General features: G+C 43.4%; 2 protein-coding genes and 1 pseudogene across 2 annotated transcripts in view; all 3 read right to left on the reverse strand.

Annotated features, from left to right (window-relative positions):
- Positions 1-55,339, reverse strand: part of LOC141105374 (membrane-spanning 4-domains subfamily A member 4A-like) — a 110,351-nt gene extending 55,012 nt beyond the window's left edge. Inside the window, exons 1-2 of the mRNA XM_073595243.1 lie at positions 55,073-55,339; positions 10,544-10,857 (exon numbers count right to left, since the gene is read on the reverse strand). Coding sequence (XP_073451344.1) covers positions 10,544-10,852 — 309 coding nt within the window. The 5' untranslated portion in view covers positions 10,853-10,857; positions 55,073-55,339. The remainder of the gene's footprint in view (positions 1-10,543; positions 10,858-55,072) is intronic.
- A 10,048-nt stretch (positions 55,340-65,387) lies between these two features.
- LOC141106734 (posterior protein-like) lies at positions 65,388-79,845 on the reverse strand (annotated as a pseudogene).
- A 39,559-nt stretch (positions 79,846-119,404) lies between these two features.
- On the reverse strand, positions 119,405-236,142 carry LOC141106395 (membrane-spanning 4-domains subfamily A member 8-like). Its single transcript, XM_073597149.1, has 7 exons — positions 236,052-236,142; positions 231,607-231,902; positions 223,438-223,548; positions 200,293-200,349; positions 197,314-197,481; positions 132,869-132,997; positions 119,405-120,026 (listed from the first exon to the last, which is right to left on the reverse strand). The coding sequence occupies exons 2-7, from the start codon at positions 231,895-231,897 to the stop codon at positions 119,889-119,891; spliced, it is 894 nt and encodes a 297-aa protein (XP_073453250.1). The 5' UTR covers positions 231,898-231,902; positions 236,052-236,142; the 3' UTR covers positions 119,405-119,888.
- Between the last annotated feature and the right edge of the window lie 27,413 nt (positions 236,143-263,555).

Consider the following 263,555-nt stretch of genomic DNA (forward strand, 5'->3'; position numbering starts at 1 on the left):
GCTAATGCAAAGCTTGATGTTTGGGCTGAAACTCCATCTGCTCACGGTGGTGAGGGTGGGGTACTGCAACATGGTGTGGTTAAAAATGTGTTGCCAAGGCAAGGCAGGTTAAAACAAAGTGATGTGCAGGGGCGTTGCTGGGTGGCAAAAAAAACAGGGGCCTCAGCCCTAAATCCGAGCCCAGCATGGGGGGGGGGGGTGTTATCTACCTGATAACCTGCAGTACCTGACATACGCTGACCTACCTGATATACACTGAACCACACTGACCTACCTGACATACACTGACCTACCTGACACACACTGACTTACCTAACATACACTGACGTACCTGACATACACTGACCTACACTTACCTACCTGACACACACTGACTTACCTAAAATACACTGACGTACCTGACATACACTGACCTACCTGACATACACTGACCTACCTGACATACACTGACTTAGCTAACATACACTGACCTACCTGACATACACTGACCTACCTGACATACACTGACCTACCTGACCCACACTGACCTACCTGACCCACACTGACCTACCTGACCCACACCGACCTACCTGACCCACACCGACCTACCTGACCCACACCGACCTACCTGACCCACACCGACCTACCTGACACACACTGACCCACACTGACCTACAGTAGTACCTGACATACACTGACGTACCTGACATATACTGGCCCACACTGACCTACCTGAGATACACTGACCTACCTGACACCTAACGTACACTGACCAACACTGACCTACCTGACACACACTGACCTACCTGACATACACTGACCTACCTGACCCACACTGACCTACCTGACCCACACTGACCTACCTGACACACACTGACCTACCTGACACGCACTGACCTAGCTGACATGCACTAACCTACTTGACCAGACTTCAGGTGACGTGACCTCCTCCTGCAGCTCAGCCGTAGTGTGCGGTGTGCCCATCACACACAGCAGGCACTCCAGGCAGCCATAGCCATGATGACAGGAAAGAAGAGCCACCCGCCTGAGCGCCAAGTGGGGATCTTCTGGCAGTGGCGCGGTGGCTGCATTGTAATTCCCACCTTCTGTAGCCTGTAGTGCCTATGATGGACATCACACGTCCTGCGGTCCCCGCATTGGACCAGTGGGACGTCCATCATAGGCGCTGCAGGCTTCAGAAGGCGGGACCTGCTATGTCACTTGGCCACGCTTGGGGTCAGATCGATCCCCGCTTGGCGGCGGTGCTCGGGGTTTATAATAGAACCGTGCATGCCCGAGACCCGGGGCTTTTTGGGTACCCACTTGGGGCTCCAGCCACTGTCAGCCCCCCCCCCCCCCCCCCGCCGACGCCACTGGTGATGTGTTTAAAGTTGAGAAGTGTAAAACTGACAAGAGCAGTGTTTCAGATGCTGGTGAGCCTCTTTGTCTGTCTAGGTCTCATTGGGCGGATCTAGCACAACAGAGCAAAACCTACTGTGATGATTGGGCCAATAGACTAATAGCCATGCTGGAAGAAGCTTTTATGGCTAAAGGGGTAGTGGACGCAATGACTGCTGTGCCAGGAGAGGTGTCTGCAGAACAGCCTAAAGGCCAAGGTGCATGGGCTGTTGCAGAGACTAATCCTCTCATGACTGAAGGTCCAAGCGAGTGTAAAAACACAGCAGACATTTTGTCCACAATGTATAAAGGGAAAAATTTGTATTTTCTGACAGTCATGCTTAAGGAGATGTTAAAATCATGGAGTGTACAGCCAGTGAATATCCTGCCGTCCTCTCCTGCATTTGGAGAACTTGTACCATGGGGTACAGCTGATTGGAGCTGGATATTGCAGGCTGTACTGTGTAGAAACCACAAATGGTGGAATCGTTTGATGCAACCTTTTGTATTAATGTGGAAAGTTGTCTCTCAGTGTGCTGAATTGCTCCATACCGAGGTTGTGTATGAGAGGCACTCTGGAGTGCTGTTTGACAGGTCACATGTATTGAGAAAATGTGTTGAAAAAAAAAAGTGTTGTGCAAGAACAGTCGCTGATGGAGTGTTGGACAAGGGGGGGGGAGGGGGCGATGTGAAACTGTGCGAAGGTCCCATAGGAAGTAACTGCTGGCCTGTGTGGGGTCCCTCCTCAGACACTGTCCTAGCAGGTGATGGGACAAAAGTTCCTGGTGATTTTGAATTGGGTAATTTTGAGAAGTTGGTTGCCAAGTGTAACCACACAGGTATTAAATGCTGGTTGAAGTTGAGCCAGGTACTCAGAAAAGTCAGTTCCTGACAGTAGATGTAGAAGTATCCCCCTGTTTCGCACCGGAGGGAGAAATAAAATACCCTTCCTCCTAAAGGGGCACTCCATTAACCTCTTTTTTCGGGTTTGCCTCCACATGCAATTCTTCCTGACCTTTGGGGGTCCTCCCTTTTTCACCTCCTCCAGACCTACTCTCCCAGGACTGTAGGAGAGGTGGAAAAGGGAGGACCCCCAAAGGTCGGGAAGAAGTGGTTGTGGAAGCCCATCTAGATAAAGAGGTGGGTGGAGTGCCCCTTTAGGAAGAAGGGTATTATATTTCTCCCTCCGTTGCGAAAAAGAGGGTGGGTTATGTGGATTGGCGACCCGATGTAACGGTGTATATTAGCAAGATACGCCTGATTTTGGCAGGCATGCTGATTGCACACATGTGGGCTGGGTTCATATACCCCTCAGGAAGAGAGCTCAGGGCTCAGACTTGGAGACAGCTCCACCCTACAGGCAGGAGGCATACGTGGCCCGCGACTGGGCAGCACCAAGCTGACCAAATAAGCTCCAGGAGCGAGTTTGATTAAGCAAGAATGAGTAAGCCAGGAGGCTGAAATTTGTGTTATACAGTGATGGTGGAACCTCCTGTGTGGGAAGATTGCTGTTATTTTCTTTGAACTTTGTTTCCTTTAAATAAAATTGGGCTGCCACGCCCTTAAAAATACAGTCTGGACTGACCGGTGTTCCTGAAATCGCATAAACCACTTGAGCATAATCACCCCAGATCTTTACACTATGTTCATCAACAGATGGTGCTGCCTGTTGAAAATGTTGGACAGAAGAATGAGGCAGCTCCAAAATTTAGAATTGTGCCTTGTGCTGTCTCCAAGTTATATGGCCAGTGTAACTGCATCTATGTATATGCTAGGTGGCAAAAAGACCAGTGGCTTCAGCCCGAAGTCCAAGGCCGGCACGGGGGGGCGATAGTGGCGTGGGTTTTTTGGCTGGGCGGTGAGGTTGTGTGGCAGGGGGTAAGCTCATTTGCTGCTTGCTGCCTTGCTTACCAGTGCCCATTAATGCTGACCACTAAACTCACCTACCTGACACACTGACCATTACACTCACCTACCTACCTGACATACATACACTGACCTACCTACCTGACATACACTGATGGTAGTGACATACATACAGTGACCTACCTGACATACACTGACCTACCTGACATACATACACTGACCTAAATTGTACACACGCTGCGCTTATCAAAATAAAAAATAAGAAATTACTATACTATACGTTAATGTGCAATAAATTTCAATGAATGAATAAATAGGTAAAAGTGCTCCAATAAGCCTGTGTATTGTAAATATTCCACAAAGCTTGTGCAATTTTCAAACATTAATAGATAATTCAACACAAACATCCATGTGATTTAGTGTTGCATCCAAGCATATCAGTACTGCATCTATGCAATATGGTGTTAGTGCAATGTTCGAACAATAAAAAGTTAAAAAATACAAAAAAAACGCATCCATGCGATTTGGTGCTACATCCATGTGATTCTATTTAACTCAGTGCTGTGTTGCTGTGCAATGATTAAATTAACAGTCCGATTTAGTGTTGCATCCATGCATTTCAGTGCTGCATCTATGCAATATGGTATTAGTGCAATGTTCAAACAATAAAAAGTAAAAAAAATACAAAATAAACGCATCCATGCGATTTGGTGTTGCATCCATGTGATTCTATGCAATTCAGTGCTGTGTTGCTGTGCAATCATCAAATTAACAGTCCACAGATCTTCCACAATCCATTCATGTGTGGCGCCACCCCGTACCGGCCGCTGTTGCCCGTTCGTCGCTGCTGTTTTAGTGTGGCGCCCTTAAGCGCCTTGTTACTGTGAGTACCCATTGCGGGATTTGTTTATGATTGTAATAAATTTAGCACTTTTTTAACTTTTTATTGTTTGAACATTGCACTAACACCACATTGCATAGATGCAGCACTGAAATGCATGGATGCAACACTAAATCGGACTGTTAATTTAATCATTGCACAGCAACACAGCACTGAGTTGAATAGAATCACATGGATGTAGCACCAAATCGCATGGATGCGTTTTTTTGTATTTTTTAACTTTTTATTGTTCGAACATTGCACTAACACCATATTGCATAGATGCAGTACTGATATGCTTGGATGCAACACTAAATCACATGGATGTTTGTGTTGAATTATCTATTAATGTTTGAAAATTGCACAAGCTTTGTGGAATATTTACAATACACAGGCTTATTGGAGCACTTTTACCTATTTATTCATTCGTTGAAATTTATTGCACATTAACGTATAGTATAGTATTAATAGTTATTAATAGATTTTGTATATGTTAAGCACAGTATCACTTTATTAATATTTTAGTGGAAATTTCTTATTTTTTATTTTGACAAGCGCAGCGTGTGTACAATTTGGTTTAACTATTTTGCATGGTTATGAGACATGCGTAACGTTAGCAGCTGATCATTTGCAAAGATATACTATTTTGGAGACCAGATTTGGTCGATTACCTAGAGGCTCACAGGACTACAAATTAGCATACACACACTGACCTACCTGACATACATACAATGACCTAACTACCTGACATACACTGACCTACCTGACATACATACACCGACCTACCTGACCAGGAGACAGACTTCATGTGTCCTGCAGCAGTTCACCTCAGCCATAGTGTGCGGTGCGCCCATCATCATCACAGCAGGCAGCCAGAGGAGGAGTTTCCCGCAATTCCCGCCTTCTGAAGCCTGCAGCGCCTATGATGGAAGTCACACATCTCGCGGTCCTGGCATTGGACCAGTGGGACGTTCAACATAGGCGCTGCAGGCTCCAGAAGGCGGGACCTGCTATGTCATACAGCGGCGCTCGGGATCAGATCGGTCGCCGCTTAGCAGCAGCGCTCGGGACTAATAATAGAATGGTGCATGCCTGAGTCTCGGGGCTTTTCGGAACCCATTGGGTGCTCCAGCCCCCCCCCCACTGGTTGTCTCCCTAGTTAAAGGGTACCTCCACTTTTGTTGAGGAAAAAAACATTCCCCTCTGTGTGATCTTTGTACGTTGCAGGGATTTTAACAAACTTTGTTGCAGATTCCTACCTTTTGCTATTCTAAGACCCCATTCACACAGGGGCAACACGACTTGCAGGTCGCTTCAGCGAGGCGACCTGCAAACGACTGCCCGGGCGACTTGCAAAACGACTTCTGTATAGAAGTCTATGCAAGTTGCCCCAAGTCGCCCCCGAAGTCGTACAGGAACCTTTTTCTAAGCTGTTTGTCTATGTCCATGTGGCGATGTATATGCTATATTATGTATATGCTATATTATTTTTTTTCTAAGCTGTTTGTCTATGTCCATGTGGCGATGTATATGCTATATTATTTTTTTTTCTATTTGCTATCTTTCCCCACAAAATTGGAGTTACCCTTTAAAGCTGAGCTCCAAAAAAGCTACGCTTGTCTTCCTCCGCTGCCACATTTGGCACCTTCCGGGGGGGGGGCTTTCATGTCCGGCTGAGTTCACCATACTAACACTACTACTCTGAGGGGGTGATCAGGGATTTTTTCTCTTGTTTGCTGTTGCAATGATCTTCATTCATTAATCTTCAACAGCAAAGTTTTCAACTGTCATGAATGGGTTACATTCATGACAGCTGTGATCACTAGTGATCTGTGATTGGCTGCAGCTAATCACATGGTAATCACATGGTACAGGGTGCTGTGATTGGCCCAGGTACCATGTGATAGCTAAAATACTATAAAAAAAAACTCCTGCGCTACTACAGAGAATAAAGCAAACTAATAAAATGCAATAATGTGTGTGTCTGTTGTGGTAGCTGCGTAACACAAATAGTGTACCCACATAAACTATGAAGGAAAATAATAATCAAACAGTGAAGCGCCACCTAAATAAACAAAATAATCGTAACTCTAAAAAACTATACATAAAATTAAAAAGTTGTGGAACAGTGCCCCCCTTTGGCTAGAGTGATGATGGTCCTTGCATCCACTGCAATAATGTGAAAAACACCCTAATATAACAGAAATTCCACTATAGTACAAAGCACACAAATTGATTATTTTAACACAGTGCACATATATAAGAAAGAGTGGCAATGAAGTTTGAATGAGTCCTTATAATTGTGAATAATTAAAGTTCAACTGTGAAAATATTGGAATCCTTCTGTAGAAAAACTCTTCAAGGTGATAAGGACCCTCCACCATTCAACTTATGAGCTCACCTCCCCTTAAGACCCCTAATTGGGTCTATTCGCGCCTTCCCCTCAGGGGTATAATCCTTATGGATGGCAGCTGTTGAGGTGCTCCTTGGTCTCTCGTATATCTCCGACCAAGTTGGCACCTGGTATTCAGCTTTTACTTGGACCTCATCGGGGTTTGGTCACAATGGTTTCCTGAGAAATGGAGAAGCTGAGTGTGTCCTTGCTGAGAAGAATGAGGAAGGGGCTTTATCACGCTTTATTGACACTCTTTGCCAAGATATATATAAAGCCTCTTCCTCATTCTTCTCAGCCAGGACACACTCAGCTTCTCCATTTCTCAGGAAACCATTGAGACCAAACCCCTATGAGGTCTGCTGTGTCCAGTGCGCTCCACGCCCCTAACCCAGAGCAGGCTGGATGACATACATGTATGTCATCCGGCCTGCCTGTGTCGTCTGCCTGCAGTAAAAGTACTGTGGGCAGTCGGCAAGGGGTTAAACCTTCTATGCCCTTCCAATACATTTGCTTTCTTCGTGGAATGTTCACCATAAAACTTTTGTAAGCTAAAGTTTCACTCGCACTTTTGCCAATTTTCACGCAAAATTTGATGTTAATCCCCTGCTCCAGGTTTCTGTCGCTTTTTTTCAGCACACATTTTATTTTTTCTTTTACTCCATAAATCTGAGTCAACTGGTCTGCAACCAAAGCGAGTGCAAGTTAGAAGATGTCAGAAGTCGAGTGAGAATGGCTGTGTGACCACCATAGTGCTACGCCGCGAGCATTCCGAGAATTTAATTGTCACACCTCCTATATTTCTGTGTGCTAACAGTGCTGAATTATGGATTACATGGAAAATACAAGGACAACAAGTAGGTAAAACACTTTGCGTTCAGTTTGCCCCACTTCTGAGTGTTAACAGCTCCAGCCAATGACAAACTTCTAAGTAAATCTTAAACTGGTTCTAAAGGCAGAAGGTTCTTTTCTCTTAATGCATTCTATGCTTTAACCACTTGCCGACCGGCTCATGCCAATATACAGTGGCAAAGTGGTTCGTTCCCAACCGTCGCAGTAAGGGTACGTCTGTACCTCTAAGGGCGACAGCAGGCACGCGCGCCCGATGCGCGTGGCCAGTGGGTGCGATCGCTGCCGGCCACATGTGATCGTGTGCAGGAAAGCAGGAACAGGGATTTGTGTTCCTGTGTTCTGTCAGGAGAGAAGAGACATATTGTTTGTTTCTACTAAGTGGGAACAACAATATGTCTCCTCCCCCAGTCAGTCCTATACCCTCACAGTTAGAACACACCTAGGGAACACACATTTAACCCCTTGATCGCCCCCTAGTGTCAACCCCTTCCCTGCCAGTGACATTTACACAGTAATCAGTGCATTTTTATAGCACTGATCGCTGTATAAATGTCAATGGTCCCAAAAATGTGTCACGTGTCCAATGTGTCTGCCGCAATGTTGCAGTACCGCTAAAAATCGCAGATCACAGCCATTACTAGTAAAAAAATAATAATAATAAAAATCCCATAAATCTTTCCCATAGTTTGTAGACTCTATAACTTTTGCACAAACCAATCAATACACGCTTATTGCGATTTTTTTTTTTTCAAAAAATATGTAGAAGAATATATATTGGCCTAAACTGTGGAAGAAATTTGTTTGTTAAAAACATTTTTGGGGTTATTTATTATAGCATAAAGTAAAAAAATATAGGTTTTATTTTTCAAAATTGTCGCTTTTTTTGTTTATAGCACAAAAAAAAACCACAGAGGCGATCAAATACCACCAAAAGAAAGCTCTATTTGTGGGGAAAAAATTTTGTTTGGATACAGCGTTGCACGACCGTGCAATTGTCAGTTAAAGCGACACAGCGCCAAATCGGAAACAAAGGTCTGGCCATTGAGCAGCCAAATCTCCAGTCTGTAAGTGGTTAAGATAAAAAAAACTTCTTTGTGCAGCAGCCCCCCTAATACTTACTTGAGCCCCTTGATCTAGCATGTGCACGAGACCCTTGGCTGCCCGGGACTCTCCCTCTTGATTGAATGAGACACAGCAGCAGTGCCATTGGCTCCCGCTGCTGTTAATCAAACTCAGTTAGCCAATGAGGAGAGAGGGCTCGGGTACCCTCATAGCAAGCTGCTTGCTGCGGGGGCACTCAACAGGAGGGAGGAGCCAGGAGTGCCAACCAGAGACCTAAGAAGTGGAGGATGGAGGCTGCTCTGTGCAAATCCAACTACACAGAGGAGGTAAGTATAACCTGTGTTTTTTTTTTTGTTTTTTTTAAAGAAAAAAGAAAACAAGACTTTATCACTTTAACCACTTCAGCCCGGGAAGGTTTACCCCTTTTCCTGACCAGGCCATTTTATGCTATACGGCACTGCGTTGCTTTAACTGACAATTGCACGATTGTGCGACGCTGTACCTAAATAAAATAGAGCTTTCTTTTGGTCACCTCTGCGGATATTATTTTTTGCGCTATAAACAAAGAACGACCATCAATTTTTTAAAAAACTATATTTTTTACTTTCTGCTCTAAAACACATAAAAAAAGTAAAAAATCTAATTTCTTCATTGATTTAGCCCAGTATGTATTCTGCTACATATTTTTGGTAAAAAAAATCTCAATAAGCGTAAATATTGATTGTAGACACTATAATTTTTGCACAAACCAAACTATTAGATATTTTTTTTTTCTACTAGTTATGGCAGTGATCAGTGACTTATAATAGAACTGCGATATTGTGGTCAAATCGAACACCTAACTGACACTTTTGACACTTTTTTGGGGACCAGTGACACTAATACAGTGATCAGTGCTAAAAATATGCCTAGGGAGTGCTTTCTAACTGTGAGGGAGGTGCTTTTACTACTTGAAGACATGCTTCACAGGTATGGTTGCCACCTCATCCCTTTAAACCCAAACACATATTAATTACACAGGTTCTGTGGCTGATTAAGGTGGTAATTAAACTCAGTTGGTGTCTTATCTGCATTTAATTAGCCTCAGAACCTGTGTAATTCAAAGGTGTTCGGGTTTAAAGGGATGAGGTGGAAACTCTATTCACAGGAACACAGAATCCATGTCTTCTGTACTCACGCAATAACAGTCTGCCTTGTTTACATAGCTAGACTGTGATTCTGTCAGAGTTCCAGAACGATTGATCGAGTTCCGGCACACATCGTGTCTGCGGGACCCACTGATCGGCTCCCACTTTGTAAATTCACAGCGCTCGCGAGTCGGCGGCAGTGCACGCTCGCGGCCAAAACCCAGAAGTGCAGAATCACGTGTATTTATTTGATCCTGCACAGAGCGGAAAACCTGTAGCAGTAAATCTGCTATGGGGCGGTCGGGAAGAGGTTAAGTATTTGTGAACACGGTGGGGTTGATTTACTAAGACTGGAGAGTGCAAAAACTGGGGCAGCTGTGCATGGTAGCCAATCAGATTCTAACTTCAGCTTGTTCAGTTAAGCTTTGATGGAAAAAAAAAAGCCTTGAAGCTGATTGGTTTCTCAGATGTTGCACTCTCCAGTTTTAGTAAATCAACCCCATTGCTACACAAGACAATACAATTTAAAGAAATAGGATTTTAAGCCACTATTATTATTATTTTACATTTTTTTTTACACATTTTTTATTTACTTTTTATTTTTATTTGTTTTTTCCATGGTCATGTGACTGCGCAGCCACTCCCTCTCCTACTTCCTCATAGTAAGTGGGCTGACTTCACATACAGATGGGAAGTACTTGTCCCTATCTGTGTATTGGCAGCTGACAGCGAGGCGCTGTCGGTCAACTCAGGAGAACTGGGCAGGTGGCATGGTTATTAAATTTATTATTAAGATACAGGTATACTTGTGTGTTAAGACAGGGTCCTGTATCTATTAAGATCTACCTGTATCTCCATTTCTACTCTCCCCTATACATCACATTGTCTAATACAAAAGGACAGGTACACTTTTAGATGTGGTTCTCATAATGTCTTGACTACTTGTATAACTAAACTGTCCACAGCACGGTCACCTTTAATACTTACTCCCAGAGCCTTTGGTTCACCCTTCAGAAATGTTTGGAAAAATGGTAAAGATGGGTCCTTATTTTGGGGTATGATGGCGGACAGCTGCCATTGTGGTGCCCCAGTGGGGACACTCCAGGTCTGGGTTGGAGGAGGGCCGTGGTTGGTGGGGGGTTGAGGACGGATGTTCTGATAATAAGATGCTACAGGCACATTTGATGCTGGGACTGCAGATCGAGCCCTGCTCATTAGAGTCTCATAAGATGGAGCGCTGGTCATTAGAGTCTCATAGATATGAGGATTGCCTTCACTCGCAGGAACTGACATCATGAAATCTAAAATAGAAGAAAGAGGTTTAGAAAAACAGGGTTTTGCATGCCTTCCCAAATAAATCAACACAACAGTGCTACAATATTTTGCTGAACCACTGTATGAGGAGAAGGATCCCAATATAAAAATATGTTTTTGTTGGATCTAGAGTTGCCACCTCATCGCTTTAAACCCAAACACCTTTGAATTACACAAGTTCTGAGACTAATTTAGCACAGTTAAGGCACCAAGTGAGTTTAATTACCACCTTAATCAGCCACAGAACCTGTGTAATCAATATCAATGAGGTGGCAACTCTAGTTGGATCCCCTGTAAGTCAAATCATTATTTGAATGGCATAACTTAAGCCAGCCATTGACTGAGCGGTTGCAGGAAAATCTCTAGATTCCCCCATCAACACGGACTGTGTTTGTGAATCCTTCCCATGGAGCCATTGTGTTCTCCCGGTGGGGGAAGCTGCTAGCAATAATCAAATGTAAAATCAAACAGGCTGGATGTACCCAAGTTGATCAATCGATCAACTTGGGTACATTCAGCCTGCCCATACATGGTTGGAGTCTTGGCCGGTCCCTGCTGAACTGGCCGATATATATATAAACGGTCTATGTCCGGCTTTGTATGGAGGGTCTTCAAAAAGTTTCCTCACTTTTATATATATAATAGGGTTAAAAAAGTGTGGAAACTTTATAAGGAACCCTCGTTTAATGAGATGAGGAGGGGGACAGGTGTTTGTAGTCCAAATCCAGACCATAGTCTTGGGTCACCTTATTGCTTTTCCATAGACACAGTACAGTTAGTGAGAATTTTCATCCTAGGACAAGAAATGTTAAATGTAAAAAAAAAAAAAAAAAAATTTAAAAAGGAAACTGATGCATCCACCACATCTAAGCACCTGTAAATTGCAATATTACATTTTTATTTTTGAGGTTAGAGACAAATATATTCTATATTGTCAAAAGTATTGTGACATCTGCCTTTAGAGCACTTTCACACTGGAGCGGGAGGGCGTCGGCGCTAACGACTGGAAAAGGGTTAAAAGTGCGGGCAAAGAGCCGATTCAGCGGCACTGCCCATTGATTTTAATGGGCAGGGGTGCTGTAAGAGAGGTGTATACACCTCTCCTACAGCGCCTCAAAGATGCTGCTTGCAGGACTTTTTTAAGGCGTCCTGCCAGCGCATCGCTCCAGTGTGAAAGCACTTGGGCTTTCACACTGGAGTGAGAGGAGAGGTACTTTACAGGCCCTATTTATAGCGCCTGTAAAGTGCCTCACTGTGAAAGCAGCCTTACACAAACATACACTTTAATGGCATCCCAGCCTTAGTCTATAGCAGGCATATGCAATTAGCGGACCTCCAGCTGTTGCAAAACTACAAGTCCCATCATGCCTCTGCCTCTGGGTGTCATGCTTGTGGCTGTCAGAATCTTGCAATGCCTCATGGGACTTGTAGTTCTGCAACAGCTGGAGGTCCGCTAATTGCATATCCCTGCTATAGACTAAGGCTGGGATGCCACAAAAAATTATTTATTCATGTCCACTGAACAATTTATCGGTCATTATATGATGGCACTATCGTTTGCGGTCACGGTCGAACGTTCGTTTTTCGAAAATGGGTTCGGCCGATTTTCTGTATAGTGTATGGCCAGCATTAGTTCGTAGGGTTCAATATTGAGTTGGCCCAACCTTTGCAGCTATAACAACTTCAACTCTTCTGGAAAGGCTGTCCACAAGGTTTAGGAGTGTGTCTATGGGAATGTTTGACCATTCTTCCAGAAGTGCATTTGTGAGGTCAGGCATTGATGTGGATGAGAAGGTCTGACTTGCAGTCTTGTACTGGTCCAAAACATTTGGTGGAGGGGGATTATAATGTGGGGTTGTTTTTCAGGGGTTGGACTTGGCTCCCTAGTTCTAGTGAAAGGGACTCTTAAGGCGTCATCATACCAAGGCATTTTGGACAATTTCATGCTCCCAACTTTGTGAGAACAGTTTGGTGATGGCCCCTTCCTGTTCCAACATGACTGCACCAGTGCACAAAGCAAGGGCAAGAAAGACAAGAATGAGCGAATTTGGGGTGGAGGAACTTGACTGGCCTGCAGAGTCCTGACCTCAACACGATAGAACACCTTTGGGATGAATTAGAGCGGACACTACGAGCCAGGCCTTCTCGTCCAACATCAGTGCCTGACCTCACAAAAGTACTTCTAGAAGAATGGTCAAACATTCCCATAGACACACTCATAAACCTTGAGGACGGCCTTCCTAGAAGAGGTGAAGCTGCTATAGCTGCAAAGGGTGGGCCAACTCAATATTGAACCCTACGAACTAATGCTGGCCATACACTATACAGAAAATCGGCCGAACCCATTTTCGAAAAAACAAACGTTCGGCCGTGACCGCAAACGATCGTGCCATCATATAATGACCGATAAATTGTTCAGTGGACATGAATAAATAATTTTTTGTTTGTTTTTTTACATATACCTAGTGCAGACAGTTCGGATGGGAAACACATTAACCTTGCAATTTATCGTACGTTCGGTAGAAATTTTCCAAACTTCCCGTTCGTTTTTTTCCCACAAAAACGTCACAAACGATTATCGATTTGAGCCCATTAACTTGCCGAAAAACGAACGAAGTGTCTATACGAACGATTTTTCGGCCGATTTTTCGTATAGTGTATGGCCAGCATAAGACTGGGATGCCATTAATAAAATTCATGTGCGTGTAAAGGCAGGTGTCCCAATACGTTTGGTAATATAGTGTATATCTTTATTGTTTTCAATACACATACCAGTATAAAAGATAAAGCCACTGCAAAATGTGGAAACATCTCAAATGTATTATACAGCCACAATGAGCAAATACAACGCAAACCAATAAATAAATACCGTAAGTAGAGACTATAACGCTGCGGTCATAGTTTAAAGAAATAGACCAATAATTATGATGGCAAGAATAATATAAAGGTATATGGGGAAGGGAAAGGAGGAGAAAGAGAGAAAAAACAACCCTAGATGGTCAAAATGGAAAAGAGGAAAAAAGTTGGAGGGGAGAAGGACAGAACTGTGAGCGAAATATCAGGACCGAAAAAATAATTAAAAAAAAAAAAAAAAAAAAAAACAATAATAGTAATGGGACAATAGAGAGACACGCTGCCAAATGAGAACACTGGTGACTGCAACCAGGAATGTCTCAAGAGGAGCCATAGGGATGTCTTCACTAACCTATTAGAGGACTAAGATGGTGCTGATACTGAACTACTGTTGGGCAACGGCATCTCCTTATCTCCTTTATTAAAGATTCATACTTACCTAGGTGGGTGGAGCATCAGACCTATGCAGCGACTATCCCCCGCTGTCTCTGCACTGAGAGCGGAGCCACCGAACATCGCCGATGGCTCGTGTAGCCAGGGTTGGCTATTATACTTATAATATAGAGACAAATTCTGTGTGATTAATGTGGGATTGGCTCCCTCTAGTGTTTGCTGGACTCTGAGTTAATTTCCTTTTACTGTGTGAGGATTCAGAGCAAAGCACCATGGGATGTGTAGTTCAGAATGCTGAAGTGACTATGCCAGCATGACTGACTACAAAGAAAAGAGTGCTGAGTGGACAGAACAGACTGCTGGGAAAGGATATAAAAGAGGCGGGCACGGTCTATATCAGCCTCTTTGGACGCCATTTTGACTCTGCCAGCAGGAGGTCTGTGTGACAGGGAGTTCCTAATGATTTGTGGCCTAGACAGCGGGGAGCCGGACCGCTACACCCAGAGGGATCTCTGCGGACAGCATCGCTTCTTCAGTGCAGCGGACTGGAGGGTGTTCCAGGTTATCCAGAGACGCCTGCAATTCAGATTCCAGTGGGCTGCAGCGTGGCGCAGCAGACGCCATTACACAGAGTCAAGATACAGAGAGAGTTCAGGCTGGGGTCTTCTCATCATCTGCATCGCTGCCAACTTCATCTGCTTTTAGACATCATTCACACAGTCACACAGTTCAGCTGGTGGTACTTGTAGTCCCACAGAAGTTAAATCCTAGGTTATACTGAACACTGAATGCAGATGCCTATGCCCAGTTCACATTACAGATTCCAGTACTAATATTGGAAAACACCTTTAGGATTATAAAAGAAGGAAGTTATAATACAAGGATATTTGATTGAAAATCGTATCACCACAGAGTGGTACTGTGGATATGGGATTTAAGTATATAATGCCACGTCCCGATAAATTGGATTTTAACCACTTAAGCACCGGACCATTTGGCTACCCAAAGACCAGAGCACTTTTTGCGATTCGGCACTGCGTCGCTTTAACTAACAATTGCGCAGTCATGCGATGTGTCTCCCAAACAAAATTGATGTCCTTTTTTCCCCCAAAATAGAGCTTTCTTTTGATGGTATTTGATCACCTCTGTGGTTTTTGTTTTTTGCGCTATAAACAAAAAAATAGCGACAATTTTGAAAAAAAAAGCACATTATTTTTTACTTTTTGCTATAATAAATATCCCCCAAAAAATATATAAAAAATGTTTTTTTCCTCAGTTTAGGCCCATACGTATTCTTCTACATATTTTTGGTAAAAAAAATCGCAATAAGCGTTTATTGATTGGTTTGCGCAAAAGTTATAGCGTCTAGAAAATAGGGGATAGTTTTATGGTATTTTTATTAATAATTTTTTTTTTTTTACTAGTAATGGCGACGATCAGCGATTTTTATCGTGACTGCAACATTATGGCGGACAGATCAGACACTTTTGGTGAGATTTTGGGACCATTCACATTTATACAGCGATTAGTGCAATTAAAAATGCATTCATTACTGTGTAAATGTGACTGGCAGTGAACGGGTTAACCACTAAGGGGCAGTGAAGGAGTTAAGTGTGTCCTAGGGAGTGTTTCTAACTGGGGGGGGCGTGGCTATGTGTGACATGACACTGATCACAGCTCCCGATTACAGGGAGCGTGATCAGTGTCCTGTCACTAGGCAGAATGGGGAAATGCTTGTTTACATCAGCATTTTTCCATTTTTCCTCTCCGAGACGATCGCGGGTATCCCCAAGGACATCGAGTCCGCGGGACCTGCGATCACACTAACGGAGGTCGCGGCGGGCGGGCATGCACCCGCAAACCGCTTCTCAAAGGGCAATGTACAGGTACGTTAATCTGCCTGTACGTGCCCTTCTGCCAACGTATATTGGCGTGAGCCGGTTGGCAAGCAGTTAAAGAGTAGGTTTGTAGATGATGGACTTTATAGGCATAACACAGATATAAATTAAAAATATTTTTTTTTTTACAAAAACATATAAGACAATTGCATTAAAATTAATTGACTATTCAAAAAATTGCCTTGAAGCACGAACAACACATCACCTATATACATATACAGTAAATTACGAGAGATGGGGGACCAAACAGGTCATTCTCCAATACTTGATAAAGAAAATGAGAATGCAGGTTTATCATATAAGGCAGTGAGAGGAGATGGGTCTGAAGACAAAAGAGCATGAAGACCTTTCCTATACCATGTGTGAAGTACAGCGAGCATCTTATTTTTGAGTTTAGATATCTTTTAAAGTTCACCTCCAAGCTGATATAAAATACATAAATGAATGCAGTTCTGTAAATGTTATTTAGGGATCTGCTGCCCCTTACTGTTTATAGGTGGCCCTGCTGCTTATTGTTCACAGAGATTACTTATTTACAACACTTCATGTCAATGGAGGCTGGCTTTAGAAGCCCCAGAAGGAGGAAGTGGAGAGAGAGACAGAGAACCAAATTACATGGGGCTGCTACTGCTGCTGTATTTTTACCCAGACCAGATGCAGAGACTATTAAGCAAGTATTCTTATGTTCTTATAGTAAAGCCCATTCATGGGGATGTAAACCCCATTCATGATATCTGACCTGGACACATCTATCTGTAGTGTTTACTTATCTCTTTCCAAAGCCCTTTCTGGTGCCCAGTTCTTCTGATAAGCTCTCTGACATGGGGGATAAAATCAGCTGGAAATTTGTGTAGGGGAGGGAGCTTAGGAGATAGATCAGCAGAGAGCTGGTCTATTCACAGCACAGCTCTGCACGTTTATACGTTCATTTGCCTATGTGGAGTAGGGGTGTATGCCTTTCCTCCAATCAGCTCTCACACAGTGTAAGCCCAGACTCCCCACCCACTGCTGAAATGGGAAGAAAAATTTCTAACACAATGTGCACTTTCTAAAGAATGCAGAAAGGGTAAGACAGCAGATATACAAGTAAAAATTATGTAGGGAGATTTGTTTGATCTCTGTGTATCATCTGGGGCTGTTCACTTCATTGGGTATAGGAGAGGGTTTACAACCACTTTAACTGCAGCTGTCCATAGCTCTTTTTCGGTATATATCTACTGTATATCCTTATGGCAGATTTATCTCTGTGCCATTGTTATTAGTAGGGTAATAGGCTGAATCTGAGTTCCAGTGCCACAGTTCCCGCCAGTGAGAAGCTCCATTCCATGCTAGTTGAACAACAGCTGGAGGATCTCCCCATGGTTGCAGATCCTGTCTTCAGGTCTCCACCAAGATGAATGCTACATCTTGATCATCCTCAGGAGCCCCTGCAACTGATCTTTGCTGCAACATTCACCTAGAGGTATCTTTATTAAAGGGATGGTAAACCCTTGTGGTTTTTCACCTCAATGCATTTCATGCATTGAGGTGAAAAAGCTCTTGCAGTGCAGCAGCCCCCCAGTGCCCCCGTTTTACTTACCTGAACCCTCTCTTTCTCGCGTTGGGAATGAGCAAATCAGCTCTAGCCGGTGTCTCGTGTCCTTATGGGCTAGATTGACAGCAGCGGGAGCCAATGGCTGCGCTGCTATAAATCAAATCCAATGATTTGCCAGGGGCGGGGCCGAGTTCTGCTGTCTGTGTCAATAGACGCAGCAGCAGGACTCGGGAGCGCACCCACACAGGTGTCACAAGGGAGAGCACTTCTCTGACGGAGCATTTGAGGAGGAGCCAGGAGCGCCGCTGAGGGATCCCAGAAGAGGAGGATCGGGCCCTTCTGTGCAAAACCAACTGCACATAGGAGGTAAGTATGCCATGTTTGTTTTTTTTTGTTTTTTTAAATACGAACCTTTACAACCCCTTTAATAACTTCTGTATATATATCCGGGTGTTTGTGCACAAATCCACCAGAACTCTTGTTGGACCCTTTGCTGATAACACCTGTTAGTACATACATCCAATGTACAATTATTAATCTTTTCTTATGAAAGCTTGTATTATTTTCATACTGGAGTGCATAAATATACTTCTGTTACTTACTGCATGTTATATGCTGGTTGCAGTGGTTTCTCTGCTTCCAATTGCTTGATTAGATTACTGGTTAATTTCCCAGGAAGAGAATCACCTCTGCTCACAGAGGGCTCTGTCCTGGTCGGAGGCACTGTCAACTTATTATCAATCCCACCCTTCCCCTTAGCAAAGGTTCTGGTTCACATATTTAACTGCATGTATAGCACAATATCCTGTTTGGGGAGGGCCATTTCGCATAACCCCTAAATTTTATACATCATTTGATGTATTTTTTAATGCACTATTGTAAGTACCTGCATTTAAACTTGTATCAGCCTTTTGCAAGGGGACAATCAGTTCATGTGCTGATAAGAAGCATGCAGATAGGATAATGAGAGCAGAGGCAGCACAACAGTGAGCTCATCTCTCTGTCAGTTTATTTTCTCCTATCAAATGCCGTGTACACACGACCGGACTTTTCGACCGAACTGGTCTGCCGGAACGAATCCATCAGACAATCCGACCATGTGTGGGCTTCATCGGACCTTCAGCTGACCTTTTTGGTCGAAAATCAGACAGACTTTAGATTTAAAACATGTTTCAAATCTTTCTGACGGATTCGAGTCCGGTCGAAAAATCAGTTCGTCTGTATGCTAGTCTGATGGACTAAAATCGATGCTAGGGCAGCTATTGGCTACTGGCTATGAACTTCCTTATTTAAGTCCGGTTGTACGTCATCACATTTGAATCCGTCGGACTTTAGTGTGATCGTGTGTAGACAAGTCGATTCGACGGAAGTTCGTCGAAAGTCCAGTCGTGTGTACACGGCAAAAGGCTGGGGCAAATTCCAGGAGGACCTAAGACGGATCCATGAAATACCCTTTACTCCCTAACGTCTTGAAAATCTAAAGTCCCATGTGTGCTAAAGAAGACATTATATTTGTTTTTAACTTGGAAAAATGGCATCAACCCGCTTTTCAAGGCAAGGTATGACTGTCTGTGGAAATCCTGAGTGACATATGAGGAGGTACAGCAAGCTTCTGTTATGAATGTGGAGTGGGGATGTTCCTGTGAGCTGTACCATCCATGGAAAGGAATGAGTAGAGAAGAGCACTACCCAGTAGAGGAGGTAGAACGATGGAACTGCACTTTCATAAAGTATTTTGGCACTATTTATTTGATGCTCTCACCATCTTCTTCTTGGGCAGAACAGGTTGTATTACACCAAAGACAGCAATATCTGCAGCAGGCTTGCTTCATCCCACTGTTGCTCCACCATTGGAATATAGGCCTCAAATTGATTATTGCTATCTAATTCCAATTTAAAGCCTAATTCCATCTATCCATTCACTTTTAATAGTTTGTTTGGGCCATCATAGCCCAAATCAACTATTTGGAGTGAAAGGGAAGATGGGGTTAGGCTTCAAGGGAAATAGTAAAGAAGTTCATTTAAAGGAGATCTATGGTCACAGCATACATGTATACCTTTTAACATCAACATTGTAAGGCAATACAAACAATAGTTACAGTGCCTTGAAATTTCCACATTTTGTCATGTTAAAACCAAAAACGTAAATGGATTTTATGTGATAGACCAGCACAAAGTGGCACATAATTGTCAAGTGGAAGGAAAATGATTTTCTAATTTTTTTTACAAATAAATACCTGAAACGTGTGGTGTGCATTTGTATTCAGCCACCCTGAGCCACCCTATATTTAGCGGCGCTTTACCGTAGTTTTAGGGGCGCTATTCGGCTGCTAGCGGGGGTTAAAAAAGGGTTAAAACCTTTTTTTTTCAATGGGAAGGGGCGCTTTAGGAGCGGTAAATACACCGCTCCTACAGCGCTCCAAAGATGTGGCTTGCAGGACTTTTTAGACTGCCCTGCAAGCGCACCGATCCAGTGTGAAAGCCCTCGGGGCTTTCACATTGGAGTGCATTGAGCGGCTCTTTCAGGGCGCTTTGCAGGAGCTATTTTTAGCACTTAGGCCCATTTCACACTGAGGTGCTTTGCAGGCGCTAAACACATGAATATGCTTTGACCTAACCATTCCATTGTAGCTCTGGCTGTATGTTTAGGGTCGTTGTCCTGCTGGAAGGTGAACCTCCACCCCAATCTCAAGTCTTTTGCAGACTCTAGACAGGTTTTCTTCTAAGATTGCCCTGTATTTGGCTGTATTTGCATAGTAGGAACACAAGATCTCTGTCTTCTCCTATTAGAGACTGGCAATCTGCCTTGTTTACCACTGTTCTGTCTGCCTCGGGAATGATCAGCGGGTTCCGACGGACATCGGGTCCGCTGGACCCGCTCATTAGCTCCAGCTGTGTCCAATCACAATGGGAGAGGATCTCCGGTGCCACAGACCCAGGAAAAGAAATCATGTACAGGTACGTGATTTCACTCTTAAGGTCCGTCCTGCTGCAGTAAATGTACATGGGTCGGTCCTTAAGCGGTTAGTTAGGCAAATTAGGCGGTAGCCTAAAACCTCTAATTTGCCTAAGGCTAGGTTCACATATGTCCGGTGCAAATTTCCCATCAGTTTTCACTGCGAATTTCCATAGCAGCTGTTCAGGGGTTCAAGTGAGATTTGCAGATATGGTTCAGATGCAAATTTTTGGAGCCAGCGGCCACTGGCTTCTTTAATAATAGCTGGCTGTTAAGGAGCAGGCTGCAGTAGCAGCCATCAACCTGTGGGAGTTTTATACAGCCAGGTTTCAAAGTGAAAGTGATGTGGCAGCTCTACAGCTGCCAGCCACGCGGTCCCAACACCACCCCCCCCCCCCGCCGGGCTGTCTCGTGCTTACCGACTCCTGAGAACACAACCGCCGGCAGGGGGTAGAGAGACTGCAGTGGGACCAAGGCAAATCCACACCTCGGAAGAGTGTTATTGCGTCTGCACATGTCACCCCATTCACCACACGAGGTTCTCAAGCTGGGAAGGCCTGCTGTGTAGCTGACGGATGGATGGATGGACAGGAAAATGATAAGTAAAAGATTTGTGTTGTTTATTTTTTTTTTTTCATGTTAATTTATATATGTAACAAGGTCCCAAGCCTCCTATGATCAAATGAGAACCTCCAGGGATAGCTGACATCCTTCTGCATGTAGTGGGTTGTGAGGCATGGTGGGTGCAGGGTAGTTAGTTATTGGGCGCCAGAGACTTCTTGAATGCAAAAGAAACTTTATTTCTCTTAACAAACCTTTTGGGGGAGAGAGGGTTATGGCCAGGATACCCTTAGGTAGTTGCAAGTTCAACTGGCAGACTCCGGGACTTCAATAGGAGGACAGCCATGCAGGGAAAGGCATTCAGCAAGATGCCACATCTGCATGTGCAGGAATACTGTCTCCTATGACAACAGTCTTTAACAGTTCCTAACACAAAGCATAACAGTCCTTTCACCTTCACTACAACTCTCCTTGTAGTTCTTCAGCATACTGAGCTCCCGGTCTCTCACTAGACCCACTGATTCACTGTCACTGAATCCCTTGAGCTCCTCCAATCTTCACGGTGGTATCTTCCTCAAGTGTCACCCCCGCTTCTCTGCTGGGTCCCTAACTTGGCTCTCAAGATATCTCTCAGGCTCCATTCCACTGGCCTGCTCGGTCCCTAACTTGACAAGGCTGCTCTGCAAGCGTCCCCTCCGCTGGCTGGGTCCCTGGCTTACCCACTGGCATACCCACTGAAGTTTCCCGATTCTTCACCGTCCCCGGTTGGTGAGAATGTTGCTCCGGTACTTGCTTCAGTTACTCACTGTGGTCCCTGGTAATTAGGCGCATAGTCACTTACTGCCGACAGCTTCCCCTCTACCTCTGACCATGACAGGTTCTCAGGCCAACAGAACCGTCACTTTTGTTTGGACTGCCAGCCGCAGTTCCAACCCTGCGCTGCTCTCTTGCTTCTGGATAGGCCCTCAGACAGCCTAGCAGCCAGCTATGCCCTGGATAGGCCTCAATCTCCGGCCAAGAAGCCCGGGCAATACAACACATGTCCATCCAGACAGCCATCCAGGTGGCACAGAACATAGATCACCTGACTCCACCCGAATATATAGGCTCTCCCAGCAGGCCAAGAGATTCAAGAAAACCCCTGCCCATTGCTGATATATATATATACCCATAACCTGACCTTGCGTTGCCCTTCTCATAACTAGTACCACCAAGTACCCAGCCACCTAGTGGCAGAAGAGAAAAGTGCAATGAGGCTAAACTTAGGGAGAAATCAATAGATCTCTAACAATCAACCAGGATAATTATTCCTTGCAAGTAAATTTGTGAGGCGCAACACTGCCTAAACTCCAGGGTCCTACATCTATCTATATTTAAATATATATATATATATATATATATATATATATATATATATATATATATACACACACACACATATTTCAACCACTTCCCATCTAGCCTATAGACAAACGACGGCTGGGTGGTGGCTTTCCCATCCTGACAGAACATCATATGACTTCCTGTCAGAATGCACCGATCGCTGGGCCTCGCATCAGTGAGAACTGTCACTGGACGTGTCCATGGGACACAGCTGTTAACTGATCAGAGTATCGGTTCCCTGCTGGTATCATGTGACCACCGTGATGAATTACAGCAGGTCACATGACAGTTGTACACAATGGATGGCTTCCTTTTTAATATATTTATAAATTATATAAGGTCTGGGAATAAAAATACAGTTTCAGTCTTTGCAGATGACACCAAGCTATGCAGTGGAATAACGCCCTTTCAGGATGTCTCCAACTTACAAGCCAACCTCAGTGCACTGTTTAATTGGGCAACTGTGTGGCAAATGAGGTTTAATGTTGATAAATGTAAAGTTATTCACTTGGTAACTAAGAATATGTATGCATCATACATACGGGGGGGGGGGGGGGGGGAGTCAGTGGTGGAGAAGGATCTGGGTGTTCTGCTGGATCATAAGCTTAATAATAGAATTTAATGCCAAGCACAACCACCAAGCTATAGAGAGATACAGAAGCTGCTTATAACATGATATCTGAGTAGATAGATTGCCCAGAAAGCCAATCAAGGCCGTGCCTCAGTAAACAAGATAAATTATAAAGTCTAAGTTTGGGCAAATTAGCCCCCCACTCTTCGGAGATATAGCTTTTTAGGAGCTATGCAGGGTTTTTTTGCCCCTGCATAGAAATTTAGTAAGAGCTTTATTCAAGAGGTTAATAGCCATGGGTGTCCGCAGCAGGGGGCAAGGGGGGTCAAGTGCCCTCCCCTGGAATCAGCAAGGTGTCCGCACAAGACAAGTGGGTGTCCGTGAGCTGAGCGGTCCGCTGCAGACTTTTTTCGGAGTCTGCTGACTGCTACTGCTCTCTGACATGATCTGACAGACTCACTCGCTCGGCCGCTCGGCTCTGCCTCCAGTCCCTATCCCACTGTGTAGAGAGAGTCGAGAAGATGTAGATCCGGGCGGCGCCGCCCACAAGTGGAGTGGTGATGCTCAGGTTATCTCTTGCCCCACCGTATGTCCCCCTCAAAATTAGGCTGCTTGACCGGGCAGGATCATTGTCTGTAAAAACATCAATCATGTGGGCACAGCACAGATCCCTCCATCCACCCCGCAGCTTAACCATTGGACACTCTCTGCTATGTAATGTTGCCTTCTGTGAGGAGAAAGGCAGTGATTGGGCAGGAATAAGGGAAGGGGGTGTGGCCAGCCTTCAAAGATCAGCAGCGGCCACGCCTCCTGCCTCTGGATGATGGAAACGCGGTCTTTTTGAAACTGGGTGGCATCAGGAGAGTAAGTGAAGGTGTACGGGAGAAGCAGAATGTAAACATGTAGAGGAAATGGGAAGTGGCCATGGACCGGCAATAGAAGAAGAACAAGAAGCGGGTCTGGTGAGCTGGAGATGACTTCTTAGGCACATCTAGTGTTTACACAGATTCTAAATGGAGTGACTGTGTATGCATTTCCAGACTCTGCAACTCTTATCTATCCACTTGTTATCTCAGCTCACTTAAGCTTTGCATAAGGTCAGCCACTGTTTGCTCCAGGACACAGGGATTCCCTTAAACCTTCACCAACCAGGTTTCTAGGTTATGAGCTTGATTCAATATGGATTTATACAGTACACTGGCTCCAATACTCATACAGTATAGATGTTTTCATCAAGACCAAGTATGGGCACCCACAACATTATATATATATATATATATATATATATATATATATATATATATATATATATATATATATATATATATATATATATATAAAAAGATCTACATTCTCTAGGCTATTTATATGGGCATGGTATGCCTGAGTAACTTCCAATACAAAGTAAAGATGAATTATCTCTTATATAACACATATAACACATATATCTTTCCAGTGCAAATTAGAAATACTTAATCAGACAATGGCAGCTTGATCCTTCTTTTGCATCAGGTTTCTCAAACCTTTGCATGTCTGCGCTTTTTGTGATAATGACTAAGCCCCTCCCATTCATTACATTGTTGAAAAGGGGCGGAGCATTAATGACCTTAACCGGTTTCCGACCGGCTCCTGTACTTATACGACGGCAGAATGGCACGGCTGCACAAAGTAGCCTGCCGCGATCTCCATGAGTCGGGTCGTGGGTCCCGTGGACTCGATCGCCGCAGGCATTCCTGCGATCGCCTCACGGAGAGGATGAACGGGGAGATGCTGTTGTAAACAGCATCTCCCCGTTCTGCCTAGTGACAAGTGTCACTCGATCTCTGCTCCCTGTCATCGGAGCAGAGATCAGTGACGTCACACACCAGCCCCTCCCCCTGACAGAAATCACTCCCCTAGGACATACTTAACCCCTCCCCGCCCCCTAGTGGTTAACCCCTTCACTGCCAGTGTCATTTATACAGGAATTAATGCATTTTTATAGCACTGATTGCTGTATAAATGACAATGCTCCCAAAAATGTGTAAAAAATGTCCGCCATAACGTCGCAGTCACAATAAAAATCGCTAATCGCCGCCATTACTAGTGAAAAAAAAATTATTGATAAAAATGCCATAAAACTATCCCCTATTTTGTAAACGCTATAACTTTTGCGCAAACAAATCAATAAATGCTTATTGCAATTTTATTTTACCAAAAATATGTAGAAGAATATGTATCGGCCTAAACTGAGGAAAAAAAATGTTTTTTTATATATTTTTTGGGAATAATTATTATAGCAAAATGTAAAAAATAATGCTTTTTTTTCAAAATTGTCGCTCTTATTTTGTTTATGGCGCAAAAAATAAAAATCGCAGAGATGATCAAATACCACCAAAAGAAAGCTCTATTTGTGGGAAAAAAAGGATGTCAATTTTGTTTCGAAGCCACGTCGCACGACCGCGCAATTGTCAATTAAACCGTCGCAGTGCCGAATCGCAAAAAACGCTCTGGTCAGGAAGGGGGTAAATCCTTCCGGGGCTGAAGTGGTTAAAATGATGCCCCCCCACCTAAAAAAAAGTTCTGCGGACGCCCATGTTAATAGCAGTGTACTTTAACAGCAAAGGGATTGTTTGCAGCGTGTACAGGAGTCTAGTGAACAACACCATTATAATAAGAGGCATCTCCTCCGTAAATAAGGGTGCGTAGTTTAAAGTGGAGTTCCACCCACTTTTACAACTCTTCAGCATCCCTCACTAAACTGTGCACTGTAAATGAATTGGATATTTTTTTATTTTTTTTCTCAGCACCTACTGTATATCTGCTGTATTCATTTTTCACTTCCTCCTCCCTGGCCGCGGCCCATCGCATAATTTCCTGTTTGCAGTGCCTTCTGGGAAGGGGCGGCAACTTCCTCTGACACTGCTGTTGCTATGGAAACCTGACCTGAAACCTATTACACTGCTTGTGCTGCACTGAGCATGTGCGAGATCTGCAAGGATGAGATCCAGGAAGAAATACAGTCTGGCTTCAGATGCCCACACTTAAGATGGTCACGGCCTGCTGTAAGTTTATAAAATGACAAACTACTGCTATAAACTAACAAAACAGACCTTAGTTTACAGACTAACTTTACTAGAATACATTAAGCTTGTGTAGTATAGGGGTATTTTTATTTAAAAAGTATCATTTCGGCCGGACCACCACTTTAAGTTGTACAATGAGGATGGCTCTCTCCCAATCTTAATACCTAAGTAAGTAATATGATGGGATACTACTGTGAATGGGGAGGTAGCAATCCACCCTCCTAAGAGGATGTAAAGACAAGATTTCACTCTTGGCAAAATCTATTTGTAGGCCCGAGCACAAATGGTATTCTGAAAATATATCAATTGGGATGTCCATGACAACAGCTGAGGAGAATACAAGGACATCATCTGCAAATGTGAATAGCTTTGACCAATCACAGCTAATCACAACAAAACAGATGGAATGATTCACTTTCATTCAGTAAAATGTTTTCTTATAGCAATGTAATACACTGCTATAAGCAATTATAATATATAAAAAAAAAATTTAAAAATCCTGATCACTTCCCCAGAGCAGTTAAATGTTACTATGGTAACATTATATTGTTCTGGTTAGTGTGGTAAAAAAAAAATCATAAAAAAAAAGTAAGAAAAATAAAAAATGTTGTAAATTGTTTTTTTTTTGTGTTTTTTTACATGTTACCAGTCAGCGTCACTGATCACTGCCGCACCAGTTATATGATGAAGCTGTACTGCACAGGTGAAAGGATGTAAAAAAAACACCATTGTGAACATTTTTTTTTTTTTTTTAATCTCTTCATTTTCCAAAAAAATCACAACTTTAAAAAACCGCCATGCCTCTTACTAAATACCCTGGACTGTCTAATTTCCAAAAAGGAGTCATTTGGGGAGTATTTGTACTGTACTGGCATTTTTGGGCCCAGCAGCACACCATTTCTCCTTCATTTGTTTACATCGAAGTGTGAGTTTTTTCCCCCATAACTTTCTCTCCCTCTCCTCAAACAATCCTTGATGCAAACTGGAACATTCCCCCCTTTAATATCTACCCAAGCATCCCCTCATTCCCACTCACTGTATACTGGTTGGAGCCCCTGGAGACTTTTCCATGGACCAACAACGGCCCCATGGCCTATGTTTACAACTCCAGGTGGGCCATGTTCCATGGCATGCCCGCACTCAACAGCTGGGCCCCCGGCGCCATGGCAGGCTTTTCAGCGATTGTTCGCCCCCTTTAGCACTGGAGCAGTGCTGGAATTTTGTTTATTTTCTTATGTTTGGATCATATCCACTGTTCAAGCTGAGTTTCCCTGGCCAGCACACACTTCCCTGCTGCACAGCAACCGCTATGCTCTGTGGTTACAATATGTAGTTCTGCTTTTGTAACCTGCCGTTTAGTTGACGCCTTGGTTCAATGTTATGACACTATGTGGTCTCTCTTATACCATATTTCCTGCTCTGGGCTTCCGTCTGCACGTGTCTAATCTACATCTCCCATCATGGCACCTATTGAATTAGTGACATGGAATGTCAGAGGAATGTGTGCCAGACCCAAATACACTGCTGTCCTCTCTCATATTAAAGCCATGTAGGCTGATGTGTATATTCTGTATATTCTATTGGAAACGCACCTTACAGGCCACCTTCAACTTACACTCAAAAAACTCTGGATAGGCTGGGTGTACCAAGCCCCCCACACTCCCCACTCCCGCAGTGTGGCAATTCTTATTACCAAACACACCCAATTCCAACTTCTGATGTTGCGGACAAATCCTCAGGGCAGGTACATATTCCTGCATGCTATGTTTGGTGGGTTTAAGGTGTAGAGCCTCCTACACGCGATCAGTTTTTTTGGACAACTGAGCGTCAGACTTTTGTCCGAAGGGCGTGTGCCAGGAACTTGTCTTGCATACAAACAGTACAAAATTGTCGACCAACAAACACGAACATAGTGACGTACTACAAGCAATTTCAGCTCTTGAGCGCTACCCTTTGGGCACCTTCTGCTAATGTCGTGTTTGGTGAGCATTTATTCTAAGCATGCGTGTTTGTACTTTCAACTTTTGTGTGAAGGACTTGTGTACAGACGATAGGAAAATCTGACAACAGACCATTGTCCGCCGGTTTGGATTTTAGGCCAACTGTCTGTCATCACACAATTCCCTGCCAAAAATCCGATCGTGTGTACGAGGCTTTACTGCTTGCATATTATGTCCCCCCCCATTCCTTCATGCCCAAAAAAATATGGCTTTTAACTTAAGACGTCTGTATTTGAATCTACAGGCTACCCATGATTCGGTAGGCTCCGTATTGTGGGTTACTTGGATGCTGCTAAAGTGTTGGATTCAGTCGAATGGGAATATCTGTGGGAGTGTCTTGGCAGATATGGATTTGGCCCCAACTTAATTGCATGGATCAAATTGCTGTACCAATCCCCAGTAGCCAAAATTCAGGTCAGTGGCAGGATCTCGGATCCCTTCCCATTGAGTAGAAGCATGCATCAGGGATTTCCACTGTCCCCGCTGTTATATACCCTGGTGGTGGAGCCACTGGCAATAGCCATCAGAGAACACCCAGACATAAGAGGCCTTAGGTTGGGATCCCTGGTAGAAACCATTAGCCTCTATGCTGGTGATATGTTGTTGTATCTGGAAGATGCAGGTCCCTCTCTGTCAACAGCTATGAATCTTATTGAATGCTTTGGGGTGTTCTCCAGCCTCCAAATTAACTGGTATAAGTCCCAGATACTCCCCCTAGACCAGAGTCTCCCAGACTTTGATCAAGCCCACCTCCCTTTGATACGAGCAAGCCAAATTAAATATCTGGGAATCCAAGTCACTCGTTCCCCAGAAGAATTTACTAGGTGGAATGTAGAACCCCTATACATGCTAATTAAATCCAAAACCCAGACCTGGGCGTGTCTTCCCCTTGGGGTCATGGGCCGCATCAACTTGATAAAGATGATCCTGTTGCCCAAGCTCCTATATATTTTCTGGCACTCCCCAACTTATCTGCCATTTCGGGTATTTAAAACTATGGACTCCATTCTTAATTCATTTGTTTGGGGTAACTCCCGCCAAAAGCTATCTTGGCGAGCCCTGAAAAACACCACGGAAATTTGGTGGAACTGCCCTACACAATCTCAATGCCCATTACCTGGCTGCTCAATTGTCCCATTTTTCTACTTCAACAAGGAAGACAAACTCGGGTACCTCACTTTAGCATGCTCCACAGCTCCTACCCAAGTTGCGCACCCCTTTCAGATCCTGCTTAGTGACACACGTAATTTAACCAGAATGGGGGGACACAGGGGATTGGTCTATCACCACTGCAAGATTTGGGCGCTGGCAATGTGTCGGCTGAAGGCCTCTCTCATTCACACCCACTCACCACTATGGGATAATTCCAATCTCTCAGAGCTACTCACCCTGTCGAATGTTGACATCTGGATTAACCGAGGGGTTATATATCTTTATTAGGTAATGAACAGTGCTAGAATGAAATCGTATCGGATCTTAAATTAACCTTTGACCTACCCAAATCCATGTTCTTTAGCTTTCTCCAGCTCCGCCACGCACTGCAGTCCCAATTTGGAAGCTCTACCCCCGATCTCACTACTTTATACTTAGTGGACGTTCTCCTGGAAGTAGACTCAAGAAAATTTACCTCTATTTGTAACTCCAGCCTTATACTACCTGCAACATCAGACTTGGCTTGAGGGTTGAAAAACAGTAGGGTGGCAGATGTGTGGGAACTGGAGGAGGACGAGTGGATGGATGCCCTAGCAACCAGTTGGTTTCTCCAAAGCTATCCGACAAGATTACACACTTATATATACTCCACAGATCTTACTTGACTCCAGCCTGCCTAGCGAGATACAAAGCTCAATGGGTTCCATCCTGCCCTAATTGTAGCGACCGTAACAGCTCCTTCTACCATCTAATCTGGTCTTGCCCGGCCATCCAAAGTTACTGGGAACAACTGATTTCCTAAATTCCTATATGACGAAATGGGCTGTCCACTAAAATTCTGCCCCAAGCAATGCCTACTGGGGATACTCCCCCAGCAAGAACAGGATAAACACCATCATATCATAATGCAGGAAACACTATATGCAGCCAGGCTTCTGATGGCCAGAAAATGGCTTCGGGCTGATGTACCAACACTCCAAAAATGGAGTGTTACTGTCAATCAATCTCTACCATATAAAAAAATTATCTACAAGCACAGGAACTGCCCAGCGAAATATCATAAAATTTGGGACCGCTGGCTAAAACTGGCATCCACATTCATAGAGCAGCTGACTGAATATTGTTAAAATATTATTCAAATGGTGGGGTGTGGCCAGGAGATGAAAGAGGAGTGAGGACTTGTGCTATAAGAGATCCTGATATCCTCCAGCAAACTAGCCAGTAAAATAACTGCCCTTTCGGTATGAGTACCACAAGAAGGGGGAAGGAAAAAGAGAAGCGTACAGCAGCAGCAGCCACACTTCAACCAGAGATACAGAGCTACTTTCCAGGGACAAGATCCGCCAGCCTACGGAACCGTAAGACAGGGGCTCAGTCTGCCTCCTATTCGGAAGCTGTAATGGCTGCTTTACCAGCGTCAACTCCCGTAGTGACTACAGAAACTATCTGTGCTTCTATCATATAGCAGACTACAGAGGAACAGAGACAACAAGTTGGTGCACTGATACCTACCATGGAGGGAGAAATCAAGGCCCTTAAAGCTCTCCTCCAGGCATTACCTACCCGTGCTGATATGGAGACACTGATCCTTCGCGTGGAGGAGACGCATCGTAAAAACTTTCAAACTATCCAGGTAGAGGTACAATCATTGGCGGAAAGGGTCTCTACTGGAGAAACAGCATCAGCCCTGGAGCAGACAGAGGATCAGCGAGCTGTACAGGCTCTTGCACTACAGCTGCACCTGGAACAGCTTGAGGACCGGAGCCGTTGTAACAATCTACGGCTGAGAGGGGTCCCAGAAGATACAGGTGAGGAGACTTTACAATCCATAATATTGAAAATATGCCAACAATTGGCGCTCCCGGTGGCCCCCCAGGACCTCAAGTTTGAGAGGGTTCAAAGAGCGCTGGGTCCCCGCTCCACAGATTGTCTCTAGGTCTTTTTAACTGTATGCTGTATGCTTCACTATATACACAGAGAGATCATTCTATGCAAGGCGTGGGAGCTGAGAGAGATTATTTTCAATGGATCCCCTATAAAAATATTAGCAGATATATTGAGGAATACTTTGCAAAGGAGAGCGCTGCTATGTCCAGTACTAGATAAGATTAGGCAACTAGGGGGTACATATCGGTGGGGGTACCCCATCTCGTTAACCGTAAGGAAAGGCCACTCATTTTTTTTCTTGTCTAGCCCAGCAGACTTACCTGGGCTGTTTTTCTTTCTGGAGACAGAGGCAATTCCCATTCCCAATTGGCTAAAAGCAATCCCGGGACAAATACAACAAAGGCCTGCTGAACTAAGGAGGCTAGACCCAGAATCTCAAGGATTAAGAGAGCAAAGAAATCAACAAGAGACTCTGTTGGAAAGCTAAAAATGGAAGAGAAATATGGAAGGACTGTGAAGAAACCATAGAATTGGAGGGAGGGAGAGGGAGAGGAAGGGAAGGGAAAGGGAATTTTTTTTTTGACCAAAAGTTTACCCCCCCTCCCTTTTTTTTTTTTTTTTTTTTTTTTGCGTGGAGTAGATTATTAGGAAATATAGATCCATATGGATAAAAGGGGCTCCTATTTTTTTTTTTTTTCTTTCTTTTCTTCTTTTTTTTTTTCTCTCTCTCTTTTGTCCCCCCCCCCCCCCCCTCTTTTTTTTTTTTTTTTTTTTTAATCTATGGGGGAACAAGATACCAGATCTGGTTAGGATTGGTTTCACTATAAAATACCTTGGCGCCATCAAATATCATTGATAGATCCTACGGGACGATATATTTATATAAAGGGCCTCCTGGGGAACAAGCAGATGACAATGGCAACAATCTACACTCCCAATGAAAATCAAGCCTCTTTTTTAGATGAGGCATTAGAGAAGCTTCTAGATTTTGCAGAGGGGCAGTTGATACTAGGAGGAGATTTTAATATACCTTTGATACCATTGACAGATACCTTCACGGGGATATCATCCATTCCTCCTAGCCAACTGAAACGTACTGCAAAATTATTTCATAAAGCTCAATTGATTGATGTATGGAGATTGCAACATTATGGGGAACGAGATTACTCGTTTTATTCACCCCCACATAAAATCTATACCAGTATAGATTATTTTTTGATTCCCCATACCTGTTTACATGCAGTCCGGGCTACATCCAAGGGAAATATTACATGGTCAGACCATGCCCCTGTATTCCTGACTTATGATCTGACAGGAGCTCAGACATCTAGACATCGCTACTGGCGACTTAACAAAAGTCTTTTACAGATACCAGAAGTCTTAGAGGATGTGACTAAAGAGTTGACATGGTACTTTCAGATGAATGACCTACCAAATTGTGACCCAGGAATTTTATGGGAAGCACATAAGTCAGTTCTTAGAGGTGTTTTTATTAAGCATGGGGCTTGTGTTAAACGAGAATGAACAAAACAGCTTACTGAATTACTTTGTAAATTAGCGATTGTGGAATCTAGTCATAAACATGCTCCTAATAAGACTCTAGAAACAGACTTGGCGGTACTGAGGAAGCAAATTACCGACTTGCTTTAATACAAGACGAAAGCAGCGTTACAGTTTTGCCATAAGGTGAACTACGAATCGGGTGATAAATGTGGGAAAGTATTGGCAAGAAAAGTGAGAGAACATAAACTGTCAACATATATTCCCCAAGTTGTCAATGGGAACGGCCAAAAAGTAAATTTACCAACGCATATCTCCCAGGAATTTAAAGAATTTTATTCACACCTATATGATCTAGCATTACCTATACCGCCTCGATCTGCTATAGATGAATATATTCAGTCATCTCAAATGCCGTCCTTAGCCCATGAGATATGTATGGAACTAGATGCCCCAATAACATTGTTGGAACTTCAACAAGCATTAGGGTCCATGAAATCAGGGAAGGCCCCGGGTCCGGATGGGTTTACTGTACAATACTATAAAAGACTATTTGAAATATTAGGCCCAAGCTTGATTAATCTATTTAGTTTGATCGACTCTGGATCTTCATTCGCTAGGGATACTCTAGGAGCCCACATCGCTGTGATATATAAAGAAGGCAAGGACCCTACCTTGTGCGGTAGCTATAGGCCTATCTCACTTCTGAATGTAGACCTTAAGCTCTATACTAAAATCTTGGCTACCTGACTGTCAAACCATTTACAAAAATTAATCCACTTAGATCAGGTTGGATTTATCCCGACATGTGAAGCGAGGGACAGCACTTCTAAAGTGCTGAACCTACTTCACGTGACCAAGTCCACGAAAACTCCATGTGTCTTTTTAAATACAGATGTTGAGAAAGCATTTGACCGAGTAAGTTGGCCATTTATGTTCTACGTACTCAGACATATTGGACTTGGGGAGGTGATGATGAACCGGATAGCCAAGATATATTTAAATTTGACTGCACAGGTTAAGGTGAATGGGGTGCTCTCAGAGTCTTTTATAATTAGGAATGGTACCAGGCAGGGATGCCCACTGTCCCCTCTTTTATATGCCCTTACCTTGGAGCCTTTTCTTTCTACGATCAGGCTAAATCAGGATATACAAGGAGTGACAGTGGGTAATACACAACATAAGGTCTCGGCTTATGCCGATGACCTATTATTTTCTTTAACGAATCCAGCAGTATCCTTACCAAATCTCCTTAAACAATTTGATTTATATGGTGCCTTATCAAACTTGAAAATCAATTTTTCTAAATCAGAGGCGATGGGGGTTGCACTGCCAGCACGAACTTTTATACAAGTCCGAGGAGGCTTCCACTTTAAGTGGACTACACTTGCCCTGAATTATTTAGGCACAAAAATGCCAACAGATTTAATCCGTACTTATGAGCTTAATTTTCCACCGTTACTTACAGAGTCCAGACTGCTATTAGATAAGTGGCGCTCTAATTTACATTCTTGGATCAGTAGGTGTAATTTAATAAAGATGTGCATTCTGCCAAAATTTTTATACTTATTTCAGGCCCTACCGATTCAGATACCGCTTTCTTATTTTAAGCAGGTGCAGGCATTGTTTACAAGGTTTGTCTGGGCGCATAAGAAACCACGTCTTTCACGCACCTTATTAACCTTACCAAAACAATATGGTGGCTTGGCATTGCCAGATGTCAGGAGATATTATCAAGCAGTTCAACTTGGTAGAGTAATTGATTGGCAACCTGAAGTTGTGGGTGCAAGTAGAACAGTGCCAATCCCAATACCTTTGAGGAGGGCGCTGTGGTGCTGGGATTTTGTGCTGCCAGATCTAAAATCTTATCCCTTGATAGGGAATACTTTGTTCTGCGTATGTAATAGCGTGTAGACATTGTTTCAAATGACAACGACATCTCCATTGACCCCGATAATTGGGAACCCCAAATTTATACCAGGCCTTTCAACCACGCAATTTTTGACTCTAAGGGAGACTGAGTGAACTATTGCATTACAGTTTGTGACGGGAAATAGATGGCCTAATATGGAGGAGCTGACTGACCCCGGGGGCCCCTACCAACTTGCGTTCTGGAATGCAGCTCAATTATATTATTTTCTTCAGACTATACCAGACCCGCAAGCATATACTAGACAACTGACTAAATTTGAGGAGAATTGCTTGGGAACAGAACCATTGTCTCACGTCCTCTCGGAGATGTATAAGTTACTTAACTCCCCTAGGGAGCAACCAAAACTGGCCTGTGTGTTAAAATGGAGTACAGATTTGCATCACACATTTACTGTTTTACAAATTCAAAATATGATTGAGCTTTCCTATAAATCTTCAATCTGTACCAAAATACAGGAAACCAATTATAAGATATTTACAAGATGGTATATGACACCAAGTCGACTTCATGTCATCTTTCCAGATGCGTCAGAGCATTGCTGGCGATATGGTACAGATAAAGGGACGATTCTGCATATATTTTGGACGTGCCCTAATGCCTCATTTCCATTGAGTGGATCGGTTCGGGTCGGTACAGTTTGAATGGCCTAGAATGGTCCAGTCTATTCTGGTGAGCGTTTCCACTGCAAGTGGGACCACAAGGGGCCATACAGGGTTTAGAAAAAATGCCTCAGCATAGCACAGCAGAGGGTTTTCTGTCAGCCAATCAGTGGAATGTATCGTAGCTCCGCCCTAACCGAACCGTTTCTATGGCCCCACATCTGAAGCAGGACCCTGAATGGAGCGGTACGGTTTGGTTGTATGGGCTGCTTTCATAATGGAAACACCCAAAATAGCGTACCGTACCGAACCGATCCGCTCAGTGGAAACGAGGCATAAGTTGACTTCTTACTGGGCAATGGTTCAAACGATTGCCCAGAAATGTACTAATTTTCAAATCCCGAATGACCTGGCATTTTTTTTATTACATATTACCACTATACCAACGAAAACATATAAAAAATCTGTCCTATGTCATTTACTAAATGCAGCTAAATCCTGTATACCTTTGATGTGGAAACAGCAGAATCCACCGACCATAGCATTATGTCTGAGGAAGGCGGAAGACATTAGAAAGATGGAGGACCTGATATTGACAGCAACTGATAGACAGGAGATATATAAAAAGACATGGACCTCTTGGAATTTGTTTATTAATTCAGAAGAGGGTAGCACTCTCTTAGGGCTGTGAAACGCGGATATGAGTCTGAGTTAAGAGATATGATGGATGTGCGATCAAAGAGACATCAGATGCAATACTAAGCGCCATTTTCAGAATCCTTTCACTATTTATTTATTATTTCCCCTGCCCTCCTCTCTAAAACTTCCCTTCCCTCTTCCGCCCCCCCCCCCCCTTTTTTTTTTTTTTAAATGTTATATCTCCTCTTATCCTCTATTTAGATTTGTTTTTTAAGTTAAAGTATAGGGAATGAAGCAGAGGTGCTTTGTCACATAAGGTGATAAGAAGCAGGAACTTAGATCACTGTAGCAGTGAGATAAGGGGATACTTAAATTTATACATACAAAAACTCAAAAATCTAATATATGTTAAGTTTCTTTTGTAATAAATGGTTATTATTTTAGACTGTGATCTCCCATTCTATAAACACTGTAATTGACGTTTGCATAGAACTTCTCTACTTTTGACCTAGGTATAGCAATGTGCTGTGTGTGATCACTTACGAACCACTGAGGTACACTGTAATCTGTATATCATAAATGATTATTTCTTTTGTAAGGCTATGTTGTGCTCCAAAGCTGTCTGTACGCATCACTTTTCTCAGCAATTAAAGTTTTTGGAGGAAAAAAAAAAAATTTTTCCCGGTATTGAAGTGGTTAAAAAGAAAAAGGGGAGGAGGGTTCAAGCATAATGCATTATTAGGCCTGTGGGGGATTGCGGGGTACTGTATATCTGTATATAGATGTAGCACCATGGAGTTTAAGCAGGGTTGCTCCTAAATTTACCTGCCAGGAGTAACTACCTTGGCTAATTGTTAGGGAGCAATCTATTGATCCCTAAGTCTGGCATTGCTGCCCATTTCTCTTCTGCCGCTAGGTGGCCAGGTACCTGGTGGCATTAGATACGAGAAGGGCAATGCAAGGTCAGATTAGGGTATATGGGGCATCTCAGCCAATGGGCAGGGGTTTTCTTGAAAACCTTGGCCTGCTGGGAGAACCTATATATTTGGTTGAAGTCAGGTGATCGGTGTTCTCTGACACCTGGACGGCAGTCTGGGTAGACATGTGTTGTATTGCCTGGGCTGTTAGGCCAGAGTTTGAGCCTATCCTGGGCACATCTGGCTGCTAGGCTGTCTGAGGGCCTATCCAGAAGCAAGAGAGCAAGCGCAGGGTTGGGTCTGCGGCTTGCAGTCCAACCAGAAGTGACGGTTCTGCTGGTCGGAGAACCTGTCGTGGTCGGAGGTAGAGACAAAGCTGTCACCACTAAGGGCCCAACCACCCTATTACCAGGGACCACAGTGAGTAGCTGAAGCAAGTACCAGAGCAGTATTCTCACCAACCAGGGATGGTGAAGAATCGGGAGACTTCAGCGGGTATCAAGCCAGGGACCCAGCCAACGGAGGTGACAGTATACTGAAGCAGGTTGGCTCGGCATTACAAATTGCCGTACCAGTGTGGTGGTCCCTTTAATGTCTCCAGCAGGCGGCGCCAGAGCTGATGCTTGTGGCTGCGATGTCCGCCGGCCACCCGTGATCGCTCCTCAGAGAGCCAGAACGGGGATCTGTCAATGTAAACAAACAGATCTCCGTACCGACAGGGGAGTACAGTGTGATCGTCTGTTCCTAGTGATCAGGAACAGAGATCTCAACTCCCAGTCACTCCACTCCCCTCACAGTTAGAAACACCTCCCTATGACACATTTAACCCCTTGATCGCCCCCTAATGTTAACCTCTTCCCTGCCAGTGTCATTTATTACAGTGATCAGAGCTAAAAATAGCCACTGATTACTGTATAATGTCACTGGTCCCAAAAAGTGTCAAAAGGGTCCGATCTGTCCGCCGCAATGTCACAGTACCGCTAAAAATTGCTGATCACCGCCATAACTAGTTTAAAAAAATATATAATACAAATGCCATAAATACATCCTCTACTTTGTAGACGCTATAACTTTTGCGCAAAATAAACCAATCAATATATGCTTATTGTGATTTTTTTTTTTTTACCAAAAATATGTAGAAGAATACATATTATGTTTGATTATAAAGCAAAAAATAAAAACTGCAGAGGTGATCAAATACCACCAAAAGAAATCTATATTTGTGGGAAAAAAGAACCTCGATTTTGTTTGGGTACAGTGTCGCATGACCACACAATTTTCAGTTAAATCGATGCAGTGCCGTATCGCAAAAAATGGTCTGGTCATTAAGGGGGTAAATCCTTCCAGTGCTGAAGTGGTTAATATGTGCAATTTATACAATTCATTTTTATCTCTTGAATTATTTTTCTCATTTAGGGACGTGAGTGGGACCTCATGTCTAAGTTTTGCCCAAGGCCTCACAAAGCCTAGAGCCGCCTCTGATCCCATGGTACCTTGCTGCCTGCAAATCCAGGATTCCTGTGCTGACTTCTCCTCCTGAAACTTCTCCTCTCAGCACCTCTGTAATTCATGAGGCACACATAATCAATATGTGTCATAGAGTTCATGGTAGTAAAAATGGGGAGCTTCACAAAGTTAAAGTGTTCATATTTCATGTCTGGAAGTTTACAACCAAAGCATATCCTTCTTTAGTGTGTACTTGTCTTAATTAAGAGCACTAAGTGTCATTTCTGTCTGCTGCTTCGTTCCTCTGCTATCAGCATGAATCACTTCTAACAAGTTTTCTTGACACCAAGAGAAAAATGGAGACGGGGAGTGACCTCCAGCTAATTGACAGCCTCAGCTCAGTTGCGTGCTGTGTGAAGGGGTGTGTCCCTTTCCTCCAATCAGCTCTCAAAGCTCCCCTCGTTGTGCTCTGCAGAGTGTAAGGTGGAGAACAGACAGCTTCAACAAGTTCCCAAACAATGCCATGCAATAGACTCTAAAAAGACAGTGCACATTTTGAATGGTTCTTAAGCCCCATACACGCATCAGATTTTCTGCTGAGTTTTTCCTTCAGATTTACCAAAACCACGTAGTGCAAGGGCCCACCTGATTGCATACACATTGAAACTCCTAAGGTTTGACCTCATATTATATGGTTTTGGTAAGGAAAAACTCAGCAGAAAATCTGATAGTGTGTATGGGGCTTTAAGAGATGTAAAGGAGGACATTCATACACACAATAAAGGATTTTAAAGGAAGGGACTTTTGATATCGGGCCCTCCAACGAGATTCACTGGTACCATATCCCTTTAAATGCAATTTTGAGAAAAAGAAAACCATAACAAGAGAAAACTGATTGGGTTTTTTTTCTAGGTACCACACCCAATTTTTAAAAAAGTAGTTAACTCTAAAAATAGTCATACAAACATTAAATGCCCTACATACATTGCATATACTGTAGAGGTACATCTATACATAATGCAAATATTACATGGTGCATTACATGGTGCAGCCATCAAGGAGAAATATAATCCAGGGTGTAATCTCCAATTATGATATGTACAAGGAGTGTTAATTGCCAAAAACTTCTTCAACGTTTTTCATGAGACAAACACCGGCTTTTTAAGGAAGAAATCAATAAATACACCTCTGTTACAGATGCTGACCAATGTACTTAAAAACATAAAGAAATGGCTTGCACAAGGTGACACCAGTGAAAGGAACGGATACCAATATCTCAAGAAATTCCCCACAGCGCAAGTTGTCTTTCAAATGTCCAGCTGTGAGAACTATTGTCGTTTGAAGGGTTAGATGTCATGTGCAAAAAACTCATGGATCCTCAATAGTGGGTAGACATTTTTGCTGATAAAGGGGATAGTCAAAGTCCCATCCATCAAATTTAGTAGCAGCCTAGCCATTCTCTTAACATTGGAGTAGGGCTTCAGACCCAGGTCTGGTCAATGAAACATCTTAAAGACATCATATGAGGTGCTAGAGTGGTGTGAACGTAGGTTAACATTTTAAATTCTCAACCACCCATATTTGCATTGCATGTCACGGATCAGAGGGTCCATAAGGTATCGCTGCCCATTAATCATGTTTGGAAGTCAACCAGCATGGACAATTATCACAAGGAGCTCAAGCTTCCCCAATGCGAACAATGGAAGTAGCTATAAACACCAACAAGCACCAGCTAATATTTAATCTGCCACCATGTAGAAATTACAGGCTTGTGGGAAGTAGACTGGTACACAGGATTTGAAGATCACATACACTGCTCTCACTATCAGAAACAAGTTAGCTAAACAAGGCAATATTCCTTCTATAGTTAGTACAAACACCCACTCATGATATCTTACCACCAGCCACCAAAAGACACACGCAGGCAAATGTAAATGTTGCATCCAGTCTGATGTACTCTGACTGCTCTGTGGTAGCCAGGGTAATTTCCTCATTCCTCTGATGGTTGTTTGGTAACTTAAATGATTTCCCCATTCCTCTGAGATGTCCCAAGCTATTCTGTGAGCTATATTCATACATCCTCTGTCTGACAATGAGATCTGTCAATGCCTACGATAACTTCCATACACTGGTACTAATCTGCGTGCAATCAGATTGGCCATCTTGTTCTGTGTCAGCCAACTGCTGCAATACAGAGAACGTGAGAGCGCATCCACATAATGCAGTCTGATCATAGTTGTGTGCAGCCTATTGGATTAGGGAGTGCACCCCAAAGCTCAAACACACATGAGCGCCACCTGCTGTCACAGGGAAGAAGCTGTGGTGGTGGGGGGAGACAGCTGATTGGGAGCATATTACGTTACACCCTAAATACCGGTGTAAATGTGTTCCTAAAGTTGAACCTAGCCTTTAATATAATGGGGGCATTTACACTGGCACCCCCGACTACTAACCTGGTGCTGCCCCTGGATAATGCAAATGCACATGGGGCGATTCAGGTGTGCCCAGGCACATCAGGCATGCGCACAGGGTGTGCCAATGAGTCTGATACAAATTAACCACTTGCCAACCGCCCTATACCGATAGCAGTTTTACTGGCAACAGGGCGGTCGTGCTGCGTACGATCACATATGTATATATGTGATCCTGCACTTCTGGGTTATCGGGTGCAAGTGCTCAAGCCAATCAATATACGCTTATGGGATTTTTTTTACCAAAAATATGTAGCAGAATACATATTGGCTTAAATTGATGAAGAAATTAGATGTTTTACATTTTTTTTTATTGAATGTGTTTTATAGCAGAAAATAAAACATATTGTTTTTTTTTTCAAAACTTTAATTTTTTGTGCTATAAACAAAAAAAGACTGAAACACGCAGAGGTGATCAAATACCACCAAAAGAAACCTTTATTTGTGGATAAAAAAGTCTAACATTTTTATTTGGGTACAGTGTCGCACGGCCACGCAATTGTCAGTTAAAGTAACGCAGTGCCATATGTCAAAAAATGGCCTGGTCAGGAAGCGCGGGGGGGGAGGGTAAATCTTCTGGAGCTGAAGTGGTTAACAACAATTCACAACTGAGCTGATGGTACAGCACAAAAATCACACAACAGTCCTTTTTAACATGGAGGAACCCTTAAAATAACTTTCTAGCCTCAAGAAACCCCTGCTAATAATTATCATATGTACAGCTCACATTAATAGGATGATAACTGGGAAGTGATCAATAGGCTTGCTATTGAGGTCACTCCACAGTGGGGATAACCGATGGGGTTATATATATCTTCATCAGGTAATGAACAGTGCTGGAGTTAAATCGTATCAGGATCTTAAATTAACCGTTGACCTTCCCAACCCCATGTCCTTTCACTTTCTCCAGCTCTGCCACGCACTGCAGTCCCAATTTGGAAACTCTACCCCTGATCTCACTTCTTTATACTTAGTGGACGTTCTCCTGGGAGTAGACTGGAAAAAATTGACCTCCTATTTGTTACTCCAACCTTATACTACCTGCAGCTTCAGACTTGGCTTGCGGGTTGAAAAACAGTTGGGTGGCGGATGAGGGGGAGCTGGAAGGGGATGAGTGGATGGATGCCCTAGCAACCAGTAAGTTGTTTTCTCCAAAGCTATCCGACAGGATTACACACTTATGTTGTATACTCCACAGGTCTTGACTCACTCCCGCTACAAAGCTCAATGGATTCCCTCCTATCCTAAATATAGTGACCAAAACAGCTCCTACCATTTAATCTGGTCTTGCCCGGCCATCCAGAGTTACTGGGAACAACCAATCAAATTCCTACATGACAAAATGGGCTCTCCGCTAACCCTCTGCCCCAAGCAATGCCTACTGAGGATACTCCCCGAGCAAGAACAGGATAAACACCATCATATCTTAATGCAGAAAACACTATATGCAGCCAGGCTTCTGATAGCCAGAAAATGGCTTTGGGCTGATGTACCAACACTCTAGGAATAGATGGTTACTGTCAATCAATCTCTACCGTATAAAAAAATTATCTATAAGCACAGGAACTGCCCAGCGAAATATCATAAAATTTGGGACCGCTGGCTAGAACTGGCATCCACATCCATAGAGCAGGATATAGCAGCTGACTGAATATTGTGAAAATATTATTAAAATATGTAGGGTTCTTGTGGCTGTATACACGTGTTCCTTTTAAATAATTAGCATCCGAGCGCATGTGTGTCACAAAGCTGGACGGACGTTAGGAGTCAGTGAAAGTCTCTCGAAGCTCCAACCCCCGAAGCTCCAACTCCCCGGGGCCATTTAGCATGAGATTCTCTCCCTGATCGCCCAAGCACCCCTGCGGGACCTGCGGTGCATGACGACGGCTAAAAAAAAAAACAAAAAAAAAAAGCCGCTCAGTGGTTCCTAACGAACTACCTACTCCGTGTACGGGAACACACTGCAATGTCACAAGATGGCGCCCAGCCACCACGAGCTCCTTCAGGCATCCCTGATCCAGCAGCCTCTCCTTCAGCCTCATCAGAACTATGTGTGTATTCCAGGTCAACCTTAGTAAGATGAGGGGAATACAGTTTGTCCTCTATGTATGACAAACTGGCCCATAAATTCCAAGCAGAATTACATAAATCTACTAACACCCTGACTTGCGACACTAGGGGGGCGGATGGACATGTTATAAACTCAACATGACAAACTACATCTTGCCTATGTAGATCTTCGCAAAGATCATGAGGTTTTATCAGACACAGTTCTTCAACTACAAACCCACCTTGAAGATTTAGACAACCGTAACAGAATAAATAACATCAGGGTGCGTGGAGTGCCTGAAACAGTAACTGATTTATCAGCGGCCATTAAGAAGCTGTTCCATGCTCCCAGACCAGCCTGAGGTCTAATTCATATGTGACAGGATCCATAGAGCTTTAAGACCAAAACCGCCGCCTGAAAAACCCCCTAGAGATACCGTGATGTGCCTGAAAGACTTTCTCGTGAAGGAGGAAGTCCTGCGAGCATCCTGGTCACGATTCAAATATCCAGAGTCGCAAGTGAGATGTCTGGGTATAAGAGGAGGCAGATGGAGAAAGTCACTACAGTCCTGCAATTGGCTAGGATTCGCTACAGATGGGGGTTCCCGTTCAAGCTTTCGATCCCCCATAATGGCACCACCTATACAGCCACCACGTTTACTTAAGGCAAGGAGATCCTAGTGAAATTGGGCATCTTGGAGCCTCAGAATGTGCCAAGGCTACCTTCTGCTCCTCGTCCAACCCCAATGTGGGCTACTCCATCACCTCAACGTGAACGGCGGAACCGTCAAAGCTCGAGAGATCAGGTTGTCTGATTCTGGATGGCCAGAAGGAATCAACGCCCGCTTCACACACGGATGATGGTTGGAAATCTAGTTTTTTTTTCTTATGCCGCGTACACACGGTCGGACTTGCCAACGGGCTAACCTCCATAAGCATTTCCGACTAAAGATTTAAAACATCTAAGTCCGAAAGTCAGAAACGCAGACAGAAAAAGTCTGATGGGGCATACACACCCACATGACAGCTACGCCAGACTAGACTACATCTTTAGCTCCCCAATTCTACTCGCTAATTTGTCCTCAGCCACTATTCATATCTGCCCTTGGTCAGACCACCATGTAGTGTCTTTTCATACATCTCATATAGGACTCAACCCCATGACAGCCTCCTGGAGATTGAATGATTCCCTGCTTGCAGGCCCAGAGATAACCTCGCAAGTAGCAGATCAGCTAGAAGAGTACTTCAGGCTAAATGATGTGGATGAAATCTCACCTTCCATACTATGGGCTGCCCATAAGACAGTCCTCCAAAGCCGTCTAAAAGAATTAGCCACTATCAGGAAACGTCAAAAGGCAACCAAATTGACACCCTTACCCAGGATCTAAAAAAAATTATATCATGTTCATACCCAGTCTTACTTGCCAGAAATACTGAGGCAAATTAATCTAAAAATAGTGGAATTGGATGCGATCCTGTCACAACACACAGAGAAATTCCTACGCTGGTCTAATGCACGGTTCCTTCTACATAGTAACACCGCCCTCATCCATGTTCACACACAAACTCCATCAATCCCTCCAGCCGACACATGTATATAAGCTGAGGAACAGATCCGGCCAAGTGGTATCACACCCTAAGGAGGTCCTCCAAATATTTACTTCCTTCTACCAATCCCTACTGTCACCCCCTGAATCGCCCCCCCAAATAGCTTGGATTCATGGTTGAGTTCCCTGTCCCTCCCATCTTTATCGGAGGAGCAGTTATGCAGCTTAAATGCCCCTTGCACAGAATAAGAGATTACCTCAACCATTAAATCCTTAAAGACCTCTAAGGCCCCAGGCCCAGATGGATACACCTCATTGTACTATAAAAAGTTTGCTGACACGCTTTCCCCTAAACTAACCAAATTTTTTAATCATATTCTGCAAGGTAACAAGCTCCCAGACGACATGCTCCATGCAAATATGACATTTATCCCCAAACCAAATAAGGACCAACGAGCCATTACTAGATTTATATGGAAGAACAAGACACCCAGGTATGGTAAACTGCTAACCCACAGGCCCTTGGCACAGGGAGGCTTGGGATTACCTAACATATGGCTTTATTATTTAGCAGCTAGATTGGCTCTAACAGCCCAATGGCACCCCGCCCCCCCCCCCCCCTTTCATAGATTCCCTGGCTTAACTTCAAAGGTAACTCAGTTCGCCCATTATACATAGCTGGCCTACTTTGGCTCACTATACTGTTTAAAGAGCTAACCTCTCTAGATCGTATCTTAGTATTCCAAACTATTCATTTATGGGCCCTGTACCACCAGAAATTTAATCTGAGATCTTGCAAACTCCCCTATCTTCATTTATGGGAGATATGCGATTCCCCCCAGCCTATGAATCCCCCAACAAATTTCTCTGGTGGGAAAGAAATGCTCTAACTACCCTTAACACCCATAAGGCACAATTTTGCTCCTTTTCTCACCTCCAGGACTATTATATCGAGATTCAAATTTTACAAATATCTTCAAATAAGACACTTTTATGAATCATTAAATTCCTTCAATGCCAGACCTAGATTTTCTCAATTTGAATCAGTTTGCTGCAGTTTGTCTAGAGAGAGAGGGACTATATCAATGATCTATAGGTACCTTAATGAGTTGCTCTTGCCAGAGAAATCGGCTGCTATGACCTGTTGGGAATCAGACATAGGTCAAGAATTTTCTCCTGAGGAATGGTCAGACACAGGGCTTTTTTTCAGCAGGAACTAGGGGGAACTCAGTTCCACCACCTCTGGCTCAGGTCTTCTGCTCCCTGCTCACCACTATCACTTGGTAACACTGAAGTCCAGCTTCTGCATTTACAAGTGATAGCTTATCACCCAGTAGCACCCACAGGTCAGATCTCCTGTGCAGATCCCACTGAGTGCCAGACAGGCACAAGGGAGATACAGAACAGGTGCCCAGGGTTCAGTGCAGTCATGGGCAGGAGAGGGTGCATGGTAAGCTGCAACCTCTGTGGTCTCCATTTTTTCCCTGGTGACCAGTTGTTGATGCTCCTACTGCATGATCTCCCTTGCAAGTGACTGTTGTATAGTATAGTATGCTGGGAGGTACTACAGCCGGATAGGTGCTTCAGCTTAATATTGCAACAAAGGTAAGAAATATGACAGATGATGGAGCTTTTGAGGGGGGGAAGATGAGGGCAGTGGAGGGAGGGGTTGTATGCACTATTTGATGCCATTTGGCAGGTATGTGTGTGTGACGGGCATGGTTGAGTTCCTGCACCTATTCTCTGAGAAAAAAAGCCCTGGTCCGACATGATATCAAACATGCATAAATGCACTCGCTCTATGTCTCTAAAGGAAACCGTGGTGAAACTCTACACGAGGTGGTACCTCACTCCCGACAAGGTACATAGATTTTACCCAGAGGTCCTGGATACATGATTTAGGGGCTGCCAAACCACAGGTATGTTGCTCCATACGTTTTGGAGCTGTCCTCAACTCAAACACATCTGGAGTCAGGCAGCCTCGAAGGTAGCACAGATAACTGGGTCACTGGTCACTTTAACAGCACCAATGTGTCTACTCTTCGCTCTCAATCCTGATATTCCTGCCCCAAATCAAAAATTAGCACATACGCTTTTCTGTGCTATCTTATGTGCCATTGCCCTGAACTGGCGTTCACCCACGGTACCTTGGGCTCAGGTGCTCCAAAGCATGGAAACCATTAAACTGATGGAACGTATATACGCCATACCATTTTGATACTCTACACGTTTTCAATAACAAATGGTCCTGTTGGTCTGCTTACGGTAGTTCACTGTGAGACAGGGGTCTTTTATATGCCTTTTTTCCCTGGTGACATAAGGTATCTCTCAATACATTTAATACTAGCCATAGGTTTGGTTTTGGTTATTTTTATATGGTTATGATACATATAAATCCTTCTAGTTTTGCTTCTTACTTTAGCACAACTCTATTGCCTTCTTTATTTTTTTCTCTTTTTATTTTTATATTTTTTTCTCTCTCTCTTTTTTTTTTTCTCTCGCAATAAATAGGATGCACCACAGTGTGATACTAAAGCTCCATTACTATGCTATGGTACATGATTTGAATTGAGTACCGTTGTGAATATGACATCTCCAAGATACGCCCCTTCCTAACCAATGACACCACAAAGCTTCTAATCCACTCCTTGGTCATCTCCCGCCTTGACTACTGCAACTCCCTCCTCATTGGTTTACCTCTAAATAGGCTATCCCCACTTCAGTCCATCATGAACGCTGCGGCCAGGCTCATCCACCACACAAACCACTCAGCGTCTGCTACACCCCTCTGCCAATCCCTCCATTGGCTGCCACTCAGTCACTGAATTAAATTCAAGATACTAACTATAACCTACAAAGCCATCCACAACCTGGCCCCTAGCTACATCTCTAACCTAGTCACAAAATACCAACCTAATCGTTCTCTTCGCTCCTCCCAAGACCTCCTGCTCTCAAACTCCCTTGTCACCTCATCCCATGCTCGCCTTCAGGACTTCTCCAGAGCCTCCCCCATCCTCTGGAATGCTCTACCCCAATCCGTCCGATTTTCTCCTACTTTATCCACTTTCAGACGATCCCTGAAAACTCATCTCTTCAGAGAAGCCTATCTGGCCCCCACCTAACAACTGTACATTTATCTTCTCAATCAGCACATCACCCACAGTTATTACCTCTTGTATCTCTTGACCTTTCCTCTTAGATTGTAAGCTCTAAGGAGCAGGGCCCTCTGATTCCTACTGTATCAAATTGTATTGTATTTGTACTGTCTACCCTCAAGTTGTAAAGCGCTACGTAAACTGTTGGCGCTATATAAATACTGTATAATAATAATAATAATAATATTATGAATGATTATTTCTTTTGTAAGGCTGTGCTTTGTCTAACATGGAGCCTATGTTGTGCTCCAAAGCTGTCTGTATGCATCACTTTTCTCAGCAATAAAAGTTTTTGGATTAAAAAAAAAAAAAAAAAAAAAAAAAAAGCGCCCTGTATTGAAGTGGTTAAAAAGTAAAAGGGGAGGATGGTTGAAGCAGACACGTTTCGGCTGAAAAGCGTAGGTCACTGCAGTGACCAAGGCTTTTCAGCCGAAACGCATCTGCTTTTTTTGTTTTCCTACACGTACCAATATATTTTTCCTATGGATTGGAGTTGCTGGCTATTTTTCTATTTTGTCTACCTATTTGGGTGTTGTCTGGAGGACACCGCAGCCTGAGCACTCCGCCCTGCCTGTTGGTATTCCCCTGTTTAGAGCGCTGCACCTTTCTGTTTGTATAATGCATTATTAGGCCTGTGGGGGATTGGGGGGGGGTACTGTATATCTGTATATATTTATTTCAGGTACTTATATAGCGCTGTCAATTTATGCAGCGCTTCACATATACATTTGCATCAGTCCCTACCCTCAAGGAGCTTACACTCCTTAAGTTAAGCTTAAGGTCCCTAACTCACATTCATACATACTAGGGACAATTTAGACAGGATCCAATTAACCTACCAGCATGTCTTTTCGAGTGTAGGAGGAAACCGGAGTACCCGGAGGAAACCCAGCAGGCACAGGCAGAACATGCAAACTCCAGGCAGGTAGTGTCGTGGTTGGGATTTGAACCAGCAACCCTTCTTACTGCTAGGCGAAAGTGCTACCCACTACACCACTATGCTGCCCAACTATGAATTCACAATTTCTATAATTTCCTATAACCAATTATTTTTTAATTAAATATCATTAAAGCAGGGGTCCACCTATCTATCGTTTTTTTTTTTTTTTTGAGTTAATTCACAAACTTTTCTTCTCAGCATTACATACTCACATATGGTGTGTAATATGTCCGCCTGTGTCAGATTTCGTCGGAAAGAATAACTTATATTATTCACTGCAGGCGGTTTCCATCTTCATTGTGGGCATTTGAAGCCCACAAGCATTTATTTCCTGGATGTGGTGAATGCTGTGCTCCCAGCATTCACTGCTCGTTCCCGCACATGCTCATTGGCATCCTGGGAAGCCTGAGACTAGCTCCCAGGAGTCTGGGAGAGGCTAGAAACACGCCTACTCCCACGGGAGGAGAACCAGGAAGTGCAAAGAAGAATAGAAAAATAAAAGGTAATTACGGCGATTTAATTTTTTTTAAATGGCATGTCAGCATCTAGGCAAGGAAGAGAATACATACAGATATTGTTCAAAATTTGGATGGAACCCCGCTTTAAACATAGGATATCTATCTATCTTTCTATCTATCTATCTGTCATTAAACATAGATATATCTATTTAATTAAAGAATAATTGGTTAGAGGAAATTCTAGAAATTGTGAATTCATAGTTCATAGGATTTAGGACTCTTAAAGTGGATGTAAGCACTCACATATACCCAGTGAAGTGTATAGCCTCAGATGATACACAGTGATGAAACAAATCTCCCTACATAAGTTTTACATGTATATCTGCTGTCTTCACATTTATATACTGTTTAGAAAGTGCACATTCTGTTAGATTTTTCACTTCCTCATTCCCTTGTAGGAGGGGATTGTTGAAGGAAACTGTGAGACAGCTGATTGGAGAAAAGGCACACACCCCCTCCCCACACATACAGAGGTTGCCTGTGAATTGGCAGCAGTTTGCTAATTTATTTATAGCAACCTCCTCCAAGAAGCACTTCTATCTCCGGGCCTCGGAGAGCTTGTCAAAAGTTGATGGCTGATAACAGAAGATCGGAGCAGAACAGAGCTACGAGACACAATGCTTTATGTATGAAAACACTGCAGATATATGTGCCCAGCTCAAACTTCATGAATCAGGTTTACATCCACTTTAACCGCTTGCCGACCAGCCGCCGCATTTATACTGCAGCAGGTTACTTGTAGAACTACAACTCCCAGGACCAGCTAGCACTGATGGTTTGATCCAACACAATCTCCGTTAGATCCTTGTAAATGCCCTTTACATGCAGGGACTGCGGGTCCCTTTAGTAGTGCAGCAAACATAGAGGTCTTTGGTGCTAGCTGTCCTATTCCTGTGGCTACTTCTCCCAGTACCACCTTTTCCGGCACTGCCAGCCTGCATAGCTGCAGTTGCCCCTTTCCCTTGCCCCCCTGGCTGCTTCTCCACAGTCCTCCCAGACTTGACTCTGCTTCCACCCCCAACTGCTTGCACCCAGTTACTTCAGGCATGCCTCTCAGTCATTTCACTGCAACACTTACCAGCCCTCTTGGCTGTCTTCCTCCCTGGAGATTTATCTGGCAGTGTTCTCCTGCTGTCCTTGCTCCCATGCCTCCTGGTCAGGATCCCTCCATGTCATGAGAAGGGGTCCCTGTCGCACCCGAGCCCAGGCCTGAGTTCAACTGCACCCCCAGACTGGGGAGCTACTCTCAAAGACCCCGACAGCCTAATGCCCTGTACACATGATAGGATTTTCCAACAACAAAATTGTGGATTTTTTTCCGAAGGATGTTGGCTCAAATATGTCTTGCATACACACGGTCACACAAATGTTGTTGGAAATTCCGAACGTCAAGAACGCGGTGACGCACAACACGTACGACGAGCCGAGAAAAATGAAGTTCAATAGCCAGTGCAGCTCTTCTGCTTGATTCCGAGCATGTGTGGATTTTTGTGCTTATGACTTATGTACACAAGCTCGGAATTTCCGACAACAAGGTTTGTTGTTGGAAAATTTCAGAACCTGCTGTCAAACATTTGTTGTCGGAATTTCCGACAAAAAATGTTCTATGGAGCATACACACGGTTGGACTTTCCGACAACAAGCTCACATCCAACATTTGTTGTCGGAAAATCCTATTGTGTGTACAGGGCATTACACTCCAGCTTCATCTTCCACCCAAGCTTCACACTGCCCCAGCTGGGCTGACCCTAAGTGTAGCACCCTGGTGTTTAGGCAGGGTTGCTTCTAAATTTACCTGCCAGGTATAGCTACCTTGGCTAATTGTTGACGATCAGTTGATTTCACCCCAAGTCTGTAATTGCTGCACTTCTCTCTTTTGACGCTAGGGGGCCGGGCACTTGGTGGCATTAGATAAGACAAGGGCACTGCAAGGTCAGATTATGGGTATATGGGGTTTTCTTAAATCCCTTGGCCTGCTGGGAGAACCTATATATTTGAGTGGGGTCAGGTGATCAGGGTTCTGTGTCATCTGGACAGCTGGGTGGACATGTGTTGTATTGCCAGGGCTGCTAGGCTGGAGTTTGGGCCTATCCTGGGCCCATCTGGCTGCTAGGTTGTCTGAGGGCCTATCCAGAAGCAAGAGTTGGGATTGCAGCTTGCAGTCCAACCAGAAGTGATGGTTCTGCCAGCCGGAGAACCTGTCGTGGTCGAAGGTAGAGGGGAAAGCTGTCGCCACTAAGGGACCATCCACCTTTTTTTACCAGGGACCACAGTGAGTGAGTACTGGAGCAGAATTCTCACCAACCGGGGACGGTGAAGAATCGGGAAACTTCAGTGGGTATCAAGCCAGGGACCCAGGCAGCGGAGGGGACGCTTCCAGAGCAGCCTTGTTTGTCAAGCCATGAACTGAGCAGGCCAGTGGGGTGAAGCTTGATAAGTATTTGGAGTGCCAAGCTAGGGACCCAGCACAAAAGCGGGGGTGACGCTTGAGGAAGATACTACAGTGAAGATTGGAAGAGCTCAAGGGATTCAGTGACAGTGAAACATCTAGTCTAGTGAGAGAGAGACTAGGATGAAGAACTACAAGAAGTGATTGTAGTGGAAGTGAAGGAACTGTTACACCTTGTGTTAGAAACTGTTATAGACTGTGCCACAGGAGACAGCATTCCTACAAATGCAGATGTGGCGTCTTGCTGGATGCCTTTCCCTGCATGGCTGTCTTCCTGTAGAAGTCTCAGAGTCTGCTAATTGATTTTGCAACTACCTAAGGGTGTCCTGGCCCTAACCCTCTCTCCCAAAGTTCTGTTAAGAGAAATAAAATCTCTTTGCATTCAAGAAGTGTCTGGCGCCCATGAATCTACCTTGCATTACACCCACTATGCCTTGCTACATAAGTATTTTGAGGGGGGCTGCCCCTACCAACCCCTTCTGTTGGGGATTGGTCAGGGCCCTCAGAACACTCCAGCTAGCTCCTCCTAGACCCCTCCCAACTGCTTCTGGAATCTTCTCCAAGTTTACATCTAGCAGGGAGAGTCACCACAGAAGCTGCTGATGAGTCATCCAGCCTACTTGAGTCAATCAAACCCTGACCCAGAAAAGCACTGCCACTTGGCTGCCAGCCAAGCCTGACAATTTACCTAACCTAACAAAAATACTATCACTTAGCACTCTAACCACGCTAGGGGGTGCTATAATAAAGGACTACAGTTCCATACCAGGTTCTACCCTAATAAAGAAATACAATGCTTTCTAATTAGAGCACTGACATTAGTCTTACCCCAGAATTGCCTGTGCTGATATAACTGGGATCTCTATGGGATCCTCCTCATACTGGTGATCAAAGTTAAGGAGCAGGTAACCTGCAGTCAATAAAATACAGTCTATGTTGGGGACATACCAAGCACTCATTCAAAAGGAAGAGTTTCATGGGTTTGTGGAACTAGTCCTGGCAAACTGCAGGTTGCCCAGTTCACCCAAATCTATTTTCTCTATGAAAAGTCCCAGTTTATGTTCAGTTCTGATTACCAGGTAGGTACTGGTGTGTGGTATAAAGACAACTGCTTTCTAAACAGTTCACAGAAGGGACCTGACAGCATACAGAAGGTGGAGAACAGACAGCTTCAACAAGTTCCCAAATAATGCCATGCTATAGACTCTAAAAGACAGAAAGGGCACATTTTGGATGGTTCTTAGGAGGTGTAATTTGGATTTGGAAGGAAGGGACTTTGTATATCGGGCCCTCCAGTGAGGCCCCTCACTGGTATCATATCCCTTTAAATGCAATGTTGAAAAACAGAAAACCCTAACAAGAGAAAACTAATTGGGATTTTTTCACGGTACCACACCCAATTTTTTAAAAAGTAGTTAACTCTAAAAATAGTCATACAAACATTAAAATGCCCTGCATACAGGGCATATACTGTAGAGGTACATCTATACATAATGCACATATTACATGGTGCAGCCATCAAGGAGAAATATAATCTCGGGCAGTGATGGCGAACCTTGGCACCTCAGATGTTTTGGAACTACATTTCCCATGATGCTCCACTACACTGCAGAGTGCATGAGCATCATGGGAAATGTAGTTCCAAAACATCTGGGGTGCCAAGGTTCGCCATCACTGATCTAGGGTGTAATCTCCAATTATGATATGTACAAGGAGTGTTAATTGTCTATAACTTCAACATGTTTCTCGAGACAAGAACCCACTTCTTAGGCTCGGTTCACACTGGGACGACTTGGGATCCGACTTGTAAGCCCTCAAGTCGCCCCAAGTCGCCCCAGAAAGAGATTCACATTACAGTGCATGGGAGCGTCTTAACAGACACTACTGAAGTCGCTCCGACTTCAGAGCGTACTCCCTGTACTACTTGGATCTGACTTGGTAGGCGACCTGTACCATAGAAATCAATGGAAGTCGCCTCCAAGTCGGATCTCTCTCTACAGTCAAGCGACATTGCAGGGAAAAAAATTTAGTTTGCCCAGGCAAACCCCTCCCTCCCAGAGAGCTGATTATCCTGTGATTGGCCACAGCCAAAGTCGCCTTTCCTGGAGGCGACTTGAAGTCGCGTTGTAATTTGCTTAAAGTCGCGCTGAAGTCGCGTTGAAGCCGCGTTGAAGTCGCCGTAAAAAGTCGCGCTGAAATCGTGTTGCCCCTGTGTGAACCGAGCCTCAAGGAAGAAACATAAAAACATAAAGAAACAGTGGCGCTTCTTTATCTGGTGTCACCTCGTGCAAGCTAAGTGTAGTATTAGGTACAATTTATTATAGCCCCCATCAGGTTACTTACAAGAGGTAGGAAACCATTTCCCCACAGCATTAGACATCCAGTCTACCAAGCGCACGAGGAGCACACGGACAGACCCCCCCAGCCATTGCCTTAACGAAGAGTCTGTATTATACCTACTTCTTGTGAGTAACCCAATATGGGGGCTATAATAAATTGTACCTAATACTACACTTAGCGGCACTTCTTTCTCTACTTTTTATCTGTTTACTACAGAGTGGGCTGTACTCTGGATCAGTAGCTAAAAAAAAAATCCCTCATCATTGCCTCTCATTAGTGTCCACCTGTGTCATAGGTGGAGTCCTTTAGTTCTCCCATATAGAGGAGTGTATGTCTCCCATGGTTCAAAGAAGCAGGATCTCCCATTCTATGGATAGCATAGGACCCACTAACTATGCGGTACTTTGTCGCAGGAGGGGGCTTAAGCACCATATAGCAATATTATGGTGTGACCAAATACCCATATTTTTTTGAAAATGTTCAGGTGCTTTAAATAGCCTTGCAGACGATAAATGTCTTTTTTGCATGTGTGCGCTGTAATATTTTGTTCTGGATCAGTAGCTGACACAAGTATATGGACTTCCTCCATGAGACTTTCTCAAAAGCTTTTGAACAAAACTTTTTTTTTTTATCTACATTTGTGTGTTTGCCGTTGCGCCTACTACCCAGTTTAATTGTTACGAGGTGACACCAGTGAAAGGAACGGATAGTATCTCAAGAAATTACCCACAGCGCCAGTTGTCTTTCAAATGTCCAGCTATGAGAACTATTGTCGTTTGAAGGGTTAGATGTTATGTGCAAAAAACTCATGGATCCTCAATAGTGGGTAGACAATTTGCTGATAAAGGGGATAGTCAAAGTCCCATCCATCAAATTTAGTAGCAGCCTAGCCATTCTTTTAACATTGGAGTAGAGCTTCAGACCCAGGTCTGATCACTGAAATATCTTACACAGACATCATATGAGGTGCTAGAATGGTGTAAACGTAGGTTAACATTTTAAATTCTCAACCACCCATTTTGGTATTGCATGTCACTGATCAGAGGGTCACTAGGGGAATACATGAACGAGGGAGCCGCATGGTCCATAAGGTATCGCTGCCTGTTAATTGTGTTTGTAAGTCAACCAGCATGGACAATTATCACAAGGACCCCAAGCTTCCCCAATGCGGGGACAATGGTAGTAGCAATAAACACAACAACAAGCACCAGCTAATATTTAATCTGCCACCATCCAGAAATTACAGGCTTGTGGGAAACCTTATGCCTGACACCTCTGATCAGTGCACACGGCTCTCAAGTAGACTGGTACACAGGATTTGCAGACCACACACACTGCTCTCACTATCAGTTACAGGTTAGCTAAAACAAGGCAATATTCCTTCTATAGTCAGTACAACACCCACTCGTGATATCTTACCACCAGCCACCAAAAGAGGAGACTCACCCAAAATCTAGCTGGCTGGACACACGCAGGCAAATGTAAATGTTGCATCCAGTCTGATGTACTCTGACTGCTGTGTGATAGCCGGAGTAATTTCCTCATTCCTCTGATGGTTGTTTAGGTAGCCTAAATGATTTCCCCATTCCTCTGAGATGTTCCAAGTTATTGTGTGAGCCATATTCATACACCCTCTGTCTGACAATGAGATCTGCCAATGCCTACGATAACTTCCACACACTGGTATTAATCTGCATGCAAACAGATTGGACATTGTATTGCAGGAGTTGGCTGACACAGAACACAGAGAACGTGAGAGCACATCCACATAATGCAGTCTGATACAAATTAACCACTTGCCAACCGCCCTATAGCAGTTTTACTGGCAACAAGGCGACTGCGCTGCGCATCATCACCTATGTATATACGGACTACTGGCAAGGGAGCCAAAAATAAGAGGATCGGGTCTGCTCTATGCAAAACCATTGTACAGAGCAGGTAAGTATAACATATTTATTATTTTAAAAAAGATACAACCTTTAGAATCACTTTAAGCTGATAACCCCCTTTGATATACAGTATCCCAAAAAAGTGAGTACATCCCTGACATTTGTGTAAATATTTTATTATCTTTTCATGTGACAACACTGAAGAAATGACACTTTGCTATAATGTAAAGTAGTGAGTGTACAGCTTGTATAACAGTGTATATTTGCTGTCCCCTCAAAATAACTCAACACACAGCCATTATTGTCTAAACCGCTGGCAAGAAAAATGAGTACACCCCTAAGTGAAAAATGTCCAAATTGGGTCTAATTAGCCATTTTCCCTCCTCGCTGTCATGTGACTTGTTAGTGTTACAAGGTCTCAGGTGTGAATGGAGAGCAGGTGTGTTAAATTTGGTGTTATCGCTCTCACTCTCTCATACTAGTCACTTGAAGTTCAACATGGCAAATAACTCTCTGAGGATCTGAAAAATTAATTGTTGCTCTACATAAAGATGGCCTAGGCTATAAGAAGATTGCCAAGACCCTGAAACTGAGTTGCAGCATGGTGACCAAGACCATTCAGAGGTTTAACAGGACAGGTTCCACTCAGAACAGGCCTTGCCATGGTCGACCAAAGAAGTTGAGTGCATGTGCTCAGCGTCATATCCAGAGATTGTCTTTGGGAAATAGACGTATGAGTGCTGCCAGCATTGCTGCAGAGGTTAAAGGGGTGAGGGGTCAGCCGGTCAGTGCTCAGACCATATGCTGCACTCTGAAACAAATTGGTCTGCATGGCTGTCATCCCAGAAGGAAGCCTCTTCTAAAGATGATGCACAAGAAAGCAAACAGTTTGCTGAAGACAAGCAGACTAAGGACATGGATTACTGGAACCATGTCCTGTGGTCTGATGAGACCAAGATAAACTTATTTGGTTCAGATGGTGTCAAGCGTGTGTTGCTGTAACCAGGTGAGGAGTACAAAGATAAGTGTGTCTTGCCTACAGTCAAGCATGGTGGTGTCATAGTCACCTTAACTCCTCCCTGGCCATGCCCCCATCAGGGCTCTCTTTCCCGAGGGGTTCAAGAGGCCTTCATGACTGCTGAGGTGCAATAAGCCCAGGTCCCATACCATAACTTACCATAGAAACTTATAACGTCTTACCCCTTCTTTCCATCCAATAAAGACCACTTACAACCATTAATGTTGGAAAGGGCAAGGCCACAGCTTTTATTAACTCAAAACATAACATTAACAATTTAACTGTGCCAGTCACAGTTGCACTGTGAGCACACAATTCCAAATGTAAAAGGGAGATGAAGGAGGGGCCTGTCCTTACCATAAGTGCCGGACCGGCCGTCTATCTCCCAATTACCATCAAGGGCATAACTAATCATCCATGTTTGCTGGCAAGGTCACCAAAACTGCCACCTGCCAGTCAGTAAGCTACTGACAGGCGCCCCACCGCAGTCAGCGCTTGTTCCACACCCCTCTGAATGCCCAGATTAAAGATGTCCAAACCAATCTCATTGAGATGGACGCCATCCCTCCTCAGCAAGTCAGTGTTGTCCCCTTCTAGATCTCTGTGACGGACCACAACCCCCCTGATCCGACGGACGAACTTGGACACTTGAGCATTAACTTTCCGGCGAAAATTTTCCAAGCAGGGGCCAGGGACGTCTCGCGCCCATATTGAGCGAGGAACAATTTCAGACCAGACGAATGTCATACTGGTGAATAATGCGAAACACTGAGCAATATCGCATTTAATTGCAGAAATGAGATCCACAGACCGCCTGTAGCCAACATCGTTCCCACCAGCATGAACAACCAGGATAATGTGACCTGACACATGGGCTCGGAGCTGCCAACATTCCGTCAAGACCTGATACCAATGCAACCCGCGCAGCCCAAGCCAGGGAACTCTTGCCACGTTGGATGAGAAGCCCAGGTTTCTACCGTAGTTACGGATCTCCGCACGGCGAGCGGCCCAGAAGACGAATGAATCACCCAGTATCCATATTTGAGCCGGGGGGGACCTGAAAATTAACACAAAAGATGTGGGCGGACATACAGTGAAAAACGAGATGACTCCCATCTCCCCAGTCGCTGAAGTTCCGTATCGGAAAACCCCAAACCAGAAGCGGCGGTTGCAGCGCCTATACGAAACGAATGGGTCAAGAAGTCACCCGCAGGTAGGCCTAAGGCCTCGAGGCAAAGGCGAAAAACCCTTAAAAAGTGAAACCGACTCAGCGAGGAGGAGTCAGCGTGTACGAAAAACGTGGGGGACAGGGGGCGTGCGGAAACAAATGGGAAAGCCAGTGACACCGGGCAAAATGGGCCGCCGCAGTGGTGCATCACTACTCGGCGGCCCCTACCGAAGCTGTCGGTCTTGGATGTGCGCAACAAAACCGTGACGCTAGGCTCCGCCAAAGAAACGTCGTCCGACTGAATACCCCCCGGAGACGACCTGGATTTAGCAACTAATTCACCGATGCCAAAAGCCCCAAAAAACGCCCACGAAAAAGCCACCCGGAAAAGAAGGGTCTCAAACTCAGATGAGCATACCTCAGCTGCACCCCCACAGCTGGAGCACTCGTGCCTGAAGCGACAGGCGGAGTACCATTTACAGTGGCTTTCATTGAAAAGCCAGCAGATACCCTTTTTTGAAGTGGCCAACGCTCCGGATTGAGGAGCGCCGACAGCGGACTGAAAGGACGATGGCCTGTGGGGGCACATAAGCAACAACCACAGGCTACCATCCTGGCAGTCGAAGCGAAACTCTTTCCGTGCCGCCATTTTTTGGCGAAACTGGGTGTCGTACTGGAACCAACACTGACCCCCATAAACTTTGTACGCCCCCAAATGAGATCTAAATAACAGAACAACGAAGTCGCCAACTCCAGGAAACGCTCGCAGAGCACTCCCGCGTAGGCGCAGAACCCCTGCAGCCAGTTCCCAAAAGTCCTAGGAAGCTGTTTAGGTTTTTCGCCCTGCGCCGATACATCAACCCGACGAGATTTATCGATCGTCTCCCTATCCGGCGGCACGAGGGCGAGGAAATCTATGAATTCGCGTCGCCAAATCTTTTCCTTCGTCTCCTTCGGTAGGTGGGTACCAGTGGGCGCGACCGCTCACAAGGAACCACCGGGAGGGGGGGTGGGATTGGGCGACAAGCCCGAAACACCCATACTGGAAAGAACCGATTTGACGACCGACGCTATGCGGTCTTCAGGGCCTGATACGGAATCATCAGCTGACCTACCCCAAATCAGTTCACAGTCATACTCACTGATCCGCGGAGGCATCATCGATGATGGGCGACCAACCGGGGAATCGGTTTCCGAAACGACTCTGGAAGGCTGTAGACTGAGGCGGCCAGCACCGTGAAGACCAACGGGGCCGTGTTCCACAGGACCGTCCCGACCTACAGAGAGATCCAGGGGCGGGGGTCCCACCACCGACCCGGAAGAGTCCCCCTGGCCGAGGGCAGTGGCTGAGCAAGTACATGAACATCTAATGGTTCTGGCTGGCTGACCCGGGGCGGGAGCTGCCGCCAGCCCGGGTCTGGAGCCAGATTCTCCCGCCCTGCCGGGCGCGGGGAGACGGGAACGGGTAACTGCAGCAGACATCTGACCAGGTCCTCCGGCTCCAGCCCGGCCTCTTGCTAAACTCTGGGCTGGGGGGGAAGGAGAGGGGGGCCACCGAACGAGGGCTATGCGAGCGCGGGCACCGGGGGGAAGGCCGCGAAGCAGCCCTGTAGCTAGGAGGGCGACCGCTGGGGGGGCACGCCGGGAGCGGGCGGCCGAACCCCGCTTACCCGCCGGGGAAGCCCTGGAAACCACCTGTGCAGGGAAGGCAGGGGGGGAGGGGGACAGTAAGAGGCCGAGGAGGGACTGGGGCTGAGACGGGAAGGTGGGCAGGCACATCTGCGGGCCGGCACATCTGCGGGCCCTGTGCCTAACAATCTCCGGAGGGGGATCAGGGGAAGAGGCAGGGGAAGGCGCCCCAGGGGACAGGAGGGCAAAGAGCCAGTCAGCCTGACCCCGGAGAGCCAGCTCACGGACCTTAGCCAGGAGGCGATCCATGTCCATGGTTGGAGCCGCAGGGTCAGGTCCGAGCTCCTCCATGCTTCCATCCGAAAAGGCCCAGAATCCCCTGGGGTGCCAAATCCTTGAGCTCAGGCCCAACCCCTGTTCCGTCCTGCACCAATCCCAAGTGACCCCAATAGTCACCTTAACTCCTCCCTGGCCATGCCCCCATCAGTCAGGGCTCTCTTTCCCGAGGGGTTCAAGAGGCCTTCATGTGAGACTTTTACACAGCTTGTCCACATACAGAGGCCCAATATGCAGGGCGCACCGTCAGGCGTTCTTGGAGCATAAATTATACATATCATTTCTTGACTACCTCTTACAATTTTGAGGGCCCTGGAGCACCAGAACAATGGAAACGCCCCAAAAATGACCCAATTTCGAAAAGAAAACAACCCAATGTATAATCTATGAGGCATAATGAGTATTTTGAACATGTCATTTTTTTTCTACAAGTTTTTGGAAAAAAAAAAATGCGTTTTCATTTTCTTTACACAAAGTTATCAATTTATACAATATTTCTAACACATAGCATGTACATATCAAGAATTACACCCAAAATAGATTCTCCCACCCCTCCTGAGTACGGCGATACCACATGTGGGAGACTTTTCCACAGCCTGGCCACATACAGAGGGCCAACATGCAGGGAGCACCGTCGGGTGTTCTAGGGGAATTCATTTCAAATCTAATTTGACTAACTATTACACTTTTTTGAGGCACTCTAGTGGCATGGATGAGCATGGATGGGATGACTGAGCATTAATGAGTACGGCTGAGTACAGCTGAGTATCGATGAGATGGCTGGGTACGGCTGAGTATTAATGGTACGGCTGGGTATGGCTGAGTATGGCTGGGTATTGCTGAGTATGGATGGGATGGCTGAGCATGGATGGATGACTATTGCTCAGTATGGATGGATGAGTATTGCTGAGTATGGCTGAGCATGGAAGAGTATTTCTGATTAGGGATGGATGGCTGAGCATGGATGAGTATTGCTGATTAGGGATGGATGGCTGAGCATGGATGGATGGATGAGGCTGCAATGGGCACAGATCAGTGCTGTGGGCACTACAGATCCAGCCCACAGCGCTTCTGCACCCGATCTCTCCCTTCTCCGCTCACACTGTACCGATCGTTACAGAGAGGGGAGAGAGGAACCGGATATGATGCCAGTTTGTTTACAAGTGATCGCTCCGTCATTTGATAGAGCGATCATGTGGTAAACGGCCGCTGTCAGAGGAGGTCACTGATATTTCCAGGTGCGCGCGATTCTGGAAGGACATCAATGTACACCCTTCCAGAGTTATTGAGCCATGCTGTAGCCGTCATTCAGCTATGGCGCGGTCGTTATTTTTTTTTTTTTTTTTTTTTTTTTTATCCACTTCAGCGAAAAGTTTTTTGAGAGATATTATATCAACTTTATGTGTCAAATTTGTATCTCTTATTTTTCACATCATTGTGGATTGTTTTCGTTTTATCTTTATTTATTTTCCCTTTGAGGGTCTTATTCAATAACATTAAAAAGCGGACCGAGCCCCTCATATAAAAAAAAAAAGAAAAACATTTTCTCTCTCAATCCCTCCTATCCCCTCCCCCCCCCCCCCCCTCCCCTGTGTTTGGTTCACTCTTTTATTGTATTTATCGTCTTGGCGTTACTTCTATTATTTCTCTCATCTTGTCTAGGTATATGTCCGAGGATTTGTATTTTTTCCAGCTTTCCCATCTACTATTCTCCTTTTTCTCCCCTCCCTCTCCACTCCTCCGCTGGTCCATTTTATAGTAGTGATCTATTTCCTCTAACCATTTTCTAATCTCTGCTTTTCCACTTTTTAGCCAGTTTTTAGGTATCATGGCCTTGGCCGCGTTCAGGAGATTAGGGACTATTGAATTCATATATTGTTTCTTGGGTTTGTTGTGAACATGAAAAAGACAAGTCCATATATTTTGTTCTATTTCTTCTTTAGTTATTTCCTTTATATTGTTTAATACTTCCTTCCAGTACTCCGTTATTATTGGACATTCCCACCATAGGTGTGTGATCGTTGCTTTTTGGCCACATTTTCTCCAGCACAGAGGTGTTTTTTCTTCTTGGAATTTGTGTAATCTTACAGGGGTCATATACCATCTTGTTACTAGTTTGTAATTAATTTCAATAGTCTTCGTATCCCAGGCATTATTATATCCCATTTCTATTATTTTTTCCACTTTTTGGTTGTCTATTTTTAAATTCATTTCTTCTTCCCATTGTTTTATGTATTCTGGTCTTTCTTGTGCATCCAAATCTGTCAAAATACCGTATATTTTTGATGTTCCATTTTTCAGCGGTGTTTTATTGCTACATAGTTTTTCCAATGTGGTTAATTTTGTTTCGTTTCTGAGTGGATGTGGTATTGTGCTTACTAAGTGCCTTAATTGACGATAATTCCATTCATTCATCTTCCATCCATTACTTTCCTCCAAATCTAATTGTGTTCTTATCTTACCATTACTGGTGATATCTTTCAATTGTGGGTTCCTTATTCCTTGGGCTTCAAAAATTTCCTTCCCAGGGATAAAAAAATTTGATCCTGTGAGTGCTATTAACGGTGAATTAAATTTCCATTCATTCTTTAAGTGTATAGTGTCCCAAATTTTGAATAAGTTTTTTGTTATTTCATTTGTATCTGTGTCCAGTGTTCTATATTTTTGTGGGATCCAAATATTCTTGTATAGTGTAGCTCCGCTTATTATGTTTTCCATTTCGACCCATTTTTTCTAATTTTTCTCATTCGTCCACTCTAGCATTCGTGTTAAAACAATGGCTTTGTAGTACCTACTTATATCCGGGGTGGCCAAACCTCCTTGTTCCTTTTTTCTTGTAATCAGCGTATATTTGATTCTTGTTTTTTTATTAAGCCATATGTATTTTAACAGAATTGTTTTAATCATTTTAAAAAAACTCTGAGGAATCTTTACTGGTAACATCTGGATTTTGTAGATTATTTTTGGGAGTGTCATCATCTTCCACATATTTATTCTTCCGATCCATGAAAGTGATTGTATTCTTAATTTTTTCATTTCTTCTTTGATCTCATTAATCAGTGGGATAAAATTTGCCTGATAGATCTTTTCGACTCTGGGGGTTATTTTAATTCCAAGATAGTTTAGTTCTTTTACCCAGGTAAATGGGAATTCTTTTTGTAAAAACTGGACTTCCTTTTTCTCTAATCCTATGTTTAATATTTCCGTTTTTATTGGATTGATTTTGAAATTTGACAATTCTCCGTATTTTTTTATTTCTTTCAGTATATTTGGGAGTGAAACTCTTGGGTTGGATACATACAACAGGATGTCATCCGCGTATGCTGCGATCTTATGTTCTTTTCTTCCTAATCTCGCACCTTCCACCTCTTGGTTGTTGCGGAGCGTTGCTAATAGTGGTTCCAGCGCTAGTACATATAGTAATGGAGATAGTGGGCAGCCTTGCCGTGTTCCATTCTGCATCTTTATTCGTGCGGAGAGTCTGCCGTTTACTTTTACAACTGCCGTCGGATCGTTATATAAGTTTGTTATCCACTTCATCATTTTTATCCCGAGTCCCAGGTGCCGCAACGTATCCATCATGAAACCCCAGTCTACCCTGTCAAATGCTTTTTCTGCATCCAATGACAGGAATAGAACTGGGGTCTCCTTCTGCACCTTCTTATGTAGCAACAATATTGATTTAAGACTGTTGTCCCGCCCCTCTCTTTCCGGGATAAAACCAGTCTGGTCCGGATTTATCCAAAGTGGGATTAACTTTTTTATTCTAGTGGCCAAGATTTTGGAATAAAGCTTTGTATCTACATTCAATAATGCTATTGGCCTGTAGCTTGAACAGTTAGTTTTATCTTTCCCTTCTTTTGGTAGTATTGTGATGTGGGCTAGTAACGATTCACTTCTTATTTCTTCTTCTTCCCCTATAGCATTCATATAATCTAGTAGTTTTGGGATCAGCTGTTCTTGAAATATTTTATAATATTTAACCGTGAACCCGTCCGGTCCTGGGCTTTTCCCTACAGGGGTTTCCTTTAATGCCAGTGTTATCTCTTCTTGCGTTATATTCTTTTTCCAATTCTTCTAGTTGTTCTGTTTTTATTTTCGGTAATTTTGCACTTTTTAGATATTCTTGTATCTTCTTTGTTCTTATATTTGCTTCTTTCCGACTTTCCTGGCCTTTTATTGCATATAGGGAACTAAAATATTTTTGGAATGTTGTTGCAATATCTGTTGTTTTATTTACCACTTCTCCTTTTTCATTTTTAATCTTCTCAATATAATTTAAAGACTTCTTTTTTTTTACCAGCTTCGCAAGGTATTTTCCTGGTTTATTTCCCCATTTGAATTTTTCTTGTACCACTCTGTTATATTCCTTCCTTTCTTCTTGTTCCATCCAATCTTTTAATTGTTCTCTCTTTTGAGATAGTAACCGGAAAGTTTCTGTGCTTGTTTGATTTTTGTGTTTTTGCTCCAGCTCATATATTTCCTCTATTGTTTGCTGTATGTTTTTTTTCTTTCTTGTTTTTTTCTTGCACCTATAACTATTAATTTGCCCCTAATGACCGATTTATGAACCTCCCATATTGTTGCTTTCGATACTTCTGGTGTATCATTTTCCTTAAAATATCTTTCAATTTCTTCTGTTATACTTTTTTCGATCTCACAGTCTTCTAGCAAGTTTTCGTTGATTCTCCATGGGCCCCTTTCAAAGGCTTCTCCCTGTGTTTTCATTCTCAACATTACTGGGCTATGATCTGAGGCAGTTATTATACCTATTTTTGTTTCTTCTATGTCCTCCAGGTTCCTATGTTCGACCATGATATAGTCCAGTCTGGAGTAGCTGTTATGTACTGCTGAGTAATATGTGTAGTCCTTTGTGCTGGGGTGCTGGATTCTCCAGGGGTCAATTAGTTGTTGTTCATATAGTATTCTTTTTAGTTTCTTTTGTTGTTTTATTTCTCTGTCCCTTACTATGGAGGTGCTGTCCATTTCATTATCCATGCTGAAGTTAAAATCTCCTGCCAATATTAATTTGCCTTGTTTAAATTCCATTAGTATTTTTATTATTTCTATCAAGTATTTTTTAGGGTTTTTGTTAGGACAATATACATTGGCAAATGTGTATTTTATCCCCTGTATGGAGCCTACAATGAAAAGATAACGACCCTCCGGATCCGTTTTTCTTTGGTCTATTAAAAAATTTACATTTTTCCCTATACCGATGACCTCTCCCCCCGGTCCGATTAAAGGACCTATGGGAGAGGCCCCCAGCCGACACGTGGGGTTTCCCCTTCCCTCTCTCAAGATAGTTACGCCTATACGACCATTTATGTGAACCAAACCTCCCCCCCTCCCCCCCACCCCCCCACCCCTCTTTTCTGATATGGGTTTTTTTTTTCCATCCCATATTCTCTAGAGCTGAGAGCGTTTTATTTGTTTTATGGGGCACACTCTGCCCCCTCTGCTCTACTAAATCCGAGGCGGAACTCTGTTGGGCGCCCTAATCCCCTTTCTCCTATGCTCTGATAGGGCGACCCCCTGTCCACTTCATGAGTCCCTGACTCCCTCTCCCTGCCATCCTCTCTTTATTGTGTTTTTCTAAACCTTTCACTTTCCCCTATTCCCCCATCCACCCCCCCAATCCCCCCCCCCTTCCACTCAGAAGCCCCTCATACCGTTGTGTGCTATTTTCTCTGCTATTTTACTATTTATTTCCTCTAAATTTTACTCCTGTTGTCTGTTCCTTTGATTTAATTGCCATTGCTGATCAGCTCGTACTGTTGTTAACTCTTGTCTATTTGCAGTTTTCTCCTTTTCTGGGAATGGAAGTGGGATTTCTAGATTAATGCAGAATTCCGGTATTTCCTCAACAAATCTTAGCTTCGCACTTCCGTTTTTCTTCGCTATTAGGCATGCTGGAAATCCCCAATTATATTTAATTTCTTGTTCACGCAGAATTCCTAATAGAGGTTTTAGTGTCCATCGTCTTTTCAGCGTTTCCTGGGACACATCTTGAAATATTTGTAATTTAGTTTCCGCATACTCAATTTGTGTTTTCTTCTTTAAGTTTATCCAGATCTGTTTCTTTTCTTCCCATCTTTCAAAGCGTACTATTATGTCTCTGGGTGTTTCTGTTGAGCGCCTTTGGGATCTTTTTACTCGGTATACGCTTTCTATTCCTATTATGTTGGTCACATCTTTTCCTAAGATTGATTGAAGAAGTTGTTCATTTTTTCTATTAGATTTTCTGTTTGTTCTATTTCCGGTAAACCACGTATTCTCAGATTCTTCCTTTTATCTCTATTTTCTTGATCTTCAATTTTATAAGATTGTTCCTGTTGTTTCCTTTTTAATTTCTTTATTTCCCCTTCCAGTTCTTCTATCATTTTTTGGTGCAGATCTACTTTGGTCTCTACTTCTTCCACTCTATTTAGCATATGTCCCATGTCTTTATGTATTGTTGACATCTCTGCTTTTAGGGTTTTGTCTAGGGCTGCAAACATTTTTTCCATGTCCTGTTTTGTTGGCAGCTGTGGCCCTTGTTGTTCTTCCTCCTTTCCTCTATCTTCTTCCTCCATTTCTGGCTCCGTTCTAGATTCTGAAAGGTGGCTGGTTTCTGGTGATACTTTATTTTGGCTTCTTTTATCTTTATTGTCCTTCTCTTTTGTATCTGCTTGTCTGCCCTTTGACCCCACTTGCCTCTCTCCTTCTCCAGTTCCTTGCTGTATATACTTATTCATAGGGCCAGGGCTTGGGCCTAGGCTGGTCCTGGGTGATTTAGGCGTTACTCCCGCACTTCTTGTTATTTTCCCCTTCATATCAGTAATTAGGTTTGTATATTCTTCAAGGTCACTTTCCAGTAAACCTTTTTAAATGTAATCTCTTAATGGTGGCCGGATCTCCCAGCCTTCTTAATTAACCTTTATTTTGTGCTCCAATCTCACCCTCTCCGTTCACCAACTAGAGTCACTCAATTACAAAAAAGAAGGCTACAAGCCCCAGCGCCAACCAGACAAAAAAAAAAAAAAAAAAAGAAATACGTGTATATTCAGAGGTCTCCTCTTTTGCCACTACCTGGAGAGTTTGAACCACTTTACTCTTCACCTCCTTTTTCCTTCCCTCCCCCCCAGAATCTCAATTTATAACTAAGTGTAAAGATAAGAGTAAACCCGGCTTTCACAGGTGTGTCTCCACCCTGCATACCTATTCCAGCCCTCCACGGTATAATTCAAGTGTTCAGTAATAAACTTCAGATATTTGACGGTGTTGTCAGAAGTTTTAACAGTGTAATTCAGATGTTCCACAGAACAACTCAGGTGTTCATCAGACTGGTACAAGTGTTCAGCAGTGTTCAGCAGATTATTTCAGGTGTCTGACAATATAATTCAGCTATTCAACAGTACCATTTAGATGTTCAGCAATATCATTCAGGTATTTCTACATTAAGATTCAATAGTACAATTTAGGTATTTCAGCAGTATGACTCAAATATTTCAGCGGTACCGTCAGATATTCAGCAACCTAATTTAAAAGCTCCGCAGTGTATTTCATAAGTATTTTCATAAGCGCTCAGTAGCGTATCTCCTCTCTCCCCTTATATCTTATGTACCTGTACTGGTGGACAGCAAGCAAGGAGGGGAGAGAAAAGGGGCGAAAGAGAAAAGATAACAAAAAAAAAAAATGCATATGAAAGTAATTGGAAACCAAGCCGCCTGTTTTCCACTGATTCCAATCTCTTCCCCCTCTCTCCGTGTAGTATGTACTCTAAGTCTTTCTCTCTTATTTCTCTTATCTCTCCTCCTCTTTGCTTTATTCTATTGATATTCTCATTTGCCTATTCATAGCAAACATATAGCGGAGAGATCACAAACAAAAATCTACTTATCTTCCTTGTGTGTCCACTGAGATTTTCTCCAGGCTGGCGCTTACTGGTGTTTACAGACGCTGGCACTGCTGCTTCTATTATCTCTGGTATGTCCCCGAGATTCCGCTCTCCTGTCTTGATCTTTTTCTGCCATGAGTGAGTGCTTGTGTGCCTTCCAAAGCCTGCCTCTCGCTCTCCTCACCTCTCCGGCTCTCTCCTCCGGCCGCTCCCGGTGTACTTCGGACGACTCTTCCGCTTCCCCGCTGCTGCCCAGTCCCCTCTGTTCCTGAGCCAGCGGAGGGGGGTGTTTAAAGAACCACCAAGGTCGAGCCTCCTACCTCAGCACAACTGCCGCCGTTGCGCTCCCGTCTTTCCAATAGACCGTCCAATCCGTCTGGTCGGGAGACAGCAGGGGGGGGGAGACGTACATGCAGTCACAGAACCAAGCGCAAACCTCCAGCACTACTCAGATCAACGAGTGGTGAGTGGGGGCGGGGTGGGGAGGCTATCTACCTCCTCTCATCAGGTTCTTACCCATCTCAGCTGCAGGGAGAGGGTTCTCAGGATCCTCACGCTGAGCACAGGGCCATTACCAGGCTCCTCCCTCGGCGCGGTCGTTAAGTGGTTAATAAAGGAATTGTCAAAAACTGTCATTTGTGGTTTTTACTTTTTGACACTTTTTTTGGTAAATGGGTAGGGGTACAATGTACCCCATACCCATTCACATGGGGGGGCGGGATCTGGGGGCCCCCTTGTTAAAGAGGGCTTGCAGGTTCGGATAAGCCCCCTGCCCGCAGACCCCCACAACCAATGGCCAGGGTTGTGGGGACGAGGCCCTTGTCCCCATGAACATGGGGACAAGGTGCTTTGGAGGGGACCCACGGAAGTCAACAATGGACTGTACTTCATACTCCTCATGGTTTTCAACCTGTACAGGGTGAGGACGAGGCACCGAGGTGGTAAAGCGGTTGCAGAACATAGGTTTTAATAAGGAGACATGAAATATATTTGAGATACGCATACTAGAAGGAAGGTCTAATGCGTAAACCACTGGGTTAATCCTGTGAAGAATGCGGAAAGGCCCAATAAACCGAGGTGAGAACTTCAGAGAGGGAACATCGGGAAGTCGGAGGTTGCGAGATGACAGCCAGACCCTGTCCCCAGACCCTGGTAGGAAGGCGCAGGCAGGCGTCTGCGGTCAGCATGGAGTCTGTACCTATCATTAGCATGTTGCAAAGCCTCCTGGACTTATGCCCAAGTGGAACGAAGATCACAGAGATGCTCCTCTAACGCAGGAATACTATGCGGAACAAATGAGTCAGGCAACATGGGAGCTTTGAAACCATAGTTCACCATAAATGGGGACAATCGGGAAGCAGAGTTCAAGGCACTATTTAGAGCAAACTCCACCCACGGTAAGAGGTCTGACCAGTTCGTATGATGGTCAGAAATATAGCAACTTAGGAATTGCTCCAAGGACTGATTGGCTCGTTCTGTGGCCCCATTAGACTGCGGGTGAAGGAGGAGAAAGCAAGCTGAATTCCCAACTGTGCACAAAAGGCTCACCAGAACCAGGACAATAACTGACTACCCTGTCCGAGACAATCACTTTGGGTAGCCCATGTAAGCGAAAGATCTGAGCAAAAATGGAAGCCACAATGAAATCCATAGACAAGTGGGTCCAAGGCCTCTCTCCATTGGGTATGGGTTGTAGGAGGCCCACTGGAAGGTGTCGCGGAGTCTTACTCTGAGCACTCACAGAACAGGCAGCTAAGAAGGCAGTTAAATTAGCACATAGACTAGGCCACCAGAATTGTTGGGAAATGGCCCAAAAGAGTTGATTCTTCCCAGTGTGGCCAGCAGCCTTGGGAGAATGGTAAGTCTGGAGCACGGCAGTACGGAGACTCTCTGGGACAAAACAGCGGTCACAAGGTTTCTCAGGAGGAGCATGAACCTGAGCAGCAAGAATTTTGTCACCTAAAGGAGAAGTGAGACTGGTGCGAACCATAGCCAGAATACGATCAGGAGGAATCACAGGATCCGGAAACAACTCCATCTTGGAAGTGGAGGAAAATTGTTGTGACAAAGCGTCAGCCCTTACATTCTTAGTACTGGGTAAGAATGAGACAATGCAATTGAAACAAGACAAGAAAAGAGCCCATCGCGCCCTTCTGGAAGAGAGGCGTTTAGCCTCAGACAAGAATATGAGATTCTTATAGTCAGTAAGAATGAGAACCGGCACAGTGGTACCTTTGAGGAGATGTCTCCATTTTTTCAGGGCTAAAATGATCACGAACAGCTCTCTGTCACCAATCTCGTAATTGCACTCCGCAAGTGGCAATTTCTTGGAAAAGTAGCCACAAGGATGCATAGGTAGGATGTTGAGACAGAAGGGCGCCAACGCCAGTCTCAGAAGCATCAAACTTAAGGATAAAAGGTAACGTAGGATCGGGATGTGCCAACACAGGAGCAGAAACAAAGGCAGCCTTGAGACTCTCAAAGGCCTTAATGGACTCTGGAGACCAACACTGTGGGTTACCGTTCTTTCTGGTCATATCAGTTAGGGGCTTGACCAGAGACGAGAAGTTACAAATAAACTTCCAATAATAATTGGCAAAGCCAAGAAAATGCTGCAGAGGACGTAAACCCGTGGGTCAGGGCCACTGTAGGACTGCTGAAAGTTTCTCTGGGTCCATCAAAAAACCAGCAATGGAAATGACATAACCCAGGAATTTAACCTGTTCACGATGGAATTCGCACTTCTCCAATTTACAATAGAGATTGTTCTCTCTTAGTTTCTGAAGCACACAACAGGCATCTGTGTGGTGGCTCTCCAGGGACTTGGAAAATAAATAAATTCCTGGAAAACTGCCGGGGCATTACAAAAGGCCAAAAGGCATTACGAGGTACTCATAATGGCCTGTTCTGGTATTAAACGCAATTTTCCACTTGTCGCCCTCCTTAATCCTCATGAGATTGTATGCCCCTCTCAAATCAAGCTTCATAAAAACCGTTGCTCCCTTGAGGTGGTCAAATAACTCCATAATCAACAGAATCAGGCATTCGTAATTGTGAAACGATTGAGACCCCTATAATCAATACAAGGTCTCAGTTCACCACTCTTCTTCTTCACAAAGAAGAAACCAGCACCAGCAGGAGACGAGGATTTGCGGATGAAACCTCGAGAAAGTGCGTCTGCAACATACTCCTCCATGGCCCTATCCTCCAAGACCAACAAAGGGTAAACCCGGCCACAAGGGGGTATGGAACCAGGTAGAAGGTCAATTGTGCAATCATACGACCGGTGGGGAGGCAAACTACCAACTTGACCTTTGTCAAAGATATTGCTAAAATAGCGGTACTCCTCCAGCAGGGAGGAGAGTGAAGAGGTGCACAGGACCTTGGCTACCTTCTGGTGGCATCACTTACTGCATTGTGGTGACCAGGAGAGAACCTCAGCGTGGAGCCATTCAAAAGAGCAAGGATAACCAATAACCAGCGGAAACTTAGGTGAGAAAATAACGTGGAATTGGATTATCTGATAGTGAAGAGCCCCTACGGCCATGGTCAATGGAACAGTCTAACAGTCTCATGAGTCACATGGGCAGGCTGTAGAGGTCTCCCATCAACAGCCTCAATAGCAAGTGGAGTGTCATGCAGCTGCAGCGGAATCGAGTGCTTCGATACAAAGGCAGCATCAATGAACAGGCCTGCAGCCCTAGAGTCGATTAGAGCCTGTATCTCGACGGACGACTCAGCCCAAGAAAGGGTAACTGAGAAACAGGGGATTATCCTTCTGGATAACAGGGGACGAAACAACGCCACTTAAGGTCTGTCTGTGACAGGAACTCAAGGTTTGGGCGTTCCCTGGACGGGTAGGACAAGACTTCAAAAAGTGACCTGCCTGGCCACAATAAAGGCACAATCTCACCCTCTTCCTAAGGGTTCTCTCATCCGCAGGGAGACGCATGAAGCCTGAGTACATGGGCTCAAATACCATTTTAAAAGAAGCCGCAAACTCTGGGTGACTCAGGACAACAGCTTTTTGCGTCTCCCATAGTGGGTTAGCCCAGGCCAAGGCTCTCTCAGAAAGCAAAGATATCACAAAACCTACATTGCTTCTTTCTGTGGGAAACGCCTGGGGCAGCATCTCAAAGTATATCTCAACCTGGTTGGGAAACCCTCTGCATTGGACTGGATTGCCCCCAAATCGCTGGGGAAGCGGAACCGAACCAGACATACCTCTTTTATAGAGGTAATACTCGAGGCGGGTGCCTGCACAGAGACTGGAGCAGCATCAGCGATGGCCTGCAACACAGGTTGTACCAGCGCAGCCACAGCGGGGGAAATTCCAGGTGAGCCGTGCGACTCAGGAGTGTTTGTATCACCATGGCAAACTGATCCTGCTCATCCAATCTGGAAAAAATATTACCAACAAGTGGATTGACTGCATCTCCTGAATTCATGGCCTTCGCCTACTGTCAGAAACCATGAATCAGACTGAGACAGAAGTACAGTTAAATTACACTTATTATTATTATTATTATTAATAAACAAGAAGAAGGTAAACAGAGTAAACGTAGTCAAAACATAGCCAGAGTTCAGCAACCGTAACGGATAGTCAGACAAACCAAAATGTCAGGTAGCCAGAGATGAGCGTAGTAGAACAGCAAGCAGGATCTGGAGCCAGAAGGAATGTCAGCCAAGCAAGTCTTTAACAGGAACACATGAGAGCGTCTCTAGAGATGTGACCAAGGCGAAGGCAGAGATCATCTGGGCTGGACGGCTTAAGTAGGCAGGACTAACGAGCAGGATATCATCAACAGGTAAGTCACTGTGGAGAGAAAGGAGCTAGCAATTAGACGACAGCTGAGCGGCCAGCTTTGAGAAGGAAGTGTTGAGCCAAGCCCTGACAGGTTGGGTAAGGAGATGTGTGGTTGGGTGAGGAAAAATAGTAGGTCGTCAACGTATGCCGCAGTTTTACATTCTCTTTTGTTTACACGAAAGCTGTGTATTGTGGTCTCTAGGTTTAAAGTTCCGATGCGGGGTTCGAGGGTTAGTATAAAAAGGAGAGAGGAAAGGGGGCATCCCTGTCTGGTCCCATTGCGTATATTAATCAGGGCAAAGAAAATGTTGTTTGTTTTAATTTTAGCTTGGTGGTTTTGGTAAAAAGCTTGTATCCAACTTAGCATGTTATTTCCCAGGCCAATAAATGAGCAAGTTGAGAACATGTATTCCTATTAAAAATGTGGTCGAAGGCCTTTTTGGCATCTGTGGACAGTAGGAGGCCTTTGATTTTTAATTTTTTTGCATAGTGAATTACATTTAGTGTTTTGGTTATGTTATCCCTGGCTTATCTGCCTGGCATGAAGCCTACTTGTTCTGGTCCTATAATTTGAGAGAGCAGAGGTCTAGTATTTTTGCTAGTAATTTCAGGTCCACATTAAGTAGGGATATGGGTCTAAAATACAAGCATTCTGTATGGTCTTTGTCAGGTTTGTATAAGCAAAGTACTAATTGCATTCGTATTTCCTACGCGTTACGGAGTAAGATAAAAAAGCATCCAATTACTGCTCACAAGTAGACATGTGAGTATGTGAGCGGTAATTGAATGCTTTTTTATCTTTCATCAACTTTTTTTTTTCAGTATCTAATGGACGTATAATGCATATGCTTATATCTTTAATGATGGGAATAGTACCACTGGATTGGCGTAGGGCCAATGTGGTGCCTATATTTAAAAAGGAAACAAAGTCTTTACCAAGTACCTATAGACCTGTTAGTTTAACTTCTATAGTCGGGAAGATACTGGAGAGTTTAATGAAAGACCACATAGACAAGTTCTTGCTGGGGAAAAAAATATTTTTTTAGCAACAGACAGCATGGATTCATGAAAGACAAAAGTTGTCAAACAAACCTGATTTCTTTTTATGAGGAGGTAAGTAAAACCTTGGACAGAGGGGTGGCGGTGGACGTGGTATACTTGGATTTTGCAAAAGTGTAGAAATCGATATAATTATTAATATTATATCTGCGTATTAATTTGTCTAGTCCCTATCATTAGTTGGTCCATTAAACTCTGAGCACATGCTATTGTTAATATCACAATAATACCAGGTTAGCTATGAAACCAAACACACGGTGTGGATAGTAAAACAATATCTTATTTTTATTTCCCAACGAGTTAGGAAACTATCATAAAAGTACTAAAAGGGTATTACAATGTTACATAGCTTACAATCAGAACACACTATACTAACAGCACATCTCTACAACATATAACAACAATGAAATATCAAAGATACTTATCACACATGATTTCCTCTGCAGGTTCTGGATGATAAAGGGGTCTGGGCCTCATGGAATATAGGCCCAAGCCCTCGGTCAGAGCAAGGTCCCAAGATAGCAAAAGGGATGACCTTACAGCAGGCTTCCCAGCAGCCAAGAGAGAAAGATCAAAAGCCTGTATGTCCCTTACATTCAAACATAAACGCCCACTCGTAGCCACCCCCATTTGCCTTTTATAGAGGTATCATTTCAAATGTCTGCCCATTCTCCAGGAGGCATGCTTTATTGTCCCCCAGGGCCAGCGTCTCTATCAGCCCTGTGTCAAATCTCAATAGACATCTTTGCAGCAGTGGTCTCTTTGAAGCCTGTACTGTACTCGCACATGTCACAGCAGGTGGGCTTGAGCCAAGGCATTGTTCTTCTGATCACAAAGCTTTGATGTGTTTCATTCCTACCTGGCTGTGTCAAACAGGAAGTGAAATACCAGAAGTAAGATATTAAACCATGTTGCTTATCCAACATATTCCGCTTTGCGCCTAAAGGGCGCATATCACCCTTCTTCAGACACGGCTCCTATTGAACAGTCCATAACTGTTTCCTCCCCAACATGTGTTTCCAAGCCAGTACCTATAGAACAGTCTTTAACTGTCTTGTGTTTTCAACATGTGCAGAAACAGTCCCTATGGAACAGTCCATAAATGTCTTAACGCATGTTGCGCCTCTCAACATAGGCCTCAGAACCAGCTCCTGTGGAACAGTCCATAACGGTCCTAACGTACTGTGTTTTCCAACACGTGCCGCTTTGCTACTGGGTGACACACCAACATCATTCTTCCGTGACAGCTCCCATGTCACCATTCTGTATCTTCTTCTTTCTAACATCTTCATGAAGGGGTATAAAACAGGCAAGGGGTGTCCATACACTCATCATTCACCAGCACACATCCAGAGCAGCATCTTAACCAGCTTTCAGATATAGAGTCTCGAGGAGGGCCTGTTGCCCATATTACTAGCTTAAAATATACCTTTATCACACTATACCATGACATAAATCAACCCATTACCATAATATATACATATATACCTATGACCCATCAGATTTCGGGCATGTCAGCGGTATTGCAGGGCTCTGACTTGGCAGCAAAGTCTCTATCTTGTACACAGAGACCCTACCGTCACTTCGTTCCCCAGCTTGCATAGATAACTTTGTGACCCTTCTATATAAATATCAAGTTTAACAACACATATAAATCTGTAACAATGACAAAACCCACACAATTCCATCTCTGTGCCTGGGTTTCAAAGACCATGCCCAGGGTATACCATGCACCTCTACCTATGGTTAGGTTCAAAGAACCATCTAGTTCCATGACTAACGTTACATCGGCATTCTTTAGGACAAGGAAACAAACTCGTCTATGTCCCAAATAATACCCAGGTGCTTCCTTCCCAGCAATGATCCTTCCATCCCGAATACAGAATGAAATATCTTCCCAACATTTTTTTTGTTCACCACCATGTATTGACCTGGCATACAAAGGACATCATGGTCATGCTTCTGACCAAGGGAAGTATCAACCTGCCTCCATCTTCCAGCTTCTTTGGTCATATGTGGGAAATTAGCCTCAAACGCAAGAAGATAGAATCCCCAGTCAGTAAGCCCATTAATGCCACCAAATATACAGACTGAGTCTGCACTTCTGTACTTGAGATCATACAGCATAACACCTTTCACAATCCAAACTGGTATGGCCCATCCAGGCATTCGACCACCACTTTGGATCAGTGTAAGCGACGTGTTTGGCAAAGTCTTACTGAGCGGTGATGCTAACTCATAAGGCCTCTGTCCCTCATATGGAGACTGTACAATCAGCTCAATGCTGGTTGACACTTCCACCTGCCACTTCGTGCACGCAAGAGCCAATGACAGATTCCCGTCCTATACCATCACATTCTCTACCAACCTCTCAACATGGTTGACAAAATCTTGAGCCACTTTAACCTGGGTATATATGTGTGACTTTGTTGAATGTTATTAAGGATGCCACCAATCTCTGAGTAACAAAGCCCCGCTTATTCTCTGAAGCTATGGCTGCGAGTTTGTTCCTCAGGAGGCCGATGATCACCCCATTAACAACACCCATCCCAGCTCCTATTCCCCCAATATAGTGCTGAATACATCCCTCCTCTTTCGGGTTACTCCTCAGAAACACGCGCCCTGCATGAACCTCATTCCGTGTCCGCACATCTCTGGGAGCAAGTCACTGGTACAATGATTGCACTTGATTCAGTGTATACTCAGCACATATAGGGTAATAGGTTTTTATCAACCACTGTGAAATGTTGCAGCTCCATGTGGTGAAGGCATGTACCCTGGTAGCCAGTGTTTGTTCCCTTTATCTAACGGAGCGTGCTCCTTTGTGTATTCACTGGCCTTCCCTGTGCCGGGTTTCAACCTCTCAGGTGAGACATCAGCCAGGTGTATCTCCCCATACAAGGAAATTTTCACCCCATTGATGTGTCACCTGGCCAACCTCTAGTCTGGCCAATCGACACCTTATTATGTATAAGCGCCAGTCACCTGAGCACCTGCACCATATTACTTCCGTTATGTCAATACATGTCATACATTAAAAACCTTTTCTTCTTTCAATTCCTTCCTTCAACAAAAAAAACATATTTTACATTTCAGGTTCTGACAGATTGGATGTGTATATTCCTTCCCCAACCTCCAACCCATCGTACATGTATTAATAGCACGTTTGTATTTATCAGGAGTGAATCCGGCAAAAATGTCTCACAAGTGTCGTTGATAGGCACAGTCCTTCAGATTCAGGATTAGGATTAAATTGTCCATAAGCAAAAACAAGTATTAAACTGAATCTTTTTGTTTGTCCCTTCTCTCCTGATGTTTATCAGAACAAATTTGCAGTGTGATGCGGCACAGTCAAACTGCCAACCAGATGAACATCTGTCATCCCTGTTCCAGAGACCTCTCCAATCACGCTTCACCAGGACTCTGGAAGTGAAAAAAACAAGAGCAGAATCAAATTCTTATCCATAATATCTGCTCGCTTACTACGTTTACTTATAGTTCCTTCCTTGGAACCAGGAACTTAGTATTCCTGGTTTCTGCAACCCTGACCAACCTATCAAAACAACCATGACCTCTTTAGGCTGAACCCACTCTAAAATGGATCCCCCTGATATGATCAAAAAATTTTAAAACCCATGAACTTGAACGTTGCTTCCCAAAATTCAAAATTTTAAGCATTAAAAAGACAATGCATTATCTGTACTTTCAGACCTATGCACTAACCCCCCTTTCAGGTGGACAAAGCGTACACCTTGTAACTTTTTCCACCTGAATGAACATTAAACAAAGAGAGAAAAAAGAAGGAACTCTAGAAGCTAGAATGGCCTCCTACCCACAACTCTTGTCTTAAATCAACAAAATGTATTCAGCTGCAGGACATATCCCATGACCATCTATTCAGCTGCTAATTGACGGAATGGCCAATTGCCCCCCTTTCAGGTGGACTAAACAATAATTTCTCCACCTGAACAAACAAAAATAAAATGGATGACTAAACAAATACCAAAAATATTAAAAAATTAAAAAACTTAACAAAAAAATTAAAATTCTGGCCATTATTACACAAAAACAACATGACAAGACAACCACCATAAGACAATGACAAACACTCAACTTTTAACTAAAGACATCCATGGATTTTCCTCCTGAGAAGAGTAAGTGCTCATTTCCATCTGAAAGACAATTAGTTAATGGGAAAAACAAAAAAACAAAACATCTGTCCCAAGCCTTTTCCCATTAATTGTAATGTAGGGGAACATTTGCTATGTATAAGGTTTAGATGTGAGGGTCGTATATAAATAAAATACAGCAAGGAGCATCCATGCAGCTCACTAAGTGCTGCTAACATTGTTTTCCCCAGTGCTACATTTGAATAACCATGCAGCTACCTCCATTTTGACTCTACGTAACTGTTCCCCATATTGGCAATCTTCAGTCTGTAGTCTCCGCATTTGGGTCTTTAAAGGGAAATGGGTTTGATTACTATGGCCTCCATGCTTTGGGTTGCTACCCCATCGGGCAGAATACACTTCATAATGCCTTGGGGTCGTTTTGGGGTACTGCGATCTTCTTTTGATACCATTATTCGCCGCCCAACAATACGTAGTGATGTGACCCCCCCCCTTTTACACAAAAAACATTTGAGGGCTGGTCTCTCTGTATAGGCCCTTCCTTGAGCATACGACCGTGGAAACTCACATTGCTGGAAATTCTTACTATGCTTGGAATAAGCAGACTTTACACTTTCATCGTTTGAGAAGTCATCAGAAGTTTCAACTCCTGAATCACTTTCAAGCACAGTTATCGCACTTTTATTTACATCTCCACCATTGATTTCTGTCATAACAACATCACTTGCAGCAATAAGAGCATCTGTTTTTTCTGCATGCTCCACTTCTATTTTTGCTGAGCACTGCGCATGTGTGGGGGGTACCTCCACCATTGCACATTCATCTTTTGCATGTTTGGAGGACAACTCCGTTACGGCTGCCTGTGCACCCTGTAATTCTGGGGTTTCCTGCTCCATGCTAGCAATGTTATGGGCTTTACAAAATCTATGTCCATGCCTATTCCATTTAGAACATCTGAACTCTCTCTGCCTTCCTGTACCTCTGCTTATTATGGATACACCTGCCTTTGACCCATATTCCCTACCACTGGACTCTTGACAGAAGTCTCGCAGGATATTGACAAAATTTTGGTAGGATCTAGCATTCCTCAGAGCCATTCTAATGGCATAGCTTACATAACATTTATTGGCCATTGAGTATATGAAACTTGTATCATCCTCCAATAAGTCAGGACAGTTGAACACTTTCGTATACAATGTAAGATACTCACTGCAGAACAAAATTGGGTCATCTCCTCTCCTAAATCTCATTCGTTGTAAATCACTCATACCTTTATCACGACTGTCCACAATACGCTGCAACTCTTTCCTCCGCACCTCTGCATCTGCTAAGCTATCATTAACCTGTGCAAATAACTGGCCTGCCAAAGGTCCTGGTAGCCATGCTCTCAGAAGAGAACATGCATCCTCATTAGTCAAATGAAATCTAAGGACTAGAGCCTCAAATTTATTGGACAGACTCACTGGTGATTCCAGGGCATTAAATTCACCCAGAATCTGGCACAAAGTAAGTCTCTCTTGGATTGTAATCAAACTGTTATCCTGCTTCGAAGCTATGGGTGCAATAGCAGAATGTGTTTCATCACAGCCCTTCTCCTCATTGACTGTGCAGATATTGGCCAATTGGCACATTCCTTTCTTCTCATTGAGCGATACTGTACATTGCTCTTTAGTAAGAAGCTGGGAGTGTGCATTTGCTAACTTTCTTTCTAAAGACATAACCAACTCTTCCATCTCTGACAACTTTACTCACAATGACTCTAAAAGTTTGCTCTTCATATCACAGTCCATGCTGCACCTCTGCAGCTGTTTTTGTAGCTCACTGTTTCTTTCTGACAAATTGCCTGCTGTAGTCCGCAATTGATCCATCTCACTACTGGAGTCTGTTGCGATCTTTATAAGGTTTTCACTGATTTTCTCTATTTCCTCCCCGAGACGTCTCCTCTCTGCTTCCCACTTCCCCTCCATTTGCTCAGATATAAATTTAATTCTGAGCAACACTGCAATTTCATTTGCCAACCTTTCTTTTTTAACTTTCTTTTTTAGCTGTTTACCCAATCTGCTATTATGTTGTTGACATTGTGACAATAGAACGTTACACTGGCTTTTAAGAGGTTCATCTGCACATGAATGATAATTGGCAGCGTACTTTTTAACATATGTATACACCAGTTCCATTTCACAACCATACAATGCACACAATACACAATTCTATTTGTACTAATGTTCCAACAGTGCACTGAGTAACACACCAAACTTAATTATCGTTATCTCTTACAACTCACGAAAAAAAAAACTGAATCGCTCTTCTAGCATTCAATATTCTTCATTCATTACCACTTTTACCTGATATCATTCAAAATCATTAAACTTTTGCATATCCATAGAAAAGACCCACCACACTTACTGTGGCATTATCGGCTGCCTTGTATATGAGCACTCCTGTCCTGTAGGTTCTATGTGGCTTTTAGGATTACCACATGCTTACTGGGGAATATCCATTGATATGCTAATTAGCCTACCCCCCACTAAAGCTGGTCTAACCTGCTTTTACCAGAGTTGCTTACCATGCAAAGATAAACAAACAAAAAAAAAAACTGCTACAAAGCCATTTAAACCTAACAGTGACTTGTAGTTCTACAGCCTACCAGACGCAAGGCACATTCTAAGACACAAGGCAGATTCTCAATCAATGCCTTCCTTAGGTTGCAGGCCACATTCATCTCCTTTTGGAACAAAGCTATTTCACTCTCACATGGGTAAAAAAAAAAAAAAAAAAATGTATTTCTCCCACTTTTTCCTCAAAGATGTATGGTAATTCCTGTCAATCTCTAACCAAGGGTGATCAGCCCTTTTACTCGCCAGCACCTTTGGCTGGTTACAGGCCTAAAGCATATTAATAATACAAACGTTTAACATATATACATATATCATCCGAAGATCTCACCAGGTTCTACGCTTCCCTGATTAAATATTTCACAGAATCTTCATGACCATCCAAGCGTGGTTTCAGAATTCGCAAGCCAGCGCCAATCTTGTCCACACTAGAGATGATTTTGAGTTCTGGGTGTAGTTTAGGATTTATCCTTACAGGGAGTCAAGACAAAAATACATTAGGTTTTTGTGGATTCTGTGTAAAAATAAAATTCCACAGTCTGGGGTGCCAAATGTAGAAATCGATATAATTATTAATATTATATCTGCGTATTAATTTGTCTAGTCCCTATCATTAGTTGGTCCATTAAACTCTGAGCACATGCTATTGTTAATATCACAATAATACCAGGTTAGCTATGAAACCAAACACACGGTGTGGCTAGTAGGGATGAGCTTCGTGTTCGAGTCGAACCCATGTTCGACTCGAACATCGGCTGTTCGATCGTTCGCCGAATTGCGAACGTTATGGGCCGTTCGCGCTAAATTCGTGTGGCGCGTCACGGCCCATAATTCACTGCGGCATCGCAGTGCATTGCTGGCTGATGATTGGCCAAGCATGCACTATGACCCGCATGCTTGGCCAATCACAGCGCCGTCAGTAGAGAGAGCTGTAATTGGCCAAAGCCAGGGTGGCTTTGGCCAATTATGGCTCAGGGGATTTAGTACACACCCCACACTATATAAGGCCGCCTGCACGGCGGCCCTGTGTAGTGTGTGTTCCGGTGTGCTGAGAGATAGAGAGAGAGAGAGACAGTGTCATTTGATTTGAGTTAGATAGATTAGGCAGAACAGTCAGTCAGTTAGCTGCACTTACAGTGTATTGTGTATATATATGCATCCCAGGTGTTGCATATATATATATACACTGTATTCAGTTTAGCTAGATCCGTTCCTGTTATCTTCTATCTAGACTATTTACATTTAATGCAGTGCGTCCTGCTCACAGTGTTCAGCTAGATCCGTTCCTGCTATTTACATTTAGTGCAGTGCGTCCTGCTCACAATGTTCAGCTAGATCCGTTCCTGTTATCTTCTAGACTATTTTTATTTAGTGCAGTGCGTCCTGCTCACAGTGTTCAGCTAGATCCGTTCCTGCAATTTACATTTAGTGCAGTGCGTCCTGCTCACAGTGTTCAGCTAGATCCGTTCCTGCTATTTACATTTAGTGCAGTGCGTCCTTCTCACAGTGTTCAGCTAGATCCGTTCCTGCTATTTACATTTAGTGCAGTGCGTCCTGCTCACAGTGTTCAGCTAGATCCGTTCCTGCTATTTACATTTAGTGCAGTGCGTCCTGCTCACAGTGTTCAGCTAGATCCGTTCCTGTTATCTTCTAGACTATTTACATTTAGTGCAGTGCGTCCTGCTCACAGTGTTCAGCTAGATCCGTTCCTGCAATTTACATTTAGTGCAGTGCGTCCTGCTCACAGTGTTCAGCTAGATCCGTTCCTGCTATTTACATTTAGTGCAGTGCGTCCTGCTCACAGTGTTCAGCTAGATCCGTTCCTGCTATTTACATTTAGTGCAGTGCGTCCTGCTCACAGTGTTCAGCTAGATCCGTTCCTGCTATTTACATTTAGTGCAGTGCGTCCTGCGCACAGTGTTCAGCTAGAGCCGTTCCTGCTATTTACATTTAGTGCAGTGCGTCCTGCTCACAGTGTTCAGCTAGATCCGTTCCTGTTATCTTCTAGACTATTTACATTTAGTGCAGTGCGTCCTGCTCACAGTGTTCAGCTAGATCCGTTCCTGCTATTTACATTTAGTGCAGTGCGTCCTGCTCACAGTGTTCAGCTAGATCCGTTCCTGTTATCTTCTAGACTATTTACATTTAGTGCAGTGCGTCCTGCTCACAGTGTTCAGCTAGATCCGTTCCTGTTATCTTCTAGACTATTTACATTTAGTGCAGTGCGTCCTGCTCACAGTGTTCAGCTAGATCTGTTCCTGCTATTTACATTTAGTGCAGTGCGTCCTGCTCACAGTGTTCAGCTAGATCCGTTCCTGTTAAATTCCTACTGACCGGCAGGCTTGTCTGGTTACAGTATATAAAGCTACCTGAAGAAAATTACAGGTGTTCTATTTGATCCTATTAGTACCACGGTCAGGCAGCTAGACTATTTACATTTAGTACAGTGCGTCCTGCTCACAGTGTTCAGCTAGATCCGTTCCTGTTATCTTCCTACTGACAGGCAGGCTTGTCTGGTTACAGTATATAAAGCTACTTGAAGAAAATTACAGGTGTTCTATCCCAGCTTAGTGCAGCTACAGGCCATTAGTATGTCTGGAAGGCCAAGAAGGAGAGGCAGACAGTCACAAGCCAATAAGAGAGGGCAAGCAGGCTCTGTGTCTAGTGCTGGTCGTGGAGACGGTGCATCCTCATCAGCACGTGGCCATGGGACACGCTTGGCCTTTTTTTCGGCAGCTGGCCATGTTGAGCCGCAACATGCGGAAGACTTGGTCGAGTGGATGACCAAGCCGTCCTCATCCTCCTCATCCTCTCTCACCCATGCCCAGGGTGCTTTGTCTGGCAAAGCAGCGGCCTCTTCCCTCAGCTCAATGTCATCAGTGACTCCTTCCCTAGCTCCACCATGTCCTCATGAGGATTCCCTCGAACTGTTTGACCACAGTGTTGGGTACATGCTCCAGGAGGATGCCCAGCGTTTGGAAGGCTCTGATGACGATACTGAGCTCGATGAAGGCAGTAACATGAGCGCGGACAGAGGGGGTGCCCAAGAAGGACAGCAATCTGGCAGTCATGCTCCCCCTGCTGCAGCATACTGCCAGGTTTGCTCCAGTGATGAGGAGGGAGGGGATGATGAGGTCACTGACTCAACGTGGGTGCCTGATAGGAGAGAGGAGGAGGAGGAGGAGGAGGAGGAGGAGGCGGCAGCACATCACCAACGAGGCAGGATGCCCTCCAGGGGCCAGCCTAAGGGCAGCACATTGACTGCATCACACCCCAAAGCTCCACATGTGCAGGGCGCTGCAGTCTCTGCGCGTTATTCAAAAAGTTCTTTGGTGTGGGCCTTTTTTGAGACGAGTGCATCAGATCGCACCGCTGCTATTTGCAACATATGTCTCAAGCGTATCTCGCGTGGCCAAAATATCTCCCGCTTGGGTACCACATGCTTGACCAGACATATGTTGACCTGCCATGCAGTTCGTTGGCAAGCGTATCTAAAAGACCCACACCAAAGAACAAAGAGGATCTCTCCTTGCTCCTCATCAGCTGAGATTTCCAACCCCACTAGACCTTCAGTCCTCTCTGAGACCTGCAGTGAGAGGAATGAAGGTGTAGAATTAGGTGTGTCACAGCCAAGTACTTGTGGGCAATCTGCTTTTGGTACACCGACGTCAGATTGTACCAGGCAAATTTCCCTGCCCCAGCTGCTGCACCGCCGAAAGAAGTTTGCTCCCAGCCATCCACATGCCCAGCGGTTGAATGCTAGCTTGGCAAAATTGCTAGCACTTCAACTGCTGCCTTTTCAGTTGGTAGACTCTGCCCCCTTCCGTGAGTTTGTGGAATGTGCGGTTCCTCAGTGGCAGGTACCCAAACGCCACTTTTTCTCACGGAAGGCGATTCCGGCTCTCTACCGGCATGTGGAAGGCAATGTCCATGCCTCGCTGGACAGGGCGGTCAGCGGTAAGGTGCATATTACCGCTGACTCATGGTCCAGCAGGCATGGACAGGGACGTTACCTAAGTTTCACGGCGCATTGGGTGACTCTGCTGGCAGCTGGGAAGGATGCAGGACAAGGTGCAGTAGTGTTGGAGGTTGTTCCGCCACCACGCCTCCAAAATGCTGATTGTGACACACCTCTCTCCTCCACCCCCTCCTCTTCTTCTTCCTCCATGGCCTCTTCCTCGGAACCAGCGGTGCTCCGTAGGCGTTCAAGGGGCTACGCAAGTACGCAGGCCAAAAGATGCCATGCGGTGCTTGAGCTGGTGTGCTTGGGGGACAGGAGCCACACTGGGGCAGAGGTTCTGTCAGCTCTGCAGGGGCAGGTTCAGAGGTGGTTGACGCCACGCCAACTTAAGGCAGGAATGGTGGTTTGCGACAATGGCACCAACCTCCTCTCTGCCCTCCGACAGGGACAAATGACCCATGTGCCCTGTTTGGCTCACGTCCTTAACTTGGTGGTGCAGCGGTTCTTGGGCAGGTACCCGGGCTTACAGGATGTCCTGAGGCAGGCCAGGAAAGTCTGTGTGCATTTCCGCCGGTCATATAATGCCAGTGCTCGGCTGACGGACCTCCAAAAGGAGTTTAACCTGCCCAAGAACCGCCTAATCTGTGACATGCCCACCAGGTGGAACTCAACGTTGGCCATGCTGCAGCGGCTGCACACGCAGCAGAGGGCCATCAATGAGTACCTGTGCGACTATGGCACCAGGACAGGGTCAGGGGAGCTTGGTTTTTTTTCCCCACGCCAGTGGGCCATGATCAGGGATGCATGCACTGTCCTGTCACCATTCGAGGAGGCCACGAGGATGGTGAGCAGTGACAGTGCATGCATCAGTGACACTGTCCCCCTTGTCCACCTGTTGGAGCACACGCTGCGTGGAATAATGGACAGGGCACTTGAGGCAGAACAGAGGCAGGAAGAGGAGGACTTCCTTAGCTCTCAAGGCCCCCTTTATCCAGACAGTGTTCCTGCGTGCCCGCCGATCACACAGGAAGAGGACGAGGAGGAAGAGGAGGAGGAGGAAGATTGTGTCAGTATGGAGGTGGAGCCTGGCACTCAGCATCAGCAGCAGTCTTTAAGGGATCAGTCCCAAGAAACACATGGACTTGTACGTGGCTGGGAGGAGGTGGCTGCGGACCATGTCGTTCTTAGTGACCCAGAGGACTCCGGACCGAATGCCTCAGCAAACCTACGCTGCATGGCCTCCCTGATCCTGCAAAGCCTGCGTAAGGATCCTCGTATTCGTGGTATCAAGGAGAAGGACCAATACTGGCTGGCAACCCTCCTTGATCCACGTTACAAGGGTAAGGTTGCGGACCTTATCTTGCCATCGCAGAGGGAGCAGAGGATGAAACATCTTCGGGAGGCCTTGCAGAAAGGTCTGTGCAACGCGTTCCCAGAGACTGGGAGGTTACAAACTCCTGTTTCTGGACAACGTGTTGCTGAGGCTTCGGTCAGTCAAAGAAGGAGCGGTGGAGAAGGTGGCCGTCTGACCGATGCGTTCAGACAATTTTTTGGTCCGCAGCCCCAAGGTATGATCGGTTCCAGCAACCATCGCCAGCGTCTGTTTTACATGGTGCAGGAATACCTAGGGGCAAGATCAGACTTGGACACCTTTCCCACCGAAAATCCTCTGGGTTACTGGGTCTTGAGGATGGATCACTGGCCAGAGCTTGCACAGTATGCAATTGAGCTACTGGCCTGTCCTGCATCCAGCGTTCTTTCGGAACGCACATTCAGTGCTGCTGGAGGCGTGGTAACCGATCACAGGGTGCGTCTGTCCACCGACTCGGTCGATCGGCTGACCTTCATAAAAATGAATGAGTCTTGGATCACCACCAGCTACCAAGCACCTGATGCTGATGTAACTGAATAATTTTTTTTGAAATCTCAGATCCCTTCAAAGACTGCCTATGCTGATGCTGAGTGACTATCCCTGAGTAATTATCCTCTTCCTCCTCAATCATCACGCTGATAGCTTGTAAGAACATTTTTGGTTCTGGGCGCCACCACCAGTGCCTAAGGCACAATTTTTCAGCCCCTGTTTAACAGGGGCGTGTAATTACAATTTTTGATGTAATACTTTGCAGCAGGGCTCGTTCCTGCATTCCAACTAGAGTGTCTGTGAGGGGTTGCAGTGTTGTGGCACCAGCACCAGTGCCTAGGGCCCAATTTTTCTGCCCCTGTCTAACAGGGGCGTGTAATTACAATTTTTGATGCAATACTTTGCAGCAGGGCTCGTTCCTGCGTTCCAACTAGAGTGTCTGTGAGGGGTTGCAGTGTTGTGGCACCAGCACCAGTGCCTAAGGCCCAATTTTTCTGCCCCTGTCTAACAGGGGCGTGTAATTACAATTTTTGATGCAATACTTTGCAGCAGGGCTCGTTCCTGCGTTCCAACTAGAGTGTCTGTGAGGGGTTGCAGTGTTGTGGCACCAGCACCAGTGCCTAAGGCCCAATTTTTCTGCCCCTGTCTAACAGGGGCGTGTAATTACAATTTTTGAAGCAATAATTTGCAGCAGGGCTCGTTCCTGCGTTCCAACTAGAGTGTCTGTGAGGGGTTGCAGTGTTGTGGCACCAGCACCAGTGCCTAAGGCCTAATTTTTCAGCTCCTGTTCAACAGGGGCATGTAATTACAATTCTTGATCTAATATTTCACAGCAGGGCCCTGTGAGGGCTTACAGTGTTGTGGCCACAGCAACACCTAAGGCCCAAATTTCTGCTGAGTATATAGGGCAGGACCCTACTTTCAAACATCTAACTTACAAACGACTCCTACTTGCAAACGGAAGGAGACAACAGGAAGTGAGATGAAATCTACCCCTAGGAAGGGAAATTCTCTCCTGTAAGAGTTAATATGGGAAAACAATTTCTCCTTTCCACTGATGCTTTCCAATCCTTGTTCCACAAAAAAACCCAAATTTTCAAAAAACATTTTTCATTGGGACAAAAAAGTGAGGTGAAATCTTCTGAAGAGGAGGAAAGACAGCAAAACAAATGTCACAGGGGTGATAACCCTTCCCTATGTTTTCCAAAAAGCTTAGAAAAGATTTTTTGGCTGGAGCTAAACACGTTAAAAATGTTCAAAATTACAAACAGATTCTACTTAACAACAAACCTACAGTCCCTGTCTTGTTTGCACCGCCTGTATACTGCTGTTCAGAGTATATAGGGCCTGGTGGCCCCACACCTTTCCTTATTTTAATTTGGGTGCGGGGTTCCCCTTAATATCCATACAAGACCCAAAGGGCCTGGTAATGGACTGGGGGGTACCCATGCCGTTTGTCTCACTGATTTTCATCCATATTGCCATGACCCGACATGACATTAAACCCGCAAGCAGTTTTAAATGAGATTTTTTCCTTTAAAAATGACATTTGGTGCAGGGACTGTTCTAAACATGGGAAACACGCGTCACTTTACAGGCATACTATAGACACCCCCCAGGTACGATATTTAAAGGAATATTTCACTTTTTTTTTTTACTTTAAGCATCATTAAAATCACTGCTCCTGAAAAAACGGCCGTTTTTAAAAGTTTTTTTTGCATTGATACATGTCCCCTGGGGTAGGACCCGGGTCCCCAAACCCTTTTTAGGACAATACCATGCAAATTAGCCTTTAAAATGAGCACTTTTGATTTCGAACGTTCGAGTCCCATAGACGTCAATGGGGTTCTAACGTTCGTGCGAACTTTCGGTCCGTTCGCAGGTTCTGGTGCGAACCGAACCGGGGGGTGTTCGGCTCATCCCTAGTGGCTAGTAAAACAATATCTTATTTTTATTTCCCAACGAGTTAGGAAACTATCATAAAAGTACTAAAAGGGTATTACAATGTTACATAGCTTACAATCAGAACACACTATACTAACAGCACATCTCTACAACATATAACAACAATGAAATATCAAAGATACTTATCACACATGATTTCCTCTGCAGGTTCTGGATGATAAAGGGGTCTGGGCCTCATGGAATATAGGCCCAAGCCCTCGGTCAGAGCAAGGTCCCAAGATAGCAAAAGGGATGACCTTACAGCAGGCTTCCCAGCAGCCAAGAGAGAAAGATCAAAAGCCTGTATGTCCCTTACATTCAAACATACACGCCCACTCGTAGCCACCCCCATTTGCCTTTTATAGAGGTATCATTTCAAATGTCTGCCCATTCTCCAGGAGGCATGCTTTATTGTCCCCCAGGGCCAGCGTCTCTATCAGCCCTGTGTCAAATCTCAATAGACATCTTTGCAGCAGTGGTCTCTTTGAAGCCTGTACTGTACTCGCACATGTCACAGCAGGTGGGCTTGAGCCAAGGCATTGTTCTTCTGATCACAAAGCTTTGATGTGTTTCATTCCTACCTGGCTGTGTCAAACAGGAAGTGAAATACCAGAAGTAAGATATTAAACCATGTTGCTTATCCAACAAAAAGCGTTTGACACAGTTCCCCACACACGGCTCATGTGTAAGGTAAAGTCTACAGGCTTGGAAATATCAGTTTGTAAATGGATAGAAAACTGGCTAAAAGACTGAATTCAGAGAGTAGTGGTTAATGATTCTTAAATGGTCTAAGGTTATCAGTGGTGTTCCCCAAGGTTAAATGCTGGGACATCTTACTTTTTAATAACTTTATAAATGATATAGGGTCTGGGATTAAAAGTAACATTTCTGGCTTTGCAGATGACACTTAGCTATGCAGAGGAATAACAAGCCAACCTCAATGCACAGTCTAATTGGACGACTATGTGGCAGAAGAGGTTTAATGTTGATAAATGTAAAGTTATGCAATTGGGGGCTAAGAATATGCATGTATCATACATACTAGGGAGAGTACAACTTGGGGGATCAATGGTGGAAAAGGATCTGGGGGTTTTGGTAGATCATAAGCTCAATAGCGTGCAATGCCAAGCTGCAGTTTCCAAAGCGAGTAAAGTCCTTTCTTGTATTAAGAGAGGTATGGACTCCAGATAGAGAGATATCATTTTGCCCCCTGTACAAATCATTAGTAAGACCTCATCTGGAATATGCAGTTTTGGGCACCAGTTCTCAAAAAGGATATCGGGGAACTGGAGAAAGTGCAGAGAAGGGCAACTAAACTGATAAGAGTCATGGAGGAGCTCAGCTATGAGGAAAGATTGGAGGAACTGAATTTATTAACTCTGGAGAAGAGGAGATAAGGGGGGATATGATCACCATGTATAAATATATAAGGGGTCCATATAGTGAACTTGGTGTTGAGTTATTCACTTTACGGTCAACACTGAGGACAAGGGGGCACTCTTTACATCTAGAGGAAAAGAGATTTCATCTCCAAATACAGAAAGGTTTCTTCACAGTAAGAGCTGTGAAAATGTGGAAGAGACTCCCTCCAGAGGTGGTTCTGGCCAGTTCAGTAGATTGCTTTAAGAAAGGCTGGGATTCTTTCCTAAATGTACATTACCTATAAATATTAGTAGCCAATTATGTTAAGTTCATCCAGGGAAAATCCGATTGCCTCTCTGGAATCAGGAAAGAATTTCTTTCCCTGCTGTAGCAAATTGGATCATGCTTTTCTGGGGGTTTTTTCGCCTTCCTCTGGATCAACTGTGGGTATATGGGATTGTATGATTATTTATTTATTTTTTTTTTTCTTTATGGTTGAACTAGATGGACTTGTGTCTTTTTTCAACCTGACTAACTATGTAACTATCTTCTAGATTACTATTATCACTGTAACTGCATATCAGACTATCCCTGAAGAAGGAGTCTAATGTACTCTGTGTAGGAAATACGAATGCAATTAGTACTTTGTGTTTATATTATGGATGTTCACATTATGGAGTCTTTTTCACTCATTATGTGCATCTGATGGTATATGTATGATGGTATAATATTCCATGTTTTTATAGTACAATTCTATGTACATGACTGTTACTCTTCTTAATACTTTTTTGATACTATAAATAAATTAGAATTTTTTTATTATTATCGTCTCACAATCTATTCCTAAAAAGTCCCATTCCTAAGGGGAAACTTATGTTTACCAGTTGAAAACTTTGGATTCAGGTGTTTGTGGTTTCAGGCTTAAGGAGATGCATGGTCCAAAAATGAGATTATGCCTATTTTAGCTTTGGCGATGTTAGTGAGGTCTCTTTGAGTTGTAAATATTAAATCTAGTCTGGAGTATCTCCTGTGGGGTGAGGAGTAGAAAGTGTAGTCTTTTTCTGATGGGTGTGTGGTTCTCCAAATGTCTACTAGAGTTAGGAACTGTAAAAGTTTTTTTTATACGTTTTAGTATTTTGTATGTTACATGTGTTTGTCCTGTGGAGGTATGTTGAAATCTCTGCCGAGTAGGATGCAGCCAGAGGCAAACCATTTTAGCTCATCAATTATTTTTTGAGATAACGTTATGTGGGCCTTGTTTCGGAAATAGACATTCGCTAAGGTTATTGGGTTACCCTCCCAAGTGCCAAATAAAAATATATAATGGCCCTCTGGGTCTGTTATTTGTTGCTTGAGAACAAAAGGGGAATTTTTGCTCAGTAGGATTGTAAACCCTTTGGTTTTTGCCGTGGCGTTGGTGGCATGGAAGGCACTTGTGAAGTAATTATTTGTGAGGCGTGGGACGTTTTGGGATTTGAAATGTGTTTCCTTGAGGAAAACTATTTGTGGGTTAGCCTTTTTTAGTTTCTTTAGGATTTTGGTTCTTTTTTCTGAAATATTAGGACCATTCACATTATGTGATATGAGACTCTGTGATTTTCCTAGTGAAGAGTAGGCCATTATAACATAAACACAAGAGAAAAAAAGGGGGGGGGGGAGAGTTGTGATGGGAAGAGGGGAAAAGAGTTTGGTCCTGAGGGGACTGAGCCTGTGTATCTACTAAGTAGTTCACAGGAAAAACCTCTGAGGTTTTATTTAGTAGTTATCCAACTACTGCTGTTTTTGACAATATTAGCTATTGTTCTTGGGGGTAGGTGGGTTTATTCTTTTTGGAATAAAAGTTTTTTTTATCTTGTAAGCTCTTCATTCCGAGTTTACCTGGGATATGTTGTGGATTACAGGTCATTGGGATAAGTGTGACCCAGTCATTAATTTGTCTGAGAATCTTTATAACCTAACTTTTCTACAAATAAGCTTAAGTAACTAAGTAAGTATAAAACAATTTGCTAACAAATATCAACTTCATTTACATGGTATAAGGAGTCTTGATCTATAGGAAGGTCATCACTCATTGTCCGCCTAGATTTAGGGGGACTCTTAGGCACTTTTGTATGTGAGTGTGGACTTCCCTTGGACATATGTATGTATCTATTGTGGAGTATCTACTTAAACTTTAACATCTCTATTCCTATAACATATGCTATGATTTGGTATTTTTCGTGTTTTTGGAATTAAATTCAGCTATGCCCAGTCTCTGATTTATCAACCAGTGTTCTTTGCGATTAAACACTGAATGCTGTAGATCTTGTCTCAGTTCTTGTGTTGATGAAATCATACTGCTCTCCTCTTCTTTTGCTCTCATTTGGGAAAGTTCTTATGGTGTTATAGGTATTACCTTTGTGTAGCTGAAGAATTATTTGTTTGTCTGTCAAGTATGATGATTATCCAAAGGTAGTAGGTTGAATTTTAGTAAATCATGAGTAGGGATGAGCTTTGTATTCGAATTGAACGCATGTTCGACTCGAACATTGTGTGTTCGGTCGTTCGCCGAATTACGAACGTTATGGGCCGTTCGCGCCAAATTCGAGTGGCTTGTCACGGCCCATAATTCACTGCGGCATCGCAGTGCATTGCTGGCTGATGATTAGCCAAGCATGCAATATGACCCGCATGCTTGGCCAATCACAGCGCCGTGTGTACAGAGAGCCGTAATTGGCCAAAGCCAGGGAGGCTTTGGCCAATTATGGCTCAGGGGGTTTAGTACTGTGTGGCAGCCTTGTGTAGTGTGTTGCGACGGAGAGAGATAGATAGACAGAGAGACAGTGTAATTTGATTTAAGTTAGAGTCACTCTCTGAGGAGCGGATGTGGGTCATCGTGGTCTTCACAGCCGTTCGCCACGCGCATCAGCTCCAGGGCTGCCTCGCGGGCGCGCCCCCTATATCTCTTAAAGCGTCCGCTGTACAGCTACGGCCATTCGCCCAGCAGTGCCGGCTGATTGGCAAGCAGTTAAAAACACCTGTAAATGAAATGCAGCTAAACGCACGTTACCGCGTTTACAAGCTGTTACAGGCATTTGACGTTTCAACTGCCTCTGAACATCTGTCGTGTTTTGTTTTTTGCTTTCCAAAAAATGATTCTAACCTCAACTGCCTGGATAAGACTATAAATGACCCTGTGTACATGTGCTGTTAAGATAACATAGAGGAGAGTTCAGGGGCAGCTGAAAAATGGCACTGATGAGCACTTTACTGGTATTGATGAGCACTCACTGATGGCACTGTAGGGCACTGATGAGCACTTACTGATGGCACTGACATAACTGTAGTTGCACTGTAGTGGAACTGATGTGCACTGTGATGGCACTGGTGAGCACTCCAAATCCACTCATGCTGCTACCCTGATAAGCACTTACTGATGGGCACTGATGAGCACTGTAGTGACACCGTAAGGCACTGATGTGGCACTAATGAGCACTGTGGGCACTCCAAATCCAACCCACTCACACTGCTGTACCGATGGCACTGATATGCACTCACTGGGCACTGTAGTGACACTGATGAGCACTGTAGTTACACTATAGGGCAATGGTTCTCATCTTCAGTCCTCAGGTACCCCCAATGGGTCATGTTTTGGGAGTTTCCCTTAGATAAAATACCTCTTATCAAAACCATATCATTGATATTGATTTAATGCAGCTGTGCAAAGTAAAGGAAAACCTGGACCGTTGGGGGTACTTGAGGACTGAGGTTGAGAACCACTGCTGTAGGGCACTGATCACACTGTAGTGGCACTGATTAGCATAGAGATGGCACTAATGAGCACTCCAAATCCAGCCCACACTTGCTGCTGCACTGATAAGCACACACTGATGAGCACTGTGGGCACTCCAAATCCAGCCCACTCACATTGCTGTACTGATGGCAATGATAAGCACTGATGAGAGAGGTAGGTTGATGCTTAAATCTGCTAAACGTATCTTAGGGATCTGTCTGAAACATATAACAGATGTCCCCCTTCACTTATTCCCCAATACTCCATTGTGGTTCAACCCGTGTTGAAAAAAAAAAAAAAAATTTCCATCTCGAGGATGGCTATAAATGGTCTAAATTTGGACTCATGTACCTTCACCAATTATATAATGCCTGTGAGATCAAAACGTTTGCAATTGAGAGTTTCTGACTCCTGGGCATTCCAATATACCAGACTCGAACTGAGTTTGTGCCACATATTTTAGACTGAATAAATATCCTTAGAAAATACGAACCTGGAAAAACTCCTTGGCACCCCTGACCACAATAAATTAATATCTAGCTATAGTCTATTGATAGGCAAAGAAAACCCAAAAGAGAAGAAAATTAGGGAAGGATGGACCACTATTATACCTAAGCTAATGGAGGAACAGTGGGAGACAGTGTTGGCCTCATATACACCCACAGTTATCTCGGCCAGGGACAAAATGATACAACTCAGGTACTTGCACCAATTGTACTACACACCCCTTAGACTGTATAAAATGGGCAGAAGAGACTCTCCCACATGTCATAAATGTTTGGCAGCAGAGGGGTCATTTCTCCATATGGTGTGGGACTGTAACAGGATACACCCTCTCTGGTCACAGGTGACCCAATTTATTGCTGATACATTTGACCTCCCAAATATTTGTAGCCCATTATTGGGACGTCTAGGCATTTTTCAGGATGAAGTTATGAGTAACAACATGAGGACATGCTGCGATTACTATTCTATGTCCGTAAGCTGATCATCAATTGAATTAAGAGAGACCATCTTACATTATCCTCCTGGAAGGGCCTGATTAATGCCAGTGTAACGTTATATAAAATTAATGTATTTATTGGCATATAACACAGACTTCTTCACCCTGAAAATCGGGTGCAAATATTGTGTGCGTGTTATACGCCAATTTGGGCTGCCTAGGAGGGAACCGGGACGATCGCCATCAGATTACATACAGCGAGAATCTCCTGTTTACCCAGCGGCCTCTGTAATAGGAAGTCCCGTCTCCTGGGCTGGCATTGGACCAGTGTTCTGTCTATCATAGAAGCCAGTCCAGGAGGCGGGACTTTGTATTAAAGAGGCTGCCGATTAAACAGGAGATTCTCGCTGTATGTAATCTGACCGCACTCATCCCACCCCCCTCCATGTTCCCTCCGAGGCAGCAGTAATCTGAGTTGAGGCTGCAGATGGGAATTGATCAGGCTGCATTCATGGCAATGGTGAGGCTGCAGATTGGCATTGATCAAGTTGCATTGATGGGCAATTGTGAGGCTGTAGATGGGCATTGATCAGGCTACACTGATGGACAATTGTGAGGCTGCAGATGGGCAATGGTGATGCTGCATTGATTTTGATTCAAAGTTCTTTATTTAAAATTTTAGTTAAAATACATTTTTTTAAAGTTTTTTTCCCAGAAACTTCCCTCCTAAAATGAAGGTGCGTGTTATATGCCGATAAATACGGTACTTATGAAGCCAGAGGAGGCTTAAAAAAATTCAATAGAGTTTGGGGTAAATGGCCTAATTCTGGACATACTGTACAAACTGACACTTAAGATGCATTGTAATATGAGAATATGATTTATAGATAATAGATGAATAACAGCACACATCACGAGAGTTTACTGAGGAATTTACCTCTGGATTCATTTTATTTCTTCTTTACATGACTATGTTATACGTTATACATAGGATGGTAACAAAAACAAAACAGAAAAAGTGCTATTTGTACTATTGGCTATATTGAGTTTAGAAATATGGATGTCTAGGACTTCATAAAGAAAAGGATGTGATATTATGTACACTTACGATTGTAACCTGCTTTCATTTTTTCCTACTATGTATGTACACTTGGCAAATAAAGACATTAAAAAAAAATTTGGAGAAAAATGGTACTGGTGGAAGTGAAAAAGACAATTCCCTTTCTCAAGGTGGGTCCCAGTCCAACCTTTTTTTGGCAATAGTAATCACTTTTAGAAAAACAACCTAAGAATTTACTAATATTACTAAGTTACTAATTTGTAATAATTAGGAAACAATCTAATAGAAAGCTGATCCATCCCATTAAAATAGGCAAGTGACAGGTGTTCTTTATTAATGGATTTGTCAAGCTTTAAATACATTGAATGGATATGTTGGTGGTGGCACAGGTGGTGGTTGAGCATAGGTGTTAGTTACAGGAACGGGAAAGGCACCAGGATTCACAGCACGGCCGGTATCATTCTGTATCACAAACACCTTCAGAAGTGAAAAGAACAAGAAAATAAAGGATATTATTTTTGGGGAGAAAGCCAAAATATTATGACCAAGGTTTAGTACTAGAGAGTATGAAGACAAATTTCTGATAAATGTGAATCATAGAAGGAAAGCTCTTAGACATGAACATAATCCACAATAAAGAATAACAAACAAGATGAAGCTTCTATTTGTTTTATTCCCAGGTTTTTAAAACAATCCTAAGGTAAAAAAAAAGATCTCAGTGGTTCCAGGAAGGTCTGGTTATATCTAAACGTGTTTGAGGTAGTGGAATATTTGGTGCTGGAACATTAGGTGGATGTTACTTGGTACATTTGATTGGTTTTATCAAAACTATACTGATACTGTCTTAATGGACCATCTCAGAGATATGTGGGCGGATTTTGTACATCGAAGACCTCCCTGGAAACCTTGGGATGTAAATGTAGTAGTTGGATCATGGGCTGCAACAGGTATCAGCTCCTTAAGAGCACAGAGATTCTTTAATATACAATTTTCCAGATTTTATCCATAACCTAAGTCCTTAACAGCCTCTCTTTTAGGCCCTGATGAAGGGAGCAGTGTGGCCCCCAAAATGTGTTGGCTATTAAGTTTACTACATGCTTGGAATAAAATCTTTTTTAGAATTCAACATATTGTTGTGGCGCTCCAATCTTCTGATCCAGTTATTACATATCTAAGCTTGTGACACCTTTCCCTTACCATCTATTATATATATACATCTACGCTCGACAGGGGATCATAAGTCTGGAGTCACTTTTGTATAAATGACTAATTATGCTAAAATAAGGGCACCTATAAACGTGGGGCCTGTTCAACTTACACATTTGTATACACTGCCATATTGATTGATTTATTGAATTGAAAAACTTTGACTTCTAGACATTTTGCTATCTGCAACACAGAGTTATTTGTCTCCTCCTTCCTGGTTACTGTGGCTTTTTTTGGTAGTAAGACAAAATGTCCATTTACAGTGCAAATTTAATCAATTACTCCGAAGATTCTATCTTGGGGTAGGGAATGAGGTATATTCATGTAAATAAAATGGAAAATTGTATACTCACCTTTCTGTAATTTTCCTTTCCTGTTGCATCTTCATGGCAGCATACACATGGGTTGTGACTCCGCCCCCACAACCTGATAGGACTGGTTAACTATAAATCAAAGACAGAGCACAGCATTCTCTGTAACTCTCACCATTTGGGTGGGCATCTGTATGCTGCCATGAAGATGCACCAGGAAAGGAAAATTACAGAAAGGTGTGTATACAATTTTCCGTTTTCCTGGTGCATCATGGCAGCATACACATGGGGACTAACTCGCCTACGGGAGGGTGTAAGAAAAATTTTGTAATCATCAGTAGCGGAAGTATGCACCATGAATTTTCCAAATTTTGCTGTCACGAGCCGGGTTTACCTATTAAAGTGTAATGAAGGTGTCCTGGGAGGACCATATTGCTGACTTGCAAATAACCTCAGGAGACACTCAGCACTGAGCTGTCCACAGAGCTGGCACTGCTCTAGTTAAATGTGCTCTTAAGACCTCCAAAACAGGAAGACCTTGAAGAGTAGGTGTCAGAGGAATAATCCTTCCAGTCCCACCAGCCGTGTCCCTGCGCGCATGCACGGCGGAACAGCGCTCCGGCCTGGCGCTACGGAGCATGCACATGTGCACTAGCACACGCCCAACGTGACCCTTGGGGCTGGCCTATAAAAGTTGCTCTTGTGCTCAGACAAATTGCTGGTTCGTCTTCAGCTTCCTGTTAAAACTTGATCCTGTTTCCTGTGCCTGATTACCTGTTGTGACCCGGAATGCTACTGACTCCTCTGCTCTTCTCCTGGACCTGACCCTTGGCTTGTTTAACGGATCTCCGCCTATGTCCTGTGTTTGACCCTCTGCCTGTGACCCGGATTTGCCTCCTGTCTCCTTGCCTTGACCCCCTGCTTGTGACCTGGACTTGCCTGGTGTCTTCCAGACACCATCCCTCAGCCTGCGGTTGGATTTACTGATCTTTGTGTTTGACCTTCAGCCTGGTTCTGGACTTTCTGTTCTCTTCCAGCAAGTTATCCTGTTTGCCAGTCTCTGCACAGCGGCTCATCCCTACAAGGACCACCACGCAAGTCTACTCCTGTCCACTGGGTAGCCTGTGCCTCTTTGTGCCATTCACTCCCTGTACCACCTCCAGGGGGTGGACTGCGCTTAGTCTCAAGGGTGAACTGCTCTCGGCATCTCGGCCTTGGTAAGTACTTTCTTGACAGTACGAACCAGCCATGTCAGAGGCCGACAGAGCGCGTTCCCCGCTTGAGATTCTGTGTCAGCAAGCTTCGGCACTCACCGATGCAGTTCAGAAGTTGCAAGAGGGCTACACCCAAATAGACAGTCGCCTCCAGCAACTCTCCGGGGCACCCACATCAGCAGCCGCAGCCCCTGCACCTCCCAGCGGGGCCTCCTCCTCTCAGATTTCATCCAACCCTACAGTGATTATGGCTTCCCCTGAACCCAGGGTCCCCACGCCGGAGCGATTCTCTGGCGACCGCAAAAAATTCAGAGCCTTCAAAAATGCCTGCTCTTTGTACTTAGCTCTGCAACCCAGGACTTTTTCCTCCGAAGTAGTAAAGGTTGGCTTTATCATCTCTCTCCTAAGCGATGAACCACAAGCTTGGGCCCACAGCCTGATGGAACAGAGGAGCCCTGTGCTGAATTCAGTGGATACCTTTTTCGAAAGTATGGCACAACTGTACGATGACCCCCAACGCATGGCCATGGCTGAGGCAACTTTACCCAACTTATCTCAAGGGCGAAGGGCGGTAGAGGACTATACTATTGAGTTCCGGAAATGGTCGGCTGATATCGGCTGGAATGAACCTGCCCTCAAGTACCAGTTCCGTCAGGGCTGTCCGAAGCTCTTAAAGATGAGCTGGCCAGGATAGAGACCCTTGCTACTCTGGAGGACTTGATCCAAGCAGCTACCAAATTGGACATGCATATGCAGGAGCGACGCTCAGAGCGCTTCCAGGTTTTTCGTCCCAGCTGGATGCTCCCCAAGCCGACTCCCATCCATCCATCCTACTCGGCTCCCCCAGTCTCCACCACTCCTGAGGTCGAGCCTATGCAGTTAGGACTGGTCCGTGCTCCTCTTACCCCGGAGGAAAGATTACATAGGCGTCAGGCCAACCTGTGCCTTTATTGTGGGGGTTCAGGACATTTTCTTCGTACCTGCCCTGTGAGACCTAGTAAGTCCTACCCTTAATCCGCCATGAACTATCAAGTCTCTGCTATTTCACAGACTTATGTTACCCTCTTTGTCTCCTTACAGTTAATGGAAAAGGAAACTCGCCTGCCAGCCATAGTTGATTCCGGAGCGTGCAGCTGCTTCCTGGATGCTTCACTAGCTGCAAAACTACACATCCCTCTGTTGACTAAAAACCAAAGCCTCCAGGTACACCTGGCTGATGGGTCTCTTCCCCGCTCTGGACTGATCACTCAAGAAACCAGACCCATCCTTACCACCACGGACTCCAGTCATCAGGAGTTTCTACGCTTCAACATTATCCCTTCTCCTATGTTTCCCATCATCTTGGGGCTCCCCTGGCTACAGGCTCATGAACCTTAAATCCATTGGAATAAGAAAGAAGTCTCCTTCTCTTCCCAACACTGCCTCCTTCCAGCTCCAGCCTCTTGCTCAACCATAGTACCAGTACCTGACAGTCTCCAACATGTACCTCCAGTCTACCTGGAGTTTAAAGATGTTTTTGACAAACAACAGGCCGACCGCCTACCACCTCATTGGTCTTCTGACTGCCCTATAGACCTTTTGCCCGGCTCTGAAATTCCTTTTGGCCGCATCTTCCCCTTGTCAGAGACTGAATAAAAAACCCTCAAGTCTTACATTGACGAAAATCTTGAAAAAGGATTTATCCGTCCCTCCTCATCACCGGCTGGAGCCGGTATCTTCTTCGTAGAGAAAAAATACGGCTCTCTCAGACCCTGCATTGATTACAAGGAGCTAAACAAAATCACCACTAAAAATCGGTACCCACTTCCTCTCATTCCTGAGTTATTCCAACGTTTCCGATCCGCCCAAATCTTCTCCAAGTTAGACCTTCGTGGTGCCTACAACCTTATTCGAATTCGAGCTGGCGATGAATGGAAAACCGCCTTCAGGTCCAGGTTTGGGCACTACAAATACCTGGTGATGCCGTTTGGGCTCTGCAACGCCCCGGCCACCTTCCAACACCTGGTAAACGACATTTTACGTGAATACTTTGATAACTTTCTAGTCGTTTACCTGGACGACATCCTCATTTTTTTCTGCCACCATTGAACTACACCAGGCACATGTCAAACAGGTCCTTGCAATCCTCAGGAGACACAAATTATATCTCAAAGCAGAAAAATGTGAATTTTAAAAGACAATGGTGCAGTTCTTGGGATTCATCATCTCCACCAACGGGGTCACAATGGACCCTCAGAAGGTCAAGGCAATCCAGGAGTGGCCGGCTCCTGTGGATAAAAAAGGGGTACAACGATTTATAGGATTCTCAAATTTCTACCGGAGATTTATCGCTGGCTTCTCAGCTATTGCAGCTCCCATCACCCAACTCTCACGCCAACATAATCGATTTCAGTGGTCCTCAGAAGGCCAGTAAGCTTATATTAAACTAAAAGCCCTATTTTCATCCGCAACGATCTTACAACATCCAGATCCAGCCCTGCCATTTTTACTGGAAGTAGATGCTTTGGAAACTGGGGCCATCCTCTCTCAAAGACAGGGCCCCAAGGCCCTCCTTCACCCCGTAGCCTTCGCATCCCGGAAATTAAGTTCACCTGAGAAGAATTATGACATAGGCGATAGGGAGTTGTTGGCCATCAAGTTTGCTCTGGAAGAGTGGAGATACCTACTAGAGGGGACATCTCACCCTGTCATGATCTTCACCGACCATAAAAATCTGGAGTATCTCAGGACAGCAAAACGTTTAAAACCCGGACAGGCCCAGTGGGCCCACTTCTTTTCCAGATTTAATTTACATATTTCATACAGACCCGGTTCAAAAAATAGAAAAGCAGACGCACTCTCCCGGATGTTGCACGAAACTTCTCAGGTAGTTGAACCCAGTACCATTTTGTCTCCACAAAATTTTTTCTGGTCACCCAAGCTGACCTAATGACTGCCATTAAATCAGCATCCAGTCATTGTTCTGATCCTGACATGTCCTCTTTGGAGAAACATGATGACTTACTCTGGTTCCACGGAAAAACTTTTGTCCCGCTGGAGGTAAGACCTCTAACTTTAAGGACCTTCCACGACCGCAAACTGGCAGGCCACTTCGAGACACAAAAGACTACTGAATTTATTTCCCATTCCTTTTGGTGGCCAGGCTGGAGACAGGACTGTAAGGATTATGTTTCCTCCTGCATCCCATGCCAACGCAGTAAGGGGCCAAACACTAAATCTTTGGGTCTACTAAAACACTTGTCCATCTCTGAATGGCCATGGGCAGAAATTTCCATGGATTTTATTGTGGACCTACCTCCCTCAGGGGGGTTCACCACCATCCTTGTTATCATTGATCGGCTTTCAAAGATGGCACATTTCCTGCCCATGGTGGGTACTCCCTCTGCTTCTGCTACAGCCAACATTTTCTTCAAAGAAATTATTAGACTTAATGGTGTACCTGAGAGCATCACCTCCGATAGAGGTGTCCAATTCACTTCTATGTTTTGGAGAGAGCTTTGTAGGTCCCTGGAAGTAAAGATCTGTCTCTCCTCTGCATATCATCCCCAGAGCAACGGCCAGACGGAGAGAACGAATCAAACTCTGGAGCAGTATATCCGCTGTTTTTGTTCTGATTCCCAAGATGAATGGTCCACTCTCCTGCTATATGCTGAATTTGATTGGTGGCAGTATGGATGGAGTTGTTATATGCAAACAACTTTTTGGTCTAACTTCGGTTTTCATCCCTCTTTTCTTCCAAATTCTATTCCTGAGTTGTCTGTCCCTGCTGTACAAGACCGGGTAATTTCCATTCAGCTGAACTTCCGGAGAATTCAGGAAGCTATGCAAAAAGCCCAGGAGGACTACCAAAAGCAGTATAACAAGGGAAGGAAGGAGAACCCAGCCTTTAAGGTAGGCGAAGAAGTATGGTTATCAGCCATCAACCTCAGATTGCCAATCCCCTCACAGAAATTAGGGCCAAAGTTCATAGGTCTCTTCAAAATCAAGAGGCTGATCAATCCTGTGGCCTTTGAACTGGCCTTACCTAACTCTTATAAAATACATCCAGTATTTCATGCATCTCTCCTAAAGCCTGTTGTTCCCAGCCCTTTTTCTGGCAGGGAAGAACCACCTCCTCCACCAGTCATGATAGACGGGGAAAGTGAATTTGAAGTGGAGAATATACTGAGTTGCAGAAAAAGGGGTAGACAGCTCCAGTACTTAATTAAGTGGAAAGGGTATCCCTCTGAAGACAACTCCTGGGAACCCTCTGGAAATTTACATGCCCCACATTTGATCCAGGCCTTTCACCAGGAATATCCAGAATTGATGTCCAGTTTGGGTGTCCAGAGGCCACCCCTCTGGGGGAGCACTGTCAGAGGAATAATCCTTCCAGTCACACCAGCCTTGTCCCTGCGCGCATGCACGGTGGAACAGCGTTCCGGTGCATGCGCATCTGCGGCACTACGGCGCATGCACATGCGCACTGGCACATGCCCAACGTGACCCTTGGGGCTGGCCTATAAAAGTTGCTCTTGTGCTCATACAAATTGCTGGTTCATCTTCAGCTTCCTGTTAAAACTTGATCCTGTTTCTTGTGCCTGATTACCTGTTGTGACCCGGATTGCTACTGACTCCTCTGCTCTTCTCCTGGACCTGACCCTTGGCTTGTTTAACGGATCTCCGCCTATCTCCTGTGTTTGACCCTCTGCCTGTGACCCGTATTTGCCTCCTGTCTCCTTGCCTTGACCCCCTGCTTGTGACCAGGACTTGCCTGGTGTCTTCCAGACACCATCCCTCAGGACTTGCCTGGTGTCTTCCAGACACCATCCCCCAGCCTGCGGTTGGATTTACTGATCTTTGTGTTTGACCCTCAGCCTGGTTCTGGACTTTCTGTTTGTTCTCTTCCAGCAAGTTATCCTGTTTGCCAGTCTCTGCACAGCGGCTCATCCCTACAAGGACCACCAGGCAAGTCTACACCTGTCCACTGGGTAGCCTGTGCCTCTTTGTGCCAATCACTCCCTGTACCACCTCCAGGGGGCGGACTGCTCTTAGTCGCAAGGGTGAACTGTTCTCGGCATCTCGGCCTCAGTAAGTAATTTCCTGAAAGTAGGCTCTTTTAATTGTCTTAATAATCTAGGAGGTGACTGAATGTGTTGATGCTGACTAACCCTGCCTTAAGCCACGCTGGAACCAAGAACATTTTTCAGCTTTTCTGAATGAAAAAGGTAGCTGCCAAGCAGGTCACCAGTGTTAGCTCAACATCCAGGGGGATGTGGTTCTCTCACTTAACCAAGGAAGACGGCAAATTGACTTCCTGGTTAAATTGGAAGGAGAAAGACACCCCATGGATAAAAGCAGTCTGGAGTTTTAGGACTATCATGTCCGGGTAGAACGTTAAGTGAGGCTCCTTGTGTACAAAGCCTGCAGTTCTGACATCCTTTTTCACAGAGGTTGTAGCAACCAGAAATACGGTCTTTAGGGTTAGCAGTGTGTAGTCAATTCTGTAGGATAGAAATGAGGCCTTGATAGAAATGAGAACCATAAGCAAGTTCCCCATAGGGAACAATGGTTTCTTGGGAGGTCTATAACTTCATGCAAGCCTTTTAAGAATTGCATCACTAAAGGGTTAAGGACTCCTTAAACCCTTGCAAGTGCAGACAAGGCTGAACTTCGAGCTTTAAACATATTTTAAATTCAATCATTTTTATTTGTATTCATACAAAATACATCTCAGTGCACAATATCCTTACAGTGATATATTTCAATTCAATCCTCCACTTTGAATGTACATAAGAATCCCATATCAAACAAGTGCTTTAATTATTTTATATACCTTACCCCCTTCCCTTGCTCCCTCCCCGCAACTCCCCCCCCCCCTCTCCCCAACTCACCCTCCCCCCCTCGTATCATTACCACATGTATTAACATTCCTATTTCGTGAGGGCGTTATCTCTTTATTCTGCTATAGCAAGTATCCCATTTCCTCCAGCCAGGGTCTCCAAAGTTTTTTAAATGCTTTTAGGTTCCTCCTTTTTATATATACTGCCTTTTCCTTCCACATTGTTTCAGTCACTGTTTTACACCAATCATCTTTCTGTGGGGGGGTTCTTGCCTGCCATCTTTGAGCTATTAGCTTTCTTGCCTGGAAGAGACACCTCTGAACTATTGCAATTTTGCTGGTTCCAATGGCCGTATCCTCCCCTATCCCCAAGATACATAGTTTCGGGTCCATTTTCAGTTCTAGGGAAAAAACTTTATTAAGAGTTTCTACGATCTCTGACCAATACCGGAATAATTTCGGGCATTTCCATAGCATATGCAACAAATCCCCTTTGTGCTGACATCTAGGGCAATTGGCGTCCGTTCCCCTCCCAAACTCAAATAGCCTTTTAGGGGTGTAATATGCCCTATGGAGTACCATTAGATGTGAGATCCTTTGGGCAGGGGAGATCGACACCCGATGCCCTCCCACTAGTATCTCCCTCCACTGTCCATCTGAGATTGCGCCCAACTCCCTCTCCCATTTACCTCTACTTTTAAGTTTTTCCGGGGCCTCTATACTATTTTTACAGATGTGTGGATATATTTCAGCTATAGTCCCCCCGTGGCTCTCCTGGTCACCCAGTTTCTGAAGCACGGCAGACTCATTCCAGGAGGGACCGCGGTCCCCAAACTGCGACTTAAGGGCATGTTTAACTTGTATATAGTTATATAGTGAACTATCTGGTATACCAAATTCTTCTTTTAATGTAGCGAAGGGTTTTAGTAGGGACTGGTTATATAGCTGACCTAGTTTCTCTATTCCTCTCTTTTCCCATATTTTAATAGTTCCTATTTCTTGCAGTTCTTGTAGATTCTTATTGTTCCATAGGGGGGTATGTTTAATCCAATCATTTATTCCCAACAGGGTTTTGACGGTTCTCCAAACTTTTTTTATTAATTCTCTATCACGGTCTTATGGGGGGCTCCCGTAATCATCAAGTTCTCCTTACTGTTTCCCCCCATATACTGCATCTGGGCTGCCAAGAAATAGCTACGTGGGTGCGGAACTGCCATCCCCCTTCCCGCGTGGGTAATTGTAAAGTCTGCAATCTTATCCTAGGGGATCCCCCTTTCCATATAAGGGCTCTAAATATTGTTTCTATTTTATCAAACCATTTCCTGCTTATCCATATTGGGGAGTTCTGCATTATGTACAGCAACTGGGGGAGCCATAGCATTTTAATTAAATTGCACCTCCCCGCTACTGATAACGGGAGGTCCTTCCATATTTCGATCTTATCTTTGAATTTCTTTAACAGCGGGGCTAGGTTATTATCTAAGTAGCTCTCTGGGTCCTTGGTTATCTTAATACCTAGATATTTTGTTAGCGTTGTTTTTTCTAACCTGTTATTGTTTGAAGGGGTGTCTGTACTATCTAAGTCTAGTGGTAATAAAACTGATTTTTCCCAATTTATGGATAGTCCCGAGACTTTCCCAAATCTTGAGAATATGTCCATTACTTGATTCAGGGATTCCTCAGTGTCTAGTGTGTCTAGCATATAAAGTAATTCGGTTTCAAGAATCTCATTTAGGAGAGGTTTTTAGTATTCTGGCATCCTAGGAGGAAAACGCAAGGAGGAACTAGTGTAACTTGGTTAAGTGTTTTATATTGTACACTAAGTGTCCCAAAACGCTACCTAGGCTGGACTGTCAGAATGGGCCAGAGGAACACAAAACCCCATCAGGGAATTGTGGCACATTACACGGTGCCACAGATAATTAAAAACATCTATGGGGAAGATGAAGCACGGGACTTAAAGGATGTCCTTCGTAAATTTAAGGTGAAAGGAGCAGCGGGTTTAGACCCGGATGTATGGAGTGAAATAGTGAGAAAAATAGTGAAAAAAAGTGAAATAAAAAGGGACAGACAAGGAGAGGTGTTAGAGAAGCAATGGATGAGTCAGGTTCAATGCTTAATTAAGGTTTCAAATAGAGCGAAAGAAGAGGGGTGGAAATATAATCCAGACTGTGATGGTTGGGATATGAAAGATAGAAGAACAAAAAATGTTGAAATTTTAAATAATCTTAGCTCAGCCATCCCACCCCCATATACTGACATAGAACGTAAACCACACAAGATATATCCTGTACTTAAGGGTAGAGAATGGGTTTTTCAGGTTTGTGGAGTACAAGAATTTCATTCAGAAACTGTAGCCCCCGTACGCACTGATACATGCATTTTAGTAAAGCCAGCTGTTTTCTGTAGATTTGTGACACAGTTAATGAATACACATGAAGCAACCTGGCAGGATGAGGAGGATTTATGCAGACATAAAATGACTCTGACCCTGTTTAACCAGTTTATGACCGACCTGCAGACTGAGCTGAGGGGGATGGCAATTTAGAGACAGGACACGTCAGACACATAGACTCAAGGGCCCCTTTTATTGCTAGATTAGAAGCTTTCTGTCAGGCAAAACAACAAGAGGGGGGGTCAATATCACCCATGAAACAAATGCCAGGACAGACTGTATCAGACTTTTACTTATCTATAGAAAGTATGATGGCAGATGAGGGAATGGACTTGGCCCTGCCAGTCACGATCTGAGCCTCCAATAGACAGTTTATGGAAGGATTAATTCCACAGATAAGTGAAAGACTGAAAGCCTGCACACCACCCTTATATTGTTGCGATTTTTGGCAGAAAAAGGTTGCAAGGTTAATAAGAAAAAGTTACAAGTGTGTCAGGAAAAAGTTATCTTTTTGGGACATTGTATATCACAGGGTACGAGACATCTCACTGAGGAGAGGGTTCAAGTGATAAAGGGAATGTTACCCCCACGGAATTTCAAACAATTGCGTATGTTTTTAGGTATCGTGTCATATTGTAGACAGTGGATACCATATGCTAGCGCTTTGATGCAGCCATTATACGATTGTTTGAAAATTGTACCGTATATGCTTACAGAAGTAGCTTATGAATCGTTTATCACTTTGAAAAAGTTGTTGATTTCTGCCCCGGCTATTGGTATACCAGATTACACCAAGAAATTCAATCTATACGTTGCTGAGATCGCTGGACACGCCACAGGTGTTCTGACACCGGCACATGTAAAACAAAGACCAATCGCTTACTTTTCAGCAGCATTAGATCCAGTATCTAGAGGTTCACCGTCCTGTGTACGGGCGGTAGCTGCAGTGTCAATTATCATAGATAAGTCATCAGAGATTGTTCTAGACAATCCAGTTGTAGTGCATACCACACATGACATACATGCAATCTTGTCTCAGGTACAGCCCAAACACATTTCCATGGCTAGGCGATTAAGGTTACAGTGTACTTTACTTTTACCTCCAAATGTCACTTTTCAGCGCTGTACAACCTTAAATTTGGCCACCTTTTTGCCTCTTCAGTCACCAGATTTGGCAAGGGGGAATGATAGTACTAATAGTACTAGTGAGAAAAGAAATGAGGACACTGACACTCTTTTGTTTAAAGAAGTAGATCAGCACGATTGTTTTCAGCTCATGGAACAGGAGACAATGGGATTCCCACATGTTACAGATACACCGATTTTAAATGCTGAGCACACTTTGTACATAGATGGTAGCAGGTTTGCTGATGACAAGGGTAAATATCACACAGGTTATGCCGTAGTGACTGATACACAGGTAATTGAAGCACAGGCTTTACCAGCCCACATGTCAGCACAGGAAGCAGAATTAAAAGCTTTAGAACAAGCCCTAGAATACTTAAAAGAATGAGAAGGGAATATTTACACTGACTCTGCCTACGCTTATGGTGTAGCGCACGATTATGGCCACATATGGAGGGCTAGAGGTTATCTGACAGCAGCAGGTACACCTGTAAAACATGGAGAAGGGATTAAGAGAGTCCTGAACAATCTTCAAAAGGTTAAACAAGTGGCCATCATGAAGATAGCGGCACACACGAGCGCAAAAACAATTGAGGCAAAAGGAAATGCATTTGCAGATTTGACTGCAAAACAGGCAGCTCTAGGGGAAGGAAGCCCTGAGACCTTAGCAGCGGTAGAGGTGAGTATCCCAGAACCAACATGGCAGCAGCTGAGTAAATTACAGGAGCAAGCAGGGGAGAGCGAGAAAGATAAGTGGGTCAGAATGGGAGCAGCACCAGACCTTGACAGTGTATGGAGGGAAGGGGGCAAAATATGCCTACCTGCCTCTCTGTACCCAGCAATGGCAGCGGCAGTTCACCTACCCACACACGTCAGTTCCAATTCCATGTATAGGATTGTGAACCAAGGATGGCTCGCCCCTGGATTCAGTAGCACTGCAAGAAACTACTGTGCAGCCTGCCAAATCTGTCTCCTGAATAACCCAGAACAGAGAGTAAAAACCCCACGAAAACACCAGGTCCGGGCCCAATACCCCTTCCAGAGACTGCAAATTGATTACATACAAATGCCTAAGAGCGGCCCCTTTGAATTTGTCCTCGTGTGTATCGATTTATTCTCAGGTTGGCCCGAAAGTTATCCAGTAAAATCAGCTACAGCTAAAGCCACAGCTAAGAAACTGATCACTGAGTTAATACCTAGGTTTGGTCTTCCTGAAACCATAGAATCAGATAGGGGGACACACTTTACAGGAGAAATCATGCAGAATGTGATGACCATGTTAGGGGTTCAACAAAGTTTTCACACCCCTTACCACCCACAGAGTTCGGGATCAGTGGAGAGAGTAAATGGGACAATAAAGTTAAAAATACAAAAAGCCATGCAGGAGTTAAACAAGCCATGGCCTGAATGTCTGCCTTTGGCTTTATTCTCTATAAGGTACACTCCAACAGGAAAAACAGGATTATCCCCATATGAGATACTTTTTGGTAGTGCACCTAGATTAGGTCTATACTTTCCACAGAGTATGCAATTGCAATGTGATAGTTTGACTGCATATGTAATACAATTACAACAACGTCTAACTAAGATCCACAAAAGTGTGTATTCTTCTCTTCCAGACCCTAATTCAATAGCAGGTACACATACTCTTCTACCAGGGGATTATGTATATGTAAAGAAACACACCAGAAAGACATTGGAGCCAAGGTTTGAAGGTCCTTATCAAGTGCTTCTGACCACGGCCACCTCAGTAAAGCTGGAAGGAAAGCCTACCTGGATACACGCATCACACTGCAAGAAACAACCCGAGAAAACAACATGATGAAATATCTACTTACATATTTCCTGTTGAAAATTGTTGTTTTACAATTACATGCATGGACTCCTGGTATTGATGTAATTGAGGTAGAGGAAACAGCAAATTTTAAATGGGTTATAGATGATCCTAAAGTAGCAAATGATTCAGGATATGAGATGAATAAGTATTATGATGTAGGTAATTACACTGTTAAAGGATACAGGCGACCATTTCATATAGATGTAGGTATTGCATGGATACAGGCAGACCCACTCTCAGAAGTAACTATAACTTTCCAGTGGAATGACAATATGCGCTTTCCTTTCAATAACAGTAAAAATCATAGGTGCCATAAAATATCCCTTTCACAGACATGGAAACAAGCACGGGAACGGGTAGTAGGACAAATGTACCAAATATTAGTCCATAAAGCAGGGGGAGAAAATATATCAGAAGGGATGTTTAATCTAACAGATATTACCATTAATCAATCAAGTACTTTCCTCTGTGCCTCTTGGTGGAGGGAAGAGAGAAATGATGGGTGGTATTGGAATGCAGAGGCCTATGGATTTTACATACAAATGGAGGAAGAAGTAACGCCAATAATTGAATCTTCCATATTAACACCCGTACCAAACACTTGCATAAATGTATCGACATCACAACAGAAAACAAAAATAAAATTCAATATCACCTTTCCCCCAATACCGGAGTGTAGGTATAAGCGAGAATGGTATGATACTGTATTTGGATTAACAGGTACAGGAATGGGAGTTTTAAACTCGGTCAAAATAGAAGAAATGAACAACAGATGGAAGCATGCAGGGGGACACATAGCTGACAGTTTGACTATTACAAGCAAATGGTTACCCACCGCTTTTGAAACCCAACTGCAAGAAATACCCCTATTACAATTTTTGGGAGGGTTAATAAATCACACTATAGGAGCAGAGCTCCAGCTGTGGAATCAAAGTCAACAGTTTGTAAATTTCACACAATGCTCTTTTAACCTCTTATCCTATCATATACAAATAAATAGGGCCAGAACAGAACTACAGTTGGGAAATTATCATACCTGGATGAAATATTTTAAAGGTCTAACTGACGATGGTGTATGGTTCCAAGTAAAAGGGGATAAAATAGAATGTGAGGAGAAATGGTGTGTAGGAAGGTTTGAAGCTTACCGGGTAGCAGATGTAATGGAAATGTGTAAAATAGTGGTTATGCCACTAGTAATTAAAAACGAGTTTTGGTATCCAGAAATATATGGGAAATATGTAGATAAAGGAAACAGAACCCATGATTTAACTCTATGTGAAGGAACCAATAAGGGAATGGTATGTGGCAGAAGTTCCCCAGTATATGAACCTTGCTTGTTAAAATACCAAACTAGCATATGCAAAATGCAAAGAACACCGATAAATGTGAACAATAGATTCATAGAAATAGGACCCCAGCATATTTGTATCATTACTAATGATAACCGCACCATGTCAGCATTAAATAAATCGGCGCCGTTTGCGGGATGTATAAAAAAGATTAAAATATTACAATGGGGTAACGACACCTATCTTTTTGAACCAGACGCCGATAAGATATTCTCTTCAGTCTATGAGGTACATAATCTCACTGACACTACACCCTTTATAATTTCTTTAGACCCACTAAAACAGGTTTTGGAACAATCAGAGTTGTTAAGACAACACATAGAAACACTAGAACATACCCTACAAAATAACCTTGTATCCGCAATTATTGACAAAGGTAGACTAGTGCATCTTTCCTCACAGATACAACAGGATACTGTACCACATTGGTGGGATATATTTAGTGGAATGTCTTCTACAGCAACCAATACCTTTCACTGGTTGTTAAGTCCAATGGTAATTATTATTCTAATATTAATATCACTTACAATCACGAATATATGTGTATACAGGAAAATAAATAGGAAAATTAGGAGAATAGACAGGGCATACCGATAAATGTGTATTGACATCACCCTACTCGTATAAAACTCCTCTTCTTGAATTTTAAGATGTTGGTAATACCTAGGGGGATGGGTTCTACCCCTCTGACAACTCGCGGTCAGGGAAAGGACTCTGGGGAAAAACTGACTAGAACTTATTCATGAGGACCCAGGGGGAAGGAGAGGATGATGTCAAAGGGGGAAATTGATAAGGTCAGGGATTTAATTTAGAGTTCTCACTTAATATAATGCCTACGTGTAAATCTGTTATGAATGTAACTTTTTGGCTGTTGAACTCGATTGAAGCTGCTTTTGTTTTCTTGTAACTGTATTGCCATGGTGTTGAAGCTTGTGTTCGTAGCCCAGGTGACTCCTGTTGTTGTTTACCCTTGCCCTTTGTGGGGATTGTGCTGATGCTATTGTTTGTATAATTGCCTATAAAAGGCCTTTGAAAGAAGTAAAGGCAGCAGTCCATTATGCTGAGAACTGTGATACAGACATACCTGACTCCGTGTCATCTTTCTTAGAGAAGCAATAATTTGACAAAGCAATATAAACTTAAAGCAACTTATTTAAAAGTTGAACCTAACAATGTTATTAATATAATTATCATCATTAATTATTATGATATTCATATTATTATTATTATTATTATTATTATTATTATATAGTAGTGGTATTATCATCAATAATATTATTTAATATTAAAGCAATAGTTACTAGTCTTTAATATTTATGGAATAATATAGTATACATTAATAAAAACCTTAATTTCTAAATATTGAACTCTAGATGACCTCTCTGCTTCATGCTGGTATTTTTTGTAAGACAGTCACAAGTTTACTGGGTGAAAGTTTATTAGGTGTCTGAGATTGTCTGGGACTGTCTGAACTTTATCCCGTCTGAACTGTAGATGTCCCATTATTTTTATCTATGGTTAGTTGCAATGACGTAAATTTTAGCAACCAATCATGTTGTACCACATGTAACTCTTTTGTCAAGAAATATTTATGAAAAGGCCTGCTTGCCTTTCTTTCTTTGAGCGAGTGATGAACTGGCTTCCAGCTGTAGCTGTTTGTTTTTTTTACTGTTATTTGTAATTGTTATTTTATTGTTTTCATTAAATCTCCCTGCTTTATTGGAAATGTATTGCCTGGTCATTCATTACTTTTCCACATCACCGGACAGAACAGTGTCATACTGAACAAGAAGAAGCTCACGTTCATTGGCATGGCGAAACTAGTCACCGTGACGTCACCACTGGGGGCGGAGAGTTGTTCATGCATACACCCATGCTAACTCAATAGCCACCGGAAAGGATCCACACCAGCTGGGAAACAACTAACCATCATTGGGGCTGGAACGCCTGTATAAAACGGGATTGACAGACACAGTTGAGGTGATGGTGTCACTTCATAGACAGTGAGTAATCATCTTACACTCCACAGCCGTGGTAGTGAGGATTTCCATGAAGTTTATCCTGTCTACATTCAGTATATCAAATGACACCTGATATGCCTGTGCATTCCTTGTTCAAGGAGACAACTGACTGTGGTGTTATCTCTTATCCTTGGGGAGGACTTTTATTGCTTGCATTCATTGCCTTTCAGCCCAACTCCAGCCCTTTATTGCATACTTACACAGTTGATCCAGCAGCAGTGATGCATTCAGAATTTACCTAAAACCAACTGATTAGTCTCATGTCAATATTTAGAAAGGAAACATATTACTTTCAGGTGTACTCAGTTCACATTCCACTGAAGAAATTTCAACAAGGTTTACTGGTCTGCCCAAAGAATATGTCAAATGATGTCTGCTCTAAAATCATCTATAGCAAACAAAGTAACAAGTAAAGGCTGGGTGCTGTAACTAGTGTCGCCCCCCACCCACCCAAAAAGGTCTCATAGAACTGTCAGTAAAACCATAAATAAAGCAGCACAATAAACTGGATGTTAGATGAATATATTGTAGTATACAGAAATAGCATCAACATAGTACATGCAAATATACAGTATACTGTATATATACATATATGCACTTATTAGCTTAGCTTTGCTATTCAAAAAGTGCTACCTACAATAAACAATAGTCATATACTGTATAAGGCAATGGGGTACCACTCAATACAAAAAAATCATCATGATACGAAGAACTAACCATAGATAGCAGGGGGGGCGGGGCCAGTGGCCGACATGTGAGCAGCGCTGTGAAGGAGCTCCTGCCGGGACTAATTCTCCTGCTAACATCCTGAGTGTCAGAGACACCGATCCTGCACCACACCGGATGCCTAACTCTCCACAGAGCTGGCAGGGCTATATATGCTATGGTGAAATTTGGGCCAGCACCCATGGAATCCGCTGTGGAACGTCTGTCCTGATATGCCTGGGGATCCCAAGATGGTGGCCATCACTAGGAGGAGGCTCAGGGTCCCAGCAGCACACCACAAAATGGAGCTGATTGTTCAACCATCGATCCCAGCAAGGTAAGCCCGCTTCCCTGCAGGGCTCGGGGGCTGAGAAGGGGCATTTCAATGGACAGACTATCCCAAAAAGACCCGGGTGATATAGCACTGATAGCGGGGGACGCAGAGCCCTTTCTGAAACAAATTATGGAGGCCATACACACCTACTAATCTACCCTGACTGAACACATAGATGTCATGAGGGCTGAAATGTCTTTCCTAAAGCAAGATGTGCAGAACATTGGGGAAAGGGCCACAGAAGCTGAGCAAAGAATCAGTGATCTAGAAGATGTAATCTGCCCATTAGAAGGCATGGTGCAAACTATACAGAGAGAAGTCAATTCCCACACTGACAAATTAGGAGATATGGAAGACCTCCAAAGACAGAACAATGTTCGATTCATAGGATTCCCTGAAGGGGTAGAGGGTAAACAACCTGAAGATTTTCTGAACTTTGGCTTAAAGACAATACGGTGGATACTACTTTCTCCCGATTATTTGCTATTGAAAGGGTACATAGGATCCCTTCCAAACCTCCTCCCCCGGGGTCGCATCCACGCCCGATGATTGCACGCATCCTACATTTTAGAGATCGTGAAAGCATCCTCCATGCAGCACGGTCCATGGGCGACTTACAGTATAATGGCAACCGCATTTCTATATACCTTGACTTCTCTGCAGCAACACAGAGGCAACGTGTCAGTTTTGTTCATGTGAAAAAAAGGCTCCGGGAGTTACAATTGGCATACAGTACGCTTCACCCTGCAAAATTGAGAGTGGTGACTAGAGGCGAAGTTAATTTCTTTAACACCCCTTCGGATGGTTGGATGCTAGAGGGCACTCTGGCCCTGTTGAACATTGTTGATTGCTCTGGGCCTCTTATGCTATACATTTGTTCTCTACAACCTGAACCCCTTCAGAGCTCTACTGTTAGTGGTGAACTTGCAGAGTGTCTAATGTTGGTTTTTAAGTCCGATAGTTGCGACTTTTGTTTGCTCCACTGTCCACCTACACGACATAATGTCTCCTTGCTCTGGGTCTTAGACCCCTTTCACACTGGGGCGCTTTGCAGGTGCTATAATGCTAAAAATAGCACCTGCAAAGCTCCCTGAAAGAGCCGCTGCTGTCTCTCCAATGTGAAAGCCCCGAGGGCTTTCACACTGGAGCGGTGCGCTGGCAGGACGGTAAAAAAAGTCCTGCTAGCAGCATCTTTGGAGCGGTGTGTATAATGCTCCTTCACCGCCCCTGCCCATTGAACTGAATGGGGCAGGGCGGCTATACTGCCGGCGTAGCGCTGCTGCAGCAGTGCTTTGCGATGGTAACCCTTTCTTGGCCGCTAGCGGGGGTAAAAGCGCCCTGCTAGCGGCCGAATAGCACCGCAAAATTGATGGCAAAGCGCCGCTAAAAATAGCAGCGCTTTACCTCCGACGCACCCACCGCCCCAGTGTGAAAGTAGCCTTAGGGAACTGTACTCATGAGGACCAGCGCCTCCTTCTAGAGGCCTGTCTTTGGCCACACGCCACGCTTCATCCAAAAGCCTACGATTATTTCCTGACACTACTTTCTCCTGTGCACGGTGCCGCGACGATCTACAAACTTACTAAGACACACTACTACATCTTTAATAATTTTTCTTTTGTTGCGTTCCTAAATTCCTGGTTGGACTTACTATACATTGTTTACCACCTTCTTTTCTGAGCTGCATTTTATTCCCCCATATTATAATATCCCCTTGTACGCAGGAGAGGAGAGATTGATATAGTACCAGACACTACTTAGCTATTACTGGGGACATTTCTCGCTGACATGCAGCTGCTACCTTAGACCCCGAGAGGTCATTTACTCTTTCATTTAAGGGGTACAGGCACGCAACATGTTGGGGTTGTGTGCAGGGTGGGAAGGGATGGGTTTTCATTCATTAATGTTTTGTGATGTGTGCTGTTATATTTTTCTGCTCAAATCTCAACAGGATGGACGAACTATCATGTGATTATTCAGGTACTATTTACCCAGTAATCCTATACTTATTTTGCTAGCCATTCATACAAAGGAAACATAAGCTTACTGTCATGGAACGTGAGAGGTCTAAACTGGAAGGTAAAGAGATCACTATTCTTTGACTATATTAAGAGGTACAAACCCCATATTATCCTATTGCAGGAAACGCATTTACAGGGTTCTAAGGTTCTGGCATTAAAAAAGCCAATATTATGAAGGTTATTCATGTAGAATATTCCACATACTCCAGAGGAGTGGCTATTCTGATCAGTAAAAAGGGCAGCAGCTCATATTTTACATTTCAAGCTTGATCCCAATGGTAGATATGCCAACTTGGTGTGTAAAATGTTTAATGTCTGCCTCACATTGGTATGCGTGTATATTCCCACCGTTCACCTTTTTGGTGTTAGAGGAAGTCCTAACGGCGACAGTGCTGATAGCGCAGGGCCCCCTACTGTTAATGGACAATTTTAATGTGGTGTCGGATGTGGCTCTGGACATACATGGCTGTACCTCTGGCTCCCACCACATTCTTTCCTCTGGTTGGAGATTTACGTTCTCGCTGACGTATGGTGTCACAAACATCCTGGAGTTATGAGTCTCCGAGTGACAGGAGTATTCTCTAAGACACTGTCCAGAATAGACCTCCTCTGTAGACGTTCTTCCTCTAATATCCAATGTCAGATATCTGTCCAGGGCTCTATCGAATCATCACAGATGGAGGTCACAGTTGACTTGAACACTCCCCAGGGAAGTAGACACTGGTGTATGAATGTCCATTGGTTACAGGAGGAACTCATTACCTATTAAAATGCAAAACCACTATAGATCATTATTGGAGGGAAAATGGTGCAAATACTCCGGTCCATAACCAGTGGGAGGCATTCAAGGCGACCCTCAGGGGAATCTTTACTAAGGAAGTGAAGGCTTTTTCTAGAGCTTTGAGGTAATGCAAACAGACCATAGAAATATTGTAGCCGAGCAGACATACATTCAAGTTTCAACCCCAAACAATTACAAACTATGGCAATAACAGGCAAGGCAGTACAGATTACTCTTGACTATACAAAAAAGCAACTACACCAGGCCCAAAATATTTTTGAGTTTGGTGATAAAAGTGGAAGCCTGTTAGCCTTTCTTGTGAAACCAACCAATGCCCCAGTATCAGTGATGCAAATTAGAAACACAGAGGGCAATATTGTACAGGACTCTCAGGGAATTCTGAATAGTTTCCTACCAGTCCCAGACCCAACAAACAGATAAGGAAATATCATCCTATCTAGAAGACCTGCCATTGTCTTCCTTGAGTACAGAAGATAGTAATAGCTTGGAACACTCCATAACACAGGAGGAAATATGTGGTGCCATTTCCTCTTTCAATCCCGGTAAGTCACCAGGACTTGACAGATTTCAAGCTGACTGGTATCATCTACATAAAGAGAATTTGGTACCACATTTACAAAAGGTTTTCATAGCAGCGGAAAAAGAAGGTATACTCCTGGAATCCATGAGAGAGGCCCTGATTGTGGTGATACCCAGACCTGGTAAGGATCCCCTAGAGTGCGAATGATGGTATTAGAGGTCTGGTAATTGGGGGGCTGGAGGAAAGTGTATCATTATACGCGGATGATATGCTTTTATATCTGGGAGACCCTGATACATCCCTATCCACTGCATTTTCAGTAATACAGGAATTTGGGGATTTCTCAGGCTTTCACATCAATTGGTCCAAGTCAGCGCTATTTCCCCTAGACCCACAACCAAATTTAATACTCCCCGCCCAAAATCCCCTTGCTGTCACATCCCAGCTTAAGTATCTGGGGATAAATGTCCAGCTACCGGTAGATTCCTTTGTGGACGTAAATCTGTGGCCCATAATTAGAACTTTTAGTGGCAGGGTGCAAAAATGGGAAGATTTACCACTCACACTGTTAGGTAGAGACAACTTATTCAAAACCATCTTCTTGCCTAAGTTCCTATATGTACTCTCCAATGCCCTGATCTATATTTTGAAAAAAAATAATTGCTATATTAGTTCACTGCTGAGCTTCTTTCTGTGGGGTTCCAAGGCGGCCAGAGTCTCCTTGGAGATCTTGCAATTACCGGTGTGAAGGGGAGGACTGGCGTTACCTGACCTTTGCCTCTACTATCTTGCATCACAGCTGGTTTATATACATTTTCAAATGTTTCCACAATTAAATAATGCAGCTGTGGTGGTGGAAGTGGCAGTTGTTACTTCCTATGAAACCCTGTTGAACTTTTTCTTCCGGGGGGAGGTCCCTACAGAGGGAGGTAGGTTGATGCTTAAATCTGCTAAACGTATCTTAGGGATCTGTCTGAAACATATAACAGATGTCCCCGTTCACTTATCTCCCAATACTCCATTATGGTTCGACCCGTGTCTGAAAATTTTTTCCATCTCGAGGATGGCTATAAATTGTCTAAATTTGGACTCATGTACCTTCACCAATTATATGATATGGGTGACATCAAAACGTTTGCACAACTGAGGAGGGAACAGAATTTCTGACTCCTGGGCATTCCAATATACCAGACTAAAACATGTGGCACAAACTCAGTTCGGGACTGAATCAATATCCTTAGAAAATAAGAACCTGGAAAAACTCCTTGGCACCCCTGACCACACTAAATTTATATCTAGCTATTATAGTCTATTGATAGGCAAAGAAAACCCAAAAGAGAAGAAAATTAGGGAAGGATGGACCACTATTATACTTAAGCTAACGGAGGAACAGTGGGAGACAGTGTTGGCCTCATATACGCCCACAGTTATCTCGGCCAGGGACAAAATGATACAACTCAGGTACTTGCATCGAATGTACTACACCCCCCTTAGACTGTATGAAATGGGCAGAAGAGACTCTCCCACATGTCATAAATGTTTGGCAGCAGAGGGGTCATTTCTCCATATGGTGTGGGACTGTAACAGGATACGCCCTCTCTGGTTACAGGTGACCCAATTTATTGCTGATACATTTGACCTCCCGAATATTTGTAGCCCATTATTGGGATGTTTAGGCATTTTTGAGGATGAAGTTATGAGTAACAACATGAGGACTTTGCTGCGATTATTATTCTGTGTCCGTAAGCTGATTGTCATCAATTGGATTAAGAGAGACCATCTTACCTTAACCTCCTGGAAGGGCCTGGTTAATGCCAATGTAACATTAATTAAAATTACTGTATTTATTGGCGTATAACACACACTTTTTCACCCTGAAAATTGGGTGCAAATAGTGTGTACGTGTTATACGCTGATACTGCAATTTGGGCTGCCTAGGGGGGAACTGGGGGGGGGGGGGGCGGGACGAGCGCCATCAGATTACATACAGCGAGAATCTCCTGTTTACTCAGCAGCCTCTGTAATAGGAAGTCCCGACTCCTGGGCCGTCATTGGACCAGTGTTCTGTCTATCATAGAAGTCGGTCCAGGAGACGGCACTTTGTATTAAAGAGGCTGCCGATTTAAAAGGAGATTCTCACTGTATGTAATCTGACTCGTCCCACCCCCCTCCATGTTCCCTCTGAGGCAGCAGGAATCTGAGTTGAGACTGCAGATGGGCATTGATCAGGCTGCATTCATGGCAATTGTGAGGCTGCAGATGGGCATTGATCAAGTTGCATTGATGGACAATTGTGAGGCTGCAGATGGGCATTGATCAAGCTACATTGATGGGCAATTGTGAGGTAGCAGATGGGCATTGATCAGGCTGCAGATGGGCAATGGTGATGCTGCATTGATTTTGCTTCAAAGTTCTTTATTTAAAATTTAAGTTAAAATATTTTTTTTTACATTTTTTTCCTGAAACTTCCCTCCTAAAATGAAGGTGCGTGTTATATGCCTGTGCGTGTTATATGCCAATAAATACGGTACTTATGAAGCCAGAGGAGGCTTAAAAAAATTCAATAGAGTTTGGGGTAAATGGCCTAATTCTGGACATACTGTACAAACTGACACTTAAGATGCATTGTAATATGAGAATATGCTTTATAGATAATGGATGAATAACAGCACACATCACAAGAGTTTACTGAGGAATTTACCTCTGGATTAGTTTTATTTCTTCTTTACATGACTATGTTATACGTTATACATAGGATGGTAACAAAAACAAAACAGAAAAAGTGCTATTTGTACTATTGGCTATATTGAGTTTAGAAATATGGATGTCTAGGACTTCATAAAGAAAATGATGTGATATTATGTACACTTACGATTGTAACCTGCTTTCATTTTTTTCCTACTATGTATGTACACTTGGCAAATAAAAACCTTTAAAAAAAATAGCAGAAAAATGGTACTGGTAGAAGTGAAAAAGACAATTCCCTTTCTCAAGGTGGGTCCCAGGCCAACCTTTTTTTGGCAATAGTAATCACTTTTAGAAAAACAACTTAGCAATATTAGTAAATTCTTAAGTTACTAATTCGTAATAATTAGGAAACAATCCAATAGAAAGCTGAGTCATCCCATTAAAATAGGCAAGTGACAGGTGTTCTTTATTAATTTTTTGTCAAGGTTTAACTACATTGAATGTATATGGATATGTTGGTGGTGGCGCCGGTGATGGTTGAGCATAAGTGGTAGTTACAGGAACGGGAAAGGCACCAGGATTCATAGCAAGGCCGGCATCATTTTGTATCACAAACACCTTCAGAAAGGAAAAGAACAAGAAAATAAAGGATATTATTTTTGAGGAGAAAGCCAAAATATTATGACCAAGGTTTAAGGCTAGAGGGTATGAAGACAAATTTCTGATAAATGTGAATCATAGAAGGAAAGCTCTTAGACATGAACATAATCCACAATAAAGAATAACAAATAAGATGAAGCTTCTATTTGTTTTATTCCCAGGTTTTTTTTTTTTTTTTTTTTTTAAATCTCAGTGGTTCCAGAAAGGTCTGGTTATATCTAAACTTGTTTGAGGTAGTGGAATTTTTGGTGCTGGAACCTTAGGTGAATGTTACTTGGTACATATGATTGGTTTTAGCTCACACCCTCTCTCCCTCCATATGCCCCCAGCACAAATATATCCCCCCAAGAAAAATTCCCCCCCCCTCCTAGCACAAATCCTTTACCCCTTACATTTCCCCTCTAAGCATGGATCCCCCCTCCCCCCCACACTCCAAATTCCCCCTTCTAGCACTAATTCCTCTCTACAATCCCCCCCTAGCACAAATACCCCCAATCAGCCCTACTAGCACAAATCCCCCCCCTCCCCTCACAAAAAAAATATATTTCCCCTTTACCATACCACTTTTATAGCACAAACCCCCCAAAATCCCCCCTCCTAGCACCAATCCTCTTCCCCCATCCCATTTCCCAATACAGATCCCCTCAAATTACCTTTCCTAGCACACCTCCCTAAATTTGCCCTCCTAGAAAAATTATTACCCCCTGCCCCAAATTCCCCTTATGAACACAAATCCCCTCCCCCTAATCTCCTTGAGGTGCCCCCCCACATCACATGATATCATAGTGCCCAGGGGAGCCGCCCCCTCCTGCCCACCCCTTGTCCCGGCCCTGCTCGACAGGGGATCATAAGTCTGGAGTCACTTTTGTATAAATCACTAATTATGCTGAACTAAGGGCACCTATAAACGTGGGGCCTGTTCCACTTGCAAATTTGTATACACTGGCATATGGATTGATTTATTGAATTGAAAAACTTTGACTTCTAGACATTTGCTAACTGCAACACAGTGGGAGTTATTTATCTCCTTCTTCGTGGTTACTGTGGCTTTTTATGGCAGTAAGACAAAATATCCATTTACAATGCAAATTTAATCAATTAATCCGAAGGTTCTATCTTGGTGTAGGGAATGAGGTATAGTCATGTAAATAAAGTTCTTTGCTACTTTAGTAAATTTTCTTGATTTTTACATGGACACACATGTTCTTTCTTTTGAGGAACATCTGAAAGTTCACATATTATTACCCTTTGAATTAAAATAAATGTGGTCAGTAGGTTTCATAAAGACTTAAAGCCAAACATATAACATTTACTTTGGAGTGGGGCAGAGGTAGGTTCTACCAGAATCTAATTTCCATCTGTGACCACATTGGGGAGTTTTTCCCTCATTTCCTGTGACTGTGATACTCATAGAAAGGTAAGGGAGCTGTCATCAGATCAGTAATTCATGGACCTCATCCTGCAAAAAATATGTTTTTGTTTTGTCTGTGCTGTAGGTGGAGTGCAGCGTGGTGTGGCTGTAGTGGGATGCCCCTTTGTCCAGATTCTAGTGCAGGTCCCTTTAACTCAACATCAACAACAGGAAAAGGAGACAAGGGAGTCCCCAGAAAGCAAAAAAGGGGAATGGTCAACTAAGGCTTATGGTACAAAAATGCAAAAAGGCTTTATTAAGGGTGGGGGTGGGGGGTATTTACATATACAAAAAATTCCAAATATATGTAAGATAAACAATGTATCTAAATAACACAGTCCGTCTCGCTACACTAAACCAAAATTAAAAACCATGCTGCAACATTGATGAATAAAACTGCAGAGCGTGCCTGCAGGCCAAAAATGCATGCAGTGTCCATTTGAATCCAAAGAAAAAAGTTCTGAAGAAGTATGCAGAGGCGTACAAATCGTTAACGCAGCCCCTGCAGGGCTTGTCAGCAGGCCTTCAACATGCTTCCTTTTCCAGCAATGTAAAAGGGTTTCCCTGTGATTTGCATACAGCACCGTACTTCACAAGCTATTTCCGCATCAGCAATTGAATGCAAAGTCCGTGGTTCCTGGTCTTTTCCTAACCATGTGACCAGTCATGTGATCACACAGTCTGCAGTGTCTACTATTGAGGAGAATGGTGTGCTGTGACTACACACTGAATGTTGCTCTGAACTGACTGTGAGCCGCTCCATGCCAAACAGCAAGACAGCAGAGTCTGAGGATATCCCCAGTAATTGAAAGTGGTGAGAGCCCAAAAGGGCAGTTTCTCTTTCCCTCCTTATCTGCTTATCAATAGTCTTTGCATCTGTTTGCCATTCACCCTCCTGCATGGATTGACACACTTGAAACCGATGAACTGTGAAAATATCATTCTGGTCTAGATTGGAAAAGAGACTAAGCCCTTTCTTTGGAGTGGTCTGTCCTTTTCTCCTTATATGCTGCATTGAGGAAATAGTGTTTGTGCACTGGACATACCTAGTAACAGGAACGCTGGTCGTTCTATTTCCAAAACAACTGGTGTATACACACATTTAGTGCACTGAGGTTGGAAGCTGCTTGTGGAGGATTTCCTTCTAACAGAAGTTTAAAAAACCCCACCTAATTCAGCTATGTAAGGTCTTGTCTATGTGGATATATGTAGTTTCTTTTCAGTACTGCTCAATCTGATGCACAGTCAATACTAGACCACATAAGACTTGATATCCCATCAGTAGCCTACCCCAAGTAATGTTTGGTGCTATACTTTTTTCTTTGGATTCAAATGGACACTGCATGCGTTTTTGGCCTGCAGGCACGCTCTGCAGTTTTATTCATCAATGTTGCAGCATGGTTTTTAATTTTGGTTTAGTGTAGCGAGACGGACTGTGTTATTTAGATACATTGTTTATCTTACATATATTTGGAATTTTTTGTATATGTAAATACCCCCACCCCTCCCACCCTTAATAAAGCCTTTTTGCATTTTTGTACCATAAGCGGTAGTCGACCATTCCCCTTTTTTGCTTTCTGAGGACTCCCTTGTCTCCTCTTCCTATTGTTGATATAGTGCCATTGCTTTTAGGGCAGGTATCCCGTCACATATTGACGAATCAGCTGGTACTCTATTTGCTGTTTGCAACTTTGGTGTGTGTGGATTCAAGGACCTTTTACCCCCCATTTTTTCCCTTTAACTCAACTCCCCACAATCCTCTGAGCTCCTGGACACGCCCGGGGGATAAAAAAGTCAGCTCCGCCCAACTTCCTGTGCTCAGAGAGATCCTGCCTGATGGGACAGCAGTGACTGGGCAAGTAAGCTGTTCCCAGGTGCTGGGTCCTCCCCTGTTAAGTTTGGTGTGCGGGCCACCAGCAGTGAGCACAAGCGCACGCAGCATCTTTCCAAGCCCCAGTCACTGGAGAGGACTCTGTTACAGTCCATTGGTGGAAGCTGTCCATGAAGTGAGTTGGCCCTATCTCCAGCTACCAAAACCCCCTGACCGAAGCAAGTAGAAAGCAGTGCCAGCGTGAAGTTTGTGTCAGCAGGAGGTCCACTCAGTTCACAGTTCTGTTGATCGAACGATACTATTTTGGACATGTGAGATTCTTTAGCTCTCTATTCTATCTGTAGATTGGACTCAGAACACTCTGCTACCACCTTGTGGACATTAGTTGAACGGCAGTATAATTGTTATACCCTCTTTCTTACGGTTCATATTAATGTTCTGTACTGTATACCCAGTTTTGCACGATTTCCGGTACAATTTATGTTGAAGTTCACTGTTAAGTAAAGTACAGATTGCACATCACCACTGGTCTGATTATTTGGCTGTGACCATTACACTACACTTGGCGTCACGAACAGGATACAGCCATGTCAGACAGTGATGAGGAGAACAGCACAATGGCAGAGCCAGTCAGCAGCGGCACTGAGGGAGTTAAACAGTCTGCCATAGCTTTTCTATTGCTGGCAGGATTGCTACCACAACAGCTGCCTAAGTACACAGGACCAGATCAGGACTTAGATGATTGGATTAGGAGGTTGCGGGGCTTGATCCGGTCATATGGGGTCCCACCTGCACAGCAGGCAGACCTGGCCATTAGTGCCCTTGAAGGGGAAGCAAGTAAGTTGAATCCTACACCTTCCAGCAGAGGACCAGGACTCCCTAGACAAGATAATCAGCCGCTTGGAAGCAGTGTACACCCAGACGGTGACATTAGGGGATCTTAGAGCTTGCTTTATCAGTAGAAGGCAGAGAGTGGGAGAATGCATTCCGCAGTACGCCCTGGAACTGCAGGATATAGCAGCCGAGATCCGCCGCAAGGAGAGGAGGCGAGCAGGGCGTGCTGGCTGGAGTGATACAGGTGGGTGGCTGAAGGATCAGTTTGTGGATGGGCTTCTGCCTGACAAAGTCAGGGAAAAGTTACAAGAGAAGAACAGAAGCAACCCAAACTTAAAATTCCATGAAATTCTGGAAGCAGCTATCCTATATTCAGAACCCAGACGTGCCAGTACGGGCAGTACGGCCAGCACAGGTGATAAACCATGTAAACCGCCACAAACTGGACACACAGCTCCATGGGAGGTGGCCATACACAAGCTGACAGAAGGAATGGCCCAGCTCCAGACAGAACTTGCCACGCTGAGACGTGAGCGAGACAATCCAAGGGGGCCAAGGGAGCACACCCCTTTATGGAGAAACCGTTCACCGCCCCGCAGATGACCAAGACGGGAGAGGTCACCCTCTCCATATTGAGGCTGTCGACAAAAGGGACATCGCTTAAGGGACTGTCCTGATCGAATACCGAGGGAGCCATTAATCTCAGAGCGCCCCGCCGCTAGGAGTCAAGCAGTGGGGCGGCCCAGCAAAACGACTCCCCCGTCACACACGGAGGGTGTGGTGGTCGATTGCCCTGTGGTACAAAGGTACTTCGATGGCCAAGAGGTTGAATGTCTCTTCGACATTGGGTCCCAAGTCACCATTCTACCAGAACCCTTGTTCCAGCGAAACTTCCCAAAGAAAAAAATGAGTCAGGATACCCCCTGGATCTCACTGACAGCTGCCAACGAACTTCATATAGAAGTGGTCGGGATTAGCTGGATGAAAGTAGAACTCTGGGGACCTTGGCCAAAAAGGTGTTGTGGTTACACGAGCAACCAGAAAAGGTCGACCGCAGGTGATATTGGGCATGAATATCATCCAGGGGCTGAGGCCTGAGCTGTTAAAACAGTGTCCTACACACCTGGGACCACCTAAAGAAGTTAGAAAGCTGCTCCTTACCTTGGCAGCACTAAAGGACTCTGACGCAAGTATCGCAAACATTAATGAAAAGGCTGGTGTTGTGAGGGTTCTTTTTGGGACAGAGATTGTAATACCTCCCTGCAAAGAACTTGTACTTCCCATGAATGTTGGATCATGCCATAGACTGCAGGGCATCCCAGTGCTAGTGGAACCCTTACCCTCAGATATGGCCTTGTTGGTTGCTAGAACTCTCACAGTAGTTCGTCAAGGCACCGTACTAGTTCGGATGCGAAACAGCAAGACGTTTCCACTTCACTTGCCCCCAGGGACACCAGTGGCGGAACTGGCCCTGATTTCAGGTGTGGTTTCTCCCAAAGTGGACCACATAGAGCTCCAGAAATTTCACGGAAGACGTTATGTAGCTAAAGTGAATGTTGCCAAATGTTCAACAGGAGCAGACCCAGCATGGGTAGGAGAACAGATACTTCCACTTCTACAGCTGTCCACTGAGGAACTCACACCCACTCAGAAGCAGTAAGGCAACTGGTGGATAAGTGGTCAGAGGCGTTTTCCCAGGGGGATTTTGACCTGAGCTGTAATAATGGAATTGAACATGAGATCTCAACAGGAGGAAATCCACCCATCCAGGATCGCTACAGAAGCATACCCCCTCACCTTTATCAGGAAGTCAAGCAGATGTTGGAACAGATGATGCAACAAGGCGTAATTGAAGACAGCAAGAGCCCATGGGCAGCTTCCGTTGTATTAGTGCGGAAAAAGGATGGCTACCTCCGCTTCTGTGTAGATTATAGACGGTTGAATGCTGTCACTACAAGAGACGCCTATCCCCTGCCGCGGATTGAAGAGTCCCTAACTGCTCTAGGGAAAGCCAAGTTCTTTTCCACGCTTGATCTCGCCAGTGGATATTGGCAGATCCCTGTGGCCAAAGCAGATCGACCAAAAACTGCTTTCATCACCCCTATGGGACTATGGCAGTTCAAGAGAATGCCTTTCGGGCTGAACAATGCACCTGCTACCTTCCAGAGGACAATGGAGCATTGTCATGGGGATATGAACTTGGATAGCATCTTGATTTATCTTAATGATATAGTGATGTTCTCTGCCACCTTCAAGGAACACCTCGCCCACCTCGATGCTGTTCTAGCCCGGCTACATCAGTATGAGCTGAAGCTTAAGCCAAAAAAATGCCACCTGTTCAAAAGTGAGATTGAATATTTGGGGCATGTCATTTCAAAACAGGGTGTGTTCCCCAACCCAGAGAAAATCAAGGTAATACAAGAATGGAAGGCACCATCAACCGTGACTGAGGTTAGAGCCTTCCTAGGGTTAGCGGGGCACTATCGACGTTTCATCAAGCACTACGCCCATCACGCTGCTCCAATCCAGAAGTTACTACATGGAGTAGACCAGAAAGGAGATCACAAGAGGGTAGAATGGGGACTGGAAAAGCAAGAGACATTTGACTTCTTAAAGCAACTGTTGGTTTCAGCCCCTGTATTGGCCTTTGCTGATTTCTCCCTTCCCTTTCAGTTAAACTGATGCCAGTAACCAGGGCCTGGGGGCCGTGCTCTCACAAATGCAAGATGGTAAGGAACGGGTTATTGCTTATGCCAACCGCAGCCTTCATCCAACCGAGAGAAACCCTGTAAACTACAGCTCCTTCAAGTTGGAACTGTTAGCGCTGGTGTTGGCCATCACAGAACATTTCGCAGAGTATCTCACAGGGTCTAAGTTTGAAGTATGGATGGACAATAACCCCTTAGTACATCTCCAGACATCCAAACTTGGCACTCTGGAACAAAGATGGGCAGCACGTCTGGCAAAGTTTGACTTTTCCCTGCATTACCACCTGGGAAAGGGGAACCACGTGGCTGATGCCCTATCACGGTACCCTTCAGCACAACCACAGCGAGATGCGGATAGAGAGGCCGAAGATGAAGAAATCCCACCCTTAATGGGGGCTATATCTAAGAGTAGACCACGGTGGACCTCATCCAGGTATTGGAAGATTATAACTGGGCAGAAATGCAGAAGGATGACCCTGTGATTGCCCCAGTCATAGAGGCAATGCAGTTACGACACTGGCCCAGTAGAAGTGAAAGATCACAACTGCTATCAGAAACAAAAAAACTGCTGAATGAATGGTCACGCCTCCTCTTGAGAAATGGCATATTGTATCACAGAATAATGTTCCCCCATGACTCTTCGGTAACCTGGCAGGTCGTACTGTCGCTGGCCAGAGCTCGAACAATGGCAGAAAGGATCCATGTGGAAGAAGGACATTGGGGTGTCCACAAGACATTCGCCTGGTTCAAAAGGCAAGCCATGTGTGTGGGGGCTGTTCCAGTTGATTGATCAGCAATGTGCCGTATTCTCCGTGACCAAGGGGGCTGAGGTCCAGGTGCCTCCCATGTCTTGGAACACGTCTGCCCCATTGGAAGTACTGACAGTTAACTTCCTCACCCTCGACATGTCAGAAGATGGATATCGCCATGTCCTTGTCATGGTGGACCACTTTACCAAGTTTGCAGTAGCTGTACCAACTCTTGACCAGACTGCAAAGACTGCAGCTCAAGCAGTGTGGAAGCACTTCTGTCTTCCTTGTGGTTGCCCTCAGAAGATACATTCAGATCAAGGGCCCTGCTTTGAAAGTGAGTTCTTCCAGGAGTGGTGTCGCTCCTTAGGTGTCAAGAAGACACATACAACCCCATATCACCCACAGGGTAACGGAGCCTGCGAGAGGTTTAATTGTACCCTGATACAACTGTTGAGAGGGCTGGCCTGGGAGAAACGAATCAGATGGACCCATTACTTGGCCTGAAGTGGTTTGGAAGTATAATCATACTGTGCACTCAGCGAAAGCTCGTTCTCCTTACCACGTGATGTTTGGTCGTACTCTTGGGGGACCCACAGATCTATGGGGTGTTGTCCCCACTGAAGAACTGGAGTATACTCCAGCAACCTGGATTCGAGAGTGGAGGCGACGCCTGTCAGAAGTCCAACAGTTTGTAAAGGAGCGAACTTGGGTGGAGCAAGAAGAGTCAGGAGCCAAGGTCTATGACCTGAAACCGGGAGACAGGGTCTTGATCAGGCGCAAAGGTGCACATCAGCAGGGCCTGCTACAAACTCCATGGGAGGAAGTGCCTGGAGTTGTGCTACAGCAACCAATTCAAGGAGTGCTAGTCTATGACGTCCAGAAGTAAAATACACAAGACAGGCCGAGGCGGCTACACCGCCAGCTCCTCAAACCTATTAGAAATTATGTAGAGGTGCTGGAGAGCTTATCTAGAGAGCCTGAGGAACAGGTTTCCGAGCCACCCGTAGCAGCCCTAGCAGAGAATCAGTGGTGGCTACTCCTTGTCCCCTCACTGTTGCCTCCAAATCTCCCAGGAGAGATTACAGATAAAGACAATGCCATGCAGCCCAATGATTGCCCAGCTCGGATTCCTACTCCTGCTGTGGAGCCCTCTGACCCACTGTCCACTGCCTGCTCCTGAAGAGGAGCCTGAACCTCAACCCTTGAGATGCTCTCAGAGGCACAACTTTGGGAAACCACCTGAACGCTTTGCACAGGAGGACTTTGGTCGGTAAACTTGCCTGGAATCGCAAGTTCAAGTGGGGTGGAGTGTAGTGAGATGCCCCTTTGTCCAGATTTTGGTGCAGGTCCCTTTTAACTTAACTCCCCACAATCCTCTGAGCTCCTCGACATGCCCGGGGGATATAAAAGTCAGCTCCACCCAGCTTCCTGTGCTCAGAGAGATCCTGCCTGATGGGACAGCAGTGACTGGGCAAGTGAGCTGTTCCCAGGTGCTGGGTCCTCCCCTGTTAAGTCTGGTGTGCGGGCCACCAGCAGTGAGCACAAGAGCACGCAGCATCTTTCCAAGCCCCAGTCACTGGAGAGGACTCTGTTACAGTCCATTGGTGGAAGCTGTCCATGAAGTGAGTTGGCCCTATCTCCAGCCACCAGAACCCCCTGACTGAAGTAAGTAGAAAGCAGTGCCAGCGTGAAGTTTGTGTCAGCAGGAGGTCCACTCAGTTCACAGTTCTGTTGATCGAACGATACTATTTTGGACACGTGAGATTCTTTAGCTTTCTATCTGTAGATTGGACTCAGAACATGCTGCTGTCACCTTGTGGACATTAGTTGAATGGCAGTATAATTGTTATACCCTCTTTCTTATGGTTCATATTAATGTTCTGTACTGTATACTCAGTTTTGCACGATTTCCGGTACAATTTATGTTGAAGTCCACTCTTAAGTAAAGTAGAGATTGCACATCACCACTGGTCTGATTATTTGGCTGTGACCGTTACACTACATGGCAATAATAATGTCAAACAGTCAGGTGCAGTGAAGAACTTGTATTAAAATAGTAAAGAAGCAGTTCAACAAACCCCATGGGAAGGCTGCCCAACTGAGTGCACTCACGGTTTACAGTAATGTGAAGCATGAGAGCAGTTATCAGTTAGATTGAAAGTTCCTGTTCAGAGAGCAGAATGTGGCCTGAAGTCCCTCCTCGTCAGGAACCTTCCCTTTACCGCTAGTCCTCTCTCTAACAGGCAGGGTACCTATCCCTACTTTACCAACTCGCAAAAAGTGCACCAAGCCTGGGAGCCAGGGCCTTATAAAGTCTTTGCCTGACCCAGAATGGCTGCTAGGGTCACCGGGGGTGACAGTGTCCAATAGGATAGCTTCCCCAGTGACCCAGCAAACCATAGAGGTTTTTTTGACTTCCTCTCCAACAACCGTGCTGATACAGAAGAGCTCCAACTGTAGTGGAGAAAGCAGACTGCACCTGCCTACAGTGCCCCCATTGGAGAGATTTCCAATCTTAGAGACACAAGCGGCAATAAATATCTGACAAAGGTTTTAACTTCCCCATTCTATACTAAACAGAATTAAACATTTGGCTGGCATTAGGCTTTAGTTTACTAAAGCTTGATATGACAGTTTTGGATGATGGTTGGCAAACTTCTTCTTAAAACATTGGAAGATACCAAGGTGAAGTCAGCAGCACAAAACTATCTCCCTTTTCCTGTTTAGTGGTATGTTTAAAGTATATTTAAAGCCCAAAATCATTTTGGATAGAGTAAGTTGAGTAAGGGTTAAAACCACTACCATTTTTTGTTTTATTTTTTTTACCATCTGTGTCTCAGGAGATTTCCTTTCACTTCCTGTAGACTGAGTAGAATGTGAGAGGATATCATTCCAATGTAAGGGAAATCCATTCTAAGGCTTTATGTACCCTAGCCTACACTGGCAGATCCTAAACTTGAGTTTAGGAGCATTTGGCATTTTTAGTGCCAAAGCTCCTAAACTCAAGTTCATAAAAGCCTACGTATCAATGTACATATAGGCTTTTAGCAGAGTTTAGGACCTGCCGCATTTAGAGCTTTAACCTCCGTCTCTTGAATAATCGCGTTCAGGATAGGAACATTTTGACCAAAAAATTAGATGAGAAAATGCAAAACACGGCAAAAACATACCTAGATTTTGCCGCATTTTGCATTTTCCCACGGTCACGGCAAATATAGGCCAGTGTACACGAAGCCTTAGATAGCTGTTGCGGGAACAAGTGTCACCATTGGAAGATTTCCTCTCTATTCTTGTTCTGGTGGCAACTAAAATTTTTGGATTTACCCTCAGTACCATTACTGGTGACATTGGTGATTGGGACAAATAAAGAAAGTGGATCTCCCTAACAAGGACTAAGACAGCAATACAAATTGGACAGTGGTTCTAACCCCTCACCACAGATCTAAAAGAAAAGAAGCTTAGCCTCTGGTTACACTTTATGGATGGAGCTACTTAAATTGTAAGTATAGCACAAACTTTTTACAGTCTTGAATAGAGTAGGAGAGGCTGAAAACCCTTGCCAGGTAAATTGTTTTACTTATTCTGTGTCCTGCTGGGGAGTTTCCACTTCACTTCCTTTCCTGGAGATGCAATAGGAAGAAGAAGAAAATCGCCCTTAAGTGAGATGAGATCCACTCTAATGCCGCATACACACGATCCGTCTTTTCCGCCAACAAAACCGTGGATTTTTTTCTGAAGGATGTTGGCTCAAACTTGTCTTGCATACACACGGTCACACAAATGTTGTTGGAAATTCCGAACGTCAAGAGCGCGGTGACGTACAAGACGGACGATGAGCCAAGAAAAATGAAGTTCAATAGCCAGTGCGGCTCTTCTGCTTGATTACGAGCATGCGTGGACTTTTGTGCATCGGACTTGTGTACACTCACTCGGAATTTGGCGGAAAATTTGAGAACCTGCTCTTAAACATTTGCGTGCGTAAATTCCGATAGCAAATGTTCGATGGAGCATACGCACGGTCAGACTTTCCGACAATGAGCTCACATCGAACATTTCCCGTCAGAAATTCCGACCGTGTGTACACAGTATTAGGGTTTGTTTACACCCTAAGGGTGGTCTGAGGTGGGTTGCTTTTCACAGCTGTGCAGCTGCAGATGATAGGCATTCAGGAGGCAATACTGTCACCTCTTGAATGTTGTTTTCTGCGGTATCCTCATTGGAAGATGTCCAGTACATACAGGTACACTTTTAGGTTTACAACCTAACCTCTCCAATATGAATATTTCTATATATTTTTTACTAAAAAAAATCATCTGATTAAAGAGGTAGAGCCTGTGGTGTTATCATTCATAAGTAGACTGTCCCACCCCCTAATGCTAGTATTTATATCTCCACCCCCTGATGTCTCAGATCAGGTGACCTGACAAAGGGGTTAATCCCCAAAACATGTAGTCCCTGACTGAGCTCTGGCACTTCTCCATATCATCCGCACCTTTCCCTCCATTGCCCTATGGATTGAGCCTGTTGGTGCTTGACGATGCCTTTCTATGCACTGACCTGGAAGCCATCTCCCTTGTCTGCTTCTGTTGTCCCCCAGATTGGGACTGACTAGTCCTGCAATATCTCCTTGACCATCGGGAGTGGAGCACGCTCCTCCAGGATTCTCAGCCTTCCTCCAGGAGCTCCATGATTTTTCTACAGCCTCCTTCCATCTGGCACTGCTCGAGGCTCAGGAGTGTAGCCTGCATTTCTCCGGGTTCACCATCCCTCCTCCACAGGATTAGGGTATCTGACAGCCATCCATCCCTTTTTTATGGCTCTGTGGAGGATACTACTGCAGCCATTAGTCACTATGTTCACTGGGCACTTTCTTTCTGTCATTCGTCACGTTTTGATACTGTTGCTATTACAGATCTAAACGTTTAATTCCATCGTTTGCTTCTACAAAATCACCGAAACAGTGCTCCCTGTGTCAAATTTTCTAATCTGTCTCAGCTGGTCTCTTGAGTTTGGGAGCAGCGGCTGGAGTACATTTCTAGTCATTTACGGGCAACTTTGATTACATTCATGTGCCTGGTCCCTGTGTTGGTTATCATTCATAAGTACCTAGAGCAGTGTGGTGGCTAAACACAATACTAGTTAAGGCCACAAAGGAGAGCTGGGACAAGGATCTCAAAGCAAATGGGTTTTCTAAAGATGGATGTTAGACCTTTCTGGTGCCTTGACTTGACACTTTTTTTACAGTAATCTTGTATGTCTCTTACCTGGTAGACTGGGTGACTTGGCTGTACTTTGGAGAGAGACCGGCATTCAAAAGCAGAGGTGGAAACGGTGACACAGAAGAGCAGCAAATTTATCACAAGCAGTAGAGAAAGAACAGCATAATTACCATCCTAAAAGAAAAAAAAAAAGCTGTTAGTAAATCAGCGGTTTATTCTTTTAGGGAATTTTTATTTTCTAGTTTATTTATATATTTTACAGGACACTGAGGATGTGTCCTGGACGACAGGTACCTTTCTCCATTATTTGGGTTGTGGTCCCCTTTAACCCTTTATCTGCTAGAGCTTTTTTTGCATTTGTCTGTTTACCTTCCAAATAAATAATTTTAGCCCTGAAGATTACGTTGTACATAAAACCCCCAAAACATTACATCGTTTTTAAACACATTTAATAGGGGAGAGAAGATATGGTTGTGTAGAATAGCAGATTTACATAGATGTGTGAGGACCTGGGGTGGGAACAGGAAGTTATGAAGTGAAACTTAAAAAAAAAGGTTTACACACGGCTCACTGCTGGCTGGAAATAAACAAGTTCTTCACAAGATTTATCTGACAACTCATCATTGCTTCCACAAAATCTACATTGGGACAGAAGTGAGATCGCTGAAACATCATGGCTCAGGATCTACGTGTTATACAACCTCTAATCTTTGATAATGACATTGCTAATAACTGGCTGAAATTCAAAAGAGAATGGGAAGTGTACAGCAAAGCAGGACTCTCAGACAAGTCAAAAATGGTACAAGCTTACACTCTTCTCAATTTTGCTGGTTCAGATGCACTAGATAAATATGAGTCATTTCATTTTTAAGACAATGATGACAAAGAGGATCCTGATGTCTTAATCAAGAAATTTGATGAGATATGCTTACCACAACGTAATGTTATAATAGACAGACATGCATTTAACATGATGGCTCAGAAACCTGATGAAAGAATACAATCCTATGCAGACTGCTGGCTAAAAAATTTGTATGGGGTATCTACAATGATGCAGTTCCTGCTCAGTTGTTAAGGGAGAAAGATTTAACACTGGGATCAGCCATCAGAATATGTATGTTGTTTGAAAATTCTGAAAGGACCACTAAGGAACTAAAAAGAGAAGCAGAAATGTTTGTGGTGCAACAAAACAAAAGCCAATGCAGCAACTGTAATAGTGAACATGCTACTGAGCTCAAAAAAGTGTCCGACATTTAACAAAAGGTGTAACTCGTGCAACAATTGGAATAATTTTGCAAAATGCTGTAGGTCCAAGTCTCAAAATAGAGGTTCATGGAAGACACCATCTAGTGACACTAAACAACAATGTTCACAGAATTAATGGAGTGGAAAGTGATGATCACCAAAATTTGTTTTCATTGTGAAAGTGTGGACCTTATTTCAAATAAAGGAGAAATATTCACCACCTTCTCAACAGCATGCAACAAACATGTCAAGTTGAAAATTGACACTGGTGCCAAATGCAATGTCATGTCCAATGTCATGGTCTATCACAACAGCTGACCTATTTGAGTGGTCAAACAAGGATTACCTGGTCTTGGTAGATTCATACTCTGGCTGGTGGGAATTTGATGTCCTCCAAAACACCTCCAGCAACACAGTGATAAGGACATTAAAGCGGATATTCTATACACACGGAATTCCCTATCAATTGATGACTGACAATGCAACATCATTTTCAAGTAGAGAATTCAAGAACTTTTCTCACCAATGGGATTTTCAGCATGTCACCAGCAGTCCCAATTACCCTATATCCAATAGTCTTGCAGAGCGTAGTGTAAGGTCGGCCAAGCATCTCCTAGAGAAATGTGAATGTGATGGTTCTGACATTTACGCAGCCCTACTCAACCTCCGCAACACACCTAGGGATGGCATTCCTTCTCCGGCACAACGTTTACTATCACAACGAACCAGGACTCGGATTCCCATGGTCCCATCCCATGGTCCCATCCCATGGTCCCATCCCAGCTTCTGCCAAGAGTTGAGACTGATGTTCAGGCTGCTTTATTTACACTCAGGCACAAAAGAAAGATAGGCCTCTGGCCAATTTGTCATGGCTTATTTCCTCTGGAGCCGGGGCAGGTGGTAAGGATGGAGACAACCTGTGGGTCTGACAAACTGGCCACGGTTAATGAAAAGGCCTGCCAACCAAACAGCTATGATGTCCATTCTGATGGTGAGACCTAGTCCGGCGGACAATCTGATCGTGTGTGGGCTTCATCAGACCTTCAGCGGACTTTTCCAGTCGAAAATCTGACAGAATTTAGTTTAAACATGCTTCAAATCTTTCCGACGGACTCGAGTCCAGTTGAAAAATCCGCTCGTCTGTATGCTAGTCCGATGGATGAAAACCCACGCTAGGGCAGCTATTGGCTACTGGCTATCACTTTCGTTATTTTAGTCCAGTTGTACCTCATCACGTACGAATCCGACGGACTTTGGTGTGATCGTATGTAGGCAAGTCCGTTCGTTCAAAAGTCCGTCAAAAGTCCGTCAGACCAGTCCGGTCAAAAAGTCTGCCTGTGTGTACGTGGCCTTATTTAGAATTTTGTGTTTTATAATGTAGTTTGTTATTGATCCTTGCTAAGCTGCACTCCTTGTTGGTTCTATAATACAATTCATTTATATATGCATATCTTTTCTTTAAAAGGAGAAAGATGTAGAATATGTATGTGTTGCAGGTTTACATACAACCCCTGGCAAAAATGATGGAATCACCAGTCCCTGAGGATGTTCCTTCAGTTGTTTATTGTTGTAGAAAAAAAGCAGATCACAGACATGGCCAAAAACTAAAGGCATTTCAAATGGCAACGTTCTGGCTTTAAGAAACACTAAAAGAAATCAAGAAAAAATAATTGTGGTGGCCAGTAACAGTTAGATTTAAAGCACAGGCACAGGTAATAAATTATGGAATCACTCAATTCTGAGGAAAAAATTATGGAATCACCCTGTAAATTTTCATTACAAACACTAACACCTGCATCAGATTAAATCTGCTTGTTAGTATGTAGGTAAAAAGGAGTGATCACACCTTGGAGAGCTGTTGCAACAAGTGGACTGACATGAAGCATGGCTCCAACACCAGAGATGTCAATTGAAAAAAAGGAGAGGATTATCAAACTCCTTAAAGAGAGTAAATCATCACGCAGTGTTGCACAAGATGTTGGTTGTTCACAGTCGGCTGTGTCTAAAACATGGACCAAATACAAACAACATGGGAAGGTGGTTAAAGGCAAGCATACTGGTAGACCAAGGAAGACATCAAAGTGTCAAGACAGAAAACTTAAAGCAATATGCCTTGAAAACAGAAAATGTACAACAAAACAAATGAGGAACACATGGGAGGAAACTGGAGTCAACATCTGTGACCAAACTGTAAGAAACCGCCTAAAGGAAATGGGATTTACATACAGAAAATCTAAAAGAAAGCCATCTCTAACACCTAAACACAAAAAAACAAGGTTACAATGGGCTAAGGAAAGGCAATCGTGGACTGTGGATGATTGGATGAAAGTCATATTCAGTGATGAATCTGCATTGGGCAAGGTGATGATGCTGGAACTTTTGTTTGGTGCCGTTCCAATGAGATTTATGCAGATGACTGTCTGAAGAACACATTTAAATTTCCACAGTCAATTATGATATGGGGCTGCATGTCAGGTAAAGGCACAGGGGAGATGGCTGTCATTAAATCTTCAATAAATGCACAGGTTTGCATTGAAATTTTGGACACTTTTCTTATCCCAGCTATTGAAAGGATGTTTGGGGATGATGAAATCATTTATCAAGATGATAATGCATCTTGCCATAGAGCAAAAACTGTGAAAAAAGTCCTTGAAGAAAGACACAAAAGGTCAATGTCATGGCCTGCAAACAGTCCGGATCTCAATCCCATTGAAAATCTGTGGTGGAAGTTAAAGAAAATGGTCCATGACGAGGCTCCAACCTGCAAAGATGATTTGGCAACAGCAATCAGAGAAGGCTGGAGCCAGATTGATGAAGAGTACTGTTTATCACTCATTAAGTCAATGCCTCAGAGACTGCAAGCAGTTATAAAAGCCAGAGGTGGTGCAACAAAGTACTAGTGATGTGTTGGAGTGTTATTTTGTTTGTTTGTTTTTCATGATTCCATCTTTTTTCCTCAGAGTTGAGTGATTCCATAATTTATTCCCTGTGCTTGTTCTATAAGTCTAACTGTTACTGGCCACCGCAATTATTGTTCTTGATTTCTTTTAGTGTTTCTTAAAACCAGAAAGTTGCCATTTGAAATGCCTTTAGTTTTTGGCCATGTCTGTGATCTGCTTTTTTTCTACAACAATAAACAACTGACGGAACTTCCTCAGGGACTGGTGATTCCATCATTTTTGCCAGGGGTTGTAGATGTGTGAGGACCTGGGGGTGGAAACAGGAAGTAGGAAGTTATGAAGTGAAACTAAAAAAAAGTTTTACATGTGGTTCACTGCTGGCTGGAAATAAAAAAGTTCTTTTCATCTGAGGACTCATCATAGCTTCCACAAAATCTACAGGTTGAAAGAGAGCAGGCCCGGAAATGGGGGGAGGACTTGGAAAAATCGTTGGATATGGCTGATTGGTCTAAAATCTGGACTGCAACTAAATCTTCTTCACCAAACATTCTGGCGGTAGAAACTAACTATAAGGTTCTAACTCGTTGGTACCTTGTACCCTCCAGGTTGGACAAATTTGCGCCAACCCAAGCAGCTCAATGCTTTCGGGGCTGTTCAGATCCAGGTACTCATATGCATGTATGGTGGTCCTGCCAGACGGTACAAACGTTTTGGGGAAAAATATTTGAAATTGCCTCCAGAATGTTTGAACTAAAATTGCAACCAAATCCTGTTATAGCCTTACTCAACTTAAAACCAGATTGTCTCACACATAATCAATTTAAACTCTTTACTCAACTCCTCACTGCTGCAAAACAGATGATTGCAAAGACATGGAGGTCTGCCAACTTAGAAATACCCAAGACCAAACACAGACTAAACACTTTCATGTCACATGCCAAAATGCTGGCAATAGAAAGAGACCAAATTCCTATATTTGAAAAAACTTGGAACCCTTGGATTAAGTATCATTTATCGCCAATATTTGATAATTAAATTCTTAAACCGTGGTAGCTAAGGAAACTCTTCACCCCATTATTATGATAATATAGCAATCTTAATATCAACAAAATCATGCCATGTTACCTGGATCAATCCTGTGGACTCTTTCTCTTCTATTTCTATCTTTCCTACTATTCTTTCCATTCCTCTTTCTTACATTTTAAACTCATTTTTACTATATTTTACCTATGTAATGATTTAATAAAACCATATCTCCAAAGCTCTGGTCCAACAAATAAGACAATTTATTTTAACATAAAATCTCCTTCATTCCCTTGGTCAGACAGTAACCAAATGTTAAATGGAAGATATTGTACTGATTACCTGGTTGTAACGAATTAATAGGCCAATGAGTTGTACCATTTATCATTTCTGTTATATTATTAGTACTTATTGTACCTAATTGTATTAAACTTTTATGCTCAACTAATAAAAACCTTTTTGACAAGGTAAGAGAGTGGGCCATCATCCTTGGATGGGGATAGACAAGGAAGAAGCCCCCCAGATTGATGAGATTATGTGGGCCCAAAGTGTACAAAAAAGTAGCAAGACATATATGTAAAAAACGGTATTATAAACATTATTGTTACAACAAATTTAAAAGGAGAAGCAATAAATGGCTGGTGTAATGGCTAAAAAAACAACAAGGCAAGAAACACAGATACAGAAAATTCTACATATGTTGTTGGTCTCATAGTGGATGATACATGACTGCTACATACGCCATTTTAGAATAATGATTCCTTCTTCTCTGTTTCCCTTAGCCACCATGGTGACCGGACACTGAGACCACGGCATTAGGATCGGATCTGTGTGGAGACAGTAAGCAGATCTGTAGACAGGCTCCAATCCCTGCCAGAAGCATACAGAAAACCACACCCTGCTCCCGCCCTCTTCTTGCAGCACAGCTTGTTTTTTTTTATATATTGCATGCTGCTGTAGTTGCAGAGCATACAACTAGCCGGCTTTCCTTTGTTTTAATTTCATCTGTCAGCAGGGGAATATCGCTGACAGCTGAAATGTCATTGTTTGTTAAGGATGGGGCGGCCCCCCTCCTTAACAACCGATAATTGCCGGCATTCTTTTCTTTACATTTCAGTTGTCAGCGTGGAATCCCACTAACAGATGAAAGAACCAAGCCTTGAGTTATCGGTTTCCGGTATCGGTGCATTTGCTCGAGTACCAATATTTGTGCAAATGCTTAGTATCGGCACCAATACCGATATCGGCGCAACCCTAGTTCCAATGCAGGGTGGAGGGGCCCAAAACAGCCTCCTCTGCTTGTGTCTGGAATGGATGGGAGCATGATGGTAAGGAGCATGGCTCTCTCATAAAGCCCGTCTGGTGGGAAATCACCCCTGGCTGACTTCCCCAGCACTTCCTGTGCAGCAAGTGTGTGTTCCAGCATGGTCCTCTGGACACAGGGCGTGTGCTGTGGCCCCGCCCAGCAAGGGTAGGATGACGTCACGTGTCAATTGTTCACTGGCGCACGTAGGAAGATGGGGACACAGTAAGAAGATTTCTCAGTGGTCACAAGTGCCAGGTGCCAATCTTGGCTACTTATCTCCAGATAGACAAAAAGTACCACCCAACGGTAAGAGAAGGCCGGTCGGTGGCAAGCGCACGCCGGGTTTGGCTTCCAAAAAAAAAAAAGTGTGTGAAATTGGGACTAGGATGAAAAAGAGAAAATAGAAAGAAAAAGAACACCTGCTGTGGATGCATGTCCTGAGTAATCAATCTACCAAAACATAATAAGGTCAATGAAAATACAAACATGACACAAAATTAAACAAAAATACAATCAGTTTCAATTACAGAACATCTGTATATAAGTGCTAATACTATAACACCGTTGGAAGAAAAACACAACATTTAAAAAAGAAAGGGGACAGAGAAATAATGCTGATTGAAAGATGACGTGGGACAAGATTATTGGTAGTGATCATTGGGTACTCGTTCATTTATATATTAAAAATGGTTTGAAGTTGGTGGTAACCTCATTCAAACCATGAGGAGAGGTTGCCGACAGGTTGAAGATCCATTTCAATTCAACCTGGAGCAACCTCTTATTCCAATCCCTGCCATGTGGGGGGATGCACCCTGTCCGAAATGAGGATATGAATTTTGGGGAAATTACCGTTGTGAACATTTGTTACATGGAGACCCCAAGGCAGGTCTGGGTTAAACGTCCTCATACTCAAGATATGACTGTAAGCTCTTTTCCAACATTTTTGGATAGTTTTGCCTACATAAAAGCAACCACACTCACATGCAAATAAACCACACCTTTCATTTTACAGTTGGCGTAATGTCGGTGTCTCATATATGGCAGTAGCTGCAACCACCACAGCGAAAAATACTTAGAATTTTGCATGGATCCCTTCTGGTGTTACCCTTTTATATTCACTATATACCAGGCGATCGCCAACAGACTTGGCATATCTGTATGTGATAGCAGGTCGATCTGGTACAAAGGGACTAATGGATGGGTCCATGCTCAAAAGGTGCCAATATTTTGATATGATGTTTGTAACATGTGAGTACTGATTGAAATATTGCATAATAATGCGTGTCTTTTCCTGTTGTTTCACCCACCTTTTTTTTTCTGAGAAGCCAATCCTGGTGCGCAGGGGCCATTCGCCGGCCTTCTCTGGCCACATTGGGTGGTACTTTTTGTTCATCTGGAGATTGGCACTTGGCACTTGTGACCACTGAGAAATCTTCTCACTGTGTCCCTATCTCCCTACACATGATGGTGAACGCTCGACGTGTGACGTGCTGGAGCGCATGCCGGCCGCACAGGAAGTGCCAGGGAAGCCACCCGGCAGCAATTCTCTGCCGGACGGGCTTTATGAGAAAGCCGATCATGCTCCCATCCATCCCGGACACAAACCGAGGAGGCTGTTTTGGGCCCTTCCATCCTACAGTAGAACTACCTCATGCCGTGGTAACTCCCCTCCCCCCCACTTTAGCCCCAGTCTGTTTGTACCCTGTTTTTGTGAATAATAGAGACATATTTAAGCACAATTTATATACCTCTTGGCTATACTTTTATGTACATCTGTTGTGGCACTTTTTAGTTGTGCCTTATCAGACTTTTCTGCCATTTCTTAGTATTGGACATGTGACAGGATATGCAGCCTCTTTGTATGCAATAGTTATCATATTGATTTTAGCTGCACTCCATGCCCATCTATATAACCTTTGCCTTTTACAGCACATAAGTATTGTGCTCTTATATGGTTACAACATGTGTATTTATTAGTTTGTTGAGCATGAGTTTTTTTTTTTTTCTCCAAATAATTTCTTTTATTGAAATATAATTTGCAATAACAAGAATCTTGAACAGCAGGTAGGTATACATTTGGGGATTACAAGGTCAAAGACTACTACAGTATAAAACATCGTATACTACTAAGTTGTAACATATGTGGAAAGGGTTTTGGGGTCGTGTCCCTTCCTGTTAGTGCTGGCACGTTGAAGGAAGCAGAAAGCAGAAGTTATCGGAAAGGACTGAAGACATTGTTATAGGGGCTTGGTTATTAGGGTCTGTGTCAAAGGGGAGGAGGTCGGACAAACTTGAAGTATTTATGTAGCATACTTGCATGTGGTTGGGAAGGTGATCAGGGATAAGGTGAAGAGAGCTATTTATTGGTCCAGAACCTTGTAAATGAAGAGGGTAGTATGCGTACATTAGATAAATGTTATTAGTGTGGGAATATGCAGGTGGGGGATTTGGGAGGGATGGGGTAGGGTGATAATGGGGGGGGGGGGGGGGAAGGTGGGGAAGGGGGGATGGGTAGGGGATTTTTGGATGAGGGGGAGGGAAGACGAAAGGGGGAACGCGGGAGGGGGAACGTCTCTGGCTTCCGGTGACTAATTATGTTTGGTGGGGGGGCTCCAGTAAGAAAAAAGAAAAAAAGGATAAGTATGTGTAGGTAATAGCTATCTCGAGAAGGGAAGGAATGTTCAAAGAAGGAAAGGAGAGAGGTAAATGTGGGTTACAGAGTTCAGTGGCTGAGGCCCATTGCAATTCAGGTTGTTGTTGAAGTGAGTGTAGCCATCATGTTAATGTATTCAGGTGTTGTCTGGAAGTGCAACCAACAGGCCCATTTTATGCTAAATTTCATGGGAGTGTCCCGTGCGATGTGGATAAGTCTTTCCATTTCAGCCACTTTGCGGATTCTAAGGAACCATTCTGTGAGCGTGGGTGTTCGGGTTGAGTTCCAGAATAAGGGAATACACTGTTTTGCTGCATTGATCAAATGCATCGCTAGTAATTTGTGGTGTGAGTTGTGTGGTATGGGTGAATGGTGGAGAAGGAATTGAGCTGGGGAGAATTCTAGGGCATAAGAAGTAACCTGGGAGGTGATACGGCAGACTTCCTTCCAGAAAGTTTGTAGGGAGGTACAGGACCACCAGATGTGGAGGAGAGACCTTTCTCATGGTGACATCTCCAACAAACATCTGGTGCAGCGGGGTTAAATTTGTGTAAGAGGGAGGGAGTACGATACCATCTGGACTGGATTTTAAATCCGTTTTCTTGAGTGGTGACCTTTATGAATGTTTAGAAAAATCTGTTCCCTGTTCTCACTCGAGATGGAGATGTCTAGGTCTTTCTCCCATTGTTTACAGGCAGGACTCTCGTTGGCTAATATGTCAGCGAAAATGAATTCATGCGTGACAGAGATCAGGTGGGCTTGTGGCGTCTTCTGAATACATAGTCTTTCAAAGAGCGTGAGCCGTCTTGAGCATTGCAGGTCTTTATTGAGGGATTGTAGGAAGTGGACCAAAAATAGTTGGGTCCAAGGGGGAATAGGTGGTTTTTCCAATTATGTGGATAGCTGGGAGTTTATTCTGGTGAAAGAACTGGTATGCCCTCATATGCTCGTGTGGCCAGTTGTCTGTTAGGAAATGGTTATGCATTCTTAACGGGAAGTCTGGGTTTAGTTTTACCGGAGTGAGCGGTCCAGGAATAGATGATATGGGGGTTTTGTGGCACGTCTTGTGAAAGCAGTCTAGGGTAGGTCCGCTTAAGGGGTGGCTTTTTATCGTCTGAGGGATTTGTCGTGGGCAGACCCATGGGAGAGAGTCCAGTCTCAGATTGGTGAAAGATGCATCCAGGGAAACCCAATCTTTTTGAAGTGAGTGTACATTCCAGTCCACTATTCTTGTGAGGTGGGCAGCTGTGTGATAATTTAGGAAGTCAGGGAGGCCTATACCACCCAGTCGTTTTGGTCTGGTAAGTAGTGAGTAGATTATTCTGGATTTGCGTTCCCCCCAAAGGAATCTGGAACAAATACTTCGATATGTTTTGAAAAAGGCAGGTGGTGGTTGTATAGGAACTGTCTGTAGTATGTAAAGCATTCTTGGTAAAGCATTCATTTTTAGTACTGCCGCTCTGCCAAACCAGGAGAATAGTGGTTTGTTCCAGGATTTGAGATCAGAGGTCAGTCTATTTAGGAGGTGAAGATGGTTCAGAGTATATAAGTCAGAGAGCTTGGTTGGGAGCTGTATACCCAAGTATGTAATTGATTCACGTTTCCACTGGAAAAGGGAAGTTTTCTTTGCATTGGGCTACTAGAGAAGGGGGCGAGGATATGTTCAGGGCAAAAGACTTTGCCAATGCTGTTATCAGAATTCAAACAATTCCATTTTCAATCACTCTCCAATCTAAAAATAACAGAGTGGTTACCGGGTTCGTTAGAAACAGCAATATGTTGTCTGCAAAGGCGGCATATTTATATTCCTTTTTGGGTGTTTTTTATTCCCTGTATATCGGAGTTGAGTCTTAGTTTAGAATGATTCAAGCGTGAGCACAAAGAGAATGGGGGATAAGGGGCACCCTTGTCTCGTTCCGTTACGGATGGGGAAGGCATTCGACAGAGTGTTGTTTACCCGGACTTTACCCGATGGGCTCGCATAGAGCAAGAGTATTAGGTCGAGCATGAGTTTTTATGCTCAGACGTTGTTGGTTCCCCTAATTTTTTTCACTCCCCTTTTCTTTACCAGACTCCTTGTGGTCCTATAGTGGTCATGCATGATGTGACCCCATTTGGTCCTTGCTTCCTTCTGTGTATTTGGGATTAGCTGTCTTCCTGCTGCTGTGATGGTTGCTGTTGTTGGTTTTTAATCTGTTTGGCTGTTGTATAGATGCCTTTAGCCTTATAAGGACATGTAAGTGTAATATTCTTTTGTTTATAGAACAGATACTTACCTTACTGCTACTAACTCCCTGAAGAAGGAATCATTATTCTAAAAGGCGTCAGATTCTTGTGTATGTAGCAGTCGTGTCTCATCTACTAAGAGACCAACAACATATGTGTAATTTTCTGTATCTGTGTTTTTTGCCTTGTTGGTGTTTTAGCCGTTACACCAGCCATTCATTGCTTCTTCTTTTAAATTTGTTGCAAAAATAAAGTTTTAAATACTGCTTTTGACATATCTGTCTTGCTACTTTCTTTGTACACTTTGAGCCCAGATAATCCCATCAATCTGGGGGCTTCTTCCTTGTCTAGTTTCTAAAAGCAGACACCCTAGAGAGTAAAATAGTAGTAGTTCCAGTTTTTTGTCACACTATATTTGTGAAACTATTTAAGAAAGTTAATATTGGGGTACAAAAACATAATAAATTACCCAATGTTTGATAAAATATAAAATATGAGGTTGTGCCCAGTAAATAGATACCCAATAAACTGCATGCACCCGTGAAACGCCAACAAACTTCAGTACCTTACAGTATATTTTCCACAAACACAAACCAAAGGGAGAGTGGGCTGCTCTAAGTGTAGTATTATTTATAAAATAAAAAGATAAATGATAAAAATTTACTAACATGTGGTAAGTAAAGCAACAGGCAATATGCCAAAAACTTCCAGGAGTTGGCATTATTTCATGGGTCCTAATGAATAGTCAATCCTGGATGATCATAGGTGGATAAGTATGCCAAAAAACACTTCTTCTTGGTTTTCAGACTATGAGAGACAAATCATAGTGTTGTTGGCATATGACCCCTGATTGAGTGTCCCTGTGTGCTCCTAACGTGTCCCCAATGTGTTTTTGGGGCTGTAGGGAGCGGGGTGCCTTACTTCACATTTGCTAGACTTGCCCTCTCATGTATGTCTTGATTAGAACTGTACTGACTGTGTCCCTGGCGCATAACCTGTGTTCGTTCAGAGGGCGAATACAGCCTCCTCCTTAAGGTTGCCGTGGCCCCGATCAATCACGAGACGGAAACCCCGCAAGTTCAAATACTCCTGCACAGCTGTATATTTGAAGCCTGGTTTTGTGTTTTTTTTGGCTGTTATTGTACCAATAGCTGTTTTGTGTTGCACTGCTCTCGCCATTATTAACTGCTTGGCCCATATTGAATTGTATTATATTATTTTGTTTTCTTGCTACTCTTTTATCTTTTGTATTGAGATCTTGTGCTGTATGTTATTTTTGAAAATCTCAATAAATATTTTGTAAAAGAGAGACTATAGTGTTTCTTGGCATACCTATCCATCTATGACCATCCAGAACTGGCTATCCATTGGACCCAATGATACAATGCCAACTGCTGGAAGTTTTTGGGTGCATTTTTATCATTTATCCTTTTATTTAATAAACAATACTACACTTATGGTGGCAAAAAACATAAACCAAGGGGAGATTGAGCTAACCTATTTTTACATCTACTGAGGAGACCATTCACTAGCAGCAGCTCCCTATCCACCCTCCATACATCTCCATTGAGTACCATCAGAAAGATGCCACCTGTTGGATACCTTGAGTAATGCCTGTGTTACACAATCTTCCATTTAGAAGGATGCAAGGTGGATTTGAATTAAATCAACTCGATTTAAATCATAATTTTTAAAGAGCTACTGTCATCTCTGTCCCACAGCGGCTCCTCCTCTGACCAGCTGTTGACTCACCGAATGTCCCATTCACTTTAATGGGACAGCTGGTGATGGGGCAGTGACACAACAAGGTAAGGGACGTGGCGGCAGCAGGTGAGTGGATGACCGCTAACAGGTGCTACCATGATGGATCTGAAATCACAGATGCCCTTTAAATGTAAGGACTCATTCTTGCTGGTAGTTGGAATCTTTAATATTCTCAAACAAAATGAAGGTTTCCTATTTAGAATAATAAGCTGTCAGGTTAGTAAAACTGTGATATCAGAACCAATTTAATCACACAGTTTGTAGTGTACATAGATTTACAAAACAATAGGATAAAGGAATATTCCTGAACTTTGTTTTAGCTCATGGTTACTGTGAAATTGTGTGAATGCATCAATGTAGTGCATGTTATCTCAGCTTGCAAAGATTGGAAGAAGCTCACAAAACAAGGCAATGTAGTGACCTTCCAAGATGACAGTTGTGTCATCACATAAGGGGATATCTTACTTGCAAAGGCTAAAATTACAGATGAACTGTATCAGCTGAACTGCAATGAAGTGGTTAATACTGCCAAGCAGGAAAAACATTAACATTGCATTCACAGATGGCACAGATGACTTGGGTACACAAGTCCTGACATAATAAAGAAAGTAACTGAAAATGACTATGCAAGTGGAATAAAAATGAGTCCATGTGATCAAACAATGAAATAGACCAGCTGTATAAAAGGAGAAAGAACAGACAAGAAAAGCCTTTCCAAAGCAGAGTAACAGCAGAGCTAAAACACCTCTGGACTTAAAGCGGAAGTAAACCCATCCATTTACCAGGTTCAAAAAACAGTTTAATTTCCGGGACGTGTTGGAAATGTAACACTCCCATTGGTTGTGCTCTCAACCAAACTGTCAAACCATCCAATGTCTGGTGTCATAACTGATCACATGTGCAGCATCATGGCAGTTGTAAATTAAACAGAGGAAAAGATGGCAGCTTCCTTGGCTGAAAACGATTGGGGGATTTACTTACACTTTAAAGAAGAACTAAGGTCAAAACTAAAATGTAATATGTGATAGAACTTAGCAGACTGTAAAATATGTCTGCCATTGTTTGTAATATAAATATAAGGATATAGAAATGTACCTGCTCCCTCTCCAGCTTGTCAGCTATCTTTATTCTGAGGAAAACAGAGCTTCCTCTCTTTTTAAATGGTTCCGTTGTCCACTCTTACGTTAAGCCGTTGTTCAAGGACCTACATTGCGGTGCCGTGACGTCATTGCCATTGCTTCCTTTACTTACAAAGCCCTGACGTGTCAGTCCTCTTTGAAGACACACCAAGGCTCCACCCACTTCTCATGTCTGGCCTGCCTATGCCACTGACCAACTGCCCAATGACCCATTGGAAATATAGTTTATTGTGGGAGATGCAGATGCTAGGATAGTGGAAGGCAACAACATGCTAGCTCTGCAAAACTCCTCCCACCATCAATATCAGGATCCAGCAACAGTGACACAGAGGGATGGATTAGAGCAAGCATATGGGTGTATTGTGAGGTAATTATGATTTTATTTATGGTACTTATTAAAATGTGGCACTTTCATGAGCTTTATTCACAGTACACTAAAAATATGTAGACTGCCTTTAGTTGTACTTTAATTAATTCAGATCTTTGTAGTCCAATGGAAAAATTGACCCTAAGAAAGAAGAGGTATTTTCTCACTTTTATATATGATTACACCAGGTATACTACACTATATCTGCTATACAACAAAATCGAAATACCAGAGAAACGTGAACAGTATTTGGCTCAAGTAAGCAAACAAATTGTGTGCAATGCCAAGACAATGGAACTGAATATACAAGCAATGACACACAGGCGATTCTCAAAAAGCATGACATAATATTTCAAAATACTGTATCATACAACCCAGAACAAAACAAGCTTGCAGAAGGAATAAACTGTACTATATGTGAGAGTGGAAAAAACATTCAGTTTGATGCAGATATGCCAACCACATACTGGGGGGAGGCAATTATGACAGCAAAAAAAAACTCCATATTATCTGTGGAATGGAAAGGCCCCAAATTTGAACCATCTGAAGCATGGAAGCAAAGCAAATGTGCATGTCCCAAAAAAAAATGTACAAAATGGAATGCTTGCGCAAAGGAAGGTGTACTTGTGGGGTATAGTGAATCTCAAAAGGGATACAGAATTCTACACCAAAACACAAACAAGGTAACCTTCAGTAGAAGTGTAATTGTCGATGAAACTGAAATGTTTGTGTTACTTTATGAAATTTTGAACACACTCAAACTGAGGAAAATTCTACATCACACGAAGATAAGCAACACAGTGACACTGAAACAGAAAAAAACACAAACAATCCAAATACTGTAAAAGAAGAAACCAGGCCCCAAGGGGCTTCAATCGGGAAATCCACCAGAATCACTAAAGGCATCCAAGCCAAATGTCTGTCCTATGTTGCTTATGTAGCATTAAAACCAGAGCCAGATTCATGAGATGAGGTGCAAAGACTTCCAAACCCATGAGAAACAAAAGTGGAGCAGATGCTTTGACGAAACTGCTTACAAGAAACAGATTTATAAAATGGAGATCCGAAATGGGACTAATATAAGGAGCAGTTGTTGAGTGGGGGTGTTGGAATACAGTGTCCATGTATTTTATGCAGCAACTACATCAGTATTCAGTAGAGACATACTGTATTCTTCAACCAGTAGTAGGCAGTGTTTTTATTTTGTTTGTAGCTGCTCTATGGTAATACTCTATTGCCCCGTACACACGGTCAGATTTTCCGATGGAAAATGTGTGATAGGACTTTGTTGTCGGAAATTCTGACCGTGTGTGGGCTCCATCACACATTTTCCATTGGAATTTCCGACACACAAAGTTTGAGAGCTTGCTATAAAATTTTCTGACAACAAAATCCGTTGTCGGAAATTCCGATCATGTGTACACAAATCCGACACACAAAGTGCCATGCATGCTCAGAATAAGTTAGGAGACGAAAGCTATTGGCTACTGCCCTGTTTATAGTCCCGAAGTACATGTTTTAAGTCACCGCGTTCAGAACAATCGGATATTCCGATAACTTTGTGTGACCGTGTGTATGCAAGACAAGTTTGAGCCAATATCCGTCTGAAAAAATCCATGGATTTTGTTGTCGGAATATCCGATCAATGCCCGACCGTGTGTACGGGGCATTAGTCTTTTCTCTGAATAAAGTTTCCAGTTTCTTGTTTGCAGTGTAGCAGCACAGTCTACATGTGTTTGTTCTGTAGGGCTCTATACGGAATCTCTAACAAGAAGAGAGCAGGTTCAGTGACTGTAGTGGCAATAGAGGAAGGAGATGATTAGAAATGCCTTTACTCATAGTGTTCCTAAGGAATAGTCTGGGTTGAAGTAATAAGGCACTCAGTAGGGACTCTGGTGAGGATTAAAGAGCTTTCTGCTCTATCTGTGTCCAGGATGGTGCTGATGATGACGTCCACATATTCTGGTTTAGTTTAGGATGACCACTCTATAATACACTAGGACATTAGGGGCCCATAGTCCAGCCTGTGAAGCAGGGGTGAATAGCAACAAGCTGCCTATATTGGTTGCTTTTTGTCCCATATAAATGAGTTTAGGATAGATTGTAGTTTCCGAATGTGTGTGGGCAACATGGAAATGGGCAGGGTCCTAAACATATGGTGGATATGTGGCAAAAGGAACATTTTCAATATAGCTATACTGCCAGCCCATAATGCCTTAGTTAAATGGAAGTCCTGACAGATGATGTACAATGATGGTATAAAACCCATAGCAGCTATGGGTTCTAATGTTGCCCCACCATACGCAAATGCATTTATGGACATGGTAGAGAATGCGTTTTTCTATGGTTTTGATTTATTCATGAAAAACTGAACCTGCTGGTACAGATTTATAGATGACGCTCTTGTTGTGTGGGTGGGCAACATGGAATCTTTAATGCTGTTTAACTACAATACAGGGCACTTACACCCCCTTCCTGCCCAGACCAATTTTCAGCTTTCAGCACTCTCACACTTTGAATGACATTTACTCAGTCATGCAACACTGTACCCATATGAAATTTGCGTCTTTTTTTCACACAAATAGAGCTTTCTTTTGGTGGTATTTTTTCACTAGTGAGTTTTTTATTTTTTGTACTATAAATAAATTTTAAATAAGTAAATAAGTAAATTTTGTGAAAAAAAATGCCTTTTTCTTTGTTTCTGTCATAACATTTTGCAAATTAATCATTTGTCTTCATAAACTCTGCCCAAAATTTATACTGCTACATATCTTTGGTAAAAATAACCCAAATTAGTGTATATTATTTGGTCTTTGTGAAAATTATAAAGTCTACAAACTATGGTGCCAATCACTGAAAATTGATCACATCTGATCACACCTGATGTACTGAAGGCCTATCTCATTTCTTGAGACACTAATGCCCTGTACACACGATCAGACTTTCCGACAACAAAACCGTGGATTTTTGTTCGAAGGATGTTGGCTCCAACTTGTCTTGCATACACACGGTCACGCAAATGTTGGCCAACACGAATGTAGTGACGTATAAGACGTACGTGATATCTCCATTATGAACGCTAGTTATATCTCCGGCTCATACTTGATTTCGAGCATGTGTGGACTTTTGTCCGACGGACTTGTGTACACATGATCGGAAAGTCCGACAACAAACATTTGTTGGCGGAAAATTATAAAACCTGCTAGCCAATATTTGTTGGAGGAAAGTTCAACAACAAATGTTGGATGGAGCATACAAACGGTTGGACTTTCCACCCACAAGCTCACATCCAACATTTGTTGTTGGAAAATCCGATTGTGTGTACGAGGCATTACAAGTCAGGAAAGTACAAATATCCCCTAAATGACCCCTTTTTAGAAAGTAGACATTCCAAGGTATTAAGTATGTAGCATGGTGAGTTTTTTAAGTTGTATTTTTTCCCCACAATTATTTGCAAAATGATTTAAAATTGTCATATTAACAGGTTATTTCTCTCACAGAGCATATGCATACAACAAATTACACCCCAAAATACATTCTGCTACTCCTCCTGAGTATGGCGATACCACATGTGTGAGACTTTTACACAGCCTGGCCACATACAAAGGCCCAACATTGAAGTAGCACCTTCAGGCGTTCTACGAGCATAAATGACACATCTCATTTCTCAACCATCAACACTTTTGAAGGCCCTGGAGCACCAGGACAATGGAATTGCCCACAAAATGACCCCATTTTGGAAAGCAAACACCCAACGTATAATCTATGAGGCAAAATGAGTCATTTGAACGGTTCATTTTTTCCAGAAGTTTTTGGAAAGTGTGGAAAAAAAATGAAAACGCATTTTTTTTTACACAAAATTGTCCATTTATAAGATATTTCCAACACATAGCATGTACATAGCAAAAATGACACCCCAAAATGCATTCTGCTACTCCTCCTGAGTATGGTGATACCACATGTGTGAGCCTTTTACACAGCCTGGCCACATACAGAGGCCCAACATCCAAGTAGCACCATCAGGCATTCTAGGAGCATAAATTACATATATAATTTCCTGGCAACCTATCATTTTTGAAGGCCCTTCATATTTCTAACACATAGCATGTACATACCAAGAATTACAATCCATAATAAATTCTATTGGGGAAAGGGAAAAACACATGATGATGAAGTAAATTTGGAAAGAAAGTGACTGCAGACTAAATGACAACAAGAAGGAAATGTGGAAATGTCACTTCCGGTGTCTCTCCTGCCCAATGAGTATATAAACATGATGTGTCAATATCCAGCCATGTCTCCGTTCCCAGTGGAAGCCTGTTTAGGGGAAACGCGTCGGGTGGAGCTAGAGGCTGTGACGCCATCACGTTTTTTCTGTTTTTTCCTCATGCAGTTAGATGCTTTGCTCCCTCGCTGCATGTCAGCTATATATATATCTTTTTAGCTGTAGTTTATCCAGTTCCCGTTTGCTGTGCACTTTTGATTTGCGGTTCCTGGTGTGCTGTGTGTTAATGCTGTGATTAATTGCAGTGAAAATTTTGAAGTGACTGTGAAAAGTTTTTTAAATAAATTTTTAATGCACATCTGCACTATGCAGTCTCTCCCGCTTTGTCCCCACTGAGGTGATCGTTTTATCCTATGGATGATTTAAAGATTTAAAATTTCTCTGGAGCTGCAGAAATCAGCTATACCAAACTGAAGGTGCCTGTATGTGGATCGGGTGAAGTGAACGAGGATACCGTGACCGGCATCCAGGTGGCAATCAGAGAAGCTGGCAGGCTAATGCAACAAGCTCATTTGATCTCCCTAACCTGAGATCCATCTGATCCGGTAAGCGGCTTTTTCTACTATACCTTGCAGTGGGAAGATCATCGCTGTATTTCAGTAGAAGATTCATGTCATCATCAGCATAATATATTCTTATGAGGACTGAGTTTTACTATATATATATATATATATATATATATATATATTTCACTTTTTTCATCATTTTTTATATGGGATAGTCAGTAAGGAGAAGTTCCCACTGACAGACTGCTTTTTTAACACTAATTTGAGGTGCCGAGTGGATGCTACATTGTTGCTGACCAAAATTTCTTTTTCTGCAACATTGTGGCTGCTGTCACTATTTTATGTCCACAATATTATTTGGAGCATGGTGATTCATTAGATAATGGTTCTTAAAAATATTTAGATGGACTATATATTTTTTTCACATGAGTTTTTCCTCACAGGAGTTTTTGTTACATGCTGTCTAATTTCACAACAAAACTAATAGTGATTGTATACACAGTATGATAGGATGTAATGTAATTTCACAGTATTAGGGTTCAAAACCACCAGTGATTGTATACACAGTATAATATACACTACGTTAGGATGCGCGCTTGTCACTATATACAAATCTCTATGAAGCCTCCGGACTCCAGACCCTAATCCGGAAATTACGAAACCAGGAGAAAACAAAAAAAATAGTTTTCTCCATCCGGAAAAACAATTCTGGAGCCCCTCACATATGTGAGACCCCTGTGTACTACAGTAGCTGGGCAACAGATCAGTCCAAGCGGTAGGCAAAAGCATAGTGCATAAAACAGGCCAGGGTCAGTTCACATGCAAGCAGTCCAAGTGGTGGGCAGAAGCGTAGCTGATAAAACAGGCCAGGGTCAGTTGACGTGGAAGCAGTCCAAACAGTAGGCAGAGGCATAGTAAAAAAACAGGCCAGGGTCAGTTGAAGTGGAAGCAGTCCAAACGGTAGGCAGGGGCATGGTTATTTGGGGAAGCATGGAAAATGGTAAGCACAGATAATGAAAATGGGGAAATGGTTAAAAATATGGCCTAATATTTTAGGGATGTATGATAAATTTGGAAGAATTCACCAAAGCAAAGGCCAGGCTGGCAGGGACACTGGGGACAATGGTAACAGGTATTGCTTCGAAATCTCTTTTGCTGCACATGCAACATTTTTTTGACGTCTTCGCCCTGCTTCAGATGGTGGAATGTTGTATGGGAAGTGGCGCTCATGAATTCGGCTAACAGCATCAGAGCGAGCGAAGGTCTTCTGGGGGGGGTGGGGGGTATGTCTTTGTTGATAGATGAGGGACGTGACAACTTCTTCTATGAATTTTAGGATGGGGGCATGGCTTTCCATGGATTTGGTGTAGACTACGTAGGAATTATAAATGGCCAAATGGATGAGATAAATTGCTACCTTCTTGTACCAGAATCGGGACCTCTTTATTGACAAATATGGCTGAATCATTTGATCATTGAAATCCAACCCCCCCCATGTAGAGATTGTAATCTTGGACACATGTTGGCTTTTCAGTGGGACCTCATCTTCTTTGAACCTCAATTGTAGTGTCGCCATGGATGGTGGACATCATGCGCACGTTCCTTTTATCCTTTCACCTCAAGGCCAGCACTTCGTTGCATCTCAATGTTGCTCTTTTCCCCCTTCGCAGCTTTTTGTTCACAGGCCAGGGTTTTTGTGATGTATAAGTGTTTGAAAAGGGGCAGGCTGGTGTAGAAGTTGTCAAGGTATATGTGATATCCTTTGTTCAGAAGTGGGTATGCCAGGTCCCATACAATCTTTCCAGTTGTGCCCATGTAGGCCGGGCACTCAGGGGGCTGGAGCTGGGAATCTCTTCCCTCATATATGCGGAACGCATACAGATATCCCGTGACTCTCTCACAGAGATTGTAAAATGTGACTCCGTATCTGGCCCTTTTCATAGGAATGTATTGCTTTATTCCTAGCCAGCCTGAAAAGTGTACCAGGGACTCATCTACACATATATTCTGATCGGGGACCTAGAGTTCTGCAAAACATTGGGAAAAGAAATGTATCAGTGGGCCAATTTTATATAACGTATCGTAATTTGGATGATTGTGGGGAGGGCACTGGGTGTTGTTGCTAAAATGATGGAATCTCATAATCATGTTGTATCGGGACCTGGACATTACGCCAGAATAAATGATCATGTGGTGGATGGGGTTAGTGGACCAATAGGCAATTCCTTCATTTTTTTTGTAAGCCCCATGTTTATTGTGAGGCCCATAAACAATGTGAACTCCTCCAAATTCAGATCTCTCCACTCAAACAGACACGCATATGATGACTGGGGGTTGTTGGCAATATACTGCTGGACATATAAGTTGGTCTGGACCACAATGAATTGCAGCAAAGTGTCGGGCAAAAACAGATAAAAACAATTGATCTCTGTGAAATTTTGGGTGTTGGCCTGCACACCTGGCTGTGCTGTGAAAGGGGGAATAAATGGTGATCCAGAGTCAGAAGCAGTGGCGTCTCCAGCTTTCATATTTAGGGGAGCACATGGGGGGACAGGGACAAAAGTAGGGGGGCAACTATAAAATGCAATTAGTTATATATATATATCCTGGGGCCCTTTACTACGACCCCACAATGGCCCTTTCACATGTTCTGCAGTGAGCTCCCTTCCTACTGTATTGGGGCAGAAAACAAGAGATATATGTCATCAGCATACCAAGAAAATATAAGGATCCAAAGCAGTGGGAGAACTATCAGGATTGCAAAGGTTGTCTTGCCACCGGGCCCTGGTGTTCTGCCACTGTAGGGTTCCCCATCCTCCTCTTGCTGTCCTGCCCCTGCTATTGACAGCGCTGGTCTGGCATCTCTTGGAATTTACAGGCTGGTTCTCCTGTCCTAAGGATGGGAGAAATCAGTCTGCTTTTCAGTAACTGAGAGTCCTGGTGGAGTCCTTCCTGCAACTCGCTCTTCTCCCTGCCAATGAGGATGCAGGGGAAGAAGCAGATCAGGAGGCCGTAGTTGTGTGAGCGCTCGCATTATGCAGTGTCAGCGAGCAGAGGGAGGAGGAGGAATCACCCGCAGGAGCTGACTGGGGACTCTCTCTCTCTTAGACATTGATTTTTTTGTAAAAAAAAAAAAAATGTTAAATTGGTGGGGCACAGCATACTGTTGGGGGGGGGGGGGTCAGGGCCCCCTCTGCCCCCCCTAGGGACTCCATTGGTCAGAAGGCAGCCATGTTGGGTTGGCAAGACCATCTGGCATGTATGTAGAGGCCCTGGCTCTTGGTGGACGTGACACTCCAGTAGTTGGGGGATTTGAATGTCCTGTGCTGGTACTCAGGCATGATGTGGCAGCACTGGTACTGGGCCTGGGCATTTGTTCCTGGGGCCTATCGCCGACGGCAGCACTGGTACTGGGCATTTGTTCCTGGGGCCTTTTGCTGGTGGCAGCGCTGGTACTGGGCCAGGTAATTTGTTCTTGGGGCCTATTGCTGAAGAGCTTTGATGATCCCTAGGACCACCATCAAATCTATCATAACCAAATGGAAAGAACATGGCACAACAGCAAACTTGCCAAGAGACGGCCACACATCAAAACTCATGGACTGGGCAAGGAGGGCACTAATCAGAGAGGCAGCACAGAGACCTAAGGTAACCCTGGAGGAGCTGCAGAGTTCCATAGCAGAAACTGGAGTATCTGTACATAGGACGACAATAAGCCGTACGCTCCAAAGAGTTGGGCTTTATGGCAGAGTGGCCAGAAGAAAGACATTACTTTCAGCAAAAAACAAAATGGCACGTTTTGAGTTTGCGAAAAGGCATGTGAGAGACTCCCAAAATGTATGGAGGAAGGTGCTCTGGTCTGATGAGACTAAAATTAGCGTTTTCTTTGATGGCCAAAAAGTCTATGTCTGGTGTAAACCCAACACATCACATCATCCAAAGAACACCATCCGCACAGTGAAACAAGGTGGTGGCAGCATCATACTGTGGGGATGTTTTTCAGCAGTCGGGACTGGGAAACTGGTCAGAGTTGAGGGAAAGATGGATGGTGCTAAATACAGGGATATTCTTGAGCAAAACCTGTACCACTGTGTGTGATTTGAGGCTAGGACGGAGGTTCACCTTCCAGCAGGACAATGACCCCAAACAGACTGCTAAAACAACACTTGAGTGGTTTAAGGGGAAACATATAAATGTGTTGGAATGGCCTAGTCAAAGCCCAGACCTCAATCCAATAGAAAATCTGTGGTCAGACTTCAAGTTGGATGGTTTGCACTTTGCTCCAGCTCCTTAAAGTTTGCTGTTTACGTTTTGCAAAAAGGAATGGGCAAAATTCCCAGTGGTAAGATGTGGTAAGCTCATAGAGACTTATCCAATGCGACATGGAGCTGTAATAGCCGCAAAAGGTGGCTCTACAAAGTATTGACTTTAGGGGGGTGAATAGTTCAAACAATCCATGTTAATTCCAGGTTGTGGGTCAACAGAACACGAAAAATGCCAAGGGGGTGAATACTTTTGCAAGGCACTGTATTATCAGTGATTTGTATAGAAAGCCCACTGATCAAATCAACTACTGCATTATTCCAGTTTTCACCCTCCTGGGGTATTTAAATTGATCCCTCAGAATCAATTGACACGTATATCAAGGATTGTGGGTGACACTGAGACTCATGAGATGAGATTGGATGAGACAGAGGGTAGACTCCGACAGCGGGGTTATCCTAAAGAGGTTGTTAAAGGAGCACAACATGATTTGCATTGTAAAAAAGCAAACACTGTGGGTCGTAGGTAGGGATGGGCGAACGGTTTGGCCCGAGCATTAGTTTGGGCCGAACTTTTGTTGTTCGGACGTTCGGGTAACAGCCAAACAAATGGGTCATTCGATCTTTTGTTCGGCCCCTCCGAACTGACCACAATGCATTGTGGCCTTGAACAGTGCTTTGCAAGCCCTGATTGGCTGAAGCAGTGAAAGCTTCAGCCAATCAGGGCACAGAGCACTGTCAGAGTCATGATTGGACACCGTCATCATGACTTTATCCAATCATGGCTCATTCCCGCCCCACAGTATAAAAGTATTTCAATGGCAGCCATTTTCAGTGTGATTTTGGTGTGGAGAGAGATAGAACAGGGCTCTGTTCAGTGCTATTAGTTTGTGTGCTATACTGTGCTATTTTGCTTCAATTGTCAGTGTAGAATATTAGTTTAGTGTCAATCTAGGGATAGTGTGAGTGTAGTGAGGAGGACCATAATTCAGCTTTTCATAGTGTGCAGCTAGAGTAGGGACAGCTCAGATAGTTTCAGTGTAGTGTAGTGAGATTGTGTCAGTAATCTTCACATTAGTATATAGCTAGTGTAGGGACAGTTCAGATAGCTTCAGTGTAGTGACGGTTGAACACCGTCTATTTGATTGCGTTACTGCCAGTTTAACGCCATATCATATTGCGTGTGTTACTGCCAGTTTAACGCCATATAGTTCTGTGTGCGTTACTACAAGTTTAACGCCATATAGTTTTGTGCGTTACTGCCAGTTTAACGCCATATCGTTTTGCGTGCGTTACTGTCAGTTTAACGCCATATAGTTTTGTGCGCGTTACTGCCAGTTTAACGCCATATAGTTTTGCGTGCGTTACTGCCAGTTTAACGCCATATAGTTCTGTGTGCGTTACAAGTTTAACGCCATATAGTTTTGTGCGTTACTGCCTGTTTAATGCCATATAGTTCTGTGCATCACTGTACGTTTTGCGCATTATATTGCAGTATATTATATTGTATCCGTGGAGTGTGTCTGTGTAGTGTGAGTACTCAAATTAAAGGGCACCAAACACCTCTTTACATTGATTAAAGTGCATCTACATACAGATTTCAACTTCTCCTTTACATTTGCTTATAAGCACTACCCCCTCCCTCCCAATAATGTCTGGGAGAACAAGGAGAGGCAGACATTCCCTTGGCACTGTAAGGGGGCCAGCAACAAATGTGTCCACAGGCAAAGGTGGATGTGGTGGTCAGTCCTCAGGCAGGGCATCATTTCTTCTGTTTAGTGAGTTTGCCCGTGCTATCTAGCCACAGCATGCAGAGGAGGTGGTGGATTGGCTTACTAAACCTTCGTCATCCTCCTCATCCTCTGTCACACAAGCAGAGACAAGTGTGCAGTCCCCTGCAGTTGCCACATCTATTCCTGCCATAGCCCTAACATCAGCCATTGAGGAGTCAGCTGAGTTATTTGACCACAGCGTCAGCCACTTGCACCTTGATGATGCCCAGCCATTACTGGATTCAGATGCTGGTTCTGAGGTTGAGGATGGCAGGAACATGAGCCTAGAGAGAGGGAGGAACACTGGTAGACAAATTGGCATTCATGTTCCCGCAGCGTATTGCCAAGTTGTCTCCAGTGGTAATGATGAAGATGGAGGAGATGGAGATGATGATGATGAGGTCACTGATGCGACTTGGGTGCCAGATAGAGCAGAGGAGGAAACTGAAGGTGAGGGGGCACAACCCCAAGGAGGTCGGCATCAAGAAAGATTAGAGAGCAGCCACCTATTCCATCACATTCTGCAGCTGTTATCTCCCGGCCCACCTGCCCACAGCTCAGCTGTCCGGGCCTTTTTCAGCACATCTTCAGCAGATCGCACTGTTGCTATCTGCAAACTGTGTCACAGGCACATCAAACATGGCAAAACACACCAACCATTTGGGTACCACATGCCTAACAAGGTATTTAACGTCCAACCACTCAGCCCGTTGGCAAGAGCACCTAAAAGCCACACAAAAGGGGCACAAATCTGTCTCTCCTCCTCCTTACCCTCTTCAGTCTGCCCCTGCAACACCGAGTCATTACCTTTCAGCAGCCTTCACTGACAGGGATGATGGTATAGCACAGGGTGTCCAAGGTCCTAGCAGCTCATCTACCAGCAGCACACCACCAGCTGTAGACTGTAGCTGGCAAATTTCTCTGCCCCATCTTCTACAGCGGAAAAAAAATTACAGTCCCTGCCACCCACATGCCCAGCGCCTGAATGCAAGCTTGTCAAAGCTGTTGGCTCTCCAACTTCTGCCTTTCAGCCTGGTGGATTCTGCCCCCTTCCGTGAATTTGCGCAATGTGCTGTACCACAATGGCAGGTTCCCAGTCGATACTACTTTTCACGTAAGGCCGTTCCATCTCTCTACCATCACGTGGAAGGGAATGTTCTGGCATTGTTGGGCAAGGCAGTCAGCCGTAAAATCCCCCTTACTGTTGACACGTGGTCCAGCAAGCATAGGCAGGGACGATATATTTTGTTCACAGCACACTGGGTAACGCTGCTTGCAACTCGAAAGGATGCAGGACAGGGCTCAGTGCTGCAGCTTGTTGTGCCCCCACATCTCCATACAGCTGGTGGTGATGATGCCAGACTTGTGAGCTCTACCCCCTCCTCCATGCCCTCCTCTGAAGAATTGTCCTATGAACATCAGGTACCCCTAAGCGTTCAAAGGGCTTTTCCCAGAGTCAGGTTAAAAGGTGCCATGAAGTGCTTCAGCTGGTGTGTTTAGGGGACAGGAACCACACCGGAGCAGAGATTCTTGCAGCTCTGCAAGGACAGGCCCAGAGGTGGTTCACACCATGGCAGCTGGAGCCAGGAATGGTGGTGTCTAATATTGGCTCAAACCTCCTGTCCACCCTTAGACAGGGAAAGTTGACACATGTGCCATGCCTGGCACATGTCCTCAATTTGTTGGTGCAGCGTTTCCTAAGTACGTACCCAGGGTTGCAAGATGTACTAAAGCAGGCCAGAAGAGTCTGTAGCCATTTCAGGTGGTCATACACAGCCAGTGCTCGGTTGGCTGAAATTCAGCCGGAATTCCACCTGCCCATAAACCGCCTGATTTGTGACATGCCCACCAGGTGGAACCCAACTTTGGGAATGCTGCAGCAGCTATACATCAGCAGAGGGCCGTTAACGAGTACTTGTGTCAGTACGGCACAACGACAGGCTCAGGCCGCCTCTGCTTTTTTTCCCCATGCCAATGGCTGATCATTAAGGATGCATGCACTGTATTGTCACCATTTGAGGAGGCCACAAGGATGGTGAGCAGTGACAGTGCATGCATCAGTGACACAATCCCTGTTGTGTTCCTGCTGGAGCAGACTCTGCATGGCATTATGGACAGGGCACTGGAGGCAGAGCAGCAGAAGAAAGAGGAGGACTTCCTTTCCTCTCAAGGCCCACTTTATGCAGACACCATCATTCCTATGTCACAGAACACACAGGAGGAGAGAGGGAAGGAGGATGAGGAGGAGGATTCTGGCTCTTTAATAGGCGTCAATCTGTAAGCAATGGCTTTGCAACCCCAGGACCCTTGGGAGTAGTACGTGGCTGGGAGGAAGAAGTTCCAGATGCTGTCATCCTGAGTGACCCCGAGGAGTCTGCTTCTCAAGCCTCTACAAATTTGAGGCGCATGGGCAACCTCATGCTTCAAAGCCTGCGAAAGGACCCAAGAATATGTGGTATAAAGGAGAATTATGATTACTGGTTGGCAACCCTCCTTGACCACCATTATAAGGGGAAGATCTCTGAACTCATTCCGTCCCCACAGAGAGTGCAGAGGATAAAATCTCTTGAGAACACATTAAAGAGGATTTTATTGAACGTTTTTCCTGACTCTAGTAGGTTACAGTGTGGTGGAAAATGTTGTTTTGAGTCTTCCATTGGTCAAGAAAGGAGCGTTGGAGAAGGCATTTGCCTAAGTGAGGCATTTCGGAATTTTTTTAGTCCTCGCCACTCAGGGCTGTCAGCTTCCGCATCCCATCGGCAGCGTCTGCATCACATGGTGGACGATTACCTCGGGGCCAAAACAGAGACGGAGAGCTTTCCAGCTGGCGATCCACTGGCTTACTGGGTCATGAGAATAGACCACTGACCAGAACTTGCCCAGTATGCTATTGAGTTGTTGGGCTGCCCTGCATCCAGTGTGCTTTCAGAACGGGCATTCAGTGCTGCAGGAGGTTTCGTTACTGATCATAGAACGCATCTGTCCACAGACTCTGTGGACCGTTTGACTTTTATAAAAATGCATCAGTCCTGAATTACCAGCTATGAAGCCCCTGATGCCGATGTCACTGATTAAGTCTTTTTGGGATGTGGAATCTCTGCAAGACTTTGAGGCTGCCTAGCTTTGAGGGTGTTCAATCATTTTATCTGGAAGAATGTTTTTGGTATAGGTTTCATGGGCACAATTAACACCCAAAGACCAATTTTTCTGCACCTGTTTGACAGGTGAATATCATTGCAATTTTTTACAGCAAGGCAAATTCTTGCTTTCATCAAGATTATCTCTATAGGGTTACGGTGGACAGGTGCCACCAACACCCAAAGACCAATTTTAACTCACCAGTTACTTCTATCTAAAGTCAAAGTGACACCAGAATGTATAAAAAAAAACTCTAATCTTGTTCCCAGTGCACTACATTGTGGCCTCATCATACACACTGGCTCCCCAGCTGTTGCTGAGCAAAATAAAGGCAGCTTGCAGGAAAAATGTCTTTTTTTTGGCTTTCTAAATTCAATTATTGCTGCAGCAGATTCTAGACATAGTCTAACTGTAAAGTGGCAGATTTGTACCAAGGGGACCCCCCTGGCACTATATTGGAAGGAATTTTTCATTTTTAGGCTTTCACTTTAAAAATCAAAAAATCTCTGCTCATTTAAAAATGACGTTTTTTACAAACTTTTTTTTAATTGATCCATGTCCCCCAGGGCAGGACCCGGACCCCTATAACTATTGTATGCCTAATTACTTGTATTTAAGCCTTCAAAATGGGCACTTTTCATATTTGACGTTCGGGTCCCATTGACTTAATTGGGTTTGTTGTTTGGGTCCGAACGTTCGCGGTGTTCAGAAGTTCTGGTCCAAACCGAACAGGGGTGCGTTCGGCCCATCCCTAGTCGTAGGATACCCTTCATCTCCCAAGTTCATATTTTTTCTAATAGCCTATTTAATATAGTTAAAAACACTGGTCTATATTATCTAAAAATTACCCATTATTTCCAGAATTTTTTTCTCTTCCTTTACCTTCTTACTGCCGAGGAAGGACCATACATGATCAGTTGGTAAAATCCGACCAATATCGGTCGCAGACTGCACCAATTACATTTTTAGGTCCATGTAATCAGGGTTCTTATCCTTGTTTATCATATTGGTACAATGAATACAACTTAAAGGGAAAATATTTTTCCCATCCACATAAAGGTTATAGTATAGCGATAAAAGATCATTGCACATGTCAATCTTCTTATGGGGTGTATATCATTAAGAGCCCATACGGGTTCTTAAATATTCTGAGTAGTCTCCCCCACATATATGTTGTGCAATCCTCTCTTTAACCTTCTATTAGGGACAAACTTGACAAATTGCTATTGGCAAGACATTTTTTGGAAAAGGGACATCATGTATAGCAGTTAAAATATATGGTCATTGATGGTATACCACGCAATCGACGAGATGGGAATAGAGAGAACTTACTTTAAAAAAAAAAGTCCACTCAGAAGAAAGAAGCTCCCACCCGGCCGTATATGTGCAGTGGGAGTGCAGTGCGTGGGAATTGGTTAAACCCTATGGGTTAAGACTGGGGTGCCATTAAAATTCATGTGTAAAGGCAGGGGTCCCAATACTTTTGGTAATATACTGTGTGTGTGTGTGTATAAATATATATATATACACATTTTTTTATATTATTTTGAATATGTTGTTGATACTATAAAATGATTTTGAATGATGTGTCGAGTTTGATCCGAGTTCAATTGGTGAATCAGATTCTTTCTGGCAGTGGATCAGTGCAGTGTATGTTCCGTGTACTGCAGCCGGGTTTTCTTTGTGATACTGGCTGTTTTTAATTGGTTAGCTCACCTGTAACCTAATGATGACACATTGAAGCACTATATACGTAGGTGATTGTGGTGACTAGTTCCAATCGATAATGACTAAGCGCTAACATCTACGCAAAACGCATCTACCGCTTTGTCCCCTGCTCCATCTGTTAACCACCTTCGCATGAAGCTTCAATAAAGAGAATTTTTGGAAGTGCAGCTGTATGGAATCTTTGCTTCATGATACACAGCATGCAAGCTGACTAATGTGTGTGGGGATTAACTGGAGACTCACTCACCTGGAGCAGCTTGCTTTGTTTCATTGAGTAATTCACCAGAGTTTATTCTCCTAGGAACCAATTTTGATAAGCAGACCTCTAATGAAAGCTTTATGTGTGTTCCACAATGTTACAGCATCAGAACTAACATTAATTACAATTATCTCAGGCTTGATCTTTGCCCAGTAAGAAAGATTAGTAAGCAGGGATGTAGTTACCTCCAAATAGGGATGAGCCCGATGTTCGTTTCGAATGCAAGTTCGACTCGAACATCGGGTGTTTGCCTGTTCGCCGAACAGCGAACAATATGCGGTATTCGTGGCAAATTCAAAAGCTGCCGGAACACCGTTAAAGTCTATGGGACACTAACATGAAAAATCAAAAGTGTTAATTTTAAAGGTTATATGCAAATTATTGTCATAAAAAGTGTTTGGGGACCTGGGTCCTGTCCCAGGGGACATGTATCGATGCAAACATTTTTTTTTAAAAACGGCCGTTTTTTGGGGAGCAGTGATTTTTTTAATGCTTAAAGTGAAACAATAAAAATGAAATATTCCCTTAAATATAGTCCCTGGAGGGTGTCTATAGTTTGCCTGTAATGTGGCACATTTTTCCCGTGTTTAGAAATGTCATTTTGCTGTGGTACTTTTCTAAACGGAAAAATTGGCATTTAAAAGTGATCGCGGCTGTAATGAATTGTTGGGTCACTGCTCCAGAAAAAAGGGACATTTTTTAAAAAAAATGTTGCATTGATACATGTCCCCTGGGGCAGGACTCAGGTCCCCAAACACTTTTTATGACAATAACTTGCATATAAGCCTTTAAAATTAGCACTTTTGATTATTCATGTTCATGTCCTTTAGACTTTAACGGTGTTCGTGTGTTCTGCCAATTTTTTTGCCTGTTCGCATGTTCTGCTGCAAACCGAACAGGAGGGTGTTCGGCTCATCCCTACCTCCAAATAGACTGGGGTTCATTCCCTGAAGATACTAAAAGTTTGATAGAAGCTGCCTGGGACTTGGTCAGACAATGTGATAGATCAAATGTGGGTATCATCACTGATAAATGGTAGAAGATATTTGTTGACCAGAAAAAAAGATACATTTTTGAGGATTTTGAGTATGGAATAAAAAGGTATAGTCCTCTTCTGTATCATCAAGGCACTGCCAACGATCATAAAGATCTGTGAAGGAAGTGACGGAAGGAAGGGAGAGTGGTAGTTATTTTTCTGTGTGTATTAAAGGAGTCAAATGTGGGATCAATAACTTTATTGAAATGTATGCATAAGATTCTCTGATGTAAGGTTGGAGTTTATTCATAAGGGACTTATGGAATCTGTGACAGACACAATCGTGAGAGAGGATTTTAGAGGGGACTGCAGACTAGCTTATTTTCTACTGACTATAGTTCCTGGTTTTTAAGGGAGCACTACACTTTGGGAGGCGTGTGCCTGGGGGACCCTTGCAGTAATGTCACTTTGGATTCAAGTCCATATCTCCCCAAAACACACAGACTCTGGGAACTGGAGGACCCTTATACATATTCGGAGTCTCTAGACCCAAACCAGCAATGACTGCTTCACACTGTGAGACTCATAGCAGATGTTAATATCATCAGCTCAAAGCAACCTGTCTGGGGTCTCCTGCTAAAATGTGTTTTATTGTAAGTAGGTCTCTCCCATAGTGTGCCTTCTAGGTGTCTTTGTCCCATTGGTAATTGTGTTAACCGCTTGTCGACCGCCCGTCTTCGATTGGCAGGGGCTGAATGGCACTACTCTCCGAATCGACCTTAGCTGTACCCCGGGCGCTTTAAGGAGTATAGGCCGCACGCGCCTGCCGCGTGACGTAGGAGCACGTGCACGTGGCTGGCGGGCTCGATGTTCATCGGCTAACTGTGATTGCTCCTGAGAATTAGAGAATGGAGATCTGTCACTGTAAACAGACAGATCTCCGTTCTGTCGGGGTGAAGAGAGCGATCTGGTGTTCCTACAGCTTATGAACAACAATCGGTCTCCTTCTCCATGCAGTCCCATCCTCCTACAGTTAGAATCACTCCCTAGGACACACATTTAACCCCTTGATCAGCCCCTAGTGTTAACCCCTTCTTTGTCAGTGACATTTATACAGTAATCAATGGCTATTTATGGCTTGGATCGCTGTATAAATGTCAATGGTCCCAAAATAGTGTGAAAAGTGTCCGATCTGTCCGCCGCAATGTAGCAGTCCCAATATAAACCGTACATCGCCGCCATTACTAGTAAAAAAAAAAAATAATAATAAAAATGCCATAAATCTATCTCCTATTTTGTAGACGCTAAAACGTTTGCGCAAACCAATCAATATACGCTTATTGCATTTTAATTTACCAATAATTTGTAGAAGAATACATATTGGCCTGAACTGAGGAAGAAATTTATTTTTTTTATATATTTTTTGGGGATATTTATTATAGGAAAAAGTAAAAAATATTGTTTTATTTTCAAAATTGTCTTTTTTTGTTTATACAGTAGCGCACAAAAAAAACAAAGACTAACGCAGAGGTGATCAAATACCAGTATACAAGTGAAGGCGCAAAATCTGGAGAAATATAAAAACACCATAATATGCGGACAGTATGTATAAAATACTAGTATGTGTAGATTTAACAACACTGTTCAGGGAAAGGGGGAATTAGTCCATAGTCCATGAAGGTCCATAATTAAAAACAAGGGGAGAGGGGATGATGGTGGAAAATCCACATACAGGGCTGCCTTCACAGGAGAACTGAAACCAGGTTCCAAAAATCTAAGAGAAAGCACAAGGAGAAAGGCGCCTCTGGGTGTAGATGTAAAAAGCAATTTATTAAAATCATATATACAGGCAACTCACATTTATGTAGTCATCAATAGGCATGTAGTGAGGTTAAAAACATCTATCGTGGGAGTAGTCATCAGATCGGACAGAAGGTCTCTTCCTGCTTGCCGGGTGTGTGGCTGTATATGCTGGACACCGCTAGATGGTAAAGCCGGCCGCGGTGGAGATGAAACTCAAAGCGAGGCCTGGAGAGCAGATGGATGGCAGGCAAGGAGAGATGACGTCACTGGCAAGCAACGCATTTCATGAGCGTACGGGCTGCAATGACGTGCCACGCCCCCTGAATTGTATAGGCCCCGCCCCCTGGTCGGTCATCACTGGCTCTGACAGTACTGGGAGCCAATGGCTCTGTGTGCCCCAGCAAAGCAAACGAGACCTGGAAAAGAGTGGAGAAATTTTCTGTGGACATGCATGGAGCAGGATCAAAAGGGGTCTCAGGTAAGTAAAGGGGGGCTGAGGGGGCAATGCTGACACCTAAACATTTTTTTACATTAATGCATTCCTTGCATTAAGGTAAAAAGTGTTTTGGTGTCAGCATCGCCCCCCTCAGCCCTCCTTTACTTACATGACACCTAAACATTTTTTACCTTAATGCAAGGCTTGCATTAAGGTAAAAAATGTTTAGAATTTACAACCCCTTTAAGTCACGTATTGTTGCTGTCTGTCTGATCATCTCTTGCAGAGGTGATTGATATTGTGACCACTGTACCTTGTTATTAGGGATGAGCTTCGAGTTCGCGTCGAACTCATGTTCGACACGAACATCGGCTGTTCGGCAGTTCGCCGAACAGTGAACAATTTGGGGTGTTCGCTGCAAATTCGAAAGCCGTTGAACACCCTTTAAAAGTCTATGGGAGTAATCAAAAGTGCCAATTTTTAATGGCTTATATGCATGGTATTGTCATGAAAAGTGTTTGGGGACCTGGGTCCTGCCCCAGGGGACATGGATAAATGCAAAAAAAGTTTTCAAAACGGCTGTTTTTTCGGGAGCAGTGATTTTAATAATGCTTAAAGTGAAACAATAAAAGTGTAATATTCCTTTAAATTTTGTACCTGGGGGGTGTCTATAGTATGCCTGTAAAGGGGCGCATGTTTCCTGTGTTTAGGATAGTCTGACAGCAAAATGACAAATTCAATTTCAAAGGAAAAAAAGTCATTTTAAAACTACTCGCAGCTATTAATGAATTGCCGGTCCGACAATACACATAAAAGTTCATTGATAAAAACGGCATGGGAATTCCCCACAGGGGAACCCCGATCCAAAGTTTAAAAAAAAATGACGTGGGGGTCCCCCTAAATTCCATACTAGGCCCTTCAGGTCTGGTATGGATATTAAGGGGAACCCCGGCCAAAAAATTTAAAAAAATGGCGTGGGGTCCCCCTCAAAATCTATACCAGACCCTTCAGGTCTGGTATGGAGTTTAAGGGGAACCCCGCGCCAAAATGAAAATTATATAACATACTGTATGTAGGGATATATAAATAAAACGATAACATTATTAAACATAGACGTACATAAATTGGCAGGCGGTACGCATGCTGAAAATGATAAATATATAAGACAGAATGGGTCTACATACAAAACATATGTGATATAAATAATTAAGTGGGATAATATAATAGCTCGCAATATGCTGGGATAAAATGTGGTAATAAAACGCATATGTATATGAGTCTACACGCATATAAAATGCATACAAACGCGCACACACATACCAAATGTATTAATATGGAGATTAGTACCATAAAAACATGTATATATAAGAGATATAATTAAAAAAAAGGAAACAAATATAGGCGGAAGTCTACTAACAAAGATGAAAGGTGGGTTTATATGATGGTGGAAATTTCTATACCTTCATTCATTCCACCAGGTGAAAGGACATCTAAATGATAAATCCAGTAAGTTTCTCTAGAGTTTTTTGAATCGCTCTGCAGCTGGAAGAGAATTGGGGATTTGTTCAATCACCCAAACTTGAAGCCCTTTCGTGGATTGTTGGTGGGCTCGGGTAAAGTATTTAGGCACACTGTGGGCCACCTTTAATGGGTCAATGCCACTTTCGATTGACCTCCTTTGCTCCCCAAACCTGGTCCTGAGAGCTCGTATAGTGCGGCCTACGTATAGTAGGCCGCAAGGGCAGGTAAGTACATAAACTACAAAGTCTGAGGAGCAGTTGTAGAAGTCCTTCAGTGTATGGGTGACCCCCTTAGTGGTGAATGACTTCTTACCATGTTGTACGTATTGGCACGTTTTGCATAAGGGTTTGCGGCACTGGAACATCCCAATTAGTGGAATGAGTATGGGCTTGTCCAAGACAGTGCGTCTGGATCGGATTTTGCTGGGAGCTATTTTCGTTTTGTTACCCGTGGTCTATCTGGAATGGGTCCTGTAATAGTATGGTCCAATGGTCAGCCAAGATTTTCTCCATTTTCCTGAACTGATGATGAAAGGTGGTAGTGAACCGAACAGTGTGGTTGGGTGGTTCAAGCAATTGTTTTGGAGGTTTCCCTTTTAAATAATATTGAAATGCTTGGTCAATGAGGGCTGGGGGATAGTCCTTATCCCTGGATTTTTTAGTGAGTAGAGTACTTTGATCGACATAATCACATTCTCTTGTGCAGTTCTGTCTGAGTCGACAGAACTGACCCTTAGGGATATTGTTGATCCATTGCGGGAGATGGCAACTGTTGTAATGCAAAAAAGAGTTTTCCACAGTGGGTTTGACATAATTCTTATAGGGCGTACACACGGTCGGACTTTGTTTGGACATTCCGACAACAAAATCCTAGGATTTTTTCCGACGGATGTTGGCTCAAACTTGTTTTGTCTACACACGGTCGCACAAAGTTTTTGAAATTTCCGATCGCCAACCACGCGGTCACGTACACCACGTACGACGAGACTAGAAAAGGCCGGTTCAGAACCAGGCGCGGCACCCTTTGGGCTCCTTTTGCTAATCTCGTGTTAGTAAAAGTTTGGTGAGAGACGATTCGCGCTTTTTCAGACTCGTGGCTTTCAGATCGTTTTCTGCTGTTCAGTTTGTGCTTGTGGGTTTGTATCTGCTCTTCAGTGCGTGCAGCAAGTTCCGCGTGACTTTAATTAGTCATTGTATTCTTGTTCGTTCGTTACTGTTTTTCAGTTCGCTCTTCACAGGCCTTGCTGTTCTTCAGTGCGTTCTGTTACTTCGTTCTGAGCAGCCGACCGTTTTCTAGCCATGTTGCGTATGCGTACTCCTCGTAGAGTTCGTGCTGTGCGGGGGCTTGGTGTTGGGGTCCTGACCTTGACACAAGTCCAGTCCATGAACAGGGTGGGGAGGAGTTCATGGACCAAGAATTGGTTGCTTCAGCGTGACCAGTTCTCTCATATGCCTTTGCTCCGTGAGATCCGTGAGAATAATCCTGATGATTTCAGGAACTTTCTCAGGATGACGGACCCCGTATTTCACTGTCTGTTGGCTTCGCTGACCCCTTATATTAGCAGGCAGGATACCTGCATGAGGCAAGCCATCACTCTGGAGCAGAGGTTGGTCGCTACCCTGCGGTATTTGGCGACAGGGAGAAGCCTGCAGGACCTCAAGTTCTCGATAGGCATCTCCCCCCAGGCTCTGGGGATCATTATCCCAGAGACCTGTTCTGCCATCATCCAGGTCCTGCAGAAGGAGTATATGAAGGTAAGATTTTTATCCTTTAATATCACATTTTATTGTATTGAATGTTTGCTAATATATTGTATTTCTTTCCTGATTCCCTAATTACCATGATTGTAATATGCTGTGAATGTCCCCTTTGTCCTCATGCATGCTGTTTTTTTATGTAATTATTAGTTTAGGTCCTTCATACATATTTGCCCTTCAATAACCTCCCCAGCATGGTGTCTCCTGGCCCTATATTCACCTCATGTAGTCACTTAACAATGTATTTTTTCTGCTCCATAGTAGTGCTTTACCCCAAACACCCCCTCAAATGTTTGGAAATGCTATTTTTGCTTTAAATTCAGGCAGAGTGCCAGAGGCTTTATTTTGGTGGTGTCCCCAAATAATTTTTAGTAACCCTCCCAACCCCCAACTGCTAAGTCAGCTGATCCCAATTCTCTATCTATCCTCAATCATCTATCTGCTGACTTTGCCAAACCCATACACACTATACCCATCTCTTTTGTGGTCAGATGTATGGATAAATTCCCCAAAGCATGTAGTGCAAGGGCCTGCCTGTCTTCTTTTTTCTACTGCTGGAACTTCTCCTCCTCTCTCTCTCTCTCCCTCTCTACCATCCCCTGGATGCCCCTTGCCTCTGGAGCCCGGACTTCATTCATAGAATTGTGAATCTTCGATATGCAATTCCTCCGAGGATTCGATTGATCAACTTCTTAAATATCGAGAGTCCATCACTAAAAATGACAACATGGCATTCGCATCCAAACATTTCCCCCAAATATACTTGGCCTCTAATCCACGCAAACGAGCAGGGGTGGCAATTCTTATTAAACAAGGTTCACCCTTCCAGTTACAATCCATATCCTTTGATCCGCTAGGGCATTATATCATTCTTAGAGGTACATGAAAAGGTGTCAATCTCACTTTATGCAACATCTATGCCCCGAACACTAACCAAAACTCCTTTTTATCCAAAGTGTATAAGCGTTTATTTGCACCCCCCAACAATATTTGGTTATTGGAGGGGACTTCAATTTGACATACTCCCCATGCCTAGACAGACACTCTCTAGGGACTGGGCTGACTCCTAAGGCCCTTGATAGAAAATCCATTCTCTTCCGTCAATTAACTAGGAAATATGCCCTGTTTGATTCTTGGCGCACTACCTATCCATCGGCTAAACAATTCACCTTCTATTCTCACCCTCATAAATCCCATTCGCACTTGGATTACTTCTATGTCAATGCTCCAACCCTGAGAGCTTGTACAGGCTCAGACATTCAGGCTATCTCATGGTTGGATCATGCCCTGATCACACTTTCTCTTGCACTCTCCCCGGGAACCTTTCGGGAACCTTTCGCACATGTCATTGGCGCTTAAATGACTTACTTCTCAAACATGACCCCTCCAGAGTGGAACTGGAACAAACCTTGAAGCTGTACTTCGCAGAAAATAGCTCTCCTGAGGTTTCCACTCCCTCTCTATGGGAGGGTCATAGAGCAGTCTCCAGAGGCCAGTGCATCTCACTCTCCACTACTCTTAAAAGAAATGCTAATACAACTCGCCAAGCTCTATTAGAGAAGCTCAAGCACTTGGAAGCGCAATTGCTTTCTTCCCCCGTCCCTACACATCCTCAGAAAACTTGTAAGCATTAGGGCGGGATTGAAGGACGTAGACTTGGGTAGGGTCAAAAAAGTGCTACTTCGCCTAAGACAGACCTACTAGGACAAGGCCAATAAACCACATACACTCCTAGCAAAACAACTTCAGGAGCGAGTGGCGATGGCCTCAACTTCCCATCTTAAAGATGAGAGAGGCTCTCTTCAATCCCATCCTACCAAAATTGCCCAGATCTTCCATGACTATTATTCGACATTATATAATGATCCGACTGTCCCACATATCCCCTCTCCACCTGACCTATCTCAAGCGATCCACTCCTACCTAGCAGACTGTGATTTACCTCAGCTCTCCCCTTCTGCCCTAACAACCTTAAACTCCTCCATTACAGAGGAGGAAGTCACTGCTACGATTAAATCTTTGCCGAATAACAAAGCTCCAGGACCCGACGAACTACCGTACCTATACTACAAACATTTTTACCGCATTTATTACCCCATATGACAACCCTGTTTAATTAATTTCTATCTGATACACCAGTCCCGAGGGATATGCAAACTTCCTTTCTCACGTTGATTCCCAAACCGGGAAAAGATCACACTCTACCATCTAATTACAGACCTATAGCACTCCTCAATACAGACTTGAAAATTTTTACGAAATTATTAGCAAACAGATTGAACAATTTTACGCCCTCACTGATCCATAAGGATCAAGTGGGATTTATTCCTTATCGCCAAGCAGGGGACAACACCCGTAGGGTCATTGACCTAGTGGAGGTTGCCAACAGGACCAAATTGGAGGCACTTTTGCTCAGTCTTGAAGCAGAAAAAAGCTTTTGATAGGCTGAGCTGGCCCTTCCTGTTTGCAACCCTCCACCGAGCGGGAATTGAAGGCCCTTTTCTCAGAGCCATCTCCCACTTATACTCGTCCCCATTGGCCCTGGTCCGTACCCAATTCGCCTCATCTTCCACCTTCCCGATATCTAACGGGACTCGACAGGGCTGCCCACTTTTCCTTCTTCTTTATGCCTTGTGTATTGAACCCCTAGCAGCCCATATAACAAAGAATCCAAACATTCATGGTATCCCAGTTCGTATCAGAGACTTTAAGATTTCCCTATATGCTGACGATGTCCTCCTTACCCTCACATAACCCCATGTTTCTCTCCTGAACCTAAATGTAGAGCTGGACTGCTACAGTGCCCTCTCAGGGTATAAAATGAATAACTCTAAAACAGAAGCCCTCCCCCTTAATATACCTCATCGGACACTAACGGCTCTTACGCAAACATTTAATTAATGGAAGACCTCCTCCTTAAAATACCTGGGGGTCTACCTCACTCCCACATACGATACCCTTTAAAAAAGCCAACTTTCCCCAACTATACACCTCTATCAGAGCCTCATTGACCAAGTGGAAGTCCCTAAAGTTGTCTCTTTTTGGCTGCCTAGCGACCTTGAAGATGACAATTCTACCTTAACTCTTATATCTCTTCGAGACGCTTCCTATACCCATACCATCCTCACACCTTAAGAAGCTCCAGGGCGACTTGATACAATTCTTTTGGAATTATAAGAAGCACCGGATTGCTAGATCAGTTTTATACGCCCCCCGCAACCAAGGCAGCCTAGCATTCCCTAATAAAGCCAAATATTACCTGGCTACTAGGGTGCCCACATGTCCCGGATTGCCCGGGACATTCCCGCAATTGACAGGTCTGTCCCGGGTCCCGGGCACCTTCATTCCGGGACAATACAGTGTCCCGGAATGGAATTGACAGAGCGAGCAAACCCCGCTATAGCGCTGGTGCTCGCTCTGCCTCCAGCTCCACCTGAGACTCTGGTCACTGGTTGCTATAGCCGCCTGGCGGCTAGCAACCAGTGACCTCACAGACTGCCCAGCATGCAAAGCGGAGGAGAAGTTAACTTTCTTCTCCGCGCCTAATGCTCCACCATGCCGGACGAGTCTGTCAGCAGGGCAGCCTCAAAGACACTGATCCACTGGGCACTGTCTGTTACCTGGATGTCTCCCTGCCTCGTACCGCAGAGCAGACTGAAGCCGGCTCCCCCTCCTCGGCTATTACAAGCTTATACAAGTATGAGGAGAGGGAAGAGGGACACCGCTGTGGATTCCTGGCGCTGATCTGAGGTCTGTTCTAAGCTTATATTATGCTTATGTAGATGGACAGAGAAGGGGCATGGATAGTGATCAGGAAAAGGGTAAAAAGTGCCCCCCCAGCATGTTTCTGACACCCACCTCTCCACTAGCACAAATGGAAGGGGGGGTCTGTACTGTGGGGGGTTCTCTACTTAGTGGGGGGTCTGTACTTAGTGGGGGGTTCTGTACCTAGGGGGGTCTATAATGAGGGAGGGGGGTCAGTACTGAAGGAGGTCTATAATGAGGGAGGGGGGTCTATACCAATGGAGAAGGGAGTCTGTATTTATTTAGTGGGGGGGTCCATACTGAGGAGGGGAAGTCTGTACTGAGGGAGGGGAATTTATACTTGATGGAGGGGGGTCTTTACTGAGGGGGTATATACTTAGTGGAGAGGAGGGTCCGTACTGAGGGAGGGGGCCTATAGTTAGTGGAGGGGGGCCCGTACTGAGGGAGGGGGCCTATAGTTAGTGGAGGGGGGCCCGTACTGAGGGAGGGGGCCTATAGTTAGTGGGGGGCAGGGTCTGTACTGAGGGAGGGGGCTTATACTTAGTGGAGAGGGGGCCGTACTGAGGGAGGGGGTCTATAGTTAGTAGAGGGGGGATCTGTACTGAGGGAGGGGGTCTATAGTTAGTGGGGGGGTCTGTACTGAGGGAGGGGGCCTATACCTAGTGGAGAGGTGGGTCCATATTGAGGGAGGGGGGTCTATAGTTAGTGTGGGGGGTCCGTACTGAGGGAGGGGGCCTATAGTTAGTGGGGGGAGTCCGTACTGAGGGAGGAGGCTTATACTTAGTGGAGAGGGGGCCGGACTGAGGGAAGGGGTTATAGTTAGTAGAAGGTCCCTACTGAGGGAGGGGGGTCTATACTGAGGGAAGGGGGTCTGTACTAAGGGAGGGGGGCCTATTATTACAATGTAACAATAGAAATACATTTCAAGCATGGTATTGGGATAATATAAGTGCTAAAACCAGCCATTCACCCGACAAATCACTAGTCGCCGAAATCTCGTCAACCCCGAAACTACATTTAACCCCCCCGTCCAAAATTGTCCCTGAATGGCAGTTTGGAAATGTGGTCACCCTACTGGCTACCCAAATACACCCTGTAGCCTCTTAGTGCACTCTTCATGCTTTCAATCACTCGACACAAATTGAGAAGTTTTGGCCAGCTCCTACACATCCGAACTCCATGTTATGGAGCTCTGATGTATCTACTGACAGTTTACATTGATTAGGGCCAATGACCCTTCTGCGTTTGTTGTGGCGACGAGCCAAATCGACATATCTGCTTACCACCTCCTCTTCGCCGGTCACATCCTTCCTATTCACACCCTCGCAGATGTCACACTTTTGGATGGATAAGGCCTTATTTCGATATGGCCAGTTGATAGATCCCAGAACCCGATCGCTAAGATCTTTCCAAGATCTGCAAAATGACTTTGCAAGTAACTAAAGAAAGTCTGTTTAGGAATATCAAATACGGCATTGTGCACCATCTCTGGTACCGAATCTTCAATTCTCACCTTTAACTGCATTTGAAAAACTATGCTTGGAGGGCTCGTCCACTAAAGGTATGATCTCGCGAACCTATCAGCTTTTGACTATGGATTTATCACCAACTGGACCGTGACATGCCTATATGGATAAGTGGGAGCGGGCCCTGGGTGTAGACTTACCTCTGCACACATGGCAGCTCATATGGTCTCAGGCCTCTAAGAGCTCCATTTGCACGCTCTATAAAGAGAATCAATATAAGATTCTATTTCACTGGTACCCCACCCCGGATCTGTTCCACTCCATATACCCGTCGGCTGATTTTCGCTGCTGGCGATGCTGTAAGGATAGGGGGATGCTATTTCATATCTATTGGACCTGCCCTCTAATCATCCCCTACTGGCGAATGGTGCATTCCCTGCTCCAGTCCATCTTTGATGCTGAGGTGCCCTTTGATCCGAAGGCGTTTCTGTTGGGTCTCCCACCGATCGCTCTCTCTAAAGTGTCCAAAAAACTCATGTCACATGTTCTAACTGCAGCACGATGTCTGGTGGCCCTAAAGTGGAAACAGAGAGAACCTCCTTCTTTATCCGAGTTGCACTCCAGGATCAGAGATGTCAAAAGAATGGAATATCTGACAGCCTCTCTGAATGACACTCTTGAGAAGCATAATCGAATATGGGAACTTTGGGTCCCCTTGGAGAACCCCATAACTTAATGCTTCGTCCCTCGATTGCCTAGGATTGGTTCTTTTTTCTCCCTCAAGAGACTCTGGGCTCCGGAGGCACATGGTTGTCCTTTCTTCTTTTTCACTCTCCACTGCTTTCCTACCCTTTTCACTCTAACTTTCTTACTCTTCCCCTCTTCCATTTATTTTTGTTTTGTTAGTACAGCATTTTTACCTTGTATATCCGAGTTCCATAATGACAATGTAGTCACTTGAAGGCTGTTAGTCAAGCTAGTTATGTAATTCCCTGTACCATTAATCATCTGTTTGTTGATTTTATACCAGAAGTACTTATGCTGCTACATACTGTTTCTCCTTGTATTGTATGCTGTCAATTCCTAATTCTCTTGGAAAATCAATAAAAATTGTCAATTTTCAAAAAAAAAAAAAAAAAAGGAGAGGTAGAATGGGTGTATTTGTTAGTGTGAAGAGGATTATTGTCAGATGTAGATACAATGATATCTGCACCCACAGAAGGGGTTACTGTAGTATCCAAATCAGAGATAGTAGAACTCTTGGAAACTATGTTACCAGAAGTGGTCTGGCTGGAAATGGGAGGTAATACTGGCGATCCATGGCCAGAAGGAATAGCAAAAGAGGTAATGGGTATGGTCAAACTGTCAGAAGGTTTGGTGGTGGGTGGTCTATTATAAAATTGGTTTAAGGCAAGGAGAAGACTGGAATTACTATACAGATTTTTTGGGGCTTATAGTATATTTTGGCTGTTTGGCTGTTTACAGTTTGTATTGTTAGGGTAATATGATCAGGAGGGGAATATCCTCCTGCAGGGTATAAAGTATGTATCTGAGTTTCAATAAAGAGTAATTCTTTTGGAGTTTACCTCTCATCTTGTCTGTGTACGATGTTTGGGGTAAAAAAGGGCTGGTGTTAGCTCTCGGTCTGCTCGGAATGGTTTGGGGGGCAGAAGGCACTGTTTGGCAGAAGGAAGCACCTAATTGGTGTGTGTTGGATGCATAGACGTTGACTATGACTAGGGGGTTTCTTTTTTTTTTTTTTTTTTTCTTTTTTTTTTTGTCACATTCAGTCGACCGTATAGAGAGGCGATAAATCAACTTTGCAGTTCATTTATCTTCCAGCCCGCTCTCTTTTGTCTCATCATTGTGACTATTGCCATATCAAAAAAAGATCATACCAGAAAAACCCGTTAAGACCCCCTGTGTAACTTCTCCAGTCTCATGCCTCTGTCATCTGCGGAGGTCCTACGGTAACTACTTCTACAGAGTTACCTTCTTCTCTATTTGCCCCCCCCCTTCTCTCCCCTCCCCCCCATCTCTCCAAGGTCTAATTTCCCCTTGTCACATACTCTAAACCGAGGCTTAATTCTTACATACTACACCAGTTTTTTTTTTATTTCACCCAACGTTCCCACTCCCCTGAGCTCGCATTTCTTGTTTCCTCTTCCAGGCTTATCCTAGTCTCCAGGTAATACGTTTCTTCTACGGCATCTATCCATTCCCATATCTCAGGGCTCTCCTTCCTCTGCCAGTTCTTCGGGATTATTCGCTTTGCAGCGTTCAGGAGGTGGGGAACCAAAGATTGCTTATATTTTTTAATATCTCCAACTCCCCCATGGAACAATACCTCCCATGGGTCTCCTGGGACTTCTATTCCTGTTATTTTCTTTACTAGGTCAAGTATCTTACTCCAAAAATATTTTATTTTAGGGCAGGTCCACCAAAGGTGCGCCATCGTTCCGATTTCGTTGCAGCCCCGCCAGCATAAAGCCAACCTATTTTGAAATTTGCTTGTTATCTCTGGAGTAAGGTAACTTCTACTTATACATTTGTAGTTCATTTCTGCTGTCCGTGCATCAACTGCTGAGTTACAGATCATTTTAAGAATTCTTTTAATTGTGTTTTCCCCTTTCTTTGTGCCGAGTTCCCTTTCCCATTTACTTATAAATGGGGGTATCTCCAGCCGGTCAATCTTCATCAGAGCTTTGTAAATTTTTGAGACAGTGTTTCTCGGATCTTCTATGTCACATAGCCTTTCAAAGTCCGTCAGGTTATCCCCCTCCATGATCGGGACAGGAAGTTTACTCACGAAGTGGCACACCTGGAGGTACCTCCATTCATCCAACCCACGTGCCTCTCTCCCGTTCCTAATTTCTTGTAGTGTCAAAATTTTACCCTCCTTTATAATGTGTCTTAATTGTGTCTTTCCCCATAATGCTTCTTTTCCCCCCACAGTTTCTAAACCTGGCGTGAAGAAATTATTATCTATAAGTGCTAATAATGGTGAATTATAGTTCCCATTTAAATTCTGTTACACCCCATCCCATATTTTAAGTGCGTTACGTGTTATTATGTGTGTGTTTTCCCCTAATATTCTAGCATAAGGAGGGTTCCATATCAAACTTCCCAGTGCTGCTTTACTAAGATATTCTTCTATTCTTACCCAGCGTTTTTCATTTACTCTCTTTGCCCATTCTACTAATCTGGCCAGTACTGCCGCCTTGTAGTAATTCTGAACGTCTGGTACAGCCAAGCCCCCATGTGTTTTCTTTTGTTTTAAAATCTTGAAAGAGACTCTTGGTTTTTTATTTTTCCATATGAAGCTCGTTATTATATTTTTTAATTTTCTCAAATAATATAGGGGTAGTGGTAGCGGTATCATCTGGAACAGGTATGTGATCTTAGGAAGTAGCACCATTTTAATGACATTAATACGCCCGATCCATGAGATGGCTTTCTTTGCATAGTTTTTACAGTCAGCTCTAATTGTATCTAACAGAGGTATATAGTTTATTGTAAATATTTTTTTAGTTGAGTTGGCTAGCTTAATTCCCAGGTACGTTAGTTCTTTAGTCCATCTGAAACTATATATTTTTTTCAGTATACTGATTTCTATTTTCTTTAAATTTATGTTTAATATTTCCGATTTTGCCATATTTATTTGAAAATTAGACAACTCCCCATACTCCCTTAGGGCTTTAACCAACTTGGGCATGGTAATTTCAGGGTCCGAGATATAGAATAATACGTCGTCGGCATAAGCTGCGACTTTATGTTCGTCTTCGCCGATCTTGATACCCCTTATACCCGGGTCCGCGCGTATTGTTGACAGGAGGGGCTCCATAGTGAGGACAAATAACAATGGGGACAAAGGACACCCCTGTCTCGTACCATTCCCCATTTCTAATGGCTGAGACATGCATCCGTTCACTCCCACCATTGCCGTCGGGTGGTGGTATAAAGTTTTAATCCTCTGGTACATTTTGGGACCAAGGTCTGGAACATGAACCCCCAGTCTACCCTGTCGAAGGCCTTTTCGGCATCAATCGACAGTAGTAGCCCGGGGGGTCCACTCTCCTTCATTTTTTGTAACAGCAGTAGGGATGAGCTTCGTGTTCGAGTCGAACCCATGTTCGACTCGAACATCGTCTGTTCGCCCGTTCGACGAATTGCGAACGATATGGGCCGTTCGCGCCAAATTCGCGTGGCGCGTCACGGCCCATAATTCACTGCGGCATCGCAGTGCATTACTGGCTGATGATTGGCCAAGCATGCACTATGACCCGCATGCTTGGCCAATCACAGCGCCGCCTGAACAGAGAGCCATAATTGGCCAAAGCCAAGGAGGCTTTGGCCAATTATGGCTCAGGGGATTTAGTACACGCCCCACACTATATAAGGCCGCCTGCACGTCCTGTGTAGTGTGTGTTCCGGCGTTCATTGAAAGAGAGAGAGAGACAGACAGTGACATTTGATTTGAGTTAGATAGATTAGGCAGAACAGTCAGTCAGTTAGCTGCACTTACAGTGTATTGTGTATTTATATACATCCCAGGTGTTCCATATATATATATACACTGTATTCAGTTTAGCTAGATCCGTTCTTGTTATCTTCCTACTGACAGGCAGGCTTGTCTTGTTACAGTATTTACAGCTACCTGAAGAAAATTGCTGGTGTTCTTTTGATCCTATTAGTACCACAGTCAGGCAACTAGACTATTTACAGTTAGTGCAGTGCGTCCTGCTCACAGTGTTCAGCTAGATCCGTTCCTGTTATCTTCTTACTGACAGGCAGGCTTGCCTTGTTACAGTATATACTGCAACCTGAAGAAAATTTCTGGTGTTCTTTTGATCCTATTAGTACCACAGTCAGGCAGCTAGACTATTTACAGTTAGTGCAGTGCGTCCTGTTCACAGTGTTCAGCTAAACCTACAAGTTAGTGCAGTGCGTCCTGCTCACAGTGTTCAGCTAGATCCGTTCCTGTTATCTTCTTACTGACAGGCAGGCTTGTCTTGTTACAGTATATACAGCTACCTGAAGAAAATTGCTGGTGTTCTTTTGATCCTATTAATACCACAGTTAGGCAGCTAGACTATTTACAGTTAGTGCAGTGCGTCCTGCTCACAGTGTTCAGCTAAACCTACAAATTAGTGGGGTGCGTCCTGCTCACAGTGTTCAGCTAGATCCGTTCCTGTTATCTTCTTACTGACAGGCAGGCTTGTCTTGTTACAGTATATACAGCTACCTGAAGAAAATTACTGGTGTTTTTTTGATCCTATTAGTACCACAGTCAGGCAGCTAGACTATTTACAGTTAGTGCAGTGCGTCCTGCTCACAGTGTTCAGCTAAACCTACAAGTTAGTGGGGTGCGTCCACCTCACAGTGTTCAGCTAAACCTACAAGTTAGTGGGGTGCGTCCTGCTCAGAGTGTTCAGCTAAACCTACAAGTTAGTGGGGTGTCTCCTGCTCACAGTGTTCAGCTAGATCCGTTCCTGTTATCTTCTTACTGACAGGCAGGCTTGTCTTGTTACAGTATATACAGCTACCTGAAGAAAATTACTGGTGTTTTTTTGATCCTATTAGTACCACAGTCAGGCAGCTAGACTATTTACAGTTAGTGCAGTGCGTCCTGCTCACCGTGTTCAGCTAAACCTACAAGTTAGTGGGGTGCGTCCTGCTCACAGTGTTCAGCTAAACCTACAAGTTAGTGTGGTGCGTCCACCTTACAGTGTTCAGCGAAACCTACAAGTTAGTAGGGTGCGTCCTGCTCACAGTGTTCAGCTAAACCTACAAGTTAGTGGGGTGCGTCCTGTTCACAGTGTTCAGCTAAACCTGCAAGTTAGTGGGGTGCGTCCTGTTCACAGTGTTCAGCTAAACCTACAAGTTAGTGGGGTGCGTCCACCTCACAGTGTTCAGCTAAAGCTACCTGTAGAAGGTTGGTGGTGTTCTCATACTACAGGCAGGCAGTTGATTTTGCTAGCTGCAGTATCAGTACATATATATATATATATATATATATATATATATATATATATATATATATATATATATATATATTTATATATTTATATATATATATATATATATATATATATTTATATATATATATATATTTATATATATATATATATATTTATATATATATTTATATATATATATATATATATATATTTATATATATATATATATATATATATATATATATATATATATATATATATATATATATATATATATATATATATATGTATGTATATATATATATATATATATATATATATATATATATATATATATATATGTATATATATATATATATATATATATCCCAGCTTAGTGCAGCTACAGGCCATTAGTATGTCTGGAAGGCCATCACAAGCCAATAAGAGAGGGCAAGCAGGCTCTGTGTCTAGTGCTGGTCGTGGAGACGGTGCATCCTCATCAGCACGTGGCCGTGGGACACGCTTGGCCTTTTTTTTGGCAGCTGGCCGTGTTGAGCCGCAACATGCGGAAGACTTGGTCGAGTGGATGACCAAGCCGTCCTCATCCTCCTCATCCTCTCTCATCCATGCCCAGGGTACTTTGTCTGGCAAAGCAGCGGCCTCTTCCCTCGGCTCAATGTCATCAGTGACTCCTTCCCTAGCCCCACCATGTCCTCCTGAGGAGTCCCTCGAACTGTTTGACCACAGTGTTGGGTACATGCTCCAGGAGGATGCCCAGCGTTTGGAAGGCTCTGATGATGATACTGAGCTCGATGAAGGCAGTAACATGAGCACGGACAGAGGGGGTGCCCAAGAAGGACAGCAATCTGGCAGTCATGCTCCCGCTGCTGCAGCATACTGCCAGGTTTGCTCCAGTGATGAGGAGGGAGGGGATGATGAGGTCACTGACTCAATGTGGGTGCCTGATAGGAGAGAGGAGGAGGAGGAGGAGGTGGCACATCATAAGGGCAGCACATTGACTGCATCACACCCCAAAGCTCCACATGTGCAGGGCGCTGCAGTCTCTGCGCATTATTCAAAAAGTTCTTTGGTGTGGGCCTTTTTTGAGACGAGTGCATCAGATCGCACCGCTGCTATTTGCAACATATGTCTCAAGTGTATCTCACGTGGCCAAAACATTTCCCGCTTGGGTACCACATGCTTGACCAGACATATGTTGACCTGCCATGCAGTTCGTTGGCAAGCGTATCTAAAAGACCCACACCAAAGAACAAAGAGGACCTCTCCTTGCTCCTCATCAGCTGAGATTTCCAACCCCACTATACCTTCAGTCCTCTCTGAGACCTGCACTGAGAGGAATGAAGGTGTAGAATTAGGTGTGTCACAGCCAAGTACTTGTGGGCAATCTGCTTTTGGTACACCGACGTCAGATTGTACCAGGCAAATTTCCCTGCCCCAGCTGCTGCACCGCCGAAAGAAGTTTGCTCCCAGCCATCCACATGCCCAGCGGTTGAATGCTAGCTTGGCAAAATTGCTAGCACTTCAACTGCTGCCTTTTCAGTTGGTAGACTCTGCCCCCTTCCGTGAGTTTGTGGAATGTGCGGTTCCTCAGTGGCAGGTACCCAAACGCCACTTTTTCTCACGGAAGGCGATTCCAGCTCTCTACCGGCATGTGGAAGGCAATGTCCATGCCTCGCTGGACAGGGCGGTCAGCGGTAAGGTGCATATTACCGCTGACTCATGGTCCAGCAGGCATGGACAGGGACGTTACCTAAGTTTCACGGCGCATTGGGTGACTCTGCTGGCAGCTGGGAAGGATGCAGGACAAGGTGCAGTAGTGTTGGAGGTTGTTCCGCCACTACGCCTCCAAAATGCTAATGATTGTGACACACCTCTCTCCTCCACCCCCTCCTCTTCTTCTTCCTCCATGGCCTCTTCCTGTGCTTTGTCCTCGGAACCAGCGGTGCTCCGTAGCCGTTTAAGGGGCTACGCAAGTACGCAGGCCAAAAGATGCCATGCAGTGCTTGAGCTGGTGTGCTTGGGGGACAGGAGCCACACTGGGGCAGAGGTTCTGTCAGCTCTGCAGGGGCAGGTTCAGAGGTGGTTGACGCCACGCCAACTTAAGGCAGGAATGGTGGTTTGCGACAATGGCACCAACCTCCTCTCTGCCCTCCGACAGGGACAAATGACCCATGTGCCCTGTTTGGCTCACGTCCTTAACTTGGTGGTGCAGCGGTTCTTGGGCAGGTACCCGGGCTTACAGGATGTCCTGAGGCAGGCCAGGAAAGTCTGTGTGCATTTCTGCCGGTCATATAATGCCAGTGCTCGGCTGATGGACCTCCAAAAGGAGTTTAACCTGCCCAAGAACCGCCTAATCTGTGACATGCCCACCAGGTGGAACTCAACGTTGGCCATGCTGCAGCAGCTGCACATGCAGCAGAGGGCCATCAATGAGTACCTGTGCGACTATGGCACCAGGACAAGGTCAGGGGAGCCTGTTTTTTTTCCCCACGCCAGTGGGCCATGATCAGGGATGCATGCACTGTCCTGTCACCATTTGAGAAGGCCACGAGGATGGTGAGCAGTGACAGTGCATGCATCAGTGACACTGTCCCCCTTGTCCACCTGTTGGAGCACACGCTGCGTGGAATAATGGACAGGGCACTTGAGGCAGAACAGAGGCAGGAAGAGGAGGACTTCCTTAGCTCTCAAGGCCCCCTTTATCCAGACAGTGTTCCTGCATGCCCGCCGATCACACAGGAAGAGGACGAGGAGGAGGAGGAGGAGGAAGATTGTGTCAGTATGGAGGTGGAGCCTGGCACTCAGCATCAGCAGCAGTCTTTAAGGGATCAGTCCCAAGAAACACATGGACTTGTACGTGGCTGGGAGGAGGTGGTTGCAGACCATGTCATCCTTAGTGACCCAGAGGACTCCGGACCGAATGCCTCAGCAAACCTACGCTGCATGGCCTCCCTGATCCTGCAAAGCCTGCTTAAGGATCCTCGTATTCGTGGTATCAAGGAGAAGGACCAATACTGGCTGGCAACCCTCCTTGATCCACATTACAAGGGTAAGGTTGCGGACCTTATCTTGCCAGCGCAGAGGGAGCAGAGGATGAAACATCTTCGGGAGGCCTTGCAGAAAGGTCTGTGCAATGCGTTCCCAGAGACTGGGAGGTTACAAACTCCTGTTTCTGGACAACGTGTTGCTGAGGCTTCGGTCAGTCAAAGAAGGAGCGGTGGAGAAGGTGGCCGTCTGACCGATGCGTTCAGACAATTTTTTGGTCCGCAGCCCCAAGGTATGATCGGTTCCAGCAACCATCGCCAGCGTCTGTTTTACATAGTGCAGGAATACCCAGGGGCAAGATCAGACTTCGACACCTTTCCCACCGAAAATCCTCTGGGTTACTGGGTCTTGAGGATGGATCACTGGCCAGAGCTTGCACAGTATGCAATTGAGCTACTGGCCTGTCCTGCATCCAGCGTTCTTTCGGAACGCACATTCAGTGCTGCTGGAGGCGTGGTAACCGATCACAGGGTGCGTCTGTCCACCGACTCGGTCGATCGACTGACCTTCATAAAAATGAATCAGTCTTGGATCACCACCAGCTACCAAGCACCTGATGCTGATGTAACCGAATAATTTTTTTTGAAATCTCAGATCCCTTCAAAGACTGCCTATGCTGATGCTGAGTGACTATCCCTGAGTAATTATCCTCTTCCTCCTCAATCATCACGCTGATAGCTTGTAAGAACATTTTTGGTTCTGGGCGCCACCACCAGTGCCTAAGGCCCAATGTTTCTGCCCCTGTTTCACAGGGGCGTGTAATTACAATTTTTGATGCAATACTTTGCAGCAGGGCTCGTTCCTGCGTTCCAACTAGAGTGTCTGTGAGGGGTTGCAGTGTTGTGGCACCAGCACCACCACCAAAGGCCCAATTTTTCTGCCCCTGTTCAACGGGGGCATGTAATTACAATTCTTGATCTAATATTTCACAGCAGGGCCCATTTCTGCACCCACCAAGAGCGAGTGAGGACTTACAGTGTTGTGGCACCAGCACCACCACCACCACCACCAAAGGCCCAGTTTTTCTGCCCCTGTTCAACAGGGGCATGTAATTACAATTCTTTATCTAATATTTCACAGCAGGGCCCTGTGAGGGCTTACGTTGTTGTGGCCACAACAACACCTAAGGCCCAAATTTCTGCTGAGTATATAGGTCAGGCCCCTACTTTCAAACATCTAACTTACAAACGACTCCTACTTGCAAACGGAAGGAGACAACAGGAAGTGAGATGAAATCTACCCCTAGGAAGGGAAATTCTCTCCTGTAAGAGTTAATATGGGAAAAACATTTCTCCTTTCCACTGATGCTTTCCAATCCTTGTTCCACAAAAAACCCCAAATTCTCAAAAAACATTTGTCATTGGGACAAAAAGTGAGGTGAAATCTTCTAAAGAGGAGGAAAGACAGCAAAACAAATGTCACAGGGGTGATAACCCTTCCCTATGTTTTCCAAAAAGCTTAAAAAAGATATTTTGGCTGGAGCTAAACACGTTAAAAATTTACCCGTTCAAAATGACAAACAGATTCTACTTAACAACAAACCTACAGTCCCTGTCTTGTTTGCACCGCCTGTATACTGCTGTTCAGAGTATATAGGGCCTGGTGGCCCCACACCTTTCCTTATTTTAATTTGGGTGCGGGGTTCCCCTTAATATCCATACAAGACCCAAAGGGCCTGGTAATGGACTGGGGGGTACCGTTTGTCTCACTGATTTTCATCCATATTGCCATGACCCGACATGACATTAAACCCGCAAGCAGTTTTAAATGAGATTTTTTCCTTTAAAAATGACATTTGGTGCAGGGACTGTTCTAAACACGGGAAACACGCACCACTTTACAGGCATACTATAGACACCCCCCAGGTACGATATTTAAAGGAATATTTCACTTTTTTTTTTTTTTACTTTAAGCATCATTAAAATCACTGCTCCCGAAAAAACGGCCGATTTTAAAAGTTTTTTTTGCATTGATACATGTCCCCTGGGGTAGGACCCGGGTCCCCAAACCCTTTTCAGGACAATACCATGCAAATTAGCCTTTAAAGTGAGCACTTTTGATTTCGAAAGTTCGAGTCCCATAGACGTCAATGGGGTTCTAACGTTCGTGCGAACTTTCGGTCCGTTCGCAGGTTCTGGTGCGAACCGAACCGGGGTGTTCGGCTCATCCCTAAACAGGAGTAATGTCCTGACCCCATTGTCCTTCCCTTCCCTTTTAGTAATAAAACCCACCTGGTCTGGATTGACCAGGGCATTCAATGATCCCTTTAACCTCTCGGCCAGTATTTTAGCGTAGAGTTTTGTATCAATATTGAGAAGGGAGATAGGACGGTAATTTGAGCAAAGTGTTATTTCTTTTCCCTCCTTCAGAATAACCGTAATCGAAGCCTTTAAGGCCTCCTGGCTCATGTCATAGTCCTCTCCCAACCCATTGAAATACTGGCACAACCTAGGAATCAATATTTCTTTAAATTTCCTATAATAGGTTAATGTAAATCCGTCCGGGCCAGGACTTTTCCCGGATGCCATACCTGCTATTGCTTTTCTTATTTCTTCTTCGGTAATTGGGGCTTCCATGTACTCTCTTTCGACTTCTGGGATCTTAGGTAGTCTTGCCCTCCCTAAATAATTTTTTATTCTCTCACTAGTATTTTTAAACATGGTGTCCTGTTTATGTACTGAGTATAGCTCCTGGTAGTAGTTTTTGAAAACCTCCGCTACTTCTTTAGAAGAGTACTTAATATGGCCCTCTTTGGTCTGGATTTTTTCTATAAAATTCCTTGCTTTCCGCTTTTGCACTATATTCGCTAAAAGCTTACCTGGCTTATTGGCCCAGCGGTACCTGTCTCCTATTATCTTTCTATATTTTGCTCTTACTTCTTGTTCCATTAGAGTTTTTAGCTCGGCTCTTTTAGGTTGTCCTATTTGTGCCTTGTGTTTCTGTTCTAGGTTGGCCAATTCCTCTATTAGTTTTTAGGTTTTCTCACCTCTCTCTTTCTTCTTCCTTGCCCCTATCTCGATTAATACCCCCCTGATATAAACTTTATGGGCCTGCCACAAGGTGGACCCAGATACTTCTCCCGTGTCATTACTCATAAAGTAGTCCCTTAGCTCTTTACTGATTCTATTGAACCTTTCCTATCCCTAGGCAGCAAGACGCTTTCTATCCAGGCATCAGCTGCCTCAAGGACACCTCCTCCCTCCTCCTCCCCCCCCTTCTGCTGCCAGGATCACTCGGCTCTCCACTCCAAAGGATCTCTACAGTCTGCAGCTGTGTTTACACACTTCTCCTGAGACAGGCACATCTGACAGCCTAACAGCACCGCAAAAAGAAAACACAATCTATTTACATCCATAGAACACCTAGGTATGGAACTTGGAATAATCAATTGTCCATCACAGGACACATCCTCCTACTAGCAATACCACCTCTCCCCATGTACACATGTCGGCCTACCGGCCCATACAGACTGTGCTCCAGTTCTCCTGGCTCTGATGAAGAGGTTTTCCTCGAAACGCGTCAGCCTTTCTTAAATACCTGCCTCAATATGGGCACACCCCAATTTTAACTTCCTAGTACTTATTTTGTTACCTGTTTTTCCTTTTTTTTTTTTTTATAATATTATGTAGTATTTGTATGATTTTATATCTATATGACTATATGTCTGTATTCTTTTACATAAATAAACCATACATTTCTTGATGTAAGCGTTAGACATGTGCAGGATGAAAAAATTTGTTTAGTTTAGTTTCGTTTCGATTCGTTATTTAACTTAATTCGTTTAGTTAAATTCGTTGCATTCATTACATTAGTTTTGGGAATTCGTTTCGTTTCGTATTCGAATTCGAAAAAATTCGACCGCATTCGAAAAAATTCGACCGCATTCGAAAAAATTCGACCGTATTCGAAAAAAACTATCAAATTCGAAAAAATTCTAACACATTCGAAAAAAACTGTCAAATTTGAAAAAATTCCACCACATTCGAAAAAAACTATCAAATTCGAAAAAATTCTACCACATTCGAAAAAAACTGTCAAATTCGAAAAAATTCTACCACATTCGGAAAAAACTATCAAATTCGAAAAAATTCCACCACATTCGAAAAAAAACTATCAAATTCGAAAAAATTCTACCACATTCGAAAAAAACTGTCAAATTCGAAAAATTTCTACCACATTCGAAAAAAACTATCAAATTCGAAAAAATTCTTACTACATTTGAAAAAACTATCAAATTCGAAAAAATTCTACCACATTCGAAAAAAACTGTCAAATTCGAAAAAATTCTTACTACATTTGAAAAAACTATCAAATTCGAAAAAATTCTACCACATTCGAAAAAAACTGTCAAATTCGAAAAAATTCTACCACATTCGAAAAAAACTGTCAAATTCGAAAAATTTCTACCACATTCGAAAAAAACTGTCAAATTCGAAAAAATTCTTACTACATTTGAAAAAACTATCAAATTCGAAAAAATTCTACCACATTCGAAAAAAACTGTCAAATTCGAAAAAATTCTACCACATTCGAAAAAAACTGTCAAATTCGAAAAATTTCTACCACATTCGAAAAAAACTATCAAATTCGAAAAAAACAATAACTGAATTTGAAAAAGTAAACTATATATAACCATTTTGCGAAATTTGAAATTCGTATAGAATGAAATCGAATTCCAATAGAAAAGATTAGGATAGAATAGAAAGTATAAAAGAATAGCATAGAAAAACAATAGATCAGAATAGAAAAAAAAATATAATTTATTGTATTCTAAGCTTTTCTATTTGAATTCAAATTCATTCTGTACCAAATTCCAATTTTGGAAGATGGTTAAATATATATATTATATTTTTTTTCTATTCTGTTCCATTGTTTTTCTATGCTATTCTTTTCTATTCTATTCTAAACTTTTCTATTCGAATTTGAATTAATTCTATGCGAAATTCGAATTTCGGAAGATGGCTTCTAAAATTAGAATTTCGTATAGAATGAATTCGAATTTGAATAGAAAAGATTAGAATAGAAATAGAATAGACTAGAAAAACAATAGAACAGAAGAGAATAAAATATAATATATATATTTTTTTCTATGCTATTCTTTTTTATTCTATTCTAAACATTTCTATTCGAATTTGAATTCATTCTATACGAAATTCGAATTTCGGAAGATGGCTTCTGAAATTCGAATTTCGTATAGAATGAATTTGAATTTGAATAGAAAAGAATAGACTAGAAAAACAATAGAACAGAACAGAATAAAATATAATATATATATATTATATCTTATTCTATTCTGTTCTATTGTTTTTCTAGTCTATTCTTTCTACTCTATTTTAATCTTTTCTATTCAAATTAATTTTATACGAAATTCGAATTTTGGAAGATGGTTATATATATATATATATATATATATATATATATATATATATATATATATATATATATATATATATATATAAAAAATATTTTTTCTATTCTGTTCTATTGTTTTTCTATTATTTTCTATTATATTCTGATCTTTTCTATTTGAATTCAAATTCATTCTATACAAAATTCGAATTTCAGAAAATAGTTATATAGAAATAGAATGAAATCAAATTCTAATAGAAAAGAATAGAATAGAAAAACAAGAGAACAGAATAGAAAGAAATATTTTATATATATATAAAAATAAATAAAACCATCTTCCGAAATTGGAATTTGGTACAGAATGAATTCGAATAGAAAAGATTAGAATAGAATATTTTATATTTTTTTCTATTCTGTTCTATTGTTTTTCTATGCTATTCTTTTATATTATTTTCTGTTCTATTCTAATCTTTTCTATTTGAATTCATTCTGTACCAAATTCCAATTTCGGAAGATGTGTGTGTATATGTGTATATATATATATATATATATATATATATATATATATATATATATATATATATATATTTTTTTTTTTTTTTTTTCTATTCTGTTCTATTGTTTTTCTGTTCTAGTCTTTTCTATTAGAATTCGATTTCATTCTATTTCATTCTGTTTCTGTATAACCATTTTCGGAAATTCAAATTTCGTATAGAATGATTTTGCATTCAAATAGAAAAGATTAGAATAAAATAGAAAAGAATAGAAAAGAATAGAAAAACAATAGACCAGCATAGAAAAAAAATAAAAATAAAAAATATATATATAAATATGTATACCGTATTTATCGGCATATAACACGCACTTTTTTCCCCTTAAAATCAGGGGAAAATCATGGGTGCGTGTTATACGCCGATCCCTTGCGATCCTGAGCTGACAGATCTTCAAAATCGCCGACCGCGATTTGAAAATGGCGCCGAAATACACAGAGCCGGTCCTCGGCTCTTCTCGGCCACTTTCGGCTTCACTCGAGTGCCGCCCGAACCTAGCCGAGTACACTCGGATCAGATAGCTCCGCTCACAGTCACGCCCATCCCGGGCGGGACTACAAGTGGAGCCGAAAGTGAACGAGAGCCGCCGAGAAGAGCCGAGGACCGGCTCTGTGTATTTTGGCACCGGCGGCACCATTTTCAAATCGCGGTCGGCGATTTTGAAGCTCAGGATCGCAGGGGATCACAGGATTTTCAAACTGCGAGCTGCAAGGCTGCACTGGGGCAAGGCTGCACTGGGGCAAGGCTGCCCTGGGATAAGGCTGCAATGGACACTGGGAAGGCTGCACTGACAAGGCTGCACTGACATGGCTGCACTGGGGCAAGGCTGCACTGAGAAGGCTGCAATGATGGGCATTTAAATGTAAGTTTTTTTCCCTTAAACTTCCCTCCTAAAAGTTTTTTTTTCCTTAAAATTCCCTCCTAAACTTGGGGTGCGTGTTATACGCCGATAAATACGGTCATTTTTTTGTATTATTCTCTTCTATTGTTTTTTTATGCTTTTCTTTTCTATTATTTTATATTCTATAATAGTCTTTTCAATTCAAATTCATTCTATACGAAATTCGAATTTCGGAACATGGCTTCTGAAGTTTGAATTTCTTATAGAATGAATTCGAATTAGAACAGAAAATAATAGAAAAAAATAGACTAGAAAAACAATAGAACAGAATAGAAGAAAATATAATATACATATATATATTATATATTATATTTTCTTCTATTCTGTTTCATTGTTTTTCTATGCTATTCTTTTCTATTCTATTCTAAACTTTTCTATTCGAATTTGAATTCATTCTATACGAAATTCGAATTTCGGAAGATGGCTTCTGAAAGTGGAATTTCGTATAGAATGAATTCGAATTTGAATAGAAAAGATTAGAATAGAAAATAATAGACTAGACAAACAATAGAACAGAATAAAATATAATATATATAATTTTTTGTATTCTGTTCTATTGTTTTTCTAGTCTTTTCTCTTCTACTCTGTTCTAATCTTTTCTATTCAAATTCGAATTCATTTTATAAGAAATTCAAATTTTGGAAGATGGTTTTATATATATATATATATATATATATATATATATATATATATATATATTATACATATATATATATATATATATATATTATACATATACACACACATATATTATATATATATATATATAAAACCATCTTCCGAAATTTGAATTTCTTATAATATGAATTCGAATTTGAATAGAAAAGATTAGAATAGAGTAGAAGAGAAAAGACTAGAAAAACAATAGAACAGAATAGAATAAATTATATATATTATATTTTATTCTGTTCTGTTCTATTGTTTGTCTAGCCATCTTCCAAAATTCGAATTTCGTATAGAATGAATTTAAATTCGAATAGAAAAGTTTAGAATAGAATAGAAAAGAATAGCATAGAAAAACAATGAAACAGAATAGAAAATTATATATATATATATATATATATATATATATATATATATATATATATATATATATAACATCTTCCAAAATTCGAATTTCATATAGACCGAAATCAAATTTGAATGTAAAAGATTAGAATAGAATAGAAAATAATAGAAAAGAATAGACTAGAAAAACAATAGAACAGAATAGAAGAAAATATAATATATATATTTTCTTCTATTCTGTTCTATTGTTTTTATAGTCTATACTTTTCTATTATTTTCTGTTCTAATCATTTCTATTCAAATTCATTCTATACGAAATTCAAACTTCAGAAGCCATGTTCCGAAATTCGAATTTCGTATAGAATAAATTTGAATTTGAATTGAAAATACTATTATAGAATATAAAATAATAGAAAAGAAAAGCATAAAAAAACATATATATATATATATACATATTCTATTGCTTTATTATTTTATATTCTACCTTATTGTTTTTTTTAGAAAAACGTTTTCTATTTTTTTTTAATTTGATTATGTTTTCGAATTCGATTCGAATTTGTTTTCGAATTCGATTCGAATATGTTTTCGAATTCGATTCGAATATGTTTTCGAATTCGATTCGAATTCGTTCGTTTTTTTTTCGGATTCGTTTAAATTCTTTACTTTTGTCATTCGGAAATTCGGATGCATCCGAATTTCCGAATAATGAAAAATTTGTCCGAATTTCGATTCGGAACGAAACGAAATGCACATGCCTAGTAAGCGTCTGATCACGCGCCTTCCACCCATTCCTACTAAACAGTGTAATCCCTTCCCCTTGGGTTTTGCACTCTCCATATATCCACCAGCTGAAGGCTGGCGAGCTTTTGCTTAATGTTACATAATTGAACACTATTCCTCACCTGTGCCCGAGCCGTACTATCTAGTCCCGGATCCATGCAATAGTTAAAATCCCCCATTAATATCAAATGCCCTTGTCTAAACTTCGTTAATTTCTCCAAAATTTTTGCTACGTATTCTATCGGGTTCTTATTTGGCGCATAAATGTTAGCCAATGTATATTCTTTTTCATATAGTCTGCCTCTTAGGAATATGTATCTACCTTCTGTGTCAACTAGTCTCTCTTCCAGCACAAACCTAGTACTTTTTGCAAATCCGATGGCCACACCCCGTGTTCTACTTGAGATAGTATCTCCTTGGTACCAGATCGGGTATTCCCCCGAGAATAATCTCAGTCTTGATTGATGTGAAATATGTGTTTCCTGGAGGAACACCACCTCTGGTCCAAGCAGTGTAAGCTCATTGAAAATACTTCTTCTTTTGTTGGCCATATTTAGACCTTTGACGTTATACGTTATACATTTTATTGTATTTGGTGTCATTTTACTACCTCCATTTCACCCCATTCTATCTTAGACCTTGGAGAGATACCCTTATTCCACCCCCCTTCCCTACCATCCCTCCCTCTCCCCCTAATCCACCCCCCTTCCCCCTTTCTGGTCATCTCTAGACCCTTAGACCAAAGTGGATCTCGTATATCGTGATCCGCCACTTGGTCTCCACCTCTTAAAGGGGTTGTAAAGATGTTTTTTTTTTTTTTTTAAAATAACAAACATGTTATACTTACCTTCACTGTGCAGCTCGTTCTGCACAGAGTGGCCCCAAACCTGGTCTTCTGGGGTCCCTCGGCGGCTGTTTCAGCTCCTCCCCGCAAGCATTTACCACCTTCATGCGAGCTCCCTCGCACGGTGGTGAGTGCTTGCGGGCGCGCTCCCGTGATACAGCCGGCGGCTATAGCCGCTCGCTGTATCACTCGGCCCCGCCCCCCGGCGCGCCGCGTCATCGGATGTGATTGACAGCAGCGCGAGCCAATGGCTGCGCTGCTTTCAATCCATCCACTGCAGCCAATCAGCGACCAGGCTGAGCTGCAATGAAGCTGACGAGGACGAGGAGCGAAGATTCGAGGCGTCAGGTAAGTAAAACGGGGGGGCTGGGGGCGGCGGTACTGTCAAAAGTTTTTTCACCTTAATGCATAGAATGCATTAAGGTGAAAAAATTTTTACCTTTACAACCCCTTTAAGGTGGAGCTGTCAACGTGCCTGCTATTCGGTCGTCACTGTCTCGGCGGCGGGATGTTATAGTCAGCTCCTCATTACAATCTGGCTTTACTCTTTCTTTTGTATAGATTTTTCTCAATCCCGCCCGCCCTCCTCCAACACTCCCCCTCCACTCACACCACCCCTATCCCTAGGTCTAACCATCTTTCGTTGGACCAATCTAACGTCGCGGGCACCTGCAAACCTAATTTCCCACAGAAATCTTCCAACTCGTCAGGGAATCTTAGCCTAGCCATTCTACCATCTTTGCTGCCTATTAGGCAGGCCAGGAATCCCCATGAGTACTTTATGTTCTGGGTTATCATTTGTTCTAGGAGGGGTTTCAGCAGGCGTCTTCTCAATAATGTGTCCTTGGCCAAGTCTGCAAAAACTTGAATATTAGCCTCTTCATATTGAAGTGGGGTTTGCCTCCTCAATTTTATCCATATTTTCTCTTTATCTGTATAAAATCCAAACCTGACAATTATATTGCGTCTTCTTTCTGATCGGCTAGTATCTAGTCTACCTATTCGATGCACCCGTTCGATTTTTGGAAAGTCCTCTCCTCTCAACTCCAAAAGTGGGGAGAAGATGTCTGCTACTATTTTCCTCAGGTCCTCCCCTCTTTTTTTGCGACTTCTATTCTCCTGGTCCTCAATTCTGTAGCAGATTTTTATCTGATTTTGTTGCGTTGTTTTAATTTGATTTTTTAAGTCAGAGATCTCCCGCTCTTGTTGGTCCATTATGTCCTCTGCCCTTTCAACTCTGGCCAAGAGGTTTCCTAGGTCTGTCCTCAGCATACTTATTTCAGTTTTAATCGATTCTTCAAGTGCTTTAAACATCTCCGCCATTTCATTTTTTGAGGGGAGTTCTAGGTCCTGTCTGGGTTCCGTCATTCTGGATGTCTCATGTGGGTTTTCAATTAATGATAACTCTCTTGATTGATTGGGAGTCTGATCCCTCTTTTCATTCTGGCCTTTCTTCCTCTTGTCAAGCGCAGTAGATGTTTGAGCTTCTTGGTGCGCGCCCCCCGGGCTCCCCCCGGTGGCTAAGTATTGTTTAATTGTGCTCCCACTTATACTGCCGGGGAGATTGTCCTTTGGTGTCTTCGGTGGACCCCCTTTCCCTGCTTTGGTTGTGTTTCTGCTCATTATTTATCTCAGGAAGCTCTATAGGTGAGATTTAAACACTTGGACTGTCAATAGGACAAATCTTCAGTGATCCTGTGCTAGGACAAGATTTTCCCTCTTTCCCTTCCCCCCTCTGTCTTCCTTTTCTTTCCCCTTTTCCTTTCCCTTCTTATTATTAGGCTTGTAAATGTCTTTTCCGGGTTTGTGTTTTCCTCCTCCAGGCCCCAGCTACTTTAGCAACCAAACTTTATTTGGGTAGAAACAGACTAAATAGCCTGTTTTCTATATCTAATAACAGAAGAAGAAAAATAATACCAGATGAGACGTGTGCTGCCTCTCTTATGCAGGTGTTTCGTGGTGTTATACCACTTATTAAGGGGTTTATGCTAAACACATTTATCCTTATACTTGTAATATGTAGCTACTGTTCCGCCTAACTGCAGAAGGACAGAAGAAAAATAGTGAAAATCCGTCTCAAAAAAAAAAATAAAAAAAAAATGATGTGATTAAATGTTATGTCCTTGATAAAGTTAAAATGTCCCGTATTGTGTTAAATATCCTGCAACAATTCTAGGAATGTGAGAGATCTCAACCAGCCCGGATGTTGGTATTTGTGGTCGGTATCCTGGGTCCTCTTATATTTATCCCACCATAGCATCAATATCGCAGGATCCCCTTTAAACAAGCAAACATAACTTGGGACTTATTCTTATATCCAGGTGATTACCTTAGCACCACATACCAATATCCTAATGAGTGTCCAATATACCAAAGGACTAACCACGGATCCGTGAGCGCTTTACTCCAATTTATATTAACCCTTCTATATAGTCCAGGAATTACCACTTTGGGATTTTCTTAAGTTATTACTTTGGGATTATCATGGAAAGATATTGCCGTATGACTCAGGTGTATTAAGGTATCTCAGTCAAGATGGTGACTTGGTATTCTCCCCTATTATATATACCTGAAACACGATTTTCATCAGTGCTGTTATGCCTTCAGTTTACCGCAGATTTTAGCTGCCAGCGGAATCAACATAGTTCACAGTGTATTTGTAAAGTGTCAAAATAATTTGACTTCCCTATGGTATATAGCAACTAGAGTAATAAATGCATCAGGTGTAGAGGTCAGTTCCCAATCTTTCAACAATAAGTGAATCAACACCTCTATTTCAAGTAAAATGCAGTATCACCTTTCGTGCTGTTCAGCTACTGTCATACCTTAAAGTTCCACTCTGGCAATATTTCTTACTTTTCAGGCAGCAATTCCTAGTGTTTTCTTACCTCTGGAATCCGTGGAGAAGGCATATCTCTTACCAGTTTACAGCCATCTGTGTAGCTTGATTTGGAGAGAGGCGTTCCTGCTGTTTGCTACTTTACTTTCCTTTGTGGGAATTACCTTTGGAGCTCTATAAGCTTATGGGGTGCTCGATCAGAGAGGTGGGGTGAGTGGAGCGGGTCAGCCGGAACCTCCCCCTCCCGCCGCCACCATCAGGTTCAGAGGGAGAGACGGGGGGGCAGAGAGAAGCCCGCAGGCGTCTCCCGGGGAGGGCACAGCCGACTCCCTACCAGCGCCGTGCCGCTGCGACCCGGTTCTCAACTAGGGTCGGGGCTCCCATCAGATGCTGGAGATCGAACTCTTAGCTGCCCCCGTCCTCGTGGCTGCTCATCCAGCTGACGGAGCCGCCGAGACGCCGATTCACTGACACACAGACAGCTCCTCCCCTCCCAGCAGACGCCTCACGTCATCTCCCCCTCCCGAATGAACATTCTGGCTAGGGGGTTTATTGAAAGAAGATGAGAGAATGATATATTGACCCTGAGGATCAGGATCTACATGGTGTAACTGAAAAGAAAGAGTTTCGGAGTGCTATCATTACTCCATGCTTCTTATGGTCTGCGTTTGTCTCCTGGGCACATAGTATAAACTTCCTTCCAAAGTACTTGTCATTTAAATAGGCTGTTAAGTGCTTTAACATTACGATTTTATATTATTTGTATTATATCCAACCTTGTCCATTTTGGTAGTATAGCATATAATATTATTTGAATCAGTATACATATTTTTAGTAATTAATGTATTAAAGAAATTAAACATATATACAAAACTTTATATTCTATTTATATAATGATCAGAATAACACTTACAAGATTCTGTTTGCATAGACTCAGATCTTCATTGTCATCATAAAAGCACCCATAGTAAAACAGAGGGTAAAGGAATGGCTTCAGCATTGCCAAATCGATAATATTTAGAATCACAGCTATCATGCTGAAAATGGAGCTAATGATGTTCAGGGACAGAGAGCCTTTGATCTGTAAAGTAAAAACAGGAAGAATAAACCAATGATACAACAATACCATAAACACCCTTATTTATAACATAGCAAAGTGTTAAAGCGGTATAAAAAAACAAAAATGTAATACAGTATATTGCAGCTTATCATTTATTAGGTTTGGTGGCTGCATTTCTTTTGTAATGCTTTTTTTTCACTCTGTTTTCACCTGGTGATCTACCCAGTAACACACCCCCTGTATTAGAGTGCCCCCACTCCTGGATGAAGGAGAACAGGGGGCACCTTTGGACAGCAGCATTTTCAGTTTTTGTTCCTTTTAGGATAAAGATTTTATATAAATAAATAAAAGTTGATCACACCCTGTGGCCCTCCAGCCATTTCAGAACTACAAGTCCTATTATGCCTCTGGGAGTCATGCTTGTAACTGGCAGTCTTGCAATGCCTCATGGGGCATGTAGTTCCACAACAGCTGAAGGGCTACAGTTTGCACCACTCCTTTAACTGCTACATCAGGGTGCTTGTTCTGTTGAAAAAAAAAACAATAGAATAACTGGCTAGATCACCATGGGAAATTGAAAGAAATAAAGCTTAAAAAAGATAACTAATGCAGCCATCACATCTAAGAAGTGGTAAGCTGCAATATAATAGATTTTTGCTTCTGAGTTTAATATCACTTTAAATCAGTTACAAAACATCACCCCCCCCCCCAAGTGAAATTTTATTTGTCGGTACAACCTGATGGATTTAAGCTAGCCAAACATGCATAGATTTCTCCTTTCACCCCAAACTGCGTACATGGAGAGATTTCCCTTGCTGGCTGCTATATTCAGACAACTGCAACACCTGTGGCTGTCTGAATAGCTGAACAGTCATTTGAGCCAATTACTGGAGGCACTAATCCCAGTGCCAGCTCTTCAGGCACTGCCAACCCACCTGGTTGCAGCTGCTTCTCTCACTAGCCCTCCTGGCTACTTCTCCACAGTCTTCCCAGACTGTTCACTCACCAGCCCACCCAGCTGACTTCTCCTGGAGAACTCCTGGGCGTGATGACCTGCTCCTGCTGTCCTCACACTTGCTCCCATGCCTCCAGGAAAGATTCCTCCATGTGTTGTAGAGAATCCCTCCAGCACCTGAACCCCAGGCTCGAGTCCCCTCCCCCCCCAAAATAGGGGGTGTCCTCAAGGGCTACCTACAGCCTCCTCAGCACTCCACCCAACTGCCCCTTGCTGGCATTACCCAGGAGTATTAAAGAGGTGCCCGCCCCCTTCCAGCCCACTTGGATTGCCTGGGGCCCTCATCAATACTACAAGCAGTTGCTTCTAGGTTCCCTCATCCACTTCTGGAAGCTTTTCCAAGGTTCCAGAGTGCAGGCAGAGTTACCATAGGGGCTGCATGATGAATTATCCAGCCTCTCTGAGTCATTCAGCCCTGATGAAGATTCAACTCAGGCCTGGCTCTCAGTGTAGGTAAATTGGCCTGGCTAACAACTATGTACACTAATCTAGCACACTAGCTAAGAGGTGCTACACTAGTGACTATAGGGCTAATGTAGCACCCTCCTAGTTAGGCTGCTAGGTAAATTGAGTCTTGGCTTCCACTGTAATCACAGGAGCAGTGATTGTTTGGTATGGTCTGCTCAGAACTTCACAGACTGAGAGTTTGATTACTTCCCCCTGCCTCTAGGAGAAGTTTCTAGAGCTTAGGGTTGGAGGATTGAAATGTCCAGTCTGAATATTCAGCAGGGCCTAGCCAATATCTGGGGAGGTGTGCCCAGATGGATCTAGGTTGCTGGTAAATAGTCTGAAGCCCTAAGGAGATTGTTCTCTCCCCCCTCCCCCCCGTGGGGTTGGATCTATGAGAGGAGAGGGGGTACATGCCCCTGGAGCCCTATAGGCTGAATGCTGAATCACTTTGTAAGAGGTTGCATCTATGGACTGTCTATGTACTAGGATCTAGTGCGTAAAGCCTTTACCTGTGCTCATAGCTCCCAACTGTTCCTGATTTGGAACAAAGTCCCTCTGTCCCTCTTTCCTCCTTATTTGTCCCTCATTTTGGTCTAATCTATATAGTTGTATAAAAGTGTTTCCCAGTGCTAAACCTTTCATTCAATTTCTAAACTACTGCATCTGTAAATTTCGAAAGCCAGAATAAAGAAATAGCAGTGGAAAAAAAAAGCCCTTATGTGTTTAACCAATAATTTTTTGTATAATTCTCCTTTATGGGGACATGTCCTATACCTACATCATTTTGCTAATAGGTGTCCCTCATTCCCATCTCAAAAAGTTGGGAAGTACGTATGTGCTCCTGCTACTTCATGGCCTCAGCCGTGACCCGTGGACTGTTCCAGTGTGCCTTTGCCTGTACTCCACGGTTCACGGCTGGGGACTATGAATCAGTATGACTGTTCCAGTGTGCCTTTACCTGTGCTTATACTACTTCATGGTCCCCAGCTGTGAACCGTGGACAGTTCCTGTCTGCCTATACATAGTGCTACAGCTGCTAAGCTAAAAGTGTCCCCTGCTAGAAATACTCTAAGACTGATTACTGATCCGGAGTGAATGGACTGTTGTTGTTGTGTGCCTGGCTGCCTCTGCACTGTTGGGTAAAGAGCCTGTCTAATCTAAAGCAGCTCCTTCGAGGGTAGCGCTACATGAACAGTCAGGAGCTGCTTTTTTTGCTTTTGCAGTTGCTGCTTGACATTGACTGTAAGTACTGCTATTCAATCAGTCTAGCCCAGCTAAATAATCATTTTTTTAATCTTTGGAAAACATTTATACACATCTTATCGCAATGTTACTTTGCTACGTAGAAAATGAAAACAAAAACCCACCAAGCAGATGTTGGGTTTTGTCTGAGCTGCAAGTGTCAGAGATCCGGCAATGATGTACTGCAATAAAAAAAATTAAAAAACATAAATAATAAGTAAGAACACAACTGCACATCATTCTAAAACATTACTTGCACAAATTTCAGAAGGATTTGTGCAAACTGAACAAGATGTCACAGTTTTTTCAGAGAAATTCTTGTATTGTTAGCACCATTTAGTGGCCAAAATGCAGGCTAGTTTTCTGAAATCTGATATAAAGTGTATAGTGACAATCAGCGGCAAAAAATCTAAAGTGCAATGTGCATAAAACTATATAGATATCAAAATTAATATGAAAAAAATATATACCGGTACATATGAAAAAAAAAAAAAACCTACAGCTGCTATGACACTCACAGTGATTTACCACACCAATTTAACAGTTGTATCCTTATATTGAAGCGCTCTATAGCATTTACATATTTATATATTTTTTTTTTTTTAAATTAATGAATTAGTCAACTTATATTCAAAAGAGTGATTGATATACCAGTGAAACCAGTCCATATGTGTATAACATCTATTAGTAAAAGAAAAAAAATGATTGGGCTTCATCAGACTGATTGGAGGGCGCCACGCGTATAGAGGGGAGGAGCCGAGCCCGTGACGTCACACAGTCACCGTGAATCCATGGTAGTGGTGAACAAGTGAACGTTTATTCTTCTGTTGTTTTTATCCTTGGATCCTGTAAGTGTGCTTAATTTTAGGGGCTGTTTTTAATAAAGTAATAAGCAGAAAGCACTATGGAGATTGCGTTTATTATTACATGTGAACGATCGATTTGAGAGAGAAGCGGAGCTGAGGAGAAATTGCCTCGATTTAATCTCTGCGAAGCTGTCAGCGTGCGCATACTGTTTGGAGAGTGTAGGAGGATCAGCTGTTGTGGCGTGGAGGAGAGAGATTGTGGAGGAGAGGAAAGGAGTGACCATTATATGAGTTTTTTACTCATCTGTGAGGTGAGCAGGCAATTTGGCTGGTGAAGGATACACAAGTATTGATCTCAGTTAGGACGGATAAGCACAGCGGTGGATTATTTTATACAATGTGATAAATTAACTTTTTTTATTTTATTTTTTAATTTTTTTTACTAATAGATGTTATACACATATGGACTGGTTTCACTGGGATATCAATCTCTCTTTTGAATATATATGTTGATTACTAATTATTTTTTATTTTTACCTTATAGTGAAGCTCTGTATAGCATTTACATATTTGTATAAAAAACTTTAAAAAAAAATTAATAGTTTTCTGAAATACCTCAACCAGAAAACTATGCTGCATTTTGGCCACTAGATGGTACAGAAATTAATCTTACATAGTTACATAGTTGGTGAGGTTGAAAAAAGACACAAGTTCATCAAGTCCAACCTATGTGTGTGATTATATGTCAGTATTATATTGTATATCCCTGTATGTTGTGGTCGTTCAGGTGCCTATCTAATAATTGTTTGAAATTATTGATGCTCCCTGCTGAAACCACTGCCTGTGGAAGAGAATTCCACATCCTTACCGCTCTTACAGTAAAGAACACTCTACGCAGTTTAAGGTTAAACCTTGTCTCTTCTAATTTTAGTGAATGGCCGCGTGTCTTTTTAAATTGCCTTTGGCAGAAAAGTTTTATCTCTATTGTGGGGTCACCAGTAGGGATGGGCTGTCTGTTCGGATCGAACATGAGTTTGCCTCGAACATTGGCTGTTCGCCCGTTTGCCGAATAGCGAACTATTTGGGGTGTTCGCGGCATATTCAAAAGCCGTGGACCACCCTTTAAATGTCTATGGGAGAAATCAAAAGTGCTAATTTTAAAGGTTAATATGCAAGCTATTGTCATAAAAAGTGTTTGGGGACCCGAGTCCTGCCCCCAGGGGACATGTATCAATGCAAAAAAAAGTTTTAAAAACTGCCGTTTTTTCGGGAGCAGTGATTTTAATAATGCCTAAAGTGAAACAATAAAAGTGAAATATTCCTTTAAATTTCGTACCTGGGGGGTGTTTATAGTATGCCTGTAAAGTAGAGCATGTTTCCCATGTTTACAACAGTCCGAGAGCAAAATGACATTTCTAAAGGAAAAAAAAATTTAAAAGTACTCGCGGCTATAATGAATTGCCGGGTCTCTGCAATACACATAAAAGTCATTGAAAAAAACGGCCTGGGATTCCCCCACAGTGCATTACCAGGCCCTTTTGGTCTGGTATGAATATTAAGGGGAACCCCAAACCAAAATAAAAAAAAATAAAAATGTGTGGGGGTCCCCCCAAATTCCATACCAGGCCCTTCAGGTCTAGTATGGATATTAAAGCGGGGTTCCACCCAAATTTTGAACATTATCTCTATGCATTCTCTTCCTTGCCTAGATGCTGACATGCTGTGCAAAAAAATTTAAATCGCCGTAATTACCTTTTTTTTTCTAATCTTCTTAGCACTTCCTGGTTTTCCTCCCATGGGAGTAGACGTGTTTCTAGCCTCTCCCAGACCTCCCACAGTCCCCTGGGAGCTAGTCTCAGGCTTCCCAGCATGCATTGTGCAACAGCGTCATCACAACATCTCGGTGAATGCTGGGAGCACAGCATTCACCGCATCCAGGAAATACATGCTTGTGGGCTTCAAATGCCCACAATGAAGATGGAAACCGCCTTCAGTGAATTTTATAAGTTATTCTTTACAACGAAATCGGACACAGGTTACACAGAACATGTGAGTAGATAATCATGAGAAGAAAAGTTTGTGAATGAACTCCAAAAAAAAAAAAAAAACGATAGATAGGTGGACCCCCGCTTTAAGGGGAACCCCGCGCCAAAATTAAAAAAAAAAGGGCATGGGGTCCCTCTTATATTATTTGGAATAAAACGCTCATTATCAACTGTACTGCGCAATGAGGCTTTTCCTATTATATCTATTTATATGAGGAACATTCACCGCAGCCAATCATCGGACCAGAGGACATCCACAGCGATAGTTGGTCCACTCCCAGGGGTGAGTGCACATCCAACAGGGGGGGGGGGGAGGGGGCACCCTATTTTAAAAACTTTAGAAGCACTGAATCATCCATCTATTATTCAAGTCACAGCACTGGATACTGTCCCACTAGCACGAGCACTTTTTTATTTTTTTATTTTTTTTTCACTGGGGACTGTTTTAATAATTTTATTAATTGTTACCAGTGTATCACCTATATCTATTACCTGTATGTAATTTTTTAGCATTTTTAGAAATGCATAGAGGTTGAGTCAGGTTATCGTGACACACTTCCGCCCACGCGTTCAACCCGTAAATCAAGCCTTCACTGAAGCCAGCGGCTGTATGAACGAATCAAGCGGATTTCACAAATTTACTTAAACCTGCTGTTCACTCCGGGTGCCAGGACATTAGGCACTCATACATGTGAGTTGAATACTCTTATATTTTTTGGAATAAAACGCTCTTTAGCAATGGTACTGCGCAATGAGGCTTTTTCTATTATATCTATTTATATGAGGAACATTCACCGCAGCCAATCATCGGACCAGAGGACATCCACAGGGATTGCCCCACACGCGCATTTGACCTTACTAGCGATAGTTGGTCCACTCCCAGGGGTGAGTGCACATCCAACAGGGAGGGGGCACCCTATTTTAAGCACTTTAGAAACACAGAATCATCCATCTATTATTCAAGTCACAGCACTGGATACTGTCCCTCTAGCACAAGCACTTTTTTTTTTTTCACTGGGGACTGTTTTATTAATTTTATTAATTGTTACCAGTGTATCACCTATATCTATTACCTGTATGTAATTTTTTAGCATTTAGCGCTGTATACTTTTTATCATTTATCAATTCCTTTATTAATGTCTTCTTCTTTTCCTGCTTCTTCTTCCATCTTCTTCTGGTCTTCCTTTGGTTTTCTTCCTCCATCTTGTTCTTCCCCCGCTTCTTCCTCTGCTTTTTCCTCTGCTTCTTCCTACGGTCCTCTGCTTTTTCCTCGGGTGTTCTCATCCGGCATCTTCTTCCGCGGCTTCTTCTTCCCCGCTTTGTCCTCCGGATGATCTGCCTCAATGGGAGGTTCCCGCTGTGCTTCTGTTCTGGTGACAGTTCTTATATAACTGAGGACGGGGCCACCCGGTGACCCCACCCCCCTCTGACACCACAAAGAAAGCCATAGGGAATTCCCCGTGCGTCAGAGGGGGGCGGGGTCACTGGGTGGCCCCGCCCTCAGTTATATATAAACTGTCACCAGCTCTCTCGTCCCCCCTCTTTTCCTGCGGCCTGCCAGGTTGCGTGCTCGGATAAGGGTCTGGTATGGATTATATTGGGACCCCCACGCCATTTTTTTTTAAATTTTGGTGCGGGGTTCCCCTTAAAATCCATACCAGACCTGAAGGGCCTGGTATGGAATTTGGGGGGACCCCCACGTATTTTTTTTTTTATTTTGGTTCGGGGAAAGGATCTGGTAATGCACTGCGGGGGAATCCCAGGCCGTTTTTTTTCAATGACTTTTATGTGTATTGCAGGGACCCGACAATTCATTAATAGCCTTGAGTACTTTTAAATGACTTTTTTTTCCTTTAGAAATGTCATTTTGCTCTCAGAATGTTGTAAACACGGGAAACATGCGCCGCTTTACAGGCATACTATAGACACCCCCCAGGTACGAAATGTAAAGGAATATTTGACTTTTATTGTTTCACTTTAAGCAATATTAAAATCACTGCTTCCAAAAAAACTGACGTTTTTAAAACTTTTTTGCATTGATACATGTCCCCTGGGGCAGGACCCGGGTCCCCAAACACTTTTTATGACAATAACTTCCATATAAGCATATTAAAATTAGCACTTTTGATTATTCATGTTCATGTCCCATATACTTTAACAGTGTTCGCGTGTTTGAACAAATTTTTTTGCCTGTTCGCATGTTCTGCTGTGAACCGAACCTGGGGGTGTTCGGCCCATCCCTAGTCACCAGTACGGTATTTGTAAATTGAAATCATATCCCCTCTTAAGCGTCTCTTCTCCAGAGAGAATATGTTTTGTGGTCGTAATCTTTCCTCATGAGTAGGGATGAGCTTCGAGTTCGAGTCGAACCCATGTTCGACTCGAATATCGCCTGTTCGACCGTTGGTCGAATTGCGAATGTTATGGGCCACTCGCGCTAAATTCGAGTGGCACGTCACGGCCCATAATTCACTGCGGCATCGCAGTTCATTGTTGGCTGATGATTGGCCAAGCATGCACTATGACCCACATGCTTGGCCAATCACAGCGTCGTCTGTACAGAGAGCCGTAATTGGCCAAAGCCAGGGTGGCTTTGGCCAATTATGGCTCAGGGGGTTTAGTACACGCCCCACACTATATAAGGCCGCCTGCGTGGCGGCCTTGTGTAGTGTGTTGCGGCAGTGGCGGAGAAAGACATACAGAGAGAGAGACAGTGTCATTTGATTTAAGTTAGATAGAGTAGGCAGGCGAGTCAGTTACCTGCACTTACAGTGTATTGTGTATATATATATGCATCCCAGGTGTTGTATGTATGTGTATATATATATATATATATATATATATATATATATATATACTGTAATCAGTTTATCTAGATCCATTCCTGTTATTCTCTTCCTAATATACTGACGGGGAGGCAGGTGTTTTTACAGTATTTACAGTTAGTGTACTGTGTTCCCTGCACAGTGTGCACCTGAAGACAAAGCTGCCTGCCTGTGGTATTAATAGGATCAGAAGAAGAACACCAGCACTTAAGTATTTACAGTTAGTGTACTGTGTACCCTGCACAGTGTGCACCTATAGCTACCTGAAGACAAGTGCTGGTGTTCTTCTTCTGATCCTATTAATACCACAGGCAGGCAGCTTTAAGTATTTACAGTTAGTGTACTGTGTATCCTGAACAGTGTGCACCTACAGCTACCTGAAGACAATTGCTGATGTTCTCAAACTAATTATACTGCAGCTAGCAAAATCAACTGCCTGCCTGTAGTATTATCAGTATTTATAGACATCCCAGTTTTGTGCAGCTACATCTCACTGCAGGCCATTAGTATGTCTGGAAGGCCAACAAGGAGAGGCAGACAGTCACAAGCCAATAAAAGAGGGCAAGCAGGCTCTGTGTTTAGAGGCAACAGTGCTGGTCGTGGACACTGTGCATCCTCAGCAGCACGTGGCTGTGGGACACGCTTGTCCTTTTTTTCAGCAGCTGGCCGTGTTGAACTGCAACATGCCGAAGATTTGGTAGAGTGGATGACCAAGCCGTCCTCATCCTCCTCATCCTCTTTCACCAAGGCTCAGGGTACTTTGTCTGGCAAAGCAGCTGCCAACGCGGCCTCTTACCTCGGTTCAATGGCATCAGTCACTCCTTCGCTAGCCTCACCATGTCCTCCTGAGGAATCCCTCGAACTGTTTGACCACAGTGTTGGGTACATGCTCCAGGAGGATGCCCAGCGTTTAGAAGGCTCTGATGATGATACTGAGCTAGATGAAGGCAGTAACCCTCTGACATTGGATGAAACCTTGAGATTATCCAATTTCAGCTACAAAGCATGTTTGACAAAACTGATGCTGACTCAACTACTTTCCAAACAATCAGAGAACGCCAAGCACTAGCAGATTTAAATACACTCCTAGAAGAGAGTGATACTCAAGACCTTATCGATACCATCGATCTGGAGTCCTATCTAAACAAATCTACTAATCCTACAACATTAGAACAGTTTCCAAGCTAAAGAAAAAATCCGACCTGTATCCCTCACCGAGCTCCAATCATGGCATAGCTACCTTCTTAAAATGAATCACCCAAGAGATTAAAAGTATGAGCACAAATTCTAAAATAGCTGACAACTTAACAATCAGTGAACAAACAGCCCTCAATGAGTTAGCTAAAAATCCAAATTTAGTTATTAAACCCTCAGATAAGGGCGGAAACATCGTTTTGATGGATAATGAGAAGTACATATCTATGTGCATGAAAATACTTAAGAAACCCAGATTGGTACAGACCTATTAAATTTCAAACAATCACTCGGTTCAACGAAGAATTTTACATTCTCGTCGATCGAGCATTGAATAACAATATCATTTCCAATCAAATGTGGAAATTTATCTGCACCACATTCCCAGTCATTCCCACATTTTATTCCCTCCCCAAGATTCACAAGAATTCAAAAGACCCCCCAGGCAGACCCATTGTGTCGGGCAACGGATCCATCACTTTAGACCATTAGTGTCATCTTTACCATCGTATATAAGAGACACGATTCACCTACTTCAAATTATCAATGGAATTCGAGTATCTGACCATACTATCCTGGTCTCTATCGATGTCGAAACATTGTATAGTTCTATACCGCACAGTAAGGGACTAGCGTGCATCCAAAAAATTCTATCAGAAACTACCCCTCTTCAAAACCATATAATGAATTTATACTACAGGCATTGGACTATATACTTCAACATAATGTCTTTGGTTTTCATGGACAATACTTCCTCCAGGTACAGGGCGTGGCCATGGGCACTTGTTGTGCCCCTGGCTATGCCAATCTGTACCTGGGGGAATGGGAGAGGTCTCTATTAAGTGATGGGGGTCTCGCGATGTACCTGCGCCATATCACTATGTGGCGCAGGTACATCGATGACATCCTCATCCTGTGGGAGGGAACTGTTGACTTACTTCATAACTTTTTAATTGCACTAAATTGTAATGAATTCAATCTAAACTTCACAATGACTTATAACTACAAATCTGTAACTTTTCTAGATGTTGAGATATTTAAGAATATGGACCATTCTTTGGCTTGTAAACTTCACCGTAAACCCACCTCGGGGAATACTATCCTACACTCGGATAGTTTCCATCCGAGACCACTAATCAACTCCATACCATTCAGCCAATTTCTTAGGATAAAACATAACTGCTCCAATAATGACGATTTCTTGCGAGAAGCTGAAGCCCTAAAAAATCGTCTCCTAGATAGAGGCTATAGCCATAGATGCTTAAAACGTGCCTTCAACAAGGCTAACAAACGAGACAGACAGAATTTGCTACAATCACAGCATAGAACCACTCGCAATGCTAACCCTTATACCAGAATAATTACCACATTTTCAAACGAACATACAGAGATAAGGCATATTCTTTCTAAATATTGGCATGTCTTGACCAATGACCCACTAGTGGGCCCCTTCGTTTCCCCCAACCCCCTAGTCACCTTTAGATGCAATACTTCTGTTGGGGATCGTTTAGTCAAGAGCGAATTCAAAGGACTGACCCGTGGTGACCCCTGCAACACCCTTGGCACCTTTCCTTGTGGCTCATGCGGCTACTGCAAATATATTAACACAAACAAAAATCCACGCCTTCCAAATGGGTGGATTTTTTCCCCAAAACATTACGCCAACTGTCAGACCACACTCGTGGTGTATCTAATACAGTGCGAGTGTGGCTGTTTTTATGTTGGTAAAACCATCCAGAAACTTTGTAAGCGTCTTTACCGACACTTAGCGGCCATGAAAACAAAAGATCCAGATTTTCCATGGGGTCGCCACATAGTGTTAGTCCATAATGAATGCTTCCCAAAGATTACAGTCCTAGTATTGGACCGCCTCCACCAAACTCCTAGAGGTGGAGATGCAAATAAACTACTTCTCCAATGAGAAATGAGGTGGATTTCAAATTTGAATGCCACCTCATCCCCAGGCCTAAATGAAATACTAAGCTTTAAACCGTTTCTACAAGGCTTTACATCAGGGGGTTACGAAAGGGACCTATAATTACCTAGCTAGTTTCCATCGTCATTGTATAGCAACTAGGGATGAGCCGAACACCCCCTGTTCGGTTCGCACCAGAACATGCGAACAGGAAAAAAGTTCGTTCGAACACGCGAACACCGTTAAAGTCTATGGGACACGAACATGAATAATCAAAAGTGCTAATTTTAAAGGCTAATATGCAAGTTATTGTCATAAAAAGTGTTTGGGGACCTGGGTCCTGCCCCAGGGGACATGGATCAATGCAAAACAGCCGTTTTTTCAGGAGCAGTGATTTTAATAATGCTTAAAGTCAAACAATAAAAGTGTAATATCCCTTTAAATTTCGTACCTGGGGGGTGTCTATAGTATGCCTGTAAAGGGGCGCATGTTTCCTGTGTTTAGAACAGTCTGACAGCAAAATGACATTTTGAAGGAAAAAACTCATTTAAAACTACCCGCGGCTATTGCATTGCCGACAATACACATAGAAGTTCATTGATAAAAACGGCATGGGAATTCCCCAAAGGGGAACCCCGAACCAAAATTAAAAAAAAAAATGACGTGGGAGTCCCCCTAAATTCCATACCAGGCCCTTCAGGTCTGGTATGGATATTAAGGGGAACCCCGGCCAAAATTAAAAAAAAAAAAAGACGTGGGGTTCCCCTAAATTCCATACCAGACCCTTCAGGTCTGGTATGGATTTTAAGGGGAACCCCGCGCCAAAAAAAAAAAAAAAAAAACGGCGTGGGGTCCCCCCAAAAATCCATACCAGACCCTTATCCGAGCACGCAACCTGGCAGGTCGCAGGAAAAGAGGGGGGGACGAGAGTGCGCCCCCCCTCCTGAACCGTACCAGGCCACATGCCCTCAACATTGGGCCTGGTACGGTTCAGACGGCGCTCCTCGTCTGACAGTTCTTAAATAACGGGGGGCGGGGCCACCCGGTGACCCCGCCCCCCCTCTGACGCACGGTGACTTGACGGGACTTCCCTGTGATGTCACGGGGAATGCCACAGGGAAGTCCCGTCATGTCCCGTGCGTCAGAGGGGGGCGGGGTCACCGGGTGGCCCCGCCCCCCGTTATTTAAGAACTGTCAGACGAGGAGCGCCGTCACACAGCGGGAGCCTCCCTCCATGCCAGCATGGGTGCGGAGCGGCCCTGAGAAGAAAATGAAGAAGAGAAGAAAAGAAGAAGAGAAGAAGATGAAGAAGAAGAGAAGAGCGGGAGCCTCCCCCCATGCCATGGGTGCGGAGCGGCCTGAGGAGAAGAAGATAGAAGACGCCACGGAGGAGATGCTGGACGAGAACGCTGGAGGAAGAACCAGAAGAGCCAGAAGAACCAGAAGAACCAGAAGATGAAGGAAGATAGAAGAAAGAAGAAGTATTTAAATAAAGGAATTGTCAAAAACTGTCTCTTGTCATTTTTAACATTTTTGACAGTTTTTTAGTGAAATGGTAGGGGTACTTTTGTACCCCCTTACCATTTCACACAGGGGGGGGCTGGGATCTGGGGGTCCCCTTGTTAAAGGGGGCTTCCAGATTCCGATAAGCCCCCCGCCCGCAGACCCCCACAACCACCGGCCAGGGTTGTGGGGATGAGGCCCTTGTCCTCATCAACATGGGGACAAGGTGTTTTGGGGGGCTACCCCAAAGCACCCTCCCAATGTTGAGGGCATGTGGCCTGGTACGGTTCAGGAGGGGGGGGCCGCACTCTCGTCCCCCCCTCTTTTCCTGCGGCCTGCCAGGTTGCGTGCTCGGATAAGGGTCTGGTATGGATTTTTGGGGGGACCCCACGACGTTTTTTTTTTTTTTTTTTGGCGCGGGGTTCCCCTTAAAATCCATACCAGACTGGTATGGAATTTAGGGGGAACCCCACGTCATTTTTTTTTTTTTTAATTTTGGCCGGGGTTCCCCTTAATATCCATATCAGACCTGAAGGGCCTGGTATGGAATTTAGGGGGACTCCCACGACATTTTTTTTTTTTAATTTTGGTTCGGGATTCCCCTTTGGGGAATTCCCATGCCGTTTTTATCAATGAACTTCTATGTGTATTGTCGGCAATGCAATAGCCGCGGGTAGTTTTAAATGAGTTTTTTCCTTCAAAATGTCATTTTGCTGTCAGACTGTTCTAAACACAGGAAACATGCGCCCCTTTACAGGCATACTATAGACACCCCCCAGGTACGAAATTTAAAGGGATATTACACTTTTATTGTTTGACTTTAAGCATTATTAAAATCACTGCTTCTGAAAAAACGGCCGTTTTTAAAACTTTTTTTTGCATTGATCCATGTCCCCTGGGGCAGGACCTGGGTCCCCAAACACTTTTTATGACAATAACTTGCATATTAGCCTTTAAAATTAGCACTTTTGATTTCTCCCATAGACTTTTAAAGGGTGTTCCGCGGCATTCCAATTTGCCGTGAACACCCCAAATTGTTCGCTGTTCGGCGAACTTGCGAACAGCCAATGTTCGAGTCGAACATGAGTTCGACTCGAACTCGAAGCTCATCCCTAATAGCAACCAATTGCCTTATAGATACAATTATAGACATATTTTGCCATATGAAAATCATAATATATGATGTTATAATTTAATGTTCTTTCAAAAAGCTCTATTGTACAAATTGACATCACTATACTTAAGTATTATTGTGAGCATCACATGTGATATATACTGTATATAAAGGCGCTAATGTTACTACTGCAACCTTTATGAATATGTCACATTGTATTATGGTATGGTATATGTATTATTTGCATGTATTGTTATGTACTTTAATTATGTATGTCTTATGTATTTTGGCATGACGTATCCATGGGCGGACTTTGCTTGACATTTGGTTGCCCCCTCCCCCCCCTTTTTTGTCCCCCCCCCTCTTCTTAGCCCGCAGCATCAGTTTGCCTTTATGTATAATCGATCATTCTACTGTGACATGTCGTTTCACTCAGGATCTATTGCCCCAGGGTAAGTCCATTCATGTTTTCCCACTGGCATATGTCCCCCGGCACGGGTAGGCCCCACATCTCTGTATAGTGGGGCCTTACATAGGGCTCTTGGCAATCCATCTGATCCGCCGCTCGCGCAAGCGGCTGCTCTTTGGACCGGTCTTCACTGAGCCCCTCTTTCCCGTGTCGGCGGCGCCGCGACGTCTGACGTCATCGCGTCCTATGACGCGTTGGCTTTGGACGCCGCCGTGCCGAGGGAACAGCCTTCGGCACACATTACCTCCTCTGCTGACATTGATCAGCTGGAGGGCTAGTGACGCCGAATCCCGTCCACCCCCCCACTGTATCATCATTCCCTCCGCTGACACTGTTCAGCTGAGGTAGCTGATGATGCCGAACTGTGTCCGTCCCCCTAGTGCACTATACAATAGATTAGCAGTACACATCCCCCGCCCAGTATAGGCGGGGTTTTCTCTACTGAGCTGTTTTTAAACCTCCAGTTGCAGACACACTTTTGAGCTGCACACCTAGACTGCACATCTAGGAGAAGGTTGATGTCCTTTCTAACAGTCTGACAACTTTAAGTAAGTACTAGATTTTACCATATTAATATGGCGATTTCCTCAGATATTATTGACATCCTTACTATCTGACATGCGAATAGAGAGTTATATATATATATATATATATACATGCTGGGGTAAAAGCCATTGATCCACTGTGCAAACACACTTGTTTAAATGGATTGTACATATCATAGAGCGAACCCCATACAGGTTAACCCACTGCTACCTCCCCATACCTTACTTACTATACCATTTTATATATATCTATTGGTTATATTTCTTCTCCACGATTTAATTCTGGCACGATAGGAGGGCCCAGGTAGACGCTCATATACTCATAGACGCATGTAGACGCATATATACTCATTCACACATTGACTTTTGTATGTGTTGATGTACTCTGTCCATCAATTTACCTTCTGATACTTATATCATATTATTTTTATATTTAGGGCTGTACATTCCCCCCTTCCTCTCCTTGCTGTTCCTTGTGGACGCTGGTGAATTCCCGTGTTTGACGCATCCGGGAGGCTCTAAGATCACCCAGTATTATCACTACAGAAATTCCATCCAACCTTTGGCCCTTGGCTTTCACTATATAAGCCTATATGTGGCTATATATATTTAAACACAATGCGTAACTGATGCTGTGGTGACTAGGATTTGGAGCACCATCTGTTAAGCTACCAAGTTACAGTCCGGCCTGGGATATGCACACATTTCTGTGAACGAGTAAGTCCTTTCTCTTCCTTATGATATATACAAATATACATATATTTCTCGTTTTCCCAAGTTCTTATCATGATTGTTTGCCCTTATAAGCTCCTATGACCTACCATTTATAGCTATATGTATATTGTATACTGTATATGTGTACTAATGATTGGTATATTCTACCTATGTACCCCCCCAGATCATACAATATCCTTAGAGGAAATCCCTGAAGAAGGAATTGCATTTTTTATCCAAAACATGTTGGGTTCTCAAGTACCACGTATATGCATGTTTTCCTTGATTAAAACATTCATGTATATGGTCTAGATATTTTGTATGAACTGTTCACTGTTTTAAATATTTCTTTTGTATATTTCTAATAAAGTATATATATTTTTTATTACTCCTGGGTACCTGTATTACCAATCATATTATCCCATTAAAAAAAAAAAACCCTCTTCCCTCCTTACTTCTTAGGAAATTTACTTCCACTCCCCCCCTCACCCGTACAATCCCAAGGTCTCTTTTGTTTATCTCTTCAAAAATTATTGTCGGGATGTGGTGAAGGGGGTATCCACTTACCTGTATACCTCATGTTTGGCAGTGTATCAATTTTTAAAAAATTACACCATGTCCTCCTCAGGAGTCCCCCGAACTGTTTGACCACAGTGTTGGGTACATGCTCCAGGAAGATGCCCAGTGTTTTGAAGGCTCCGATGATGATACCCAGCTAGAGGAAGGCAGTAACGTGAGCCCAGAGAGAGGGGGTGCCCAAGAAGGACAGCAATCTGACAGTCATGTTCCCCCAGCTGCAGCATAATTTGCTCCAGTGATGAGGAGTGAGGGGGTGATGAGGTCACTGACTTCACGTGGGTGCCTGATAAGAGAGAAGAGGAGGAGGAGGCACATCACCAACAAGGCAGGATGCCCTCCAGGGGCCAGCTTAAGGGCAGCACACCGACTGCATCACATCGCAGAGCTCCGCGTGTGCAGGGCGCTGCTGTCTCTGCACGTTATTCCAAAGGTTCTTTGGTGTGGGCCTTTTTTGAGACGAATGCATCAGATCGCACCGCTGCTATTTGCAACATATGTCTCAAGCGTATCTCGCATGGCCAAAACATCACCCGCTTGAGCACCACATGCTTAACCAGACATATGTCGACCTGCCATGCAGTTCGTTGGCAAGCGTGCCTAAAAGACCCACACCAAAGAACAAAGCGGACCCCTCCTTGCTCCTCATCTGCTGGGATCTCCAACCCCACTATACCTTCAGTCCTCTCTGAGACCTGCACTGAGAGGAATGAAGGTGTAGAATTAGGTGTATCACAGCCAAGTACTTGCGGGCAATCTGCTATCGGTACACGGACGTCAGATTATACCAGGCAAATTTCCCTGCCCCGGCTGCTGCACCACCGAAAGAAGTTCGCTCCCAGCCATCCACATGCCCAGTGGTTGAATGCTAGCTTGGCTAAATTGCTAGCACTTCAACTGCTGCCTTTTCAGTTGGTAGACTCTGCCCCCTTCCGTGAGTGTGTGGAATGTGCGGTTCCTCAGTGGCAGGTTCCCAAACACCACTTTTTCTCATGGAAGGCGATTACGGCTCTCTACCGGCATGTGGAAGGCAATCAGCAGTAAGGTGTATATTACCGCTGACTCATGGTCCAGCAGGCATGGACAGGGATGTTACTTATCTTTCACGGCGCATTGGGTGACTCTGCTGGCAGCTGGGAAGGATGCAGGACAAGGTGCAGTAGTGTTGGAGGTTGTTCCGCCACCACGCCTCCAAAATGCTACTACTGGTGATTCTGACACACCTCTCTCCTCCACCCCCTCCTCTTCTTCTTCCTCCATGGCCTCTTCCTGTGCTTTGTCCTCGGAACCAGCGGTGCTCCGTAGCCGTTCAAGGGGCTACGCAAGTACGCAGGCCAAAAGATGCCATGCGGTTCTTGAGCTGGTGTGCTTGGGGGACAGGAGCCACACTGGGGCAGAGGTTCTGTCAGCTCTGCAGGGGCAGGTTTAGAGGTGGTTGACACCACACCAGCTTAAGGCAGGAATGGTGGTTTGGGACAATGGCACTAACCTCCTCTCTGCCCTCCAACAGGGACAACTGACCCATGTGCCCTGTTTGGCTCACGTCCTGAACTTGGTGGTGCAGCGGTTCTTGGGCAGGTACCCGGGCTTACAGGATGTTCTGAGGCAGGCCAGGAAAGTCTGTGTGCATTTCAGCCGGTCATATAATGCCAGTGCTCGGCTGGCTGACCTCCAAAAGGAATTTAACCTACCCAAGAACCACCTAATCTGTGACATGCCCACCAGGTGGAACTCAACATTGGCCATCCTGCAGCGGCTGCACATGCAGCAGAGGGCCATCAATGAGTACCTGTGCGACTATGGCACCAGGACAGGGTCAGGGGAGCTTGTTTTTTTTTCCCTACACCAGTGGACCATGATCAGGAATGCATGCACTGTCCTGTCACCATTTGAGGAGGCCACGAGGATAGTGAGCAGTGACAGTGCATGCATCAGTGACACTGTCCCTCTTGTCCACTTGTTGGAGCACACGCTGCATGGAATAATGGACAGGGCCAGAACAGAGGCAGGAAGAGGACTTCTTTAGCTCTGAAGGCCCCCTTTATCCAGACAGTTTTCCTGCATGCCCGCCGATCACACAGGAAGAGGACGAGGATTGTGTCAGCATGGAGGTGGAGCCTTGCACTCAGCAACAGCAGCAGTCTTCAAGGGATCATTTACAGTCCCAAGAAACCCATGGACTTGTACGTGGCTAGGAGGAGGTGGCTGCGGATCATGTCCTCCTTAGTGACCCAGAGGACTCCGGACCGAATGCCTCAGCAAACCTACGCTGCATGGCCTCCCTGATCCTGCAAAGCCTGTAGAAGGATCCTCGTATTCGTGGTATCAAGGAGAGGGATCATTACTGGCTGGCAACCCTCCTTGATCCACGTTACAAGGGTAAGGTTGTGGACCTTATCTTGCCATCGCAGAGGGAGCAGAGGATGAAATATCTTCGGGAGGCCTCACAGAAAGGTCTGTGCAACGCGTTCCCAGAGACTGGGAGGTTACAAACTCCTGTTCCTGGACAACGTGTTGCTGAGGCTTTGGTCAGTCAAAGAAGGAGCGGTGGAGAAGGTGGCCATCTGACCGATGCACTCAGACAATTTTTTAGTCCGCAGCCCCAAGGTATGATCGGTTCCAGCAACCATTGCCAGCGTCTGTTTTACATTGTACAGGAATACCTAGGGGCAAGATCTGACTTGGACACCTTTCCCACCGAAAATTCTCTGGGTTACTGGGTCTTGAGGATGGATCACTAGCCAGAGCTTGCACAGTATGCAATTGAGCTGCTGGCCTGTCCTGCATCCAGCGTTCTTTCGGAACACACATTCAGTGCTGCTGGAGGCTTTGTAACCAATCACGGGGTGCGCCTGTCCACCGACTTGGTCGATCGACTGACCTTCATAAAAATGAATCAGTCTTGGATCACCACCAGCTACCAAGCACCTGATGCTGATGTAACCGAATAAATTTTTTGAAATGTCAGATCCCTTCAAGACTGCCTATGGTGATGCTTAGTGACTATCCAGTTATGCTGAGTGACTATCCTCTTCCTCCATTAATGATCATGCTGATAGCTTGTAAGAACATTTTTGGTTCTGGGCGCAGCCACCAGTGGTTAAGGCCCAATTTTTCAGCCCCTGTTTAACAGGGGCGTGTAATTACAATTTTTGATGCAATATTTTGCAGGAGGGTTCGTTGCTGCGTTCAACTAGAGTATCTGTGAGGGGTTTCAGTATTGTGGCACCGGTGCCTAAGGCCCATTTTTTCGGCACCTGTTTAACAGGGGCATGTAATTACAATTTTTGATGCAATACTTTGCAACAGGGCTCATTCCTGCGCTCCAACTAGAGTATCTGTGAGGGGTTGCAGTGTTGTGGCACTAGTGCCTAAGGCCCAATTTTTCTGCCTCTGTTCAACAGGGACATGTAATTACAATTCTTGATCTAATATTTCACAGCAGGGCCCGTTCCTGCGCCCACCAAGAGTATCTGTGAGGGCTTACAGTGCTGTGGCAACACTAACATCTAAGGCCCAAATTTCTGCAGAGTATATAGGGCAGGCCCCTACTTTCAAACATCCAACTTTAAAACGACTCCTACTTGCAAACGGAAGGAGACAACAGGAAGTGAGATGAAATCTACCCCTAGGAAGGGAAATTCTTTCCTGTAAGAGTTAATATGGGAAAAAAGTGTGTCCTCTCCAATGATGCTTTATCACCAATCCTTGTTTTTTGAAAATGTGGGGTTTTTAGTGAAACATTTGTCATTGGGACAGAAAGTGAGGTGAAATCTTCTGAAGAGGTGCATAGACAGCAAAACAAATGTTACAGGGGTGATAACCCTTACCTATGTTTTCCAAAAAGCTTAAAAATAGATTTTTTGGCTGGAGCTACACTTTAAAAATGTACCAGTTCAAAATTACAAACAGATTCTACTTAACAACAAACCTACAGTCCCTGTCTTGTTTGCACCGCCTGTATACTGCTGTTTCAGAGTATATAGGGCCTGGGGGCCCCACACCTTTCCTTTTTTTTAATTTGGGTGTGGGGTTCCCCTTAATATCCATACAAGACCCAAAGGGCCTGGTAATGGACTAGGGGGGGGGGGTACCTATGCCGTTTGTCTCACTGATTTTCATCCATATTGCCGGGACCCAACATTACAATAAAGCCGTAAGCAGTTTTAAATGACTTTTATTCCTTTAAAAATGTCATTTTCTGCAGGGACTGCTCTAAGCACAAGAAACAGGCGCCACTTTACAGGCATACTATAGACACCCCCAAGGTACGATATTAAAAGGAATATTTCACTTTTTTTTTTTTCACTTTAAGCATCATTAAAATCACTGCTCCCAAAAAAACTGCAGTTTTTAAAACTTTTTTTGCATTGATACATGTTCCCTGGGGCAGGACCTGGGCCCCCAAACCCTTTTTAGGACAATAATTTGCATATTAGCCTTTAAAATTAGCACTTTTGATTTTGAACATTCGAGTCTCACAGACTTTAACGGGATTCTAAAGTTTGAGCGAACTTTCGGTCCATTCGCAGGTTCTGGTGCGAACTGAACCGGGGGGTGTTCGACTCATCCCTACTCATGAGTCATAACTAACATCCTCCAGATCCTTTTTTAGCTTTGTTGCCCTTCTCTGGACTCCAGTTCCAGCACATCCTTCCTGAGGACTGGTGCCCAGAACTGGAGAATTATTGTTTTATCTCTGGAGTTATTCCTCTTTTTAATGCATGCCAATGATCTGTTTGCTTTGCTATCAGCATCTTGGCATTGCATGCCTATGCTGAGCCTATCATCTACTAGGACCCCCAGGTCTTTTTCCATCCTAGATTGCCCCAGAGGTTCTCCCCCTTGTGAGTAGATTGCATTGATATTTTTGCCGCCCAAATGCATTATTTTATATTTTTCTACATTCAACCTCATTTTCCATGTAATTGCCCACCACATTAATTTGTTCTGATCTTCTTGCAAGGTTTCCACAACCTGTGGAGAAATTATTGCCCTGCTTAGCTTAGTATCGTCCGCAAATACTGAGATTGAGCTGTTTATCCCTTCTTCCAGGTCGTTTATGAATAAATTAAATAGGATTGGTCCCAGAACAGAACCCTGGGAGACCCCACTTTCTCACCCTATGCTCACCCTATGGTCCATGCCGACAGACCTTAGTTTGTACAGTAAATGTTTATGGGGACTGTTGTAATTGCCTTTGCAAAATCCAGATACACCACAGCTACGGGCCTTCCTTTATCTACATGGCAGCTTACCTCCTCATATAAGGTTATTAGGTTGGTTTGGCAAGAACGATTCTTCATGAATCCTTGCTGATTACTGCTAATGATACCGTTTTCATGACTAAAATCTTGTATATATCTTGTATATAGTCCTTTATCATTCTCTCCAAGATCTTGCATACTATTGATGTTAGGCTAACTGGTCTGTAATTCCCAGGGATGTATCTTGGCCCTTTGTTAAATATTGGAGCTACATTGGCTTTTCTCCAATCTGCTAGTACCATTCCAGTCAGTAGACTGCCAGACCATTGTTCCTAATTTTTACGAACAATTACTTGACTGAGTTCCTTAAGGACCCTCTAATGCAAACCATCTGGTCCTGGTGACTTATTATTGTCATGTTTTTCAAGTCTATTTCTAATTCTATCCTCTGTTAGCCATGAGGGTGTTTCCTGTGATGTGTCATGAGGATAAACATTGCTGTTTTGGTTTTCCCAGCGAAGACTGAGAAGAAAAAATTCAATACCTTCACCATCTCTCCATCCTTAGTAACCAGATTCCCTTCATCATTCTTTATGGGATCGATATGATTTGACCTCCCTATTTATATACTTTTTAAATTTATTTTTATATATAAGAAGTTCTTTTACTCTCCTCCGCTATGTGCCTTTCGTGTTCTATCTGCCCTGATTGCACCCTTACATTTCCTGTTGTATTCTTTTTAAATTTGGAATGCTGATGATGATCCCTCAGTCTTGTATTTTTTGAAGCCCTTCTCCTTTGCTTTTATATGCATTTTTACGTTGGAGTTAAGCCACCCAGGACTTTTATTAGCTCTTTTAAATTTATTTCCCACCTGGATGCACTGGCTAATACCCTTATTTAATATGCTCTTAAAGCATATCCATTTTTCCTCTGTGTTTTTTGTTTCTAAGATTTTATCCCATTTAGTATCTTCTAGCAAGGATCATAGTTTAGGAAAGTTGGCTCTTTTGAGATTAGGTGTCTTTGTATTTCTCTTATGTTTCCTATTTGTGTGATTTATACTGAAACGAATTGACCTGTGATTGCTGTTTCCTAAATTTCCCCGTATTTCCACATCCATGATTAGTTCTGTATTGTTGGTAATCAGTAGGTCTAGTAATGCTTTGTTTCTAGTTGGTGCATTTACCATCTGACCCATGAAATTGTCTTGCAAGATATTTAGGAAATGGCGAGCTTTGGATGAATGCGCGGTTCCTTCCGCCCAGTTGATGTCTGGATAATTAAAATCCCCCATTATAATGACATTTCCCATCTTTGCCGCTAATCCAAATTGTGATAGGAGGTCCACCTCCCCCTCCTCCCTCTGGTTAGGGGGCCTATAGCATACTCCCAGTATTACTTTCCCCTTAGTTTCCTCCCTTTGTAGCTCTACCCATAAGGATTCCACCTCCTCCCTAGCTCCCTTAGTGATGTCATCTCTCACATTCACTTGTACATCATGTTTGATATACAGGCATACCCTCCCCCTTTTTTACCCTCGCTATCCCTGCGATATAGGGAATACCCTTGAATGGTTGCCAGCCAATCATGAGAGCTGTTGATTCAAGTCTCTGAAATTCTCCTCGTAGCTCTAGTTCTCCCATCTTGTCCGCCAGACTCCTGGCATTGGTGAACATGCCATGTAGTTTAGATCCGTTGCATACTATCTCCTTATTGTGTGTTCTGAGGTTGCAAATAGGACTTGTTACTGTACTTACCTCGAGTTTAGGTGCTTTAGTCAACCTACCACTAATGCCCCCAATACTACCTTCTGGAATTTGTTCTGCGCTGACTATCTATACTTCTGGACCCCCCATCGCCTAGTTTAAAAGCCCCTCTAACTTGTCGGCCATCTTCACTCCCAGCCAATCTGCACCTTCCCCATTTAGGTGCAGTCCGTCCCTGCTAAAGAGCTGGTAACTGGTTCTCCAAGAACCCAAACCCCTCCCTTTTACACCAGCTCCTCAGCCACTTGTTTATTTCCCTAATCTCCCTCTGCCTTTCTGGTGTGGCTCGAGGTACCGGTAGTATTTCTGAGAATACTACCTTGGAGGTCCTTTTCCTCAATTTAGCTCCTAAGTCCCTAAAATCTTTTTTAGGACATTCCACCTTCCTCTGACGTTGTCATTGGTGCCAACGTGCACCAATCTCTTTAAAAAAATACGGTGGCATTTTGTTCAGTTTGCACGAATGCACAACAGCTAACCACACTGGGTGGATGACATGCTCTTATCCTTATGTATCTTCTGAGTTGCCATTTGTTATTTTTATTAAAGTATTTTCCTATATACTGTATTTAGTTGGTGCCCTCTGCTGTTTCCCTTGTTGAAACACTTGTGCATATTTAGATGGCAAACTTTCACTTATGACTATCTTAAGTGGAACTCCAGCCAAGTTTCTTTTTGTATACCATAGGCAAGGGTTGGAACTTTTTCATGCTATTCTTTTTGTCTTTGTTCTTATTGAGGAAGATTTAAATCCCATTTCCTGTCCAAGTGATCGAATGGCAGTGGTCAAAAACATCTTACATTGATTCAAACATTCTCAGCTACATTGGTGAAAGTTAATCTATGATTGGCTAATAGGCATAGGCGTGCCCACGGGGTGTGCCGGGTGTGCCCAGGCACACCCTAATCATCCCTGTGCTCTCATTGCTAGTTGTGACTGCTGCTTATGTCGCCACTGGCCTAGGTTGGTCCTGGCAAGAAAAAACATCTGTGTGCTGCACTGCAGGAGTCGCCGGGACAACAGGCGCGGCGGAGTGATCCAGCCGCATTTGCCGATGGGTCTTGCATAGTTCCAGCAGCGCAGGTCTTGCAGGCGGAGTGATATACATCTGCACTCCGCCCCCCCCCCCCCCCCTCCGGCCTGCTCTCTCTCCCTTCCCTTGGAAGAAGTGGGTGGCTCAGTGAGGTGAGCAGTGCCAGTGAGACAGCACTGAGCAGGGAAGGGCAGCCACACGATGGACCAAAAATAAAAAGGCAACTCGATATGAATCCTGTCCCTGCCATCAAAAAAGTAAGTGTGCATTTGTATTTTTATATATATATATATATAAATATATATTATATACATTTTTTTTGCTGACAAGCCAGGCAGGGTCCATATTGATTTGAATTGTATATGTAATGCATATAAAATATATATATATATATATATATATATATATATATATATATATATATATATATATATATAACATGTCCCTTTGTCGTCTCATATATATATATGTGACGACAAAGGGACATGTTCTCCAATTGCAATGACTTTACTGTATCTTCAAATCATCAGGTATTGTCAAATCATGTAAATCAGCAACAGCTACCGTATATAGTTGCGATATATTGCCAGACAGCCTGAGGAAGAGCAGGGATTAGACATGTGCATTTCATTTCGTTCTGAATCGAAATTTGGACAAATTTTTCATTATTCGGAAATTCGGATGCATCCGAATTTCCGAATTACAAAAGTGATGAATTTAAACGAATCCGAAAAAAAGCGAACAAATTCGAATCGAATTCGAATCAAATTCGAAAACATATTCGAATTCGAAAACATATTCGAATCGAATTCTAAAGCAAATTTGAATCAAATTTGAAAACAATAGAAATCGTTTTTTTTAAAAATACAATAATATAGAATATAAAATCATAAAGCAATAGAATACATATAATATTTTTTTTATTCTGTTTTATTGTTTTTTCTATGCTTTTCTTTTCTTTTCTTTTCTTTTCTATTATTTTCTATTCTTTAATAGTCTTTTCTATTCAAATTCAAATTCATTCTATACGAAATTCGAATTTCGGAACATGGCTTCCGAAAATCAAATTTCGGATAGAATGAATTTGAATTTGAATAGAAAAGATTAGAATAGAAAAGAAAATAATAGAAAAGAATAAACTAGAAAAACATATATTGTATTTTATTCTATTCTGTTCTATTGTTTTTCTATTCTATTCTTTTTTATTATTTTCTATTCTATTCTAATCTTTTCTATTCAAATTCAAAATCACTCTATACGAAATTTGAATTTCGGAAAATGGTTTTATATATATATATATATAGAATAGAAGTAAAGAATAGAAAAGAATAGACTAGAAAAACAATAGAATAATATATATCTATATATATAGATATATATCTATATATATAGATATATATCTATATATATATAGATCTATCTAGCTTTGGTTTGAGGTGCACACCCTAATGCAATAGGCTGCGCACACCTATGCTGATAGGTGAAACTGCAGGCTGATGCTTTTTTGCACCCAGTTATTACACATCACAAACAGCAAATTGTAAAGGTACTTACAAACACTGCGCCCCAAAAAGGAATACCACTTAAAAGTGTGAAAGTAAGGGCAAGGAAGGCCAATCCAATGCCGAGACTAATCTCCAAGATGGCTGCCACAATGACCAGAATCTGAAGTGGAAAAGAACAAGACTTAGCAGAGTATTGTGCAAAGCTGCATCAAACTAATTAAGTGCCATTGATATCTAATGGTCTACTAGAGATAAATGAAAAGATTTGCCTAGTAGATGATTCAACCCAGATGGGGATTCTTTCAAGTTCAAGTTCCTCAAAGAACTTTTCTCATTTTTTACCAAAAGTCAAACAGCAATTTGAACCTGACGTTACATTTGTTAGGATCCCTGTACAGACTTATATCTGCCCATCATCAGCCTATACCTTTTTAACTCTGTTCTTAAAACAATCTCTAGCACATCTGCCAGAACACGCTCAGCTTCTCCATTTCCCAGGAAACCATTGTGACCAAACCACTATGAGGTCCAAGTTGAAGCTGAATACCAGGTACCAACTGGGATTATCTTGGTCAGAGATATACGAAAGATCAAGGAGCACCTCAAAAGCTACCATCCATACGGATTATACCCCTGAGGGGAAGGCGTGAATAGACCCAATTAGGTGTCTTAAGGGGAGTACGAGCGCATAAGTTGACTGGTGGAGGGTCCTTATCACCTTGAAGAGTTTTTTCACAGAAAGATTCCAATATTTTCACAGTTGACAAGGACTATCATCACTTTAGCCACAGGGTGGCACTGTTCCACAGCTTTTTAATTTTATGCATAGTTTTTTAAAGTTACCATTATTTTGTTTTATTTAGGTAGCGCTTCACTGTTTGATTATTACCATGTGATAGCTGTGGGCCAATCACAGCATAGGAAACACAACTGTTATGAATGAATTCATTTATAAAAGCTTTGTTACTGTGATCGCATAGCGATCACATGATCTCGGGCCCTGAGTACCAGGATCCACAGTCTGCTGTGTCCAGTGCACTGCGCGCCCCTAACCCAGAGCAGGCTGGATGACATACATGTATGTGATCCTGCCTGCGCCACCTGCTACCTGCCTGCAGTAAAAGTACTGTGGGCAGTTGGCAAGGGGTTAAACCTTCTATTACATTCCAATACATTTGCTTTCTTCATGGAATGTTCACCATAAACTTTTTGTAACCAAGCTAGTTTCACTCACACTTTTGCCAATTTTCACGCAAAATTTGATGTTAATCCTCTGCTTAAGGTTTCTGTCGCTCTTTTTCAGAACACATTTTATTTCTTCTGTTACTCCATAAGTCTGAGTCAACTGGTCTGCAACCAAAGCGAGTGCAGGTTAGAAGATGTCAGAACTTGAGTGAGAATGGCTGTGTGACCACCATAGTGCTACGCCCCAGGCATTCTGAGAATTTAATTGTCACACCTCCTATATTTCTGTGTGCTAATAGTGCTGAATTATGGATTACATGGAAAATACATGGACAACAAGTAGGTAAAACACTTTGAATTCAATTTGAAAAAGAAAAACAGTTTGCCCCACTTATAAGTTTGACAGTTGCTGGAGCTGTTAACACTCAGAAGTAAATCTTAAAGTGGTTCTAATGGCAGAAGGTTTTTTATCTTTCAGTTCAATAATTTTTATTGAAAGAGAAAATTTTTCAGATTTAACAAAAAAGAAGATAACAAGACAAATACAAAAGTACAGAAATATAGGAAATTATGCCAAGTTGATGAACATTACATTTCAAGACATTGAATATATGAACATTTTACATGGTCTGATATCAGGAAACACATTTATCAAACTTTCATCAGCAAACTGAGTCACAAGTATGGTGGTACTATTATCCATCTATATAGTCTACACTTCGCCTGAGTGCAGACCGCCCCTCATGAGTGTACTTTTCCGGTTCCACCCCGGGCATCCAACGCCCCAATGGGATCATACTGCATCCGACGCCCGGGATCGACTGGGTCACTCTGTTTATTCCATTAGTGAGTTACATGAAATTTTTGCAATACCAAACCGGAAGAATTTGTGTACTCCATATTAGTAGTGCATACAATACTCAAAGTTATCAAGATGCCACAAAATTTACATAGCATAATGGAGAAAACCTCTTCACAGATATATATTTTAACAATTAGCTAAGTATTCCAGTGAGCTTTGTTATTTTGAAACCATTCAAGCCACGGACTCCAGATATGGTATTTTGATTGATAGTTAACCTATGAGATGATGTTCGCTGCTTCACAGGATATGTGTAGATTAGCAGTCCTTATTACTTCTATGAGAGTTGGGGTTTCAGTGTTTTTCCACTTCCTAACTATCGCTAGTCTAGCACCCACAAGGACATGAAAGACTATGTTTCTAAGGGCTGGTGGGACTTCTCTATTCCTAATGATAGAATAGCAAGTTCTGGATTTTTGGGAAGGGGGGTGTCAGTGAGTTTTCTTATTAGATCAAAGACATGTGACCAGAAGGTCTTTAGTGATGGGCAAGTCCATAGTATATACATGAGTGAACCCCTGTGTCCACATTGTCTCCATCAGAGTGGAGATGTTTGGGAATGAAATCCAGCTATCCTTGTGGGTGTTAGATACCATCTTAAGAGTATTTTGTTGGAAAGTTCCCATAAATTGACGCATTTGGTAGCTACATAGGTGATCTTAAGTGAATTTTGCCATTGCTCTATAAAGTAGGAAGACATTAAATCTAGTTCCCAAGTTTTCATGGATGGGGTTTTGGAGAGTTCAGATTTTTGGTTCAAGAATTTGTAGAAAAGGCATATACCTTTAATGGAAGTGACGGGGTTAGTTAGATATAGGAAGATCCTATTTGGTATAGAAACGTAAGGTGTGGGAATGACTGATAATAGATGTTCTATTTGGTTATAAGTATATAGGTCCTTTGGTTCTAGGCCATGATCTATTTGAATTGCTCTGAATGTTTTAATTGAAGGACCAATGGTATATCTTTTACAGTAGTAATGCCCCTTGCCGTCCATTTTCATACATTTAAGTCAGGGATTAGTATTTGTAGGCTCGAGATGGGTAATGGTATGGATTTGGTGTTATGTGTGGACATAGTATTGTATTGTATCTCTTGACCTTCCCTCTTAGATTGTAAGCTCTAAGGAGCAGGGCCCTCTGATTCCTTTTGTATTAAAGTGTATTGTATTTGTACTGTCTACCCTCAAGTTGTAAAGTGCTACGTAAACTGTTGGCGCTATATAAATCCTGTATAATATTAATAATAATAATAACATAGAGGTATTTAGGAGTATGTTCCATGCTCAAAGCGTGGCTTTCATAGTGGGTGACCCCTGCTTTCGAGGGGTTAAAGGTGCTTGTAGGAGCAGGTCGTATGTATTATTGTTAATGCATTGAGATTTCTCTTATGCTGCTTACACACGACCAGACTTTCCGGCAGAAAAGGTCAGACGGAACAAATCCGTCGGACATTCCGATCATGTGTGGACTTCATCGGACTTTTGCTTTCGGACCTAGAAATAGAACAAGTTTCAAATCTTTCCGACGGACTCAATTCCTATCAAACAAACCGTTCATCTGTATGCTAGTCTGATGGACCGAAAACGCCACAAGGGCAGCTATTGGCTACTGGCTATTGAACTTCCTTTTCTAGTCTGGTCGTACGTCATCACGTTCAAATAATTCGGACTTTGGTGTGATCGTGTGTAGGCAAGTCAGTTTCAGCGGAACTCCGTCAAAGTCCTTCTGAGTTTATTCCGACGCAAAGTCCGCTCATGTGTACGCAGCATATGTCTACCCATCTGGGTGTTTGGTTTTGCGGGAACCACTGTTTTGCTTGAGCTAGGATGGCAGCTGAGTAGTAATCTTTCAGCAGTATGTGACCTACCCCCCCTGCTCTCCTAGATTCGATCAATTTTTAAAATGCACACCTAGCTTTTTTCTTTTGCCATAAGTATGTATTAATTACTGATTGGGCTTTGGAGAAGAAGATTTCGGGGACCGAAATTGGGAGGACTCTAAATAGGTAAATGAATTGGGGTAGGACCATCATTTTAAATGCTGCTAATCTTCCCGACCATGTCATTTCTGTTTTCGTTATATTGCAAAGTTTCGAGTTAAGACCTTGGGGGAAAGGCGTGTAATTTGCGCTAAATAGTTGTTTAGTCTTTTCAGTTAATGTTGTGCCTAAGTATTGTATTCCCATTGAACTCCAAGTAAAAGGGAATTGCTTCTGAAGTCTAGTTTTCGTATGGTCATCTATTCCTAATCCTAATATTTGGGACTTATGCCGCGTACACACTAGCGGACTTTACGGCAGACTTTGCCCGGCGGACGGATTTCGTCGGACAATTCGATCGTGTGTGGGCTCCAGCGGACTTTGTTTTCTCAAAAGTTGGAAGGACTTAGATTTGAAACATGTTTTAAATCTATCCGTCGAACTCGAGTCCGGTCGAAAAGTCTGCTCGTCTGTATGCTAGTTCGACGGACAAAAAGCCACGTTAGGGCAGCTATTGGCTACTGGCTATGAACTTCCTTGTTTTAGTCCGGTAGTACGTCATCACGTACAAATTTGACGGACTTTGGTGGATTGTGTGTAGGCAAGTCCGTTCATTCAGAAAGTCCGTCGAAAAGTCCGCTGGGCAAAGTCTGCCGTAAAGTCCGCTCGTGTGTACGCGGCATTACTTTCATTTACCTTGTAATATGATATTTGATTAAACAAATGTAGCACTTACCCCCAAAGGAGCTGCTGATATTTAATTGGGCCTGTACTTTGCAATCCTTACCCCCTATAAATTGGCTCAACCCATTTGACACAGCTGTGGTGCAGTTTTAGTGTGAAGTTAAACAACAAAGGACAATCCCACAATAACAATGTACCCATGCTGTACCTTTACCTGGGTATCCGTTGCTCCACCTGTATGGTAATGGACAACACTTCACACCAATTGCAATTAACCAGAATATGATTTTACTGAAACTGGTAGGAAAGGTAATTACAATAACTACACTGCCACACTAACGTAATGCGACAGTGTGATAAGTATCCACAATTTGTTAACAATATATAACTTCCCTGAGTGACCCTCGCATGCGTATCTCCAAGTGGGACCAGTGCTCAGTGTGACAACATCTTAACTCTGTGCACCTTCCCACTTTCAGCATGCCTAGGTAACCACAGGAATGCAAATTTATCAGTACAGTGCAGTACAATTACTAGGGAGCTCCCCCTACTTTATGATGCAGTCCCTCTTAATGCTCATAGAAGACTAAAGACTGCATCTCTTGTTGCAAGGCCTTGCATTCTGTCTTCTGCTAGCTATTTGTGTTGTAGTAATTGTAATCCAAACAGTTGAACAAACAAGGATTATTGTAGGGTGAGTGTTGTAAGTGTGCTGCATGGCAAGTACAGTTCTAACTGCCTTTGGTGTAATTGGTTCTGAACCGCACAGTGTCAGTAATCAATGGAGTGTAGGCTTGAGGCCTGTTTAAACTCAGTCCTTTAGATAAGATCTCCTATGTGGGACTACAGGTCCCAGCAACACTGTGTTTAGAGTCTAAGTGTGAAAAGGTGCGTTAATAACTATGGGCGGCAGCCCTCTCACCCAAACAGGCCTGGAGAATAGAACAGCTCTGCTCCGGTTGTCTCAATCTTGCTTCACGCTAGCCACGCTGTCACGCTGTCACACCGCTCCGATCCACGAGATGAACTGGGACCTTCTGATGGCTCCGACAGGTGCCTCTGGATCCTTCCTGATCCGGTCACACAGTCTTTCCAGCACACAGGTGTAGAGCAGAGTCTCTGGCTGTTCCACTTCGCAGTTGGTGTAGGCCGCGCTCTCTGAAAACCCCCTCATAGGTCCTTGTAGGCAGGCCACGCGTCCAGAAGAGACCCAAGATGGCCGCGCAGGGTCCCTTCATATCCTACCCAGCATGCAGCTCAGTCTCTCGGTGCTCATGGGTAGGTCACCTGGCATTGTGGGTAGGTAAGTTATTGTATAATGTAAACAAACAGTCACTTCCTGTAACATTTCTCCATGGTCTTGAAATAGAAAAATAAATTAAGTCAATTTCCCGTTTAAGCCACTAGATGGTGCCAAGTACCCATTTATAACACTGTCTATTGTTTTGCATTATATGGCATTAGGAAACAAAAATTTCAGCACTACACAAAGAAAGAGCTTCATGTGCTACAGCCAGGGAAGGTTCTTATAGGCTGATGGTGTGATCTGTACCACCAGCTGAAAAGCCTGTGATTTGTGGATGCGATCTAATAGGGATAGCAAGGGGTTCCATCAATAAGTTAAAAATTAGAGGGGATAGGGGGTATCCTTGCCTTGTTCCATTGGAAATAGAGAAGGGAGAGGCTAGTATACCTGATAAATACACCCTGGCGGACGGTTTGGCGTATAGAGCCATGATGGCCGAAAGTATCTTCCCTCCAAATCCGAATGTTTCTAGCACCTTGACCAAATACTGCCAGTGTATACGGTCGATGGCCTTCTCTGCATCCAGCGTTAGGAGCAGAGAAGGCCTTTTCTTTATCTCCGCTAAGTGTAAAATTTTGATTAGTCTCCGGGTGGCATCGGACGTCTGTCTATTTTTGGTGAAGCCCATTTGATCGGGATGAATAAGCGTTGGTAATATGTCTACTAGGTGGGGGGGCTATTCATTTTGCATAGATCTTCAGGTCAATATTCAGAAGTGAAATCGGCCTGAAGTTCGGAGGGGAGTCTGGTTCCTTTCCTGGCTTAGGTAAAGTTACAAAAAGTGCTTCTAATATTTCAGGAGAGAAAGAGGCAGAGGCAACGGCGGTATTGAAAATTTGTTTTAAATGTGGAGATAAAATGGTCTTAAATTCCTAGTATTCCCCACTAAATCCATCAGGACCTGGTGATTTGTTTGGCGTACAGTAGGGAATCAATTGTTCTATGGAGCTCTGATTCAGTGATCAGGGCATTCAGGGATTCCAATTGGCTATTCGTCAATTTTGGTATGGACAGCTGGTAAAGGAATTTGTTAATTGCTTCTGGGGTTGGTTGATGAGTCATAGGGTAATTTTTCAGAAGGTTTTTTATCTTAATGCATTCTATGCTTTAAGATAAAAAACCTTCTGTGTGCAGCAGCCCTCCTAATACTTACTTGAGCCCCTTGATCTAGCAATGTGCACGAGAGCCTTGGTTGTCCGGGACTCTCCGTCTTGACTGACTGAGACACAGCAGCTGTGCCATTGGCTCTCGCTGCTGTCAATCAAAGTCAGTTAGCCAATGAGGAGAGAGAGGGGGTGGGGCTGGCCCACAGCTCCGTGTCTGATCGGACACAGAGCAGCGGCTTGGCTTGGGTGCCCTCATAGCAAGCTGCTGGCTGTGGGGGCACTCAACAGGAGGGAGGGGCCAGGAGTGCCAAAGAGAGACCCGGAAAGAGGAGAATCTGGGCTACTCTGTGCAAAACAACTGCACAGAGCAGGTAAGTATAACATGTTTTGTTTTTTTTCTTCTTTAAAAATAACAGACTTTAGTATCACTTTAAAGCATTTGTGAACATGGTGGGGTTGATTTACTAAAACCAAAGAGTGCAAAATCTGGTGCAGCTGTGCATGGTAGCCAATCAGCTTCTAACTTCAGCTTGTTCAATTAAGCTTTGACAAAAAAAAAGCCTGGAAGCTGATTGGTTTCTCTGAAGAGCTGCACCAGATATTACACTCTCCAGTTTTAGTAGATCAACCATTGCTACACAAGAAAATACATTAAAAATAAGTAAATAAAAATGTTTGTTGCAAAAATAGTAGGTACACTTACTGTAAAATCCTATTTCTTTTAATTGTGTTTTTCCATGGTCATGTGACATGGTCATAGTAAGTGGGCTGACTTCACATACAGATGGGAAGTACTTTCCCCATCTGTGTATTTGCTATGGGCAGCTTCAGATTGACAGCGAGGCTCCTATTTGAGGGCCGTTGTCAGTCAACTCAGGAGGGGTAGGCAGGCGGGACGGTTATTAAATTTATTTTTGAGATACAGGACCCTGTCTTGATACACAAGATCTACCTGTATCTCCATTTATACTCTCCCCCTATACATCATATTGTCTATTGCAAAAGGACAGGTACACGTTTAGATGTGGTTCCCATAATTTCCTGGGCTCCCTGTATGACTAAACTGTCTGCCATATGGTCACCTTTAATACTTACTCCCAGAGCCTTTGGTTTACCCTTCAAAAATGTTTGGAAAAATGGTAAAGATGGGTCCTTATTTTGGGGTATGATGGCGGTCAGCTGCGATTGTGTTGCCACAGTGGGGACACTCCAGGTCTGGGTTGTAGGAGGGCCGTTGTACATGGGGGCTTGTGGACGGACATTCTTATAATTAGATGCTACAGGCACATTTGACGCTGGGACTGCAGATGAGAATTCAGGTGGAGTGCTGCTTATTGGAGACTCATAGGTATGAGGTAAGCCTTCACTCGCATAATCTGACATCATGAAATCTAAAATAGAAGAAAGAGGTTTAAAAAGTTAAAATCAGGGTTTTGCATGCCTTCCCAAATAAATCAACAAAACAGTGCGACAATATTTTGCTGAACCACTGTATTAGGAGAAGGATCCTAATATAAATGTAGCAAGGTCCCGGGTTCCCTTTGGTCTAATGAGAATCTCCAGCTATGGACAGCTGACATCCTTCTGTGAAGAGTGGGTTACAAGGCATGGTGGGTGTGATCCAAGATAGATTCATTGGCTCCAAACACTTCTTGAATGCAAAGACATTAATTTTCTCTTTAACAGAACTGTGGGAGAGAGGGTTTACTGCCAGGACACCCTTTAGTGGTTGCAATGTTAATTAGCAGACTCCGAGACTTCTATAGGTAGACAGCCATACAGGGAAAGGCACCCAGCAGGACACCACATCTACATATGTAGACACACTGTCTCCTATGGCACAGTCTTATAACAGTTACTGTTATGCTGCAAATACTGTTATACTGCAAATAAACAGGTACAACAGAACAGTATAACTTATGTAGGGGGACTTGTTTCATCTCTGTGTACCACCTGAGGCCAGTCACTCCACTGGATATATGTAAGGGTCTACAACCACGTTCTGTGCAGGGTACAAAATAAACCTCCTCAATCAACCCTTTTTACTGAAGCACAGGTTCCCACTCTCCTGCATGAGCTGGATTTAATGGAAACATGCTTATTTTAAAACATATGGGACAAGAATCCCTGACTGTTACTGTCCTTATAACTGTAGTGCTACCCCTGCAGGAGCCACTGGTGAATGTTGGTTATCTCCCACCCTGCATAGCCAGGCACATACATTTTCCAATCACTCCTGAGACAAGTAGCAGTCCTGTAGCTTTGTTTGTTTTTTTTATTTTTTATTTAAGGGGATTAAACTTGGATGGGAAGGAATGTTATGGGATGCTCACTTGATCGTGATATACTCTTTAGAGACTCAACTATATACGTCCGGTATATACACACTTCTCCTTCTTCTACCTCCAGCACAGACTTGCTTATAGAACTACAACTCCCAGGACCAGCTAGCACTAATAGTTTGATCCAACACAAACTTAGTTAGATCCTTGTAAATGCCCTTTACAGGCAGGGACTGCGGGTCCCTTTAGTAGTGCAGCAAACATTTTGGTGCTATCTGTCCTATTGCTGTGGCTACTGCTCCCAGTTCCACCTCTTCAGGCACTGCCAGCCTGCCTGGCTGCAGCTACCACTTCTCCACAGTCCTCCCAGACTGACTCTGCATTCATCCCAGACTGCTTACACCCAGTCCCTTCTGGCATGCCTCTCAGTCTTCTGACTGCAACACTCACCAGCCCTCTTGGCTGTCTTCCTTCCTGGAGATTTGCCCGGCAGTGTTCTCCTGCTGTCCTCTTTTTTGCTCCCATGCCTTCTGGTCAGGATCCCTCTGTGTGTAATGAGAAGGGGTCCCTCCCACACGCGAGCCCAGGCCTGAGTTTACACCCTCCAGACTGGGGAACTACTCTCAAAGGCCCCGACAGCCTAACACTGCATCTTCTACTCAAACTTCACGCTACCCCAGCTGGGCTGACCCTAGGTATTTGAGGGGGCTGCCCCTGCCAACCCTTCTGTTGGGAATGGGTCAGGGCCCTCCGAACACCACAGCTAGTTCCTCCTAGACCCCTCCCAACTGCTTCTGGAATCTTTTCCAAGTTTCCAGCTAGCAGGGAGAGTCACCAGAGAAGCTGCTGATGAGTCATCCAGCCTACCTGAGTCAATCAAACTCTGACCCAGAAAAGTACTACCACTTGGCTGCCAGCCAAACCTGACAATTTACTTAACCTAACAAAAATCCTATCACTTAGCACTCTAGCCATGCTAGGGGGTGCTATATAACAAAGGACTACACTTTCATACCAGGTTCTACCCTAATAAAGAAATACAGTGGTTTCTAATTAGAGCACTGACATTAGTCTTACCCCAGAATTGCCTGTGCTGATATAAGTGGGATCTCTATTGGGTCCTCCTCATACTGGTGATCAAAGATCACTGGTAAGGAGCAGGTAACCTGCAGTCGATAAAATACAGTCTATGTCAGGAACATACCAAGCACTCCTTCAAAAGTAAGAGTTTCATGGTTTTGTGGAACTAGTCTTGGCAAACTGCAGGTTGGCCAGTTCACCCAAACCTATTTTCTATATGAAGGGTCACAGTTTATGTTCAGTTCTGATTACCAGGATTTCCAGGTAGGTACTGGTGTATGGTATAAAGACAACTTCTTTCTAAAAAGTTCACAGAAGGGACCCAACAGCATGCACAAGGTGGAGAACAGACAGCTTCAACAAGTTCCCAAACAATACCATGCTATAGACTCTAAAAGACAGAAAGTGCACTTTCTGTCTTTTACTTATGAATTAAATGTCCTCCTTTACAAATCCTATTACAACAACCTTCTCTAATCAACTTAATAGAATGAGAAATATATTTGAATAACAAGAACAATAAAGGCTTTGGAAGAAAGGGACTTTTGATATCGGGCCCTCCAACCAGATTTATTGGTACTGCCGCGTACACACGATCAGGAGTTTGGTTGGAAAAAGAAATGATGGCTTTTCCGACATGATTCCGCTCAAGCTTGCCTTGCATACACACAGCCACACAAAAGTTCGCTGAACTTTCGACCGTCAAGAACGCGGTGACGTACAACACTATGACAAGACAATGAAGTTCAATGCTTCCGAGCATGCGTTGAATTGTTTCAGAGTATGTGTCGGAATTGCTACAGACGATTGCACTTTCGGATAGGAACTTTTTCCGACCGAAAAATTGAGAACATGCTCTCAATCTTTTGCTGGCTGCAATTCGGCCAGCAAAAGTCCGATGGAGCATACACACGGTCGCATTTTCCGACCAAAAGCTCTCAATGGTCTTTTGCTGGCAGAATTTCCGATCGTGTGTACGCGGCAGTACCACATCCCTTTTAAATGCAATGTTGAAAAACAGAAAACCATAACAGGTGAAAACTAATTGGAATTTTTTTCACAGTACTACATCCAATGTTTTAAAAAGTAGTTAACTCTAAAAATAGTCATACAAACAGTAAAATGTACCTCTACAGTATATACCCTGTATGCAGGACATCTATACATAATGCAAATGCAAATATTACATGGTGCATTACATGGTGCAGCCATCAAGGAGAAATATAATCCAGGGTGTAATCTCCAATTATGATATGTATAAGGAGCGTTAATTGCCTATAACTTCTTCAATGTGTTTCACGAGACAAGCACCAGCTTCTTAAGGAAGAAAGCAATAAATACACCTCTGTTACAGATGCTGACCAATGTACTTAAAAACATAAAGAAACGGCTGGCACGAGGTGATACCAGTGAAAGGAACGGATACCAGTATCTCAAGAAATTCCCCACAGTGCAAGTTGTCCTTCAAATGTCCAGCTGTGAGAACTATTGTCATTTGAAGGGTTAGATGTTATCTGCAAAAACTCATGGATCCTCAATAGTGGGTAGACATTTTTGCTGATAAAGGGGATAGTCAAATTCCCATCCATCAAATTTAGTAGCAGCCTAGCCATTCTCTTAACATTGGAGTAGTGCTTCAGACCCAGCTCTGGTCACTGAAACATCTTACACAGACATCTTATGAGGTGCTAGAGTGATGTGGACGTAGGTTAACATTTTAAATTTTCGGCAACCCATATTGGCATTGTATGTCTATTAAAGCATGTCACGGATCAGAGGGTGACTAGGGGAATACATGAACAAGGGAGCCACATGGTCCATAAGGTATCGCTGTTCGTTAATCGTGTTTGGAAGTCAACCAGCATGGACAATTATCACAAGGACCCCAAGCTTCTCCCAATGTGGACAATGATAGTAGCTATAAACACCACAACAAGCACCAGCTAATATTTAATCTGCCACCATCCAGAAATTACAGGCTTGTGGGAAACCTTATGCCTGACACCTCTGATCAGTGCACTCGGCTCTCAAGTAGACTGGTACACAGGATTTGCAGACCACATACACTGCTCTCACTATCAGTTACAGGTTAGCTAAAACAAGGCAATATTCCTTCTATAGTTAGTACAACACCCACTCATGATATCTTACCACCAGCCACCAAAAGAGGAGACTCACCCAAAATCTATCTGGCTGGACACACGCAGGTAAATCTAAATGTTGCATCCAGTCTGATGTGCTCTGAATGCTGTGTGGTAGCCAGGGTAATTTCCTCATTCCCCTGATGGTTGTTTGGTAGCTTAAAGTATTTCCCCATTCCTCTGAGATGCCCCAAGCTATTCTGTGAGCTATATTTATACACCCTCTGTCTGACAATGAGATCTGCCAATGCCTACGATAACTTCCACACACTGGTACTAATCTGCATGCAAACAGATTGGACATTGTGTTCTGTGTCAGCCAACTCCTGCAATACAGAGAACGTGAGAGCACAGCCACATAATGCAGTCTGATACAAATTAACCACTTGCCAACCTCCCTATAGCAGTTTTACTGGCTACAGCGCACGCCGCGCTGCGCATGATCACGTGTGTATATATATATGTATATGTATGTATATATATATATATATATATATATATATATATATATATATATATATATATATATATATACGTGATCCTGCACTTCTGGGTATCGGGCGTGAGTGCGCACCACTGGCGGCACGCTCCCGCTGTGATTCTCCACAGCAGGAGCTGATCAACATTTCCCAATCTCCGCCGGCACCCGCTGATCATTCGCTACACAGGCAGAACGGCAATCTGTCTATGTAAACCAGGCAGATCGCCGTTCTGTCAGTAAGGAAGGCATGGATCTTGTGTTCCTGCAAAGCAGGGACACAGATCTATGTCTTCCCTTAGTAAAAGCACCTCCCACACTACAGTAAAACACCATCTAGGCACACAGTTAACCCTTTGATTGCCCCTGATGTTAACCCCTTCTCAGTCAGTGTCATTAGTACAGTGGCAGTGCATATTTTTAGCACTGATCACTGTATCAGTGGCACTGGTCCCCAAAAAAGAGTCAGTGTCCGATTTGTCCGCTGCAATATCGTGGTTCAGCTATAAGTCGCTGATTGCCATCATTACTAGAAAAAAATAAATAAATAAAAATTCCATAAATCTATCCCATAGTTTGTAGACGCTATAACTTTTGTGCATCCCAATCAATATACGCCTATTTAGATTTTTTTTTACCAAAAATATGTAGCAGAATACATATTGGCCTAAATTGATGAAGAAATTCGATTTTTTTACATTTTCTTATTGAATCTGTTTTATAGCAGTTTTTTTCTATATTTTAGGTCTTTTTTTGTATCCACAAATAAAGCTTTCTTTTGGTGGTATTTGATCACTTCTGCAATTTTTTTTTGTGCTATAAACAAAAAAAGTCCAAAAATTGTATTTGGATACATTGTCGCATGGCCGCCCAATTGTCAGTTAAAGTAACGCAGTGTCGTATGGCAAAAAGTGGCCTGGTCAAGAAGGGGGGTAAACCTTCTGGAGCTGAAGTGGTTAACAACAATTAACAACTGAGCTGATGGTATCGCACAAAAATCACACAATAGTCCCTTTTAACATGGAGGAACCCTTAAAATATCTTTCTGGCCTCAGGGAACCCCTGCTCATAATTATTGTGTATAGTTTAGTTATTCTGTGCTCACCATCCTTAATGATATGAGCAATATTATATAAAATATGATATTATAAGTGAAAAAAATAAAAAAATATATATGTGTATGTATGCTGCTATTAGGGATGAGCCGAACACCCCCCACCCCGGTTCGGTTTGCACCAGAACCTGCGAACGGACCGAAAATTCGCACAAACGTTAGAACCCCATTGACGTCTATGGGACTCGAACGTTCAAAATCAAAAGTGCTCATTTTAAAGGCTAATTTTCATGGTATTGTCCTAAAAAGGGTTTGGGGACCCGGGTCCTGCCCCAGGGGACATGTATCAATGCAAAAAAAAAACTTTTAAAAACGGCCGTTTTTCGGGAGCAGTGATTTTAATGATGCTTGAAGTAAAAAAAAAAAAAGTGAAATATTCCTTTAACCAGTTCTCGACCGCCGCACGCCGATGTACGTAGGCAGAATGGCACGGCTGGGCAAATGGACTTACAGGTATGTCCATCTGAATTCCCCGCTGTGCCATTGCGTGCGCACCGGCCGGGAGCTCTATGAGTCGGGTCGCGGGTCCCGCGGACTCGATCGCCGCCGGGATACCCGCGATCGCCTCACAGAGAGGTCGAACGGGGAGATGCTGATGTAAACAGCATCTCCCCGTTCTGCCTAGTGACAAGTGTCACTCGATCTCTGCTCCCTGTCATCGGAGCAGAGATCAGTGACGTCACACACACAGCCCCTCCCCCCTACAGTTAGTAATCACTCCCCTAGGACATACTTAGCCCCTCCCCGCCCCCTAGTGGTTAACCCCTTCACTGCCAGTGTCATTTACACAGTAATCAGTGCATTTTTAATCGCACTGATCGCTGTATAAATGACAATGGTCCCAAAAATGTGTCAAAAATGTCCGACATGCCCGCCATAATGTCGCAGTCACAATAAAAATCGCTGATCGCCGCCATTACTAGTAAAAAAAAAATTATTAATAAAAATGCCATAAAACTATCCCCTATTTAGTAAACGCTATAACCTTTGCGCAAACCAATCAATAAACGCTCATCGCAATTTTTTTTACCAAAAATATGTAAAAGAATACGATTGGCCTACACTGAGGAAAAAAAATGTTTTTTATATATTTTTGGGGGATATTTATTATAGCAAAATGTAAAAAATAAGAGCGACAATTTAGAAAAAAACGCAATATTTTGTTTATAGCGCAAAAAATAAAAATCACAGAGGCGATCAAATACCACCAAAAGAAAGCTCTATTTGTGGGAAAAAAGGACGTCAATTTTGTTTGGGAGCCACGTCGCACAACCGCGCAATTGTCAGTTAAAGCGACGCAGTGCAGAATCACAAAAAAACACTCTGGTCAGGAAGGGGGTAAAATCTTCCGGGGCTGAAGCGCTTAAATATCGTAGCTGGGGGGTGTCTATAGTATGCCTGTAAAGTGGTGCCTGTTTCCCGTGCTTAGAACAGTCCCTGCACAAAATGATATTTTTAAAGGAAAAAAAAGTCATTTAAAACTGCTTGCGGCTTTAATGTAATGTCGGGTCCTGACAATATGGATGAAAATCAGTGAGACAAACGGCATGGGTACCCCCCAGTCCATTACCAGGCCCTTTGGGTCTTGTATGGAGATTTAGGGGAACCCCGCACCCAAATTAAAAAAGGAAACAGCAGTATACAGGCTCTGTACTCTGAACAGCAGTATACAAGCGGTGCAAACAAGACAGGGACTGTAGGTTTGTTGTTAAGTAGAATCTGTTTGTAATTTTGAACTGGTACATTTTTAAAGTGTAGCTCCAGCCAAAAATCTGTTTTTAAGCTTTTTGGAAAACATAGGGAAGGGTTATCACCCCTGTGACATTTGTTTTGCTGTCTGTGCTCCTCTTCAGAAGATTTCACCTCACTTTTTGTCCCAATGACAAAAGTTTTTTGAAAATGTGGGGTTTTTAGTGAAACAAGGATTGGTGATAAACCATCAGTGGAAAGTTTTTCCCATATTAACTCTTACAGGAGAGAATTTCCCTTCCTATGGGGTAGATTTCATCTCACTTCCTGTTGTCTCCTTCCGTTTGCAAGTAGGAGTCGTTTGTAAGTTGGATGTTGGAAAGTAGGGTCCTGCCCTATATACTCAGCAGAAATTTGGGCCTTAGGTGTTGTTGTGGCCACAACACTGTAAGCCCTCACAGGGCCTTGCTGTGAAATATTAGATCAAGAATTGTAATTACATGCCCCTGTTGAACAGGGTGGGAAAAATTGGGCCTTTGGTGATGGTGGTGGTGGTGCTGGTGCCAACACTGTAAGTCCTCACAGTTAATCTTGGTGGGCGCTGGAACGGGCCCTACTGTGAAATAGTAGATCAAGAATTCTAATTACATGTCCCTGTTGAACAGGGGCTGAAAAATTGGGCCTTAGGCACTGGTGCTGGTGCCACAACACTGCAACCCCTCACAGATACTCTAGTTGGAACGCAGGAACGAGCCCTGCTGCAAAGTATTGCATCAAAAATTGTAATTACACGCCCTTGTTAAACCGGGGCTGAAAAATTGGGCCTTAGGCACTGGTGGCGGCGCTCAGAACCAAAAATGTTCTTACAAGCTATCAGCATGATCATTGAGGAGGAAGAGGATAATTACTCAGCATAACAGGATAGTCACTCAGCATCAGCATAGGCAGTCTTTGAAGGGATCTGACATTTCAAAAAAAATTATTCAGTTACATCAGCATCAGGTGCTTGGTAGCTGGTGGTGATCCAAGACTGATTCATTTTTATGAAGGTCAGTCGATCGACCGAGTCAGTGGACAGACGCACCCTGTGATCGGTTACAAAGCCTCCAGCAGCACTGAATGTGCGTTCCAAAAGAACACTGGATGCAGGACAGGACTGTGCAAGCTCTGGCCAGTGATCCATCCTCAAGACCCAGTAACCCAGAGGATTTTCGGTGGGAAAGGTGTCCAAGTCAGATCTTGCCCCTAGGTATTCCTGCACCATGTAAAACAGACGCTGGCGATGGTTGCTGGAACCGATCATACCTTGAGGCTGCGGACTAAAAAATGTTCTGAACGCATCGGTCAGACGGCCACCTTCTCCACCGCTCCTTCTTTGACTGACCGAAGCCTCAGCAACACGTTGTCCAGAAACAGGAGTTTGTAACCTCTCAGTCTCTTGGAACGTGTTGCACAGACCTTTCTGCAAGGCCTCCCAAAGATGTTTCATCCTCTGCTCCCTCTACGACGGCAAAATAAGGTCTGCAACCTTACCATTGTAACGTGGATCAAGGAGGGTTGCCAGCCAGTATTGGTCCTTCTCCTTGATACCACGAATACGAGGATCCTTACGCAGGCTTTGCAGGATCAGGGAGGCCATGCAGCGTAGGTTTGCTGAGGCATTCGGTCCGGAGTCCTCTGGGTCACTAAGGACGACATGGTCAGCAGCCACCTCCTCCCAGCCACGTACAAGTCCATGTGTTTCCTGGGACTGATCCCTTAAAGACTGCTGCTGATGCTGAGTGCCAGGCTCCACCTCCATACTTACACAATCCTCCTCCTCCTCATCCTCTTCCTGTGTGATTGGCGGGCACGCAGGAACACTGTCTGGATAAAGGGGGCCTTGAGAGCTGAGGAACTCCTCCTCTTCCTGCCTCTGTTCTGCCTCAAGTGCCCTGTCCATTATTCCACGCAGCGTGTGCTCCAACAGGTGGACAAGGGGGACAGTGTCACTGATGCATGCACTGTCACTGCTCACCATCCTCGTGGCCTCCTCAAATGGTGACAGGACAGTGCATGCATCCCTGATCATGGCCCACTAGCGTGGGGAAAAAAAAACAAGCTTCAATGACACTGTCCTGGTGCCATAGTCGCACAGGTACTCATTGATGGCCCTCTGCTGCGTGTGTTGAGTTCCACCTGGTGGGCATGTCACAGATTAGGCAGTTCTTGGGCAGGTTAAACTCCTTTTGGAGGTCTGCCAGCCGAGCACTGGCATTATATGACCGGGATAAATGCACACAGACTTTCCTGGCCTGCCCTCAGGACATCCTGTAAGCCTGGGTACCTGCCCAAGAACCGCTGCACCACCAAGTTAAGGACGTGAGCCAAACAGGGCACATGGGTCAGTTGCCCCTGTCGAAGGGCGGAGAGGAGGTTGGTGCCATTGTCGCAAACCACCATTCATGCCTTAAGTTGGCGTGGCGTCAACCACCTCTAAACCTGCCCCTGCAGAGCTGACAGAACCTCTGCCCCAGTGTGGCTCCTGTCCCCCAACACACCAGCTCAAGCACTGCATGGCATCTTTTGGCCTGCGTACTTGCGTAGCCCCTTGAACGCCTATGGAGAACCGCTGGTTCCGAGGACAAAGCACAGGAAGAGGCCATGGAGGAAGAAGAAGAGGAGGGGGTGGAGGAGAGAGGTGTGTCACAATCATTAGTAGTGGCATTTTGGAGGCGTGGTGGCGGAACAACCTCCAACACTACTGCACCTTGTCCTGCATCCTTCCCAGCTGCCAGCAGAGTCACCCAATGTGCGGTGAAACTTAGGTAACGTCCCTGTTCATGCCTGCTGGACCATGAGTCAGCGGTAATATGCACCTTACCACTGACCGCCCTGTCCAGCGAGGCATGGACATTGTCTTCCACATGCTGGTAGAGAGCCGGAATTGCCTTCCATGAGAAAAAGTGGCATTTGGGTACCTGCCACTGAGGAACCGCACATTCCACAAACTCACGGAAGGGGGCAGATTCTACCAACTGAAAAGGTAGCAGTTGAAGTGCTAGCAATTTTGCCAAGCTAGCATTCAACCGCTGGGCATATGGATGGCTGGGAGCGAACTTCTTTCGGCGGTGCAGCAGCTGGGGCAGGGAAATTTGCCTGGTACAATCTGACGTCGGTGTACCGAAAGCAGATTGCCCACAAGTACTTGACTGTGACACACCTAATTCTACACCTTCATTCCTCTCAGTGCAGGTCTCAGAGAGGACTGAAGGTATAGTGTGGTTGGAGATCTCAGCTGATGAGGAGCAAGGAGAGGTCCTCTTTGTTCTTTGGTGTGGGTCTTTTAGATACGCTTGCCAACGAACTGCATGGCAGGTCAACATATGTCTGGTCAAGCATGTGGTGCCCAAGCGGGAGATGTTTTGGCCACGCGAGATACGCTTGAGACATATGTTGCAAGTAGCAGCGGTGCGATCTGATGCACTCGTCTCAAAAAAGGCCCACACCAAAGAACTTTTGGAATAACGCCCAGAGACAGCAGCGCCCTGCACATGCGGAGCTTTGGGATGTAATGCAGTCAGTGTGCTGCCCTTAGGCTGGCCCCTGGAGGGCATTCTGCCTCGTTGGTGATGTGCCCCCTCCTCCTCCTCCTCTCTCCTATCAGGCACCCACGTTGAGTCAGTGACCTCATCATCCCCTCCCTCCTCATCACTTGTGCAAACCTGGCAGTAAGCTGCAGCAGGGGGAGCATGACTGCCAGATTGCTGTCCTTCTTGGGCACCCCCTCTGTCCGTGCTCACGTTACTGCCTTCATCTAGCTCAGTATCATCATCAGAGCCTTCTAAACGCTGGGCATCCTCCTGGAGCATGTACCCAACACTGTGGTCAAACAGTTTGAGGGACTCCTCAGGAGGACATGGTGGGGCTAGGGAAGGTGTCACTGATGCCATTGTGCCGAGGGAAGAGGCCGTGTTGGCAGCTGCTTTGCCAGACAAAGTACCCTGAGTATGGGTGAGAGAGGATGAGGAGGATGAGGACGGCTTGGTCATCCACTCGACCAAGTCTTCCACATGTTGCGGCTCAACACGGCCAGCTGCCGAAAAAAAGGCCAAGCGTGTCCCACGGCCACGTGCTGATGAGGATGCACTGGATCCATGACCAGCACTGTTGCCTCTAGACACAGAGCCTGCTTGCCCCCCTTTATTGGCTTGTGACTGCTTGCCTCTCCTTGTTGGCCTTCCAGACATACTAATGGCCTGTAGCTGCACTAAGCTGGGATATATATATATATATATATATATATACATATATACTGATACTGCAGCTAGCAAAATCAACTGCCTGCTTGTAGTATGAGAACACCACCAACCTTCTACAGGTAGCTTTAGCTGAACACTGTGCAGATGTCGCACTACACTAACATGTAAATAATTTAGCTGCCTGCGGTAGTGATAGGATCAGGAAACACCACCAACCTTCTACAGGTAGCTTTAGCTGAACACTGTGCAGAGGTCGCACTACACTAACGTGTAAATAATTTAGCTGCCTGCGGTAGTGATAGGATCAGGAAAACACCACCAACCTTCTACAGGTAGCTTTAGCTGAACACTGTGCAGAGGTCGCACTACACTAACTTGTAGCTTATTTAGCTGCCTGCGATAGTGATAGGATCAGGAAAACACCACCAACCTTCTACAGGTAGCTTTAGCTGAACACTGTGCAGAGGTTGCACTACACTAACTTGTAGCTTTAGCTGAACACTGTTCAGAGGACGCACTACACTAACTTGTAGCTTTAGCTGAACACTGTGAGGAGGACGCACTACACTAACTTGTAGCTTTAGCTGAACTCTGTGAGGAGGACACACTACACTAACTGTAAATAGTCTAGCTGCCTGACTGTGGTACTAATAGGATCAAAGGAACACCAGCAATTTTCTTCAGGTAGCTGTAAATACTGTAACAACACAAGCCTGCCTGTCAGTAGCAAGATAACAGGAACGGATCTAGCTAAACTGAATACAGTGTATATATATATATATATATATATATATATATATATATATATATATATATACAACACCTGGGATGCATATATATACACAATACACTGTAAGTGCAGCTAACTGACTGACTGTCCTGCCTATCTAACTTAAATCAAATGACACTGTCTGTCTCTCTCTCTCTCTATCTATGAACGCTGGAACTCACTACACAGGGCTGCCGTGCAGGTGGCCTTATATAGTGTGGGGCGTGTACTAAATCCCCTAAACCATAATTGGCCAAAGCCTCCTTGGCTTTGACCAATTACGGCTCTCTGTTCAGACGGCGCTGTGATTGGCCAACCATGCGGGTCATAGTGCATGCTTGGCCAATCATCAGCCAGCAATGCACTGCAATGCCGCAGTGAATTATGGGCCATGACGCGCCACACGAATTTGGCGCGAACGGCCCATATTGTTCGCAATTCGGCGAACGGGCGAACAGATGATGTTCGAGTCGAACATGGGTTCGACTCGAACATAAAGCTCATCCCTAGCTGCTATCTCCAAGAATTAAATACTTAATTCAACATATATAGATAGAAAAAAGAAGATTGCGCAAACCTAAAAACATTTTACTAAGTAGTCATACAAAAACACATAACATGTGAGTGAATCAGTCCATGTGAATCAATTGTTAATGTGAAAAAAGTCCCAAAAAAACAAAAATAGTTTTTTTTTTTTTAATGTGACAAATAAAAGCAACTTCTGATTTTTTAGTTACAAAAGTCCCAAATCTCACGAAAAAAATAACAATGAAGGCAACTTCTGGTGCAACACCTAGAAATCTGCAATGGCAACTGGAGGGGTAGTAATATGAAAAGACAGATTTCCAGAAGGGAAACCCGATGGATTTTTGACCTGTGCTCTTAGAATCCCATGGGGCTCAACATAGAATGGTACATTAATTTTTATATTAACAACAGTTGAGTGCACCATCTTGTTTTTGCATATTTTTTTTTTTGGCATATGTTGTATTAACCCCGTCTTTATGGGGCTGTCGGACGGGATAGTTATACGGCTAGAATGTCATTATTAACTGATTATTTTTATGTGGGTATTACTCAATATTAAATTTGAATTTAAATATTTCCTTTTAATTTTTTAATTTTAATAATCTGTGAAGGTTTATTATATACATAGTGGTTAGACTGTTCTGTGTATTACTAATATCACTCTGTGATACTAGTACTGCTTGTCAGATGAAATTAATTCATTATTGGATAACATTCTGATGAACAGTATATCTGACTGATCCAAAATATGTCTTATAAGTAATTTTTGGTATGAAAAAAGGAAGACACATATAAAAGAGACAAGAAAGGCTGCACACCCCGGAATTGGATTAAAGAAAAATTATTTTCCCCATGGGGCTTTAAAACAGCAATGCACATAATGAAAGGAAGTTCTTAATGGATGTATAAAAAGTTTTATCCAATATCATGGTTTGAAGTACAGTATGGAGAATCATCTGGTACAGTAACACACATCTTATTCCCCAGTGCAGTAACAAACACATATTAATACACATAGTTAGGTTACATAATGTTACATAAATAGCAAGCCCCGACGCGTTTCGACCTGTATATGGTCTCTTCAGGGGGACAGTTGGATCTAAAAAAGAATTACATAAATTAAATTCAAATAGATAAATATATATATTATTGTGCATCACTTGGATTAAACCAAGATAATGAGTCTTTACCGCTAAGTGGTGGAATGGGTGTTCTCTAGTCCAGGATATGTGCTGAGGGCCAATGGAAACACCGGAGGGCTCGGGGGGCCACCCTCACTCTCCCAGGAGAGCCAGCCTCAAGGGGCTTACAAGGAGCCACACTTAGCGCGCCCCCCGGGGAGGGGGGGAGGGGAGATGAGGGGGAGGAGCCCACACCTGCAAACGAAACCCAAGGATAGCCATGTATTAGTTAGAGGAAGTTTAATAATTAACTTGATAATGTACTAAGTGTTTCCAATTTGTCTATGTGGAGACTGGCGTTGGATAGGATTTTTACTATGTAAATATATTGAGATGTTAATTCCATCCCATAAATGTAATCGACAAAATTTAATGATCGTGTGATCCAACAATGCAGTGGTATGGTAGGTCTATTATAGTGGATAGGTAAATAAGAAGGATATAATGGGTGAAAAAGAGGGGGAAAGGTGTGTGTGTAAAAAAAAAAAAAAAAAAAAAAAAAAAAAAAACAACGATGGCCTAAAATGAGAGGAGTGCATTATGTAACTAATACATGGCTATCCTTGGGTTTCGTTTGCAGGTGTGGGCTCCTCCCCCTCATCTCCCCTCCCCCCCCTCCCCGGGGGGTGCGCTAAGTGTGGCTCCTTGTAAGCCCCTTGAGGCTGGCTCTCCTGGGAGAGTGAGGGTGGCCCCCCGAGCCCTCCGGTGTTTCCATTGGCCCTCAGCACATATCCTGGACTAGAGAACACCCATTCCACCACTTAGCGGTAAAGACTCATTATCTTGGTTTAATCCAAGTGATGCACAATAATATATATATTTATCTATTTGAATTTAATTTATGTAATTCTTTTTTAGATCCAACTGTCCCCCTGAAGAGACCATACACAGGTCGAAACGCATCGGGGCTTGCTATTTATGTAACATTATGTAACCTAACTATGTGTATTAATATGTGTTTGTTACTGCACTGGGGAATAAGGCTGGCTGGCTCTCCTGGGAGAGTGAGGGTGGCCCCCCGAGCCCTCCGGTGTTTCCATTGGCCCTCAGCACATATCCTGGACTAGAGAACACCCATTCCACCACTTAGCGGTAAAGACTCATTATCTTGGTTTAATCCAAGTGATGCACAATAATATATATATTTATCTATTTGAATTTAATTTATGTAATTCTTTTTTAGATCCAACTGTCCCCCTGAAGAGACCATATACAGGTCGAAATGCGTCGGGGCTTGCTATTTATGTAACATTATGTAACCTAACTATGTGTATTAATATGTGTTTGTTACTGCACTGGGGAATAAGATGTGTGTTACTGTACCAGATGATTCTCCATACTGTACTTCAAACCATGATATTGGATAAAACTTTTTATACATCCATTAAGAACTTCCTTTCATTATGTGCATTGCTGTTTTAAAGCCCCATGGGGAAAATAATTTTTCTTTAAGTAATTTTTGGTATCTGACATCCCTATATGGAAAATACAATTTTGCATAAATACAGATGCATGTTTAAGAGTCTGTCTGACATTCTAAGGAAAGGAAAATGCAAATCTTTAGCGTGTCATCAGCCAAACTGGATTTTCATGCTTCTGAACCTTAGACCTCACTTCCGTGTTCTATAGTTACATAGTCACAGGTTGAAAAAATAAACCTAACAATACAGATCAATCAATATAAAAAAAAAATGGAAAACCTCTATATACACTATCCTTTACCCATACAGTAGTTGATCCAGAGGAATGCAAAAGAAAACACCAATTAAAACATGGTCCGATTTGCTCCAGTGGGGGAGCCGATTTGCTCCAGTGGTCCGATTTGCTCCAGTGGGAGAAAAAATCCTTCCTGATCCCCCAGGAAGCAATCAGATATTCCCTAGATTACCATAACTACCCCTGGTGTCATTACCTATAAATATTAGTTAAATTTTGTGCATTTAGCAATATCTCCAGCTCTTTTTTTTAAACAATCTGCCAAGCTGTCCAGAACTAGTTCTATTCCACATTTCGTAATGAATCAAAATTCAGCTGAATTTTGCATCTTTCGGATATTCGGATGCATCCGAATGTCCGAAGAAAAAAAAAAGGAATTTCAACAAATACGAAAGAAATTATAGCGAAAATAACAAATTAACGACATGATTTATTTGTTTGTTAAAGGTCCAATGAAACAAAAGGTCAATTTAGAGTAAAGCTTACAGTCCAATCAGCTGATTAATTTTGTGCTGGAGATTAGATTACTGGCAAAGTGCATTCCGGAGAACTGAGTGAGAAGGGTGTTATATTGTCATTGTGCATGTTAATGGATTCAATGAACAAATACAATACCTCTTCCCCTCTGCTCAAATGACTTTCCAAACTATGAATCATTATGACGAATATACATACAAAACAAATTGATATAACGAATATTGACCCCCTACATAAATAACGTTAGGTAAATTAGTTTTTGGATAATTTAACGAATATAACAGTACGAAATTATGTATTTTACGAATGAAAACGAAACAAATTTTTCCATTGTGCACAAGTCTATTCACTATATGGACCCCTTATATATTTGTACATGTTGATCATATCCCCCTCTAATCTCCTCTTCTCAATTCAGTTCCTCTAATCTTTCCTCATAGCTGTGCTCCTCCATGCCTCTCATCAGTTTGGTTGCCCTTCTTTTTTTTGAGAATTGGTGCCCAAAACTGAACTGCATATTCCAGATGAGGTCTTACTAATGACTTGCACAGGGGGAAAATGATATCTCTCTTACTGGAGTCCATAACTCTCTTAATATAAGAAAGGATTTTGCTAGCTTTAGAAACTGCAGCTGTCAAGAAAGACTTGCCCATAGTGCAAATGTGGTCTTCCGGGGAAAATACATATGCGCATGTGCAGGCCGGCAACTGGCCAGGCAGATGTGCATGGATGTGGGGATAGGTGTGTGCACTCGCCTGTCCCCAATGCTGGCACCAAATGGGCTTTTTAAATAGGCTGCAGTATTGGCTCATTTCTGTTTGGCCTACAGCTTCTGTGTTCTCGTTCCTGATTTCTGTGTTTGACCTTTCCTTGACAGGCTTGCTCCTGACCTTAGTTTGTCTGCTTCCTGCCTCCTGATCTTGCCTGATTTACCTCCCATTGCTGACTTGGCTTGTGACCCGACTATCCTGCTGCACACCGTCTATGCCTGATCTGCCCCACCGTTACCGACCCGGCTTGTCTGACCCTGCATCTTGTTCATCCAGCCTGCTACAGGTCTTCAGTCCAGCGAGTTCACATCTGGTTCCTACTTCCTGCTGCATACCCACAGTCTGCCACCAGCCAAGCTCCGTGCCACCAGTTGTTGTCATCAAAATCCCAGCGAGTTCAAGTTTTTCAATACAAAATATTAATATGCAATAGTTCATTTTTAAAGAAAATCTAGATCAGGTTTAGAGATGCATCCGTTGTAGAAGTACATGTAGAAGAGGTTATATTTTAGGAAGGTTATTGGAGAACTTAGTTCACAGGTAAAAAGCCAATGCATTTCGGGGGAATTGCCTCCCCCTTCATCAGGGCTCTGTAAGTTGATGTGTTCGATACAGGTCTAGACCTGGAGATCAACTGCAGGTGAGAGCCTTTTTGGTGCTGGCATATCAAACCTGTTAACCTGAGAATCGACAATCTGACAGCAACAAGAAGGCTCTCACCTGAAGTTCATTTCTGGTTTCAGACCTGTACCGACCACATCAACCTACAGAGCCCTGATGAAGGGGGAGGCAATTCCCCCAAAATGCAATGGCTTTTTTACTGTGTAATGGAAATGTGTAAGTTCTGTATATAATTGTATTGTATTTTGTATTTATTGCACACTACCCTCACTGTGCAACAGCACTAATAATGTTTTCAGTAAATGTTTACATTCTTTCGAGTCCTGATTAGAATAAGCCTGCCTATGTAATGCCCTTTGTTACGATAAACCCACAATTGTAATATTAATGTGATACCTACGTAATCATGTGCATAAAAACCTTCAATTGCGTCATAATAAAGCAGAACAGTAATTTGGAAAGATGCTGAGCGTATCTTTTGTGTCTGTTTCCTACTGCAGTAGTTATTATTATTTTGGAACCACTAATCAATATGAGGATAGGAGTTGCCTATCATCAATTTAACTGAGTCAGAATGGCGAGCTTTGCCTTAGGAGGGGATTCCAGGTGACCCTGAGTATCCGAAACGAGGAGCTTGAGACGATCCGGGAATTTCTGATAATCAGCCGGCTGAGGTAAGCCTTTTGCTTACATTTGAGTTATCAGACTTCCTTGATCGGTAAGGCATTTTCGGGACAAAGGGTACCTATTTTTCTCCCCTTAATCGAACTGTATTGATTGGTGGTTATATGTTATGTTGTCCCTGTCTATTGTCCATTGGAGTGTTATAGATAAGAAAGGGAAGAATAGTGCTGTTCACAGGTATATGTAGTAAATCTGCTAGATAAAGTAGTTTAGAGGCAAGAGGGTGTAGGCACACGTAGAGAAGAGAGAAGACTGGCCAGTCATTATGGGCATTGAATTAAGTAAGGGAATGAAGGGTAAGAGACCCTCAAAAATGCCCAGCGCAAGAGGAGCGCTATATATGAACCGAAGGTGCGGTTCCGCCTATACTGAGCCCCTAGATTAATGGTTAGAGTGGACATGGATCCACAATGGGTAACTGGGTTACCAAGGTCCACAGGGACCAAGAATAATGCAGAGTAAATAGCTAAAGAAACAGCTATCTATGTGAGCAGGATGGATCAAGGGTGACATTAACACTAGACAGAAAGGGACATTTTCATGTTAAGTTGTGGGATGAATTTGGGGTCAGGCACTACAACTATTAAAAGTCAGAAACAGAATACTTTATATGTTGTCAGAGAGAGAAGATGGGATGAGCACTCTGGCTGCCCATCTGATCATAAAGCTAGATATAAAAGATATCTGAACAAAATAAGGAATGCAGAATTTAGGCAGGAAAATATTAATGAGAGTTAAAAGAAAGTGAGAGAATGATATGCATGTGTTGTGTACAAATGGGAAAAAGTAAACGATTTTAGAGAGATATTGGTGTATGTGTGTGTGAATGCTGGGACCTTTAGTTCTATTGCTTGTGTGTGTCATGTACGCAGATGTGACCCCCTCCTTTGTGCTCTCCTGAAAGAATGTCCCTGAGAGGTCAGTGATAAGCTGGAAGGACACCATGCCAATTCCAGTTTTTTAGACAAAACATGTGCCGGGTTAACGAATCTAATGATAAACAATGTGATCACAATTATTTTGAATCTGTTTTCTAAACATGGTAAAATGAAGGTTGCATTTAACTGTGTATTGCACAAATTGAATATCCTTTGATAGTGGAAACAGTGCATTTAAAAAAGGGAAATTAAGTAAAATTAAGTAATAATGAGTATTCATTTCTAATATGAGTTTAACAATTATATAGATATATTGAAACTGGTTTAGACAACCTTTGGTTGGAAATGAAATCCAGGTTATTGGGGAAATTTGTAAAAATGGGATTAGTTTAGATTAAGATAACAATTTTGTAATTTTACATTTATACAATAAGCCCTTATTAAGAGAAAAAAAAGATTAAGATGAGGTTTTTATTTGGAATAAAACTGCCATAATATTTAACAAAGCCAAGATGGATGGGATACATAAGAAGTTCTTCTACAAAAATGATATTGTAAGGTTTTTGATGATAACTTGATGTGCGGTCCATGATGTGAGAGTAATAATAAATAGAATTTAAGTATAACAGACCCATCACATCAAGTCCACACACCCTGTTAGGATAGATGCCACCTGCAGCCAGTTGTTTTATAGTTTTTGATGCTTTCTGGTCCATCATACAGATTCTTGGTTCTTTTGTTTTTATTTATTTTTATTTTTGAAATCCAAAGCAGAATGTGTGGATTGTGAAATGATGTGCCCCTTTTCCTTGTAAGTACAGTGGTATAAGCAGAAGAATATTTTGGATTTATGGACATCTCTGCATGACCGCAGGGTATTGTTATCATTTATTATAATATTGCCAGGAAGAAGTTGTCTTTTGAAACATGAAACTGGAGTTCTTACACACATAGCGTGATAGAAAACCAGCCATTGTAATATATTTATGCAAGCTGGACCCAGTAATGAAGGGTTCACCACGATATATCAGAGCTGCAGCTTTTATGCAAAGGTGCTATTAGACAAAGTTAGATATTGTTTTGGTCAAACATTTAATTTTTAATGGTCCGACATTCTGTGCAGCAAATATACAGCTAACTAAATGTCTGTCTAATGAAAGGTTTAAAATATGAGTTTGTTTATGTACAAATATAACAATGAAAAATGCGTACATTTGAATCCAGCCACCTTATTGCCTCTATTGGAGGAGGCTGGAGACAAAGGAAGACACGTGTGTTAAATTGATGGTATAGGAATCAGCTGCTGTGAGCCCAGTGCAGGACACACTCCCTGAAGACCCAGATATTAAATTTTTTGTAGATTTGAGTATGCAGTTTATCACCCAGAAGGATACTCTGTATTCAAAGTCATTGGAGCCTTTTTCCCCAGCTCAAGAAGCAGAGCTCCATGTTTTAGCAAAGCCTGTGAGCTATAAAAAGAGTGTATATTTATATAGATAGTCAAGATATAGAGAGCTTTTGGTTCCATTTAAAGGGCCAGAAGTTTGTTTTTACTTCGGCAAGTAAACCAACCAAGCATGCCAAGTTAATTTGATCGGCTGTTTTCAGCCTTCCAGGTTCTTGCTGAGGTAGCCATATTAACTTTAAAACTCACACATGGAAGCAGACCAGGTGACAGATTCCACCCTAGTTCTGGCCCAGTATAGCTGGGATTAATAATTCAACTTTAAGGACCCCAGAACGAGAAGAACAAGTGGTCCACAGGGGGCAACTTCTTATGAAACAGGACTTTGGAAAAGGTGATCATTTATGTCTGCCAGCCACTCTTTTCCCTCCAGCTTGACACATGGACCGTGTCATCAGTCACAAGCAGTTATGGCCGCCTTAGTAAATGAGCGTGGGATAGAGCCAGGGTTCTCCACAGTTGTTTTTATAACATACCACTTCTTGTTTTACCTGTTACCAAAGGTGTTACCAAAAGCTGAACATCCCTTCCAAAGATCACAAAAAAGATATATCCAGATGCCCAAGTCAGGATCTTACAAGTATGCATTTTGTCTGTATGGACATGTTTTTTTGGATGTCCAGTGGCAAATGCTACTGCAAAGGCCACAGTAAAAAGTGTTATCAGAAGTAGTTTGTAAGTACAGAGTGCCAGAAAGTACAGAGAGTAACAGAGGAAATCATTTTTTTATAGGAGAGTCCTTACTAGAAGTTTTGAGGTTTTATTTTTACACCCCCCACTGTCTACAATGTAGCGGACAAAGTAGAGTAAGAAACTAGAAAACTTTTGCCTGAATGTTTTCTTATATTTTATGAAGCCCCTAATGGGGATGTTGGATTCTCTCCCTATGGGATTCGGTTTGGGAGTGTGTTACTCACTTGCTTATATTTTGTCTCAGCAGCTGAAGTCTTCCATTCGGATCTCACAGAGAATGTTGCTGATCTTTTAAGGTTTTTTGACAAACTCATTTATGTGTTTTCTCCCCAATTCCAGATCCTAAAAGTTTGGAAGGATCTAAAACTAAAGCCAGGTGACTTGTGGATTGTTAAGAGACATTTATATATAAGGAAATGTTTGGAGACTCAATACAGCATCTATTTCATGTACAGTTTTTGCAAAACTTGAAGGAAAAGTCACCTGGATCCACACCAGACACTGCAAAAATGACTAAATTAAAGAAATCTGTGTTTGATTTGTTTCCCTCTTGTGATCACAGTCTAGGGTACTTTTTGATTCAATTACTTTAATTGTAAGGGATATATATATATATATATTTGAAAAGTAGTTCAGCCATGTTGAAGTCATATTTGTCTTTTGTACGTCTTCCATTTTATGTAGAATTGTCTGTGTTTACATATGCTGATAAGTCAGCATGTCCACAATTCAGCTAGAAGGCCATTCTGGTCACAGGAGTGTACAGCCAGTACTCTGTGAAAAACAAATGATTGATAAGACATATTTACAATGAAAAGTCATTTTGTAATGAAAAAGTTGCTCAGCTATTATTTTCTCCACAATGGAGTTTTTTTTTGCCTCTTTGGCCAGGACTACCTCTACCTAAGCGTGTGGAGGTTCCAGGTTAAAGGTGATAGCAGGTATGGTTAGTGATCAAAATATTGATCAAAAGAGGGGAGACTGTAATGGAAATGTGTAAGTTCTGTATACAATTGTATTGTATTTTGTATGTATTGCACACTGCCCTCACTGTGCAACAGCACTAATAATGTTTTCAGTAAATGTTTACATTCTTTCGAGTCCTGATTAGAATAAGCCTGCCTATGTAACGCCCTTTGTTACGATAAACCCACAATTGTAATATTAATATGATACCTACGTAATCATGTGCATAAAAACCTTCAATTGCGTCATAATAAAGCAGAACAGTAATTTGGAAAGATGCTGAGCCTATCTTTTGTGTCTGTTCCCTACTGAAGTAGTTATTATTAATTTGGAACCACTAATCAATATGAGGATAGGAGTTGCCTATCATCAATTTAACCGAGTCAGCAGTGAACTAAGTTCTCCTATAAATTTCTTATATCCAACCTCAGTTTTGACGTACTTGTACATTAGGTGCACCTCTAAACCTGTTCTAGATCATCCCCTGGAGTATCTCAGTCACTTTAAGAGAGGCAGCAGCCAGAGACCTAAACCAGCCTCACCAACACCATACCCTCATCAGCTACGGAACTCTCTGAAGGACCAATTAGCCCTGTTTTCCTTCACTTAATACCCAACCATAAATGGGTCCAGTGCTGTCATACACACACATTGGATTCTTAAACAAAAGGAGTTTTTAAAATGATTTTGTAGCCCTGACAAGAAAATAAAAAATGCTCTTTGTAACAAGTAGACCTGGGCTTTGGGTCACATGAGCAAGCTCAAGAACAACATTGTTTTAAACATAGCTTAAAAAAAACTTTTTACTAACAACAATCATGTGATTTGGCAATGCTGACACCTTCCCTAATGTAATTTACCTTTTTAATCCTTTGCCCTCTTTAAAACTGATTGCAAATTTTAACCTCTTCCTGCCAACAATCTAAACCTCTTCCCGCCACACATCCCACCCCTTTAATGCCCCGTACACACGGTCGGATTTTCCGACGGAAAATGTGTGATAGGACCTTGTTGTCGGAAATTCCGACCGTGTGTAGGCTCCATCACACATTTTCCATCGGATTTTCCGACACACAAAGTTTGAGAGCAGGCTATAAAATTTTCCGACAACAAAATCCATTGTCGGAATTTCCGATCGTGTGTACACAAATCCACAAAGTGCCACGCATGCTCAGAATAAATAAAGAGATGAAAGCTATTGGCCACTGCCCCGTTTATAGTCCCGACATACGCGTTTTACGTCACCGCGTTCAGAACGATTGGATTTTCCGACAACTTTGTGTGACCGTGTGTATGCAAGACAAGTTTGAGCCAACATCCATCGGAAAAAATCCATGGATTTTGTTGTCGGAATGTCCGATCAATGCCCGACCATGTGTACGGGGCATTAGAGCTTCTAAATGGCAGGAGGCGGAGATGGGCATTCGGGTCATGTGACCGCAGTGATCAGCTGTAACATGGTTGGAAAGCTCCCGATCGCAAGTATGCATCAGGACCTTTCCGGTCCCCACCGGTAACTGCACTGGGAGCACGCAGGGTGCACGCTCTCAGCACCAAAAAGTTTTTACATACAATGCCTTGAAAAAGTATTCATACCCCTTGAAATTTTCCACATTTTGGCTTGTTATAACCAAAAACATCAATGTATTTTATTGGGATTTTATGTGACAGACCAACACAAAGTGGCACATAATTGTGAAGTGGAAGGAAAATGATAAATGGTTTTCAATTTTTTTTACAAATAAATATGTGAAAAGTGTGGCGTGAATTTGTATTCAGCCCCCTTTCCTCTGATACCCCTAACTAAAATCTAGTGGAACCAATTGCCCTCAGAAGTCACCTTATTAGTAAATAGAGTCCATCTGTGTGTAATTTAATCTCAGTATAAACGCAGCTGTTCTGTGAAGCCCTCAGAGATTTGTTAGATAACTTTAGCGAACAAACAGCATCATGAAGGCCAAAGAAAACACCTGACCTGTCAGGAATAAAGTTGTGGAAAAGTTCAAAGCTTGGGATATTTTTTTATAACCTAACCCTACTTTAAACATCTCACGGAGCACTGTTCAATCCATCATCCAAAAATTGAAAGAGTATGGCACAACTGCAAACCTACCAAGACATGGCCGTCCACCTAAACTGACAGGCCAGGCAAGGAGAGCATTAATCAGGGAAGCAGCCAAGAGGCCCATGGTAACTCTGGAGGAGCTGCAGAGATCCACAGCTCAGGTGGGACTTGTCCTGTGGACAGATTCTATTAGTTGTGCACTCCATAAATCCGGCCTTTATGGAAGAGTAGCAAGAGAAAGCCATTGTTGAAAGAAAGCCGTAAGAAGTCCTGTTTGCAGTTTGCGAGAAGCCATGTGGGGAACACAGCAAACATGTGGAAGAAGGTGCTCTGGTCAGATGAGACTAAAATTTAACTTTTTGGCCTAAAAGCAAAATGCTATGTTTGGTGGAAAACTAACACTGCACATCACCCTGATACACCATCCCCGCTATGAAACATTTTTCCTTCAGCAGGGACAGGGAAGCTGGTCAGAGTTGATTGGAAGATGGATGGAGCCAAATACAGGGCAATCTTAGAAGAAAACCTGTTATGCCCCGTACACACGGTCGGATTTTCCGACGGAAAATGTGTGATAGGACCTTGTTGTTGGAAATTCCGACCGTGTGTAGGCTCCATCACACATTTTCCATCGGATTTTCCGACACACAAAGTTTGAGAGCTTGCTATAAAATTTTCCGACAACAAAATCCGTTTTCGGAATTTCCGATCGTGTGTACACAAATCCGACGCACAAAGTGCCACGCATGCTCAGAATTAGGGATGAGCTTCGAGTTCGAGTCAAACTCATGTTCGACTCGAACATTGGCTGTTCGCAAGTTCGCCGAACAGCGAACAATTTGGGGTGTTCGCGGCAAATTCGAATGCCGCGGAACACCCTTTAAAATTAGCACTTTTGATTTCTCCCATAGACTTTTAAAGGCTTATATGCAAGTTATTGTCAAAAAAGTGTTTGGGGACCTGGGTTCTGCCCCAGGGGACATGGATCAATACAAAAAAAAGTTTTAAAAACGGCCGTTTTTTCAGGAGCAGTGATTTTAATAATGCTTAAAGTCAAACAATAAAAGTGTAATATCCCTTTAAATTTCGTAGCTGGGGGGGTGTCTTTAGTATGCCTGTAAAGGGGCGCATGTTTCCTGTGTTTAGAACAGTCTGACAGCAAAATGACATTTCGAAGGAAAAAAAGCCATTTAAAACTACCCGCGGCTATTGCATTGCTGACAATACACATAGAAGTTCATTGATAAAAACGGCATGGGAATTCCCCACAGGGCAACCCCAAACCAAAATTAAAAAAAAAAAAAATGACGTGGGAGACCCCCTAAATTCCATACAAGGCCCTTCAGGTCTGGTATGGATATTAAGGGGAACCCCGGCCAAAATTTAAAAAAAAAATGACGTGGGGTTCCCCCTAAATTCCATACCAGACCCTTCAGGTCTGGTATGGATTTTAAGGGGAACCCTGCACCAAAAAAAAAAAAAAAAATGGCGTGGGGTCCCCCCAAAGATCCATACCAGACCCTTATCCGAGCACGCAACCTGGCAGGCCGCAGGAAAAGAGGGGGGACGAGAGTGTGGCCCCCCTCCTGAACCGTACCAGGCCACATGCCCTCAACATTGGGAGGGTGCTTTGGGGTAGCCCCCCAAAACACCTTGTCCCCATGTTGATGAGGACAAGGGCCTCATCCCCACAACCCTGGCCGGTGGTTGTGGGGGTCTGCGGGCAGGGGGCTTATCGGAATCTAGAAGCCCCCTTTAACAAGGGGACCCCCAGATCCCGGCCCCCCCCTGTGTAAAAATGGTAAGGGGGTACTTACCCCTACCATTTCACTAAAAAACTGTCAAAAATGTTAAAAATGACAAGAGACAGTTTTTGACAATTCCTTTATTTAAATGCTTCTTCTTTCTTCCTTCATCTTCTTCTGGTTCTTCTGGTTCTTCCTCCGGCGTTCTCGTCCAGCATCTCCTCCGCAGCGTCTTCTATCTTCTTCTCCTCGGCCCGCTCCGCACCCATGGCATGAGGGGAGGCTCCCGCTCTTCTCTTCATCTTCTTCTTCATCCTCTTCTCTTCTTTCTTCTTCTCTTCTTCATTTTCTTCTCCGGGCCGCTCCGCATCCATGCTGGCATGGAGGGAGGCTCCCGCTGTGTGACGGCGTCTCCTCATCTGACGGTTCTTAAATAACGGAGAGACGCCGGCACACAGCGGGAGCCTCCCTCCATGCCAGCATGGATGCGGAGCGGTCCGGAGAAGAAAATGAAGAAGAGAAGAAGAGAAGAGGATGAAGAAGAAGATGAAGAGAAGAGCGGGAGCCTCCCTCCATGCCATGGGTGCGGAGCGGCCCGAGGAGAAGAAGATAGAAGATGCCGTGGAGGAGATGCTGGACGAGAACGCTGGAGGAAGAACCAGAAGAGCCAGAAGAAGATGAAGGAAGAAGCATTTAAATAAAGGAATTTAAATTTAAAATAAACTGTCTCTTGTCATTTTTAACATTTTTGACAGTTTTTTAGTGAAATGGTAGGGGTAAGTACCCCCTTACCATTTCACACGGGGGGGGGCCGGGATCTGGGGGTCCCCTTGTTCGAGGGGGCTTCCAGATTCCGATAAGCCCCCTGCCCGCAGACCCCCACAACCACCGGCCAGGGTTGTGGGGATGAGGTCCTTGTCCTCATCAACATGGGGACAGGGTGTTTTGGGGGGCTACCCGAAAGCACCCTCCCAATGTTGAGGGCATGTGGCCTGGTACGGTTCAGGAGGGGGGGCTGCACTCTCATCCCCCTCTTTTCCTGCGGCCTGCCAGGTTGCGTACTCGGATAAGGGTCTGGTATGGATTTTTGGGGGGACCCCACGCCGTTTTTTTTTTTTTTTTTTGGCGCGGGGTTCCCCTTAAAATCCATACCAGACCTGAAGGGCCTGGTATGGAATTTAGGGGGACTCCCACGTCTTTTTTTTTTTTTTTAATTTTGGTTCGGGGTTTCCCTGTGGGGAATTCCCATGCCGTTTTTATTAATGAACTTCTATGTGTATTGTCAGCAATGCAATAGCCGCGGGTAGTTTTAAATGGGTTTTTTTCCTTCGAAATGTCATTTTGCTGTCAGACTGTTCTAAACACAGGAAACATACGCCCCTTTACAGGCATACTATAGACACCCCCCAGGTACGAAATTTAAAGGAATATTACACTTTTATTGTTTGACTTTAAGCATTATTAAAATCACTGCTCCTGAAAAAACGTCCGTTTTTAAAACTTTTTTTTGCAATGATCCATGTCCCCTGGGGCAGGACCCAGGTCCCCAAACACTTTTTATGACAATAACTTGCATATAAGCCTTTAAAATTAGCACTTTTGATTATTCATGTTCGTGTCCCATAGACTTTAACGGTGTTCGCGTGTTCGAGCGAACTTTTTTCCTGTTCGCATGTTCTGGTGCGAACCGAACAGGGGGGTGTTCGGCTCATCCCTACTCAGAATAAATAAAGAGATGAAAGCTATTGGCTACTGCCCTGTTTATAGTCCCGACGTACGTGTTTTACGTCACCGCATTCAGAATGATCGGATTTTCCAACAACTTTGTGTGACCATGTGTATGCAAGACAAGTTTGAGCCAACATCCGTCGGAAAAAATCTATGGATTTTGTTGTCGGAATGTCCGATCATGTGTGCAGGGCATAAGAGTCCACAAAAGACTTGAGACTGTGGCGAAGGTTCACCTTCCAGCAGGACAACGACCTTAAACATACAGCCAGAGCTACAATAGAATGGCTTAGATCAAAGCATATTCATGTGTTAGAATGGCCCAGTCAAGGTCCAGACCTAAATCCAATTAAGAATCTGTGGCAAGACTTGAAAACTGCTGTTGGGACACTTTCCATCCAATCTGACAGAGCTTGAGCTATTTTGCAAACAAGAATTGGCAAAGTTTTCACTCTCTAGATGTGCAAAGCTGGTAGAGACATCCCCAAAAAGACATGCACCTGTAATTGCAGTGAAAGGTGGTTCTACAAAGTATTGACTCAGTGGGGCTGAATACAAATGCACGCCACACTTTTCAGATATTTATTTGTAAAAAGTTTTGAAAACCATTTATCATTTTCCTTCCGCTTCACAATTATGTGCCACTTTGTGGCACATAATTGTGAAGAAATGTTGTAAAGTGTACAGTTAGTGGTAGGATACGATGTTTGTCTGTTTTGCAGGACTCTTCAGGATGTGACGGCTGTCTATCTATCCCTGGCTGGAGCAACGGATCCTGCGGACAGAGGATTTCTCCTGAGGGGGAGATGATATGGTCCTAATATGTGTGTAAATTGTTTGTAGCTATAGGGACTTATGGTTAGGAATACAATGTACATACTGTAAATGCTAAGAGAAGATCTATATTTTTGATATGTAATTTATTTGTATATGTGTATCGATACCCCCGTGGTTCCAGGAACAACTAGCAAATGGTGGTTAGACCCCACGCTGGCTCAGCCAGGCCTAAGTAACTTGCCCTTTGCAGGCAGGGACCGCAGGCCCCTATAGTGTAGCAGAAAATATGGAAAGTCTCTTCAGTGCTAGCTGTCCTAACCAATGGACTACTGCTCCCAGTCAGCCCTCCAGGCTGCAGCTGCCCAACTCCACTGCACGTAACATCACAGTCCTTACTGCTGGCTCTGCACCCATCCCAGACTGCATACTCCCAGTCCTCCCAGGCGTTTCCTCCCCAGTCCTCCTGACTGTGCATGTCACTCACCAGCCTTCCTGGCTGCAACCGGTGGTTTCGTCCTGAAGACTTGCCTGGCAGTACTAGCTCCTGCTGTCCTCTCTGACTCCTCCTGTACCTCCTGTTCAGATCCTTCATGAGTTCTTGAAGGGCTCTATCCTGCACCCAAGTCCCAGGCCCAAGGTCACCCCCCCACCCCCCCCCCCCCAGACTGGGGAGCTCCCTCAAAGGCCCCTGAAAGCCTAGTACTCACACACACACACACATCCCCATTCTATCAGGAGAGGAGAGATAGATCGTGTTCTAAGTTAGAACAGCAACCTGGCTCCTCCTCTAGTAAGTCCCATCCCCATACAGTTAAAAACATCTAACAGGGAACACATTTAACCTCTTGATTGCCCCTAGTGTTAACCCCTTCCCTACCATTGACATTTATACAGCAATCAGTGCTGATTATCATGTAAACGTCAATTGGCCAAAAAGTGTGTCAAAAGTGTCCGATCTGTCCGCCACAATGTCCCAGTCCCGATAAAAATCGCAGATCGCCGCCATTATTAGTAAAAAATAAATAAATAAAAATGCCATAAATCTATTCCCTATTTTTTAGACGCTATAACTTTTGTGCAAACCAATCAATATACGCTTATTGCAATTTTTTTTTTTTACCAAAAATATGTAGAAGAATATATATCGGCCTAAACTGAGGAAGAAATTATTTTTTTTATATTTTTGGGGGGATATTTATTATAGCAAAAAGTAAAAAAATTGCGCTTTTTTTTCAAAATTGTCATTCTTTTTTGTTTATAGCACAAAAAATAAAAACCGCAGAGATGATCAAAGACCACCAAAAGAAAGTTCTACTTGTGGGAAAAAAAGAATGTCAATTTTGTTTGGGTACAGTTTTGCATGACCGCAATTGTCAGTTAAAGCGACGCAGTGCCGTATCGCGAAAAATGGCCTGGTCATTAAGGTGGAAATTCTTCCGATCCTTAAGTTGTTAACCACTTGCCCACTGGGCACTTATACCCCCTTTCTAACCAGGCCAATTTTCAGCTTTCAGTGCTCTCACACTTTCAATGACAATTACTTAGTCATGCAACACTGTACTCACATGAAATGTTTATTTTTGGGAAAAAAGGACAGAGATTTCTTTTGGTGATATTTATTCACCACTGGGTTTTTCACTTTTTGCGCTATAAATAAAAAAAGACATAAAATTTTGCAAAGAAAAATGCATTTTTTTACAAAATTCTCAAACAGAAACAAACTAGTAATTTTTCTTTATACATTTTGGCCAAAATGTATACTGCTACATATCTTTGGTAAAAATAGCCAAAACCAGTGTATATTATTTGGTCTTTGTGAAAGTTATAGAGTCCACAAGCTATGGTGCCAATCATTGAAAATTGATCACACCTGATGTACTGACGGCCTAATTTCTTATCTCATTTCTTGAGACACTAATGGCCCATACACATGATCCGAAAATCGTATGAAAAATACTGCTTTCGAAGCGATCATTCGATAATCGGATCGTTAGTACAGAGCTTTCAAGAGCCGATCGCGACAGTTCATTCGATATTATCCGATCGGACAAGCACGAAAATTATTCTCGTACGATACCAGATCGTACGATTTTCATCTAATCAGTACAGTTAGAATAAGCATTTTTATTATAATTTTTTTTTTTTTTACTAGTAATGGCGGTGATCAGCGATTTTTAGCCGGACAGTTCGGACACTGTTGACACTTTTTTGGGACCAGTGAAATTTATACAGTGGTCAGAGCTAAAGATAGCCACTGATTACTGTATTAATGTCACTGGAAGGAAAGGGATTAACACTAGGGGGCGATCAAAGGGTTAAGTGTTCCCTAGGGAAGTGTTTCTAACTGTGGGGGAGTGGACTGATAGGGATTAAAGAGAGATCGCTGTTCCTAATCACTAGGAACAGCAGATCTCTCTCTACTTCCCTGCCAGAATGGGGATCTGTCTGTTTACATTGACAGATCCCCGTCTGGCTCTCTGAGGAGCGGATGTGGGTCATCGTGGTCTTCACGGCCGCTCGCCACGCGCATTGGCTCCAGGGCTGCCTCGCGGGCGCGCCCCCTATATCTCTTAAAGCATCCGCCGTACAGCTACGGCAATTCACCCAGCAGTGCCGGCTGATTGGCAAGCAGTTAAAAACGCCTGTAAATGAAATGCAGCTAAACGCAAGTTACCGCGTTTACAAGCTGTTACAGGCATTTGACGTTTCAACTGCCTCTGAACATCTGTCGTGTTTTGTTTTTTGCTTTCCAAAAAATGATTCTAACCTCAACTGCCTGGATAAGACTATAAATGACCCTGTGTACATGTGCTGTTAAGATAACATAGAGGAGAGTTCAGGGGCAGCTGAAAAATGGCACTGATGAGCACTTTACTGGTATTGATGAGCACTCACTGATGGCACTGATGAGCACTTACTGATGGCACTGATGAGCACTGGCACTGTATGGCACTGA

Source organism: Aquarana catesbeiana, linkage group LG08 (genome assembly GCF_042186555.1).
Source record: "Aquarana catesbeiana isolate 2022-GZ linkage group LG08, ASM4218655v1, whole genome shotgun sequence".
In the NCBI taxonomy this organism is placed as follows: Eukaryota; Metazoa; Chordata; class Amphibia; order Anura; family Ranidae; genus Aquarana; species Aquarana catesbeiana.

Excerpts from the sequence above, each read along its gene's own strand:
- LOC141106395 (XM_073597149.1), bottom strand. The coding sequence starts at position 231,897 with ATGATGTCAGATTATGCGAGTGAAGGCTTACCTCATACCTATGAGTCT. Across the intron at positions 223,549-231,606 it reads GTAAACCAAAGGCTCTGGGA|ATTCTGGTCATTGTGGCAGC; the intron begins GTAAGTATTAAA and ends TTTCCACTTCAG. Across the intron at positions 197,482-200,292 it reads CAAAACCCAACATCTGCTTG|ATCAAAGGCTCTCTGTCCCT; the intron begins GTGGGTTTTTGT and ends TTTACTTTACAG.